General features: G+C 39.4%; 5 protein-coding genes, 1 long non-coding RNA gene and 3 pseudogenes across 15 annotated transcripts; 3 read left to right on the top strand and 6 right to left on the bottom strand.

The window, feature by feature from the left end:
* Positions 1–16,281: 16,281 nt before the first annotated feature.
* Positions 16,282–17,121, top strand: LOC143885932 (uncharacterized). The gene is made up of 3 exons (XM_077389963.1): positions 16,282–16,752; positions 16,843–16,992; positions 17,044–17,121. The coding sequence occupies exons 1-3, from the start codon at positions 16,282–16,284 to the stop codon at positions 17,119–17,121; spliced, it is 699 nt and encodes a 232-aa protein (XP_077246078.1).
* Positions 17,122–17,154: 33 nt separating this feature from the next.
* LOC143885931 (uncharacterized) lies at positions 17,155–20,290 on the top strand. Its single transcript, XM_077389961.1, has 5 exons — positions 17,155–17,490; positions 17,542–17,976; positions 18,094–18,432; positions 18,712–19,614; positions 20,030–20,290. The coding sequence occupies exons 1-5, from the start codon at positions 17,155–17,157 to the stop codon at positions 20,288–20,290; spliced, it is 2,274 nt and encodes a 757-aa protein (XP_077246076.1).
* Positions 20,291–59,991: 39,701 nt separating this feature from the next.
* Positions 59,992–173,356, bottom strand: LOC143885930 (uncharacterized). Its single transcript, XM_077389960.1, has 4 exons — positions 172,715–173,356; positions 163,251–163,795; positions 74,307–75,771; positions 59,992–60,075 (listed from the first exon to the last, which is right to left on the bottom strand). Exons 3-4 carry the CDS (start codon positions 75,636–75,638, stop codon positions 59,992–59,994), a joined length of 1,416 nt encoding a protein of 471 aa, XP_077246075.1. The 5' UTR covers positions 75,639–75,771; positions 163,251–163,795; positions 172,715–173,356.
* On the top strand, positions 103,708–119,488 carry LOC143886483 (F-box protein At5g07610-like). Of its 10 annotated transcripts, none has more exons than XM_077390465.1 (5): positions 103,708–103,908; positions 104,731–104,845; positions 105,016–105,100; positions 105,662–105,802; positions 118,380–119,488. In XM_077390465.1, exons 4-5 carry the CDS (start codon positions 105,792–105,794, stop codon positions 119,458–119,460), a joined length of 1,092 nt encoding a protein of 363 aa, XP_077246580.1. In that variant the 5' UTR covers positions 103,708–103,908; positions 104,731–104,845; positions 105,016–105,100; positions 105,662–105,791; the 3' UTR covers positions 119,461–119,488. The 10 variants fall into 10 exon arrangements, with proteins under 10 accessions (XP_077246580.1, XP_077246579.1, XP_077246583.1 ...); XM_077390464.1 differs by having other exon boundaries at positions 105,607–105,802; XM_077390468.1 differs by having other exon boundaries at positions 104,731–104,849.
* LOC143886182 (uncharacterized) lies at positions 127,171–128,718 on the bottom strand. The gene is made up of 3 exons (XR_013253698.1): positions 128,577–128,718; positions 127,593–127,758; positions 127,171–127,513 (listed from the first exon to the last, which is right to left on the bottom strand). It is a non-coding gene; the product is annotated as an uncharacterized LOC143886182 (long non-coding RNA).
* Positions 156,280–158,037, bottom strand: LOC143885929 (pentatricopeptide repeat-containing protein At1g11290, chloroplastic pseudogene; annotated as a pseudogene).
* LOC143886486 (alpha-mannosidase-like) lies at positions 159,758–258,620 on the bottom strand. Its single transcript, XM_077390473.1, has 30 exons — positions 258,184–258,620; positions 257,355–257,438; positions 249,985–250,073; positions 249,713–249,887; positions 243,702–243,821; positions 243,534–243,617; positions 243,389–243,460; positions 243,123–243,236; positions 232,065–232,165; positions 231,874–231,967; positions 231,559–231,726; positions 231,348–231,437; positions 223,431–223,496; positions 223,298–223,354; positions 220,826–221,045; positions 220,465–220,601; positions 217,024–217,092; positions 216,877–216,936; positions 216,671–216,742; positions 192,003–192,050; positions 191,721–191,840; positions 190,067–190,132; positions 183,523–183,635; positions 183,314–183,398; positions 174,199–174,309; positions 174,036–174,131; positions 173,902–173,949; positions 173,754–173,822; positions 160,772–160,960; positions 159,758–160,072 (listed from the first exon to the last, which is right to left on the bottom strand). The coding sequence occupies exons 1-29, from the start codon at positions 258,373–258,375 to the stop codon at positions 160,772–160,774; spliced, it is 3,009 nt and encodes a 1,002-aa protein (XP_077246588.1). The 5' UTR covers positions 258,376–258,620; the 3' UTR covers positions 159,758–160,072.
* An 11,605-nt stretch (positions 258,621–270,225) lies between these two features.
* LOC143886958 (U2 spliceosomal RNA) lies at positions 270,226–270,435 on the bottom strand (annotated as a pseudogene).
* Positions 270,436–270,458: 23 nt separating this feature from the next.
* On the bottom strand, positions 270,459–270,618 carry LOC143886959 (U2 spliceosomal RNA; annotated as a pseudogene).
* Between the last annotated feature and the right edge of the window lie 17,740 nt (positions 270,619–288,358).

Raw genomic sequence — 288,358 nt, 5'->3', positions numbered from 1 at the left:
TTCTTTCTTGAAATGAGATCCGTTATCTGAGATAAGTTCATGGGGAATTCCATATCTGCATATGATGTTGGTTCGTATGAATTTAGCAACTGATGCGGATGTAAGCTTTGCATAAGAAGCGGCCTCAACCCACTTAGTGAAGTAGTCAATTGCAACGAGTATGTACTCGTGACCACTAGATGACTTAGGGGAAATCTTGCCAATTATGTCAATTCCCCATACCGAAAACGGCCAAGGAGAAGTAAGAGAATGCAATTCGGTAGGTGGTACATGAATGAGATTCGCATGTATCTGACATTTATAGCATTTCTTCACAAATGTGTGACAATCTGCTTCCAATGTTGGCCAATAGTACCCCAGACGTAGGATCTTCTTTGACAACATCCTCCCATTCATATGAGGTCCACACACCCCTTCATGAACATCTGCGAGAATTTCTTCTGCCTGATCTTCAGTGACACATAAGAGTTGGATTCCGTCGAAGGACCGTCGATACAGCTCTCCTCCACAAATGACAAAGTTAACTGCCAATCTCTGCAAAGTCCTTATCTCCTTATTCGACGCCTCATTGGGATGCCCCTGGCCCGAGATGTAGTTCTTTATGTCCGTATACCATGGTTTACCATCGGGACATCTTGCAGCTATCTCTATAGCATCAACATATGCAGGAGCCCATTGCTCTTGAACCGTGATGGGCCTCATCTTCATATTGTGAGGTATGTCAATCATAGAAGCTAACGTCGCTAAGGCATCGGCGAATCTATTCTTCAACCTTGGCAAATAACTGAAAGTGATGTGCTGGAATTGCTTAGCGAGAACATCCAAGTATTCATGATATGGCAGCAACTTTTCTTCTTTGGTTCTCCATTCTCCTTGGGTTTGGCAAATGATTAACATTGAATCTCCATATACGTCAAGATTCTCTATGCCTAAGGCCAATGCAGCCTCAAGCCCAACAATGCATGCTTCATACTCTGCCATATTGTTGGTGCAATTGAATTGTAACTTAACGGCAAGGGGGACATGCTCATTTCGGGGTGACACAAGCAATGCCCCTACTCCTTGCCCTGTTTGGTTTGCTGCTCCATCGAAATAGAGGGTCCAACCAGTTTCTGGATATTCATCTTCTACCATCATGATCTCTTCATCTGGGAACATCGTCTTAAAAGGCTGATTTTCTTCTCGGGGTGCTTCTGCCAATTGTTCAGCAATGGCTCGGCCCTTTACTGATTTTTGGGTTACATGGGTGATGTCAAATTCAGACAACAATAACAACCATCTGGCAGTCCTACCTGTCAGGGCTGGTTTTTCAAAGAGATATTTTAGAGGATCCATCCTTGATAGGAGCAAGACCTTATGTGATAAAAGGTAATGCCTGAGTCGCTGAGTAGCCCAAACCAAAGCTAAGCAGGTTTTTTCTAGGACAGTATACTTCTGTTCGTACTCCAACATCTTCTTACTAAGATAGTATACAGCCTTTTCATGCTTGGTTTCTGGATCTTGCTGTGCTAACATACAGCCCATTGTGGTTTCTGTTACTGACAAGTAAAGTAGCAATGGATGCCCCGGTATTACTGGTGCTACTATCGGTGGTTCAGACAAACTTTGCTTTATTTTCTCGAAGGCCTGTTGACATTCCTCCGTCCACTCTTTGGAAGAGTTTTTCTTTAATAGCTTGAAGATAGGTTCACAAGTTGAAGTCAGATGAGCGATGAATCGTCTTAGGAACTGTATCCTTCCTAGGAATCCCCGTATTTCCTTCTCGGTTCTAGGCGGCGGCATCTCCTGGATAGCCTTAATTTTCTGAGGATCCACCTCTATGCCCCTTTGACTCACCATGAATCCAAGCAACTTACCAGAGGTAACCCCGAATACACACTTGCTAGGATTCAAGCGAAGCTGGTATTTGAGTATTCTTTCAAAGAACTTCTTGAGGTTCGGGATGTGATCTCTCCTTTCCTTGGCTTTTACAATCATATCATCGACATAAACTTCGACTTCTCGATGTATCATGTCATGGAGTAAGGCTGTAGCTGCTCTTTGATATGTTGCGCCAGCATTCTTAAGACCAAATGGCATTACCCGATAGCAATATGTCCCCCATTGTGTAATGAACGAGGTTTTAGCCATGTCTTCGGGTGCCATCTTAATTTGATTGTAGCCCGAGAAACCATCCATGAAGGATAGTAATTCATGCCCGGCCGTATTGTCTACCAGGATATCGATATGTGGTAGAGGGAAATCGTCTTTCGGACTTGCCCTGTTCAGATCTCTGAAATCTACACACATTCTCACCTTTCCATCTTTCTTCGGTACAGGTACTATATTTGCAAGCCATTCCGGATATTCCACCACTCGCAGGAACCCAGCATTCAACTGCTTAGTAACCTCTTCTTCTACTTTCAAGACCCACTCGGGCTTCATTCTCCTTAGCTTCTGCTTTTTAGGTTTAATTCCTGGCAACAAAGGTAGCTTGTGCTGAACAATGTCTTCGCTCAACCCGGGCATATCTTTGTAGGACCAGGCAAAAACTTCCTTATATTCCTTAAGTAGGTTTATTAATTCATCGCGCTCTTCAGAGGATAGAGTATTTCCAATTCGTATTTCCTGTATTAAATCTTCTGTTCCGATGTTTATAATTTTGATTTCATCTTTAAGAGGCTGGGCTCGGCGCTCCTCCTCTTGTTTGAGCATATGCTGCAATTCAAGGGGAGTTTCGTCGATCCCTTCTTCCTCGTCTGAGGAGGGAGTGTTATCATTATTAAAGTCAGAAGCAAACACAGAGACATACTGAGAATCGGATTTCATTGAATTGAAAGAAATTACATCATTATTCTTGGACTCATCCTGAACAGGCTCAGGATTCATATAGTAAATAAACTCAGAAAACGACTCGCCTGGACTAGGCACTGACACTGATTCAGTTGGCTTGACTAGACTTGACTTAGCCGTAAAATAAGATGGAAAAATATCAGAACTCCAGTTGGAAAGATTTTCTGTTGCAGGTGCAATTTGACTCTGAGGTTCAGTAAAGGTAGCATCGCCCTGAATAACCGCCACTAGCACATCTTCACAGTCAGTCTCTTCTTGCTTTTTAGAATGATCTAAAACGGGCAACTCCTGACAAACAACATCAGGCACATCTTCTTCGAACAAAGACCCCAACATATCTGGCTCAAGGCAGACTATCCAATCCTAAACAGTTTTTTCAACACAATATACCGGCGGTTCTGTTTCTGGGAGAGCAAGGCCACTGAATATTTCAAAACCCGGTATCATGATCCCTGTTACTGAGTCATACCATGGTTCAGAAAACCCATAGTATGGAGAAGTCTCACCTTCTTTGATAAAGTGACCATTCATTGATAAGGAATATGGAGTCATCGGGAGTATCCTTCCAGTGCGGCGGATTTCTTCCTTCAATTTCAACAATTCTTTCATGGATTCCTCCTCCTCCTCAGTAGGTATATACCCAAGACCGAAAGCTCCAGAGTTTGCTTTGATTGGGCGCCAGTGAGACGCTTTGCTTGGATCACGGCCTAAATTCATACCCGGAAAGTAGTTCATTTTTCTCATCATCTTGGCAACCACAGGACTGATGGCAAAAGGCAAATACAACTCCTCCCGAGAGGCATCTTCATAGGAAATAGCAGTAACATCGAATGCGAAACCATTCAAGTTGTAATCATCTGCTTTTGTAACTGGAAGAATCCGAGTTTCTCCTGTTATCTGCCCTATTTCTGGCTCTTCGTCGCCTCTGACAGTGATCAATTTTCCTTCTTTAATGAACTTCAGTTTTTGATGAAGGGTTGAGGCAACAACACCTTCCTTATGCAACCAGGGTCGTCCCAGAAGTATATTGAACGAGGCCTTGATATCAATAACTTGAAATTCCACCTCAAATTCTTGACCGCCTATAACGATCCTGGTGGTAAGGACTCCGACCACATTTCTGCGGGTATTGTCATATGCGAGGATACCAAGGGTTGATTCGGCAAAATCAGTGGGACCGAAACCCAAGGTAATGGCAGTTCTTAATGGACATACATTCAACGCGGATCCATTATCTACCAGCACAGACGGTACTTTCTTGCCTTCGCAAACAACAGTGACATGAAGAGCTCTAGCATGATTCCGACCTTGAGGAGGCAGCTCCTGGTCTGAGAAACTAATGGCCCTGGTGGCGTGTGTCAGAGCGACAACTTCAGCTAGTTGCTCTGGAGATATTTCTGAGGACACCTGTGTGGTATTCAGTTCTTTCAACACAGCCTCTCTGTGTTTCTTCGATGCTATCAACAACCCCCAAACAGATATGACAGCCTGAGTTTTCTTCAACTGCTGAACAACTTCATCATCTGGGTCCTTCACGTATTGCGGCTCCTCTCCTCGAGCCAATGCCCCTGGATTTTCGACTCTTAATTCAGCAGGTTTGAAAATTCTTCCACCCCTTGTCACATGTCTGACTTCATCCAATTCTGGCTCACCATAGGTGATAATTTGAGGGTCTTGTGGCTCATAGGTGATTACCAAGGGAGGTACAGACTCTCTCAGGTACGATTCATCACAGAAGATGATTTGGGGTTCAGAAACGGGTTCTAAAGCACATATGAGGGTGAGAGGGTCAAACTCAGGATCTCCTATGGTTATGGCATTAACGGCATCGGGAGGATTAGCATGACCAGGTAGCGGGTTTTGGGTAACATTGGGTCTTGGCTGGAATGCAATGACTTTTTCATCAATAAGTTTTTGGATTCTGAATTTCAAAGCGATGCAATTGTCTGTAAGATGACCAGGACCCCTGTGATACTCACAGTGTAGGTCGGCTCGCCAATTGGCAGGTAAAGGATTGGGGGGAGGCCGGGTGGCAGGTAGGGTTATGCGACCTGAAGCCAGACATTGCTTAAGCACCTCTGAAGATGGAATGGGAAGAGGAGTAAATTCTACCCGGGCTTGTTGCCGAGGTGCGGTCGCGGGTTGAACATAGTCCATTACTAGAGGTTCCTGGGATTTAGAGGATTGAGCATTAGAACGGGAGATACTACTGACTTGGGCTGGTGGGGATTTTTTGAAATCTCTGGGGTTTGGGTTGCTACGGTTGAATACACCTTGAGCCATAGCCTCCTCTATTTGGGTGCCAGCTACGATGAAGTGCTTGAAGTCCGGGTAATATTGTAATGACATGTGATATTGGAGCTGGGGGGAAATATTTTTCATGATTATCTGGACCTGCTCCTCCTCAGACGGGCGCTCCATCATCTGAGCTGCTATTCTCCTCCATCTTTTCACAAAAATCAGAAAAGATTCTCTTGAATCTTGCTTGGTTCTTTCCAAATCCTTTCTAGTGATTTCTGTCCCGTCATCATATTTGAACTGCCTGATGAATTGCTCACCGATATCCTTCCATGTCCTGTAACGAGTCTTGTCCAATACCATGAACCACCTCCTGGCAACCTTGGTCAGGGAAACCGGGAACAATTGAGCCATTTGCTCAGAAGATAAGCCTTGAGGCTGACACATGATGGTGAACATTTGCAAATGTGTAATTGGACAACCCACACCATCATATTTATCAAAGTCCGGCATTTGAAAATTGGCTGGGAGACGGATTTCTGGGAACAGTGTGAGATCACTCGGATTGAAACCACCTTGGTCTTGAAATTGGATGTCTTGTACCTTCCTGGTAAGACTTTCTAATTTTTCCATAACAGACTTATCAACCATGGACTGAGAAGGGTTACTGTGGTCCTGACTGTATTGCTCTTTTTCCAGATCTTCTTCAATTTTATCAGTAATGGGGATAAACGCCGGCTGGGCAGGTGCGACTGAAGTAGCTGTATGGTGCATGGGCCTTTTATCTTTGGACAACGATTGTCCGAACTTCTGAGAAAGCTGAGCCTTGATAACTTGGTTCTCTTCCTTGAGTTCTTGAAGCTGCCGGAGAATCAAGGTAAGAGTATCGGTGATAGCAGCGAGTGGAGGACTGTCCTGGTTTTCTGCCATTGGTGAGGATGAGGACGGGAAAGAATGAGATGCTGGGGTTCTCAGAGAAGGTGGCGGGGATACAGATTTCCTCTGTAATCGAGAAGAGACCCGAACCCAAGGAGTATTAGGGTTAGCTATGGTGTCTACGGCCCTGTAATATTTGAAAGACATATTTAAAATCAGAAAGAAGTAGACACTGATGTATGCATAGACGAAGATACTGAAAGAAAAAGGTGAACTTTTATTGATAGATCATTAAAGCTTGAGTACATGGTTCGATCTTTCAAAGATAGACTGATAAGAGAAAACATGACATTAAGCACTCTTTCTAGACTTCTTCTTTGGACGACTATCTTCCTCAACTGACTCCTTGAAAGATTTGATGATTCGAACATCCCAAGCAGATGAAACGGCTTTGACAATCTTGGGCTTGAGATCCTCAGGCGGATAGAAATGACGAAGGGGAGGCACAATGGATTGCTCCCTTCCATACTGACGCTGAATCCTCGCAGGAATATAAAAGGAAGTCTTTTTGAGGCCAAGAAGGCGAACGTAGTTAGCTTCTCCAGTATTGAAGACAGCTTCTTGGATTCCAGGGATTTGCCAATAAATCTGATCTTCATGGCGAGAACTCAACCACTCAGCCCAATCGCCTTTATGATTGAAAGAAACATCATGACGCCATTCACCGAAGGTGTATAACGTATGATCAAAATGCACAGGAGCTGCAATTTTTAGCTTGTGGCATAACCACACGTGAAGTAATGCAGGACATCCTGAGAAGGACCCAACAAAAGATCGAACATAAGAGCCTGGACCTGAGCTGGCACGAAGACGAGCCATCTCATCCAATCCATTGAAGGTTTCTGCAAGCATAGTAGGAATTGGATTGGCGCCACGATCCATCTGATCAACGAGGTCCAAGAGAACAGCTGACGCACAGCGAGAAGGCTGGACAGTGAGGAACCTAGCAAAGGAGCAGAATCTCAGAGCGCGACCTCGGGCTTTTTGAATATCAACAGCACCAATATGCCCAACAGGAGGGTAAATGTCAATCAGTTGTTGCATGGACACTTCCTGGTCTTTGATGAAAGAGTTCATGGATTCATCTGGATTATTCATCAAGCGAAGGAACAAAGGACGATAATCCGACACGTAAGATGGCTTCACCAGAGGGCCATCTACAGGATATTCCAATAAGGCACACCATTCTTCAAAGGTGGGACACATTTCTTGGTTGCCAAAACGGAAGACATGATGATCGGGATCCCAACACTCTGATGCAGCATAGAGTAATCCCCAATCGAGCTTGATGGTGGCCACGTAACCGAAGAGATTTTTCTCTTGCTCACTTATGGCATAGATATGGGATTCTCTTAATGTACCACGGATCCAATCAAGAATTGTACGAGTAGACATGGTGTCTGTAAGCCAGGAGAAAGGATACAGGGATAATCAGGATTACATGAACATGAGATTAGGATGAGTTCCTACCAATATAAAGGAAGTATGGATACTCGATCGAATCAGATAATATAAGATTAAAAATCGTACGATCGAGATGAGATGAGATAGCATAAGATTGCTTTCAACGGATGGATCATGAATGACTAATCCTATGAGATCTTTGGAAATGAATGGGATTTAAATCCTAACCCCAAAGGGAAAGTTTTTTAATCTTTGCACATTTTATCAGTGTTACCTGAAGGCATCAACCCTAATCCTAATCTAGCGGAGTGGAGAGAGGATCTCGACTCATGACTTTGTTTGTGTACCTAGGACCGATCGTAGCCATTAGAAGATGGTCTACGGCCTAATCTAGACACAAATAGGTAGGATATCCTAAACTAGGCTCACACACGTGATGCACATGTGTTCGTATACTACATGCATGTGTGGGTTAATCTAGGGGTAAGGCCAAGAGTTCCCTTAGCGCGAATCCCTGTTCGATATACTGTACCAGTGTCCGGCGTATCAGTACGTGAACAAGAGATCCGTTTACGTACCATAAAGGTACTAGGCTAAGGGTGGAATGCTTCTCTAGCACAGAGGCACCAGGTGATGAAATCCCAGTCAACCATGCTAGATAACACTCCGGGTTCCTAAAATAGGACGTGTGTGCATGTGAGATGCAGGGGTTTAGATGAAAGTGATGTAAGTGTGTGCAATAAGTTCGCGCAATCTATGATGCCTTCAGGTTTTGTTAGACTAAGTTTGAGTATATGTGATGAGAAAATAAAACAAGACAAACTAATCTAACAAATATAGAGTTTTTATGAGCCAGTTAAATTAAATTCAAATGAGTTATCCTTTGGAATTGTAATGAAGTTAGGTGGTCCCCAGCAGAGTCGCCAGACTATGGGACATGATCCCGCGAGAGGGGCGTGGGGCGCGAGCCGCCGCGCACTCTCTTGGTCTCTCGTACCCACGCGATTGGCGTGTGCTTCTTAGTGTTGATTTGAATTCGTCTTTCCTGTGGACTTGGGATCACTAAGGCAATCCGAATTCCACACGAAAGAGACTGACAGAGTCGCCACCTAGATGTGGGATCTAGGACCCATAATTAACCAGAAATCTAGACTCGCTACCTGGTTACGAGAATGGAAGGTATGGGGAGTTATCCACCACATGCACCATTCTTGTCCGATAATCGGTCTTCGATTCCAAAAGCTAACTCTTTTAAATTTATTTTAAATGGCTCATTCAACTCTATGTTAATGTGCGAACTAAGTGACATGCATCCTAGAATCTAATTTCAATGTGAATCCTAAATGTGTATCTTGATTTCTTAATTTGTCTGGATTCAATCTAGGTGAAAGTTCTCCTAAAATTCTAATTTCATGAAAAATCCTAAGTGATTTGATTAAGCATTTACAAGAAAATTAATATACAAAACACCACAATTTGTTGTGGTGCCGACTCGCGGGTGGTATGCCATCAGACATCCAAGCTGCCTACGTACCCAAGCCTCACTGGGATCAGAGTCGACGTAGTTCGGTGCACCTAAGCTAAGCTACTTATGCCTAACTCAACTAGGACACCGACTTAAACGGATTTGACTGTTTCAACAGTTTTAAAAGTAGTTATTTAATTCAAGTTGAGGATTTTATTATCTTAGGATTTCATCTAAGATGCTGTATGATTCTTATCTAAATGCAAGTTGTTCCTTAGACTAATGCAGGTTTGCCTACATCCTAGTTTACTAGGCTTGTCTTAAGGAAAGATTGGGTGACTAGTGTAACTAGACCTATGGTACGGTTGCTATTCATAGCAAGCGTCCGTGATGAGGCTGGACTCCTAACTCTAGGACTCCCTAAAACCTAGGACACGGCACGACACCAGTGTTCCTAAATTGGGCTCTAATGGTTCTTAGATTGGAAACCATAATCCAATGGTTCCGAAAGACACAAGATAAATCGATTTAAGTTCTCGAGGTTAATGAGTTTCAGATTTCGAAGATTTTCAGTTTCTAGACATTTAAGGATTACCAATGGTTCTAGGGTTCAGCAATTTCGGCCTTGAATGGCATCCAAAGGAGGGAATCGTGCGCTCTTTCCTTGTGCAATTTAATACTTAGGTTATAGCATCTTATTGCCTGGCAGAATCTCAGGATTTCCGTGGACAATAACCTCGGAGCCAACAACATGCTATAACTTAAATATTCAAATTGTCAAAGATCAAGTTGCAATTGGGATACGATTATGGATGCACTGGCCATTTTTCCAGGAAAATCTAAAGATCCTAAAATTTCTGTTTTAATGGATTAAGGAGTGAACATGTGACAGAATTTTAAAGTTCTTTAGGAATTTTTATATGATTTTCAATTAATTTCGAATTTTCCATGGATTTTATCAATTTTAAGCATATGAGCGGTTTTACAAGTGAAATTGTTGCAAATAAATTCGAAATGATTTGAAATTTCTATAGCAGCAAGATGAAAATGTATGTAGCTTACAGGATGAGTTTTGCATATTTTTACATTAAATTCACATTTAATCTTGATTAATCCATTAAATGTCCAGATTGCACAATTAACACATAAACTAGTAGAAATACAACTCTAAATTCTATGAAATTTCTACAGAAATACTATATGAATCAAAATAGCATGCAGTGAGATTTTCATGAATTTTAGAAATTATTTACTACCAATTTCGGATTTTACTATTTCCAGACCAGATTATAAATTAACACTACATCCCATATTAAAACAGATCCAAATAACACGAAAATTTTACAGTAACAAGTAATATGGAAGATAAGACTACTGTAAAAATTTGATGAATTTTAATGATGATCTGATGTTAGTAAAAATTCTCCTAAAATCTGATAAGTTTCAAAGAAAATATTAAATAATATACCAAATAAACTCCAAAAATCTTTATAAATTCATGGTAAAATGAATCAGTAACATATTATTTTCCCACGAAATTTCATTAATTTTAGAATCTGTTTGGTATATAATTTAATTTTTCTTCGTCAAAAGATGTTTTTTGAAGAGTTTTCCATTTTTAAAACACAATTTGCGGAAAAAATCAGAAAAATTCGGAAAAATACAGAAATATTTTGAGAACAATGCACCTACCTGTGGTGAAGATCTCCGCCCAATCCAAAAAAATATAAAAAATCCTGCCGCCGCCGATCCGCTCCGCCGTCTTTCGCTTTCTCTGGAGTGTTTAGAGGGAGTGATTGAGGGAGTGAAGAGATAATGGAAGAAGAATATTAGGGAGAGGGATGGAAGAATATATTGAGGAAAGGGATTGGAGGGAGTGATTAGAAGAGATAATGGAAGAGAAAGAGATAATGGAAGATAAATTTCTCTTTTTTTTTTTATGGATGGGAAGGAAGATATATATAGGGAGAGAAAGAGAGAGAGAGAGATATGTTGGTGGAGAGCTCATCATGTTGTCCCTCTTAGTGGAGAATCCATCATTATTGTTCTTAGTGGAGGGCCCATCATGTTTCTTAGTGGAGAATCCATCATTATTGTTCTTAGTGGAGGGCCCATCATGTTTCTTAGTGGAGAATCCATCATTATTGTTCTTAGTGGAGGGCCCATCATGTTTCTTAGTGGAGAATCCATCATTATTGTTCTTAGTGGAGGGCCCATCATGTTGTCTTAGTGGAGAGCTACCATCATTGCTCTTCATAAGAGGCCTCACAAGAGGCCCCATTGAGGCCCCACAACGCGGGCCCCACAACGTGGGCCCCACAACGCGGGCCCCACAATGTGGGCCCCCGGTTGATTCAATTTTAAACAAATGTTCAATGCGGGCCCACCAAACGGGTACAAATTCTCCCTTGCTCGGATTCTCACGAATAACCCTTCTCCGCACTTTAGCGGAAAAAATCAGAACAATGCAGAAATGACCAGAAAGATTTGAGAAAGCGTAAGGGACGAACACCGGAATAGAAAACATTGAAAAATTGACAGCGAAACCCTAATTTCTTTTTTAATCAAAGCAGAGCAAAATGGGGTGTCTACAGGAGGGTCCATCAAATCCAGAAGATGGTCGTCAAGTTGAAAGTCATGGGTTTTCAGCTACAAAAAAGGGGTTAATAGTACCTAGAAGAAGTCGCCATAGAGGGGCCATCAACTGCCCAACATGGTCCCCAAGTTCACAGAAAAGGGTTTTCAGCTACTAGTACCAAAAGAGGGTTTTCAAGGCCAATATAGGGGAGCTCTACATGGTTTTCAAGAAGGTGTTTTTGAAATCCCATTTCTCCACTCCACAAATTGTAAAATTAAAAGCCTAGCATTAACATATGTACATGAAACGAAATTGCATTTCTCCATTCCACAAATTAACGTCAAAAATTAAACCCTAGCATCAACAAATACCGTAGCATGCAACTCTATTTTACTCTGTAGGTGGATACGCATATATGAAATGAAATCCCATCTCTCCATTTCACAAATTAATGTACAAAATAAAACCCTAGAATAAATAAACAGCAGAACGTTTCTCAATTTTACAAATTAATGTAAAACATAAAACCCTAGCAGCAAGAAACAACATTTAAAAGCATTTACAACTATTTTACTCTGTAGGAGGAAATGCAGTAACTGACATGTATATGAACTGAAAAAAATAAAAAACATATAGCATGAAAAAGGATTTCCCCCCCCCCTTTTGCATCTCTCTCAACCTGATTTTCCTCTTCAAAAATAAATAAAAATGAGATTGAATAAAGGAAGGGAAGGAAACGACGTACCAGGTAGGGTTTCCTTCAAATGCGAGGTTTGATACGTACTTCACCTTTGTCGAGATCGCCGTCGAGATCGCCGGAGTGATTGCCGTAGAGATCGCCGGAGGGAGGAGAGGACGACAAAATTTTAACAGAGACGAGAGGAGAGAAGAGGGAAGAGAGAAGAGGGAAAACATAAATGTCTTTTTTTTTTAATTTTTCTAAGTCATTTCACTGTTTCTGCCAGAGGGGCATTTTCGTCATTCAAAATTTTGAAATCCAAATTTTGACCCCCTTCTGTCATTTCCAACAAACACTTGACCCATCTGATATTATGTCTTTTATTAGTCCCCCCTGTGTCAAATTTCCTTTGAAAAATCTCTCAAGTGCAAAATCACATCACTATGCACTCAACATCCACAAATAGAGAAGCTTATTATGTTGATATTTTGCTAGAATTAGGTCAAACATATTGCATGTCCTCCATCTAGTAAAAACAAACAAAGAACATCCATATAGAACTTCAAAAGGAAATCAAGAAATTCATGTTACTCCAACCACATAGGCCAAAATGGAAGAAAAATAGAAATGATTTTTTAGACATCCTCAAACAACTCATGCAATAAATTTACAAGTCAATCATGAACCAATGAAAAAGGAAAAAAATAGGAGAAAAATTGATCAAGTACAAAACCCCCTGAAAAATATCAAGAAATAAAAAACAGAGGAGTGGCAGTCGACCGAGGTACGGTGGGCGACCACAGTAGCTCAACAAGAGAAAAAAAGATCCAGAAAGATAAGGGCGGTCGGCCGACCCTTGGCAGGCTACCACGGAAGGTCGCAAGCCGAAAAATAAAAAAGGACCAGAAGGGTCGCGGAGTGCGACCCCGACATCTCGGTCAAACGCGGGCGTCGGGAAAGTGCTTTTTAATGCCCTTCCGCGAATCATATTTACCTTTCGTGAAAACTTTTTCTCCTAGGGTTTTCTACTTTCTTCCTTCCCTGCACTGTTTCCGATCAAGATCACTCGAGATTAGGGTTTTTAAGTACTTTTCAACTAGTAATATCTCTTCCTTCTTCATTTCTTCATACCGTTTTCTTTCATTTTTCTTTCTAAACCGTTTTCTCTTCCATTTCTTCTACTCTCCTTCATCCTCCACCTTTGAATCTTCTTTTCCTCACCTACTCATCTCTCCCTTTCTCCTTTTCATCTATCCCCTCAGTCAAATCTGAGATCACCTCTCTACCATCTGTTTTCTCTTCGAAACCCTAACCCTAGATCAAATGGCATAATCAAGGAAGACTATTGTACAAAAGGGAAAGAGGCTTAGGGCTGAACAAGAAGAAGAAGTTTTTCCTACCGAACACTTCTTCAATGCAAAGGCCAAGGATAAATTCAAGCAACTCAAGGATAGGCCGGTCATTTCGGGAGAAAAGTGATAATCACCTACCTACGACCTCCTAGATCTTTTCGCCGAACAAGGTTGGGTAAGATTTCTACAATATAGTTCTTTGGTTTACCCCGAATTAGTACTTTTATTCAAACCTCGTGGTGTCTCATGGGAGAGTGGTAATCAATAGCTATTGCATATCAGAATTTGCGCTCAATCTTCCACAATTCTGCAATCTTATTGATGTTTGTAAGCCCAAGGGTACAACCCACTGATGGTTTGATGATCAACAAACCTAAATTGATGGTAGTATGCTAATTGTTGCTCTAGTGTTGTGATTTAGACAGGAATTATCAAAGCCAACACTTTAAGCAAGGAGATGAAGGGCTCAACTTGAGACAATCAAGCATTGATGGTTCTTCAACAAGCCTTAAAGCCTTTTGAAAAATGAAGGGAACCATGCACAAGAACAAGACAGAAAACTCTCCCAAGCCAAAGAACACCTCATGCAATTTGCCTAGAAGATGAAGACTCAAGGTTCCTTACTCCGTAGAATGTATTAGAGTCCTCTTGGCATTAAGTATCTTGCATGAAGTAATGTTTTCAAAACCCTTTTAAAAGCATTTTGACAAACTCAAAAAGGTATTTGAAAACTTAGAACAAAAGCCCAAAGACTATGGCCCAAAGCCCCTAAATTTAAATGCATAAAAACAAGTTTTCAAAACAGGGCAGGTCGACCGGGGTCCCCCTGGCGACCACGGGATGGATGCTGGATGATGAGGTGTAAAAACTCCAGCCTCTCACAGGCCGCCGCCTGTCACGGAGTAGGTGAGCTCCAGCCTCTCACAGGCCGCCACCTGTCCCGGAGTAGGTGATCTCCAGCCTCTCACAGGCCGCCACCTGTCCCGGAGTAGGTGAGCTCCAGCCTCTCACAGGCCGCCACCTGTCCAGGACACCTGTCCTGGACACCTCACCAGGTTTTCCCCTATAAATAAGGGTTCAAAGCTTAAACCAACGGGTAATACAAAAAACCCTCTCTCCACCCAAAAACTCTTAAGACTAGCTCTGCACTCTTGCTCATACTGACTTGAGTGTCGAAGGGCCTGTCCGAAGTAAAACCCGGGTTGGTCTTCTGACCTCGCTTGCCTTGTGCAGGACCCAGCCCTCATAGCAGGACTCAGCCACTTCGCTCCCCTTCACTCCGGTCCCTCAGGACTCAGCTCCTCTGGTCATCCAGCTCAGCTCTTACGTCACTGTCGGACCTGTTACCGATTTTCGGTCTAACAGATTGGCGCCATCCGTGGGACCGCAGAACTAAAAGTCGTTCTCAAACATCTCACAAAAAATGGCATGGCGCAAAAATGCGCGGGTACCAGCTGCACGGACTGATCAAGCCGTGCTGCCTCGTAGGACCCGAAGTGAACGAATCGCCTCGCTAGTAGTGGCGGCCTCTGCTACAGCTGAGCAGAGCCCTGCTAGCTCAGAGTACCTGAATCCCTTACCCACTCCGGAACAAGTTCAAGCTCTATTTCAACAGATGACAGCTCTCGTTGGGCAGTACCAGCAACTGCTTCAGACGCCTTCACAACCTCCTCCAGAGGCTCCACGATCTGTCCAAGAAAGGCCAGACATCCATAGGGGAGAGTCATCGCGCCATGATGAGGATCGAACTCACCACTCCACCAGACAAGTCCATTACCCCCCAGCGAGGCATGCTCAAGCAGAACCTCACCGCCGTCAAAGGTCACGGTCCCGTTCCGCACAAAGGCCCCGAGCTCATGAAGACCGTGCTCCACCAGTGAAGTCCCGGTCTCGTCGAAGGAGTCCGGAAAGCCAGTCCAGCTCCGCGGCGAGCCGATCTATGGGAAGAATTAGGTCCGCGGAACATAGAACGGATCCGCTCCTACAGAGAATGGAGGAAATGGATCACCGGATAGAGGAATTGGCGAAGGATCAGAGCCGGCCCGCCTCCAGGGCGTTCTCAAGCAGAACGCCGTTCACTGATGATGTTCTGGGTGCCCCAGCACCCAGGGGGTTTAAAATGCCCGCTGTCCTGCAGTACGACGGGACCACTGACCCCGTGGACCCTTTGGAGACATTCAGAACAATGATGCTCCTCCACGGCGCATCCGACGGCTTCATTTGCAGAGCGTTTCCAACGACGCTAACTGGCGCGGCGAGAGACTGGTACTCCAGGATCAAACCGAACTCCATCAGCAATTTCGATGATTTCGGAGAGGATCTGGTTCGCCACTTCATGAGTAGCCGCAGGCCGAGGAAAACGACAGCATCCCTGATGGCTTTGCGGCAGGACGACAATGAGCCTCTGAAAGTGTTCGTCCGCCGCTTCAACAGGGAGGCACTTCAGGTGCCCAATTTAGATCCCTCAGCAGCTATGAATGCGCTCCTCGCGGGTGCCAGGTCTAACGACTTCCGTCGGGCTGTAGCGCGACAAAATCCGCACTCACTGGCGGATCTCATGGCCGGGGCAGAGGAGTACATAACGGTGGAGGAAACACTGGCAGCCCTTAATTCAAATCGGAGGATAACCTCTAAAGAGAAAAATCCCCCCAAGCAGCGCAGGGAGGATAAACCTCCCAGAAGAGAGAAGTCTCCACCTCCGCAAAGAAGAGAAGGGAACTTCACACCTCTCAACACCTCCAGAAAACATATATTGGCTGCGATCAGCAAAGAAGAATTCGTAAAGTGGCCTGCTAGAATGATCTCCAAAGGAAACAGGAGAGATCCATCGAAATACTGTCGGTTCCATAAGGACCACGGTCACGACACGGATGAGTGTTGGCAGCTCAAAGAGGAAATTGAGCAGCTGACCGACCGCGGTTATTTGAAAAAGTATATTCGAACTGACGGCCGCAAGCAAGAACGAAGAGAGAAGAGCCCCCGAGGCCGCAGTCCTCCTCGAAAATCACAGCCGCCCCCTGCTCGCAACAAAACTCCTCAGCCGCCCAGTACACAGCAGGAGGCACCTCGATCTCAGCCAAGGGGGGTCATTGGCACAATCATGGGTGGACCGGCCGCTGGGGGCACGTCCTCCGCTGCCCGCAAAGCGTATGCACGACGGATCAACGCCGTGCACACGACCAGTAAGAAGACAAGAACAGAGAATGAGATCTCCTTCTCAGATGTCGATTTGGACAACCTCATACTGCCCCATGATGACGCACTGGTGGTAACCGTGCTCGTCGCCAACTGGGAAGTAAAGAAAATCCTCGTGGACAATGGGAGTTCGGCGGATATCTTATACTATCACGCCTTTCAGAAGATGATGATAGGTGACGACCGCCTGAAGCCGGCAAGCTCAGACCTGTTTGGCTTCTCCGGAGAGGTTGTGAAAGTAGAAGGGCTGATTGAGCTCCCAATCCTTGTCGGAGAGCCACCTCGCCAAGCGTTCGCCATGGTCAACTTCCTGGTAGTAAGGGCCACTTCGGTCTATAATGCTATCTTGGGACGGCCTGGCCAGAACCTGATCCGTGCAGTGGCTTCGACCTACCACCAAAAGATGAAGTTCATAACGCCTACTGGCGTGGGGGAAGTTTGAGGAGATCAACCTCAATCCAGGGAGTACTACGCGATGGCACTGAAGGGTAAAAATGCAGTGGAATCACTACCAATCAAACTACTCGATGTAAGGGCTGAGCTCAGGGGGACTCAACCCACTGAAGACCTCATCTCCATTCCGCTCTCCCCAGGAGATAAGGAAAAAGTCACCCTGATCGGTTCCTCTCTCAGCAACAGCATTCAACATCAGCTCACCGAGTTTCTCCAAGATAACGCAGATGTCTTTGCATGGGTCCCTGCTGATATGCCCGGTATTGACCCAGAGATCAGCACGCACAGACTTGGTGTTGATTCAACCTATAGACCGGTTAAGCAGAAGAAAAGGCATTTCGCTTTTGAAAGGCGACAGGCAATAAAAGAGGAAGTGGAGAGGCTTCTGAAAGCTGACTTCATTCGTAAGATTCGATACTCGGACTGGTTGGCAAACATAGTCCTAGTCAAGAAGACCAACGGAAAATGGAGGACCTGCGTCGACTTCACCGATCTAAATAAAGCCTTCCCTAAGGATAGCTATCCACTCCCGAAGATCGATCAACTTATCGACGCCACCGCGGGTCACGAATTGTTGAGCTTCATGGATGCCTTCTCCGGGTACAACCAAATCAGGATGTACGAATCAGACATACCGAAGACCTCCTTCGTCACAGATCAAGGGACTTATTACTACCGTGTTATGCCTTTTGGCCTCAAAAACGCCGGAGCTACTTATCAAAGGCTAGTGAACCGACTCTTTCAACACCAGATCGGCCGCAATATGGAAGTTTATGTGGACGATATGCTGGTCAAGAGTCGCAGTGCGCAGGATCATGTATCTGATCTCAAAGAAACATTTCAGGTCCTGAAAAAGCACAGCATGAAGCTTAACCCCACCAAGTGCACTTTCGGAGTCAGCTCAGGAAAATTCTTAGGGTTCATGGTAAGCCAACGAGGGATAGAAGCAAATCCAGAGAAGATCAAAGCTGTGATGGAGCTCACTGCTCCAAAAACTATCAGAGAAGTCCAGCGGCTCACAGGAATGATAGCCGCACTGGGGCGCTTTATCTCCAAGTCCGCGGAGAGGTGCCTGCCTTTCTTTAGTGCGGTCAAAGGACTCAAGACTGCGCCCTGGACGGAGGAATGCCAAACCGCATTTGAGGAGTTGAAGAAGTACCTGTCCTCCCCACCACTACTAACAAAGCCGGAGCTGGGCGAGGAGCTATTTCTGTATCTCTCCATTAGCTCCACGGCTCTGGCAGCTGTCCTCGTCCGCGAAGAGCATCGACAGCAAAAGCCTATCTATTATGTTAGCAAGGTTCTTCACGACGCAGAAATAAGGTACCAGCGGGTCGAGAAACTGGCTTACGCGCTGGTAATGGCGGCCAGGAAGCTAAGGCCTTACTCTCAAGCCCACACCATAAAAGTCTTGACTGATCAACCACTCCGGCAAGTACTCCATCGACCAGATATCTCCGGGCGACTTGTGAAATGGGCCGTGGAGCTAAGCGAGTTCGATATTCAGTACGCGCCTAGGCCAGCCATCAAGGCTCAAGTACTCGCAGACTTCGTGGCTGAGTGCACCATCCCCCAGCAGTTCGTCGATTCTGAAGCTGTGCAGCTCCCAGTTGCGGAGGAAGCAGCCCCTGAAGAATGTATAGCAGAGGGAACTGAAACTGAAACCATCCATCCACCAGCCGAGCAGGGCTCCGCGACCAGCGCACTAATTTGGGAAGTACATGTCGATGGGTCTTCAAACAAAAGTGGTTGTGGAGCTGGCCTCATCCTCACCGGACCTGATGACTTCACTGCGGATTATGCCTTAAGGTTTGGATTCCGCGCATCCAACAACGAGGCAGAATATGAAGCTCTCCTAGCAGGGATGAGCCTTGCAATCCAAACCGGCGCCTGGGACTTAAAAGCATACTGCGACTCTCAACTGGATGCAAACCAGATTCAGGGGGTCTACGAAGCTCGAGACGAGCGTATGATCAAGTACATCGCCAAGGTCCGCCAACTCGCCAGCAAGTTCGAAAGTTTTGAGATTATCAGGGTACCCAGAACAGAAAATGCCAAGGCAGATGTGCTGTCAAAACTGGCTGCCTCCGGATATACCACCCTTGGGAGCATACGCATGGAGTTCCTACCAAGATCCAGCATCGAAAGTAAAGCCGCGGAAACAATGCAGGTAGAGAATGAGTCGTGCTGGATGGACGAGATCATCAGTTATCTGCGCGACGGCAAACTCCCCGAGGATAAAAAGGAAGCCCGCAAGGTGACACAAAGAGCTGCCCGATTCTCCCTCAGCAGTGACATCTTGTATAAGAGATCCTATACTCTCCCATATCTGAAGTGCCTTAGGCCTGGCGATGCAGCATATACACTCCAGGAGACGCACGAAGGAATTTGCGGAGAACATCTGGGGGGCAAAGCCCTGGCGATAAAAGTGCTGCTTAGAGGACTGTATTGGCCTACCATAAGGCAGGATGCACTGAGTTTGGTTAAAAGGTGTGAGAGGTGTCAGAAATTCTCTCCCACCATCCACCAGCCCGCCGTAGCAATGGCTCCAATTATCAGTCCACTCCCCTTCACAGTATGGGGGATGGACATCTTAGGCCCTTTCCCATCGGCCTCTAGAAAGTGCATGTTCGTGGTAGTGGCGATCGACTATTTCACTAAGTGGGTGGAGGCAGAACCTCTAGCCCAAATCACAGAGCAAAATGTGCAGAACTTCTTCTGGAAATCAGTAGTTTGCCGATTTGGGATTCCCCCTGCCTTGATAACGGACAACGGCAAACGGTTCTACTGCCGTAACTTCCGAAAGTTCTGCCCTAAAGATCGAACAGAGGTTCACTTTAGTAGCTCACCCCCAGACCAATGGGCAAACGGAAGTTACTAATAGAATCCTGCTTCAGGGGATAAAGAAAAGACTGGACGACAAAGCGGGCCGCTGGGCAGACGAACTTTATCACGTTCTATGGGCATACCGCACTACTCCTCGCACGCCAACTGGTGAATCGCCATTCAACCTCTCCTTTGGAACAGAGGCTGTGATCCCGGTCGATATAGGCACTCCGTCTCCTAGAATCACCAGCTTCAACGAGCAGCTTAACAGTGACGGGCTCCGCGCCAATCTCGACCTATTAGAGGAGATCTGGGAAGAATCTCGAATCTGAGTCGCCGCCTACAAACAGAAAGTATCCAACTATCATGACTCCAAGATACGCCCCAGGGAATTTCGGACAGGAGATTTAGTCCTGAGGAGGGCAGCAGTATCTCAACCAACTAAAGTCGGGAAACTCTCCCCGACTTGGGAGGGGCCATATCGAGTAAAAGAAATCATCCGCCCCGGGAGCTACAAGCTAGAGACACTGGAGGAGCACTTGTTACTCCACGCATGGAACTCCAAAAACCTTAGAAGATATTATTAGTAGACACACCGCCCGGCTTGACAGGTGATTTTGTAAATTATGTTTATAATAATATGAATAAATAATTCTTTTTGCAGATTCAAATTTTCCTCTTAGAACTGGAAACCCAGTTCACAAAACTTGGGTACTCTCTGGAAACCCAGTTCACAAAACTTGGGTACTCTCTGGAAACCCAGTTCACAAAACTTGGGTACTCACTGGAAACCCAGTTCATAAAACTTGGGTACTCTCTGGAAACCCAGTTCACAAAACTTGGGTACTCACTGGAAACCCATTTCATAAAACTTGGGTACTCTCTGTAGTGGTCTTTGAGACCCTAGGATCTCTTGTTTGTTTTGTTGTTTTTCTTCTTCTTCCTCTGTTTTTTTTTTTGACGGCCTTCAAGGCCAACCCTGTAATGGTCCTCGAGGCCCTACATTTTGATGAATGAAATTATATTTGTCCATATCTGTTTCTCCTGTCTCTGATAAGCTTTAGTTGAATGACTTGCCCGGCGGGGGCCTTTGGCTCCTCGTCAACAATTGTTGACCTGGAAGGTAGAGACAGATTGACCATCACTAAGTTCGGATTGCACGCCTGGAGTTCTTGGAGGCAGTCGTAATACCCAATACTATAAGCCTCACTCGACAGGCTGAATAGTTTGGCCTCTTTCGCCTCGACGGCTCCCTTTACTGCCATTTCCTGCCTCTCTTTGGCTCTCCTTCTCTGGGCATCCATGGCTTCGACAGCCTTATCCAGCTTCTGCTTTTCGGAGGCCAAATCCTCCGCCATTAGGTTCTTCTCGGCCTCTACCCGTCCAATGCTCGTCTGAAGCTCCTTGACCTCAGTGGCCAGCTTTCCGTTCACCTCTTCAGATTTGGTGATGGCCTCGAAGAACTTCTTGCTCTTCTCCTTAAGATCGTTGTAGTACAAACCAATCTGCAGACAGAGACAAGCATCAGTATAGGAAGAAAGCAAAAGACGGATAGAGAGTAAACAAATTTATCACCTGATAGAGTGAAGAGAACACCGCCTCTTCGCCAGTAGCCGGCGGCTCGTGGATAACTTGTTGCTTATCCTTTACAAGGAGACACTTACTCACAATCTCAGCCGAGAATCGACTCTCGCCCAGTCCGGTGTCATCCTTCTGAACGGCCCAATTGGGCCGAAAAACATTGTCACTCGACCTCACAGGAGGATGGGCTCCAACCCCAGTTCCAGTGGATGTGCCACCAGATTTAGAAGAACCACCTCCCTGAGCGAAGGGGCCCACTAGCTTCACTGTGGTTTTTGCCTTCTGAGCCGGGCGTGGCGCAGTGTCTCGTGAGGGGGCCGGGCTCGCCAGCTCAGACGCCTTCCTCTTTTGGTGCTCTTGAAGTGCCTGTTGAGCCCCTTCCTGCGCCCTGGGCTGGGCTCCTTGCCTTATCTTCTCGACCGTCGATTGTTTCTTCATTTCTGCAAGTAAGGAAGGAGTCAGAAGCACATAAACAAAAAGCAGCAGATTTTGAGACAAGTCTAGCTACATACGTGCCGGAGTCGCGGTACTTATACCAAGTCCGACCAGAATATCTTCACTTGAAAAATCCGAACAGTGAATGAGGCCTGTTCGTTCAACCTCCTTCCGCATCAAGGCGAATGTTCTCGCATCTTCACCCTCAAGAAGCGGTTTGCGACTCAGTCCGGTGGTATTCGGAGTGTCCCACACTAAAGGGACCGGCCAGGCCTCAGTGGTTTCCTTATCCTCGACGTAGAAGAACCTATTCTTCCACGTATGTATTGACGAGGGGATGCCAGTAATTATTTTCAAATCAGGGCGCTGGCTAATATAAATCCAGCCCCCCTCCTTGTGTCTCTTCATATGTGCACAAGCACGGAATAGCGGCAAGGTCACGCTCCTCTCTAGTCGGCCGTGGACAAGGTACAAAAACCCAGTCAGTAACCTCCATGAGTTCGGAGCAACCTGGGCTGGGGCCAGTCCGTAGTATCGGAGCACCGCTGTAAAGAACGGGTGCAAAGGAAATCGAAGTCCTGCTCTCAACGACTCCTCATAGATACAGAGGTCCTAACCCTCATTACAGGCCCTATCTCCTTCTATAGCCGCCCTCAGCTCAAATCTTAGGGGCACACAATATTTATCTCTAATGCCCCCCAGCATGGACTCGGTGAGGTGATTTTCCTCAACTAGAGCCCGCATGTTGTACTTAGGGTTGGCCTCCATCCGTGCTCTAGCGATGACCTCTACAGCCCGGCCAGGGAGAAACGTTGTCGACGCTTCAGCAAAGTCACTACCCCCACTCCCCCCTACTCGGTGGAGACTATCAGTCGGGAGTGGGGTGGCGTTCAGGTCTAATATCACTTCGTCCCTGTCCCCGCCATCATCGTTGTCTATAATATCTACTCTAGTGGCCGGACTAGCCATTACAGGCTTCTGAAGCGGTCTAAGTTCTGAGCTACTACTGGAACTGGAAGACTCAGAACCGGACTCGACACTCGAACTACTATCAGACATGTAGTAAAAAGAAAGGCTGAGAAAAATACCAAGGAGGGTAGAGAGCTCCTAAGGATCCACGCGCAAACTCCAAACACGAACTGCGAAGACCGAACTCGCAGAGGAGAAAAAGGAGAGAAGAGGGAGAGAAGATAAAAAGTGAAAAGTGAAGAATGAGAGGTAAAAAACCTCCTTTTATAACTTTTCAAAGGCGGTGGGGCATTAAATGCGATGCACGCATCTCGAGGGCACTCAAAGGACGCCACGTGTCCCTTATTTATGACGGACACCTTCTCCCAGACAAAAAACTGATTGAGCACGCGCGTACGAATACGCGTACCTCCACCACCAAAGCACTCCGGACTGAATCTCTTCACTCCGGACTGAATCTCCGCCCTCCGGACTGAATCTCCGCCCTCCGGACTGGATATAACGCGTTTCTACAAAACGACAAAAACCAGTCCGGCTTGAGCCGGACTGGACGCAAAACGACAAAAATCAATCCGGCCCAAGCCGGACTGGACGTAAGACGACAAAAACCAGTCCGGCCCAAGCCTTCCGCCGAACTCCGGACAGACGAACTCCGGACTGGGCCTTCAGCCGGACTACGGACTGACGAACTCCGGACTGGGCCTTCAGCCGGACTACGAACTGACGAACTCCAGACTGGGCCTTCAGCCGGACTACGGACTGACGAACTCCGGACTGGGCCTTCAGCCGGACTATGGACTGACGAACTTCGGACTGAGCCTTCCGCCGGACTCCGGACTGACGAACTCTAGACTGGGCCTTCCGCCGGACTCCGGACTGACGAAATCCGGACTGGGCCTTCAGCCGGACTATGGACTAACGAATTCCGGACTGGGCCTTCCGCCGGACTCCGGACTGGGCCTTCCACCGAACTCCGGACTGACAAACTCCGGACTGGATTTCCGATTCACTACTACACGGCGTCTGCCCGTCCAGACAAGCGATCAACCACACTTTCCCAAGTCACTCAATGGCTTGGAAAACTGGGGGGCAACTGATGGGGTGTAAAAACTCCAGCCTCTCACAGGCCGCCACCTGTCCCGGAGTAGGTGAGCTCCAGCCTCTCACAGGCCGCCACCTGTCCCGGAGTAGGTGAGCTCCAGCCTCTCACAGGCCACCACCTGTCCAGGACACCTGTCCTGGACACCTCACCAGGTTTTCCCCTATAAATAAGGGTTCAAAGCTTAAACCAACGGGTAATACAAAAAACCCTCTCTCCACCCAAAAACTCTTAAGACTAGCTCTGCACTCCTGCTCATACTGACTTGAGTGTCGAAGGGCCTGTCCGGAGTAAAACCCGGGTTGGTCTTCTGACCTCGCTTGCCTTGTGCAGGACCCAGCCCTCACAGCAAGACTCAGCCACTTCGCTCCCCTTCACTCTGGTCCCTCAGGACTCAGCTCATCTGGTCATCCAGCTCAGCTCTTACGTCACTGTCGGACCTGTTACCGATTTTCGGTCTAACACTGGAAATCCAACATCTATTGGGCAAAAGTGGGCCGGTCGACAGAGGGATACTCGGTCGACCACGGATGAGCTCCTGGAAAATTCAGATCCATCCAGAAAGGTCTCGGCAGTCGACTACTATAGGGTTGGCCGACCGCAGATAGGTTTCTAGACAAAATAAAAAGTCCAGAAAGCCCTCGGCAGGCGACCGCTACATCTCGGTCGACCGTGACGGTCTTAAAATTAAAAATAAAAAAGTGACACATGATAAGGGCGGGCAACAGTGGAACCTCGGTCGACTGCCCCCATCTGGCAAAGTATCTGTTGGGGCTTGCACAACCTGCTTTTTCTTGGCCCGTTATTTATGGTTTTGTCCCCAAACGGGAATATCTTTGCTGGGGCTATTTATACCCTATCCTTGAGCTTCAAATGAACATTTTTACAAGATCCTTTATGAAACCCTAGAGCTTTTATTCTTCAAATCAGAAGGATTCATCTTCGTCCTCTTGAGCATTTACTTTTGCATTTACTTCTTTTCAAGAGGCACTCCATAGAGCATTGATTTGTAACCATTAGGAGTGATTGTGAGCTTTGAGTGTTTTGTATTCGCCTTTAAGAGGCTTGAGAGCTTTCCTTTTCATCATTCTTCATTGTATTTGTGAAGAGAAGTTATACCCTTTGAGGCGGTGTACGAAGAGGGTTAACATCCTTGGAGGCGGTTCTTGCCAAGAGGGTTTGTTTCCTTGGAGGTGGCGTTCATTGTAAAGCCCGGAGATTCAGCGTGTGGAATCTCACCATAGTGAAGGAAAATCCCAAGGAAAAGACCAAAGTACTTGGGTAGTGGAGTAGGTCCGTTTGTGACTGAACCACTATAAATCGTTATATGGTCTCCTCACTCTTCATCCCCCTCTTTGTGGTGTTTGGTAATCTTTTTCCTTTATTTGTAATATTAATTGAACAAGGTATAGAATAACCTAAGATTAATCTAACACTCCCTTGTAGTTTAGGCAAAATTTTAAATTACCCAATCCACCCCCCACTCTTGGGTTGCCCTTATGGATTTCAATTGGTATCAGAGCTAACGGCTCTTATTAGAGACTTTTATTTATTAAAATCTAAAAGAGAAAAGATCCATGGCAACCTCATTATCTTCCTCACAATACCATGGGGGTCAATCCTCCTGTAGGCCACCATACTTCAATGGATCCAACTATGGTTGTTTGAAGGCCCAGATGAAGATCTACCTATAGGGCCAAGAATTTGGCATTTGAAAGATCATTGAAAAGGGGTATACCGAACCAACCACCTATGGTGAGACTTGGAAAGACACTGAAAAGGCCTAATTCATTCTGAATTATTAGACGAGGAATTCCCTCATTTGCGCTCTCTCTCCGGAAGAGTTCAATAGGGTCTCTACCCTTAAGACCGTAAAGGAAATTTGGGATACACTTGAGGTAACCCCTGAAGGGACCACTCAAGTGAAGAAAACCAAAATTAATCTACATCTTAGTGATCTAGAAGCCTTTAAAATGAAACCCGGTGGGTCCGTCACCGAAATTTATACTAGATTCATTAATATTATGAATGAGTTCGAAGGTCTGTAAAATCTTCTCAAATGAAGAAATGGACAACAAAATCCTCCGGTCACTCCCGGAGACTTGGGATCCCAAGACAACTGCCATTTAAGAAGCCAAGAACTTGGATGCTATGAGATTGGAAGAATTAGTAGGATCTCTCATAACCTTCGAATTGAAGATGAGGAAGAGAGAGACGGAAGAGCAAGAGGCTCCAAGAGAAGATCCAATGAAGAGGAGCATAGCCTTCAGAGCTCAAGATAATGGAAGCGGAAGTGAGAATGAAAAGGAGAATCTCAAGGCAATGAGAGAAGACATCTCCTACCCTACAAGGAAGTTTAAGAAGTTCACAAGAAACAATAGAAGAGACTTCCAAAAGGAAAAGAGCTCTAGAAGAGAAAAGGAAGAAGAAAGAGAGGACAATTATGAACTAAGATGCTTTAGATATCACAAGCTCGGACATGTAAGATCCAATTGCCCACTCAAGAAGCTTGATGAAAAGTTCATAAAGAGAAGAGGAAAAGACAAGAAGAAGAGCTTCAGTGCAACCTATGATGGCTCAATTGCTCATTCGGAAGTGAAGAAAGTGATGGTGAAGTCCCCCACGTATGTCTTATGGGAATTCAAGAAGATCAATCACATAAAGAGGTAAATTCCCTATCCGCTCTTAATGAAGAAATTAATGATGAAGATAAAAATATTTTCTTTACTTATGATGACTTGTATGATGCTTGTGAGAAATTTCAAAAAGCACACATTCTTGAAGTTTCTGAAAACATCAAACTCACAAAGGAAATAGAAAAATTAAATCAAGAACTTAATAGATCTAAAAAGGAATGTAATGCTCTTACTTGTATAGTCAATGAAAACAAAATCTTAATAGACAATGTAAGAAATCTAGAATTGCTAAATCAATAATGTCTAAAAGAGAATCAAGAAATCTATTCAAGTATTGAAAAATTGTACTTGGAAAACAAATAATTGAAATGGGAAAATAAAAAACTTTCACTAAAGTTTAAGTGTTGGAAGAGTAAGCTAGATGAAATACTTGATATGAAGATCTCTTATGAGAAGAGTGGTCTCGGTTATCAACCCTCTCAAAAGAAACCTTCATATAAGAAAGATACCCACAAGTCCCATATTTCTTTTGTAAAGGCTAGCACATAACACTCCCATTCAAATCAACATGCTAGTTCTAGATTCTCTCCCTCTTGTTATTATTGTGGTAAACTTGGGCATGTCAAATACTTTTGCAAAATTAGAACATCAAACAAATATACGTGGGTAGTAAAAGGTAACATTTATGGCACTAATCCTAAAGGACCCAAAGAAATTTGGGTACCTAAGCCCAAGACTTGACTCTCTATTTTGTAGGTATTTCTTTGAGTAGTAATTCCACATTGGACAAATGGTACCTCGATAGTGGATCCTCAAGGCATATGACCTTTGACCCCTCCAAGTTTTCTACACTCAACATGGAAGATCAAGGAAATGTCACATTTGGGGACAGTGCCAAAGGGAAGACAATCAGAGAAGGTACAATTAACTTTAAAGGTATTACCATTAAAATTGTACTACTTGTCGGCTTAGACATAACTTACTTAGTATTAGTCAATTATGTGATAATGGTAATAAAGTTCTATTCAAAAATGACAAATGCATTGTTAGGAGTTCAAGTGATAAACTTAATTTGTAGCTACTAGAGATGGAAATGTGTATACTTTTATGCTTGAGGAACTTACATGTCAAAATGTTTCTTGTCTTGCATCTTTTGAAAACAATACATGGACATGGCATAGGAGACTATGACATTCTAATATGGAAATTATTACTAGAATCTCTAGGAAGAAATTTGTAGATAGTCTACCTAAACTCAATTATCTTAAAAATCATGTGTAGAGCATGTCAACTTGAAAAACAAGTAAAAGACTCATTTCAACCCAAGAACATCATCTCTATATCTAGACCATTGTAACTTCTTCACATTGACCTATTTTGTCCTCTGAAGACATGTAGCTTTGGAGGAAAAAGGTATGTCTTTGTCGTAGTAGATGATTATTCTAGGTTCACTTGGGTTCTATTCCTTGCTTCCAAGGATGAAACATTTAGAGAATTCTACAAATTGTATAATAAGCTACAAAAAGATAGAAGGTGTCACATTAAACAAATAAGAAGTGATCATGATACTTGAAAACGATCAATTTGAAGAATACTGCACTGAACTAGGCATAGATCATAACTTCTCAACCCGTAGGACCCCTCAACAAAATGGTGTAGTAGAAAGAAATAATAGGGTCTTACAAGAAATGGCTAGAACACTACTTCATGATAACAGTATATCTAGACATTTTTGGGCAGAAGCTGTGAATACAGCTTGTCATGTAATAAATAGAGTACTAATAAGACCTCATACTATCAAAACACCATATGAGCTTTGGAAAGGTAGAAAACCCAATATTAGCTACTTTTGGATTTTTTGATGTAAATTTTATATTCTAAACATCAAAGATAATCTTCATAAATTTGATACTAAAGCAGATGAAGGGATATTTTTAGAGTATTCAACTAGAAGTAAATCCTATAGAGTGTTCAATCAAAGGACCTTAACAGTAGAGAAGGCTATACATGTCAAGTTCGATGAGCAACGCGAAGATAAGAGGGTGATAGTAAACCTAGATGAGGAAGATGAAATTCACCCTATAACATGTGAAAATAACACCACCACCTTGATCAACCCATTGGAAAATCTTGATATTGAAGGTGGATCAATTGGAGATAGAGAAAATGAGGAAGAAGATCCAAAAGGAAAGAAATCATTGCAAGCCATCCTTCTACTCAAATCATTGGTGAAGATCACAAGGGGTTAGGACTATGTCTCATCTCAGGACTGTGTATGGTCACTTAGCATTTATCTCACAAATTGAACCTGAGTCCATTGTAGAAGCAAAGAAGGATGAATTTTGGATGTTTGCCATGCAAGAAGAACTAAATCAATTTGAAAGAAATAAAGTATGACAATTAGTTCCTACGCCAAAGGATCATCTTATGATTGGGACTATATGGGTCTATAGAAACAAATTGGATGAAAATGGAGATATTCAAAGAAATAAGGCCTGTTTGGTAGCCCAAGGTTACTACCAGGTTGAGGGGATTGACTATGATGAGGCCTTTGCCCCAGTAGCCCAGTTGTAATCCATTAGAATGCTTCTTGCATATGCATATCATAGAGGTTTCATGTTATACCAAATGGATGTCAAGAGTGCATTTCTAAATGGATATATTTTGGAGGAGGTATATGTTGAGCAACCTCCTAGATTAGAAGACTTCAAGCACCCGGACCATGTCTTTAGGTTGGACAGAGCTCTCTATGGTCTAAAGCAAGCTCCTAGAGCTTGGTATGAAATGCTTAGTTCATTCTTATTAGAAAAAGGATTTGAAATGGGAAACGTTGATAAAATTTTGTTTATTAAAAGAAAGGGTGAAGACATACTCATTTGTACAAATTTATGTAGATGACACCATCTTCGGGTCAACTAATGTGAGTCTGTGTGAAGAATTCTCCAAATGCATGCAAAATGAATTTGAAATGAGCATGATGGGAGAACTAAAGTATTTCTTGGTATACAAATCCACCAATTAGAAAATGGAATCTTCATTAACCAAGAAAAATACACAAAAGAACTGCTAAAGAAATTTGAAATGGAAAGCTCTCCTCTAAAGTCCACTCCTACAAGCACATCTTCAAAATTAGCAATAGATGTCATTAGACCAAAGGTTGATCAAAAGAAGTATAGGGGAATGATAGGGAGTCTTCTCTATCTGACTGCTAGCAGACCGGATATCATGTTTAGTGTCTGTTTATGTGCTAGGTTTCAGTCAGATCCTAGAGAATCTCATTTACTCTGTGAAAAGGATATTAAAATACCTGAGAGGGACCCCGAGTCTAGGTCCATGGTATGGAAAGTTGTAAGCCCAAGGGTTCTCATGGGTCTAATCATTCACCTTACCTTCTTGTTTTGATCCTAGCAAACTAAATTGATTAGCATTTATGGACTGATGTGTTGCTTTGAGGTGTTGTGTTATATACAGAATCTCATGTCATAATCGCCATTACACAACTCCTCTCAACACATGACTTGTGGATCAAGGAGCAAAGGAACCAAGAGCTTGCACCTACAGTGAAGACATCCTCATTTGAAGATTTTCAAATCAAGAAGCTCATCATGAAGATTCCACAAGTTCCCAATAAGTGTCAAGAAGGAGCTTGGAGTTGAACATGCCATGGTGACTCCTCATGCACCTCTCAACTTGATTTGAAGATTGGAGGAAGTCACAAAAGCCAAGACAAAGTTCAAGATGTTCACTCACGCTAAAGAAGTCCAAGGAAGTGCAAACGAGCGAATACATTCCAAGAAGACTCAACGGTATCATTTTTAGAATGTATTTAGAGTCCTCATGATATTTTGTAAAATGCACTTTCAATAGGTTTTCAAATGGTTTTCATACTTAATCTTTTACATCTTTGAAAACCACACACACACCCAAAAATGTATTTTGAAAACCTAGGACTTAAGCCCAAAGACCACGACCCAAAAGCCCCTAAGCTTTAAAGTAAAAATGGAATTTTAACCAGGGAAAGTCGACCGGGGGTCTCCCGGGCGACCTCGGCAAGATGGCTAGATTTCCAGCACTTGCGAAAAATAACGAGCCGAGCGACCGGGTATGCCGGGCGACCGGGGAATGGGTTCTGTTGAAACAGAACCATTTTGTCAAGGGTTTGGGCGGGCGATCGCCGTGGGTTGGTCGACCAAGATAGGTTTTATGAGCTGAATTTTTGAGCAAACAGGTAGCCTTCGCCGAGCGATTGCCATGGCGTCGGTCAACTGTGACGGTAAGAAATTTGAAAATATAAAAGGGCACCCGATAGGGGCGGGCGACAGCGACGGTCGGGCAAAGTAGCCGTTGAGGCTTGCGCAGGTTGACTTTTTTAGCCCCGTTTTTTATAGTTTTACCCCCAAACGGTCATATTTTCAAATACACTATATACATCATTAAAACCTATCTAAATAAGCTTTTGAACATTTGAGAAAGATCAAAACCCATTTTCCTTGAGCTTTTAACCTTCTATCAAAAGCTAAACCTTTTTGATCTTGTATTTGCATATTTTATCAAGAGGAACTCCATAGGCTTTACATTTTATCTTTCCTTGGAGTATTGGTGAGCTATCAAAGTTTGTAATCCGCCTATCTAAGAGGCAAGAGAGTTTTTCTTTTATTTTCTTCATTTGTATTTGAGGGCCTTCTCTTCGGCCCGGTAACAAAGGTGAAGACATTGGAGGGTCTAGTCTTCGGCCCATTAAGAAAGGTGAAGATGTTGTAAGAGGGTGTGTCCCCTCATCAAGGCTTTGTGCAGAAAGGGTTTGTTCATTTTGAAGATTGGAGGAGTCAGGTGTACGGCTTCGAGATTCGCCCTTTGAAGAATCTCATTGTTTTAGTGGAGCGTCCCAAGGAGGTAAACTTGGAAGAGTGGAGTAGGTCTTGTGATAGACCGAACCACTATAAATCTTGTGCCTTGTGGATGCTTTCTCTCCTCCTTCTCTTTGCACATTTTAGTGATTCGTAATTTCTACCCCTTTCTTGTATTTATGTTTTATTAAAACAAGGGTTATGGCAAATATGCTTAAAGTAATATCTAAACCCTAAATTTCATTATCTTGAATATTTGAACAAGGGTTAGATTAATAAGTGCTTAATTAGTAAATTAATTTCAATAATCCATTTAATTAGGCCCAAAATTTTTAATAAACCAATTCACCCCCCTCTTGGGTTGTCACACCCGTATTTCATTTAGTATCAGAGCTAAGGCTCTTAAAGAGATTTTTAATTTCAAAATCTACAAGAGAAAGATCCGTGACAATTCAAATGGATTTTGAGAGAGGCCGATCCTCCCTAATTCCTCCATTTCTTGATGGAACAAATTATGGAGCTTGGAAAGTGCAAATGCTTGACTATCTCAAATTCATAGATTATAACATCTTAGATGTCATTGAAAGGGGATTTTCTATTTCCAGGAAAAGTATTAAAAATGATTTAAAATTATTTTCCTTGAATTCAAAGGCAATGATTACTTTCTGTTGTGGTATAAATCCAAACATTTTTGAGAAAATTTCAACATGCATCAATGCAAAAGATATTTGGACTTCATTAGAAAATATTTTTGAGCAAAATGTTCGTCTCTTTTCAAATGATAAAATTATTGGACAAAAAGAGACTTTACAAAAAAAATTTGCAAATGAAAATTCTTTCAAACATTCAATCTCCGATTTAGAAATTCAAATTGACAATTTGAAATCTGGGAGTAAGAATGTCATCATATACTACATCCCCATCCAAATTCAGATTAAATAACCTTTCAAAATTTAGGACTCCCCAAACAGCTTCTTGATTTAGAAATCCAGCACAAACTTTCCTATGTTAGGAACGTGGAAAACAATTGATGTGGAAAGGGTCTTTGCTCTCTCAGATTAACTGGGACAGTACCTACCCAGAAAACATGTAAATAGTAAAGTTGTTAAGGCTACTAGTAGATGGTATAGAGCATAGTTTTAATGCTCCCCTGCATCATTGTGGACTCCCCCGAGTTGACTCCCTTTTGCCTTACATTCCATGTTTTGCATTACAAAGTCATTGAAAGCTCCTTTGAGTCTCTCGAGTTATGACTGCGTCAACCGAGTACTTGACCACGTCGTGCCGAGTTGACTAGCATTTTCTTCGGCCACGTTTTGACCTACATCCGCATTTTGAAACACTTGTATAAAGGAAGTAGAGTCACTTCAGTCACGTTAGAAGCTACACGGTTGTCTATAATATGGGCATGCCCACTGCCTACCAAAGGGATGGAAAGGATTTTCATCTTTTTGCTCGTGAGTTGCTGCTTTTCTAGAGTCATTGATGGAACCATCGCCCTTTGGAACGATAGATCTGAAACATCTGCATCAATTAAAATGACCAGGACTCTTGGGTCAACAGTTAGACAAAAGAACTGTATCCATTTTGCCCATAAAACCTGCTAAGGTGACTGTATTAGCATTGTTAAGTGAAGTCTCAGGGATTTCAGATGTGAATTTGGGACGATCAAAAGAAAAACCAGATGAAGGAGATATTACATCAGACTAAATAACATCTGTAATAGGGCAATCACTTCTAGGATGAGTGTGCATCACCAGAGAAGCTCGATAACTCGTTCTAGCAGCTTGTATCTCTCTCTTTTCTGGAGGTTCTTGACACATGTAGCTATTATACCGTCAGCGTCCTTGATTAATGATGCTACCTTTACATATCCATTCTTTAGAGATGTGATGGACACTTAGGATTAACAACTCAGATTTGGGAACTTTGGACATAAATAAGGATTCTAATTCAATTATGGGTAGCAACATGCATTCCCAAAGCAAATTAAAGATAACATAATAATCATTCGTATCTAGGTTTTTCATAGAAAGTCAAAGCTATTGAGTTCATTCGTCAATATAAATTTAACCAATCCAAGAAATTTCAAACGTTTGAACCATGAAAGAAAATCAAACTAATTAAGAAAATACATCATATTTCAAATAAATGTAGCATTAATAACAGATCTAAAATAATAATGTCTTAAGGCTGCTAAGCCCAAGGGTTCCCATGGGTCTAATCATTCACCTTACCTCTTGTTTTGATGCTAGCAAACTCAAATTGATTAGCATTTATAGAGTAATGTGTTGCTTTGAGGTGTTGTGTTGTATACAGGAATTTCATATCATAATTGCCCTTACTCAACTCTTCACAACACATGACTTGTGGATCAAGGAGCAAAGGAACCAAGAGCTTGCACCTTCAGTGAAGACATCCTCATTTGAAGATGGTCAAGTAAAGAAGCGCATCATGAAGATTCCACAAGTTCCCAACAAGTGTCAAGAAGGAGCTTGGAGTTGAACATGCCATGGTGACTCCTTATGGACCTCTCAACATGATTTGAAGATTGGAGAAAGTCACAAAAGCCAAGATAAAGTTCAAGATGTTCACTCAAGCCGAAGAAGTCCAAGAAAGTGCGAAGGAGCCGTTACATTCCAAGAAGACACATGGTATTAATTTTTAGAATGTATTTAGAGTCCTCTTGATATTTTGTAAAATGCACTTTCAATAGGTTTTCAAATAGTTTCCATACTCAACTTTTTACATCTTTGAAAACCATACACACACCCAAAAATGTGTTTGAAAACCTAGGACTAAAGCTCAAAGACCATGGCCCAAAGCCCCTGAATTTTAAAGTTAAAAATGAAATTTTATACAGGGCCGGTCGACCGGGAATTCCCGGGCGACCGCGGAAGGATGGCAGGAATTCCAGCATCGTTCGAACAATAGCGGGCAGGTCGACCGCGGAAGTGTTCTGGAAAGTCAAGAACAATCCGTCATGGGTTTGGGCGGGCGACCGCCGTAGGTCGGTAGACCGAGATAGGTTTTTGAGCCGAATGTTTGAGCAAACAGGTTGACCTCGTCGGTCTACCGCCATGGGGCAGGTCAACCACACTGGTAAGAAATTTGAAAATATAGAAGGGCGCCCGATAGGGTTGGGCAACCGCGGTGGCTCGGTCGACTGCGACGGTCGGGCAAACTAGCCGTTGGGGCATTTGTAGGTTGACATTTTCAACCCAGTTATTTACAGTTTTACCCCCAAACAGTCATATTTTCAAATACACTATATATAAATCATTAAAACATATCTAAACAAGCTTTTGAACATTTTAGAAAGATCAAATCACATTTCCTTGAGCCAAAACCTTCTATCAAAAGCTAAACCTCCTTGATCTTGCATTTTCACATTTTATAAAGAGGAACTCCATAGGCTTTACATTTTATCTTTTCTTGGAGTGTTCGTGAGCTATCAAAGTTTGCAATCTGCCTATCTAAGAGGCAAGAGAGTTTTTCTTTTATTTTCTTCATTTGTATGTGAGGGTCTTCTCTTCGGCCCGGTAAAAAAGGTGAAGATGTTGTGAGGGTCTACTCTTCGGCCCGTTAAGAAAGGTGAAGACGTTGTAAGAGGATGTATCCCCTCATCAAGGCTTTGTGCAGGAAGGGTTCGTTCCTTTGAAGATCGGAGGAGTCGGGTGTACGGCTTCGAGATTCGCCCTTTGAAGAATCTCATTGTTTTAGTGGAGCGCCCCAAGGAGGTAAACTTGGAAGAGTGGAGTAGGTCTTGTGATAGACCGAACCACTATAAATCTTGTGCCTTGTGGATGCTTGCTTTCTATCCTCATTTGCACATTTTGATGATTGGTAATCTCTACCCCTTTCTTGTATTTATATTTTATTAAAATAAGGGTTTGGGTAAATAGGCTTAAAGTAATATCTAAACCCTAAATTTTATTATCTTGAATATTTGAACAAGGGTTAGATTAATAAGTGCTTAATTGGTAAATTAATTTTAATAATCCATTTAATTAAGCCCAAAATTTTTAATTGACCAATTCACCCCCCTCTTAAGTTATCACACTTGTATTTCATTTGGTATCAGATGTAAGGCTCTTAAAGAGATTTTTAATTTCAAAATCTACGATAGAAAGATCCGTGACAATCCAAATGGATTTTGAGAGAGGCCGATCCTCCCTAATTCCTCCATTTCTTGATAGAACGAATTATGGAGCTTGGAAAGTGCAAATGCTTGCTTATCTCAAATCCATAGATTATGACATCTTAGATGCCATTGAAAGGAGATTTTCTATTTTAAGGAAAAGTACTAAAAATGATTTAAAATTATTTTTCTTGAATTCAAAGGCAATGATTACTTTGTGTTGTGGTATAAATCCAAATATTTTTGAGAAAATTTCAACATGCATCAATGCAAAAGATATTTGGACTTCATTAGAAAATATTTTTGAGAAAAATGTTTATCTCTTTTCAAATGATAAAATTATTGAACAAAAAAAGACTTTACAAAAATCTTTTGCAAATGAAAATTCTTTCAAACAGTCAATCTCCGATTTAGAAAGTCAAATTGATAATTTGAAATTGGAAGTAAATGAAAGTTTGAAAAGAAATGAAAAATGAAGTCAATTGAGCAAAATTTTGATAAATAAAAATGATGACTTAATTAAAAGATGCAATGCCTTTGAAATAGAAAATAAAAGCCTTGAAAACACAAACAAGGATTTAATTGAAAAATATATACTTGTTTGTGAAAATGAAGAAAAATTGAATGCTAATTTATCTCAACAAATAAATTGCCTTGAAAATTAAGTAAATGAGCTAAAATTAGTAAATGAAGAACTCTCCATAAAGAACCAAGATTGCAAGAAGAGAAAGACAAACATGTTTGTCATCATGTGCATTCTTATGGTTCTTCATGTTCCCCATCTACCAATTATTAGTCATGTACTTATTGTGGTAGATTAGGAAATCACAAATCTAGGTGTAAGCTTAGATTTATGAAGTCAAACAAGTTTGTTTGGGTAAGAAAAGATACACTCTTGCAAACAAACTTGGTCGGAACCAAAGTAATTTGGGTTCCAAAATTCCCCACTCAAGTCATCATTTGAATATATTAATATATGGGGTTGTGCTTAATTGCTATATCATATGATTTCTCTCTAGATGCTTTACTTCAATATTACATTTGTGCTTAAATGACATATCATTCTATATTTAAGCTTAGATACATATATTTACACATCATTTAATAGAATGTATCTTTGCCCATATTGCTTTAATGATCACATCATATCCATGCTATAGTCTATAAGCAAGATAATGCTATAGTCTATAAGTAAAACAATTATATACTTGTTGTAGACTTATCTTTGTACTTTATTGAATATCATTCTAGAATTTTTAGTCTAAGTGCACACACTTTGTCTCATATCTTCTTGCACTTAGTATTCATCCACAAAGAAAATTCACAATAGAAAATTCAATGTGAAAAACTATATGTGTGCTTTCTTGAAAATCAACCACTCTATTGCCCTTGAGTTCAACTTGATCTATCAAATTCATTTCCTCCTTTGTTGAACTCTATCTGGACAAATTTGGCATTTGCTAGATCTTAGAATATTCAACTTGGTTTGAATATCATTTCTAGCAAGATTAAGAAGTTAAAAGCCTTGTCAAAGGTAATCCACTCAAATCCTTTCTTATACATCTCTTGTGCCCTAGGTGTGTAATCATGTCAATTACTTTGCACCTAGTTGTCCTTCAAACCCATTCTTGTGTGCTTAATGATTATCATTAAATGCATAAGAAATCTTGATGGGTTAAAGTTGATGTGCTCCAAAAAGGAGTCTAAAATGAATATCATCTCATGACTAAGATGAAACTATCTAGTCATAGTAGTTCATTTTGAAATACATGTGTCTAAGATGTTTATCATTTGATATACTCTAAAGAGTCCTTGGATCTTTTCCTAAATTCATATAAGAATTATTATATAGGAAAGTTGAAAATGAGTCTATATTCAATGTATGAAACTCATATTGAGTGAAACTGAAAATGTCATAGGAATCTAGTATCATTGGTGGGCACTCACACATTATGATGGTTGACATGCAATATATTGTGATGGGAACACTCGTCTCCCTCACATTTTGGTTTTCTATGGGCTTATGCACTTTGTGCTTAATGCCTTACCCTTTCATTAGTGGTTTGTGGATGTAGATGTAGTGGTTTGGATCATGAACCCTATGTGTCATGTTACTTGTGTCCAATCTCCATAGACTATCTGTGGAGGCTTAAAAGGTCATATCTTGCTCATGTTTACCCATAAGTGATATATTATCATTTGCATGAGCCATGGTTGTCTCTCTCAGACATGTGCTCTACAGATTCATTCTTTGTCTTAGTTCTATAGATTTGTACTAAATTGATATATTTATATAATCTATAGTTATTTCCCCTTATATGGTATTAGCTCATGGTAAAGATGGTAAACCTTAAAGTTAAAAGCTACTCAACTGGTACTTTTAGCTTTCTTATTAGCTAAGAGGGATATTGTACCTTCATCTTAATTAAAACATCTAATTACTTTGGTTTCTAGCCAACATCTTAACCATGATAAGCCATATGTGCCTTGTGTGTTATACAAATATATTATATGCACATATTTAAGGAGAGCATGGTTTGCTAGGTTGTCATCTCCTTTGGTATCACATAACTACCTCTAGCAATTATGCATTTGTAGCCCAAGGGTGACTTGTCAATCATTCACCTCTAAATCCCTTGGTGCTTTTGATAGGATAGCCCTTTGGATTCATACCATATATGAGTCTCTAACAAAGGGAGAGCAATACATGAAAATATATGTCCTATCCATCTTATCATATGTAGGTTGATATGGGTATCACACTACATGTGATGAATTCACCCATATAGAGCTTTATTGCTTCATATGTGTGGTGGTTGGGATTTGTCCTATACCTACATTTTGAGATCATCTCTCTTTTATGACAAAATCCTTTAGCCTGTGCCTTAATCATATATTCTTTTAAGTTTTATACTTATCTTGGATGAACTCATATGGTATCATCATTTCTAATGATAAGTATCTTGTTCTAGAGTTTGAAAAATCTCTAGAACTCTGCTTCATATGATAGTGCTTGAGTTGATTATCTCATTACCTATGAAGTAGTCTCTTATCATGTGCTTTTGAAGGCAAAAATATATTTTATCATGATAAGATCATGTGGCTATGCATTAACATTCATATCTATAGCCACTATGTATTGTCATGCCTTACCCTATAGATTTTATCTAAGGCCAATGACAATTGTTTGAGAGAGAGATGATTCTTTGGGCTGGAAAAGTATCTTCCTTAATATCCTTGAGTTTGTCATGTCTCATTGCTCATCATCTCGCTTGTCTGCGAAAGAAAAGACCAATTCAGATAATTAGTTCTTCGCAGCTTGTCTATGGTACTTGTCTCTCTCCATCGTGCCAAATGTAATAAGATACACAATTTTCCTCTGTCCAATCCTATATCTTTCCACAGTGATGGATGAACAGAGACTAAAAAAATTGAAAACTCATAGCTGGCATGTACATTTTCTGAATCCTACCAAGGATGATCTTTTGATGAAGGAGAAGATTTAAAATAAGTACCTAATCTCTCAATCCGGGAAGATTTGTAAAGATGCTACCCTTACATGGAAGAAAGGGTCATGCATTTATCTAAGCTCTTCTAAACATTCATCAATAGAAGAGTTTCGGATAGAAGAATGCAAAGTTCAATTTTGCTTCTTCCGAGAGATTTTCAAATACCACTGTTATTATTTCAAGATGTATTAAATTGAAATGTGGTATCAATCTTCCATCATTTGATCATGTATATGGAGCATTATAGTTTTATTTATATTTAAATGATCTTTGGTTGTCATGGATATATACCTTATTGGTTTGATTCTTTTATCCATGTGTTTATTAGATTTTACTTTTTTCATTGCCATATCTCATATCTAATAATCATCCATTCATATTCAATCTGTGACTATCATTTGAATGGAGCAAAATTTTGAATGGTTAAGGTGATTTCAAATTAAGGGCCTATGTGCTTGATATTCAAATTTATACTTGGATGCACATAGTCAAGGGGAGCTTACATTTTCATATGTGTAAATCTCTAAGGGTAAGCAACAAGTGATCTCCAAAAGTTGTATCACAGTTCAGAGCGTATTCATGCTCTAGAAGAGGCTTGTCTATTTACTGTCCAGAAAATCCATATATGGAGCAACTTATGAACTTGAAAGTTGTGTCTAAGACTTGAGCATATCCTTGCTGAGGTAGAGACTTATCTGCATCAAAAGTTGCCAATGAAGCCCAAGTGGTTAAATCATTCACCTTTTCAAACCATTATGCCTTGCCATGCCCTATATCATAGGTTTCACCTAGGGCCTCTGACAAATACATGGGGGGGAGCTAAATAGTTATATACTCATGTTTATATAGATCATTATGAAATGTTTAAATGATCTATTGCCCCCATACTTATGCTAAAGTTGAAAATCTTTAGATAAAAAAAAAGGCTTATCATGCATTTTACTGTATTTTCATTTTGATAAGCCTCATAAGAGCTTCAATGGTATATCATATACGACATACATAGCTTATATAAGCTATTAAGCATCTTGACACCCCACTTCATCTTTCACTTGCATATCCCTACCTTTTTGCTGTTGCCAAAAGTGGGAGAGTTTTGGAAATTGATTAGGCAGTCCATATTTTGTATGCACCATATGCTTTACATTCATGCATTACACTTGTGCATATAGTGAGGGGGGGGCATTGCTTCATTGTTTATAGTATTTAAATGCTTATTCATACATTTGTTTGATATCTCCTACCTTCCTAATCAATTTGTTTGCCATCATAAAAAGGGGGGACAATGTAAGCCCAAGGATTCTCATGGGTCTAATCATTCACCTTACCTTCTTATTTTGATGCTAGCAAACTAAATTGATTAGCATTTATGGACTGATGTGTTGCTTTGAGGTGTTGTGTTGTATACATGAATCTCATGTCATAATCGCCATTACACAACTCCTCTCAACACATGACTTGTGGATCAGTGAGCAAAGGAACCAAGAGCTTGCTCCTACAGTGAAGACATCCTCATTTGAAGATGTTCAAATCAAGAAGCTCATCATGAAGATTCCACAAGTTCCCAACAAGTGTCAAAACGAGCTTGGAGTTGAACATGCCATGGTGACTCCTCATGCACCACTCAACATGATTTGAAGATTGGAGGAAGTCACAAAACTCAAAACAAAGTTCAAGATGTTCACTCAAGCTAAAGAAGTCCAAGGAAGTGCAAACGAGCGAATACATTCCAAGAAGACTCAACGGTATTATTTTTAAAATGTATTTAGAGTCCTCTTGATATTTTGTAAATTGCACTTTCAATAGGTTTGAAAATGATTTTCATACTTAATATTTTACATCTTTGAAAACCACACACACACCCAAAGATGTGTTTTGAAAACCTAGGACTTAAGCCCAAAGACCACGGCCCAAAAGCCCCTAAGCTTTAAAGTAAAAATTGAATTTTAACTAGGGACAGTCGATGGGGGTCTCCTGGGCGACCGCGGCAAGATGGCTGGATTTCTAGCACTTGCGAAAAATAACGGGCGGGTCGACCGGGTCAAGCCGGGCGACCGCGGAATAGGTTCTGTTGAAACAAAACCATTCTGTCATGGGTTTGGGCGGGCGACCGCCGTGGGTCGGTCAACCAAGATAGGTTTTATGAGCCGATTTTTTGAGCAAACAGGTAGCCCTCGCCGGGTGACCGCCATGGGGTCGGTCGACTGCGAGGGTAAGAAATTTGAAAATATAAAAGGGCGCCCGATAGGGGCGGGCGACCGCGGTGGCTCGGTCGACCATGACAGTCGAGCAAACTAGCTGTTGGGGCTTGCGCAGGTTGACTTTTTCAACCCCGATTTTTACAGTTTTACCCCCAAACGGTCATATTTTCAAATACACTATATATACATCATTAAAACCTATCTAAATAAGCTTTTGAACATTTGAGAAAGATCAAAACCCATTTTTCTTGAGCTAAAACCTTCTATCAAAAACTAAACCTCTTTGATCTTGTATTTGCACATTTTATCAAGAAGAACTCCATAGGCTTTATATTTTATCTTTCCTTGGAGTATTGGTGAGCTATCAAAGTTTGTAATCCACCTATCTAAGAGGCAAGAGAGTTTTTCTTTTATTTTCTTCATTTGTATTTGAGGGTCTTCTCTTCGGCCCGGTAACAAAGGTGAAGACGTTGTGAGGGTCTAGTCTTCGGCCCATTAAGAAAGGTGAAGACGTTGTAAGAGGGTGTGTCCCCTCATCAAGGCTTTGTGCAGAAAGGGTTTATTCCCTTTGAAGAGCAGAGGAGTCGGGTGTACGGCTGCGAGATTCGCCCTTTGAAGAATCTCATTGTTTTAGTGGAGCGTCCCAAGGAGGTAAACTTGGAAGAGTGGAGTAGGTCTTGTGGTAGACCGAACCACTATAAATCTTGTGCCATGTGGATGCTTTCTCTCCTCCTTCTCTTTGCACATTTTTGTGATTGGTAATTTCTACCCATTTCTTGTATTTATGTTTTGTTAAAAGAAGGGTTAGGGCAAATAAGCTTAAAGTAATATCTAAACCCTAAATTTTATTATCTTAAATTTTTTAACAAGGGTTAGATTAATAAGTGCTTAATTAGTAAATTAATTTTAATAATCTATTTAATTAAGCCCAAAATTTTTAATTGACCAGTTCACCCCCCTCTTGGGTTGTCACACCCGTATTTCAAAAGTCAAACACATTTGACCTAGTGGGATACTCGGATGCTGACTTTGCCGGATGTAGAATTGATAGAAAAAGTACTTGTGGTAAGGGTGTCAATTTTGACTCTGGCTCGGAAGCTCGCTCGTGCTCGGTTTGGAAAAAGCTCGGCTCGAGCTCGGCTTGAATCCTTAACGAGCCGAGCCGAGCCGGCTGCCCAGGCTCTTTAAGCTTAACGAGCCGAGCCCGAGCTAGGCCGGGCTCGGCTCGGCTCGTTAAGAATTTAATATATTCAAATATATATATATATATATATATATATTATATTAATATATACACTAAAAGGGTTGTCCAGGTGTGGTACCCGATCCCGCGAGAGGGGTGGGGCGCAAGCCGCCGCGCTCTCTCTCTTGGTCTCCCGTATCCACGCGATTGGCGTGTGCATTTAATTATTGATTTGAATTCGTCTTTCATGTGAACTTGGGATCACTAAGGCAATCCGAATTCCACACGAAAGAGACTGACAGAGTCGCCACCTAGATGTGGGATCTAGGACCCGAAATTAACCAGAAATCTAGACTCGCTACCTGGTTACGAGAATGGAAGGTATGGGGAGTTATCCGCCACATGCACCATTCCTGCCCGATAATCGGTCTTCGATTCCAAAAGCTAACTCTTTTAAATTTATTTTAAATGGCTCATTCAACTCTATGTTAATGTGCGAACTAAGTGACATGCATCCTATGATCTAATTTCAATGTGAATCCTAAATGTGTATCTTGATTTATTAATTTGTCTGGATTCAATCTAAGTGAAAGTTCTCCTAGAATTCTAATTTCATGGAAAGCCCTAAATGATTTGATTAAGCATTTACAAGAAAATTAATATACAAAACACCACAATTTGTTGTGGTGCCGACTCGCGGATGGTATGTCATCAGACATCCAAGCTGCCTACGTACCCAAGCCTCACTGGGATCAGAGTCGACGTAGTTCGGTGCACCTAAGCTAAGTTACATATGCCTAACTCAACTAAGACACCGACCTAGACGGGATTGACTGTTTCAACAGTTTTAGGAGAAGTTATTTAATTCAAGTTGAGGATTTTATTATCTTAGGATTTCATCGAAGATGCTATATGATTCTTATCTAAATGCAAGTTGTCCCTTAGACTAATGCAGGTTAGCCTACATCCTAGTTTACTAGGCTTGTCCTAGGGAAAGATCGGGTGACTAGTGTAACTAGACCTATGGCACGGTTGCTATACATAGCAAACGTCCGTGATGAGGCTGGATTCCTAACTCTAGGACTCCCTAAAACTTAGGACGCGACACGACACCAGTGTTCCTAAAGTGGGCTCTAATGGTTCTTAAGACGGAAACCATAATCCAATGGTTCCGAGAGACACAAGACAAATCGATTTAAATTCTCGAGGTTAATGAATTTTAGATTTCAAGGATTTTCAGTTTTTGGACATTCAAGGATTACCAATGGTTCTAGGGTTCACCAGTTTCGGCCCAGGATAGCATCCAAGGAAGGGAATCGTGCGCTCTTTCCTTGTGCAATTTAGTACTTAGGTTATAGCATTTTATTTCCTGGCAAATCTCAGGATTTCCGTGGACAGTAACCTCGGAGCCAATAGCATGCTATAGCTTAAATATTCAAATTGTCAAAAATCGGTTGCAATTGGGATACGATTATGGATGCACTGGCCATTTTTTCAGGGAAATCTAAAGATCCTAAAATTTCTGTTTCAATAGATTAAGGAGTGAACATGTGACAGAATTTAAGGTTCTTTGGAAATTTTCACAATGATTTTTAATTAATTTCGAATTTTCAATGGATTTTATCAATTTTAAGCATATGAGTGATTTTACAAGTGAAATTATTGCAAACGAATTCGAAATGAGTTGAAATTTCTACAGCAGCAAGATGGGAATGTATGTAGCTTACTGGATGAGTTTTGCAGATTTTTACGTTAAATTCATATTTAATCTTGATTTAACAATTAAATGACCAGATTGCAAAATTAACACAGAAACTACAAGAAATAGAAATTTAAATTCCATGAAATTTCTACAGAAATAAGATATGAATAAAAATAGCATGCTGTAAGAATTTCATGAATTTTAAAGATTATTTACCACCAATTTCGAATTTGTCAAGTTTCAGACCAGATTATAAGTTAACACTACATCCCATATAAAAAAAGATCCAAATCATTTGAAAATTTTACAGAAACAAGAAAGATGAAATTTAAGTATAATGCAAAAATGAGGAGAATTTTAATGGTGATCTGATGTTATTACAAATTCTCACAAAATCTGATTATTTTCGAAGAAAGCATTAAATAATATACCAAATAAACTCCAAAAATCTTTACAAATTCATGGTAAAATGAATCAGTACCATATTATTTTCCCACGAAATTTCATTAATTTTGGAATCTATTTAGTATATAATTTATTTTTCTTCGTCAAAAAGATGTTTTTGAATAGTTTTCTATTTTTAAAACACGATTTTCGGAAAAATTCGAAAAAATCGGAACAGTGTACCTACCTGTGGTGAAGATCTCCGCCCAATCCAAGAGTCAAAAAAACAAATCTGAAAATAAAAAATCCCGCCACCACCGATCCGCTCCGCCGTCTTTCGCTTTCTCTTTCTTTTTTCTTTTTTATTTTTGTTTCTCTCACTGTTGATAGAGGGAGTGATTGGAAGAAGAATTTTTATTAGATGAGCCACCTTGGTTCTTCTTTTTTTCTCTCCCTCCCTCTTCTCCTTTTGTTTTTCAGAACACAAGCCATATTTATAGCTACATATAGGAATACTATTTGAGATAAAAATACATTTTTAATAGCCATCACAAATGACTAAAATTTAAACATGTGTGGTATTGGTAGCCACCATGGATGACCATGACCAACCACCATAGATGACCATGACCAGCCATCATTGATGACCAAGGAAAGAAGGGAGAGAGAGAGAGAGAGGCCTCCAAAAAAGGTTAATTTTTATTTATTTTTATTTTTTTGACTTTGGTGTGGGAACATGAATGGAAACTTTGGAAACAATATATTTTCTTCCATGGTGGGTCCCACTTATATTGCATGTATATGGTTGTAATAATAATAATTAGAAATTACTATTTTCCATATGAGAACACGTGGGCTGCTGTTGTGTAGAGAACAAGCTTGCAATTCTAAGTGGGTCCCACGTTTTTTTTTTATTTTTGTTATTTTTTTTATTTTTATTTTTTTTAACTTCTTTTTGGAATAATTGATTTTCTTCTTTGATCTTGACCATCCAAGTTGGAACCCACACACAATTTTCTACTTAGATTGTTCCAAAATTGCAATTTTTTCGTAAAATTTCATCCTCTTAGCATATTTTCCTCGGAATTCCCCAATATAAACCTGAAATACCAGAAACAAAGAAAATCCCTTAGTAGTACGGCTTTAAATGAGAAAAATACATGCTTTTCTTACCTACAATTCACACATAAATGCGCTCATCAACATGTTCAAGGTGGGCCCACTCAGTGGGTACAAACTCTCTCTCGCCTGGAATCTTCTGAATAACCATTCTCAACACTTAGCGAAAAGAAAATGCGGAACATTGCGAAAATAATCGGAAAGATTGAGAAAGCATAAGGGACGGACACGGGAATGGAAAACACTGAAAAAAGACTGATAACAAGAACACTAACTTCTTTGCTGATTAAGGCGGAGCAAAATGGGGGTGTCTACAGATGCCCCTCTTTGGTAGAGATGAGGTAGTTATCGAATACCAAAGCAAAAGTGACAGAGCCATTTTGCGTAGCTTTAATCGACAAAGGACTCTCTAGACACAACGCAACCTAATATAATGCAAGACCTTAGATGGAATCCTAGAACTTGAACATATATCAAAAAGCACTTACTCTAAATACCATGAGATGGCAGTTTAGAATAATGGAGAATCGAATTTATTCTGAATGCAAAAATCTTGCAATCCAAAAGAAAAGATGCGGCGCCGTTTTTGAACGGGCAATGAAGGAATGGGATACCATTTTCAAATGGATTTCGAGAGGGAAAGGAATACCATATTTATACATATTCCAAGAAAATGAGACACCATATTCATATGAGGCTCAAAGATAACTCAAGGACAATGGAATATCGTATTTATACGAATTCCAAGGAATGAGACATCACATTTACATGATGTTCAAAGAGAAAAGACCATTTTCAAATGGACTCAAGGAGAATGAAATGATGTATTTATACAGATTTCAAGAAAATGAGACACCATATTTATATGATGCTCAAAGATAACTCAAGGACAATGGAATATCGTATTTATACGAATTCCAAGGAATGAGACATCATATCTATATGATGTTCAAAGAGAAAAGACCATTTTCAAATGGACTCCGGGAGAATGAAATGATGGATTTCAAGAAAATGAGACATCATATTCATATGATGCTCAAAGATAACTCAGAGATAATGGAATATCGTATTTATATGAATGCCAAAGAATGAGACATCACATTTATATGATGTTCAAAGAGAAAAGATCACTTTCAAATGAATTCAGAGATAATTTGAGTTTTAACAGAGATTATCAGAGAAAGGGGACTGAAATCTCCAATTAACAACTTTGGAAGCAAATGATTCAATACCACCATGCAGCAAAGGACTTTCAAGGCTTGAATATGAGATGCCACTTTATTAGCAACCTGCCCCAATTTGAGGCATTCAACCTTCTTCTATTCATTGACCAGAGATCATTCTGCAGAGATTTTTTCGCCATTCGTGGCAGTCTCGCCTTTTCCCAGGTTCTCGGAACCTGTTAATGAACCTACCTTCAGAGTGATTGCACCCTACAACAATTCTAAAAATAGAGTTCGTAAATTTTTCTAAAAACGGAACCACAGACATTTGTAATAAAAAAAAGACAAAATAAGAAAGATTACTCAAGTAATCTCGTGATGCTTCTGACTTATCAGTATTTTCTTTTGGGTTAGGTTAGCCTCTTTTAAAGAATGTTTCTCCACTGATAAACATCTTCACTTATTTTTTTAAGACAGTAATACTTCATATATCCTTCTATCAACTTTTGGATTGCTTTGAAATTAATGCCCTTAGTTTCGGAAATGATTGTTAATTTTGCCTGACCTACTGAGAGTTCAGAGGTAGATGTAATTCTTCTGGCGTGAACCCCATCTTACCACGACCAAGTCTTCCTTTTTAGATTTTCAACTTGGCGGACCGCTCAACCTTAACTTTTGCCTGAATCGCCTTTTCAGGTTTTCGACTCAGCAGGCCACCCCTTAACTTTTGCCTAAGCCGCCTTTTCAGGTTTTCAACTTAGCAGGGGAATGATCCTAAATTTTGCCTAGATTGCCTTTTCAGGTTTTCAATCCAGCGGATCTTCAAGTTCCATTTCTTTTCTTTTTTATTATTTTTTTTTCTTTTCTTTTTACTTGAACACCAAAAGGACTTTATAGGTGAGGTAGGGCTTTTCAAAGAATGGCTTAAGGTTTTGCAAGGGTCTCGACCGAACCTATGAACAGGTTGCCTACGTATCCCAGTGTAGGAATCAGATCATGCGTAGTTCAGGGCGAATGCCCCTAGTATATTGGGATTTGAAGGAAAATTTTATTAGGCTCAAAAGGGTTTGCAAAAGGTTATAAATTTTTTGATTTTTGGTTATGAATTTGGGATTTATTCGGCCAAAGGACGGCCTTCTGATGTTCAAGCATAGAACCTCTTGAGTTGATCAAGATTTGTTGGTTCTGGCAATATTTCTCCATTTAAATTACGGAGCTTGACGGCTTTTCCGGGTAAGATTTGGTCCACAATGTATGGTCCTGACCAATTTGGTTTGAACTTGCCCCTTGGGTCAAACATTGGTGCTCGATTCTCTTTTAGAACAAGATTGCCTTCTTCTAAATCTCTGACCTTAACCTTTTTATTAAAAGCACGGGCTATTCTGCGCTGATAACCTTGCACATGGTAAAGCGCCTTTAATCTCTTCTCGTCTAGCATGTTCAACTCTTTATACCTGGCATCTGCCCATTCATTTTCTGGTAACTTGACTTCAGTCAATACTCGGAGCGAAGGTACACGGATCTCAACAGGTAGCACTGCTTCCATCCCGTAAACAAGAGAGTAAGGGGTTGCCCCAGTTGAAGCCCTAATTGATGTTCTGTAAGCCCACAAGGCGTATGGTAACTTATTCGACCAATCTTTATAAGTTTCTGACATTTTGCTAATGATAGTCTTGACATTTTTGTTTGCAGCTTCTACCGCTCCATTTGTCTGCGGACGATAAGGCGAGGATTTATGATGCTTAATCTTGAACTTTTCGCAAAGAGAGATTACTTCCTTCTTGAAATGAGATCCATTATCTGAGATAAGTTCATGGGGAATTCCATATCTGCAAATTATGTTGGTGCGTATGAATTTAGCAACTGATGAGGATGTAAGCTTTGCATAAGAAGCGGCCTCAACCCACTTGGTGAAGTAATCAATAGCAACGAGTATGTACTCGTGACCATTAGACGACTTGGGAGAAATCTTGCCAATGATGTCAATTCCCCATACCGAAAACGGCCAAGGAGAGGTAAGAGAATGCAATTCGGTGGGTGGTACATGGATGAGATTCGCATGTATCTGACATTTATAGCATCTCTTCACAAATGTGTGACAATCTGCTTCTAATGTCGGCCAATAATACCCCAGACGTAGGATCTTCCTTGCCAACATCTTCCCATTCATATGAGGCCCACACACCCCTTCATGAATATCTGCGAGAATTTCTTCTGCCTGATCTTCAGTGACACATAAGAGTTGAATTCCATCGAAAGACCGTCGATACAACTCTCCTCCACAAATGACGAAATTAGCTGCCAATCTCTGCAAAGTCCTTATTTCTTTACTCGACGCCTCATTGGGATGCCCCTGGCCTGAGATGTAGTTCTTTATGTCTGTATACCATGGCTTTCCATCGGGACATCTTGCAGCTATTTCTATAGCATCAACATATGCAGGAGCCCATTGCTCTTGAACCGTGATGGGCCTCATCTTCATATTGTGAGGTATGTCAATCATGGAAGCTAACGTTGCTAAGGCATCGGCGAATCTATTCTTCAACCTTGGCAAATAACTGAAAGTGACGCGTTGAAATTGCTTAGCGAGAATATCCAAGTATTCATGATATGGCAATAGCTTTTCTTCTTTGGTTCTCCACTCTCCTTGAGTTTGGCAAATGATTAGCTTCGAATCTCCATATACGTCAAGATTCTCTATGCCTAAGGCCAATGCAGCCTCAAGCCCAACAATGCATGCTTCATATTCTGCCATATTGTTGGTGCAATTGAATTGTAACTTAACGGCAACGGGGACATGCTCATTTCGAGGCGACACAAGCAATGCCCCTACTCCTTGTCCTGTTTGGTTTGCTGCTCCATCAAAATAGAGGGTCCAACCAGTTTCTGGATATTCATCTTCAACCATCATGATCTCTTCATCTGGGAACATCGGCTTGAAATGCTGACTTTCTTCTCGGGGTGCTTCCGCCAATTGTTCAGCAATGGCTCGGCCCTTTACTGATTTTTGGGTTACATGAGTGATGTCAAATTCAGACAACAATAATAACCATCTGGCAGTCCTGCCTGTCAGGGCTGGTTTTTCAAAGAGATATTTCAGAGGATCCATCCTCGACAAAAGCAGGACCTTATGTGATAAAAGGTAATGCCTGAGTCGCTGAGTGGCCCAAACTAAGGCTAAGCAGGTTTTTTCTAGGACAGTATACTTCTGTTCATACTCCAACATCTTCTTGCTAAGATAATACACAACCTTTTCATGCTTGGTTTCTGGATCTTGCTGTGCTAACATACAACCCATTGTGGTTTCTGTTACTGACAAGTAAAGCAGCAATGGATGCCCCGGTATCACTGGTGCTACTATCGGTGGCTCAGACAAACTTTGCTTTATCTTTTCAAAGGCCTGCTGACATTCCTCTGTCCATTCTTTGGAAGAGTTCTTCTTTAAGAGCTTAAAAATAGGTTCACAAGTTGATGTCAGATGAGCGATGAATCGCCTTAGGAACTGTATCCTTCCTAGGAATCCCCGAATTTCCTTCTCGGTTCTAGGCGGTGGCATCTCCTGGATAGCCTTAATCTTCTGAGGATCTACCTCTATACCCCTTTGACTCACCATAAATCCAAGCAACTTACCGGAGGTAACCCCGAACACACACTTGCTAGGATTCAGGCGAAGCTGGTATTTGAGAATTCTTTCAAAGAACTTCTTAAGGTTCGGGATATGATCTTTCCTTTCCTTGGCTTTTACAATCATTTCATCGACATAAACTTCGACTTCTCTATGTATCATGTCATGGAGCAAGGCTGTAGCTGCTCTTTGGTATGTCGCACCGGTATTCTTAAGACCAAATGGCATTACCCGATAGCAATATGTCCCCCATTGTGTAATGAACGAGGTCTTAGCCATGTCCTCGGGTGCCATCTTAATTTGATTGTAGCCCGAGAAACCATCCATGAAAGATAGTAATTCATGCCCGACCGTATTGTCCACCAAGATATCGATATGTGGTAGAGGGAAATCATCTTTTGGACTTGCCTTGTTCAAATCCCTGAAATCTACACACATTCTCACCTTTCCATCTTTCTTCGGTACAGGTACTATATTTGCGAGCCATTCTGGATATTCCACCACTTGAAGAAATCCAGCATTCAACTGCTTAGTAACCTCTTCTTCTACTTTCAGGACCCACTCAGGCTTCATTCTCCTTAGCTTCTGCTTTTTAGGTTTAATCCCAGGCAATAAAGGTAGCTTGTGCTGAACAATGTCTTCGCTCAACCCGGGCATATCTTTGTAGGACCAGGCAAAAACTTCTTTATATTCCTTAAGTAGGTTTATTAATTCATCGCGCTCTTCAGAGGATAGAGTATTTCCAATTCTTATTTCCTGTATTAAATCTTCTGTTCCGATGTTTATAATTTCGATTTCATCTTTAAGAGGCTGGGCTCGGCGCTCCTCCTCTTGTTTGAGCATATGCTTCAATTCAAGGGGAGTTTCGTCGATCCCCCCTTCCTCATCTGAGGAGGGAGTGTTATCATTATTATTAAAGTCAGAAGCAAACACAAAGACATACTGAGAATCAGATTTCATTGAATTGAAAGAAGTTACATCATTATCATTGGACTCATCCTGAACAGGTTCAGGATTCACATAGTAAATAAACTCAGAAAATGACTCGCCTGGACTAGGCACTGACACTGATTCACTCGACTTGACTAGACTTGACTTAGCAATAAAATAAGATGGAAAAACATCAGAACTCCAGTTTGAAAGATTTTCTGTTGCAGGTGCAATCTGACTCTGAGGTTCAGTAAAGGTATCATTACTCTGAATAACTGCCACTAGCACATCTTCACAATCTGTCTCTTCTTGTTCTTCAGAATAGTAATCAACATCAGGCACATTTTCTTCAAACAAATATTCCAGCACATCTGGCTCAAGGTAGACTAACCAGTCCTCAACAGTTTTCTCAACATAATATATCGGCGGTTCTGTTTCTGGGAGAGCAAGGCCACTGAATATTTCAAAACCGGGTATCATGATCCCTGTCACTGAGTCATACCATGGTTCAGAAAACCCATAGTATGGAAAGGTCTCACCTTCTTTGATAAAATGACCATTCATTGATAAGGGATATGGAGCCATTAGGAGTACCCTTCCGGTGCGGCGGATTTCTTCCTTCAATTTCAACAATTTTTCCATGGCTTCCTCCTCCTCTTCAGTAGGTACATATCCAAGACCGAAAATTCCATGGTTTGCTTTGATTGGGTGCCAGTGAGATGCCTTGCTTGGATCACGGCCCAAATTCATACCAGGGAAGTAGTTCATTTTTCTCATCATCTTGGCCACCACAGAACTGATGGCGAACGGCAAACACAACTCCTCCCGAGAGGCATCCTTGTAAGAGATAACAGCAACCTCGAATGCGAAACCATTCAAGTTGTAGTCATCTGCTTTTGCAACTGGAAGGATCAAAGTTTCTCCTGTTATTTGCCCTATTTCTGGCTCTTCATCACCTCTGACAGTGAACAACTTCCCATCTTTGATGAACTTCAATTTTTGGTGAAGGGTTGAAGCGACAGCACCTTCCTTATGCAACCAGGGACGTCCTAGAAGCATATTGAACGAGGCTTTGATATCAATAACTTGAAACTCAACCTCAAATTCTTGACCGCCCATAACGATCTTGGTGGTGAGGACTCCGACCACATTTCTTCGGGTGTTGTCATATGCGAGGATACCAAGGGTTGATTCGGCAAAATCAGTGGGACCGAAACCCAAGGTAATGGCAGTTCTTAATGGACACACATTCAACGCGGATCCGTTATCTACCAACACAGATGGTACTTTATTGCCTCCACAGACAATAGTGATATGAAGAGCTCTAGCATGATTCCGACCTTGAGGAGGCAGCTCTTGATCTGAGAAACTAATGGCCCTGGTGGCCTGGGTTAGAGCAACAACTTCAGCCAGTTGCTCCGGAGATATCTCTGAGGATACCTGTGTTGTATTCAATTCTTTTAACACAGCCTCTCCTCTCTGTGTTTCTTTGATGCTATCAATAATCCCCATACAGATATAACAGCCTGAGTTTTCTTTAACTGCTGCACAACTTCATCATCTGGATCTTTCACATATTGCGGCTCCTCTCCTCGAGCCAATGCCCCTGGATTTTCGACTCTCAATTCAACAGGTTTGAAAATTCTTCCGCCCCTTGTCACATGTCTGACTTCATCCAATTCAGGCTCATCATAAGTGATAATTTGAGGGACTTGTGGCTCATAGGTGATTACCAAGGGAGGTACAGACTCTCTTAGGTGTGATTCATCACAGAATATGATTTGGGGTTCAGAGATGGGTTCTAAGGCACATATGAGGGTAAGAGGGTCAAACTCAGGATCTCCTATGGTTATGGCATTAACGGTAGCAGGAGGATTTGCATGACCAGGTAATGGGTTTTGGGTGACATTGGGTCTTGGCTGGAATGCAATGACTTTCTCATCAATGAGTTTCTGGATTCTAAATTTCAAGGCAATGCAGTTGTCAGTAAGATGACCAGGACCTCTGTGGTACTCACAGTGTAGGTCAGCTCGCCAACTTGCAGGTAGAGGATTGGGTGGGGGCCGGATGGCAGGTAGGGTTATGCGACCTGAAGCCAGACACTGCTTAAGCACTTCTGAAGATGGAATGGGGAGAGGGGTAAATTCTACCCGGGTTTGTTGCCGAGGTGCGGTTGCGGTTTGAGCATAGTCCATTACTAAAGGTTCTTGGGACCTAGAGGATTGAGCATTGGAACGGGAAATACTATTGACTTGGGCTGGAGGGGACTTTTTGAAATCTCTGGGGTTTGGGTTGCTACGGTTGAATACACCTTGAGCCATAGCCTCCTCTATCTGGGTGCCAGCCACGATGAAGTGTTTGAAGTCTGGATAGTATTGCAAAGACATGTGATACTGGAGCTGGGGGGAAATATTTTTCATGATTATCTGGACTTGTTCTTCCTCAGACGGGCGCTCCATCATCTGAGCTGCTATTCTCCTCCATCTTTTCACAAAAATAAAAAAGGATTCCCTCAAGTCTTGCTTTGTTCTCTCTAAATCCTTTCTGGTGATTTCTGTCCCATCATCATATTTGAATTGCCTGATGAACTGCTCGCCGATATCCTTCCATGTCCTGTAACGAGTCTTGTCCAAGACCATGAACCATCTCCTCACAACCTTGGTTAGAGAAACTGGGAACAATTGAGCCATTTGCTCAGAAGATAAGCCTTGAGGCTGACACATGATGGTGAACATTTGCAAATGTGTGATTGGACAACCCACACCATCATATTTGTCGAAATCGGGCATTTGAAAATTGGCAGGAAGGCGAATTTCGGGAAATAAAGTAAGATCACTGGGATTGAAACCACCCTGGTCTTGAAACTGAATGCCTTGAACTTTCCTGGTAAGAGTCTCTAATTTCTCCATAACAGACTTATCAACCATGGACTGAGAAGGCCTACTGTGATTCTCGCTGTACTGCTCTTTTTCTAAGTCTTCTTCGACTTTATCAGGGATATTGATGAACACTGTTTGGGCAGGTGCTACTGGAGTAGCTGCTTGGCGCATAGGCCCTTTATCCTTGGACAACGACGGTCCCAACTTTTCAGAAAGCTGAGCCTTGATAACTCGGTTTTCTTCTTTGAGTTCTTGAAGCTGTTGGAGAATCAAGGTAAGAGTATCGGTAATAGCAGCGGGTGGAAGACCATCTTGGTTGTCTGCCATTGGTGAGGATGAGGACGGGAAAGAAGGAGATGCTGGGGTTCTTAGAGAAGGTGGCGGAGAAACAGATTTCCTCTCTAACCGCGAAGAGACCCGAACCCAAGGAGTATTAGGGTTAGCTATGATGTTTATTGCCCTGTAATATCCGAAAGACATATTTTAAAATCAGAGAGAAGAATAGACGATGATGCACACATAGACAACGATAATGAAAGAGAAGGATGGACTTTATTGATCAATCATTAAAATTTGAGTACATGGTTCAATCTTTCAAAGATAAACATGGAACTAAGCATTCTTTTTAGACTTCTTCTTCGGACGACAATCTTCCTCAACTGACTCCTTTAAAGGTTTGATGATTCTTGCATCCCAAGCAGATGAAACAGCTTTGACAATCTTGGGCTTGAGACCCTCAGGCGGATAGAAATGATGAAGGGGAGGCACAATGGATTGCTCCCTTCCATACTGACGCTGAATCCTGGCAGGAACATAAAAGGAAGTCTTTTTGAGACCAAGAAGGCGAACGTAGTTAGCTTCTCCGGTGTTGAAGACAGCTTCTTGGATTCCGGGAATTTGCCAATAAATCTGATCTTCTTGGCGAGAATTTAACCATTCAACCCAATCGCTTTTATGATCGAAAGAAACATCATGACGCCATTCACTGAAGGTGTATAACGTATGATCAAAATGGACAGGAGCTGCAATTTTTAGCTTGTGGCATAACCACACTTGAAGTAATGCAGGACATCCTGAGAAAGACCCAACGAAAGAGCGAATATAAGAGCTTGGACCTGAACTGGCACGAAGGTGAGCCATATCATCCAATCCATTGAAAGTTTCTGCAAGCATAGTAGGAATTGGATTGGCGCCACGATCCATTTGATCAACGAGGTCCAGAAGAACAGCTGACGCAAAGCGAGAAGGCTGGACAGTGAGGAACCTAGCAAAGGAGCAGAATCTCAAAGCGCGCCGTCGAGCTTTTTGAATATCAACAGCACCAATGTATCCAACAGGAGGGTAAATGTCAATCAGTCGCTGCATGGACACTTCTTGGCCTTTCATGAAAGAGTTCATGGATTCATCTGGATTATCCATCAAGCAAAGGAACAAAGGACGATAATCTGGAACACAGGATGGCTTCACTAGAGGGCCATCCACAGGATATTCCAATAAGGCACACCATTCTTCAAAGGTGGGACACATTTCTTGGTTGCCAAAACGGAAGACATGATGATCGGGATCCCAACACTCTGATGCGGCATAGAGTAATCCCCAATCGAGCTTGATGGTTGCCACGTAGCCGAAGAGATTTTTCTCTTGTTCACTTATGGCGTAGATATGGGATTCTCTTAATGTACCACGGATCCAATCAAGAATTGTACGAGTAGACATAGTGCCCGTAAGCCAAGAGAAGGGATATAAGAATGATCAGGATTACATGAACACGAGATTGGGATAAGTTCCTGCCAGTACAAGGAAAGTATGAATACATGATCGAATCACACGATAGAAGAATGAAAGGCATACGATCGAAAGATTAGATGAGATAGCATAAGATTGCTTTCAACGGATAGATCAAGAATGACTAATCCTATGAGATCTTTGGAAATGATAGGATTTATATCCTAACCCCTAAAGGAATTTTTTTTTTTAATCTCGCACATTTTAACAGTGTGACCTGAAGGCATCAACCCTAATCCTAATCAAGCGGAGTGGAGAGAGGATCTCGACTCATGACTTTGTTCGTGTACCTAGGACCGATCGTAGCCATTGGAAGATGGTCTACGGCCTAATCTAGACACAAATAGGTAGGATATCCTAAACTAGGCTCGCACACGTGATGCACATGTGTTCGTATACTACATGCATGTGTGGGTTAATCTAGGGGTAAGGCCAAGAGTTCCCTTAGCGCGAATCCCTGTTCGATATACTGTACCAGTGTCCGGCGTATCAGTACGTGAACAAGAGATCCGTTTACGTACCATAAAGGTACTAGGCTAAGGGTGGAATGCTTCTCTAGCACAGAGGCACCAGGTGATGAAATCCCAGTCAACCATGCTAGATAACACTTCGGGTTCCTAAAATAGGACGTGTGTGCACGTGAGATGCAGAGTTTAGATGTAAGTGATGTAAGTGTGTGCAATATGTTTGCGCAATCTATGATGCCTTCAGGTTTTGTTAGATTAAGTTTGAGTAAAGTGTGATGAGAAAATAAAACAAGACAAACTAATCTAACAAGTATAGAGTTTTTATGAGCCAATTAAATTAAATTCAAATGAATTATCTTTTGAAATTTTAATGAAGTTAGGTGGTCCCCAGCAGAGTCGCCAAACTGTGGTACCCTGATCCCGCGAGAGGGGTGGGGCGCGAGCCGCCGCGCTCTCTCTCTTGGTCTCCCGTATCCACGCGATTGGCGTGTGCATTTAATTATTGATTTGAATTCGTCTTTCATGTGAACTTGGGATCACTAAGGCAATCCGAATTCCACACGAAAGAGACTGACAGAGTCGCCACCTAGATGTGGGATCTAGGACCCGAAATTAACCAGAAATCTAGACTCGCTACCTGGTTACGAGAATGGAAGGTATGGGGAGTTATCCGCCACATGCACCATTCCTGCCCGATAATCGGTCTTCGATTCCAAAAGCTAACTCTTTTAAATTTATTTTAAATGGCTCATTCAACTCTATGTTAATGTGCGAACTAAGTGACATGCATCCTATGATCTAATTTCAATGTGAATCCTAAATGTGTATCTTGATTTATTAATTTGTCTGGATTCAATCTAAGTGAAAGTTCTCCTAGAATTCTAATTTCATGGAAAGCCCTAAATGATTTGATTAAGCATTTACAAGAAAATTAATATACAAAACACCACAATTTGTTGTGGTGCCGACTCGCGGATGGTATGTCATCAGACATCCAAGCTGCCTACGTACCCAAGCCTCACTGGGATCAGAGTCGACGTAGTTCGGTGCACCTAAGCTAAGTTACATATGCCTAACTCAACTAAGACACCGACCTAGACGGGATTGACTGTTTCAACAGTTTTAGGAGAAGTTATTTAATTCAAGTTGAGGATTTTATTATCTTAGGATTTCATCGAAGATGCTATATGATTCTTATCTAAATGCAAGTTGTCCCTTAGACTAATGCAGGTTAGCCTACATCCTAGTTTACTAGGCTTGTCCTAGGGAAAGATCGGGTGACTAGTGTAACTAGACCTATGGCACGGTTGCTATACATAGCAAACGTCCGTGATGAGGCTGGATTCCTAACTCTAGGACTCCCTAAAACTTAGGACGCGACACGACACCAGTGTTCCTAAAGTGGGCTCTAATGGTTCTTAAGACGGAAACCATAATCCAATGGTTCCGAGAGACACAAGACAAATCGATTTAAATTCTCGAGGTTAATGAATTTTAGATTTCAAGGATTTTCAGTTTTTGGACATTCAAGGATTACCAATGGTTCTAGGGTTCACCAGTTTCGGCCCAGGATAGCATCCAAGGAAGGGAATCGTGCGCTCTTTCCTTGTGCAATTTAGTACTTAGGTTATAGCATTTTATTTCCTGGCAAATCTCAGGATTTCCGTGGACAGTAACCTCGGAGCCAATAGCATGCTATAGCTTAAATATTCAAATTGTCAAAAATCGGTTGCAATTGGGATACGATTATGGATGCACTGGCCATTTTTTCAGGGAAATCTAAAGATCCTAAAATTTCTGTTTCAATAGATTAAGGAGTGAACATGTGACAGAATTTAAGGTTCTTTGGAAATTTTCACAATGATTTTTAATTAATTTCGAATTTTCAATGGATTTTATCAATTTTAAGCATATGAGTGATTTTACAAGTGAAATTATTGCAAACGAATTCGAAATGAGTTGAAATTTCTACAGCAGCAAGATGGGAATGTATGTAGCTTACTGGATGAGTTTTGCAGATTTTTACGTTAAATTCATATTTAATCTTGATTTAACAATTAAATGACCAGATTGCAAAATTAACACAGAAACTACAAGAAATAGAAATTTAAATTCCATGAAATTTCTACAGAAATAAGATATGAATAAAAATAGCATGCTGTAAGAATTTCATGAATTTTAAAGATTATTTACCACCAATTTCGAATTTGTCAAGTTTCAGACCAGATTATTAGTTAACACTACATCCCATATAAAAAAAGATCCAAATCATTTGAAAATTTTACAGAAACAAGAAAGATGAAATTTAAGTATAATGCAAAAATGAGGAGAATTTTAATGGTGATCTGATGTTATTAAAAATTCTCACAAAATCTGATTATTTTCGAAGAAAGCATTAAATAATATACCAAATAAACTCCAAAAATCTTTACAAATTCATGGTAAAATGAATCAGTACCATATTATTTTCCCACGAAATTTCATTAATTTTGGAATCTATTTAGTATATAATTTATTTTTCTTCGTCAAAAAGATGTTTTTGAATAGTTTTCTATTTTTAAAACACGATTTTCGGAAAAATTCGAAAAAATCGGAACAGTGTACCTACCTGTGGTGAAGATCTCCGCCCAATCCAAGAGTCAAAAAAACAAATCTGAAAATAAAAAATCCCGCCACCACCGATCCGCTCCGCCGTCTTTCGCTTTCTCTTTCTTTTTTCTTTTTTATTTTTGTTTCTCTCACTGTTGATAGAGGGAGTGATTGGAAGAAGAATTTTTATTAGATGAGCCACCTTGGTTCTTCTTTTTTTCTCTCCCTCCCTCTTCTCCTTTTGTTTTTCAGAATACAAGCCATATTTATAGCTACATATAGGAATACTATTTGAGATAAAAATACATTTTTAATAGCCATCACAAATGACTAAAATTTAAACATGTGTGGTATTGGTAGCCACCATGGATGACCATGACCAACCACCATAGATGACCATGACCAGCCATCATTGATGACCAAGGAAAGAAGGGAGAGAGAGAGAGAGAGGCCTACAAAAAAGGTTAATTTTTATTTATTTTTATTTTTTTGACTTTGGTGTGGGAACATGAATGGAAACTTTGGAAACAATATATTTTCTTCCATGGTGGGTCCCACTTATATTGCATGTATATGGTTGTAATAATAATAATTAGAAATTACTATTTTCCATATGAGAACACGTGGGCTGCTGTTGTGTAGAGAACAAGCTTGCAATTCTAAGTGGGTCCCACGTTTTTTTTTTATTTTTTTTATTTTTTTTATTTTTATTTTTTTTAACTTCTTTTTGGAATAATTGATTTTCTTCTTTGATCTTGACCATCCAAGTTGGAACCCACACACAATTTTCTACTTAGATTGTTCCAAAATTGCAATTTTTTCGTAAAATTTCATCCTCTTAGCATATTTTCCTCGGAATTCCCCAATATAAACCTGAAATACCAGAAACAAAGAAAATCCCTTAGTAGTACGGCTTTAAATGAGAAAAATACATGCTTTTCTTACCTACAATTCACACATAAATGCGCTCATCAACATGTTCAAGGTGGGCCCACTCAGTGGGTACAAACTCTCTCTCGCCTGGAATCTTCTGAATAACCATTCTCAACACTTAGCGAAAAGAAAATGCGGAACATTGCGAAAATGATCGGAAAGATTGAGAAAGCATAAGGGACGGACACGGGAATGGAAAACACTGAAAAAAGACTGATAACAAGAACACTAACTTCTTTGCTGATTAAGGCGGAGCAAAATGGGGGTGTCTACACCAGGGAGTGAAAGGGGGAGGCAAAATATGTTACTTCTTTTTTGGAACCCCATTTGTTACTTGGACAACCCCCCATAGTGTAAAAATAGTAGTCAAATTACACTAGATAGGGCTGTCTAGGGAAGATGAGGGGTGTGAACTTAATATAACCCGAGCTCGATAAGGCTCGCGAGCCTGGCCGAGCCTGACTGAGCCGAGCTGAGCTCGAGCCTGGTTTGAGCCCGAGCCGAGCCCGAGCTGAACTTTTGAGCTTAACGAGCCGAGTCGAGCTTGGCCAAGCTCGGCTCGGCTCGTTTACACCCCTAACTAGTGGCACTTGTTAGTTTCTAGGGAAAGCCTTAGTGTCTTAGTTCAGCAAGAAACAGAACTATGTTGCTCTGTCTACCACAAAAGTAGAGTATATAGCTGCAAGAGCTTGTTATGCACAGATTTTATGGATGAAGAACACCTTGGAAGACTATGATTTGAAGTTTAAATGTGTTCCAATCTATTGTGAAAACACAAGTGCAATCAACCTAACCAAGAACCCAGTTCAATATTCCCTGACTAAACATATTGATATAAGACATTATTTCTTGAGAGATCACTCAAAAAAGGAAGATATTGTTATCTCTTATATCAATACCAATGATCAACTTGTGGATATATTGATCAAACCACTAAGTGAAGAAAGATTTTGTGATATTAGAAGTGGTTTGAACATGTGGACACTTAATCAAGTAAAAGAATTTGAATGAAATCTTGTTTATCTATATATCTATATATATATATATATATATATATATATATGTATGTATTATGTACTTGATTTTGTGCTTGCTATTGGATGCATGACTAGATGTTAAACTTTAACTTAAAACTTACTCAAATGGTATGCATGCCCTTTTTGGGAACGGTACTATCATCTCTAATTAAGACATCTAAGAACTTAGCGAAAGCCTGCATCTAGATCATGAAAATGCCTATTTGAATGCTATTTGTATATATATGTAGGCTATACGTAGTTGAATATGAGGAGTTAAAAGTTGACTCCTAAAACAAAAATAGGGAAAATTTGCACTTTTAATGTTCAATTCTTTCCAAACTCTTTTTGATATAACAAAAGGGGAAGAAATATCGCATAATTGATTATGTTCTCATGGTAATGCCCCTCACTTTGATTATGTTTCATGAACCATACTTGTAATTCCTCTGAGTCTTTGTATATTGCACTACCTATGCTTATCTTGTGCTACAATGTAGATTCATGCAAACATAGGTCATATGATAAGCATATAATGAGGGGGATGCATTACTTACATGTTTACCATATTTAGGGGGAGCCTCAACCCCATAATCAATTTAGGTTTGTCATCATCAGAATGGGGAAGAATGTAATCCCAAGGGTACAACCCACTGATATTTTGATGATCAACAAACCCAAATTGATGCTAGTTTGTTAATGGTAGCTCAAGTGTTGTGATTTAGACATGAATTATCAAAGCTAACACTTGAAGCAAGGAGATGAAGGGCTCAACTTGAGACAGTTAAGCATTAGTGGTTCTTCTACAAGCCTTAAAGCCTACTGAAAAATGAAGGGAACCATAAGCACAAGAACAAGGCAGAAGACTCTCCCAAGCCAAAGAACACCTCATGCAAATGCCTAGAAGATGAAGACTCAAGAAAACTCAAGGTTCCTTACTCCTTAGAATGTATTAGAGTCCTCTTGGCATTAGGTAGATTACTTGAAGTAATGTTTTCAAAACCCTTTTAAAAGCATTTTGACAAACTCAAAAAAGGTATTTGAAAACTTAGGACAATAGCCCGAAGGCCATGGCCCAAAGCCCCTAAATATAACTGCATAAAAATAAGTTTTAAAAACAGGGTAGGTCGCCTAGGGACCGGGGTCCCCCGGGCAACCGTGAGAAGGATGCTGGAAATCTAGCATCTACTCGGCAAAAGTGGGCCGGTCGACCAAGGGATACTCGATCGACCGCGGATGAGCTCCTGGAAAATTCAGATCCATCCAGGAAGGTCTCGACGGTCGACCGTCATAGGGTCGGCAGACCGCGGATAGGTTTCTGGACAAAAAAATAACAAGTCTAGAAAGCCCTCGGCGGGTGACCGCTACATCTCGGTCGACCACGACGGTCTTAAAATTAACAATAAAAATGTGGTGCATGATAAGGGCGGGCGACCGCGGAACCTCGGTTGGGCCCCCCTCTGGCAAAGTATCTGTTGGGGCTTGCGCGACTTGCTTTTTCTTAGCCCGTTATTTATGGTTTTACCCACAAATGGTAATATCTTTGCTTGGGCTAGTTATACCCTATCCTTGACCTTTGAGCATGCAATGTTAGGCCCAAGTATGACGGTGGAAACCCAAGAGAGGGGGTGAATTGGGAGTGTAAAAAACTTTTACCCTTTTTAAAACAACAAATCAATTTTTACCCAAATTGAACTTGGAAGACCAATTAAAAAATTAAACCAAGAAAGATAAATCTAAGTGCAAGAAATATAAGAGAGAGTGTAAGCCCAAGGGTTCCCATGGGTTAAACATTCACCTTACCTTCTTGTTTTGATGCTAGCAAACTAAATTGATTAGCTTTTATGAACTAATGTGTTGCTTTGAGGTGTTGTGTTGTATACAGGAATTTCATATCATAATCGTCATTACACAACTCTTCACAACACATGGCTTGTGGATCAAGAGACATAGGAACAAAGAGCTTGAACCTACATTGGAGTCATCACCATTTGGAGATGATCAAGTCAAGAAGCTCAACATAAAGATCCCACAAGTTCCCCAACAAGTGTGAAGAAGGATCCTGGAGTTGAACATGGCATAGTGACACCTCATGTACTTCAACATGCATTGGAGGACAGGTCACAAGAGCCAAGACAAAGTTCAATATGTTCATTCAAGCTGAAGAAGTCCAAGGAGATGCAAAGAGCAAAGACATTCCAAGAAGACTGAAGGTTCTTATTTTTAGAATGTATTTGGAGTCCTCTTGATTTTAAATGCACCTTCAAAAGGTTTTCATACATAAGTTTTTACATCTTTGAAAACCATACACACACCCAAATATGTGTTTGAAAACCTAGGACTTAAACCCAAGACCAAGGTCCTAAGTCCCTCTCACTAGTATTTTAAAACAAGTTTTCAAAGCAGGGCCAATCGACCGGGCTAGGCCAGGTGACTGCGGAATGCTACCTGGAAGACCAGGGCATCTAAAAAATTATCGGGCCGGTCGACCAGGGTAATCCTAGCGACCGCGGATACATTTTCTGGAAATCCAGAAAACATCCAGGTTGGGCTTGGCGGACGACCGCAATGGGTCCGGTCGACCGCGATAGTGTTTTTTAGCCGAAAATTTATTTCAAACAGGTAGCCCTCGCAGGGCAACCGCCCTTGTGCCGGTCGACCGCGCCGGTATGAAATTTGAAATTCAAACTGAGAGCCCGATAAGGGCGGGCGACCGTTGTGCCTCATGAAAATATACCCTAGTGCCGGTCGACCATCGCGACATGAAAATAGATCCATTCGGGCTTGCGCATGTTGACTTTTTCAACCCTGTATTTTACAGTTTTACCCCCAAACGGTCATATTTCCTTGTGGGCTATATATACACTATCCAAACCTTTCTAAACAACCTTTTCCAAGATCAAATCCTATCTTCTTGAATCTAAACTTTTATATGAAAGGTTAAAACCTCTTTGAACTTGAATTTTTACATTCTATCAAGAGGTACTCTATAGGCTTTACATTTTATCTTCCTTGGAGTATTTGCGAGCTTTCAAAGTTGTAATCCGCCTAATCTAGAGGCATTGGAAGTTCTTCTTTTTATTTCTTCATTTGTTTGTGAGGGTCTCTGATTCGGCCCGTTAAGAAAGGTGAATCATTGTAAGAGGGAGGTGCCCTCGCAAGGCTTTGTGCGAAAATGGTGTGATCTCTTTGAAGGAGAAGTTGTTGTACGGCTTTAAGATTCGTCCGTTGAAGAATCTTATTGGTTTAGTGGAGATCCCAAGGAAGAAAACTTGGAAGAATGGAGTAGGTCAAGTTATGACCGAACCACTATAAAACTTGTGCCTTGTGGATACTTTCTTTCTCCTTCTCTTTGCACTTCGGTGGTTGGTAATCTCTACCCTTCACTTGTGTTTATGTTTCATTGAACAAAGGTTAGAGTATATAAGCATAAAGTCATATCTAATCCCTATCCTATATTATATTTATTGATTGATAAAGGGTTAGACTTGTTAAGGCTTAATGAGTAAATTGATTTTAATAATCCACTTAATTAAGCCCCAAAATTTTAATTAGCCAATCCACCCCCACTCTTGGATTGTCACCTTGTATTTAATTTAGTAGCAAAGCGTAGGCTCTTAAAGATCCGTGAAAATTGATTTGTCCACAAAATCCTTTGAAAAATATAAAGAAATTGAAAATTAGGGTGTGGCGGTCGATCGAGCCTCGGAGGGCGACTGCGGAAGGCAACCTGGACAAAAATAGGCGGACGACCGCGTGAACCCGGTCGACCGCGTGAACCCGGTCGACCGCGAATGATTGAAATGAGAAAAATAAAAAGGGACGGGCGGGTCGTGACCGCGATAGCCTGGTCGACCGCAAAGGTCGAAAACTGTGTTTTAAAGGACTAGGGTTTTCTAACTTCCGCCGCTCATTTCTTCTCCTAGGGTTTTCTTCCCTCCTTACTCCCAAGCCATTTTCGGTGGAAGATAATCAAGATTAAGGCATTCAAGTGAGTTTTAATCCATCATTCCTCCTCTATTTCTCTTTTTCTCATCTTCTTCCTTGTTTTCATCCATATAATATTTCCATTCCATCTCTTCTCTTTTTCTCTCGCCATTTCCTCCCACAAATTGTTCATTTTCTACTCGTTCCCATCCTTTTCATCCATTGTCATCATCTTTCTCAAAACCCCCTTGATTCTCACTTTGATTCTTCACTTTTCTCTCAAAACCCTAGAAACTAAAATGTCAAGGAAAACCTTAGCTCAAAAAGGGAAGCGAGTGTGGGACATGATCCCGCGAGAGGGGCGTGGGGCGCGAGCCGCCGCGCGCTCTCCTTTGGTCTCTCGTTCCCACGCGATTGGCGTGTGCATTTTAATATTGATTTGAATTCGTCTTTCCTGTGGACTTGGGATCACTAAGGCAATCCGAATTCCACACGAAAGAGACTGACAGAGTCGCCACCTAGATGTGGGATCTAGGACCCATAATTAACCAGAAATCTAGACTCGCTACCTGGTTACGAGAATGGAAGGTATGGGGAGTTATCCATCACATGCACCATTCTTGTCCGATAATCGGTCTTCGATTCCAAAAGCTAACTCTTTTAAATTTATTTTAAATGGCTCATTCAACTCTATGTTAATGTGCGAACTAAGTGACATGCATCCTAGAATCTAATTTCAATGTGAATCCTAGATGTGTATCTTGATTTATTAATTTGTCTGGATTCATTCTAAGTGAAAGTTCTCCTAGAATTCTAATTTCATGGAAAACCCTAACTGATTTGATTAAGTATTTACAAGAAAATTAATATACAAAACACCACAATTTGTTGTGGTGCCGACTCGCGGGTGGTATGCCGTCAGACATCCAAGCTGCCTACGTACCCAAGCCTCACTGGGATCAGAGTCGACGTAGTTCGGTGCACTTAAGCTAAGCTACTTATGCCTAACTCGACTAAGACACCGATCTAGACGGGATTGACTGTTTCAACAGTTTTAAGAGGAGTTATTTAATTCAAGTTGAGGATTTTATTATCTTAGGATTTCATCAAAGATGCTATATGATTCTTATCTGAATGCAAGTTGTCCCTTAGACTAATGCAGGTTTGCCTACATCCTAGTTTACTAGGCTTGTCCTAGGGAAAGATCGGGTGACTAGTGTAACTAGACCTATGGTACGGTTGCTATTCATAGCAAGCGTCCGTGATGAGGCTGGACTCCTAACTCTAGGACTCCCTAAAACCTAGGACACGGCACGACACCAGTGTTCCTAAATTGGGCTCTAATGGTTCTTAGATTGGAAACCATAATCCAATGGTTCCGAAAGACACAAGATAAATCGATTTAAGTTCTCGAGGTTAATGAGTTTCAGATTTCGAAGATTTTCAGTTTCTAGACATTTAAAGATTACCAATGGTTCTAGGGTTCACCAATTTCGGCCTTGAATGGCATCCAAAGGAGGGAATCGTGCGCTCTTTCCTTGTGCAATTTAATACTTAGGTTATAGCATCTTATTGCCTGGCAGAATCTCAGGATTTCCGTGGACACTAACCTCGGAGCCAACAACATGCTATAACTTAAATATTCAAATTGTCAAAGATCAAGTTGCAATTGGGATACGATTATGGATGCACTGGCCATTTTTCCAGGAAAATCTAAAGATCCTAAAATTTCTGTTTCAATGGATTAAGGAGTGAACATGTGACAGAATTTAAGGTTCTTTAGAAATTTTGATAATGATTTTTTTATTAATTTCGAATTTTCAATGGAATTTATCAATTTTAAGCATATGAGTGATTTTACAAGTGAAATTATTGCAAACGAATTCGAAATGAGTTGAAATTTTTACAGCAGCAAGAAATATGAAATATACAATTACTGTAAACATTTGGGGAATTTTATCCGTGTTCTGATGTCAGTAAAAATTCTCCGAACATCTGGTATTTTTCAAAGAAAGTATAAAATAATAACCAAACACAATCCAAAAATTGTGAAAACTTCATGGTAGAATGTATCAGTAACATATTATTTTCCCACAAAATTTCATTAATTTTGGAATCCGTTTAGTATATATTTTATTTTTCTTGGTCGAAAAGATATTTTTGAAGAGTTTTCTATTTTTAAAACACGCTTTTCGAGAAAATTACGATTCCGGAAAACATCCTCCAACCTTGCTCTGATGTGATGAACACAATAAAAATTTAAAATTCCAAAAAATAGATCATCCTGAGATGGCTATTTTTTCGAATTTCATAATTTCTCAGCCCATATTTTAAATAAAATACCACTCTTCACTCAAATTCGAAAGAATCGTTGATCCAATGCCCGATCCGATCCGATAGTTATTTTACTCTATTTAGATCAAACATTGTATTAAATTTCGGGATGAAATGGATTTGGAACGCTTACGCAGATCATGACTTTAAGCACACGCAATTAATATTCAATTAAATTCAATTAAATACCTAAAAATCATGCAAAATTCATAAAAAAATACCAAACGATCCTGGAAAAATCTGAAAACAGTGTACCTACCTCTGATGGAGTCTTCGCCGAATCCGAAAGCCGGAGTCCGAAAAACCTCGCCGTTGTACGATTCGCCTCGCTTTCTTTTTTTCTTTTCTTTTGTTTTTTTTAGTGTATAAACACCGTTCTTCTGTTGAGCATGAGGTATAGAGAATGAAAGAGAGAGTTGCTGAGAGCGTCGTGCCAGAGAGGGAGAAAGAGGGTGAGTGAAACGCGGAGAGAAATAAAGAGAGTATGAGTAGTGAGAAGATGAAGAAAGAAAACAAAACAGATGCTCTGTTTTCCTTTAAAATATAACTTGAGCCCTTGTGGAGAAAAAGGGACGAGAGAGTGAGGAAGAGAGTGGAGTTAGAGAGACAGAGAGCAAGAGGGTGAAGAAGAGAGTGGAGATATAAAAACAGAGAGCAAGAGAGTGAGGGAGATCCAGAATGAAACGGCACTCCGTTTTTGTTATTATATTTTTTTTTTTTAAGAAAAACACATAAAGGGCTGTTAGGGGAATGGATACAGGAGAGATGGGCGTGGGCTGTAGAGAGTAGAGATTGAGAAGGCTGGGGTGAGTGGAGATAAAAGGGAGGGGAATAAACTTAAGAGAAAACAGAGAGATAGTTGAGATAGACGAAAAACAGAGACAGAGAAAGAGAGGGAGAAGGCTGTTTGGAGTGGGTGAAAGTGAGATGGAGGTGAAAACATAGAAGCTCTGTTGAGCGTGGGTGAGAATGTGTGTGAGATCTTGAGATGGTGAGAAGTTGAGAGTGAGATCGAGAGAGAGAGAGAGAGAGAGAGAGAGAGAGATAGAGAGATAGAGAGAGAGAGGAAAAACAGAGTATGCAACACTCTGTTTTTCCTCACGTTCTTTTTTTTTTTTTAATTTTTTAAAATAAAAAATATCGAGAGGGGAGTTGAGAACGTGAGAATGATGGGGAACAAAAGAAAATATGAGAATAGAGGAGAAGATGAGGAACAGAAACACCACATACCCTGTTTTTTATCTTCTTTTTTTTTTACTGTGGAGCTTCTGTTGAGAGGTTGAAGAGGATGAGAAAAGTTGAACGTGAGGAACAGAGGGTCTCCGTCTGTTTGGAATGGGGCGTGAGTAATATAGTGAGGGATGGGGACAGCATATTCCCCTTTGCCCATGTGCTTTGGATATTTTTCCTTTTGTCGCCAAAGTAGCCACTAGCCGAAATTCATGCCAACCTGTTTCCTTATTCTCATGCTTAAAATAACCACAACCATCACCATTGAAATTTATAATTATCAAGGTGGTCAATATAGAAAACGATCACATCATGGTTTGGAATCATTACCATACATAAAACCAAAACACCTCCTCAAAAAGTAAGCAATTTTTATTCCCAACAACCCAACGAATATAATTTTTGTAGCTTTGAAGGACCCACTTATTCCCATGCGCATATATGTTTTTCCCTATGAATTCCCAAAAGCTAATGCTTACCTCACAACATGCACACTAAGCATTAATAAGCTCATTTCAAATCAACCGAATTTCCATCTTGTATTATAGCTTAAAAAAAATGAATGGGGTCTACTCCATAGGATGATCTAAACCATCCAATTTCCAGGCCACATCGTATATTGGTTGTCCCCCTTGCATAATACCCATAAGATGATCCCAACCGTCCAAATGATAGCCACAATGTAAATCGGTTGTGTGACCAAAATACAATTTCCACAGATTAATCCAAACCATCCATTAAGTTGTGCCTCAAAATCATTTTCGAGAATTATCCGAATAATTCATCTTGATGATCGCAACAAAATTCGGTTGTTAAGGTAACCTCCCTGAAATCCTAGATTCTCACGAATAACTCAACACTTTAGCGGAAAAATCAGAACATTGCAGAAATGACCAGAAAGATTTGAGAAGGTGTAAGGGACGAACACGGGAATGGAAAACACTGAAAAAGACTGATAACACTAGCTTCTTTGTTGATTAAAGCAGAGCAAAATGGGGTGTCTACAGATGCCCCTCTTTGGTAGAGATGACGTAGTCATCGAATACCAAAGCAAAAGTGACAGAGCCATTTTGCGTAGCTTTAATCGACAAAAGACTCTACACAAAACGGAGCCTAGACGCAAACATTTACTACCTAATGCAAGACCCTAAATGAAATCCTAGAATTCGAACATAATAAGAAATCCTGATGCGGTGCCGTTCACAAACGGGCAACGAGAGAATGAGATACCAGTTTCGAATGGATTCCGAAGAGAAAGAACAAAGATCGTTCTCAAGCGGTTTTTAAAAGAAAATGAGACATCTTTCACAAGCGGGCTCAAGGAGGATAAGAGACCATTCACAAATGGACTCAGAAAATGAGGTACCGTTTACAAACGGGCTCAAAGAGAACACGGGACCATTCACAAATGGACTCGAGAAACGAGGCACCGTTCACAAACGGGCTCAAGGAGAACATGAGACCATTCACAAATGGACTCAGAAAATGAGGTACCGTTCACAAACGGGCTTAAGGAGAGGACGAGACCATTCACAAATGGACTCGAGAAACGAGGCACCGTTCACAAACGTGCTCAAGGAGAACATGAGACCATTCACAAATAGACTCAGAAAATGAGGTACCGTTCACAAACGGGCTCACAGAGAAGATGAGACCATTCACAAATGGACTCGAGAAACGAGGCACCGTTCACAAACGGGCTTAAGGAGAAGACGAGATCATTCACAAATGGACTCGAGAAACGAGGCACCGTTCACAAACGGGCTCAAGGAGAATAAGAGACCATTCACAAATGGACTCAGAAAATGAGGTACCGTTCACAAACGGGCTCAAGGAGAAGACGAGACCATTCACAAATGGACTCGAGAAACGAGGCACCTGTTCACAAACGGGCTTAAGGAGAAGACGAGACCATTCACAAATGGACTCGAGAAACGAGGCACCGTTCACAAACGGGCTCAAGGAGAATAAGAGACCATTCACAAATGGACTCAGAAAATGAGGTACCGTTCACAAACGGGCTCAAGGAGAAGACGAGACCATTCACAAATGGACTCGAGAAACGAGGCACCGTTCACAAACGGGCTTAAGGAGAAGACGAGACCATTCACAAATGGACTCGAGAAACGAGGCACCGTTCACAAACGGGCTCAAGGAGAACATGAGACCATTCATAAATGGACTCGAGAAATGAGGCACCGTTCACAAACGGGCTCAAAGAAACAAGATAGCTTCAACAACGAAGAATTTAGAGATTTTTCATAAACTTGAATTTGACGTAGGATTGGATTTGATGAATTTTTGATTTTTCAGAAATAAGGCACCGTCCACAAACGGGCTCAAGGAGGACATGAGATCATTCACAAATGGACTCAGAAAAATGAGACACCGTTCACAAACGGGTTCAAGGAGAAGACGAGACCATTTACAAATGGACTCGAGAAAAGAGGCACCGTTCACAAACGGGCTCAAAGAAACAAGATAGCTTTGATTGATGAATTCAACAATGAAGAATTTAGAGTTTTTTCATGAACTTGAATTTGACATAGGATTGGATTTGATGAATTTTTAATTTTTCAGAAATAAGGCACCGTCCACAAACGGGCTCAAGGAGGACATGAGACCATAAATGGACTCAGAAAAATGAGACACCGTTCACAAACGGGTTCAAGGAGAAGATGAGACCATTTAGAAATGGACTCGAGAAAAGAGGCACCGTTCACAAACAGGCTCAAAGAAACAAGATAGCTTTGATTGATGAATTCAACAACGAAGAATTTAGAGATTTTTCATGGACTTGAATTTGACATAGGATTGGATTTGATGAATTTTTGATTTTTTGAACTTAATGAAATCGGGGATGTTACAGATCGTGCTTGACAAAGATATCGGAAACTAGGACTTTGACGAATGATGAAACGGCAAACCGTGACGAATGATGAAACGGCAAACCAAAGAACCATTACTAACAAGAATGGATTAGAAACACTTTTATGAAACTTCAACAAGATTTTTCTCAAAGAGACTGCTGGTCTTGTCTTTGGGGATTTGGATGACTGAAACCTTGAACAAGACACTTGAAATTGGTAATCTAGAACAACGGCTCTCTTGGATATAATCATGGAAAAGTGGGACTTGCCTCTTGATAGGTGTTTAGATAAACATTTCTTGACCAAGATAGTATTTAACTAACTGGAAGGAAATTCTGAATTTTAACGGTTCATCTTTCTGAGAAATTGGCTCGACCATCATTGCATCTGAGGCTCTTCCAAGCTTAAGATGCCTTCCTGGAGTATGATCTTTTTACGGAAGCTGGGCTTTCTGATGTTTCTACTTCTGAATTCTTCTGGGTTGATCATCTTTGAAATGAAGCTGTTTGACTGGATTCTCAAGCTCTTTCAGGTACAATCGCAGGGAGCTGACGAAGCCGGGCCTCCTTCACCGAGACAGTTGCATCATTTTGGACACAAGGACGACGATTGACTCTTTTTAAAGAGAAAACTTAGATAAAAGACACTACTCAAAGGATTGAGGAGCTCTGAAGGAATGAACATAGAATAACAACGATTGATTAACTATACTGACAGACACAGTAATGCTTCTGACTTAGTTAACGTTTTATTTGGTAAGTCTATCCTTTCAAGGAATATTTTTTTCAATTGGTAAACACTGGACTTTTTCCTTAAAACAGTAATGCCTCAATGATTTAATTACAACTCCTAGGACTGCTTAGCTCCAATGCCCCCAGTTTTGAGGATGTCACTTGAATTTGCTTGAACTTCAGTTGATCTTCAGTCCTGATACCGGCTGTAGCCTTCTTACAATGATTCTCTTACCATGACCAAGTCACCTCTTCAGGGTTTTTAACTTGGCGGACCGTGGTAGCCTTAACTTTTGCCTGAACCGCCCTTCTAGGTTTTCGATTCAGCAGGCTATCCCCTTAGCTTTTGCCTAAGCCGCCCTTTCGCGTTTTCAACTTAGCAGGGAATGATCTTAAATTTTGCCTAAACCGCCCTTTCAGGTTTTCAGTCTAGCAGATCTTCAAACTCCATTTTTTTTTATTCATCATCATTTTTATTTTTTTTCGGGACCTAGATCATTAGTTCTGAACATCGGAAGGACTTTATAGGTAGGATAGGGCTTTTCAAAGAATGGCTTAAGGTTCAACAAAGATTTCGACCGAACCTGTGAACAGGTTGCCTACATATCCCAAGGTAGGAATCAGGTCGTGTGTAGTTCAGGGCGAATGCCCCTAGTTTGAAGATAAATTGTTCGAAGGTTTATTGATTTTTCTTTTTTTTTTCTCTTCTTTCTGGAATAATTGACTTCTCTTCTTTAGGAACTTGTCCCTCTTTTTCTGAAAGGATTGAATTTCTTTTTTTTTTTTTTTTTTTGGATTGATTGAATTGCTTTTCTTTTTTGAATCGACCGAACTCAGTTTAACCGAGCTGCCTACGTACCCCAGTGTAGGGATCAGGTCTCGCGTAGTTCGGGGCGAATGCCCCTAGTTTGATGGGTTTTTAAGAAAATTTCATTTAGGCTCGAAGGGTTTGCAAACCAGTATTCTTTTGACGTTGGGTTCTGATTTTGGGATTTATTCAGCCAAAGGAGGCCTTCCGATGTTCAGATTGGGAATCGATCTAGGTTACTAGAGTCCCTCTGGTACTGATTATTATTATTATTATTTTTTTTCATTTTTTTTTCGGAGTTTGACGGCATTTCCAGGTAAGAGATAATGGATCTTCTTCTTTCAAGATTCTAATACGTGCTTTCGACTTTCATAGAGCGAAACTTGTTCTTTGACATCGTCCATTTATGGATTTGTAACTCTTGATATCTGATGACCACTTTTCAATACTTGCTCTTGAACTTCTTATCTTGAATTTGTTAGCTTCATGTTATGAATTTGAGAACCAAGGTCATTGATTGGAAATATGAAAGTTGTTTCCACTCCATGCCCTTTGCATAGCATATGATATTCACTTCATTCTTTCTTGAACCTTCTATCTGGGTCTTTCTCTTGGCATTAATGGTAACGCTTACTGGACCATCTTTTTATCCTCAAAATGGGTTTACCAATTCTTCACACTCTTCAGAGGGTAATGTATTTTCAATCGGCATTTACTGGATCAAGGTTTCAGTGCCAGTGTTTACCACTTTAATTTCATCTTTGAAAGGCTGAGATTGGCGCTCCTCCTCTTGTTCAAGTAATCGTTGTGACTCAAGTGGAGTTTCGTCAATTTTGTCCTCATTTGAGGAGGGAGTCTTATTTTAAGATCAGAAGCACACTTAAGAAATAGACACAAGTGAACTATTGGAACTGAAATTTTATTTAAAGAAAAAAAATACTACATCTCACAACCTATCCTGAACATGTTCAGGATTCACAACTCTAAAAGAAAAGCAAAAGATAACTTGCCTGGACTAGGCATTAACCTTGAACTGTAGAACCGGACTCAACAATTGTACTGACCATGATGGCTGACTCAAAATAAAATAATAAACGACTAAAACTTTAACTGCCGCAACTGTCTAGCTTCGGAGGCTCGGCGAAAGCTGGCTCATAAATGGTACTTTCAACTTCTGATTCTTTTCATTGCAACCGGACCTGTGCCCCTTTGAACCTTCAGTTATTTAAGCATTGCGAACGGCTGGCGGCAGTACTGCATGATTTGATAATGGGTTATTGGTAGCAACAGGACTTGGCTCAAACACAAGGCTTTTATTGTCGAGCAACCTCTGGATTCTGAATTTTAGGGCAATGCAATTATCAGTGAGATGGCCAGAATTTCTATGGTATTCGCAGTGTTGATCTGTTCGCCAATTTGCTGGTAAAGGATTAGGAAGAGCCCTAATGTCGGGCAGGATTATGCGACCTGAGGCTAGACACTCCTTGAGTATCACAGATGGTGGAAGAGGGAGAGGGGTAAATTCTGTCTGGGCCTGTGGCCGAGGTGCGACAGCAGGTTGGGTATAATCCATCACCATGGGGTTCTGAGGTTTTGAAGGCTGAGGCTTGGAGCGGGAAAGGTTATTAATTTCAGCTGATGGAGGCTTCCTGAATTCTTTGGTATTCGGGTTACTTCGGTTGAACACACCTTGAGCCATAGCCTCCTCTATTTGGGTGCCTGCCACGATAAAGTGTTTGAAGTCCGGATAATACTGCAACGACATGTGATACTGGAGCTGGGGGGAAATATTTTTCATGATTATTTGGACCTGCTCTTCCTCAGAAGGGCGCTCCATCATCTGAGCTGCTATTCTCCTCCATCTTTTCACAAAGGTCAGAAAGGATTCCCTCAAGTCTTGCTTTGTCCTTTCCAAATCCTTTCTGGTGATTTCTGTCCCGTCATCATATTTGAATTGCCTGATGAACTGCTCGCCGATATCCTTCCATGTCCTGTAACGAGTCTTGTCCAAGACCATGAACCACCTCCTGGCAACCTTGGTTAGGGAAACCGGGAACAATTGAGCCATTTGCTCAGAAGATAAGCCTTGAGGTTGACACATGATGGTGAACATTTGCAAATGTGTGATTGGACAACCCACACCATCATATTTATCAAAGTCCGGCATTTGAAAATTGGCTGGGAGACGGATTTCTGGGAACAGTGTGAGGTCACTTGGATTGAAACCACCCTGGTCCTGAAACTGAATGTCCTGAACCTTCCTGGTAAGACTTTCTAATTTCTCCATAACTACTTTATCAACCATGGACTGAGAAGGCCTGCTGCGATCTTCGCTGTACTGCTCTTTTTCAAAATCTTCTTCAGTTTTGTCAGGGATAGGAATGAACACTGGCTGGGCAGGTGCGGCTGAAGTAACTGTATGGTGCATGGACCCTTTATCTTTGGACAACGATGGCCCCAACTTTTCAGAAAGCTGGGCCTTGATAACTTGGTTCTCTTCTTTGAGTTCTTGAAGCTGCCGGAGAATCAAGGTGAGAGTATCGGTAATAGCAGCGGGTGGAAGACTACTGTTCTGGTTTTCTGCCATTGGGGAGGATGAGGATGGGAAAGAAGGAGATGCTGGGGTCCTCAGAGAAGGTGGCGGGGAGACAGATTTCCTCTGCAATCGAGAAGAGATCCGAACCCAAGGAATAGTAGGGTTAGCTATGGTGTTTAGTGCCCTCTCATGGAAATAATGAACACGAGGTATATGAGCTTGGCATTCATGGAGTGTTTCTTCTCAATGACTGAAAAATATTACACATTTAAGCAAGTAATTGGGACAATAGAATGAATCCAAATGATGAGGGGAATGCCCTTAGTTCAAGGATTATGAGAGTAAACTCTGAAGGATTTAGCAGAAATATTCTTGAAAAAGGTAGCCCCTAGAGGAGGAAGAGATCAAGGGTACAGGCAAGATTGGATCATCAAGATTGCACGATCAAATGATTGAGACACAATTTCCGCCAATGAAGACACAATCGAATCCCACAAGAGACGAATGATAGACACATGATCAAAATGTGAGATTGCATAGGATTACTTTCAACGGGTAGATCAAGAATAACTAATCCTATGAGATCTTTGGAAATGATGGGATTTATATCCTAACCCCAAAGGAAAAGTTTTTAGTCTTCGCACATTTTATCAGTGTTACCTGAAGGCATCAACCTTACTCCTAATCTAGCGGAGTGGAGAGAGGATCTCGACTCATGACTTTGTTCGTGTATCTAAGGACCGATCGTAGCCATTGGAAAATGGACTACGGCCTAATCTAGACACAAATGGGTAGGATATCCTAAACTAGGCTCACACACGTGATGCACATGTGTTCGTATACTACATGCATGTGTGGGTTAATCTAGGGGTAAGGCCAAGAGTTCCCTTAGCGCGAATCCATGTTCGATATACTGTACCAGTGTCCGGCGTATCAGTACGTGAACAAGAGATCCGTTTACGCACCATAAGGTGCTAGGCTAAGGGTGGAATGCTTCTCTAGCACAGAGGCACCAGGTGATGAAATCCCAGTCAACCATGCTAGATAACACTCCGGGTTCCTAAAATAGGATGTGTGTGCATGTGAAATGCAAGGGTTTAGATGCAAGTGATATAAGTGTGTGCAATAAGTTTACGCAATCTATGATGCCTTCAGGTTTTATTAGATTGAGTTTAAGTAAAATGTGATGAGAAAATAAAACAAGACAAACTAATCTAACAAGTATAGAGTTTTTATAAGCCAGTTAAATTAAATTCAAATGAATTATCTTTTGGGATTTTAATGAAGTTAGGTGGTCCCCAGCAGAGTCGCCAGACTGTGGGACATGATCCCGCGAGAGGGGCGTGGGGCGCGAGCCGCCGCGCGCTCTCCTTTGGTCTCTCGTTCCCACGCGATTGGCGTGTGCATTTTAATATTGATTTGAATTCGTCTTTCCTGTGGACTTGGGATCACTAAGGCAATCCGAATTCCACACGAAAGAGACTGACAGAGTCGCCACCTAGATGTGGGATCTAGGACCCATAATTAACCAGAAATCTAGACTCGCTACCTGGTTACGAGAATGGAAGGTATGGGGAGTTATCCATCACATGCACCATTCTTGTCCGATAATCGGTCTTCGATTCCAAAAGCTAACTCTTTTAAATTTATTTTAAATGGCTCATTCAACTCTATGTTAATGTGCGAACTAAGTGACATGCATCCTAGAATCTAATTTCAATGTGAATCCTAGATGTGTATCTTGATTTATTAATTTGTCTGGATTCATTCTAAGTGAAAGTTCTCCTAGAATTCTAATTTCATGGAAAACCCTAACTGATTTGATTAAGTATTTACAAGAAAATTAATATACAAAACACCACAATTTGTTGTGGTGCCGACTCGCGGGTGGTATGCCGTCAGACATCCAAGCTGCCTACGTACCCAAGCCTCACTGGGATCAGAGTCGACGTAGTTCGGTGCACTTAAGCTAAGCTACTTATGCCTAACTCGACTAAGACACCGATCTAGACGGGATTGACTGTTTCAACAGTTTTAAGAGGAGTTATTTAATTCAAGTTGAGGATTTTATTATCTTAGGATTTCATCAAAGATGCTATATGATTCTTATCTGAATGCAAGTTGTCCCTTAGACTAATGCAGGTTTGCCTACATCCTAGTTTACTAGGCTTGTCCTAGGGAAAGATCGGGTGACTAGTGTAACTAGACCTATGGTACGGTTGCTATTCATAGCAAGCGTCCGTGATGAGGCTGGACTCCTAACTCTAGGACTCCCTAAAACCTAGGACACGGCACGACACCAGTGTTCCTAAATTGGGCTCTAATGGTTCTTAGATTGGAAACCATAATCCAATGGTTCCGAAAGACACAAGATAAATCGATTTAAGTTCTCGAGGTTAATGAGTTTCAGATTTCGAAGATTTTCAGTTTCTAGACATTTAAAGATTACCAATGGTTCTAGGGTTCACCAATTTCGGCCTTGAATGGCATCCAAAGGAGGGAATCGTGCGCTCTTTCCTTGTGCAATTTAATACTTAGGTTATAGCATCTTATTGCCTGGCAGAATCTCAGGATTTCCGTGGACACTAACCTCGGAGCCAACAACATGCTATAACTTAAATATTCAAATTGTCAAAGATCAAGTTGCAATTGGGATACGATTATGGATGCACTGGCCATTTTTCCAGGAAAATCTAAAGATCCTAAAATTTCTGTTTCAATGGATTAAGGAGTGAACATGTGACAGAATTTAAGGTTCTTTAGAAATTTTGATAATGATTTTTTTATTAATTTCGAATTTTCAATGGAATTTATCAATTTTAAGCATATGAGTGATTTTACAAGTGAAATTATTGCAAACGAATTCGAAATGAGTTGAAATTTTTACAGCAGCAAGAAATATGAAATATACAATTACTGTAAACATTTGGGGAATTTTATCCGTGTTCTGATGTCAGTAAAAATTCTCCGAACATCTGGTATTTTTCAAAGAAAGTATAAAATAATAACCAAACACAATCCAAAAATTGTGAAAACTTCATGGTAGAATGTATCAGTAACATATTATTTTCCCACAAAATTTCATTAATTTTGGAATCCGTTTAGTATATATTTTATTTTTCTTGGTCGAAAAGATATTTTTGAAGAGTTTTCTATTTTTAAAACACGCTTTTCGAGAAAATTACGATTCCGGAAAACATCCTCCAACCTTGCTCTGATGTGATGAACACAATAAAAATTTAAAATTCCAAAAAATAGATCATCCTGAGATGGCTATTTTTTCGAATTTCATAATTTCTCAGCCCATATTTTAAATAAAATACCACTCTTCACTCAAATTCGAAAGAATCGTTGATCCAATGCCCGATCCGATCCGATAGTTATTTTACTCTATTTAGATCAAACATTGTATTAAATTTCGGGATGAAATGGATTTGGAACGCTTACGCAGATCATGACTTTAAGCACACGCAATTAATATTCAATTAAATTCAATTAAATACCTAAAAATCATGCAAAATTCATAAAAAAATACCAAACGATCCTGGAAAAATCTGAAAACAGTGTACCTACCTCTGATGGAGTCTTCGCCGAATCCGAAAGCCGGAGTCCGAAAAACCTCGCCGTTGTACGATTCGCCTCGCTTTCTTTTTTTCTTTTCTTTTGTTTTTTTTAGTGTATAAACACCGTTCTTCTGTTGAGCATGAGGTATAGAGAATGAAAGAGAGAGTTGCTGAGAGCGTCGTGCCAGAGAGGGAGAAAGAGGGTGAGTGAAACGCGGAGAGAAATAAAGAGAGTATGAGTAGTGAGAAGATGAAGAAAGAAAACAAAACAGATGCTCTGTTTTCCTTTAAAATATAACTTGAGCCCTTGTGGAGAAAAAGGGACGAGAGAGTGAGGAAGAGAGTGGAGTTAGAGAGACAGAGAGCAAGAGGGTGAAGAAGAGAGTGGAGATATAAAAACAGAGAGCAAGAGAGTGAGGGAGATCCAGAATGAAACGGCACTCCGTTTTTGTTATTATATTTTTTTTTTTTAAGAAAAACACATAAAGGGCTGTTAGGGGAATGGATACAGGAGAGATGGGCGTGGGCTGTAGAGAGTAGAGATTGAGAAGGCTGGGGTGAGTGGAGATAAAAGGGAGGGGAATAAACTTAAGAGAAAACAGAGAGATAGTTGAGATAGACGAAAAACAGAGACAGAGAAAGAGAGGGAGAAGGCTGTTTGGAGTGGGTGAAAGTGAGATGGAGGTGAAAACATAGAAGCTCTGTTGAGCGTGGGTGAGAATGTGTGTGAGATCTTGAGATGGTGAGAAGTTGAGAGTGAGATCGAGAGAGAGAGAGAGAGAGAGAGAGAGAGAGAGATAGAGAGATAGAGAGAGAGAGGAAAAACAGAGTATGCAACACTCTGTTTTTCCTCACGTTCTTTTTTTTTTTTTAATTTTTTAAAATAAAAAATATCGAGAGGGGAGTTGAGAACGTGAGAATGATGGGGAACAAAAGAAAATATGAGAATAGAGGAGAAGATGAGGAACAGAAACACCACATACCCTGTTTTTTATCTTCTTTTTTTTTTACTGTGGAGCTTCTGTTGAGAGGTTGAAGAGGATGAGAAAAGTTGAACGTGAGGAACAGAGGGTCTCCGTCTGTTTGGAATGGGGCGTGAGTAATATAGTGAGGGATGGGGACAGCATATTCCCCTTTGCCCATGTGCTTTGGATATTTTTCCTTTTGTCGCCAAAGTAGCCACTAGCCGAAATTCATGCCAACCTGTTTCCTTATTCTCATGCTTAAAATAACCACAACCATCACCATTGAAATTTATAATTATCAAGGTGGTCAATATAGAAAACGATCACATCATGGTTTGGAATCATTACCATACATAAAACCAAAACACCTCCTCAAAAAGTAAGCAATTTTTATTCCCAACAACCCAACGAATATAATTTTTGTAGCTTTGAAGGACCCACTTATTCCCATGCGCATATATGTTTTTCCCTATGAATTCCCAAAAGCTAATGCTTACCTCACAACATGCACACTAAGCATTAATAAGCTCATTTCAAATCAACCGAATTTCCATCTTGTATTATAGCTTAAAAAAAATGAATGGGGTCTACTCCATAGGATGATCTAAACCATCCAATTTCCAGGCCACATCGTATATTGGTTGTCCCCCTTGCATAATACCCATAAGATGATCCCAACCGTCCAAATGATAGCCACAATGTAAATCGGTTGTGTGACCAAAATACAATTTCCACAGATTAATCCAAACCATCCATTAAGTTGTGCCTCAAAATCATTTTCGAGAATTATCCGAATAATTCATCTTGATGATCGCAACAAAATTCGGTTGTTAAGGTAACCTCCCTGAAATCCTAGATTCTCACGAATAACTCAACACTTTAGCGGAAAAATCAGAACATTGCAGAAATGACCAGAAAGATTTGAGAAGGTGTAAGGGACGAACACGGGAATGGAAAACACTGAAAAAGACTGATAACACTAGCTTCTTTGTTGATTAAAGCAGAGCAAAATGGGGTGTCTACAGCGAGCAAGAACAAAACTGGAAGAAGAGGTGTTCCCCACTGAACACTTCTTCAACAAAAAAGCCAAGGAGCGTTACTAGGCCTTCATAGATCGAGTTGTCATCTCAGGGCGAAAAGTTATTTTCCAAGATTTTAACAAATTTGATCTTCTATCACTTTTTGAATTCCAAGGTTAGTCCTTCTTTCTAGTCTACATCGCTCCATTCTATATTGAGATAGTTAGGTATTTTATGCCAATTTGGATATTTCCTATGAAGGAGTAGTGATGAATACCCATCTTCAAGGAGACAAATTTGGGTTAAATTCGAAGAACTTCTGTGCTTGGCTTGATATACCTAATGCAGGGAAAATAATTTTCTTTTGGGGAAAAGATGAAATAGAAAATCACTTTCCAAGAGAAGAAGTATATGGGACATTAGGTGTTCCTCCTCCAAAGGATAAGTTAAACATCAAGGCTAGTAAAATGAATGATGCGGCTAGGGTGATTCATAAAATTGTGGCATACAATATCACCCCTAGAGCAGGAAATTCTGATGCAGTGAAGCCCTTTGAAGCCCTCATAATCAATTGCATTATGAAAATGATCCAATTACATTTAGGCTTCATCATGTTGGGGCATATGAATGAGACAGTCAAGAGAGGACAGGGTGGCATACCTTATGGGATGCAAATTACTAAGCTCCTAAGGCTCCATAAAATCAATATGGAAAAAGCCTTCTCAACAAACCTTGATCCTCCACTCAACCACTCCACCATTACCCTTATGAGAATTCCTATACCAGGAGTAGGTGCTCCTAGTGGGGTTACACAAGATGACATAGAAGAGGCTGTGGATGAGGCTGAACGAGTGGCACTGATGCAGGAGCAGAGTAGAGAGTAGGCACAGGCTCAGCAGCGCCAGCCCCCTACCACTGGTTCATATGTGATTCTTGCCAGAGATATCGCATAATTGAAGTCTGGCATGGACACCCTCACTACTGGGTTTGATACCCTCTCTACTGCCTTTACGACTTCAGAGAGTCAGAGAGCCTCTGATCATGAGAGACTTGTGGAGATTATGGCAAGGCAGCATAGGGAGATGATGCAAGCTTATAAGAGGAGTCAAGTCACCAGATACTACACCTCTCGGTCTCCATCTCGTGAGGAGCACCAGCCTCCACCTCAGGACTGATCGATGGCCAGCACCTTCTTCGCAGCAGACATAGTCGATCACATTTTAGTGCTGATTATCATGTTTTGTTTAGCTTTCTCTTGCCCAGTATGGGATTTTGGACTATGTCTTTATTCTCTCATGGATGATGGTTATGCTCTATATGGGCTTTTATTTTGGTTTATACATGCCCAGTATGGGCTTTTATGACTATTGTGGATGTTGCCCTAGATGGGCTTGTGGGAAAATTGTTGCTTAGATGCCCAGTGTGGGCTTTATGGTTTGTGATGGATGTTCGGTGCCCAGTAAAGGGCTTTTTATGTTTTTTTTGTTCATGTCTCAGAGATTGTATGACTGTATCTATAGTGGTGATGAGTTATTGTTCCTCACACCCATCATATGTGTATCTCTGACATGTTGACAGGATGTGAAGGGGGTGTGTCCCTTCCATCTTCTATTCATGTATATGGAGTTCTATGTTTTCCTATATATATATATATATGATCTTTTGGTTGCCATTGATGCATATTTTGTTCTGGTTCATTATTTTGTATCCATGTGTTTATTAGACTGAATTCGCCTCAATATCATCATATTTTGTTTAATATTCATCCATGTTCAAATTGTGAATGTCTCTTGAATGGAGCAAATGTGAAACGGTTAAAGTGATTAAAATCTAGAGCCTATGTGCTTAGAACTTTTACATTTAGATTTGATGCACATAGTTAGGGGAGCTTTCACTTGCAAATGTATAACTATCTAGGGCCAAACAACTTAAACTCAAAAGTTATTTTATAGTTATAAGCATGTTCATGTTTAGGAAGAGACTTGTCTGTCCTATGACAAGAAAACCCCTACATAATGCAACTTGTGAACTTGAAAGGTTAAGTCATAGATCCGAGCATATCTTTGCTCAGGTAAATACTTATCTGCTTCAAAAAGTTACAAATAAAGCCCAAGTATTCAAATCATTCTGCCCTGTCATGCCCTACCATATAAGTCATGCCCTACAACATAAGTTTCACCTAGGGCCAATGACAAATTCATAGGGGAGAGCCAAATGGTTATATCTTCATGCTTCTATAGATCATTGTGATGTCTATTGCCCCTATTCTTATGCTTAACTTGCAAATCATTTGATCAAAAAAAATTGGGGGGGGGGGGGCTTATCATGCATTTCACTTTTATTTTCTATTTGATAAGCATTCCATGAGCTTGAATGATATATCATATACAAGGCACATAGCTTAGACAAGCTATTATTCTTCTTGACACCCCACGTGCACTTTCACTTGTTTGATACCTACCTTTTTTATGTTGGTAAAAGGGGGAGAATTTTGGAAATTGACTAGGTAGTCCATTTGTATATGCACCATATGCTTTATAGTCATTAATTATATTTGTGCATATCGTGAGGGGGAGCTATGCTCTATTGTGTACATCATATAATGCATACTCATCTATTTGGTTAACATCTCCTTCCTCCCTAATCAATTTGTTTGCCATCATCAAAAAGGGGGAGAATGTAAGCCCAAGGGTTCCCATGGGTTAATCATTCACCGTACGTTCTTGTTTTGATGCTAGCAAACTAAATTGATTAGCTTTATGAACTAATGTGTTGCTTTGAGGTGTTGTGTTGTATACAGGAATTTCATGTCATAATCGCCATTACACAACTCTTTACAACACATGGCTTGTAGATCAAGAGACAAAGGAACAAAGAGCTTGCACCTACATTGGAGTCATCACCATTTGGAGATGATCAAGTCAAGAATCTCAACATAAAAATCCCACAAGTTCCCCAACAAGTGTCCAGAAGGATCCTGGAGTTGAACATGCCATAGTGACACCTCACGTACCTCAACATGCATTGAAGATTGGAGGACAATTCACAAGAGCCTGGTTGCTAGATGTCTTTTTCTTATTTATTTGCATCTAGCCTCATATGTGTTTTAAAGTTCACATCTTTTTTAGAAGAAACAACTTATAGATACAATAGACTTATATTGTTTGATTCTTATGTATATATATGTACTATGCTAAGTGCACACACCATAACTTAGATCTTATTGCACTTAGTACTCATACACATGGAAAGCCACTCTAAGAGAACTTAAAGTGAAAACCATAAATTGTGCTTATAGAATATTCAACCACAATTCTTGCCCATGTGTTCAAATTAAAGCTTCAAGTACATCTTTAAAAATTGAACCAATTTTTTGTAGTTGCTAGGAGTTAGGTTAAATGATCACATCATTCTAGCAAAACCAAAAGAAAAGAAACCCATAGGTTTAAAGACTTGAACTTAAATGAAAATTTTTGACAATCAAATAATACTGGAACAAAAATTTGAGAAAAAGCCAAAGTATCATTCTTTAAACTCTATTTTTGGACATATATAGCACTTGCTAGATAATTATGTACTTAAATTATTTTAAAATATTATTTCTAGCAAAACTAAGTTATTAGATGCTATGTCTAAGAAATCACTTTAAATTTCTTCTTAGACATCTTTTTGTGCCCTAGGTGAACAAACATGTTTATTACTTTGCACCTAGTTGTCTTATCACACCCATTCTATTACATACTTAATAATTTTTATCAAATGTAATAAGAATCATAGATGGGTTAAAAATTAGTATATGTCCAAAGAGCTTTAATTGAATAATCTCATGACTAAGATGAACATTAATATGTATATGTATTTTATATGTATTTGTAGACACCCCCATTTTGCCATATTTTAAAAAGCAAAAGATTAGGTAGTTTGTCAAGTCTCGAGTCCATATTTCGCAATAAAGTAGACATCCATGCATTCTAGGGTAGATTTCATCTCATTTTAAGTGTTTGGAAGTTGATTCACAATCCTAAAGATTTCTAGGGTGTTCCAATGGTATCTGGAAGATGAAAGTTCAAGTTTTCAAGCAAGTGAAAAAATCTGTTATTTTTAGAAATTTCAGGGTTACCCTCATTTTTATCCATTTTTTGCACCGCAGGGGTATTTTAGTCATTTCCAATATGTCATATTTGGTCCCTAAGTTGTGTCTAAGAAATCTTGAGTTCATTCATAAATTTTCGGAAATCTGCTATTTTTGGAATTTCTCAGGGTTTTCCCTAGTCTCATCGAATTCTTGCACCTCGGGGTAATTTGGTCTTTTCCTGTGTAATTCCTTTGATCCCCGAAATGTGTCTGAGAGATTATAAATGATTTCCTGAATTTTAAAAAACCTGCTAAATTTAGAATTTCTCAGGGGTTTCGTTTAATTTGAAAATTCTGAGTGTTGAGGGCAATTTGGGTATTTTCAGGGGATACCAAATGATCATGTTTGATATTTCTCACCAAAAGGACCCAACTTAGGGGTAAACCAATTTGAGGGGGATACTAAAAGTTTCTATTTTTAAAGTTTGACCACAAAGACTTTCCATTTTTAATTTTTCCCTTTAGGGGTAAACCAATTTGAGGGTATTTTGGTCGCATTTGGATGTCTACTAGTCAAATAAAGGCATTTTGGTCCGTAAAGTTGTTTTCCAAAAAAAAAAAGATGGTTTGATCATGTGTTTTGGTCGCACCATAAATGTCAAATGAGTTGGGTCCATATATAGAATGTTGAATTTAGAAAGATTTTATTGAATTTTTATGGAAAAACCCGAAACCCGTGTGAAATGGCCCATTAGGCTAAAGCCCGCAAAGATGGAGCTCATGTGGGTTCACCCATTTAGGTCGACCACAATTGTGGGCGCCCCACATGGCTGACCCACATGAGTTGGGCTCCCAACCTTGATGAAGTCGCAATGGTGACATCATATTTGTTAAAAGAAAAATAAAATGAAAAGAAGAAAAGAAGGAAAAGAAGAATGATTGCTTAAAAAGGTTTTCTTCCAAAGAAGCAATGTGGAATGGGAATAGCATGTCTTGATTGACAAGAAATTAAGATTGGAATCAAATCCAATTTGGAAACAAAAAAGAAAGAAAGCAAGAGGGAAAAATTGGAAACAAGCCAAAGATGGGAGCTCTCACATTAGAAACTACTATTTCTCTCTTAACCCTAGCCTTTTCTATTTAAACCTAGACACCACATAGAGGGAGGGACATCAAAAAACGTCCAAGGGGGTTCTCCTATCATCTTAATTCCTCCTCTCTCTCCACTCTCCAAGGGGGTTCTCCTATCATCTTAATTCCTCCTCTCTCTTCAAGTGTGTTCATCTCTCTCTCAAGTGTTCTTCACAAAAAGAATTCTTGAACTTCTTCTTCTTCTCCAAGGCATCATATAACCAATGAATTATTGGAGCACTCTTTGGGTCTTCTTGAGCGTATATAAGGGTTGGACAAAGCGTGTGTCTCTGATCACCAACCCTAGAGACAAGAATCGTGATCAACAGTAAGGATTCCTCATCTTTGCGAAGTAGAAAAAGCATGCTAAGGTTTTACTTTTGATAGATCAAATCAATGAATTTTCTTTCAAAATTTCAGTATGATATAATATAGATTATAAGTTTTCAAAATCTAAAATTTCACCAAAAAATTAATTTTTCTCCATATAAATATCAATTTTCTTCTTTTTTTCTTCGATATGGATCTAATTTGGATTTTCAAGGCAAGTGTTTGAAAATATTGTCTTTTTCAAAAGCCAAATCTTTTTAGGTTAATAAAAATTTCAAAACTACTGCAAAATAAGATCTTGGACTATGGTTTGACCACCTGATTTCCGTTTTATTTTTCGAAAGATAACCCGGCAAAGGGTTATTTCTTGAAGAATAAAATGAAAAATGTGCCAGGTCAAATCAATTCCAAATTTTATGAAACTTTGGTTCCAAACCGATTTTTGGATTTCCAATTCACCATAAAAGTTTCAAAATTTTTTTATTTTTTTTAATCCGGTTTTAATTTATTTTAATTTTGGGTTATTTTTAATAAATATCAAATGATTTTAAAAATTGATGAAACTTTCAGAACTCATGTGTAATTATAAATTGAAGTTTTCATGGAATAAAATTTTGAAAAAAATATTTTCTTCACTGTTTTCTAATCGATTCGTCGGTTTACGTGCCGTAATTCTTTTTCATATTAAATTAGTAAATTTTAGAAATTTTTCTTTACAAACTAGTAACTTAGGTTACTGGAATGTAAGAGAAAATTTCTCAATTGGTTTTGCAAAGTTTTAAAATGGTTTTGTAATTTATTTTAATAAACGAGTTTCAATTCCTAGGAAACAAATTCTCATTTTCTATTTAAAATTTGATTTTATGGAGGAGATTTAATTTTTAAGTTTTAAAATTTTGATAGAAAATTTTATAATCTATTATATAACTACTGAAATTTTTTACTTGATTTTAGGATACCATTAGGTTTGCTTTTTAAGTAATTCTTTGGTTTCATCTAATTTTTGTGTGAATTGCAATTGACATCAAATCGTAATAAAAATCCATGAAAGTCATACAGTAGCCTAATCTCATAATTATATTTATACTGTAAAAGTTTGGATTAATTTGAAATTGATATCCTATAAGTTATTGTGTTAATCAATGAACTAATTTGAATTTTGAGAAATCAAAAATTGATATCAAAATCTTAATGACAATTCATGAAAGTTTCTCAGTAACCCACAATCATCCATATCTTGTTACTGGAAAAGTTTCAACTGATTTGGAGTTCGATTTCTTAGGGTTTCTGTGTAACCCTAGCAATCTGGTCTTAATGTTAATAAATCATAATTTAATAGCAAATCAACACAAAAGTCAGTAAAAACCTCCAAAATTTTTTAACTTTACATCATAAATTTAATCCCCAACTTGTTTGAAACAGAAACCATAGGTTTCATAGATCTCCCATGTAAATTCGATATACCGAATTAGTCTAACTGCCGAGATCGCATCCATAATCGTATACTAATTGTGATCGACCTGCATAATTTGAACATGTAAATTATAGTATGTTGTTGGCTCCGAGGTCCACTGTCCATGAAAATCCTGAGAAACATGCCAGGCAATAATATATTTATAACTTATGTGTTAAATTATACAAGGGTTGAGAGCACTATTCCCTTCCATGGATGCAATCCAAGGCTGAAACTAATCAAGCCTTAGAGCCTTTAGTATTCCATAGATCTTAAGAATCGAAAACTTTCAAAGAATTAAAAATCATTAACTTCGGCAAACTCAATTGATTTAATCCTTGTCCTTGGGACCGTTGGATTACGTTTTCCCAACATAAGAACCTTCAAGGCCCCTTAGGAACACTTACGTCATGTTGTGTTCTAGATTTTAGGTAGTCCTAGAATTAGAAGTCCAGCCTCATCACGGTCGCTTGCTATGGAAAGCAACCGTGCCATAGATCTAGTTACACTAGTTACCCCTTTTTTTCATAGGACAGGCCTAGTTACCTAGGATGTAGGTAAACCTGCATTAGTTTAAGGGACGTCTTGCACTTAGCTAAGACCATATAGCATCTTAGATGAAGTCCTATGATAATAAAATATTCAACTTGAACTAAATAATTTCTCTTAAAATTGTTGAAACAGTCAATCCAGTCTATATTGGTGTCCTAGATGAGTTAGGCATAAGTAGCTTAGTTTAGGTGCACCGAACTACGTCGACTCTGATCCCAATGAGGCTTGGGTACGTAGGCAGCTTGGATGCTTGATGGCATACCAATCACGAGTCGGCCCCACACACAATCAGTGGGTTCTTAGGATAGTTTTTATTTTCTTTTCTTATTTAAAACCTTAAATTAAAATTAATTAAATCACTTAGGATTTTTCTCATATTAGAATTTTAGGAAACTTTCACATAGATTGAATCCAAACAAATCAAGAAAATCAAGATACACATTAGGGAATACATTGAAATTAGATTTTATGATGCATGTCACGTAACTCGTACATTAATATATAGAGTTAAATGAGCCATTTAAAAGAAATTCAAGAGAGTTAACTTTTGAAATTGAAGACCGGATTATCAAGCAAGAATGGTGCATGTGGTGGTAACTCCCCATACCTTCCATTCTTGTAATCAGGTAACGAATCTAGATTTCTGGTCACTTATGGGTCCTAGATCTCTCATCTAGGTGGCGACTCTGTCATTCTCTTCTGCGTGGAATTCGGATTGCTTTAGTGATCCCAAGTTCACACAAAAGACGAATTCAATCAATAATAAAAGGCACGCGCCAATCGTGTGGGTACGAGAGACTAAGAGAGAGAGAGGGAGGCGGCTCGCGGGATCAGGTCCCACAGTATTTTGTTCAAATAATAATGAAAGTTCATATTGGAATACATGTCTCCAAGGTGGTTTGCATCATTTGATATATATATATATATATATATATATATATATATCCTTGGATCCTTCCCTAAATTCATAAAATGATATATATATATATATATATATTATATAAGGAAGTTAAATCATGAATCTAGATTCAATATATGACACTCGTTTGAGTTAAATTAAAATTTTCATTGGAATCTAGTATCATATTTGGGCATTTACTCACTTGAGTAAAATTTAAACTCATATAGTAGTTGCAACACAATATATTGTAATGGGAACACATGTCTCCCATACATTTTGGTTTTCAATGGGCTTATGCACTATGTGCTTAATGCCTTATATTTACATATGTGGTATGTGGATGCAGGAAGTAGGTGTTTGAACCTTGCACATCATTTGTCATGATAATCTTGTCCAAACATTGTAGACTATCCATGGAGGCTTTGATATGGATCATATTTTTTTCGTGAGGTATACTCTCACCTTCATGAATCATGGATGTCTCTCTAAGACATGGTATTTCAGTGACCACTCTTATTATGTCTTAGTCCTATAGAATTGAACTCAAATTGGTATTTATATATATTCTATAGTTATCACCCATTGTTTGATAGTATCTACATGTATGAGATGTTAAACCTTAAGTTAAAAGCTATTCAATTGGTGCCCTTAGCCTTCTTAGTTTCTAAGATGGAGACTGTACTTTCACTAATAATTAAAATACTTAACCATGTGGCCTTATGCTAACATCTCAAATATGAATATGTATACATTTATATGTGATCTCCCTAGCTAATTATGTATGTTACATACTTAAGGAAGTAAAGCTTGAATTTAAAAAATAAAATATCACATTTAGGAGGAGCACGAGCCAAAAATTGCAAATCTTTTGTGCTATGCTTGTTTATCATGATAAGCTAAGCTATGGCTATCATTTTGATCATAATAAACCGACACTTAGAGAGTAAGTGTCAATATAGCTCAAGGGTTGAGTCTAATTTGGTATCGTTTGGAAAATATATCCAAAAATCCTTGGAGTCTATGTAAGGACAACCCTTTGGATTCATGCATTGCATGATTCTTTTTCAAATGGGGAGCTTTAAAGGCAAACTTTGTCCTTAGTAGCTTATCGTATGTCTCTTAATGTGTTTATCAGTTCCTCATATGATAAGTACACTCATTTGGAGCATGGTTGCTCCATATGGGTCATGACCGGGCTTGTCTTGTGTTCTTATTTTGGTATCATTTTCTTTTTGTAGAGACAAAAAGCTCATAGCCTAGGTCTTAGTGCCATATTCTTCTAGGCTTTTTTACTTATGTTGGATGGTCTAATATGATATCATCTATTCCAAGAATAAATTTTGGTGGCCAAGTATTCCATTGTCATATCTTTGGCCTATTGTGCCATGTCATGCCTTAAATCTTAGGTTTATCTAAGGCCAATGACAAATACTAAGACGGAAAGCTAATTGTTGCTATTTTTATGTTTATATGGATCATTGTAAGATTATTACACTATTCATCCAAATATTTCCCCACTAGTAGTGCTAAAAATTGCATATCTTTCTAGATATACATTCATAGAAGTGAACTAAAATTACTAATCTTAATTTCTATTGATTTGATTGCTTATCATGTGTACCTTCACTTGGATATTTGTATTTTTATGATAAGTTTCACTGTCATGCCATATATCTTAATAGTTAGACATATTAAGATCAAATGTCCATTTCTATGCATGACAATTTAAGCGAATATTTTTAACTTGAAATATATATATTCTTGCTTATCATGATGAGTCTATAACTACACATCACCTCATGATAAGATTCTAATAGGAATTTTTTAAAAAAGGGGGGGAAGGGGCTTATCATGTTAAACTTTAAACTTGCTTGTTTTTTTTTCTTTCATGATAAGTAAAATATAAGCTTTAACTTGCTAATCTATTATTATATTACGGGTCATAGCGTAGATTAATATTGTTTTATTCATATACTATGATATACTCTAAAAATTTGTGTTAAAATTGGAATGTATCTTTATTTTTCCAACATAGGCTTGATTTGTATTAGTTTATTCGTTTTCTATATTGTTATTACTCTTATCATGCCATATATACTTTGATTTTAATTGGTAAATCATGATAAGAAGCTAGGGGAGCATCATATTCTCATCGAATATCTTTGATGCTTTATGTAATTGTGCCTAAATACTTAATCCTTCATTTTTGCTTATGCCAAAAGGGGGAGAATTTGTATAATTGATTAGATCCATTATCATATGTATTCTTGTATTATAACTTGTTAAATATAACTCATGCATATGTTGAGGGGGTGTAGTAATGAATAAATTATTTATCTAATCCTCATAAGAGGTTCCTCCCACCTATCTAATCAATTTGGTTTGTCATCATAAAAAAGGAGGAGATTATAAGCCCAAGGGTTCCCCATGGGTTCATTCAATCACCTTGTTTTGATGATTAACAAACGCAATTTGATTAGTCGCTTATGAAATCATATGCCTTGAGTGTTGTGCTTTAGACAGGTCCTACACGAGTCAAATCATACTAGCACACACCTTGATTGGCCTATGCTTGAAGATGAACCAACCAATGGACAAAGGAGCTAGAGCATACTTGGACAAACCATACCTTGGAGGATCTACCAAGGAGAAGCTCAACAATCATCTAAAAGCATTGAACATACAGAGAAGATCATAAAGGCCAAAGCTGGAGGATCAAGAACCAATGCAAAGGACCAAGGAACTTGTACCACAACTTGAAGATGTCAAACATGGAAGCTCAACCATAGAATATCCCAGCTCAAGAGAAGAGTTCAAGAGAGTGATAGAAATGGTAGAATATATTCCTATCTCTCTTGCATTTTCTCTTGTCAAGGCACATTGTTTAAACCCCTAAAACTAGTGAAAAATAATGTTTTCCAAAGAGACGACAACACACCCTTAGAGCATAATTGGATTAGCGAATGATCATGTGGTGTTCCATCATTATGGGACCCTCATGGCATTCCAATCTTCATAGAAAATGAGTTCCAAAAGCCTAAAAGAATTCAGCAACAAAAACAGAAAAATCTGCTATTTATAGGCTTCTTGGAACTCCGAGAAATGGTCCAGGAAGTATAATTCATACTTTGGACGTTTTCTCGAAACTCCGAGGAATGGTCAAGGAAGTGAAAATTCACTATCTGGCTGCTTTTCTCGGGACTCCGAGAATTGTTCTCGGAACTTCGAGAATGGTAAAAAGTCAAAAAATATAGTCGTTGCGGCTACAACAGCTAGTGGACTTTTTGATCCAAAAATTACCAGTTTGCCCCTGAAACGGTAATATTGAATTGAGAACCTATATATACATGTTGTATGGTTTTAAAATTTAGAGGAGAACATTTCCAACTCTAATTAAACCCTAGAAACGCAATTGTACCTATTTTGGGTTAATTTATATCACCAACCAAACTCATTGTGCCTTGATTTGTGAAAATCATTTGAGATTGGTTTAGACTTAAACTTGTTTATTTTTTAGAGAGCATTGTGAGAGCTTCATTGTGCATTGTAGCCTACTTAGAGGCAAAGCTTATCTTCTTCGGAAAGCGCTTAGATCTCGGCGGTGTAGGAGAGACAAGAAAGGTGGAAGGGCATCCGGTGTTAATTTCTTTGGGTGGAGCACTTAGAACTCGGCGAAGTAGGAGAGTCATTGTAAAGGTGGAAGGGCATCCTCATTTTAATTCCCTTTGAGTGTAAAAGCCTCAGAGCCGGGCGTTGTGGAGGTCTCAATAGTGAAAATCCTCAAGTGCGACCTTAAGAAGAGTGGAGTAGGCCGTTTGCCGAACCACTATAAATCTTTGTGTCACTTGTGTTGGTATCTCTCTATCTCTCACTCCTTCTCTCACTCTATTATTTATGCATTGCCTTACATAATTAGAATTGAGTGAGTTAGCATTGTTTTCAACTTGAATATCTTTACATTGCTAATTGAGCCACTAAATCTCCTAATTTAAGTTTGTTGTTTAACAAGGGTTTTGAACTCGTATTAATTTGTAATATTGTTTAAGTTCAACTATTTCGAACTTAATTAAACAAAGGGATAAGTCTTGGGTGAAATTTTAGAAAAAGTTTTTAAAAGTCAAAGGTTTTATAAACATCCTATTCATCCCCCCTCTAGGTTGCCAAACTGAGTCACTCCTCGAATTTCAATCACCATTTAAAAAATCATGAAGACATAATCTTAATCTTTCATTTCCATTATGAAGATGGATTATTTGTTTTAAAAACTCACTTTTCTCATCTTCATAACATTTGGAAGAGCTTTCCATATTTTGGAATTTAACTATTTGGCAAGTTTTCTCATCCAAACTACCCGTAAGGGTTTCAATCTCAAGTTTAAGATTTTTAATTTGCACTTGAGCTTGAGATTTCATTTTTGAAATATCAAGTTCATTTTCTAATTTGAAAATAAATTTCTTAAGAACTTTATTTTTTGAGATTTGGGAATGCATAGTACTACACAATTCAGGATAAGACATGCTTCAACTATCACTACTAGAAGAACTATGATAGGGGTTTGAATTTACCTCATCTTCATGGGTGAGTGCCATGAAGCATAAATATTTCTTTGTTTCCCTTTCACTTGAGCTTTTGCTTGAAGATCTTGATTCATCCCAAACGGCTACAAGCCATTTTTTCTTCTTCCAATCGTTCTTCTTTCCCTTATACTTCGAGGATGATGGCTTGAGAAGTGGACACTCCGGTCTTTTGTGTCCCGGCTTCTTACAATTGTAGCATCTTATTCCACCCTCTAAGTCATTTTCTTTGTCTTCCTTCTTCTTCCTTTTATCTTTCTTGTGCTTCTTTTTCCATAGGCTTTTGAATTTTCTCAAAGCTTTTTCCTCATCGCTATCCACTTCACTTGAAGATGATGAGTCTGTCTTTGAGGCTTTGAGTGCTAGGGACTATGGACCCCGATCCCGAGAGGACGAGTGCTGAGGACACCCGAGATCCCCCTGTAATCCTCTGAGATCTCCACAATGTGAAGGAGAGCTCTACCAAGGAACTGTCGAAATGGTTGTCACTCTCATAGCATAGCACGAGTGGCAATAAATGGATACCTCTTGATCCAAGGATAAATCATGAAATCAGGACGTACCTAAAACAAACTCAGAGTCGCCATCCATGGATAGGCCATGGAACCCCAGAAACAAATCCTCTGTGCAATGGATAACCAGAAATATATATGTGTCCGTGCCTGATTATGAATGGAGAAGGTCCGAAGAGCACCCCCAATTCGTCCGAGTGCGAACACTTGGTCTCTTATGCCATTTATTATTAACTCCAAAGAATTTTGGGCAAAGTTATGTGAAATGGGAACGAAATATCCCTGAGAAGACGTCTACCTAATCATGCATGACTCGGGGATGAAATAATAACCACACACAATATAAATGAAAGAAGTGTCACCTAAGCATTGCTAGATTATAAGTGACATGCCTAATGGGTGTCTAAGTTCTGGTGGACAGACACATGCATGCTACAGCTAAAGGTATAAGGCCTGCACAGAAAATTAAGAAAAAAACAACAAAACGTGCAATATAACTTAATACCACACACGACGCAACACAACAAATCCTAAACTCTAAATGATTTTGCCCGATTCTTTGGATGGTCTGGTATTCATCCAAAGCTGCCTACGTATCCCCGCGTTTACGAGAATCAAAGCAACGTAGTTCTTCGCGCCTATTCTAAGCTATGATGCCTAAAACATCTAGACTTATATCCTAGACTCGACCTAAAAGATCGGACTAGTTATTAAAGCTTCTTGTGCGATTATTTAAATTCCATTGAATTGTGAATTTTACGACATCCTATATGCCCTAACTAAATGCAAGTTGGTTAGCTCTAAACTAATGTAGGTGGTTCCTACAACCTATGTGTAACTAGGCTGTATGTCCTAAGAAAAATAATAGGATCACTAAAGCATCCTAAACCTAGTCATCAGTCGGCGATGTGAATCGCCAACTGACTGGACAGAGGCGGAACAAACTCCTAATCTAACACAAACACAAACAAACACACAACACATCAAAGACAAACTCCTAACTCTAAAACCCTCAACCTAGGACAAACTCCTAACTCTAGAGGAAGATCTTGTTGAAAACAAGGTTTTAAAAGATTTTTGTGCTTTTAAAAGAATTCAAATGATTTATTTACAAAGTTTAGCTGGACTTGGGATAAAGATCCCAAGCTGCACGACGTACCCCTAGAAGAGGATTAACCCAACGTAGTTCGAAAACAAACTTTCCTAATACGCTCCTAAAACTCAACACTTTAGATGATTTTGAATTTTTCTGGTTTTCAAATGTTTTAGCTATTTTAAATTTCTGATATTTTTGAGTTTTCAAATATGCTAATGTTTTTGTGATTTTAAAATTCTTCAATGTTTTAGGACCTTTAAATGCTTTCACTCTTAAAGGGAACACGCAAGTAACACCACAAACTAGGGCAAAGCCCTAAATCTAAAGGGGAAACCCCGAACAAGCAACTAGCGTCTCAAAGAGACGATCCACAACAAGTAAACTAGCGTCCCAAGAACAGAGAAAACGATCTAAAATATCCCAAGCAAGTAAGCTCTAATAAAACTGAGTTAGTCTCTAATGGAAAAACTTCTAACTAACCACACTAAAAGGGGAGCGCAAATGAGTCAGGAATTCTCTAATAGCACTACCAAAAGAGAAGGCAAATAAGTCAAAGACTTGCTATTAACACTACCAAAATAGGGGCAAAAATTACTCAAAGACTCGCTAGAAGATTGGGCCACTCTAACATGAGGCTAGGTAAGCCTCTTAAAGGGGAAACTCTCTAAATGAGACAAAGCTTGTCTCTAAATAGGGGCTCTGTAAATGAGGTAAAGCATGCCTCCTATGGGTAAACTCTCTACCAAACTAAAATAGACTCTCAAAGGGGTAGGCTCTAAACAACAAGGCTTGTCTCCAAGGGAGAAACACCTTACTGAGACTAAGCATGTCTCCTAGTGGGGGCTCTAGATAACTCTTGCATTGCCCTTGCAATGATAGAGGGGATTTAACATCTAAGGGTATCTAAAAGACTGAGTTAATCTTCTAGTCACAAAAGACGCAAATAAAGGATCTAACGAGACTGGGGAAGTCTCATAGTCACAAAGGACGGAAACAAAGGATCTAACGAGATTGGGCAAGTCTCCTAGACAAGAGAGGGGAGTGCTGCTAGAAACGGAGTCCCCTAAAGATGGGCTTGGGCTAACGCCCTCATCGCCATTGCAATGAATAAAAGTTCTAAAATCTAAAAGTGTCTAAAAGATTGAGAAAGTCTTATACTAAAAGAAAAGGAAAAGAGAGGAAAGCTGCTAAACACTATTAGCCTCATTTCATACAGACCATAATCAAAACTGATAGCCAAATGGTTTTAATGTATAAGATTTGATAGAGACTAAATCTTGTACATATCAAATTAAGCCTTTCGGAATTAATCAACAACAACCCTTAGATTGGCATGGATGAGCATTAAAAAAAAGTTTAAGGAGTCAAGTACGTATTGAACTGTAGATTGTAGAAATCTATAGGTCAACAGTTATAGGTTTAAGAGCACATCAGCCATGTGCTCTTAAACCAATACCAGCCATAGTTATAAAATGTAAAAAAAACTGTAGAGCATCAACTATGCAATGATGGATAGCACTTATGTACTTTTAAACCCAACTAAAATCACAACTATAGAGCAACCACTTGTAAGACAGCCATTATGCAATGATGAACAGCAGTTATGTACTTTTTAACCCAGCTATAATCACAACTATAAAGCATAGAACTATAGGACAGCAGCTATGCAACAATAGACAATAGGTATGTGCTTTCTAACCCAACCAAAACCACAATTATGAAGCATAGAATCATAGGACAGCAGCTATGCAACAATGGATAGCAGGTATGTGCTTTTTAACCCATCCAAAACCACAATTATGAACCATAGAACCATAGGACAGCAGCTATGCAACAATGGACAGCAGGTATGTGCTTTTTTTAACCCAACCAAAACTACAATTATGAAGCATAAAACCAAAGGACAGCAGCTATGCAACAATGGACAGCAGGTATGTGCTTTTTAACTCAACCAAAACCACAATTATGAAGCATAGAACCATAGGACAGCAGCTATGCAACAATGGACAGCAGGTATGTGCTTTTTAACTCAACCAAAACCAGAATCATGAATCGTATACAGCAGCTATGCAACAATGGACAGCAGGTATGTGTTTTTTTAACCCAACCAAAACCACAATTATGAAGCATAGAACCATAGGACAACAGGTATGCAACAATGGACAGCAGGTATGTGCTTTTTGACTCAACCAAAACCACAATTATGAAGCATAGAACCATAGGACAGCAGCTATGCAACAATGGACAGCAGGTATGTGGGGGCTGTCCACATCAAGGTGTGTGATGCTACAAAATAAAGCCATGTATTCGTTTGTCATTTTACAAGTATTGCTATGCTGACCCAGCTTGTCTTTCATTTGTTAAAACTCAAACATCTCTATCATTCTCACATGCCAGTCAAAGGAATGGAAGGGAAAGAGGAGCGCATGAATCATCAAAATGTGGTTATGCAGATATTCCAAAACAGGGGGCTGATATTCGCATCATAGGGAAGTGACCACTAGTCCCATTGTATGAGAGAAATTTGCAATCTAGTAGTGCCAACATCATTCCTTTTTGTTATTGCATTGGAATAAAACTTCACAACCACATTAAGATAATTACTCATATGAGCCTCGCTATTATATCCATTGATTATATCTATTCCAGTTTCCTAAGCATGTTTATAGGCCAACATTAGAAAAACCAAATTAAGTTAACACATCAATACAATGTAAATGAACTGACATCATCTATGATGAAGAAGAGAAAAAGTTCTTTCAACGGTTGATGAATGGAACAAGGAGATTTAAAGCAATGGAATAAGGTCTAGTTCTAAATTACAAGCAAAAAGGGAAGCTATGCACAAACAAGGATCAAGCATGAGAATGGAAATCAAATCCTACCCTCAGAATTTTGCAAAACCATGTTAGAAGGAAATCCAAATGCACCAACAAGACACAAAATCATATAACCGATGGAATTAAAGATATTCTTAACTCTTCGCCAACATATGTCTTGAAAACTGCCAATAACAAAGAAGAAATATACAAAAAGGAGGGATACAGAAAACATTTCATGTATGTAATCATTTCAGATCTTCAACAAGATAATAATGGGATTTTTTTTTCTTTTTGAAATACAAACCATGCTGTTGTAATTTCTTTTCACTGAATTTTTTGCACTCTTTTTTACAGGAAAATCAAAGTTCAAGAGAATTAGATGAAGCTAAGAAAAAATAGAATAAAAAAAAAGGGAAATCAAGGCCAGATTCAATGACATTCAAGCTCATACACTCAGAAATGAAGACGTCTACCAGCCACTGAACAACTCAAAATTTAATTACAGACCACATTATAGGTTGATCCAAACCATCGATGTGATGGAACACAACATAAATAGGTTGTGCCCGTAAAATCATTTCCACACGCTGATCCTAGCCCTCCAATCTATAGCGGTTTCCATAATTGTTGTTCCTCTTAAGGTGCCCGGAATTCATAAATATTTTCATAGCTGTCCGCATTCGTAGTATAAAATGACCCTCACATAGTGAATAAGGGAAAGTAGTTGTTTTCGTCATCGTTAGGGGTGCAAGCTGACCCAACCCGATGAACCCATATTTTCCAACCCAACCTGACCCAACCCGATTTCCAACCCAGCTGGGTTCAACCTGACCCAACCCGATTTGCAATTTCCTCAACCCGATTTCCAATTTGGGTTGGGTTGACCCAATTTGATATGGTACCAATTGTTGACCACCTCAACTAAAGCCGCGTTGTTTTGGATTTTGACAACCAATAGTGAGTCACCAATAATCAGTTTTTAACTCACAATCGGTTCTCAAAATCCAAAACAAACAGGGACTAACAATTAACAAAGGGAAATTTTATCCGCACTACTATATTTTGATGATCACAGTCCTCACTTTATTAAAGTACGGTATGGCCCGCACCATAGGATTATCCAAACCGTCCATTGTGGACTATGGATAGGGGTGAGCATTATTCGGTTAAAACCGAATAACCGAACCGAACCGAATCGGTCAGTTAAGTTCGGTTTTTATATTTTTGGTTTGGTTTCAATTTTTTTTTATTTTGGAAATTCGGTTATTCGGTTTCGGTTTCGGTTTTCTAAAAAAAAAATCGGTTAACCGAATAACTGAAATAACCAAAATTATGGATGAAAATCATTTTTTCCAAAAAAAAGTGCTATATGTGCACTCCGTAGGATGATCAAAACCGTCCATTTGATTGATCACAACTTAATTAGGTTGTGCTCAAAAAATAATTTCGATAGGATGATCCTAGCCCTCCGATCCAAACCGATATTTTGATTTTGGTTAAGATCACCCTATAGATTTTTTTAAAAAAAGCATAAAGGATGGGGCTAAGATTGAAATTATGTGGCTTTATAGGTTGATCCAATCCGTCCGATTATGTGGCCCTCATGGGTGCCTTTCTGAAAAAACATGAAGGAGGGGGTAGTATTGCAAATATGTGGGTTGAATGGGTGCCGTAGTCTAAAAAAAGTAAAAAAAAAGTGAATGGAGGAAGGGGAGGGCTGGCACATGGGCATTGAACAGTAAACCCCCCTCCCTCTTTATTATATTAGATTTTTTATTAAAAAAGCATAAAGGATGGGGGTAAGATTGAAATTATGTGGCTTTATAGGTTGATCCAAACCGTCCATGTGATGGAACACAACATCAATCGGTTGTGCCCGTAAAATCATTTCCATAGGTTGATTGGAGCCCTCAAATCGATATAGGCTGATCCTAGCCCTCCAATCGATAGAGGTTTCCATAATTGCTGTTCCTCTTCAGGTGCCCGGAATCCGTCAATATTTTGCAAGTGTCTTGCATGAGTAATATAAAGTAATTCTTCCGTCATTGTCATAGACAGGTACCCTTTGTCGGTACTTTTCGTATGTAGATTACAATTTTACCCTCAAATAATTTCTCATAGAGTTAGATGTTAGATATCGGGAAAGGGGTTAATGGTAAAGGAGTAATGCTGATGTGCTATATTTCGGGTGAAATAAAAGGACAATAATTTGTATGTAGATTACAATTTTACCCTCACATATACTATGTACAGATATGTGGGGAGGGGGGTAGGATTGTAATTATGTCGCCCTATGGGTGCCTTTGTGAAAAAGCATAAAGGAGGGGTATTATAGCAAATATGTGGGTTGAATGGGTGCCTTTGTCTAAAAAATGTCAAAGAAATGTGAATGGAGGAAGGGGAGGGCTGCCACATGGGCAGTGAACAATAAATCCCCCTCCCTCCTTATTATATATATATATATATATATGAGAAAACGGTTCCTACACATGTGTGTAGAGAGTTCTCTACACACTAGCTTAAAATACAGTGAGGGCCCACATTGTTTGGGTGATCCAAGTCATCCATTTTAAAGGCCCTCACATAGATAGAGTGTCTACAAAAAATCAGATCCATAGGATCATCCCAACCCTACGATTTGTGGAGGTAAAATGGATGTCTTTAAACCTTCACAAATTAGTCCATTTTTTGCCTCCACAGTTAGAATGGTTAGGATAATCTTTTGTGGACACCCTATCTATGTGAGGGCCTTAAAAATGAATGGTTTGGATCACCCAAATAATGTGGCCCCCACTGTATTTTAAGTTAGTGTGTAGATAACTTATCTACACATATGTGTAGGAACTGTTCTCTCTCTCTCTCTCTCTCTATATATATATATATATATATATATATATATATATACACACTAGTAAAAACACCTGTGCGATGCACGGGGCGAGAAAACTATAAATGGTTAATCATGCTTTGATAGGTGGGTCTCACGCACCATCTATAGCAAACTGATGCATTCGAGTGGAACCCGGGATAATTTGAAAAGTGGCCGAAATCCGTATTATTATGTACTAAATGAACACATTCTGTATTAAAAAATAATCGGGTTCGTCAATATTTTGAAAGGCGTCCTGAATCCGTAGTATTATGTAATATGTTCACAAAAATCCGTAGTATTATGTAACATATGTGCCCAATCCGTAATTTTGCAAAGAAAAGACGTCACTATGTTGACTTTATTCACTTTTTTTTTAAAGCACAAAGGAGGGGGTAGGATTGAAATTATGTGGCTTTAATGGGTGCCTTTGCTCAAAAGCATAAAGGAGGTGGTAGGATTGAAAATATGTGGGTTGAATGGGTGCCTTTGTTAAAAAAATTCAAAAAAAAGTGAGGTGTTAATTCCACAGATTTTTCACAAAATTCAAAAAAGCCTGGGCTTTTCCTCCTAGCTTATTATAGTAGACTAGTAAAAACACCCGTGCGATGCACGGGGCGAGAAAAATATAAATGGTTAATCATGTTTTGACAGGTGGGTCTCACGCACGATCTATAGCAAACTGATGCATTCGATTGGGACCCGGGATATTTTGAAAGGTGGCCGAAATCCGTAGTATTATGTACTAAATGAACACGTTCCGTATTAAAAAATAATCGGGTTTGTCAATATTTTGAAGGGCGTCCTGAATCCGTAGTATTATGTAATATGTTCACAAAAATCCGTAGTATTATGTAACATATGTACCCAATCCGTAATTTTGCAAGGAGAAAACATCACTATGTTAACGTTGTCCACTTTTTTTTATTAAAAAAGCATAAAGGACGGGGGTAGGATTGAAATTATATGGCTTTAATGGGTGCCTTTGTTCAAAAGCATAAAAGAGGGGGTATGATTGAAAATATGTGGGTTGAATTGGTACCTTTGTTAAAAAAATTCAAAAAAAGTGAGGTGTTAATTCCACAGATTTTTCACAAAATTCAAAAAAGCTTGGGCTTTTCCTCCCAGCTTATCTATATATTATATAGAGGAAGGAAAACTATGGTTTTTTGTTTTAAAAAAATTTCTGAATTCCCTGATGTCGGCACCTGTACTTTGATGTGAAAAGGCTACGATGGAAGCAGCTCAGGGGTTTTGTAAGACGCCTTTTTCCTTGGTTAAAAAGTAAAACACTTTTGTCCTTGGTTGAAAAGTCATTTCTACCCTTCATTAGTAGGAACAGATAGGGGTGTCAATGGATCCAGACGGTTCGATGGATCGTCCGAAACCCAACGTTAATGAACGGGATCTAAACATATGAATAGGATCCATGGGCACATTTCGGATCATCAAATATGGGATCCGAAAATTTTTGGATTGTGTATGGGCACGCCACATATGCCCATTGGATAGTCACGATCCGAAATGGTTGGTAAAAATACCCTCCAAATTTTGTTAATGCTAACCGTTCTATGAAGAGTATTTTGGTCAAAACCTCTCTTATCACTTAATGAATCGGATGGGAATACGATTTCACTCATTTCAGTCGTTTCATTTCATACTTTCACGAAGGAAAAGAGAGAGGGGTTTTGTTCTTTATGCATCATATTCTTTGATAATAGTTATACATTATATTTGTGTATGTAATTTTGGTTAGTTTTATTGTTTACAAGTATTATTATACACATAGATTAAATATAAATAAATTTTTAATTTAATTGAAGAAAATGCATCGAGACACACTAATAGTGGATTGCCATTCTATCTTTTTTTTTAAAAATTAATTGTTTACTTAGCTTAATGGGACATAATTGGACACTCCAATGGACGGTCCGAATTAAAATGGATCGTGATCATGACGTGCAGAGTAGGATCCGAAGAACAATCCGACTCCTACTCGACCGATAACGAATTTGAATGGATCGTGACTGTGACGACTGTGACACAGGTGGATCCGACCCAAAGTGGATCCGTTGACACCCCTGGGAACATAACTATTTTTGTTTTCTTTTACTTGAATATTCCATTAGTACAACACGTGTACTTACGCATCAAAACGGACCAAAGCAGGCCCTCCGAAATTTCAAATTTCCTCTCTAATCCCCCCCCGCCCCCACCCCCCCCCACGCCCACGCCTCGCCCCGCCCCCTCTGTACTCACGGTCAAGTTTTTCACCCCCACGCGTCGTTCTCACTCTCTATATCGCGAAAATGAGAAGGCAAAACTCTTTCTACGTGTCCCCTCCCTCTTGCCATGTGTCCTTTCATCTTCCTCTCTCGACCCATTTGTTTTTCTAACCTCTTCTTTCTGCAGAACCTTAGGAGGTGAAGAAGACGAACAAAATACGCATCTCTCTCTCTGGTATGTGGTCTCTAAGCTAGGGTTTCACACCGAATAACCCCAAATCTTTCTTCCTACCCACCGCTCACCAATACCACCATGTCCCTCTCTCACCGGAATTGCTAGGGTTCATTTTTTCCCTTTATATTTTGTTATTCTTTTAATTCTTTACTAGGGTTTCAGCAAAGATTCTAGAAAATTTCCAATCCATCTTAGTTTTTATTCTTTTGCTAGGGTTTCACTCAGAATCAACAACGGTCTTCTGGAATTCCAATGAAATCCTTTTTATTAATCTCCGTCTTCCCATATCCAATTTTAAAAACACTTTGTAGAGTAACATTTGGTTTTCTTTTGGGAATCTATAGAGTAGCCGTGCAAAGGATGAGTTACTGTAGTTTCAAAGGTATGGGAAAAAACCTTTGATTTTCCATATATGTTTCATGTGCACAAAAAGTGCTCGATGAAATGCCTTTATGAAAAAATGAAAATTTTCCCACCTTTGTGCAATTCCAATGAAAACACACCTTATTTTCCCTGATCGAGTTTGCTATTTTCTGAGACTCGAATATAAGCTCTTTTTGGTTCTGTTGCTTTACATTCTGCAAATCAGCTTGGGCCTGCAAATAATCTTTCCATTGTATTTTTTTTTTGTCAAATTTCTTTGTTGCTATGCATGGGTTTCTTACCAATGCTGATAAGTAATGAAAAATTCAAACAAACTTATGCTAGACTATATTATTTGTATTCCCTTGCTGATGTCCACATCAATATTTCATTTGCGTGCTGTGTGATTTGAGTGATTTTATGTAGTTTATTTTAAAGTTGCGTTTATGTGATGTGCAGGAATGGGCTTTTATAGGCTTATAAACAAGTGGATTACCCAAAAGGCTTGCAAGTATTAGCTAACCTCATAAAAAGTTCTGCTCCGCCAATTATGGCTCTTTTCTTCATATTAGATGTATGTACGTACATCTCTCATTCATTTCAGTTATTGTGGGTTGTGCATCTATTCATTCATTCTCTCATTTATTCATTTCATTTTAACTTCCTGAATATGTATTAAAAAATCCATATCTTCTATAATATTTTATTCGTTAACCTGTTCATATGGTGTCACTTGGTTTACAGGATGAAGTTGTTATCCTCATGCGCATGCTATAAGAGATACGTAGGATGAGGAGCTGCGGACTTTCTTCTTTTAGATGTCATCATGGCAAGTAATATCGGTGATTGCTTTGAATTCAGCCTTTCAATTAATATAGTGTTTTGGCCAAGCCTAAAAGTCTAATGTTTGGTTTTTTAGCTGTCTGTACTAATCATTATTGGAAGTTTGGTTCAATTTTCTATCGCATACAGTTTTGGCAAAGTGTTTTCCTTATTTGTATGGATTTATTTGGTGGCTAATGTTGCTACTATGACAAATTGATGAAGCTATTCTAGCATGTTTCTGTATCGTCAATGACCTTAATGCCTCTCTAACGTTTGAAAAGAAGACCATGGTTTGGGTTGTAGGGATTTTTACCTTATTTTGCAACTTAATAACAAAGACCATGGATCAGTAAGTTGTTGTCAGGACTCTTCAATTTCCTGAAATGCCCATGTTTTTACTTGCTCCATCTCTATTTCTCTTTCAGTTGTTGAACCATTTTAAAGGCACTTCACCCAAAACAATCTAACCACCTATGAATGTTACTTTTCTTCCCTTTTCTTTTATTTCAGAGAATTGGTGTTCTGTTTCTTTGCAATTTCATATGCATTGGGCTTTTCTCTCCAGAATCCAACCACCACCTCTTCCTATGCCTTTAAAAAGAAAGGAGAGGAGGTCAAAGATTTAACCCATGGAAGTTATCGGTGCAGATCATGGGCATTTTCTTTTTCTCTAAATACATCATCTTTCCCCTTTCATGATAGAATGGTAATTCGTTAATTTTTCTTTCAATACATAGCTTCTTCAGAATGTTTTCATTTACTTCAACATTTGTTGAAGAGAATTATTTTTCATTTCAATGTTTATATGATTGTTTCTCTCATGTCCTCTGATAGCTTTAATGGGATTTTATATTTCTTTTTTTCAGGCATGTAGTTAATTTTTCTTCTCTTTTAGTTTCGAAAATGAAATGGTATTAAGCATGAGAATTGTATCAAATAAAACATGATCAGTAGATCTGCTTTTCTATTGAATTCTTTCAGCATCTACTTACTAATAAAATGGGTTTAGCTAGGCGAAGATCTATGGCTTCCTATTGCGTTTTACATTTGTTGTATCCCAATTCCTTTTATGGAATGCAAATCTGGTCGAAGATACAAGGTTTTTATACCCTCTTGACCTTTTTTGCTGAATGATTGAATGACTTCCATTCTCTGACCTTCTTTGCATTATTGAATTTTACACTAATTTGTACTTTTTTTATTCATTTTCTCAACATACTTGATTTTAAAATAAAAAAAAAGGTTTTAAAGCATAGGTTTTTGCTCCCCCCCGTGCATTGCACGGGGTGTCCCACTATATATATATATATACACACACTAGTTAAAAACCCCGTGCGATGCACTAGCCGAGAAAGAACTGTACGGACCACATCATAGGTTGATCCAAACCGGGCTAATCTTAGCCCGGTTTCAATAATTAAAAGAGCATAAAGGAGGGGGGTAGGATTGAAATTATGTGGCTTTAATGGGTGCCTTTGTTAAAAAGCATAAAGGAGGGGGTAGGATTGAAAATATGTGGGTTGAATGGGTGCCTTTGTTAAAAAAAGTCAAAAAAAGTGATGTGTAATTCTCATAGAATTTTGGGAGAAATTATGTGGCTCTAACTTAGCTACACCGACGCCTTAAAATACAGTGGGCCCACATTGTTTCGGTGATGTAGACCATTCATTTTGATGGGCCCTCACATAGATAGGGTGTGCCCAAAAAATCAGCTTCATAGGATCATCCCAACCCTACGATTTGTGGAGGCAAAAATGGACGTGTAAAAACCTTCACAAATCTGTCTATTTTTGCCTCCACAGTTTGAAAGGTTGGGATCATCCAATGGAGCTGATTTTTTGGGCACACCCTATCAATGTGAGGGCCTATCAAATGAATGGTTTGGATCACCCTGTTGAGAGTGGTAGAGAAAAGAGATAAAGTAAAGAGTGAGAGAAAAGATTGAGTTAGGGTTCTCCCCCTCACTCATGTAATATTAATAATAAAAAGTAAAGTACAAAGACAAGTATGCCCTTGGGCATTACAATAAAAACCTAAAGACCTGTTAACACTCCCCCTCAAGCTGGAATGTAGATATCTAACATTCCTAGCTTGTACAATTATCAACTAACTTAGCTCTACTTAGAGGCTTCGTGAACATGTCTGCTAATTGATCTGCAGATCTGGTAAACACGGGAGATATGTAGGCTCGCTGAATCAAATCTCTAATGAAATGACAATCCACTTCAATATGTTTAGTTCTCTCATGGAAGACTGGATTCGTGGCAATGTAAATGGCGGATTTGTTGTCACAGTATAACTTAACTGGAGAAGAAGAAGAAGGAGGAAATCCAATCTCTAAAAGTAAGGAACGTAGCCACATGAGTTCCCCACTCGTATGAGACATAGCTCTATATTCTGTCTCGGCACTGGATTTAGACACGACATCTTGTTTCTTACTTCTCCATGAAACAAGATTACCTCCAACAAAGGTGCAATATCCTCTAGTAGACCGCCTATCAGCCGGAGATCCTGCCCAGTCTGCATCAGTGTATCCTTCAATTCTCTGGTGCTCATGCCTCTGAAATAACAACCCTTTACCTGGCGAACTCTTCAGATATCTCAATATCTGAAGTACAGCAGCCCAGTGTGAAGTGCGAGGTGAGCTCATATGCTGGTTAACAGCGCTAACTGCAAAGGTAATATCTGGACGTGTAACAGTAAGATAAATGAGCTTACCAACTAACCGTCTGTATCGTCCTGGATCTTCTAACAGGACTCCCTCCTTAGGGAGTAATTTCATATTCTGGTCCATAGGAGTTGAGGCAGGCTTGACTCCCAAACAACCTGTCTCATCAAGAAGATCCAGAACATACTTGCTCTGTGAGAGATAGATACCCCTAGTCGAATAGGCAACCTCAATGCCCAGGAAATACCGAAGACGACCCAAATCCTTAGTAGAGAACTCTGTCTGAAGGAAGGATTTGAGCCTCTGAATGCCACCTGTATCGCTACCAGTGATAATGATATCATCGACATATACTATCAACAGAACACAACCAGCCTGAGACTGAAAACTGAAGACGGAGTGATCAACTGCGCACTGCTTCATGCCAAAGCGAATAAGTGTAGCACTGAACTTCCCAAACCAGGCTCTCCGAGATTGTTTGAGACCATAAATGGATTTCCTCAAACGGCAAACAAGAGAAGATCTCTCCCCCTAAGCAACATATCCAGGAGGTTGCTCCATATAGACCTCTTCCTCCAAATCACCATGAAGAAAGACATTCTTTACATCCAACTGATGAAGATGCCAGCCATGATTCACAGCAAGGGATATCAAGACACGGACAGAAGGAATTTTCGCAACTGGTGAAAAAGTCTCGCTATAATCAATCCCATATGTCTCCGTGTACCCTTTGGCAACAAGTCGAGCCTTAAGGCTCTCAACTGTGCCATCAGGAAGGTGCTTGACTGCATAAACCCAGCGACAACCAACGGGGCAAGCACCATATGGTAGAGGGACCAAATCTCATGTCTGATTGGCCTGCATCTCAAGATCCATAGCCGCCCGCCAGTCTTGATGATCAAGTGCCTTCTGTAGAGTCTTAGGTAGAGAAATAGAGGACAAAGACGAAACAAAACTACGAAATACAGGTGAGAAAGTCATAAGACACAAAAGAGGAAATGGGATGAGCAGTACTGCGAGACCGAGTGCGAGAGGCAATGGGAGAGTCAGAATGTACCTCAGAAGTGGGGATCTCCGGCTGAGATGATGATGGCTCGGGCGGGGCTGAATGAGCAACAAATTTGGTCCGACACTAATACTGCTTTAATGGTGGAGGTAGAGGGGCTGCACAAGGCGCTGACGTCGGCATAACAGTAGAATCAACTGTAGGGGAGGAACTGGACACCGGAGGTCTAGAAACAGGGATGGGATCAGAAAGAACCGTAAGAGGATAAACAGGAGTATGCGAGGAATCCTCCTGAACTGTAGAGGGGGAGGGATCCAACGAGATGGACGAACTAAAAAATGACTGAGTCTTAAAGAATGTAACATCCGCCGAGACAAAGGATCGTCGCAGGTGAGGGTTGTAGCAATGATAACCCTTTTGGGTCCGAGAGTAACCTAGAAAGATACACCGTTCGGCCCGAGGATCCAACTTATCTAATCCTGACCCAAGAACGTGGACAAAACAGAGACAGCAAAAAACTCGAGGTGTAAGAGGGAAAGGGTCAGAGGTAGGACGGAGAATCGAGAACGGAGAGGTGCCACCAAGGACCGAAGAGAGAAGCCTATTCGTCAAGTAGTATGCTGTGAGTACAGCATCAGCCCAATAGGTCTTAGGGACCCGCATCTGAAAGAGTAGTGTCCGGGCCCCATCTAACAAGGAGCGAAGCTTCCTCTCAGCCACTCCATTCTGCTGAGAGGTATGAGCACATGAGGACTGATGAAGAATGCCTCGCGAAGAGAGGAATTCTTGAAAACCATTTGAGTAAGAGAAATATTCCTTTGCATTGTCAGTGCGAAGACATTGGATAACACATGAGAATTGATTACTAACTTCAGCATAGAAATCACAAAACACAGAAAAAACTTTAGAACGATCTTTTATTAAATAAGTCGATGTCATACGTGAATAGTCATCAATAAAGACCACAAAATAGCGAAATCCAAATAAAGAGGTAGTTCTCGCAGGACCCCATACATCAGAATGAACAAGAGCAAAAGGGTGTGAAGCCCGACTAACAGTCCTAGAGTGAAGGGAAATGACACACGATGATGCTTCCCAAGTTCACAGGCCTCACACTGAAAAGACCTAACAGATGAAGAAGGAACGAAGGGAATCCTGCATAAACGCTCCATAGACGGGTGACCTAGACGGCAGTGCCACTGGTATGCATCGACCGAGCCATGTAGAATCGGATGGGACGGAGTGCAGTCGAGACGATAAAGGCCATCCACCTCACAGCCCGAGCCAATCGTCCTCCCAGTCGAGAGATCCTGAAAAAGACAATATGAAGAAAAAAATGAGATAGAACAATGAAGATGCTTTGTTAATTGACTAACAGAAAGTAAACTGAAAGGTGACTTGGGGACACAGAGCACAGATGATAATGTAATGCCTGGTGAAGGGGAACAACTGCCAACACCAGTGATAGGAGAGGTACTCCCATCAGCAAGAGTAATAGAACATGAAACAACATGATGAAAATCATGTAAAGATGACTGGGTACCTGTCATGTGATGAGATGCTCCCGAATAATTAATCCAGAAGCTAGAACTAGAGAGGAACGAAACAGGAGAACTACCTGGCTGAACAAGACCAGCAGTAGGAGGGCGGCTGGCAGACCTGAAACGTTGTAGCTCATCATAGTAGGCACGAGAGACGACCATCTGATCGGTCGGAGTAGCCAGTGATGTCTGTGAGGGGCTGTCAATAGGAGCAAGCGAATCTGGAAGGGCAAGATGTGCAGTACGGCCCTGACGAGGATATGGAGTGTGAGATCAAAGCATGTCTCGTGATAGTGACCCTCACGCCTACAATGAGTACAATAGGGCCGAGCTCGACCTCCACGGCCACCCTCTCGGCCGCCGCCATGTCCACCTCATCTAGTATCGCGACCACGACCGCGACCAAAAATGCCTCCTCCTCGGGAAGGGCGGTCAGCGGCTCCATAAGCAGCAATAGTCGAGACATCCACGGGAGTAGGAACAGTAATGCCAAGTGCACACTGCTGAGCTCGTAAAAATACCTCCTGAAGATTGGGTACAGTACTAGACCCAAGGATGTGCTGTCGAAGATGAGTGAACTCTGGTCCAAGACCCTCAAGGAAATGAACAACACGGAGCTGATCCCGCTGTCTGGCTGCCGTGGTAAGATCAGTGGTGAGAGGCATAAGAGCATCCAGCTGCTGGCAATAGCAGACAAACTGTTTGTAGTAATCATGGACTGTAGAATCACCGCGCCTGTAACCCATCCAGCGCGAATAAGTGTCGCAGAGACGGGCGACATTCCCCTCACCAGAATATAATGCCGCAGTGTGCTCCCATACCTTTTTGGCAGTAGGGAGATCCATCATGGTGCTAGCAATGGCAGGGGTCATACTCTGCCATAGAAGTGTACGAACAAAGGCATCATCTACATCCCAATTATCAAAGGTAGGGTCAGTCTCAAGAGGGGGATCACGACGAATAATATAAATCTTTCGTCGGGCCTTCAGATATGTCTCCACAGCAATCTTCCAAGTCAAATAGTTGGATCCATCAAGACAGGAAGTTGTAATCGGTGGGAATGACGCATCCACCGAAGACAAGACGACGACGCAACCTGACGCGGCTGGGAACTAGTAGCCATAGCTGGAGTACGAATAGTAGGGTCCTCAATATGAGGGGTATCTTCCATAAGAGACCGGGAAGAAGACTGAAGAGGACCAACAACGAGCAAGTAGAGACAAGGATGAAGACTATAAGCAAGCTAATAGACCGCGACTTCATGATGACAACATAGGCATAAGGGAGGCATGAGATAGCCTCACGACATAAAGACAAAGTCGAGACAACTCCGAGCCACAAACATCGCAATGATGTAAGTACAAATCCAGAACAACACCATGAAGATAGTGATCAAGCCGAACAAGAAAATCTAGGACATAGCTATGACCCAAAAGAAGAAGAAGAAATTATGATGGATCAGATTAGGGCAAGGAAGAGTGGGGAAAAGAGGGTACTGTAGCGATTTACTGTAGCGATTCACTGTAGCAGTACTGTAGCGGGTACTGTAGCAAAGAATGAAGGGGTTATGGTTAGGGTTAGGGATGGAGAAGATGGAGGTGGATGCTAAGGTTAGGGTTAGGGAAAAAAGAAGGAAAGAAAAAAAAAAATGGCCCTAGGCATCCATGCCCTAGAGCTTTGATACCATGTTGAGAGAGGTAGAGAAAAGAGAGAAAGTAAAGAGTGAGAGAAAAGATTGAGTTAGGGTTCTCCCCCTCACTCATGTAATATAAATAATAAAAAGTGAAGTACAAAGACAAGTATGCCCTTGGGCATTACAATAAAGACCTAAAGACCTGTTAACACACCCAAACAATGCGGGCCCACTGTATTTTAAGCCGTCGGTGTAGCTAAGTTAGCTACACGTATGTGTAGCTTCACTTAACTCTATATATATATATATATATATATATATATATATATGTGTGTGTGTGTGTGTGTGTGTGTGTGTGTGTGTGTGTGTGTGTGAGGAAATGGTTTGTGTGTAGCTACATAGATAAGCTATCTGTGCATGGCTGCACAAACCATGGAGGGGCACATTTTTGGGGGGATTCAACGAATTTGTTTGAAAGGCCCTTCCATGGATAGGGTGTGTACCAAAAATCAGCCCTTTAGGATCATCCTAACCCTGCCATTTGTGGAGGGAAAAATGGGCAGAAATACGGTCTGTCCATTTTCCCCTCCAACTTTGATTGGGTTAGGATGATCCTATAGGGCTGATTTTTGGTAAACATCCTATCCATGGAAAGGCCTTCCAAATGAATGCTTTGGATCCCCCAAAAATGTGGCCCCCACTATGGTTTGTGCAGCCATGGACAGATAAGCTATCTGTGCAGCTGCACACAAACCATTTCCTCTCTCTCTCTATCTATATATATATATATATATATACACACACACACACAGAGAGGAAATTTCGGTATATATATATATTACCGAAATTTTTTCAATTTATTTTTTTCCCAAATTTTGGCTGAAATTTCGAAATTTGCTTTTTTTGAAATTACCGAAAGTACCAATTTCGGTTAAAATTTCAGCTCAAGTTTGAATTTTTTATTTTTTTTTTGTACAAAACTGAAATTTCGGTATTTCAGCCGAAATTTCAGTTTCGGCTATGTTCAAAACCGATGTGGAATATGGATAGCTATTCAATAATTTTCTTTATCAAGCAATCTGCTGTTAATCATAGTACACTTACTCTATGCACTCTCTATATATTGTAAGCTCCTATTGTCATTTTAATTGATTTTTTAATCTCAGTCAACTACATATTTTAGTTGTTTCACATGTCCCTTGCTCTCTCAATCTCTCATTTATATTTTCATTTTCTTTGCCCCAATGCACGGGTTCTCACTAGGATTCAGACGGCATGCATTGGGGTTGAGCCACTGAGGTGGTTTGTGGAGTCGGAACTCCGTCTTTGAATGACCTACGAAATTAGAAAGCTATGAAATCAGGGCTTTATAGATAAGGTACAATTTATAGACGAGAATCATCCAGATCTGGTGCGATTGGTCAGATCTGATATATATATATATATATATATATATATATATATATAGCAGAAGAGAAATTGTCCATTTAACACGTCAGTGTGGATGATTTTTACCGTTTTTTGCCCTCCCCACATATCTAACATCTATCTCTATGAGAAATTATTTAAGGGTAAAATCGTAATCTACATACGAAAAGTACCGACACAGGGTATCTGTCTATGACAATTATGGGAAAAAACTACCGAGAAGAGGTAAAGACATATGACAATGACGAAAGAACTACTTTATATTACTCATGCAGGACACTTGCAAAATAGTACGGATTTCGGGCACCTGAAGAGGAACAACAATTATGGAAACCTCTATCGATTAGAGGCTTAGGATCAGCCTATATCGATTGGAGGGCTAGGATCAACCTATGGAAATGATTTTACGGGCACAATCGATTGATGTTGTGTTCCATCACATGGACAGTTTGGAGCAACCTATAACCCTTTATAGATCGAAGGGTTCGGATCAACCGATGAAAATTATTTTTGGGGCACAACCTATGTAAGCAGTGGCCCATCTAATGGACGGTTTGGATCATCCTATGGTATGGGCCATACCGTACATTTTAATAAAGTGAGGAGTGCGATCATCAAAATACGGTGAGTAGTGCCATTATAAAATATGGTAGTGAGGACATTAGCACTATATATAATTTGAAACCATCGTTGTTACTTGGATGTACCCGCGCGGGTTGGGTTCAACCCGAACCCGACGGGCTATGAAGCACGAGTGCTTCAAAATGGCCCGCGTACCCGTATCAGGTGCGTATCCGACACGGGTGCGCTCGGGTGCGTCCTGGGTGCGCACCCGATTCAAAAACCCTTTTTTAAAAATTTGGTGCGTGTCGGGTGCGCTTGGGGTGCGCACCCCGACGCACCCGACACCTTTTTAAGTGTTTTAAAACAAAAAACAAAAAAAAGAGAGGAGGGCTGCCAATAACATTTTTTTTTGGGGGGGGGGGTTAAATTATAAAAGCCCTTTTTCCATTTTGGTGAATGGTGATGTTATGGTTATTTGATTGCTTTCCTATTTTTAAAATTTTTTTAATAAAAAATATTATTATATTCAACGCACCCGCACCCAAGTTTTTTGGAAAATCACGTACCCACGTACCCGTGTCGTGTCGCACCCGCACCCCGCACCCGCACCCGTGCTTCATAGCCGACGAGTTCAACCCGAATTTGGGTTGGGTTGAGTTAAGCTTTTTCGCTAATTGGGTTGGACTGGGTTGGGAAAAATCAACCCGAATTGGAAATCGGGTCGGGTCGGGTTGGGCTGTCAGGCAACCCGCCCAACCCGAAACCCGAATTTGGGTTCCATCACATGGACGGTTTGGATCAACCTATGATGTGGTCCGTACAGTTCTTTGTCGGCCCGTGCATCGCACGAGGTTTTTTACTAGATATATATATATATATAGGGCTGCAACTCGGGTCGGGTCGGGCGGGTCGGGTTTTGGAGAACCCAACCCTACCCGAGAAATATCTCGGGTCGGGTCGGGTCGGGTTTTTTTCCGGAAAACCCACGATTCCCAAACCCGCCCCTACCCATGATAAATCTCGGGTCGGGTTTTTTCACGTTGATGCAATTTTTAAGGAAAATTCTTGTTTGGCAAGGCAACTCAACTCATAGAAGCAGAAATTACACTCACATTGCACTTGAATCAAACAATGATGTAATTACACTCACATTACACTTGAATCAAACAATGCTGTAATCAAACAATGTTGTAATTACAATCAAACAATGCTGAATCAAACACTTGAATCAACTCAACTCATAGAAGTAGAAATTACACTCACATACAATAACAGTGGGTGCGTGGGTTTTCACTTTTAACTTCTAACTAACAATAGAAAAAAATGCACATACTATATAACTTATGTAACTCGGGTCGGGTCGGGCCGGGCCCCTTCAAACCCGGCTCGACGCGAGATTCATGCGGGCTTTTGAATGCTCAACCTGGCTCGACCCGAAGCCCATGAAACCTGAACCCAACCCAGGCTATTTTCGGGTCGGGTCGATGCAGGTCGGGTAAAACCCGGCTCGAGTTGCAGCCCTATATATATATATATATATATATATATATATATATATAGACACACACACACACACACCATCTGCCATAGTTGTTTGGCTCATCCAAACCATTTATTCTATAGGTTATGGTTAGGATTATGGTTATGGTTATGGTTAGGATTATGGGCAAGGAAGCACGGGTACTCTGAAAACCCTCCCATACCCGTGTCGGGTGCTTATACGTCCCGAGTATGTTCCGGGTACGTCTTGGGTACACACTCAACACTTTTTCTTTAAAAATATGAATTTTCAATATTGGGTCCGTGCCGGGTACGTTTGGGTGCGCACCCCGACGCACCCGAAATGTTTTTAGATTTTTTAAAAATTTAAGTTGTGGGGGGGGGGGGGGAGTAAAAAGGGGGGTCGTGGTTGAGAGAAAACTAGGTTTTAAAGTGGCTGTCTAGAGTAAAAGATGGGAGTGTTTTAAAAAAGACCTAGGTTTTAAAACCAGGTTTTATTTTCCCCTTCTCTCGCTACTCTCTCTCTCGCTCTCGACGCTTTCTCTGCCCTCTCCGCTTGCCTCTCTCACACGACGACGGCTCTCTCTCTCTCTCTCTCTCTCTCTCTCTCTCTCTCTGGTAAATCTCTCACTCCAACTCTCTCTCTCTACCATTTTTTTTGTTTGAGATTATGACAACTGATTGTCTTCCCCAAACATATTATTAGGTTTAGGCCCTGTTCTTTTGAGATTACATCATTAAAACAACTGATTGTGAGCCCCAAACCTATTATTGGACTCCGAATTACATTTATATTTGAGTCCAATAATAGGTTCAGCAATAAGTTGTCATAGTCTGAAGCGAACATGGCCTTAGGGCTGGCAATCAGTTGTCATAATCTGAAACGAACACGCCCTTAGGGCTGGCAATCGGTTGTCATAATCAAACAATTAGGGCCTGTTAGATTGTGAATCGATTGATAGCCCAAAACTATGAGTCCAATAATCAGTTTTGGGCTCACAATTAGTGGATTAGGGCTTTTGGCCTTGTTAATTTGAGATTGTGACAATCGATTGGGAGCCCAAAACTGATTATTGGAGTCAAAATTATGTTAATTTTGACTCCAATAATCTGATTTGGGCTCACAATTAGGGGCTTAGGGTTTAGGCCCTGTTAATTTGGGATTGTGGCAACCGATTGGGAGCCCAAAACTGATATTTGGAGTCAAAATTAAACATAATTTTTACTCCAATAATCAATTTTGGGCTCACAATTGGGATTGTTCTTCAATTTTATTTTATTTTATAAATTTATAATAAAATATTAAAATATATTATTATATTCGGCGTACCCGCACCGTTTTCTTGGAAAATCACGTACCCGCATACCCGTGTCGTGTCGTACTCCCACGCCGAACCCGTACCCGTGCTTCTTAGTGCACCGCAATACAATTCTGCTTAGTAAGACACCATGTGACGACCAACTGTTTTATAGAGGATTCCATCAATACCAACATCTATAAATACACGTATTTGTGGCCTTAATCTGTGGTAATAACAATTGGAAACGATTGCGTGTCTGGTTTTTCTACCGTTGTCCTTCTAAGATTACTTCTCGTTATTACCTATGTTGACTTCTTTTTTTTTTGAATGGTAACAGAATTCATTAAAAGAAGACTGAGAAGGTCCCCCTTCAAGCACAGATACAAACTAAGAAAACAGAGAACCCCGCAATTATACAATTAGGGCGGTAAAAATCAAAAAGCCCTAAAACCTGCTTAGAAACTCCATCTTTTGCCAACTTATCTGCCATAGCATTAGCAGATCTTCTCGCATGCTGATATAAAACCGAAAGCCCTTCCGATATGTCTTTTATCTCATCAAAGAAACGAAGAAATCTCTACGGAGGAATCAAAAAGCCCCTAAGCCATCTTATAACATTAAGCGAATCACCCTCTACAATGCAACTGCCTAACCTATTCCTTTCCATACACAAAAAGCCTTGATGAGCTGCTCTTACCTCTGCTTCACTCGAATCTGCTGTTCCGATAGGACCGGAATAAGCCTTAATGACCTCTCCGGCGCAGTCTCTCAGGACACCTCCTATCCCAGCTGGGCCAGGATTACCCAAACTAGAGCCATCGAAATTTAACTTTAAGAGCCCATCAGGGGGAGGACGCCAGGCCTGAATAATAACATCAATATTTTCCTTACTATTACAGACTACTCTCCAACCCTCCCACAGTTCGAAAGCCGAAACAAATTAGAAAAGCGGAAGAGCCCTAGCCCATGAGATAGTTAACGCAATGGCCTTGATAAACAAAAAATAAGAAGATTTAGCTTTACCTTCGAAAACTCTATTATTTCTTTCGATCCACAGAACCCACAATGTGGCCATCAATGAGAGCCACCATAAAGCCTTTCCTTTTTTCCTCCATGAATTACAGGACCAGCCTTCAAATAAATCTTTAAGAGTGGAAGGAAAAACCCAATCCATTCCAAACCTTGCTAAAATCCTGCCCCATACCTCACGAGCAACTTTGCAGTGAATGAAAATGTGTTGACTGCATGTATGATCTCAATCTCAATCAAGCAAATCACCTTTCATTGATAAACTCAACACCCGAATAGACCTGCTCCTTGCGTGTTTCTCTTTAGTGAAAACAGTAAGAGAACTGCTATTTCGGAACTTGAGTTTCTACTACTATTTTGAAAACTTTAGCCTCACTCACAAGTAAACCCATTAAGAGTTTCTCTGGCCATTTTCTTTCTAAAAGAGTACGAATTAGAGTTGTTCTATGCTATTATAGTTCTACTCTTGATAGATACTCTTATAGAATTGAATTAAGCTGTAAGAAGTTTTTACATGGAAGTTAATATTATAAGCTCTATTTGATCAAATTGGTCTTTTAAGGAGATTATATATGTTCTAGATACTGATGATGTTTTACTCCTTACCTTTCAGCATGAAGAGCTTGAAGAAGATGAGTTTAAGTGAAGATATGTTGATTGAGATCTTTGCTCGATTGCCGGCAAAGTCTCTCCATAGATTGAAGTGTGTATCAAAGGAATGGCACAATTTGATCTCTAGGGGAGTTTTATCACGAAAAATACTACCTCCACTCTTGTCTGGCCTATTTTACCAAAACTTGGAGCAGTCAGGATATGCCTCTGTGTCTAATTCTAAGGTCGTCAATAGTGGTGACATGGATACTAGCCTCAGTTTTTTGCCATGCCATCAGAAATTTAGAATTGCGAATTGTTGCAATGGGTTGCTTCTTGGTTGGATGCGGGATTATCATGTAATACCAAAACTTCGTCACTATATTGTCTGTAATCCAGCAACTAAAAAATGTGTTTCTCTGTACAAGGTTGATAGAATTCATTATGTTGCTGGATTGGTCTACGATCCTCGAATCTCTAATCATTTCAAAGTTGTTCGCTTCTTGGGTAGCAGCCGGGGAGCTTCATTTGTAGATCTGGATATTTTCTCTTCTGAGACGGGGAAGTGGGTTGAATCTACGGTGTCCTTGAGATCCGAAGGTACTTTATTGTTTGGAGGACAAGCTGTGTATTCTAATGGAGCTCTGCATGTGTTGTTTTATCTCTTTGATGTGTTGAGATTTGATATCAAGGAAGAGAGCTGCGAATTGATCGAATTGCCGGAAGCTGCGAATAGAGTAACTTTTGGTTGCATAGGGGAGTGTGGTGGATGTCTTCATTATGCCGACTTCAACGCTTACAGAATGGAAATATGGGCACTCAGAGATTACCAAAGCAATGAATGGGAATTGAAGCATTGTATCAGAATGCAAGATTTAGTAAAGCAACTTCCTGAACCCGACTGGCCCGACTGGCGGTGTTTCCATTTAATAGCTTTTCACCCAGATACAGAGGTTCTTTTTCTTCAGATGAAAGGCAAGATACTTTCTTATCATCTCAACAGCTCAAAGTTGGAGAATTTTTGGACCACAACCCAGACCAATGCTGCTTTAAAATTCTTTACCTGTCCTTTTTCTCCTTCTATTGACAAATTTTCTCTCTAGAAGATGAAATTTCATGTTGCATTTGTTTTTTTTGAGAGAAGATAACGATATATTCCAGAGAAAAATATAACAACAGGGACGAGTAGTCCCCAGAAAAAAGGCGATGTCAGCCCACAAGAAAAGAACAGTTACAATAAACTTTGTAAAAGCTCCGAACACGACACAACTACAGATAGTAAGGAAACGCCCTCATTAGCTAGCAAGTCTGCCTCAGAGTTCGCCGATCTTCTTCTGTGAACGAGCAAGGGATGTAACACAGATACCAAATCTCTGATTTCAGATAGAATATTGAAGAGAAGCCATGGTCCACCCATCCGATTTGAGGCCCAATAAATAACATTTGAGGAATCTCCTTCAATTATTATTGGTCCTATATTATGATTCGCATACCATTTCAAACCGAAAAGAAGCGCTCTAGCTTCCGCTTCATTGGCATCACAAGACTCGCCGGACCTGAATAAGACATGAGAAACCGGCTATCATGATACCTCAAAATTCCCCCTTCCGTCAAAATTCAGTTTGAAATGACCTTCAGGCGGTGGAATCCATTTCGGTTTCAGTATGCCCCCCGTCTTTTCTCCGTCAATCACCTTCCACCGTCTCATAGCGTCACCCGGGGGATATGGTAACTTACCTGTAGCCCGGGACCAAGATACAATAGAAATCTTGATATCAAGAATTAGCAGATATGGTGATTTTTTAATATCGGAAAAGACTCTGGTTGTGTTCCTTCCAGATATGCCATAAAACAGCATACGAAAGTGCCTTCCAGAGTTCCTGACCCAAACATCCATAAAAGGCACCAATCCAATTTTCCAGTTCATTTGAAATGCTATCACGGAATACCCAAACCATGCCAAACAATTTGAGTAGGGCCGACCAAACCAAGGAGTAGTATCTGCAATGAATAAATATATGGTATAAAGATTCCTCGGCCTCGCAGAATAGGACACACCGACTCGCCATCTGGATTGAACGTCTCATTAGACGGTCGCAAGTGTTGATGCAGCGATGACAAACGGTCCACGCAAAAGCCAATATCCTTGGGGGAATGTTTTTACGCCATATTCTCGTTCTACCTGATGTTCCACCTTCATCACAGCATAACCTTTCAAAAAATGACCTAAAAGAAAACCCACCTTGAGCTTCAGGCAATCATATAATACGATCATAATCACATAATTTCAGGTAGCATTCATTCAACCAGAGCGTAAGTCCCGTGAACTGGACAATCTCCTCCTCCTTCAAGTCTCAACGCAATCTTATATCCCATACAACTTTTGCTCCACAAGAACCCCTAATCATCAATTCTGCGACAGTTAACCTATTTCAATACATAGTGAACATGTGTCAATACACCTGTTTGGAGTAGAGATAACAGTATTTTCTCACAAAAATCAATTACAACTATAAAAGTCAATTACACATACATACACAAAAATCAATTACAACTATAAAAGTCAATTACACATACATAGTGAACCTGTTTCAATACACCTGCACCCCTTTTCTAGAATAACTTAGAAATACATACATAGTGAACCTGTTTCAATACACCTGTTTGGAGTAGAGATGAAAGTATTTTCTCACAAAAATCAATTACAACTATAAAATAAAGACCCAACATCAGAACACTTCTAGCAGCCCAACATCACTGAAAAGGCCTGAATATTTCTTTACTCCAGCGCTGAAAAGAAATCAAGAATAATGTCATCAAATAGTGTTCTGCCTTTTACGCAAAGTTATCAAAAATAATGTGAGGGGAAAAAACACATAAGAACTCGAAATAAAAGAAACACAGACTAACCTGCTCAGCGTCTACTCCTCAACCTGCTCATCTTCCTCTTCCTCCTTCCCCTCTCCCTCTTCTTTCCCTGGCCGCTTTCTTTTATGTTTCTATTACAAAACAAAAGAACAAATTATTATTAAGGACTAGTTTAAGAAATTTATAACTTAAAAAAGCATCATGTACAGACCTTGGAGTTCTTTTTACAAGTCATCGCATAATGTCCTTGTTCCCCACAGGATTTGCACGTCCTCTTCTTTGGTTGGGTTGTAGAGGTCTCTATGTTAGATTTCAAACGTGTAGCATTCTTCAGTCGGCCCTTCGTCTTCGCAACAGGGGGGTTTCGAATAGTAATTTCAGGCATTTGACTGACACAAATGTTAGACTGGACTTGGCTACCAATGACTGGTAACTCACTTTGCACCAACTCATCTTTCTTCTTTTCTTCTTCTTCAGCCCAAAGTGCACTGCAAAAATCTTCCATCCTTTTCACTACACCCTCCCTCTTACCTGGTCCATATAAAAGTCATTGCCATGTTGAGATTAGGCACCACCTCTTAAAAGGATTCATGCCATTACTCCCTTGTGTGCTTGTAGGTAATATAGCCCCCCTCGATATCTTGCCTCAATAGACCACCTCCTTAACATGTAACGCTCAGGGACCTTTCTCAATTGCTTAAGGTAAAAAATACGAAGGATATGTTGACATAATATCCCTTCCATCTCAAACATAGCGCACTGACATGTCGCGGTTACTCCGTCAGAATCGTCAAACTGTACCCTGCACCATCTACTCTTTTCATCATTTCTAAGACCTACAGAATACTCTTCCACTGTCCCTTCATTGTTCAACAGGTCATACCAACAATTGGTACCACCCTTCAACCCATCCTGAAATTTGTTAAACATAATACTCGTATAGAATTTACCGGCTTCTTCTTCCAATGGGCTATTCGTTTGCATCTTAGGAATCAAATATTTTGACTTGAAATCTTCTTCGGCTTCGGTTTTACAGCATTGAACTAGTGCCCTTTCATAGGCATTCAAGAACTCCTATAATAAGCTAGTATTGTTGTTCACATATTCTTCGAAGAAGGAATTCATGCTTTCGCTGCGCTGACTTGATTTCATGCCTGCAGTGAAAGTGGTTCTCCAATATGCCCGCATCCAATGCTCTCGCTGCTCCCACATCCTACACAGCTATTCATTCCCACCAATTTCATATTTGCCCACCAGAACTTGCCATTTGTTCTCACACTCCTCTATTATTTTTTAATGAAAACATCAATTATAATCATGGTAAAACTCTCCCTCGGTATCCCGCATTTCTACAACTTTCTCAACTAGATGCTTCCATATGTGCCACTCACAAAACCTATGTCGTGTATCTAGAAAAACTCTTTTAATAACATTTTTTATAGCCAAGTCCATATCGGTTATTATTGCACCCGGTGCTTTACCATACATGCACGTCAACCACTGCTCAAATAGCCAACAAAATGTCTCATCCGTTTCGTCGGCTAGCAGTGCAGATATGAAAAGGATCTACTGTTTGTGGTGGTTCACTCTCGTAAACGGTGCAAATGACAGAGATAGTCTATTTGTTTTGTAGGTAACATAAAAAACAATGACATCGTTGAATGTCATGTACGCATCCCTCGCCCTAGAGTCAGCCCAGAACATGGATCGAAAGGTCCCATCTGTGTCTAACTCCATCGAGAAAAAGAAGTTTGGGTCTTCAGATCGTTTCTTTTGCAAATGGTCGGCCACTTAGACAGCTTGTTGCCCTAAATTATTCTTCCCTTTAGCTCTCAAATGGGCAATAACTTGATTTGTCGACAGCCCACCTGTTACTCCATCGTGGGTTGAATTAATGGCCTTTGCGATCATAGATTTAGGCATTTGTGTGTCATTGAGACAATCAATCAAAACCTTAACACCTTCACTCTTATGAAATCGATTATGGGAACAAAGTATTTTGGTTTTCAGTGAGGAGGTCAACTCGTGAGACTGTATGTCTTCAAAAGTCTTCACTACCCACTTCTCAGGTCTAAGTTTGATGACCATCTTAGCTTTACAATCTAGTCTCACAGTGCGACGCTCCCTCATTTTCTTGACATTATCTACCTTGTCCTTATCCCTTTTCACCCCCTCTCTGTCACATACAAACTTCCTCGATATGACCACCTTTCTCTTTGTCTTCATTGAAGTCATTGTACTGGATTTCCTACCCCAAAGCCAGTGGCCAGCCCATAAGCATTGTAAAAATCATAGGCAGATTCTCATCTATCAAACACTTGTCCCACAAAAGGCATAGTCACAACACCCTTCTCACCATCAACCTTTTTGGGTGTACTAAATGTACCACTGCCGACCTCATCTTCATCCAAATTAACACAATCATGAACTATAAGAAAACCATGAGCATCAACTTCTTCATTACCCACGCCGCATGCTTGCGAGAAAGCGTCTTCAAACAAACCCCAGGGTCTACCATCAACTCGCTCAATAGGTACCCCACATGGTTGCGAAGAAGTTGGATCCATTTTAGGTACTTAGAAACATGGAAGTTTGAGGATTACTTAGGGAACACACTTGCATGTAAATCAATAACTGTAATCAGCATTGGTCCATATAATGATGATAAAAATTTGCAAATATGATTTAAGTTCACATACTTTTTAACTTTGTTCAGAAAACAAATGTGACGAATCTCACTTTCCAACAATTAGCACCAATGCTGAAGCATATCACCTTTGGTCCCCTTATCTAAAGGGGGGGAAGGGGTGCTAACTCGGAGGAAGGATTCTCAATTGGAGTTGGATACCATAGAAAGCAGGGTAGAGACTATGGAACCCGTCGGCGAATACCTGGATCGTATCGACTGTGTTCCGGAAACCATGAGTGGATCAGATCCTATTCTGGCTAAGGACAAGGGATGCTCTCTTGGAAAGGACTTGATTGGGGGGGGGGAATACAAATCGTATGAGTCCAGAGGAAAACATTGTTTCCTACAACGGAAACATAGATGTAATAAAAGAGAAACAAGCGCTTCCCGATTGCTTGGCAGCAGGAAAGCGATGGATATTCTTCACATAATCTTTTGTCACCCAACCATAGATCTATCCAGAATCTCATGTTCGTTCCTATACCCACATGAAAACGAATCCATGGTAGGAACAGAGTGCAAACCGAGGCAATCGATTTCCAGGCCCCCGAGCCTTTTCCTTTGGACAGATGCTTGCATAGCCAGTCCCCCCATCCACTTCCGTACTTCCTTCCAATGACAGTACGCCATAATGCCTCCTCCGTTCCGAATCTCCATAACCATTTACCCATCAATGACTGGTTTCGACGTTTTATCCTTCCAATACCAATCCCACCTTTCTTTTTGTTTTTGGACACCGTTTTCCAGTTCAACAAATGCTTCAAGGATTTACCTTCCTCTGAGCCCTCCCAAAGAAAATTTCTTTGTAGTCGTTCAATATGGTTCGCAACCGGGGTTGGAATTTTAAAAAGGGACATAAAATATACCGGCATATTCGCCAGTGCCGCCTTGATTAGAGTTATTCTACCACCGAAGGACAGGTACCTTTTCTTCCAGCTACAAAGCTTTCTCTCAATACGTTCGATCACCTGATCCCATTGTACTTTAGAAGGAATGCCAAAACCCAGAGGTAGTCCAAGATAAGAAATTGGAATATTAGAATGAGAACAACGCAGAACATCCGCATAAACAGTTACGTCAGTATTAATACCGACAGTAAGGCTTTTGAATAAATTTATCTTCAATCCAGTTATTATCTCGAACCAACGGAAAAGAAGACGCAAATTCCTGGCTTGATCAGCACCGTCTTTTAGGAAGATGAGGGTGTCGTCCGCGAACTGGAGATGAGTAATGGGTGTAGAATTTGCTGCCACCAATAAACCCGAGATCATTCCTTTCTCTTCAGCTTTGGAGAATAATGCACTAAGAGCCTCAGTCGCGATAATGAATAAATAGGGAGATAGAGGATCACCTTGGCGGATACCCCGAGGGGATCTGAAGTAGCCTTCGGGAGTGCCGTTAATCAAAATCGAAAAGGAGGCGCTTGAGACCACATGATTTCATCCACCCACGCCATGTAAGACCAAAACCCATACGCCCTAGGATATAGTCTAACGAGTTCCAATCCACATGGTCGTAGGCTTTTTCTAGATCCACCTTCGTAAGAAACCCAGCATCGCCATTTCGCTTGATTGTGTCCAAGCTTTCATTTGCAATAAGAATTCGGTCTAGAATTTGCCGCTCCTTCACAAATGTCCCCATATTTTGAAATCACCGCATCCATCACCACTTTTAAACGAACCGCAAGAACTTTAGCCAGTAATTTATACATACCATGTACCAAGCTAATAGGGCAAAAGTCCTTGATTTCAGATGCCCCCTCCTTCTTAGGAATCAAGGTGATGAAAGTGGAGTTTATCGCTCTGTTCTAGACCCCCCTCCTGTGAAACTCTTGAATGAAAGCAAAAATATCCCCTTTTATCGTCTCCCAGTGCTCACAGTAAAATGACAGAGGAAAGCCATCCGGAGCCGGTGCTTTATCCTTCTTCATCCGATTTAAAACTCCTTCAACTTCCTCCAAAGAAGATTGTCTTTCCAACCATTCTGAATGCTCCGGGGATAAGCTTTTGAACGGGAGGCCATCAAACTTAGGCCGCCAACTATGTTGAGATTCATGTAGTTTAGTATAGTACTCCACTATATGCTTTCTAATAACCCTCTGGTCTTCAACAAGAATACTGTCAATCATCAAGCAGTTTATAGCATTTATCCGACGACGGGAACTAGCCATGCGATGAAAAGATTTTGTATTACCATCGCCTTCCTTTAGCCATGTAGTACGTGATTTCTGACGCCAAGTAATTTCCTCCCTTCGGATAATTTCCTCAAATTCCACCTTCAGATCAACATGCCTTTGGAGATCTCAGTGTCAATACAGGTTCAATGTCATTGTGTATTGAAACATGTCATCACTATGTATTGAAACACGTCATAACTTTTTTTCAGATCATCACTATGTATTGAAACAGGTCATAACTTTTTTTTTCAGATCATCACTATGTATTGAAACAGGTTCACTGTCATTGAGACAGTCTCCACTGACTTTGTCTTCTCCTTTCATCATTCCAACAATATTGTGGAAATCAGCCCCAAAAAATCAAAAGGAGGGGATTTGCTATGCAATTTGTGGAATGCCATTTCGTGGCCCACCTTTCCACTTGAAATGAATAAAATAAAAAGTTCTAAAAATTGAGCCTGTGTGGCAATTCTATCCAGCCGAAACTGACCACCAAATCATTTTTTAGAAAATACTTTTTCTCAAAAAAAAAGAAAGAGATTATAGATCTCACTCCAATATCAACTGCCTCTTCGCCCTATTTTAAACATGAACGCCACCTTATATAGGTTTTAAGTCAATTAGACCTTGCTTAGGGCTCAGAATTATGTTGAAGCCCTATTTTAAACATGAACGCCGCCAAAACTGATTATGGGACTCGAGATTCTAGGTAACAAAGGGGACACACCTACCACCTCTTTTCCAACAAGGGATTTTATAGAGTGAGCACGTTCTAATTCCAGTATTTTTCAAAAATTACAATGGGGCTACTTCATGGGATGATCCAAAATGTCCATTTGTTGGGCCACAATGTAAATAGGTTGTATCCTATAAATCATCTCCATAGGATGAGCCTAAGAATCCGATCTATAGAGCAATAAGCATTAACCCATGCTATTTTACACCCATGCTATAGAAATAGGCTCACCATTTTAACCCATGCTATTTTACACCCATGCATAGCATGGGTCTGGCACATTGCCAGGAAAGTAAGAAAAAAAACCTAAGTTAGCAAGAGCAATTAAATGAGACAAGTTGGCAAAAAGATGAGTAATTCACATTCAAAGCATCAAAATAGGTACATTGCCAACACAACCCAATTTAAGAGTTTGATTTTCAGAAAATTAAGAACAAAAAACCTACAATTCCTAATACTTTATGCATCCAAAGTTCTTTCTTCAACATGGCATTTTCATTCTCCACTAATACTTGATGCATCCAAAGTTCATTCTTCAACATGGCAGTTTATTTCTCCAATGCGGTCACACGGTCTGCGATCATCTTATTCTCGTCATTTCCTTCTCTTCCATTGTAAGGCCTTGAGACCCTGCCAACCTCGCTCCCGTATGAATCAACATCAGCCCAACGATCCACAGTCTTGGCCCTAAACATTGGCTACACATTAGAATTTCCATAAGTTGCATAAAAGAATACTACATTACAAAAATTGAATGGTTACTCACCAAGTTCATATTGCAATTGTAGTATGGGCGGCCTCTATTTCTGTTTATGCTACTTTTGGTAATTTTCAACACTGATGGTTGCTTACACATACAGTTCTTGGACGTTGCTTGTACACCAGATGAATTACCGTTGTTGCTGTTTGAGGAAGCCATGGAGATAGTTTCTCTTACATGCAAATTAAGAGAATGTCAGCCAAAAAAAGAAAAAAACCAGTCTTCTCAAACCCTATACAATCAGTTAAAAAAGAAAGAAAAAGAAACCTTAGATTTTAAGAAAAGAAAACCCACCCTCAACGATTTAGGAACTAGTAGAAAGGCGTGACTGATATGATATCTAAGATGGAAAAGGAAGGCAAAAAAATCAAAGAAGAAGATCAAAGATGGAAAAAGCAAACCTTATACAATCAGTTAAAAAAAGAAAAAGAAACCCTAGATTTTAAGAAAACAAAACCCTAAACAATCAGTTAAAAAAGGAAAAGAAACCCAAACTCAGAAATCAGAAATAAACTGGATTGTTTAGGGTTTCGTTTTCTTAGATCTAAGGTTTCGTTTTTTTAGATCTAGGGTTTCCTTGAATCAAAACCCCTCATAAACCCTTGAATCGAAACCCCTTTAATCCAATCACAATAGAAATCAGAAATCAAACTTAGATTTATTTGTCATATGTATACAACAGAAATCAAAAATCAGAAATAACACAAAAAATCATCATTTTTCTCATATATATATATATATATATATATATATATATATATAGGGTTTTACTTCTGACCCTAGATTTTAAGAGAAATACAAACCCTAACTGAATGTCTAAGGTTACATTTTCTTAAAATCTAGGGTTTCCTTTAATCGAAACGCCTTTACGCCATAAAAAAAATGAAAAAAAACAACCTCTTGAATCAAAACCCCTTTAAGCCATAAAAAACGGAAAAAAAAACCCTAGAATAGCATTATACCAAACAAAATAAACTGGAAAAGACATACCTGTGCGTCGGAGAAGGAGGTGGAAGGAGGTGGCGCCCGTCGCGAAGGAGGTGGCGCCTAGAGAAGGATGGAGAGAGAGAGAGAGAGAGAGAGAGAGAGAGAGAGAGAGAGAGAGAGAGAGAGAGAGCAGAGACGTTTGAGAGAGCTTAGTTTCCTTTTGAGTTTTTTTTTTTTGTAGAAGCGAGAAAAGAGGGTTCGTATCTTTTGGGTTTTTTTCAGTCAATAGAGTTTTGTGGGGCCCATTCCAACAACCAATAGGAAGGCACATCACAACTCAAGCGTACCAAAGCAACGAGCGCTCAAGCGTTTAATCCTTTTCCTATATATATACATATATATATATATATATAGAGGAAAGTGAAGCTACACCGCCGGCTTAAAATACAATGGGCCCACATTGTTTCGGTGATCCAAAGAATTCATTTGATTGGCCCTCACATAGATAGGGTGTCCACCAAAAATCAGCTCCATAGGATCATCCCAACCCTTCAAACTGTGGAGGCAAGAATGGACAAATTTGTGAAGGTTTTTACACGTCCATTTTTGCCTCCACAAATCGTAGGGTTGGGATGATCCTATGGAGCTGATTTTGGTGGACACCCTATCTATGTGAGGGCCAATCAAATGAATTCTTTGGATCACCAAAACAATGTGGGCCCATTGTATTTTAAGCCGGCGGTGTAGCTAAGTTAGCTACACCGGTGGTGTAGCTTCACTTTCCTCATATATATATATATATATATATATATAGAGAGAGAGAGAGAGAGAGAGAGAAGAGTAGGCACTCCCTGGAGTAGATAACTTATCTACTCCCTAGCTTAAAATAACAGTTGCGGCCACATTGTTTGGGTGATCCAAAGCATTCATTTGATGGCCCCCACATAGATAGGGTGTGCCCAAAAAATCAGCTCGATAGGATCATCCCAACCCAATGACATGTGGAGGCAAAAATGGACGTGTATAAACCAGCACAAATCTGTCCATTTTTGCCTCCATAGTTCATAGGGTTAGGATGATCCTATCGAGCTGATTTTTTGGGCACACCCTATCTATGTGAAGGCGCATCAAATGAATGCTTTGGATCACCCAAACAATGTGACCCTAACTGTTATTTTAAGGTAGGGAGTAGATAAGTTATTTGCTCCAGGGATCATCCTAACCCTATGAACGGTGAGGCAAAACTGGACGTGTATAAACCTGCACAAATATGTCCATTTTTTGCCTCCACAGTTCATAGGGTTAGGATGATCCTATCGAGCTGATTTTTTTGGCACACCCTATCTATGTGAGGGCACATCAAATGAATGCTTTGGATCACCCAAACAATATGGCCCCAACTGTTATTTTAAGGTAGGGAGTAGATAAGTTATCTACTCCAGGGAGTACCTTCTCTTTTCTCATATATATATATATATATATATATATATATATATATATATGAGGAAAATGATTGTGAGCTTGAAGCTCATATAGCTTATATGAGCTTGAGGGCCCAAACACATGGGTCCCACATTTTTTGTGGTGATCCAAACCATTCATTTGCAAGGCCCCATCATAGATAGGGGTGTGTATCAAAAATCAGCTCCATTGGATCATCCTAACCCCTACAAAAGCGGAGGGCAAAAATGGGCAGATTTGTGGCAAACGGTGTCTGTCCATTTTGCCCTCCACTTTTGGATGGGTTAAGATGAACCTCTGGAGCTAATTTTTTGTACACACCCTATCTATGTAAGGGCCTTTCAAATGAATGCTTTAGATCCTCCTAACAATATGGCCCCACATGTGTTTGGGCCCTCAAGCTCATATATGCTATATGAGCTTCAAGCTCACAATCATTTTCCTCATATATATATATGAGAGAACGGTTCCTACACATACGTGTAGATAAGTTATCTACACACTAGCTTAAAATACAGTGGGGGCCACATTATTTGGGTGATCCAAACCATTCATTTTTAAGGCCCTCACATAGATAGGGTGTCCACAAAAAATCAGATCCATAGGATCATCCTAACCATTCGAACAGTGGAGGCAAAAAATGGACTAATTTGTGAAGGTTTAAAGACATCCATTTTACCTCCACAAATCGTAGGGTTGGGATGATCCTATGGATCTGATTTTTTGTAGACAGCCTATCTATGTGAGGGCATTTAAAATGGATGGCTTGGATCACCCAAACAATGTGGGCCCCCACTGTATTTTAAGCCAGTGTGTAGAGAACTCTCTACACATATGTGTAGGAACCGTTTCTCTCTCTCTCTCTCTCTCTATATATATATATATATATATATATATATATATATGAGAAAACGGTTCCTACACATATGTAGATAAGTTATCTACACACTAGCTTAAAATACAGTGGAGGCCACATTATTTGGGTGATCCAAACCATTCATATTTAAGGCCCTCACATAGATAGGGTGTCCACAAAAAATTAGATCCATAGGATCATCCTAACCATTCGAACTGTCGAGGCAAAAAATGGACTAATTTGTGAAGGTTTAAAGACATCCATTTTACCTCTACAAATCGTAGGGTTGGGATGATCCTATGGATCTGATTTTTTGTAGACACCCTATCTATGTGAGGGCCTTTAAAATGGATAGCTTGGATCACCCAAACAATGTGGGCCACCACTGTATTTTAAGCTAGTGTGTAGAGAACTCTCTACACATATGTGTAGGAACCGTTTTCTCATATATATATATATATATATATATATATATATATGAGGAAACTGTTGGTGCGCTTAAGCTCACCAAACTTTTGGTGAGCTTAAGCGCCCCAATCACATGGGGGGCCACTTTGTTAGGTGATCCAAAGCATTCATTTTAAAGTCCCTTACATGGATAGGGGGTGTACCAAAAATCAGCTCCATAGGATCATCCTAACCCCTACATTTGTGGAGGACAAAAATGGACAGACACAAATCTGCCCATTTTTGTCCTCCACAAATGAAGGGGTTAGGATGATCCTATGGAGTTGATTTTTCGTACACCCCCTATCTATCATAAGGCCTTTAAAATGAATGCTTTGGATCACCTAACAAAGTGGGCCCGCATGTGATTGGGGAGCTTAAGCGCACTCACCAACAGTTTTCTCTCTCTCTCTCTCTCTCTCTCTATATATATATATATATATATATATATATATATGAGAAAACGGTTCCTACACATATGTGTAGAGAGTTCTCTACACACTAGCTTAAAATACACTGGGGGCCCACATTGTTTGGGTGATCCAAGCCATCCATTTTAAAGGCCCTCACATAGATAGGGTGTCTACAAAAAATCAGATCCATAGGATTATCCCAACCCTACGATTTGTGGAGGTAAAATGGATGTCTTTAAACCTTCACAAATTAGTCCATTTTTTGCCTCCACAGTTCGAATGGTTAGGATGATCCTATGGATCTGATTTTTTGTGGACACCCTATCTATGTGAGGGCCTTAAAAATGAATGGTTTGGATCACCCAAATAATGTGGCCCCCACTGTATTTTAACCTAGTGTGTAGATAAGTTATCTACACATATGTGTAGGAACCGTTTTCTCTCTCTCTATATATATATATAGAGAGAGAGAGAGAGAGCGGTTCTTACACATATGTGTAGGTAAGTTATCTACGCACTTACTTAAAATACAGTGGGGGCCACATTATTTGGGTGATCCAAACCATTCATTTTTAAGGCCCTCACATAGATAGGGTGTCCACAAAAAATAAGATCCATAGGATCATCCTAACCATTCGAACTGTGGAGGCAAAAAATGGACTAATTTATGAAGGTTTAAAGACATCCATTTTACCTCCACAAATCGTAGCGTTGGGTTGATCCTATGGATCTGATTTTTTGTAGACACCCTATCTATGTGAAGGCCTTTAAAATGGATGGCTTGGATCACCCAAACAATGTGGGCCCCCACTCTATTTTAAGCTAGTGTGTAGAGAACTCTCTACACATATGTGTAGGAACCGTTTTCTCATATATATATATATATATATATATATATATATATATAGTGAAGCTACACATACGTGTAGCTAACTTAGCTACACCGATGGCTTAAAATACAGTGGGTCCACATTATTTGGGTGATCCAAACCACTCATTTGATAGGCCCTCACATTGATAGGGTGTGCCCAAAAAATCAGCTCCATAGGATCATCCCAACCCTTAAAACTGTGAAGGCAAAAATGGATAGATTTGTGAAGGTTTTTACACGTCCAATTTTGCCTCCACAAATCGCAGTGTTGGGATGATCCTATGGAGCTGATTTTTTTGGCACACCCTATCTATGTGAGAGCCCATCAAATGAATGGTTTGCATCACCCAAATAATGTGGGGCCCACTGTATTTTAAGCCGTTGGTGTAGCTAAGTTAGCTACACGTATGCGTAGCTACACTTTTCTATATATATATATATATATATATATATATATATATATATATATATATATATATATATATATATATATATAACGGTTCCTACACATATGTGTAGATAAGTTATCTACACACTAGCTTAAAATACAGTGGGGGCTACATTATTTGGGTGATCCAAACCATTCATTTTAAAGGCCCTCACATAGATAGGGTGTCCACAAAAAATCAGATCCATAGGATCATCCTAACCATTCGAACTGTGGAGGCAAAAAATTGACTAATTTGTGAAGGTTTAAAGACATCCATTTTACCTCCACAAATCGTAGGGTTGGGATGATCCTATGGATCTGATTTTTTGTAGACACCCTATCTATGTGAGGGCCTTTAAAATGGAAGAAAACGGTTCCTACACATATGTGTAGAGAATTCTCTACACACTAGCTTAAAAAACAGTGGGGGCCCACATTGTTTGGGTGATCCAATCCATCCATTTTAAAGGCCCTCACATAGATAGGGTGTCTACAAAAAATCAGATCCATAGGATCATCCCAACCGTACGATTTGTGGAGGTAAAATGGATGTCTTTAAACCTTCACAAATTAGTCAATTTTTTGCCTCCACAGTTCGAATGGTTAGGATGATCCTATGGATTTGATTTTTTGTGGACACCCTATCTATGTGAGGGCCTTTAAAATGGATGGCTTGGATCACCCAAACAATGTGGGGCCCCACTGTTTTTTAAGCTAGTCTGTAGAGAACTTATCTACACATATGTGTAGGAACCGTTTTCTCATATATATATATATATATATATATATATATATATATATATATATATATGAGGGCAGTGTTCCTGTGCAGCTGCTCAGTTAGCTTAACTGAGCAGCTGCCCCAAAAACTCATGTAGCCACATTTTGGGTGGGATCCAAAGCATTCATTTGATGGGCCCTTTCATGGGTAGGGTGTCCACCAAAAATCAGCTCCATTGGATCACCTTAGGGTGTCCATTTGTCGGGCAAAAAATTGACAGATTTGTGGACAAACAGTATCTGTCCATTTTTGGCCCCACAAATGGACACACATTGGTGATCCAATGGAGCTGATTTTTGGTACACACCCAATCCATGGAAGGGCCCATCAAATGAATGCTTTGAATCACCCAAAAAATATGGGGCCACATGAGTTTTTTGGGGCAGCTGCTCAGTTAAGCTAACTGAGCAGCTGCGCAGGAACACTTTGCTCATATATATATATATATATATATATATATATATATATATATATATATATATATATATATATATATATATATATATATATAGGTGTGTGTTCACTTCCCAAACCGACTTAGCAATGAAAATCTATTTAGCAAAACTTTCTAAGAATCTTAAACTCCTAAAACTCCACGTAAACACTTCCTAAACCGACTAAAGATCCTAATAGAACAAGGGAATATCACCTTTCACTCGCCCCAACGTCCGAGTTGGAAACTAAAATCAAAACGAGACTCATTCTAAATAATTTCAAGGAAACAAGCAAAAAAAAAGAAATCTAAATGGGAGTTCATTGAAAATCCTCTATGCAAAGCCACCCTTCCCAATTAACAGTGTACTCAAAGAGTGGACTGTGTAGTGTTCAGAGAAGGAATTCAGCACATTAGAGGGTTGTTTGCTTAGTTTTAATTTATATTTAACGAGTTTTAATTACTGAATGAAAAGAACAAGAACATTAATTTAATTTTCTAGGACAATGGAGTTCACAAAATTTTTAAAAAGTTGCTTAAGCGTAGTAATTTTGTTATGTTTATATTTTCATAAGCTATTTTTATAAGGTTCAATTACCAATGGGGGACAAAAATTAGGTAGAATTATCAGCAGGACCCATGCTTTTCAGAAATTATCAATGAGGGACAAAAGAGGTCTTGTCATTAAAAACTGGACGAAAATGCCATTTTCTTAAGCAACACGTTTTGCTTTTCCACTTTTCCCTCTTCTCTCTTCTTTCCCTCTTTTTTTTCTTTACTTTTTCATTTTCAACTTTGTTTTTTTAACCTTACCAGTCATCTTCTTCATCATTTAGCCACCATTGGAGGTGGGAAAACTCAAAAATTTGAAACGTGAGTTCATTCCCATCTATCTCTCAATATCTAGGTTTTGTTTTTCATTTGTTTTTGGGTTTTGCATTTCTCCTTCTCCCTTTCAATGGAGGATGAGGAAGATGAATCGTACAGTAGAAAGAAAAAACGTGAAAATGAACGAGTGAAAAAAATAGAAAGTAAAAACATGTTCATAAGGGACTTGATAAGCCCATTCGGAATTTGGTAACCCCATTTTGATACTGGATAACCCCAACTGCAGAGACTTGAAAACCCCCTTCTAAAACTCCAATACCCTTGGGCAATTTTAAGGGACTTGATAAGCCCATTCAGAAATTGGTAACCTCATTTTGATACTTAATAACCCCAATCCTAGAGACTTGAAAACCCACTTCCAAAACTCCAGTACCGTCGGCCAATTTTCAAGAACTTGATAAGCCTATTCAGAAATTGGTAACCCCATTTTTTATACTAGATAACCCCAATCCCAAAGACTTGAAAACCCCCTTCCAAAACTCTAGTACCCTTTGTGGGACCCGATCCCGCGAGAGGGGTGGGGCGCGAGCCGCCACGCTCTCTCTTGGTCTCTCGTACCCACGCGATTGGCGTGTGCTCTTTTAGTATTGATTTTAATTCATCTTTTATGTGAACTTGGGATCACTAAGGCAATCCGAATTCCACACAAAAGAGACTGACAGAGTCGCCACCTAGATGTGGGATCTAGGACCCATAATTAACCAGAAATCTAGACTCGCTACCTGGTTACAAGAATGGAAGGTATGGGGAGTTATCCACCACATGCACCATTCCTGCCCGATAATCGGTCTTCAATTCCAAAAGTTAACTCTTTTAAATTTATTTTAAATGGCTCATTCAACTCTTTGTTAATGTGCTATCTATGTGACATGCATCCTATGATCTAATTTCATTGTAGATCCTAAATGTGTATCTTGATTCCTTAATTTGTTTGGATTCAATCTAGGTGCAAGTTCTCCTAAGATTCTAATTTCATGGAAAATCCTAAGTGATTTAATTAAGAATGTACAAGAAAATTAATGTACAAAAACCCCACAATTTGTTGTGGAGCCGACTCGCGGTTGGTATGCCATCAGACATCCAAGCTGCCTACGTACCCAAGCCTCACTGGGATCAGAGTCGACGTAGTTCGGTGCACTTAAGCTAAGCGACTTATGCCTAACTCAACTAAGACACCGATCTGGACTGATTTGACTGTTTCAACAGTTTTAAGAGGAGTTATTTAATTCAAGTTGAGGATTTTATGATCCTAGGATTTCATCTAAGATGCTATATGATTCTTATCTAAATGCAAGTTGTTCCTTAGACTAATGCAGGTTAGCCTACATCCTAGTTTACTAGGCTTGTCCTAAGGAAAGATTGGGTGACTAGTGTAACTAAACCTATGGCACGGTTGCTATTCATAGCAAGCGTCCGTGATGAGGCTGGACTCCTAACTCTAGGACTCCTTAAAACCTAAGACTCCCTAAAACTTAGGACAAGACACGACACCACTGTTCCTAAATTGGGCTCTAAGGGTTCTTATGAAAGAAACCGTAATCCAACGGTTCCGAGAGACACGAGATGAATCGATTTCAGTTCTTGAAGTTAATTAATTTCAGATTTTGAGGATTTTCAGTTTCTGGACATTTAAGGAATACCAATAGTTCTAGGGTTCACTAATTTCGGCCTTGAATGGCATCCAAGGGAGGAAATCGTGCGCTCTTTCCTTGTGCAATTTAATACTTAGGTTATAGCATCTTATTGCCTGGCATATCTCAGGATTTCCGTGGACAGTGAACCTCGGAGCCAACAACATGCTATAGCTTAAATATTCAAATTGTCAAAGATCGATTGCAATTGAGATACGATTATGGACACACTGGCCATTTTTCCAGGGAAATCTAAAGATCCTAAGATTTCTGTTTCAATGGATTAAGGAGTTAATATGTGACAGAATTTTAAGGTTCTTTAGAAGCTTTATGATAATTTTTGATTAATTTCAATTTTGAGTGGATTTTATCAATTTTAAACCATATGAGTGATTTTACAAGTGAAATTGTTGCAAACGAATTCAAAATGATTTGAAATTTCTGCAGCAACAAGATCTGATAGAATGTAACTTATTGAAAGAGTTTTGCAGATTTTTACACTAAGCTCATATTTAATTTTGATTTAACAATAATAAGACCAGATTGCAAAAATAACATAAAACCTACTAGAAATAGAAATCTAAATTCATTAAAATTTCTACAGTAACAAGATATAAGTAAAAATAGCATGCTGTGAGATTTTCATGAATTTTAGAAACTATTTACTATCAATTTCCGATTTTTCAATTTTCAGACCAGATTATGAATTAACACTACATCCCATAGGAAACAAGATCCAAATCAATTGAAACTTTTACAGCAACAAGAAATATAGAATATAAGACTACTGTAAAACTTTTCTGAATTTTAATTGAGATCTGATGTGAGTGAAAATTCCCACAAAATCTGATAATTTTTAAAGAAAGGATCAAATAATATACCAAACAAAATCCAAAAGATGTCAAAAATTCATGGTAGAATGTATTAGTACCATATTATTTTCCCACGAAATTTCATTATTTTTGGAATCTGTTTAGTATATAGTTTATTTTTCTTCGTCGAAAAGATATTTTTGAAGAGTTTTCTATTTTTAAAACACGATTTTCGAGAAAATTACGACTCCGGAAAACGTCCTTTAAACTTGTTCTGATGTGATGAACGCAAGAAAAATTTAAAATTCCAAAAAATAGATCATCCTGAGATGACTATTTTTCGAATTTCGTAATTTCTCGACCATTATTTTAAATAAAATTCCACTCTTCACTCAAATTTTCAAAACCCTTTGATTTAATGTCCGATCCGATCCGATAGTTATTTTAGTCTATTTAAGTAGACCATTGTATTAAATTTTGGGACGAATCGGAATTGAAACACTTATGTAGATCATGATTTTTAGCACACACATATAATATTGAATTAAATTCAATTAAATATTAAAAACCATGCAAAAATACATAAAAAATGCCAAATAATCCTCGAAAAATCTGAGAATTGTGTGCCTACCTGTGATGGAGATCCTCGCCGAATCCGAGAGCCAAAAAATCCGAAAATCCCGCCGCCACTCGATCCGCTCCGTTTCCTTCTTCTTCTTTTTCTTTGTTTTTTTTTTTTTTTGTTTTTTTTTCTAGTGTATAAATGCCGTTGCTCTGTTGAGTGTGAGATATAGAGAATGAGAGAGAGAGGGTTGCTGAGAGAATCGTACCAGAGAGGGAGAGAGAGGGAGAGTGAAACGCAGAGAGAGACATGGAGAGTTTGAGAGACACGGAGAGTGTGAGTAGCGAGAGGATGAAGAAAAACAAAACAAAAAACGGATGCTCTGTTTTTCTTTAAAACATAACTTGAGCCCTTGTGGAGATAGAGGGATGAGAGTGAGAGAACGAAACAGAGAATGAGAGAGATAGAGGGATGGGATTGAGAGAATGAAATAACAGAGAGGGTTCGAGAGCGAGAGAGACACAGAGAGATAGAGAGGGAGTGAGATAACAGAGAGAGAGAGAGAGAGAGAGTGAGAGCTAGAGAGGTTGAGAGAGATGACAGAGAGAAAGAGATGCTCTGTATTTGAGAGAGGGTGAGAGTGAGATGCAAAAGAAGATAGAGATGCTCTGTTTTTTAGAGTGGGAGAGAGAGTGTAGAGAGAGGGCTTCTTGGAGAGTGTAAAGAGAGTGAGATGGAGAGGGAGATAGAGATGCAGAGGATGCTCTGTTTTTTTTTTAATGGGCTGTTTGGAGAGATGGATAGTTGATGTATAGAGAGGGATCGAACTCTGTTTTTAGGAGAGATCAGCTGCTGTTCTGGCGCGGAAGATGAGCGCCACGGTTTTCTTTTTTTTTCGAATACCAGAGCTGCTATTCTCGAGAGGAAGATGAGATCCACCGTTTTTTTTTTTTAGAAGAATCCCAAAGCTGCTGCCCTTCAGAGGAAGATGAGAGCCACCGTCTCTTTTTTTTAGAATCCAAGAGCTTCCCTTTCTTTTCTTTTAGGAGGATGATGAGAGCCACCTTATTGCTGTTTTCTACATTCTCACCCATACGGGCATGTTGCAAAATTAGAAAGCACAAGTATAGGCATGTTGACAAATTAAAGGCCACTATTCCCCAATATTATTCTCCATTTCCTTTTTCTTTTAACATGCAAAAGAGAACAATTCCCAAAAATGAATGCCATATTATTGCATGCTATTAGAAGCTTTCTATCATGGCGGGTCCCACTCAATTTTGAACAAATTCGTATGCCTCTTGGCTTCAAATATATGGACTCGTTCAATACTAGCTAAATTATGCATCTTCCCCCATGATTCTCAAAATCAGTAGGGCCCACTCCAAGCTTGGCCGAATGACCTGAGATCATTATGAGTGTGCACTCATAGGCTAGACGCATGGGCTGATCCGACCCGTCCAAATAATGCGAGCCTTAATACATGAGCTAGTTGCTCCCCCCTCCAATCGATTTCATGGATTGATCCAAACCGCCCAATTGATGCATCACAATTTAAATTGGTTGTGCTCCCAAAATGATCTCCATTGACTAATCCGAGCCATCCAATTAATTGCACCTAGCAACCCACCTCCATAAGATAAACCGAATTATCTGTTTGATGTGCCACAACACAATACATTGTGCTCCAAAAGTCTTCTCCACGGGATGATCTAAACCGTTCATTAGGTGGACCACTTCGCACAAACGGATTGCGTCCCATAAGCTATTTTTGCGGGCTGATCCGAGCCGTTCAATTACTAAGCCATGGCACAAATTGGGCTTCGAAGTGATTTAGCAGCGCACTCCCCTAACCCTTTCTATAAGATTACCCTAACTGTTCGTTTAATGGGCCACCACCTCAAATTTTAATTTTTCTCAATAATGAGCCCGGACATTGATTTCGCTTATTGGATCCAAATATAATCAAAATGCATTCATTCCATTAAAACAATGCAGGGCGCACCTGCTTGATCCCATTACATCCGAATCGCTCAATGCGGGTCTAGCAAATGGGTCAAAATTCTCTCTTGCTTGGATTCTTCTGAATAACCCTTCTCAACACTTGGCGGAAAAAATGCAGAACATTGCGGAAATGACCGGAAAGATTTGAGAAAAGGTAAGAGACAGACATAAAAATGGAAAACGGCAGAAAAAGACCGATAGCAAAACATTAATTTCTTTGTTAATTAGAGCAGAGCAAAATGGGGTGTCTACAGATGCCCCTCTTTGGTAGAAATGACGTAGTCATCGAATACCAAAGTCAAAATGACAGAACCATTTTGCGTAGCTTTAATCGACAAAAGACTCTACACAAAACGGAACCTAGACGCAAACATTTACTACCTAATGCAAGACCCTAAACGAAGTCCTAGAATTGGAATGCAATAAAAAATCCCGCTGCGGTGCCGCTCACAAACGGGCAACGAGAGAATGAGATACCATTTTCGAATGGATTCTAAAGAGGATGAAATACCATATTTATACAGATTCCAAGAAAATGAGACACCATATTCATATGATGCTCAAAGATAACTCAAGGACAATGGAATATCGTATTTATACGAATTCCATGGAATGGGACATCACATTTGTATGATGTTCCAAGAGAAGAGACCATTTTTTAATGGACTCAGGGAGAATGAAATGACGTATTTATAAGGATTTCAAGGAAATGAGACACCATATTCATATGATGCTCAAGGATAACTCAAGGACAATGGAATATCGTATTTATACGGATTCCAAGGAATGGGACATCACATTTATATGATGTTCCAAGAGAAGAGACTATTTTTAAATGGACTCAGGGATAATGAAATGACGTATTTATACGGATTTCAAGGAAATGAGACACCATATTCATATGATGCTCAAGGATAACTCAAGGACAATGGAATATCGTATTTATACGGATTCCAAGGAATGGGACATCACATTTATATGATGTTCCAAGAGAAGAGACAATTTTTAAATGGACTCGGGGAGAATGAAATGACGTATTTATACGGATTTCAAGGAAATGAGACACCATATTCATATGATGCTCAAAGATAACTCAAGGACAATGGAATATCGTATTTATACGAATTCCAAGGAATGAGACATCACATTTATATGATGTTCCAAGAGAAAAAACCATTTTCGAATGGACTCAGGGAGAATGAAATGACGTATTAATACGGATTTTAAGAAAATGAGACATCATATTCATATGATGCTCAAAGATAACTCAAAGACAATGGAATATCGTATTTACACGGATTCCAAGGAGTGAGACATCACATTTATATGATGTTCCAAGAGAAAAGACCATTTTTAAATGGACTCAGGGAGAACGAAATGACGTTTTTATACGGATTTTAAGGAAATGAGACACCATATTCATATGATGCTCAAAGATAACTCAAGGACAATGGAATATCGTATTTATACGAATTTCAAGAAATGAGACATCACATTTATATGATGTTCCAAGAGAAAAGACCATTTTTAAATGGACTCAGGGAGAACGAAATGACGTATTTATACGGATTTCAAGGAAATGAGACACCATATTCATATGATGCTCAAAGATAACTCAAGGACAATGGAATATCGTATTTATACGAATTCCAAGGAATGAGACATCACATTTATATGATGTTCCAAGAGAAAAGACCATTTCAAATGGACTCGGGGAAAACGAAATGACGTATTTATACGAATTTTAAGGAAATGAGACACCATATTCATATGATGCTCAAAGATAACTCAAGGACAATGGAATATCATATTTATACGAATTCCAAGGAATGAGACATCACATTTATATGATGTTCCAAAAGAAAAGACCATTTTCAAACGGACTCAAGGAGAATGAAATGACGTATTTATACGGATTTCAAGGAAATGAGATACCATATTCATATGATGCTCAAAGATAATGGAATATCGTATTTATACGAATTCCAAGGAATGGGACATCACATTTATATGATGTTCCAAGAGAAAAGACCATTTTCAAATGGACTCAGAAAAATGAGACACCGTTCCCAAACGGTCTCAAAGAAACGAGATAGCTTTGATTGATGAATTCAACAACGAAGAATTTAGAGATTTTTCATGAATTTGAATTTGACGTAGAATTGGATTTGATGAATTTTGGATTTTTTTATTTTTTTTATTTATTTTTTATTTTTTATTTGTTTGAACTCAATGAAATCGGGGATATCATAGATCGTGCCCGACAAAGATATTGGAAACTAGGACTTTGACGAATGATGAAACGGCAAACCTTAGGAACGAAGAACCATTACTAGCAAGAATGGATTAGGAACACTTTTATGAAACTTCAACAAGATTTTTCTCAAAGAGACTGCTGGTCTTGTCTTCTGGGGATTTTGATAACTGAAACCTTGAACAAGATATTTGAGATTGGTAATTTAGAACAACGGCTCTCTTGGATATAATCATGGAAAAGTGGGATTTGCCTCTTGACAGGTGTTTAGATAGACATTTCTTGACCAGGATAGTATTTAACTAACTGGAAAGAGATTCTGAATTTTAATGGTTCATCTTTTTGAGAAATTGGCTCAACCACCATTGCATCTGAGGCTCTTCCAAGCTTAAGGTGCCTTCCTGGGGTACGACCTTTTACGGAAGCTGGGCTTTCTGATGTTTCTACTTCTGAATTTTTCTGAGCTGATCTTCTTTGAAATGAAGCTGCTTGACTAGATTACCGAGCTCTTTCATACGTTCGCAGGGAGCTGCCGAGGCCGGGCCTCCTTCACCAAGACCGTTGCATCATTTGGACATAAGAACGACGATTTACTCTTTCTAAAGAGAAAACTTAGATAAAATGCACTACTCAAAGGATTGAGCAGCTCTAAAGGAGTGAACATAGAATGACAAAGATTGACTAACTACACTGACAGACACAGTAATGCTTCTGATCTAGTTAACGTTTTAATTGGTAAGTCTATCCTTTCAAGGAATGTTTTTTTTTCGATTGGTAAACAATGGACTTTTTCCTTAAAACAGTAATGCCTCAAGGATTTAATTACGACCCTTAAGATTGCTTAGCTTCAATGCCCCCAGTTTTGAGGATGTCACTCGAATTTGCTTGAACTTCAGTTGATCTTCTGTCTTGATACCGGCTGTAGCCTTCTTATAATGGTTCTCTTACCGTGACCAGGTCACCTCCTCGGGGTTTTTAACTTGGCGGACCGTGTTAGCCTTAACTTTTGCCTGAACCACCTTTCTAGGTTTTTGATCCAGCAGGCCATCCCCTTAGCTTTTGCCTAAGCCGCCCTTTCGGGTTTTCAACCTAGCAGGGGAATGATCTTAAATTTTGCCTAGACCGCCCTTTCAAGTTTTCAGTCTAGCAGATCTTCAAACTCCGTTCCTTTTTTTCTTTTCTTTTTTCACTTTTTGTATTTTGGGACCTGTATCATTAGTTCTGAACACCAGAAGGACTTTATAGGTAGGATAGGGCTTTTCAAAGAATGGCTTAAGGTTCAATAAAGATTTCGACCGAACCTGTGAACAGGTTGCCTACATATCCTAAGGTAGGAATCAGGTCGTGTGTAGTTCAGGGCTAACGCCCCTAGTTTGAAGATAAATTGTTTGAAGGTTAATTGGTTTTTCTTTTCTTCTTTCTTTCTGAAATGATTGACTTTTCTTCTTTTAGAACTTGTCCATCTCTTTTTTTTTTTTTTTGGAACGATTGAATTTCTTTTCTTTTTTGAATCGACCGAACTCGGTTTAACCGAGCTGCCTACGTACCCCAGTGTAGGGATCAGGTCTCGCGTAGTTCGGGGCGAATGCCCCTAGTTTGATGGGTTTTCAAGAAAATTTCATTCAGGCTCGAAAGGTTTGCAAACCGGTATTCTTTTGACGTTGGGTTCTGATTTTGGGATTTATTCGGCCAAAGGAGGCCTTCCGATGTTCAGATTGGGAATCGATCTAGGTTACTAGAGTCCCTCTGGTACTGATTATTTATTTCTTTTTTCTTTTTTTCTTTTTTTTCGGAGTTTGACGGCATTTCCAGGTAAGAGATAATGGATCTTCTTCTTTCAAGATTCTAGTATGTGCTTTCGACTTTCATAGAGCAAAATGTGTTCTTTGACATCCTCCATCTATGGATTTGTAACTCTTGATATTTGATGATCACTTTTCAATGCTTGCTCTTGAACTTCTTTTCTTGATTTTGTTGGCTTCATGTTATGAATTTGAGAACCAAGGTCATTGATTGGAAATATGAAAGTTGTTTCCACTCTATGCCTCTTGTATAGCATATGTTTCTTACTTTCTTCATTCTCTTGAGCTTTCTATCTATGTCTTGCCCCTGGTATCGGTTGTAGCTTTTTTAGACAATCTTCTTATTCTTGAAATAAGTTTATCAATTCTTCACACTCTTTAGAGGGTAATGTACTTTTAATCAGTATTCACTGAATCAAAGTTTCAGTGCCAGTGTTTATCATTTCAATTTCATCTTTGAAAGGCTGGGATTGGCGCTCCTCCTCTTGTTCAAGTAATTGTTGTGACTCAAGTGGAGTTTCGTCAATTTTGTCCTCATTTGAGAAGGGAGTCTTATTTTAAGATCAAAAGCATACTTAAGAAACAAGACACAAGTGAACTATTGGAACTGAAATTTTTATTTAAAGAAAAAGCTATTACATCTGACGACCTATCCTGAACATGCTCAGGATTCACAACTCTAAATAAAGAGAAAAGCAAAAGATAACTTGCCTGGACTAGGCATTAACCTCGAACTGTAAGACCGGACTCAACAATTGTACTGACCATGATGACTAACTTAACGTAAAATAGTAAGCGACTAAAACTTTAACTGCTACACTGTCTGGTGCTGAAGGCTCGGCGAAGGCTGGTTCGTTCTGAATCATCATCATGGCTGATACTTACAATTTTGGATCCTTCATGTTCTACTGCAGCTAGACCTGAGCTTCTCAAACTTCGATGCGCCTAAGCCTTATCCGGTGATGGTGTGGCATGGTTCCACACAACATTTGCCGTTTGCTAGAATAATAGCTTGCGCTCATCAATCAACTTCTGGATCACATGCCTCAGAGTTATACACTGATCGGTACTATGCCCCGATCCTCGATAAAAATCGCAGTGTTCATCTGCCTTCCACGTCTTGGGGAGTGGATTGAGAGGATTCCTAATGCGAGGTAAATAGACATTGCCTGAAGCCAACCCTTGTTGCAATATAACAGATGGTGGAAGCGGGAAGGGGGCGAATTGCCTACCTGGCTTTTGCTGAGGTATAGGTCTTGGTTGATCGTATTCGATTACCATAGGCTCCTGTGACCAGTTAATCCCCTTTTCCCTTTTCCTAAACCCTTTCAGGATACCAGATCGTGGGATAGGCAAATCAGTGAATTCTCTTTTAAGAGTTTCAGATGGTGGCTCTTGGACATAATCAAGAATTAAGGGCCCAAAAGAATCCTGCTGGTGCTGAGAGACAGAGTTTCTGGTAACAACATCTTGGACTTTGGTATTTTTGTCAGCGAAATGTTCAGAACCTTGGGACTGACGATACCAGGTTTGCATTTGTTGCTTCATCTGATGAACTTCTTCTGTTAGCGCAGCCATTTGTCTAGAGAGGTTCACAATTAGTTCTTCCGAACCCATAACCATGGAGAGGCTCGGATTTTTTTCCTTAGAAACAACAGTGGTTGGACCAAATTTCTCAGTAAGTTGAGCTTTGATGAATTGATTTTCTTCCTTCAATTCCTTCACCTGTTGGACGAGCTGGGCCAGGGTTTCTGTGACATGAAAGAGTTGAAAATTTTCCATAGAATCTGCCATAGGTAGGAAAAAGTGGATAGAGAGACCTCCAAAGAAAATGGGGAATTAGCTTCTTCACTGGCCACGAATAGATTCAAACCCAATAAGCTTTCCTGGATTTTCAGGAGTGAACAATCCTGACATAGAAACAATAAACACGAGATGTAAGCTTGTCATTCAGGGAATTTTTCCTTTCTATGATTGACATGATAATTATGATACGACTAGATAAGGAATGGGAAGTAAAGTGATGGTTCCTCAAAATAAATAAACACAACAATGATGACATGATAGCACGCGGGGAACGCCCCTAGTTCAAGGATTATGAGAGTGAACTCTGAAGGACTTAGCAAAATAATCTTGAAAAAGGCAGCCCCTAGAGGAGGAAGAGACCAAGGGTACAAGCAAGATTGGATCATCTGGACCAGGTATGATCAGATCATGAGATTGCATAATCGAAAGATTGTGAGATTCTGCTCCTGCCAGTTAGGGGATGGCATGAAGATACGATCGAATCGTATGACAGAAGAATGAAAGACGCACGATCAAAAGATTAGATGAGATAGCATAAGATCGCTTTCAATGGATAGATCATGAATGACTAATCCTATGAGATCTTTGGAGATGATGGGATTTATATCCTAACCCCAAAGGGAAAGTTTTTAATCTTCGCACATTTTAACAGTGTTACCTGAAGGCATCAACCCTAATCCTAATCTATCGGAGTGGAGAGAGAATCTCGACTCATGACTTTGTTCGTGTATCTAAGGACCGATCGTGACCATTGGAAGATGGACCACGGCCTAATCTAGACACCAATGGATAGGATATCCTAAACTAGGCTCACACACGTGACGCACATGTAACCGTATACTACATGCATGTGTGGGTTAATCTAGGGGTGAGCCCAAGAGTTCCATTAGCGCGAATCCATGTTCGATATACTGTACCAGTGTCCGGCGTATCAGTACGTGAACAAGAGATCCGTTTACGTACCATAAAGGTACTAGGCTAAGAGTGGAATGCTTCTCTAGCACAGAAGCACCAGGTAATGAAATCCCAGTCAACCATGCTAGATAACACTCCGGGTTCCTAAAATAGGATGTGTGTGCATGTGAGATGCAAGGGTTTAGATGCAAGTGATGTAAGTGTGTGCAATATGTTTGCGCAATCTATGATGCCTTCAGGTTTTGTTAGATTAAGTTGGAGTAAAATGTGATGAGAAAATAAAACAAGACAAACAAACTAATCTAGCAAACATAAAAGAGATAGAGTTTTTATGAGCCAATTAAAATAAATTCAAATGAATTATCTTTTGAAATTTTAATGAAGTTAGGTGATCCCCAGCAGAGTCGCCAAACTGTAGGACCCGATACCGCGAGAGGGGTGGGGCGCGAGCCGCCACGCTCTCTCTTGGTCTCTCGTACCTACGCGATTGGCGTGTGCTCTTTTAGTATTGATTTTAATTCATCTTTTATGTGAACTTGGGATCACTAAGGCAATCCGAATTCCACTCAAAAGAGACTGACAGAGTCGCCACCTAGATGTGGGATCTAGGACCCATAATTAACCAGAAATCTAGACTCGCTACCTGGTTACAAGAATGGAAGGTATGGGGAGTTATCCACCACATGCACCATTCCTGCCCGATAATCGGTCTTCAATTCCAAAAGTTAACTCTTTTAAATTTATTTTAAATGGCTCATTCAACTCTTTGTTAATGTGCTATCTATGTGACATGCATCATATGATCTAATTTCATTATAGATCCTAAATGTGTATCTTGATTCCTTAATTTGTTTGGATTCAATCTAGGTGCAAGTTCTCCTAAGATTCTAATTTCATGGAAAATCCTAAGTGATTTAATTAAGAATGTACAAGAAAATTAATGTACAAAAACCCCACAATTTGTTGTGGAGCCGACTCGCGGTTGGTATGCCATCAGACATCCAAGCTGCCTACGTACCCAAGCCTCACTGGGATCAGAGTCGACGTAGTTCGGTGCACCTAAGCTAAGCTACTTATGCCTAACTCAACTAAGACACCGATCTAGACTGATTTGACTGTTTCAACAGTTTTAAGAGGAGTTATTTAATTCAAGTTGAGGATTTTATGATCCTAGGATTTCATCTAAGATGCTATATGATTCTTATCTAAATGCAAGTTGTTCCTTATAGGGGTGGTTATTCGGTTATAACCGAACCGAAATAACCGAAATTTGATAACCGAAATTATTTCGGTTATCAAATTTCGGTAACCGAAACCGAACCGAAAAATTTCAAAACCGAACCGAAACCGAACCGATTAAAAATTCGGTTATTCGGGTATAACCGAATAAACCGAATAACCCGAATAGTGGGAAAAAAGAGGGAAAATGCAAAATCTTGGTTTCGATGGGAGGGCTAGGATCATCCAATCGAAGTGATCTTTGGAGCACAACCTAATTAAGTTGTGATCAATCAAATGGACGGTTTTGATCATCCTTTGGAGTGCCCGTATCACACTTTTTTTTGAAAAAATAATGATTTTTATCATTATTTCGGTTATTTCGGTTAACCGAATTGTTTCCACTCAAAACCGAAACCGAAACCGAAAACCGAAATTTGGCATCCATGAAAACCGAAACCGAACCGATTGATATTCCAACCGAACCGAAATAACCGAACGAATTCGGTTCGGTCGGTTATTTCGGTTGTAACCGAATAATGCACAGCCCTGGTTCCTTAGACTAATGCAGGTTAGCCTACATCCTAGTTTACTAGGCTTGTCCTAAGGAAAGATTGGGTGACTAGTGTAACTAAACCTATGGCACGGTTGCTATTCATAGCAAGCGTCCGTGATGAGGCTGGACTCCTAACTCTAGGACTCCTTAAAACCTAAGACTCCCTAAAACTTAGGACAAGACACGACACCACTGTTCCTAAATTGGGCTCTAAGGGTTCTTATGAAAGAAACCGTAATCCAACAGTTCCGAGAGACACGAGATGAATCGATTTCAGTTCTTGAAGTTAATTAATTTCAGATTTTGAGGATTTTCAGTTTCTGGACATTTAAGGAATACCAATGGTTCTAGGGTTCACTAATTTCGGCCTTGAATGGCATCCAAGGGAGGAAATCGTGCGCTCTTTCCTTGTGCAATTTAATACTTAGGTTATAGCATCTTATTGCCTGGCATATCTCAGGATTTCCGTGGACAGTGAACCTCGGAGCCAACAACATGCTATAGCTTAAATATTCAAATTGTCAAAGATCGATTGCAATTGAGATACGATTATGGACACACTGGCCATTTTTCCAGGGAAATCTAAAGATCCTAAGATTTCTGTTTCAATGGATTAAGGAGTTAATATGTGACAGAATTTTAAGGTTCTTTAGAAGCTTTATGATAATTTTTGATTAATTTCAATTTTGAGTGGATTTTATCAATTTTAAACCATATGAGTGATTTTACAAGTGAAATTGTTGCAAACGAATTCGAAATGATTTGAAATTTCTGCAGCAACAAGATCTGATAGAATGTAACTTATTGAAAGAGTTTTGCAGATTTTTACACTAAGCTCATATTTAATTTTGATTTAACAATAATAAGACCAGATTGCAAAAATAACATAAAACCTACTAGAAATAGAAATTTAAATTCATTAAAATTTCTACAGTAACAAGATATAAGTAAAAATAGCATGCTGTGAGATTTTCATGAATTTTAGAAACTATTTACTATCAATTTCTGATTTTTCAATTTTCAGACCAGATTATGAATTAACACTACATCCCATAGGAAACAAGATCCAAATCAATTGAAACTTATACAGCAACAAGAAATATAGAATATAAGACTACTGTAAAACTTTTCTGAATTTTAATTGAGATCTGATGTGAGTGAAAATTCCCACAAAATCTGATAATTTTCAAAGAAAGGATAAAATAATATACCAAACAAAATCCAAAAGATGTCAAAAATTCATGGTAGAATGTATTAGTACCATATTATTTTCTCACGAAATTTCATTATTTTTGGAATCTGTTTAGTATATAGTTTATTTTTCTTCGTCGAAAAGATATTTTTGAAGAGTTTTCTATTTTTAAACACGATTTTCGAGAAAATTACGACTCCGGAAAACATCCTTTAAACTTGTTCTGATGTGATGAACGCAAGAAAAATTTAAAATTCCAAAAAATAGATCATCCTGAGATGACTATTTTTTTGAATTTCATAATTTCTCGGCCATTATTTTAAATAAAATTCCACTCTTCACTCAAATTTTCAAAACCCTTTGATTCAATGTCCGATCCGATCCAATAGTTATTTTAGTCTATTTAAGTAGACCATTGTATTAAATTTTGGGACGAATCGGAATTGAAACACTTATGTAGATCATGATTTTTAGCACACACATATAATATTGAATTAAATTCAATTAAATATTAAAAACCATGCAAAAATTCATAAAAAATGCCAAATAATCCTGAAAAAATCTGAGAATTGTGCGCCTACCTGTGATGGAGATCCTCGCTGAATCCAAGAGCCGAAAAATCCGAAAATCCCGCCGCCACTCGATCCGCTCCGTTTCCTTCTTCTTTTTCTTTGTTTTTTTTTTTTTTGTTTTTTTTTTCTAGTGTATAAATGCCGTTGCTCTGTTGAGTGTGAGATATAGAGAATGAGAGAGAGAGGGTTGCTGAGAGAATCGTACCAGAGAGGGAGAGAGAGGGAAAGTGAAATGCAGAGAGAGACAAGGAGAGTTTGAGAGACACGAAGAGTGTGACTAGCGAGAGGATGAAGAAAAACAAAACAAAAACGGATGTTCTGTTTTTCTTTAAAACATAACTTGAGCCCTTGTGGAGATAGAGGGATGAGAGTGAGAGAACGAAACAGAGAATGAGAGAGATAGAGGGATGGGATTGAGAGAATGAAATAACAGAGAGGGTTCGAGAGCGAGAGAGACACAGAGAGATAGAGAGGGAGTGAGATAACAGAGAGAGAGAGAGAGAGAGAGAGAGATAGAGTGAGAGCTAGAGAGGTTGAGAGAGATGACAGAGAGAAAGAGATGCTCTGTATTTGAGAGAGGGTGAGAGTGAGATGCAAAACAAGATAGAGATGCTCTGTTTTTTAGAGTGGGAGAGAGAGTGTAGAGAGACGGCTTCTTGGAGAGTGTAAAGAGAGTGAGATGGAGAGGGAGATAGAGATTCAGAGGATGCTCTGTTTTTTTTTTTTAATGGGCTGTTTGGAGTGATGGATGGTTGATGTATAGAGAGGGATCGAACTCTGTTTTTAGGAGAGATCAGCTGCTGTTCTGGCGCGGAAGATGAACGCCACGGTTTTCTTTTTTTTTTTCGAATACCAGAGCTGCTATTCTCGAGAGGAAGATGAGATCCACCGTTTTTTTTTTTTAGAAGAATCCCAAAGCTGCTGCCCTTCAGAGGAAGATGAGAGCCACCGTCTCTTTTTTTTAGAATCCAAGAGCTTCCCTTTCTTTTCTTTTAGGAGGATGATGAGAGCCACCTTATTGCTGTTTTCTACATTCTCACCCATACGGGCATGTTGCAAAATTAGAAAGCACAAGTATAGGCATGTTGACAAATTAAAGGCCACTATTCCCCAATATTATTCTCCATTTCCTTTTTCTTTTAACATGCAAAAGAGAACAATTCCCAAAAATGAATGCCATATTATTGCATGCTATTAGAAGCTTTCTATCATGGCGGGTCCCACTCAATTTTGAACAAATTCGTATGCCTCTTGGCTTCAAATATATGGACTCGTTCAATACTAGCTAAATTATGCATCTTCCCCCATGATTCTCAAAATCAGTAGGGCCCACTCCAAGCTTGGCCGAATGACCTGAGATCATTATGAGTGTGCACTCATAGGCTAGACGCATGGGCTGATCCGACCCGTCCAAATAATGCGAGCCTTAATACATGAGCTAGTTGCTCCCCCCTCCAATCGATTTCATGGATTGATCCAAACCGCCCAATTGATGCATCACAATTTAAATTGGTTGTGCTCCCAAAATGATCTCCATTGACTAATCCGAGCCATCCAATTAATTGCACCTAGCAACCCACCTCCATAAGATAAACCGAATTATCTGTTTGATGTGCCACAACACAATACATTGTGCTCCAAAAGTCTTCTCCACGGGATGATCTAAACCGTTCATTAGGTGGACCACTTCGCACAAACGGATTGCGTCCCATAAGCTATTTTTGCGGGCTGATCCGAGCCGTTCAATTACTAAGCCATGGCACAAATTGGGCTTCGAAGTGATTTAGCAGCGCACTCCCCTAACCCTTTCTATAAGATTACCCTAACTGTTCGTTTAATGGGCCACCACCTCAAATTTTAATTTTTCTCAATAATGAGCCCGGACATTGATTTCGCTTATTGGATCCAAATATAATCAAAATGCATTCATTCCATTAAAACAATGCAGGGCGCACCTGCTTGATCCCATTACATCCGAATCGCTCAATGCGGGTCTAGCAAATGGGTCAAAATTCTCTCTTGCTTGGATTCTTCTGAATAACCCTTCTCAACACTTGGCGAAAAAAATGCAGAACATTGCGGAAATGACCGGAAAGATTTGAGAAAAGGTAAGAGACAGACATAAAAATGGAAAACGGCAGAAAAAGACCGATAGCAAAACATTAATTTCTTTGTTAATTAGAGCGGAGCAAAATGGGGTGTCTACACCCTTGGCCAATTTTCAGGGACTTGATCACCCCATTCGGAAATTGGTAACCTCATTTTTATACTAGATAACCCCATTCCTAGAGACTTGAAAACCCTCTTCCAAAACTCCAGTACTCTCGGCCAATTTTCAAGCAAGTTGATAAGCCCATTCGAAAATTGGTAACCCTACTTTTGAGAGTTACTAACCCCCTTCCAGAGAGTTGATAAACCCCTTCTGCTACAAAACCCCCTGCCTATAGCAACTCTTCTAATGGCATTACAATTCTGCTCATGATAGAAATAACAAAAGAAATTGATATTTTTTTCATTAAATGTGCTTCATATATTACATCCCAATTTGTGTATTACAAAAAAAAAAAATTAAGTAAATCAGAAAATGTGTAGCCATCCATTCATGTATTACATCAACTTTTTCTTATACAACCATTTGTCTTCCAAGAAAAAGAGTGAAGCCATCCATGCATTATCTTTAGAACTCACCCTAAAAAACAAATAGCTTAAACCCTAAACAAGGTAAATCAGAAACAGAGGAATGAAAAATAGTGCAAAACCCTAAAAAAAAGAAAAAAAGAAAAACAAAGCCTAAATGCAAAGAGATAGATGGTATGAACTCAACATTCAAGTTTTCAAGATTTGCCAACAACAATGGTGGCTGAACAAAGAGGAAGATGACTGGTATGGTAAAAAATCAAAAAGGTGATAATGAAAAAGTAAAAGAAGAGGGAAGAAGGAAAAACCAAGGTCAAAACGTGTTGTTAATGCCAAAGGGCATTTTCGTCCAGCTTTTACTGACAAGACCCCTTTTGTCCCCGTTGATAATTTTTGAAAAGCATGGGTCATGTTGATAATTTTGCCTAATGTTTGTCCCCTATTGGTAATTCGTCCTTTTTATTATTAGCTCGTGCTTACAACCACCGTGTATATCCTTTTTTTTATATGGACTGTAGACTTCGAAACAAAAGCAGTTCTCTGTGCAACCGGAGACAAATGGTATAGATACTGAGAATTCTACCCAAAATTAGATGGGTCTCTATTTGGTGTAATTTTAGTTATTATCCTATGCATAAGCCATTGTTTCACTTGAATCTATGTTTACTACTAGAATGAGAACTTGCATACCTCATAGAGCTTCTCATGTGGAGTGGCGTGTAGACAAAGCTTTATTATCAATTGATTCAGCGTAGGCAGTCTTAGGATTAAGGAAAAGTTAAAGGAAAGGCTAAGGAAGAGGTCATGAAACAACTTTTTTTTTTTTTTTGAATGATCAGAATGATCAAAGGGTTGAAAAGATGGGGTAAAACACGATTCGATTAAGGCTTCAAGAAGGATAAGATCTTGGGTAGTTTTAGTAATTAAAGAAACTCAAAAATTGGTTAAGGTTGAAGACGTTAAAGAGGTAAGGTTTTGGTTTAAAAAGGAAGGCAATTTTGGGTGGCTATTTTCAAGGTAAAGAATGGATTTCTTGTGGGCTTTTTAGGAGTGGTTTCAAATGGCATGAAGAATGAAAATGGGGCTGTTTCAGGTGACTGTTAGAGGCTATTTTTGGATGAAAGAAGAGCAGTCTTGGGCGGCAGAAGAAGGATAGCTTGGGATGCTAAGAAAGTAAGAAAGAGGTGAAAGGAATCTTGGTAAAACAAGGAAGATGCAACTAAGCTGCTAAAACTTGGAAAATTTGCATGATCGATGGAGGTGGAGATGGCTGAGTCTTAGAAGGATGGAGGGGGCTGTTGATATTAAACGAGAACTTGTAAAAAACACGTGCAATGCAAATGAGAAGGGGAGGAAATTGTGGAAGAATGAATAGAGACCTGTCTCCAAGGAGCTAGCATGTCTCTTTGTTTTAGTTCATTTCGTAGTGGACAAAGAAAATAACCTCACTTTTGGTGGGCACTCCTCGCTAAGGGAGTTGGTTGCTAAAGCTCTTTACCCTGAGATCTTGGTTGGCCATCGAGTGGTGCATTGCTAGTGCATATCCTAGCAGGGATTCCATTCTAGCCATCGGGTAATCGGGAACCCTTAGGAGTTGTAGACCTTTTTGGCATAGTCCTATTGTAACTTGTTCAGGAATCATCAATAAAGATTAACATTTGCCTACTCGTGTGCCCTATTGCTTTGTATTAGAGTATTTTCAAAATAAAAAGTGTTTTGAAAGGTTTTACAAAGAAAAGAGTGTTTTATTTGTAAAGTGGGGTGCTTTTGAAAATAGTGGTGAAAAGTGCTTTGTGAGAATAGTCTCACATTGGAAACTCAAGGAGTTGGAGAAGGGTATATAAAGCTTCGCCTACTCCTTTGTCTTGCTTTATTGCACAATGGGCTTTTGAATGGTAGACCCGTGAGATGGAGCAACGCACCGTCCGTGCACGCGCGGCATGTGCAGTGGGTTGTAGCGTGCTTTTTTGGCGCACGACATGTCATCGCGAGGAGCCATTAAATTTTTTTCATATTAGGCTTGGACCGTTGGATCAAGATCGGTGTAAACCAATGGTGATCGGTCAATTGATTGTTAGTTGATCGGTTGGGTCGTAGGATCGATCGATCAGATTTGCTCCAATGGCTACTCCAGGAAAGGGTGCGATCTGAAGCATCTGATTGTGGGTAACAATAAGTGGGTGATTGGGTGCATTGTTGATCGTCGGATCACGTCCCAATGATCAAGAGCCGATCAGGTGCAATCCACTCCGTGAATTGACGATCTAGCAGTTATGGGGTGGAAGGAGGTTTTTACACAAACCAACAGTCACTCCAGGATTGATCTGGACCGTAGATTCACGATTTGGCGCGATCTAACGGCCAAATACGTAGCCCATCGTGAACATGTGCCGCCAAAGGGTGCAATTCAATCTGATAAGGCACCAAAAGGTCTATAAAAGGACTAGAAACTCACCATTTCAAGTGTAATCCGAAAATAGAAGTTAGGACTTTCAATTTGAGAAATTTCAAAGCAACTTTCACTCCCAATAAGACTTTCCAAAAATCTGTTTTTACTCTTTTTGAAGTTTTCTCTCCAGTGTTATGTTATTCTAGAAAGACAGACACTAGTATCTTGCATACTTGTTATTCCAAGGGTGATTCGGGGTTTGTCTCTGTTTAGTGCAAAACGTCAACAAACATTTGCTGAAGAATTCACCGGGCTTCATTGTATCTTGGAGGCGAATTCGTGATACCCCTTGCACACAATTGGTGGGGGCGAATATCGTCTTCACGAAAGCGACAATGTGCCTTGAAGCATCTCAATTTTACATCTTCCATCATCTCAACCGTCAACATTTTCTTCAACACTTACCCTCATGGATTGAAAGTGATTCCAAATCTTATGGGAAGGGAATAGGGCAGCTGACTGGTTTGCGACCAAAGGCATATATTGCAGTGACTATATTACTTGGACCTATATTCTGTACGAAGATGGATCGGTGTCCCCGCAAAATAGATTCCATTAGTCCCATCTCTTCTAATTTGTTTGTCTTTTTGGGTCTCTGGCTTGGACTGGGTGACTAGTGCTATTTCAGTCCTGCCATTTCTCTTCTCTTCCGGGTTTATGCCCTGTTGTAGTATGTTATGCTCTCTGTCTTTTCAATAAATTACAGCTTATCCCGGAAAAACTGCGAGTTTCCCAATGCCATCTTCAGATTCAACAAGTTATGGCATACATAATCTTTAGCCAAAATCGCATGGCATCACATCAAGCAAGCTCACTCCCTGGTTCTTCACCAACCCCTTCAATCTCATATTTGATCTCAAAGTTTCAGCCTCTTCAAACCTTCCATTAGATGCATACATATTTGAAAGGAGCACAAGATGGCTCGGATCTTTTGGATCTAACTGAACTAATCTATCAGCTGCAAGTTCTGCTAGCTTTATGTTGTTATGGATCCAACACCCTCCAAGCAAAGCCCTCCAAACATTTAAGCCTACTTTTTCTGACATTTTTTCCACAAATTTGTTTGCCTCCGCCAAACGCCCCGCACGGGAAAGCATGTCTACAATGCATCCACAATGTTCTCCTCTCAATCTAACCTTCTTCTCATTCACCATTTGACTAAAAATCATCAACCCATTTTCCACCATGCCAGAATGACTACAAGCATTTAACACACTCAGATACGTAACACTGTCTGGCTCTTTGCCACTCTTCTTCATGTCACGAAAGAGAGCGACAGCAGCTTCTCCTTCACCATTAATTCCATACCCAGATATAATGGCATTCCATAAGACTATAGTTTTACAACTTACCTCATTAAACACCTTGTGAGCAAGCTCTACATTTCCACATTTTGCGTAAGCCCCTATCAGACTATTTTGAACTGAGTTGTGTGACACAAAGCCAGCTCCAAAAATATAGCCATGGAATTGCTTGCAAAGCTCTAAGGCAGCAAGTTCTCCACAGACCGTTAGAGAACTGACCAACATTATCGGATCCGGACTGAAATTCTCTTCAATTTTCATTCTAATAAGCAATCTCAATGCCTCTCTAGGGTCCCCATTCTGTTCGTACCCCGAAATCATTACAGTCCATGACACCAAACTCTTCTCAACTACAAGGTCAAATGAAGTTCTCGCAGAGTGTGAATCCCCACACTTAGAATACATTGCAATTAGAGAATTAGCAACAGTTATCTCCGACCCAAATCCCGCAACAATAATCTGATTGTGGACTGATCTCCCTCTCTTCAAATCTCCCAACAGTGCACAAGCTGTTAGAAGATTAACCAATGCTATCATGTCTGGATCAATGCGATCCTCTCTCATTCGATGGAACATTTTGAGAGCGTCAGAACCATATTCAATTTTCACTAAAAAGCCAATCATTGTTGTCCAACTAATAACATCCCTAGAAGCCATGTTGTCAAAAAAATTAGTAGCAATATCTAAGTTTCCCAAACTTAAATACATATCAAGAACTGAATTGACCACGGAGATATTCAAATCAAGACCGATTTTAACAACGTACCCATGAATGCAACCACATATTCTAACTAATTCCAAACTGACACAACCCTGAATAACACTCAACAAAGTTACTGAATTGGGTTTCAGACCAAATAGTCGTAATTCATTAAACAGTAACACAGCCTCTTCAAAGAGTCCATTATGGATAAATCCAGCAATAATTGCGTTACATGAAATTAAACTTGGGTTGTTCATTTTCTTAAATAATTTATGCGAATCGACAATATTTCCGCATTTAGCATATGTGTCCAACATAGCAGTCCCTACAAACAAATCCGAATCCAAACCCGATTTCAGAATTAGTCCATGGACAGATTCTCCAAGTTTCAAGTTCTGCAAGCCTGCCACGCTAACGAGGATGCTCACAATGGTGAAAGAATTAGGACTCAAACCTGAAATTTGCATAAGGGAGAAGAGTTTTAGAGACTCCTTATAAAACCCATTTGTGGCATAACCATATATCATTGTTGTCCAAGAAACAACATTCTTTTGGGGCATTTCTTCAAACAGTTTCTTTGCATCAGAGAATCTTCCGGATTTCCAGTAAGAATTCAAGAGTTTGGTAGCGAAAATGGGGTCGGGTTTGAGGCCGTTGTTGAGAAGGAGAGAATGGGTTTTTTGTGGTGATTTGAGGTTGATGGAGGAGTGCAGGATTTGGGAAGTAGAGATGAAGTTGAGTTGAAGGAGAGGGAATGAGAGTTTGAGGGGTTTTGTAAGGAGGATGTTTTGAAATTTGAAAGCAACCCAAGTGGTCCTTTCCCAAATCAACATGATAATGGAAATTAACGGCTAGTTTTGCTTGAATGTGGCAGTTATTAGGTAAGCTCTTTTATGATGGATGATCATGTTTCTGAAGGAAAATAAGAGCTGGGTACCTGCTCAATTATCCAACCCCAATTGGGTATTCTAAAATTCTAACCCATTTATTTTTAGAGGCATATTTATGTGCATTTATTGTATATTAACTCTATTACATGATGGACGGTCTGATATATACCCAACTGATCCAAATGCTAATGAGAAGGATCCGTCCGATTGGGGATTCAAATGGATTGTGACCAAGACAGATGGATCGATCCAAAGTGAACCCGTTGAAAATATATGAGCAATTAAAATTTGAAGTGAGGGTCACTCACCCTATGATCCAAAAAAGCTATTTCCTTTGCCTTGTCATAAATGGGCCATGAAGCAAAACACAACTCATTGAAAGATTCTAATCCTTCATTTGTTGCCACTGAACGGAATATGAGAAGACAAAACAAGAGTATATTCATCAGGAAAGACTCATCAACTGAGAAAATAAAAGTAAAGAGTCTATATTCATGAAGAAAGCCTTTTCATCCTATGGGAGTAAGATTTTTCTTCATGACCGATCCATATCAAGCTGATTCAAGGCTCTGTACATAAATTGTTTCGATCATTCAGGCAGTGACCCCCCACTTAGACTTGTGCGGTAATAATTTTCCTTAAGGGCCGTTTGGATACGCGAATTTTAGAATACAGGATTTCTTCAAAATTGTAGATGAGAGAAGAGAAAAACCAGACCAGCCATTATTTCCTGATTTCTCACCCTTCTTTCCGTCCGCAAGAGAGTAGCAGATCATCCCATGTTTCCAGGTTTTAGAAATCTCATGATGAGGGAGAGATTTCTAAAACCTGGATTTCTTACTTAAAATCCAAGAAAAGGGACGGCATGCAAATCATGAACCCTATTTTACACTATTTTCAAACTAAAACCTGGATTCTAAAATCCGAGTATCCAAACGGCCCCCCAGCCTCTGTTTCTTTCAAAGTAAATTGGGTGTAAAACAAATTTTATCCTTATTTTAAGTAGAAAATTGGCTAAGTTTGTCTTACACCCATTTTACCTATTTTACGTTGTTGAAAAGAAACAGAGAATGAGAAAAGTAGGTCCATATATCACTAAAGAACCCACTTTAGTGATAGCTACGTTGTGATTTAGAAGAATGACTAATGGCACTGCTCACTTGGTTTTGTACGTTTTAGGAATTGAAGGTGCATATATCACTAAAGAACCCACTTTAATCTTTCTCTTATTTTTTTCATCTTGTTTATTCATAAGAGAGGGGATTTGAAATGTTTCATGTTTGAGAAACAAAGGGGGGTTTTGGATCTAGGGAAATAATTATGGCAAACATAAGTTTCTTTCAATGTCAAATGGATGTAAACAAATTTTAGGCACTGTTTTCAACTTAAAAAATGGCGGTAAAATTTTCTTTAGGCCCGTTTTACATCGAAAGAATTAGAGCCTGGATGAAGGATTCAAATCTTTAAACTTATTTTCCATACATAGCACTTGCATTCTACTAATGCTTATTCACATCATAATTATAGAAGGAAAGTGTTCAATGTCCTTCAGACATTGAACACTGTACACTTGGCACAGATGTGCAAGAAATCAGGACGGACCATTTGGTGGGCCCGTGGTAACTGGACCTTGGCACAAGCATATTGCACCTCGGCCACCCGATCCAGCATCCTGCATATGGATTAAACTAAAATTAGCAATGATCCAACGACGTAAATATACATGTAAACAGTGGTCTTTTGAGCATTTGGTGATCTCAGATCCGTATCAATAGAACAGTCATTCTTTGGAATGATCATTTCTTCGGACACTAATTCAAAATGCTCGAAAACTCACTTACCTTAATTTCATTGTGGAAGAACTGCACTCAATTTCTTAGGAATAGTTTAAAATGTGTGGCATTATTTTTGTGATATGGTTTCTTGAGCATAACATTGTTAGGGATGCAACTTGGGTCGATTTGTGGGAATTCGGGTTGAGCTTTTATCATATAATGGGATTGGGTTTGGTTGATTCCAATCCATTTTTAGTAAAATCTCAACTAGACCCAACCCGACCCGACCCCACCCCTAAACATGGTTATTGGGCAATAACAAAAGCTAGGTTAAGTGCATGAAAAGGAATATACAATCTCTGATGGGGGTATTTAATATGCTGGTGTAACCCATTTTATAAAGATGACAAATTAATTGACTCTTCAATGCCGAATCCATAGGAAAATGAGCAGAGAATCAGTGAGAATAAGGGGAAAATGTTGATAGTTTCATGGGAATGCATAAAAAAAAGACCATGTCCAATTTCAGTCAACAAAGAAGGGTTATAACCTCTGTTAATAGGCCACAAATGACAACGAGCAGTTGAATTTATTACCTAAAATGTCAACAGGAAAGTGCGGATTTCCATTGGTCCCAGTTCAACAATAAGAGTGGTATTATCTACAGGTCCACCTCTCATGGGGGCAGGGATCTCCCCGCTATCCCCTTCAACTTTCCAGTTCATTTTCCTCATTTCTGACTTGTCTTGGTTGGCAGATAAGCTCGTCTCCTTCAGTTCCTTAATCTGCACGAAGAATCATAACCAACATAAAATAATTCACACTACACAACGAAATGGGGATTGAATATAGAATGAAAGAAGCAATTTTACAGTTATATTAACCAAACAACAAGGGTGTATTTTATGAACTAATGAAGATAATTATCAGTGTAGAATATAAAATTCGAAAGAGTGTTTTCAGTTATATTAACCATTGTGGTACCCGATCCCGCGAGAGGGTGGGACGCGAGCCGCCGCGCGCTCTCTCTTGGTCTCCCGTACCCACGCGATTGGCGTGTGTATTTAATTATTGATTTGAATTCGTCTTTCATGTGAACTTGGGATCACTAAGGCAATCCGAATTCCACACGAAAGAGACTGACAGAGTCGCCACCTAGATGTGGGATCTAGGACCCGAAATTAACCAGAAATCTAGACTCGCTACCTGGTTACGAGAATGGAAGGTATGGGGAGTTATCCGCCACATGCACCATTCTTGCCCGATAATCGGTCTTCGATTCCAAAAGCTAACTCTTTTAAATTTATTTTAAATGACTCATTCAACTCTATGTTAATGTGCAACTAAGTGACATGCATCCTATGATCTAATTTCAATGAGAATCCTAAATGTGTATCTTGATTTATTAATTTGTCTGGATTCAATCTAAGTGAAAGTTCTCCTAGAATTCTAATTTCATGGAAAGTCCTAAGTGATTTGATTAAGTATTTACGAGAAAATTAATATAGAAAACACCACAATTTGTTTGTGGTGCCGACTCGCGGGTGGTATGCCATCAGACATCCAAGCTGCCTACGTACCCAAGCCTCACTGGGATCAGAGTCGACGTAGTTCGGTGCACCTAAGCTAAGCTACTTATGCCTAACTCAACTAGGACACCGACCTAGACGGGATTGACTGTTTCAACAGTTTTAGGAGAAGTTATTTAATTCAAGTTGAGGATTTTATTATCTTAGGATTTCATCTAAGATGCTATATGATTCTCATCTAAATGCAAATGGTCCCTTAGACTAATGCAGGTTTGCCTACATCCTAGTTTACTAGGCTTGTCCTAGGGAAAGATTGGGTGACTAGTGTAACTAGACCTATGGCACGGTTGCTATACATAGCAAACGTCCGTGATGAGGCTGGACTCCTAACTCTAGGACTCCCTAAAACTTAGGACACAACACGACACGACACCATTGTTCCTAAATTGGGCTCTAAGGGTTCTTACGACGGAAACCATAATCCAATGGTTCCGAGAGACACGAGATGAATCGAGATGATGAATAGTGTGAGGGAATGGGAAAGATAGAGAAAGGTGCGACTGAACTTGGGAGTGCCAAATTGCCTACGTACCCCGTGATGGGGATCAAGCCACACGTAGTTCCACTGGGGAGGTTACTTGGATTTTGGAAAACAGAATTGGTATTTGGATCAGGAATCGGGTTTGTATTTGAGCATTGGACTTGAGATTCAGAAACATTGATTTATCAATGGGATTTTGGAATTGGGAATTTGCATCAAAGAATTGAGCATATAGGAATCATCAAGGGTTTGAATTTTGGGAATTCAAAATGGGCGGGCTTATGAGATTCGGCCAAATGGATTCAGACATGCGACTCGGATTGTGTTGGGATATTACTTGGTTGGATTGGGTTAATGGTTAGGGTCAAGTGAGTCGGGTCTAAGTTAGGAGCAAACCCGAGACTAGCCATGGTCTAACTAGGAGGAAGCAGGGTACAAACCAGGGTGCGGACCAGGGTGCACCAGGGTGCGAACCAGCAGGGAACCAGGGTGCGAACCAGCAGGGGAACCAGGGTGCAACCAGCAGGGAACCTGGGTGCAACCAGCAGCGAACCTGGGTGCGAACCAGCAGGGAACCAGGGTGCGAACCAGCAGGGGAACCAGGGTGCAACCAGGAGGGAACCTGGGTGCAACCAGCAGCGAACCTGGGTGCAACCAGGGTCTAACCAGAGTGCGAACCAGCAGGGAACCAGGGTGCGAACCAATATCGAACCAGGGTGCGAACCAGTAGGGAACCAGGGTGCAACCAGCAGGGAACCAGGGTGCAACCAGTAGGGAACCAGGGTGCAACCAGCAGGGGAACCAGGGTGCGAATCAGTAGGGAACCAGGGTGCAACCAGCATCGAACCTGGGTGCAACCAGCAGCGAACCTGGGTGCAACCAGGGTCTAACCAGAGGCTAACCAGGGGGAAAACGGACCCTACATGCTTCCTAACATGGTTTTTCTTTTAAAGTAAAAGATATGCATGAAAACAGACCCTACATAGAATTGAAATAAATGCCTACCTCTTTGGAAACCCACTTTGTGTTTGATTTTTCTTTGATGTTAATTCCTTGAAGATGATTCCTTGCTTGATAATGACTGCTTTTGATATATATCACCCAACGTATAAAATCACCCGATCCGGCAAGGATGGCCGAACCCTTGAAGAGATGAGGGAGAGGGATGAATTTTCTAAGAGAGGGGTTCTTTTTTTTCTCTTGGATGGTGGGATGAGAGGGTATTTATAGGAGAATGGGATAGGAGGTTAGGTGAGGTTAGGTGGTTTTGGATGGTTAGGATGAGAGGATGAGGTTAGGTAAGGTTAGGTGGGGTTAGGTAAGGTTAGGTGAGGTTAGGTGAGGTTAGGTGAGGTTTGGATGGTTAGGATGAGAGGAGAGGTTATGTGAGGTTAGGTGAGGTTTGGATGGTTAGGATGAGAGGAGAGGTTAGGTGGTTTTGGATGGTTAGACCCAGGTCAAGATCTGCCATTGATCTAACGATTTACGGAAATCGGGTCTCGGAATGGAATCAGGGTCCGGGCTATGAAGTGACCCTAGCTTATTTTGTCCTGATTGATGATTCGTAAAGTCAGATCAAGATATTAATGACCTAAAACATATAAATCAATGATAGAGGGGGTTCTCACATGGATTTAACACACTAATTTCTTTGTTGATTAAAACAAAACAAAATGGGGTGTCTACAGATGCCCCTCTTTGGTAGAGATGACGTAGTCATTGAATACCAAAGCAAAAAATGACAAAACCATTTTGCGTAGCTTTAATCGACAAAGAACTCTCTAGACACAATGTACCTTAACATAATGCAACCTTCACATAATGCAATACCCTAGATGAAATCCTGGAATTTGGAATGCAAAAAAAAAAATCCCGCTGCGGTGCCGCTCACAAACGGGCAACGAGAGAAGATGAGACCATTCACAAATGGATTCAGAAAATGAGATACCGTTCAGAAACGGGCTCAAAGAGGATAGGAGGCCATTCACAAATGGATTCGGACAATGAGGTATCGTTCACAAACGGTCTCAAGGAGGATAAGAGACCATTCACAAATGGACTCGAGAAATGAGGCACCGTTCACAAACGGGCTCAAGGAGGACATGAGACCATTCCCAAATGGACTCAGAAAACGAGACACCGTTCACAAACGGGTTCAAGGAGAAGACGAAACCATTCACAAATGAACTCGAGAAATGAGGCGCCGTTCACAAACGGGCTCAAGGAGAACACGAGACCATTCACAAATAAACTCGAGAAATGAGGCGCCGTTCACAAACGGGCTCAAGGAGAACACGAGACCATTCACAAATGAAATCGAGAAATGAGGCGCCGTTCACAAACGGGCTCAAGGAGAACACGAGACCATTCACAAATGGACTCAGAAAATGGGACACCGTTTACAAACGGGTTCAAGGAGAAGACGAGACCATTCACAAATGAACTCGAGAAATGAGGCGCCGTTCACAAACGGGCTCAAGGAGAACACGAGACCATTCACAAATGGACTCGAGAAATGAGGCACCGTTCACAAACGGGCTCAAGGAGAACACGAGACCATTCACAAATGGACTCAGAAAATGGGACACCGTTTACAAACGGGTTCAAGGAGAAGACGAGACCATTCACAAATGAACTCGAGAAATGAGGCGCCGTTCACAAACGGGCTCAAGGAGAACATGAGATTTTTCGTAGGATTTGAATTTGACGTAAGATTGGATTTGTTTTTTTTTTTTTTTTTTTGAATTGGGATTTGATTTGATGAATTTTTATTATTTTTTTTTTTTTTTTGTATTTTTGGGAAATGTGGCACCGTCCGCAAACGGGCTCATGGAGAAGATGAGACCATTCACAAATGGCCTCGAGAAAAGAGGCACCGTTCACAAATGGGCTCGAAGAATTTAGAGGTTTTCATGAATTTGAATTTGACGTAGAATTGGATTTGATGAATTTTAGATTTTTTTTTTTTTTTTTTTTTTTGAACTCAATGAAATCGGGGACATTATAGATCGTGCCCAGTAAAGATATTGGAAACCAAGACTTTGACGAATGATGAGACGACCAACCTTATGAACGAAGAACCATTAGTAACAAGAATGGATTAGGAACACTTTTATGAAACTTCAACAAGATTTTTCTCAATGAGACTGTTGGTCTTGTCTTCTGGGGATTTTGATAACTGAAACCTTGAACAAGACAGTTGAGATTGGTAATTTAGAACAAGGGCTCTCTTGGATATAATCATGGAAAAGTGGGATTTGCCTCTTGACAGGTGTTTAGATAAACATTTCTTGACCAGGATAGTATTTAACAACTGGAAGGAGATTCCGAATTTTAATGGTTCATCTTTCTGAGAAATTGGCTCAACCACCATTGCATCTGGGGCTCTTCCAAGCTTAAGGTGCCTTCCTGGGGTATGATCTTTTTACGAAAGTTGGGCTTTCTGATGTTTCTACTTCTGAACTCTTCTGAGTTGATCTTCTTTGAAATGTAGCTGTTTGACTAGATTCTCGAACTCCTTCATACGATCGCAGGGAGCTGACGAGGCTGGGCCTTCTTCACCGAGACAGTTGCATCATTTGGACACCAGGACGACGATTGACTCTTTCTAAAGAGAAAACTTAGATAAAATGCACTACTCAAAAGATTGAGCAGCTCTGAAGGAGTGAACATAGAATGACAAAGATTGACTGACTACACTGACAGACACAGTAATACTTCTGACTTAGTTAATATTTTATTTGGTAAGTCTATCCTTTCAAGGAATGTTTTTTTTCAATTGGTGCACATGGGACTTCTTCCTTGAAACAGTAATGCCTCAAGGATTTAATTACGCCCCTTAAGATTGCTTAGCTTCAATGCCCCCAGTTTTGAGGATATCACTTGAATTTGCTTGAATTTCAGTTGATCTTCAGTCTTGATACCGGCTGTAGCCTTCTTATACTGATTCTCTTACCGTGACCAAGTTACCTCTTCAGGGTTTTTAACTTGGCGGACCGCGCTAGCCTTAACTTTTGCCTGAACCACCTTTCTAGGTTTTCGATCCAGCAGGCTATCCCCTTAGCTTTTGCCTAAGCCGCCCTTTCGGGTTTTCAACTTAGCAGGGAAAGGATCTTAAATTTTGCCTAGACCGCCCTTTCAGGTTTTCAGTCTAGCAGATCTTCAAACTCCGTTCTTTTTTTTCTTTTTGTGTTTCGGGACCTAGATCATTAAATCTGAACACCGGAGGGACTTTATAGGTAGGATAGGGCTTTACAAAGAATGGCTTAAGGCTCAACAAAGATTTCGACTAAACCTGTGAACAGGTTGCCTCCATATCCCCATGTAGGAATTAGGACGTGTGTAGTTCAGGGCAAATGCCCCTAGTTTGAAAAATAAATTGTTTGAAGGTTAATTGATTTTTCTTTTTTTCTTTTCTTTCTGGAATAATTATCTTCTCTTCTTTTGGAACTTGTCCCTCTTTTTTTTTGGAACGATTGATTTTTCTTTTTCTTTTTCTTTTGAATCGACCGAACTCGGTTTAACCGAGCTGCCTACGTACCCCAGTGTAGGGATCAGGTCTCGTGTAGTTCGGGGGAATGCCCCAAGTTTGATGGGTTTTCAAGAAAATTTGATTTAGGCTCGAAGGGTTTGCAAATCGGTATTCTTTTGACATTGGGTTTTGATTTTGGGATTTAATCGGCCAAAGGAGGCCTTTCGATGTTCAGATTGAGAATCGATCTAGGTTACTAGAGTCTGTCTGGTACTGATTATTTATTTCTTTTTTTTCTCTTTTTTTTTTTTTTTTTTTTTCACGGAGTTTGACGGCATTTCCAGGTAAGATAATGGATTTTCTTCTTTCAAGATTCTAATGCGTGCTTTCGGCTTTCATAGAGCGAAACTTGTTCCTTGACATCCTCCATCTATGGATTTGTAACTCTTGATATCTGATGACCACTTTTCAATACTTGCTCTTGAACTTCTTATCTTGAATTTGTTGGCTTCATGTTATGAATTTGAGAACCAAGGTCATTGATTGGAAATATGAAAGTTATTTCCACTCTATGCCCCTTGCATAGCATATGATATTCACTTCATTCTTTCTTGAACCTTCTATCTGGGTCTTTCTCTTGACATTAATGGTAACGCTTACGGGACCATCTTTTTATCCTCAAAACGGGTTTACCAATTCTTCACACTCTTCAGAGGGTAATGTATTTTCAATCGGCATTTATTGGATCAAGGTTTCAGTGCCAGTGTTTACCACTTCAATTTCATCTTTGAAAGGCTGAGATTGGCGCTCCTCCTCTTGTTCAAGTAATCGTTGTGACTCAAGTGGAGTTTCGTCAATTTTGTTCTCATTTGAGGAGGGAGTCTTATTTTAAGATCAGAAGCACACTTAAGAAATAGACACAAGTGAACTATTGGAACTGAAACTTTATTTAAAGAAAAAGATACTACATCTGACAACCTATCCTGAACATGTTCAGGATTCACAACTCTAAAAGAAAAACAAAAGATAACTTGCCTAGACTAGGCATTAACCTAGAACTGTAGAACCGGACTCAACAATTGTACTGACCATGATGGCTGACTCAAAATAAAATAGTAAACGACTAAAACTTTAACTGCCGCAACTGTCTAGCTTCGGAGGCTCGGTGAAAGCTGGCTCATAAATGGTACTTTCAACTTTGGATTCGCAACCGGACCTGTGCCCCTTTGAACCTTCAGTTATTTAAGCATTGCGAACGGCTGGCGGCAGTACTGCATGATTCGGTAATAGGTTATTGGTAGCAACGGGACTTGGCTCAAACACAAGGCTTTTATTGTCGAGCAACCTCTGGATTCTGAATTTTAAGGCAATGCAATTATCAGTGAGATGGCCAGAATTTCTATGGTATTCGCAGTGTTGATCTGTTCGCCAATTTGCTGGTAAAGGATTAGGAAGAGCCCTAATGTCGGGCAGGATTATGCGACCTGAAGCTAGACACTCCTTGAGTATCTCAGATGGCGGAAGAGGGAGAGGGGTAAATTCTGTCTGGGCCTGTGGCCGAGGTGCGACAGCAAGTTGGGTATAATCCATCACCATGGGGTTCTGAGGTTTTGAAGGCTGAGGCTTGGAGCGGGAAAGGTTATTAATTTCAGCTGATGGAGGCTTCCTGAATTCTCTGGTATTCGGGTTACTTCGGTTGAACACACCTTGAGCCATAGCCTCCTCTATTTGGGTGCCTGCCACGATAAAGTGTTTGAAGTCCGGATAATACTGCAACGACATGTGATACTGGAGCTGGGGGGAAATATTTTTCATGATTATTTGGACCTGCTCTTCCTCAGAAGGGCGCTCCATCATCTGCGCTGCTGTTCTCCTCCATCTTTTCACAAAAATTAGGAAGGACTCCCTCGAGTCTTGCTTGGTCCTTTCCAAATCCTTTCTAGTGATTTCTGTACCATCATCATATTTGAACTGCCTGATGAATTGCTCGCCGATATCCTTCCATGTCTTGTAACGAGTCTTGTCCAAGACCATGAACCACCTCCTGGCAACCTTGGTCAGGGAAACCGGGAACAATTGAGCCATTTGCTCAGAAGATAAGCCTTGAGGCTGACACATGATGGTGAACATTTGCAAATGTGTGATTGGACAACCCACACCATCATATTTATCAAAGTCCAGCATTTAAAAATTGGCTGGGAGACGGATTTCTGGGAACAGTGTGAGATCACTCGGATTGAAACCACCTTGGTCTTGAAACTGAATGTCCTGAACCTTCCTGGTAAGACTTTCTAATTTCTCCATAACTACTTTATCAACCATGGACTGAGAAGGCCTGCTGCGATTTTCGCTGTACTGCTCTTTTTCAAAATCTTCTTCAGTTTTGTCAGGGATAGGAATGAACACTGGCTGGGCAGGTGCGGCTGAAGTAACTGTATGGTGCATGGACCCTTTATCTTTGGACAACGATGGCCCCAACTTTTCAGAAAGCTGGGCCTTGATAACTCGGTTCTCTTCTTTGAGTTCTTGAAGCTGCTGGAGAATCAAGGTAAGAGTATCGATAATGGCAGCGGGTGGAAGACCATCTTGGTTGTCTGCCATTGGCGAAGATGAGGTTGAGAAAGAAGGAGATGCTGGGATTCTCAGGGAAGGTGGCGGAGAGACAGATTTTCTCTTTAACCGTGAAGAAATCAGAACCCAAGGAGTAGCAGGGTTAGCTATGGTGTTTACTGCTCTGTCATGGAAATAATGAACACGAGGTATATGAGCTTGACATTCATGGAGTGTTTCTTCTCAATGACTGAAAAATATTACACATTTAAGCAAGTAATTGGGATAATAGAATGAATCCTAAAGGACCAAGACATGACAATGATGACAGATTCGCATAGGGGAATGCCCTTAGTTCAAGGATTATGAGAGTAAACTCTGAAGGATTTAGCAGAAATATTCTTGAAAAAGGTAGCCCCTAGAGGAGGAAGAGATCAAGGGTACAGGCAAGATTGGATCATCAAGATTGCACGATCAAATGATTGAGACACAATTTCCGCCAATGAAGACACAATCGAATCCCACAAAAGACGAATGATAGACACATGATCAAAAGATGAGATTGCATAGGATTACTTTCAACGGATAGATCATGAATGACTAATCCTATGAGATCTTTGGAAATGATGGGATTTATATCCTAACCCCAAAGGGAAAGTTTTTATTCTTCACACATTTTATCAGTGTTACCTGAAGGCATCAACCCTAATCCTAATCTAGCGGAGTGGAGATAGGATCTCAACTCATGACTTTGTTTGTGTACCTAGGACCGATCGTAGCCATTGGAAGATGGACTACGGTCTAATCTAGACACAAATGGGTAGGATATCCTAAACTAGGCTCACACATGTGATGCACATGTGTTCGTATACTACATGCATGTGTGGGTTAATCTAGGGGTAAGGCCAAGAGTTCCCTTAGCGCGAATCCATGTTCGATATACTGTACCAGTGTCCGGCGTATCAGTACGTGAACAATAGATCCGTTTACGCACCATAAAGGTACTAGGCTAAGGGTGGAATGCTTCTCTAGCACAGAGGCACCAGGTGATGAAATCCCAGTCAACCATGCTAGATAACACTCCGGGTTCCTAAAATAGGACGTGTGTGAATGTGAGATGCAAGGGTTTAGATGCAAGTGATGTAAGTGTGTGCAATAAGTTCGCGCAATCTATGATGCCTTCAGGTTTTGTTAAATTAAGTTCGAGTAAAATGTGATGAGAGAAAATAAAACAAGACAAACTAATCTAACAAGTATAGAGTTTTTATGAGCCAGTTAAATTAAATTCAAATGAATTATCTTTTGAAATTTTAATGAAGTTAGGTGGTCCCCAGCAGAGTCGCCAGACTGTGGTACCCGATCCCGCGAGAGGGTGGGACGCGAGCCGCCGCGCGCTCTCTCTTGGTCTCCCGTACCCACGCGATTGGCGTGTGTATTTAATTATTGATTTGAATTCGTCTTTCATGTGAACTTGGGATCACTAAGGCAATCCGAATTCCACACGAAAGAGACTGACAGAGTCGCCACCTAGATGTGGGATCTAGGATCCGAAATTAACCAGAAATCTAGACTCGCTACCTGGTTACGAGAATGGAAGGTATGGGGAGTTATCCGCCACATGCACCATTCTTGCCCGATAATCGGTCTTCGATTCCAAAAGCTAACTCTTTTAAATTTATTTTAAATGACTCATTCAACTCTATGTTAATGTGCGAACTAAGTGACATGCATCCTATGATCTAATTTCAATGAGAATCCTAAATGTGTATCTTGATTTATTAATTTGTCTGGATTCAATCTAAGTGAAAGTTCTCCTAGAATTCTAATTTCATGGAAAGTCCTAAGTGATTTGATTAAGTATTTACGAGAAAATTAATATAGAAAACACCACAATTTGTTTGTGGTGCCGACTCGCGGGTGGTATGCCATCAGACATCCAAGCTGCCTACGTACCCAAGCCTCACTGGGATCAGAGTCGACGTAGTTCGGTGCACCTAAGCTAAGCTACTTATGCCTAACTCAACTAGGACACCGACCTAGACGGGATTGACTGTTTCAACAGTTTTAGGAGAAGTTATTTAATTCAAGTTGAGGATTTTATTATCTTAGGATTTCATCTAAGATGCTATATGATTCTCATCTAAATGCAAATGGTCCCTTAGACTAATGCAGGTTTGCCTACATCCTAGTTTACTAGGCTTGTCCTAGGGAAAGATTGGGTGACTAGTGTAACTAGACCTATGGCACGGTTGCTATACATAGCAAACGTCCGTGATGAGGCTGGACTCCTAACTCTAGGACTCCCTAAAACTTAGGACACAACACGACACGACACCATTGTTCCTAAATTGGGCTCTAAGGGTTCTTACGACGGAAACCATAATCCAATGGTTCCGAGAGACACGAGATGAATCGAGATGATGAATAGTGTGAGGGAATGGGAAAGATAGAGAAAGGTGCGACTGAACTTGGGAGTGCCAAATTGCCTACGTACCCCGTGATGGGGATCAAGCCACACGTAGTTCCACTGGGGAGGTTACTTGGATTTTGGAAAACAGAATTGGTATTTGGATCAGGAATCGGGTTTGTATTTGAGCATTGGACTTGAGATTCAGAAACATTGATTTATCAATGGGATTTTGGAATTGGGAATTTGCATCAAAGAATTGAGCATATAGGAATCATCAAGGGTTTGAATTTTGGGAATTCAAAATGGGCGGGCTTATGAGATTCGGCCAAATGGATTCAGACATGCGACTCGGATTGTGTTGGGATATTACTTGGTTGGATTGGGTTAATGGTTAGGGTCAAGTGAGTCGGGTCTAAGTTAGGAGCAAACCCGAGACTAGCCATGGTCTAACTAGGAGGAAGCAGGGTACAAACCAGGGTGCGGACCAGGGTGCACCAGGGTGCGAACCAGCAGGGAACCAGGGTGCGAACCAGCAGGGGAACCAGGGTGCAACCAGCAGGGAACCTGGGTGCAACCAGCAGCGAACCTGGGTGCGAACCAGCAGGGAACCAGGGTGCGAACCAGCAGGGGAACCAGGGTGCAACCAGGAGGGAACCTGGGTGCAACCAGCAGCGAACCTGGGTGCAACCAGGGTCTAACCAGAGTGCGAACCAGCAGGGAACCAGGGTGCGAACCAATATCGAACCAGGGTGCGAACCAGTAGGGAACCAGGGTGCAACCAGCAGGGAACCAGGGTGCAACCAGTAGGGAACCAGGGTGCAACCAGCAGGGGAACCAGGGTGCGAATCAGTAGGGAACCAGGGTGCAACCAGCATCGAACCTGAGTGCAACCAGCAGCGAACCTGGGTGCAACCAGGGTCTAACCAGAGGCTAACCAGGGGGAAAACGGACCCTACATGCTTCCTAACATGGTTTTTCTTTTAAAGTAAAAGATATGCATGAAAACAGACCCTACATAGAATTGAAATAAATGCCTACCTCTTTGGAAACCCACTTTGTGTTTGATTTTTCTTTGATGTTAATTCCTTGAAGATGATTCCTTGCTTGATAATGACTGCTTTTGATATATATCACCCAACGTATAAAATCACCCGATCCGGCAAGGATGGCCGAACCCTTGAAGAGATGAGGGAGAGGGATGAATTTTCTAAGAGAGGGGTTCTTTTTTTTCTCTTGGATGGTGGGATGAGAGGGTATTTATAGGAGAATGGGATAGGAGGTTAGGTGAGGTTAGGTGGTTTTGGATGGTTAGGATGAGAGGATGAGGTTAGGTAAGGTTAGGTGGGGTTAGGTAAGGTTAGGTGAGGTTAGGTGAGGTTAGGTGAGGTTTGGATGGTTAGGATGAGAGGAGAGGTTATGTGAGGTTAGGTGAGGTTTGGATGGTTAGGATGAGAGGAGAGGTTAGGTGGTTTTGGATGGTTAGACCCAGGTCAAGATCTGCCATTGATCTAACGATTTACGGAAATCGGGTCTCGGAATGGAATCAGGGTCCGGGCTATGAAGTGACCCTAGCTTATTTTGTCCTGATTGATGATTCGTAAAGTCAGATCAAGATATTAATGACCTAAAACATATAAATCAATGATAGAGGGGGTTCTCACATGGATTTAACACACTAATTTCTTTGTTGATTAAAACAAAACAAAATGGGGTGTCTACAACCATACCTCAAGAGAGCATGAAAGAAGCATTTATTAAAGAAAATGCAATAGAGTAGACACTGAAGAGAAAACCATTAGTCTTTGAAGGAATACGAAACAGAGTGCAAGAAAATTTGGCAAAAGGATATAAAAGATATGAAATAAGTTACTACAAAGTATCTTAGGTAGGTGAGCAAGCAAGTAAAGCCTTGCAATATACAGGAATATAGATATTTAGAAGTATTTGGTGGAGGAAAAAGGATTTAATCTAAAACAAGTTAAATAAGCATGTATATTCTCGAGGCAAAAGAGTGTTGATTGGCTGACTAGGTTGTACAAAATGATGTATAAAACCATCAAATAGCAGCTCAACGTACCATTTTTCTTGCAAAAATCTTTTTAAGTTCCACTGTGGCCATGGTTGAATACGTGGCATCCTCACCGGCCTAACCATATTGACAGGTTAAGATGAATAGAAGGCTAGAAAATAATCTCTGCCAAAGCATTGCTTATCAATTGCTATACCTCATATAGATGTGTCAGTCGAAGGATAACAGTTCCATCCTCCAGCTCCTGCAAAAATCAAAAGGTGCTAATCCTTTAAAAGGTTACAGTATTCAAAGGCTAAACCACATCATAGAATTAGATATGAATATCACCTCAAGGGTAATAATTGCAACATTAGGAGGTAAACTATAGTTAGGATCCATGAAAGTTGCATTTGCCACATGAGAAGCTTTCCAAATTTGCTCTTCCTGTAGCAAAAAAATTTTATAAGAAAAGGAAATTTTTTTATACCTTGCATTAGTTAGATAAATATACCTCATGCGTAAAAGCCAAAAGAAGTGGTGAGTAAACTTGTTGACCAACAGTTCGGCGCCAACGTGCTCCAGTCCCTAACTTGTCGATGCTCAAATAATAATTTCCTCGTATCTGAACAGAAGATGTCAGAGAAGAATATCAAAAGAAGATTCAATGAATCTTCCGAATGTCAATGACTGTTTTTCCTGGTCACTAAACCAATCATTTAAAAAAATCAGTTAAAATCAATTAAATCATTTAAAACAGTTTAAATTGGCAAGAAATTGCCTTGTCTTGTCAAGTCAATGCATATGGCATGTTTTTATGTTCACTGGAGTTAAATCTTTATATTTAATTGATAGGGTCCATCATTAGATAGCCCTAATGGCATTTAAGTTAAATACAATAGAATCATGGGGTTGGAGCTTTAACCGATACGATTTCTTTCTTTTCTCCCTTCTCTATTTCCTGTTTTCTCCTCTTTCTTCTTCATTGTCCTTCATTTCTTATATTTCTCCAACGTGTAAGATGTGATTGGGATGGAGCTATACTTTGACACAACATTGTATCACCCATCATTATACTTAGCGTATATTAACGCTGCATGTGAAAAATCAATAACAGCTACATAACTGAGCAATTTGTTTTTTGAAAATTGACAAATATATTCATACTAGCAAAATTTACAATGGGGACCAGTAGTCCCACTAGATTTACATAGTATGAATTGCCTAGGAGCATTCTCCTTGGCCCAAAAGAAAAGCCCATTACCCTTCCCATTACCCCTTACATTACCCAATAGCCTCAATTGTAACGAATCCAACAAAAAGTGCCATATTGTGGGGCCCACTAAGTCAAGACCATGACCTGCCACGTCACACAGGCTTCCACACCACATTCCGAATTCGATTTTCAAAAATCCCGCTCGAAGGCCCAGAGCTATTGTGCGCCCCTAATTGTGCACGATAGCCGACCACCCAACAACACTGTCGGATCTCCGACGGCTTCCACCTCGTACCAAAACCCAATGGGTCATCCTCCCCTCCGACGAACACCCCCTTCTCCACAGTCATCACCTCCAATTCCATCTACGTCACCTCCACAAAAGTCAACTCCGCCAGGGGAGTCTCAGCCACCACCATCGTCATCAAGCTATAGCTGCCCGTCTATAGCTCCAGATCTAGTACCCCAAGGCCTTTCACGGCCTCCGGCAACCTCCTCGGTTTCCTCCGCTCCAGATCCAGCTTCACGGCCTTCATGGCTTCAGATCCGGCCTCCACAGCCCCAGATCCTGCCTCCACAGCCCTAGATCTAGCCACCACGGAAAAACCATGCTCCAGATCTGGCCTCCATGGTTCCCGATTCGGCCTCCACTGGCCATCACACCCGTCCTCAGGCCACCACCCAGGATCTTGATTCCAAATCCTTAGGTCAAACCCAACAACCCCATTGCTAAGTCCGTCGATCTACAGCCTCCCAGATCCCCCAAGGCCCCCAGATCAGAAGATCCGATAATCCACAGCCTCTCATCGCCTATAGCTGGCCTTCCACGGCTCCAGGTCCATCACCACACGGCCTTTCACGGCCTCCGACAACCTCCACGATTTTCCTCAGCTCCAGATCCAGCTTCACGGCCTCCATGGCTTCAGATCCGGCCTCCACGGCTCCCAATCCAGCCTCCATGGCTTCAAATCCTACCTCGACAGCCCCAGATCTAGCCACGAAGGAGGAGCCATGCTCCAGATCTGGCCTCCACGGTTCCCAATTCGGTTTCCACGGCTCATCCTTTGCCAACAATGGGAGAAACGAGGAATAGAGGGAATGACTCAAAAAAGCAGCAATGGGGAGAGACGAGATGTCGATATTCCAAAAATAGAGAGAGGGGGGGGAGATGGGAGAGAGAGAGAGAGAGAGAGAGAGAGAGAGAGAGAGTCCCTCCCTAGGCGGAAGCCCTAGGGAGGGAGCTTTTTTCGCCTCTTTATAACTATGAGCAATTAGGATTAGACAAAATTATTCTACAGAATAAAAAATGAAGAATCTTAATGGAGGCCTTTAATGCTTTCATTGAGGGCTTACAGTATGCTCCACAACCATCTCTCCTTTTATGATATGAAACAAGAGTACTTTCTGTTTATAAGGACACACCATTTATTTTTTATATTTTCTATGAATTTAATGGTTTCAACTGAACAAATTGCCTCGTGTCACACCATAAGCTACAGAAAGACTCTGGGAACAGATTGCAGGACGAATGGGTATACGGACAAAACTGATAATATGAAAAACGGATTTTCTAGGCAATTTCGCAAAATGCCATTCGCGGCTCACTTTTCCAGGAGAGAACGGCCACATCTAGCAGCAGATTTTTTCCTATTCATTTTGTTAAAGTATAAAAGATAAATAACGCCTTTCTCCAAAAGCTTAAGATTTTGGAGAAGTTGGTTAGTTAACATGGTATCAGAGCCAAAGGTCTCGAGTTCAAACCTCCCGGATAGCAAAAATCCACATGCGATGGTCAGCCCAAAGTGGGACCACATGTGCCACGTGTTTGCCAAGTGGGCCACACGTGCGGGGCAATGTTAAAGCGTAAAAGATAAATAACGCCTTTCTCAAAAAGCTTAAGCTTTTGGAGAAGTTGGTTAGTTAACACATTTAATTCATCCGAGGTGGTTGTTCTCTCCTGGAAAAAGTGAGCCGCGAAATGGCTTTTTGCAAAATTGCCTAGGAAAATCCCTATGAAAATAGTAATGAGGAAAACCATGGATATACAATAGGGGATAAAAATGGATCTTTTCATCTTTGCCACAATAATTCAGTTGTACTAAATTTCCTTTAGAAACATACTTTGAACCAAACTATTTGTGCCACCGATTCAGCTGTCTCCTATGGCCAATTCAATGCTAGAGTGCTGAGGTCAGCAGTACAATTTAGTACTATTCTATCACTTCATCAATCCCTCCAAACCCACTTAAATGATTATGGAATAAAATCTAAATGATAGTAAAAATTGACCCACTTGGGATTTGAAACCACACGGTGAAGATCCATTAACGAAACCATAGTACATAATTATCTAAAGGGGATCAGAAGCAATCCCGAGACAAAGGCGGAACCTTAAATAAGCAGATGCAGTCTATTAGTGACACGGAAGGAAACAGGAGTGCCTTGGAACGTGTAACCTGCATAGCCCGCTCGTCGCCCGAGGCGACAAAGCATATCAAACCTTCTAAAATACGGAAGTATGGGTCAAGTGGGTCCCACGTCTGGAGGCTCAAGGGTATGGGGCTAAACGCTAAGTTCGGCCATCTTCTAGGCCTCTTTAAAGATGGCCCACCTAAAGGCGGGTGTGGAGTAAAAATTTGGGCCCATTCCCCTAAAAGATCCATAAAATTCAAGGTCAGAATAGACCGCATGAAAAAAGATGAAAGGGACACTGGAAAAGAAAAAATCCAGCCAGTGAAGGCGATTGTAGGTTCAGGTGAAGAAGCCTTGTAGAAGCCTTGTACCAATTAGGGCAAATTCAAGGAAATATTGTTAGAAAAGCGAGATCAGAAGAGACTGGGACCAGTAGTGCTGGGATCCTATGGGGTAATTGTTCGGGCCAGTAGTAAGGAGGGTTGGCGCTGAATGGGAGAGCATGAACATTTTCTACAATGAAGTTGGGATTCTGGAATATAAGAGGATTGGGGGAGGAAAAGAAGGAGCAGACGATCGAAGATTTTGTTCACTTCCAAAAGTTAGATTTAGTGACGATAATGGAATAAAAAATTATCGGGGTAATAGACAATCTCATTAACAAACTATGGGGTCGCAATCATAGGGAATGGATTTCGAAAGAAGCGGTGGGAATAGCAGGGGGAATAATCGTAATTTGGAAGGAAGGAATATTTGTAAGAGAAGACTCATTCATCGGCAGATTCACAATTTCCATCCTATTTGGTTCAGCTACGTGGGGGGAAAATGGGTGTTAACGGTGATCTATGGCCCTGTTCGGGCAAGGGAGAGTAGGGACCTATGGGGGGAGCTAAAGCTTATTCGCAACCGGTGGCATGGAGCTTGGACAGTTGGGGGTGATTTCAACATTATTCATTTCCCTGAAGAAAAGAACCGTCAGGGAAGAATCACAAGAAGCATGAGGAATTTATCCAATTTCATCCTTGATAGTGAACTGATATATCTCCCTCTAGAAGGAGCGAGGTTTACTTGGTCCAATAACCAATCTCGCTTGATTATGAGTCGCCTGGATAGAATATTGATCACACAAGAATGGGAGGAGAATTTCCCAAAGATATGTCAGCGAGCCCTCCCTAAACCTCTATCTGATCATAACCCCATCATGTTAGAGATGTCAAACTTCTCAGGAGGGCCCCGCTGTTTCAAATTTGCTATGGATTTATGCGAGTCTCCTGAATTCGAGCAGAAATTGAAGCTATGGTGGGAAGAAATTCAAGTTGAAGGTTGGAAAGGATTCGTGCTATGCAAAAAGTTAAAAGGAGTAAAAGCAAAGATCAAAGAGTGGCAAAAATCTCATGACGAAGAAACCAGGAAAAAGAAGGAAGAAGTCTTGACCAATCTGAAAGCAATTGAAGCATCGGAGGAAATCAATGATCTCACGGCCGACGAGAAACTTGTTCGTACAAGATTAATGGCAGATCATGAGGAAATCCTGTGAGGAGAAGTGTTAAAGTATAAAAGATAAATAACACCTTTCTCCAACAGCTTAAGCTTTTGGAGATGTTGGTAAGTTAACATGGTATCAGAGCCAAAGGCCTCGAGTTTAAACCTCCCGGATAGCAAAAAATCCACATGCGATGGTCGGCCCAAAGTGGGACCGCATGTGTCACGTGTTTGCCAAGTGGGCCACACGTGCGGGGGAGAGTTAAAGTATAAAAGATAAATAACGCCTTTCTCCAACAGCTTAAGCTTTTGGAGAAGTTGGTAAGTTAACAAGAAGAAATAAGGAGGAGACAAAACTAAAGGGCAGTTTGGCTAAAAGAAGGTGATAGAAATTCAAAATTCTTCCATCGCATGGCAAATATCAGAAGGAGAACCAATTCAATTAATTGTATACAAGGGGATCGTCTGGTGGACAGCGCGAAAGAAATCAAAGAGAAAATAATACAATACTATACTACCATGTACTCAAATAAGATAAGTTGGCACACAAAGATAGATAGTCTCCAATTTCGGAGAATCAGTTCGATCCAGCAATCTGCGCTGGACAGAGATATTTCAGAGGAGGTGGTGAATGCTATTTTTTCGATGAAAAAGATAAAGCCCCAGGCCCTGATGGGTTCCCTATGGTATTCTTCCAGAAGTATTGGGACATAATGAAAGATGATTTTATGACCTTCATCTGGAAATTCCAAGCTAAATCAACTTTTATTGCCCTCATCCCAAAGAAAGAAGGTATCATAGGAATTAGAGAGTTCCGCCCGATTAGCCTTATTCACAACTTAGTGAAAATACTGTCGAAAATACTGGCAAGAAGACTAAAATCGATAATGGGTGAAGTTATATCTCAATTTCAAGGGGCCTTCGTTGGGTCACTAGGGGTGCATATTCGGTTACAACCGAACCGAAAAGTTGAAACCGAATTTATTTCGGTTACCCAAAATTCGAACAGAAACCGAAACCGAATTTGTGAGAAACCGAACCGAACCGAAATCGAAAAACCAAATTTAGTGAAAATCATCAGTAATTTCACAAATTGATTTTCATCGGTTTTCACAAATCTCCCAAACCCCAAGTTATACAGAGGTAAGCTACCTACCCAAAGGAAAAAACCCAGAAAAAAAAAAAACAAAAAACAAAAAACTCAACAACCCAAAACCCTCTCCCACAAATCCTATTTTGCAGGCATGATTTGAACCCAAACCCAAATGGGTTTTTCAAAATCTCCCTTCTCCCTATCCCTAAGTTTCTTAACTCAAACCCTAGATGGTTTCTTAAGAGATTTTCTTCTTCTTCTTCTTCTTATATAGAATAAAAGAACCAGTAAGAAACTAAAACCCAAGAATCAAACATTAAAGAAACAAAAAAGAAAATAAAGAAAAAACGAGTTACCGAGAAATAATGGGATGGGTTTCCACGGAGTCGGAGATGGAGAGGCGGCAAAGTCGAAGATGAGGCGGAGGCCGCCGAGTCGGAGTCTTGGAGGTGGAGAGGCAGCGGAGTTTAGAGGAGCAAAAACCCTAGCTTTTGGGTTTCTTTGCTACGGTGAAAAGTGTAAAGTGAAAACGAAAAAACGAGTATTTTTACTCTGTTTTGAAAATTAAGTCTCATATTTTTTACTTGGGACAACCCCTTCTTGACCTCTTGTCTCTTGAGTAGGGGTGGATATATCAAGTGGGGGCTGTCTTAAGTGAAAAGGCGTGGCGGTTGTTATATCAAGTGCATTTTCAATGAAAATTCGGTTTCGGTTAAACCGCATTTTTTGCCTTTGAGAAACGAAACCGAAAACCGAAATTTACATTTTCAAAAACCAAAACAAAACCGACCCAAACCCGAAACCGAACCGAATTGGCAGACCGATTTCGGTTCGGTCGGTTAATTCGGTTTCAACCGATTAATGCGCACCCCTAGTCAAGACATATCCTAGATGGAGTGTTGATAGCCAACGAAGTCATTGACTATGTCAAGCGAGAAAAAAAGGAAGGTCTTATTCTCAAAGTTGACACAGAGAAAGCTTTCGAGTGGATTGGGAAGTTTTAGATGAAATTCAAGGTCACATGGGTTTTGGGGTGCGGTGGAGAAAATGGTCTAAGGCAGTGGTAGCAGCGAACGGGTTTTGGGGTGCGGTGGAGAATATGGTCTAAGGCAGTGGTAGCAGCGAACAACTTCTCTATCCTATTTAATGGTTCTGCGGAAGGTAATTTCATGAGCTCAAGAGGCCTTCGTCAAGGCGATCCATTAGCCCCCTATTTATTTATAATGGTGGTGGAAACCCTGAGCTTGATGATATCTAAGGCAAGGGGCTTGGGTCTCATCCGGGGTCTGCGAGTGGGGCCAAATGGTGAAGAATCACCCACCTTCAATTTGCGGACGACACGTCGGTCCTAATTGAAAATGAGGCGGCAATGGTGGACAATGTCAGATATCTTTTCCGGTGGTTCGAGCTAGTCTCTGGTCTAAGAATCAACTTTGCGAAAAGCAAATTGGCAGGAATTAATGTGGAACCAGGGGTGGTACAGAGGTACGCGGACTTGATAGGATGTGAAGTTGGAGCCTTTCCTATTACATACCTCGGGTTGCCCCTTGGTTTTGGGATCCCCTCTGAAGCTCAATGGGACGCAGTGATAGTAAGAATAGAGAGGAAACTTGCATCATGGAAGAGAAGATACATTTCAATGAGTGGACGGATAACATTGATAAAAGCAGCCTTAGCCAATATGCCGACATATTTTATGTCCCTCTTCAAAATTCCAGTAATAGTGGCTCAAAGAATTGAAAAGTTGCAGCGCGATTTCCTCTGGGAAGGGGATAGTCAAAGTAAGAAGTTAAAACACCTACTGGAAGAGTGTATCCAAGCTAAAAAACAATGGAAGGCTGGGAATTGGGAAGATAAAAGGTCGCAATCAGTCACTATTAGGTAAATGGTTATGGAGGTTCGGAAACGAAAAATCAGCTTTGTGGCACAAAATGGTGGGGGGGGGGAATATGGCATGGATTGGGGGGGATGGCGAGCTAAATCATTGCGGGCAGGAAAGGGTTCAGGGGCCTGGAAATCAATTTGCTCGGTAAGAGAGATATTTGAGCCGTTGATCCACTTCAAAGTTGGAAAAGGTGACCGGGTTAGATTTTGGCTAGACCTATGGATAGGGGAAAAACCACTAAAAGAACTCTACCCAAGACTATATCGTGTGGCCTCGAATCCAGAAGCAACAATCGCGGAATATGTGGACTAAAGAGGATGAGAAAATATGGACTAAAGAACCGGATGGAAATTTTTCGGCTAAGTCTTTTTTCGCTGAAATTAACAAAAATAGAAGTCCTCAATCAGAAGAATTTGGAAAGTCCTCAGGCACCGCAGAGGATTGTGGCCTTCGCCTGGACAGGTGAATTAATACATGCAACCGTCTACAACAGCGGAAGATTCAAATGGTCAGTATGTGTGTTTTGTGTCTGAGAGCTAAAGAAACACTAGACCACTTAATGCTTCATTGCCCCTTATCCTCGCAACTGTGGGACAAGGCAATGCAGGATTTTGGGATGTCTTGGGCGAGGCCTCACTCTATTAGGAAGGTGCTTCTCCATTGGAATATCGGCCCATTTGGGGAGATAGGCTGACTGCTATGGAAACCTATCTCCGTTCAGCATTGTCTGGAATATTTAGAGAGAAAGGAATAGGTGTATCTTTGAAGAGGAAAGCAGAAACCTCAATCTGGTGGGTATCGGACATTAAAGTAGAAATCATTTCTTGGGCGAAGTCAAAAAGAAAAATTCCCTTCACTATAAGTGACATTCTACAAAAGTGGCAGTCAATCCTATGGGATAGAGCAGTCTTAGCTAAACCTCAACCTAAATGGAAACTACCACCATTGGGTTGGATTAAGCTAAATTTCGATGGAAGCTTGATCAGCAACCCCAGTAGTGCTAGGATTGGAGGAATCATAAGGGATGACAAAGAATCAACAATGATGACCTATTATGCCCCGATAGGAGAGTGCGATACGAATGAAGCTGAAGGAAGGGCGCTCCTCTTTGGTCTTCGATGGGCTCATGAGCATGCTTTGAGTCATCTAATAGTAGAAGGAGATTCAGCCAATGTGATTAGCTGGGCTTCGAGCAAATTGAAAGGGCCTTGGCGTTTTTAGGACATGATCGCGGAAATTTTGGACCTTGTATTAGTGCTAAAGCCGCGAATAGAGCATAGAAGGAGGTCAACAAATGAAGTAGCAGACTCTTTAGCGAAGGAAGGGGTGATGAGAGATTCTATGTTTGTAACCTCATCTTTATCGTAACCTGTAATAAGTTACTTAATGTTATTGATGTAATATCAGTGGGGGTCAACTTGTTCCTATCTGATTCCTTTACAATTAAATACAATGTCATTTTTCAAACAAAAAAAAGAAGAAGGTTGCTAGAAAGTCAGCACATTTCCAAAGTGCATTTAAACTAAATTATCTAAACATACCGTCAGGCCTTCACAAGTGTCGTTTACGCATACATTCTCATCGAGTGGTTCACCCACACCTCGGGAGTCATCATAGAGCATACGCCTTGTGTGGAAGAGAAGGGAGAATCAGCTTAACATCTCTATTATGGGAATAAGAAAATATCATAAAGAAATAATCACATCAAGAGAACAGATTGTTTAAAGATAGTATAGCATGGGAATAAAACCTATGAAGCATGAGCTCTAATTCTCCATCTTTAAGGCTGGCACCTCCAGTGGCATGATCAACCAAAACTGAGAACTCTGAATTCTCATCCGCTATGTACATTCCAAGGTTAATCTGAAAAAAATTCCAATATCAATAATAGTGAACATGAGATAAAATTAATACAGGAAAATACACAAATGTTTGATAAACTTGAGCTGAGAAAAAATTATGATTAGATGGAAACAATTTTGGTACTATAACTTCTGTTCCATCTAAAGCCATCAACAATTGCTCCAAATATACATTTCACCAAAAAAAGGGTACCGATCTTAGTGACAATCAGTTGGTTAGATGGTACCAAGTAAATGAAGTATATATATATTTATGAGGAAATGGTCTGTGTGCAGCTGCACAGATAGCTTATCTGTGCATGGCTGCACAAACCATGGTGGGGCCCACATTTTTGGGGGGATCCAAAGCATTCATTTGGAAGGCCCTTCCATGGATAGGGTGTGTACCAAATATCAGCTCTTTAGGATCATCCTAACCCCGTGCAATGCACGGGCCGACAAAGAACTGTACGAACCACATCATAGGTTGATCCAAACCATCCAGGTGATGGAACACAACATCAATAGGTTGTGCCCGTAAAATCATTTCCATAGGCTGATCCTAACCCTCCAATCTATAGAGGTTTCCATAATTAAAAAAGCATAAAGGAGGGGGGTAGGATTGAAATTATGTGGCTTTAATGCGTGCCTTTGTTAAAAACCATAAAGGAAGGGGAAGATTGAAAATATGTGGGTTGAATGGGTGCCTTTGTTAAAAAAAAGTCAAAAAAAGTGATCTGTAATTCTATTAGAATTTTGGGAGCAATTCAAATAATTCTCTCCTTTTCTCTTCTGCTATATATATATTGTTAACTAACCAACTTCTCCAAAAGCTTAAGCTGTTGGAGAAAGGCGTTATTTATCTTTTATACTTTAACACTCCCCCGCACGTGTGGCCCACTTGGCAAACACGTGGCACATGTAGTCCCACTTTGGGCCGACCATCGCATGTGGATTTTTGCTATCGGGAGGTTTGAACTCGAGACCTTTGGCTCTGATACCATGTTAACTAACCAACTTCTCCAAAAGCTTAAGCAGTTGGAGAAAGGCGTTATTTATCTTTTATACTTTAACATATATATATATATATATATATATATATATATATATATATATATATATAATTTTTTACTTTTTTTTTTTTTAAGGAGACAGCAGTCTCAATGGGAAAGTGATTGTGAGCGGCCCCTCATATAAGCTTATATGAGGTGACCGCTAAAAACATGGCGGGCCCACATTTCTGGGGTGATCCGAACCGGTCATTTGATAGGCACTGACATAGATAAAGGGTGCCCAAGAAATCAGCTCCATAGGATCATCCCAACCCTTAGAACTATGGAGGTGAAAGAGGGGGAAATGGGTGGGTATAAATTTGCCCACTTACCCGTTCAATTTCCCCTCTTTCACCTCCACAGTACGAAGGGTTGGGATGATCCTATGGAGCTGAGTTTTTGGGCACCCCCTATCTATGTCAGGGCCTATCAAATGACCGGTTCGGATCACCCAAAAAATGTGGGTCCGACCATGTTTTTAGCGGTCACCTCATATAAGCTTATATGAGGGGCCGCTCACAATCACTTTCCCCTATATATATATATATATATATATATTTTTTTTTTTTATTTTTATTTTTTATTTTTTTCTTTTTTTTTTTTCTTTTTTTTTTTTAAGGAGACTGCAGTCTCAATGGGGAGTGAATTCTGTGCAAATATAATTCAGAAAGTAAGAAGAATTAGACTAGAAAAGTACCAACACGGTTCGAAGTCAAACAAAGAAAATAAAGAAAAATATACAAGGAAAATAATTAGCAGAAGCAAATGAAAACTAAAAAGGAAATCAAATAAATCAGAACATGGTTGTACCTGTCTCTGCAGAAGGAAACAGAAAAAGAAGCAGCATAAATAAGAAATTGACTTTTATACTCATATACCTTCTTTACGTAAATCGAATTTACATCACGTAAATATAATCATATTGCAGACCACCGCAATCTCCTAGACCTAGTTGTACCATGCCTTTCCCAACTATAAATAAGTACACATTTATAAGGCATTTAGCAACATATGGGAAAACTAGCATTTTAGAAGGTTTTACATAACCTTGGGGCTTGACATAGCCACTCAAGTTTTTGTTTATTTTTGGTTCCCAATTAGGACATGTCTGTGTAATTGAGACCATTCATCTTGTAGCCCATCATGAGGCAATCAACACGGTTCTGGTCCCAATACCGAATGGTCATCCCATCTGTAAGATTAAAACTGCAAAAGACAATGATTGATATTTTGTAAGCATTTATCCAAAGGAGGGATTGTCAGTTCAGTATGGGATAAGAACCATACGAATTCTCTGATGATAGCCTACAAGATCAATGATAAGTCTTATACGGAAAATTCCACAAGTGAGAGAAAATGCTGTAAAATATCTAAATGAGGTGGGTGTCCATATATTTAGTTCCAAATCTTCTATTATTTGTAGGTCCTACATAGGGACCTGTATGTGTAATCAAGATTCATCTTGTAGCCTATCATGATTAACCCAGACGGTTGTGGCTTTTTGGCTTAAAGTCATGGGTATGCTCCCCAGTGACGAGAGTTCGAATCCCCTGGTAGTAAACCCGATGCGCGTGGTTTATGAGTGATTGTACGCATCCATAGGAATTAGTCCTTCCCTAAAATGGGGTGGGAATAACTAGGGGTGTTCGTTCGGTTATAACCGAACCGAATAGACCGAAATTTGATAACCGAAATAATTTCGGTTATCAAATTTCGATAACCGAAACCGAACTGAAATTTCTAAAAACCGAACCGATTAAAAATTCGGTTATTCGGTTATAACCGAATAGTGGGAGAAAAAGAGGGAAAAAGCAAATTCTCGGTTTGGATCGGAGGGCTAGGATCATCCTATCGAAATGATTTTTTGAGCACAACCTAATTAAGTTGTGATCAATCAAATGGACGGTTTTGATCATCCTACGGAGTGCCCATATAGCACTTTTTTTTTGAAAAAATAATGGTTTTTATCATAATTTCGGTTATTCAGTTAACCGAATTTTTTTGTTGAGATAACCGAAACTGAATAACCGAATTTCCAAGAAAAAATAAATGAAACCGAACCGAAAAGGAAAAAAACCGAACCGAACTGACCAAACCAGTTCGGTTCAGTTCGGTTCGGTTATTCGGTTCCGAAACTGAATAACCGAATTTCCAAGAAAAAATAACTGAAACCCAACCGAAAAGGAAAAAAACCGAACCGAACCGACCAAACCAATTCGGATCAGTTCGGTTCGGTTATTCGGTTATAACCGAATAATGAACACCCCTAGGAATACCCTATGTCATCAAAAAAAAAAAAAAGTACTCTATCATGAGGCGATCAATGTGATTTTGGTCCCATATGAAATGGACATCTCATCTGTGAGCTTGACATTCAAGATCATCTATAAGCACGGGACAATAAACATGTGGATCCTCTCGTGGACAGCCTACAAGATCGTCGGTTTGGATTACCCATAAAACCCAAGCACAGGATCCACATGCCAGGGTTCCATTTAAGATGAGTAAATGAGGGGAGATGCCCATATAAGGAATGGGAAGATAAAACCCTAAATGCAAGACACTTAAATAGTTGGGATTAGGTTTTCATATTCTTCCCTTAAAACTTCTCTTCCTTCTGTTAACAACCAAAAAAACCCTGACCACCCGAGCGAAGATGAAGAGTCGAAGATCACCAACCTCATTCGAGAGGAAGGGGATACAAACATACAACCTACAGGGTCTATGGCTCTGCTGAGACTCCCTAAAACATTAAAGGAGAACGACATGCCGTGAAATAGTGATTCGTATTGATCTGTATGCCAATATGGACAATCAATATCCGTATCGGATGATACAATATCATTTGATATGGACGATATACAACCAAGATTCTGTAAGGCAGCATATATTGGCGACTATTTGATGGAGATCGTAGACATCCCTTGAGGGTTTATTATAGGCGGGGACGCACTCATGGGCCCCCATAGAGATCTTTTTATTGGTTTTAGGGTTGCTGTTCTTAGGGTTATTTTGGGGCTTATTTGATATTATTAGGTTTATTTGTCTTTATTGCTTTTAGGGTAGTTTAGACTTTTATGGTCACTTAAATTAGCAAGTTTTAGTCTTTTAAAGATTATTAAAAGCCTATAGGCCAAGTTACAACTTTTTGTTTAACTATTGATTTGAATTGAGATTTGAGTGCTTCTTCCTCTTCCCTAAAATTCTTCTCTTCTACTTCTATTTCTCTGGTCACAGAAACAGCCTCTCTGCAAAGCAAGGGTAAGGCTGCGTACCTCTAGCCCTCCCCAGACCCCACAATGGCGGGACCCTCGTGCACTCGGCCGCCCATTTTTTTACTAAAAAGATCAAACTTTATGCTCCTAGTTTTGATGGTAAGTTCGACCCCAATGCCTTCCTCCATCAGTTAGTAGACCACGAAGACTACTTTGACTGGTTTGGAATGTCTGAGTATCATCGTGTGCAGTTTTGCAAAATTAAGTTAGTGGGATCTTGCAAGTGGCATTGGCAGAATGTTCAGAGGAGCTTAGTACGTTTAGGACAGCCTTACAATTTCACATGGTATGAGATGTGGACCAGGTTGAAGGATAAGTACGTGCCCACCTTCTATAAACAACAACTGTTGAGCAATTTGATAGGTTTGAAGCAGTGGAACTCTACGGTTACTAAGAACTTGTCTCAGTTTGAAGAGCTTTCGATGAGATGTAATGTCTCTGAAGAACTTTCCATGACTGTCGTAAAGTTTGTATATGGGTTAAGGAATGAGGTTAAGAGAGAAGTCAAACTGCATTCTCCAGAAACCATGAAGGAAGCCTATCATAAGGCCCTTGAAATTGAAAAATATCTTAAGTACCCCAACCCCAAAGGTGGGACGTCTCAAATAAGAGACGCACAATCAACTAGATCTTGGTCATCGCAGCAAATTGGCAGACAGTTGCCTCAAGAAGTAACAACATTGTTTCTAGAGATAGCAATAACTTTGGCCCCATAGTTAGCACTAATTGGGATAAAGGACCTGTAACTTCAAATTTCTGTCAAGTTCAATCGGGTCCTAAGTGTTTTAATTGCCACAGGAAAGGTCACATTGCATCCCGTTCCCGCAGCGTACCCTTACCATAGACGAGGAGCATGGTGACCCCTTAGAAGACCAAGATGACGAGCAAGAAATCGAGCCGCTTGATCCTGTCGACTCGGCATACGAAGATGACCTCGATGGAACACATGAGGGCCTGCGTGTTGGCGTAGTGCATTGCATCTTGTCCACACCTGCAGAAAAAGAAGATTGCCAGCGGACTAACATTTTCGTACTTATCTTGAATACAGAGGCACAAAGTGTAAAATCGTCATCGACGGTGGCAGCTCAATGAATGTCGTCTCCGAAGCGGGTGTTGCTAGAATGAAACTCAAACCTGAACCACACCCGCAACTGTACAAAGTCGCTTGGGTTGATAAGACATTCCAACCTGTTTCACAGAGGTGTCTTGTCCCCATCAAAATAGGAGATTACTCCGATAAGATATGGTGTGATGTCATCTCCATGGATGTTGCCCACGTCTTACTTGGCCGCCCTTGGATTTATGATATGGACATAGTTCATTATGGGCGAAAAAATACCTATGTTTTTAAACATCGTGGTAAAACAATTAAGCTGAAACCTGCACAACCGACAAATAAAGTTAAGGGTTCCAAGCTTAATTCATCTTCAAAGCCAACCAAACAAAAGGGTCTCCATATTTTGAACCGCAAAGAATTTGAAGGAGCTAGTCAAGAGACAAGGCACATATGTTGGCATTAGTGGATGAAGGAGCTCTTCAGCTTTCATCGGAGCAGCCAGTTGAGCATGAGATTAGATATGTTTTTAGTTGTTTATTTATGTTTTAGTGATTAGTTTTATCGGTTATGGTGTGGGTTCTGATACGGACCATTTTCATTAACGGCATTATTTTAGTTCTTATTTTTTATACCCTTTAAATATAAAGCTATGAATTTCTTGGGAAGAGTCTATCAAACCCTACATGTTTTTCTCTTCTTTCTACTTTTCTCATATCTTCTCCTTTTCCTCCCACTGTTTTACATCTTGGATGACGATCTCCAAGAATCTTTTTACTTTAACAATTACTAATAGGATTGCTACTAAATCACTACCAAAGATATCCTAACGATGATGACATTGACTTGTTAAGAAGCTGACGTATGATACCCACAGTCCTAATATTCTAGAAGGAGCAAAATATAGTGATCTTGACTAAATAAGTCACCTAATATACCGTATGGAAGTGATGCTATAAATTTAGGCGCTAAAAGAAGAAGTAAAAATATAGAAAGCCTTCTTGCTAGCAAAAACTGAATACATTCCGCTGAACAACATAGACAGAGCAATTCACTAAAATATGGTACTTACTGGATAATAGTTTCCTGCAACAGGTTGATGCACTTCAAGAGGCCAGTCTTCCCTATAGTCTCGTACCTAAAAATGTAATCATGATCAAGATATTTGAGGTATGACAATTAATTAAAAGGACTTCTAGAGGCAGTAATATTACATAAGAAAATGTATTATATAAAGTTATAAATACTGGATACTCACAAAGAAGTAAAAAAATGCAAGCGCAAAAAGGTGATGACCAAACTAAACAAAAGATAGCATACTCAGTCCTGGTCGATAAAAGACATTAAGATAACAAAAGACTAGGTTTGCCTGAATAACAAACAAATATAGCCACACATAGTATGATTGATATCCTTTACATTCTTCTCAGCATCCGATGACATGACATAAACAGGAAATGTAGGAATTCAAATGTGCTCTACTTGGATGGCCATTGGTTGATCACTGGGCTGGATCCTACACCCCCTTTCAATTTTCCCTTTCGGAAAAGACAAAAAAAAATTAAGAATTCTTTTAAACGACCACGTTAACATCATTCAAAGATCGAAATAATGTAATTAGTTAATTATATTTATCATTTATATAATCAATGAAAAGAGAGGGTTTTGTTATAGGGAACTGTTTTTCAACTGAATTTCCCCTTTAGGGTATCTAATTTTTCTGGAAAAATGGTGCGCACGCACGCGCACACACACACACACACACGAACTGACTAGAACAAACAGAACGACCGATACAGTCCAAAGTTAACTAAACACAGGCAGTATATCCTGAGACAGTTTCTGTTCCGGTTTCCTTAGCAGAAGGGAACGGGATGGAATTGACGACTATTCTGCCATGTGATTTGAGTGGTGCATGTTATGTTTGGATACAATGTCAGTGCACTCATGATAAAATAATCAATCAAACTAACCTAAGTCCCCCATCTTAGTCTCATGTTAATATGAGTCCCAACAGGGTAAACTGTGATGTTGTGGTAGACAGTCTCGATTGTCTGAGTGACTTACAGTCCAGCGGGACTACTAGGACAGGCAAAGCTGGAGTGGAGCTAGTTTAAAAGCACCAAAATCTGACTCATAATACCTTGTCCAGTAAATGACAGCTGATAGAAACTTGGTTAATGCTGAAATAGAATGAGAATTTGGAAAGACCATTGTGGTGATCATTATAGGCTAAAGCTGAGCAACTATGGCATAAGTTGCTAAATTGGATATGAGAAACAAACCCAACCAGGAAAAAAGTGGGCCGCATGCATTCTGCCTGAAAGACTTAAACGCAAAACAACACAATTAAGTTCACGTGTTTTGGAGAAAACCAAAACTGTGAGGTCGATTACCTTTTTATGAAGGTGATGTTCAAGCCAAAACCGACCCACATAATTCAGCATGAAGAATACCTCTGAAAGTATGACAACTTTGCAGAGAAGAAATATTCAAGCAGAATCCAGCAATTGCTAGGCCAATGTGCATGATGATGTGCATTATATAGATATCTCATAGTACAACTACAAACCCGTGCTTTGTCACCTCATTATGACCATCACACACAGAAATTGATATCAAGATATGACAGATAACGTAAAAAACATTGTTACTGATGCATGTTATAGTTCAGTGTTGTTGTAAAGCATATGAAGTGAAATAGAAGAAAATTTATTGAACAATACCCGTTTTAGAAAATCTCTTCCATTAGAATCTGTATAAAATGTCTTATCTGTAGCCATATTCGCTTGCATTTGTGTAATGACCTCCTTCCCGATACCATCATCCAGGGGGATTGGACCAATCTTCATTTCAGAAATGTGCGGACAAAATAGGAAAATAGAGTCAAACTTACAATTAGCATTCATCCCATTAAATAAATAGTTGAGGCAGCTGTTGGAGCTTGGCCATCATAAAAATAGTCAACTCAGTTTCCTTCCTTTTCATGTAAAGGTGAAGAAACTCACTGTGAACTCAACTTCAGCATACTCCTTGTCTCTGTAAAGTCTGGTCACCTGAAAAATCATAATTACAGATGAATACACCCTTCATCAGCTTTTAACGTGAGGAAAACACATTGACCAAGTGACAACATTTTAAACCTGCATATGGGTGTCAAGTATAAGAGATTACTGACGAGTACCAACAACATCATGAAAAATGTATTGTAAATTTCAAATCAAAAGTTAGTAGCATTTTTCTACATTTATAAACAATATGATACATTTCTACTAACAGTGAATGCTTTAACACTGATTACAAGTATTCTTGGTTTTCCATTATGTTAAGCAGTAAGAACACTGACTGAGCCTTCGTATAGAAAGTAGGCCATTACAAAACTGTTCTATGATCATGCTAAATTTAATTCTTAAGAAAATATCTGCGAATTTTTTCTACCAAAAAAGAAAGATAAAAGGAAAGGGGCAGAATTTTACAGCACAATAAAGGGTGGATTTTTTCTACCTCATTTCCAGGCATCCTTGAAGTTATCCTTCTTGGAGCTTGTGACTTCAACACCCAGAAGAAATAAGATCTTATCTCAAAAAAAAAAAAAAAATCAAAAATCTTTGGCTTATTAGAAAAAACCTAGTTCAAATTTTCTGAAGTTGAACATCAATGGTGTAGCTAGAGGAAATCCTGATATCACGGGAGGGATATTGATGGGGACATCAACAATGCGAAAGAATTCAAGGTTTACAAGCGCAGACGTGGACGAGACTGTTGGTGCGGACTCTAGCATGGGCCACAGACATGGGCGTCCTTTTTTTTATTATTTATATTCTATTTTCGTCATTTTATTTGTAGCCTACTTTTTAGGCATCAAATCTCATCCGTTTGGCGTGTTTTTGGTATTATTAGAAATGTTTTTCAATTACCTATCTAGTGAGCCCAAGATACATGATTTGGATGTGATTTGAGCAAGTTATGGGTGTTTTTAGGAAGTTATATGGGTCTATTACTGGATTACTATTTTAGGTAAATTTTTAACCTTATTTAGTTTACTTTGGATTAGATGAATGGTTGAGATTAGTTGCTTGAAGTCGGAAATTAGTTTTTCTTCTTCTATCTTCTTCTTGGTGGTTTGTAACTAGGGCTGCAACTCGGGTCGGGCGGGTCAGGTTTTGGAGAACCCAACCCTACGCGAGAAATATCTCGGGTTGGGTCGGGTCGGGTTTTTTTTCGGAAAACCCACGATTCCCAAACCCGGCCCTACCCATGATAAATCTCGGGTCGGGTTTTTTCACGTTGACGCAATTTTTTAAGGAAAATTTTTGTTTGGCAAGGCAACTCAACTCATAGAAGCAGAAATTACACTCACATTACACTTGAATCAAACAATGTTGTAATTACAATCAAACAATGCTGAATCAAATACTTGAATCAACTCAACTCATAGAAGCAGAAATTACACTCACATACAGTAACAGTGGGTGCGTGGGTTTTCACTTTTAACTTTTAACTAACAATAGAAAAAAATGTACATACTATAACTTATGTAACTCGGGTCGGGTCGGGTCGGGCCCCTTCAAACCCGGCTCGACCCGAGATTCATGCGGGCTTTTGAATGCTCAACCCGGCTCGACCCGAAACCCATGAAACCTGAACCCAACCCAGGCTATTTTCGGGTCGGGTCGATGCGGGTCGGGTAAAACCCGGCTCGAGTTGCAGCCCTATTTGTAACTATCCTTCTCATCTTCTCTCTTCTTCTCTACTCTCTTTCTCAATCAAATCTGCACAACAAGGTTAGTACATCAATCTTTTCAGTTTTTTTGTGTTTTGGACGTTAAACTTGAAAAAAACAAAATCCATATATCTTGTTTATTCTTTAAGATCTCAATCTGAGATTTTGAGGGATTGATTTTGTGATTAAGCCTCAGCTAAAACACTCAAGATCCGTTACCCCAAACCCTTTTTGAGCCTAGTTAAGATTTTCACTCTTTTCAAGCCCTAAAACTAGTTTTTAAGATCTTTAGCCTAAACATACCATCAAACCTCCCTAAACCCTAGATTTACTTTTACCTTTCTAGATCATAACCATAATCTGGACAGCAGTATAACCCCAAAATTCCAGTCTGTAAAATTACCAAAATACTTTTTTAGTCCAAATCTAGACTGTTTTGAACCCCTCATTGCTGTTGATAATTTTCTGATGTTCTTCATTTATTATTACTATTTCCATGCTTGTTTACATCTAATTCATCGGTAATCGCATTAGCTTTTAGTTCTTTTATGTGGTTGTGTTAACCGAGAGATTTGAGAATGTAATGTTGTGTGTTAGCCGTCTTGCCCTAACACACAAATATATTTATTATGAGAAGAATATGAAAAGACTATAATGCCCTTAGGCTACATAAGCTTATTCTAACACTCCCCCTCAAGCTGTAGTATGAATGTCATACATGCCCAGCTTCTTACATAAATCACTCAATCGAACTCCATTCAACGATTTGGTAAACATGTCTGCAATCTGATCATTCGTTCGAGTGAGCACGGTTTGAATTTAACCTGTCTGAATCCTGTGACGAATAAAGTGACAATCCACTTCTATATGCTTAGTTCGTTCGTGAAATAACGGATTCATAGCTATGTGAATGGTTGACTTGTTGTCACAGTAGAGGGACACAGGTGAAGAGTATGAGAATCCAATCTCTGACATAAATGATCGTAGCCAAATTAATTCACAGCTGGTGTAAGCCATAGCCCTGTATTCTGCCTCTGCACTGGATCGAGACACAACGTCCTGCTTCTTACTCTTCCAAGATACTAGATTTCCACCTATGAAGGTACAATAGCCATTAGTAGATCACCGGTCAGCAGAAGATCCGGCCTAGTCTGCATCAGAGTATCCCTCAATTCTCAAATGGCTATGCTTCCGGAAGAGAAGACCTTTCCTGGGAGCTTTCTTCAGATACTTAACTATCTGAATCACAGCTGACCAATGTGATGTCTGAGGCGCACTCATATAATGGCTAACCACACCAACAGCATATGCAATGTCCAGACGAGTGACTGTGGGATAGATCAATTGTCCTGCTAACCGTCTGTATCGACCAGGATCGTCTAGTGGCTCCCCCTGATCAGGTGAAAGCTTGACATTCGGATTCATAGGAGTCTGTGGAGGTTTTGCCCCCAGAAGACCTGTTTCTTCCAAAATATCAAGAGCATACTTCTTTTGGGACAAAGATATCCCCCTTTGTGAATGTGCCACTTCAATGCCTAAAAAGTATCTCAGAACACCAAGGTCATTTGTGCTGAATTCATTCTGAAGGAAATCTTTGAGGCGTTGTATGCCTGCTTTGTCTTTCCCTGTAATAACAATGTCATCAGCATATACAACCAGGAGAATCAGACCATCCTTGCTTCGAGAGCTGAACACAGAATGGTCTACAGCACATTGTTTCATACCAAATCGTAGGATGGCCTCACTGAATCTCCCAAACCAAGCACGAGGAGACTGTTTAAGACCATAAATCGCCTTTCTAAGCTTACAGACGGTATGCTGCAACTCCCCCTGAGCAACAAACCCTGGTGGTTGCTCCATATACACCTCCTCCTGCAAATCACCATGGAGGAACGCATTCTTGATATCCAACTGATATAGTGGCCAAGACTGATTCACGGCCAAAGAAATCAATACACGGATGGACGAAATCTTTGCCACTGGAGAGAATGTCTCAACATAATCAATCCCATAAGTCTGAGTAAAGCCCTTTGCAACAAGACGGGCTTTTAACCTCTCAACAGAGCCATCAGGTAGGTATTTGACGGTGAACACCCACTTACATCCGACTACCTGGGCACCAGGAGGAAGGGAAGCCAACTGCCATGTCTGATTTTTGGCCAAATCATCCATCTCAGCCTCCATAGCTGCCCGCCATCCCGAATCAAGCATAGCCTCTCGAGCAGAGCGAGGAATAGAAATCGATGACAAAGATGATATAAATGCGGTATACGAAGGTGATAACTGAGCATAACTTACCGCATCAGAAATAGGGTGATGAATGGTACGAGAACGAGTACGGCTCGCAATGAGGGCATCAAGAGAATCATCAACCTGAGCAGCGTCATCAGAGGATGAGGGTAAAGAAGGACCTGCTTGCTGAGAAGAGATGGCAGGGCATGAAGGCTCAACTGAAGTAGTAGAACGCTTGCGAGTATATACCTGGAAGGGACACTGAACCGGATCCGATGGCAGACTTGGAACCGGATCCGGTGACAGACTTGGAACCGGAACCGGCAACTGTAACGGAGGAGGAGATACCGGTAAAGAAGAGGAAGCAGGAAAGTAGGGAGTATCCTCAAAAAAGGAGACATCGGCACTGATAAATTTGCGGCGAAGCTGAGGACTGTAGCATTGGTAACCCTTCTGGGTTCGTGAATAACCAAGGAAAACACACTTGATTGCCCTTGGGGCCAATTTATCAAGTCTTGGAATGCGATCCTGAACAAAGCAAACACACCCAAACCACCTTGGGAGGTAACGGAAACGGATCCCCAGAAGGGTGTAACACCGAAAAAGGGGACCGATTGCTAAGAACTGAAGAGGGTAGACGATTAGCTAGAAAGCAGGCTGTAAGCATAGCGTCAGCCCAAAAAGATTTAGGAACATGCATTTGATACAGAATGGTGCGAGCTATATCTACAAGATACCGTATTTTCCGCTCGGCAACACCATTCTATTGTGAAGTGTGGGCACAAGACAACTGATGAATAATTCCACGACTAGAAAGAAACTCCTGAAAACCGTGCGGTTCAGAAAAATACTCACGGGCATTATCAGTACGTAAACATTTAAGGGAACATGAGTATTGATTTGTAATTTCAACATAAAATAAACAAAATGAAGAAAACACCTCAGAACAATCATTTATTATATAAAGCCAGGTCATCCTAGAAAAATCATCAACAAAAATAACAAAGTACTTCCCACCAAACATAGAAGGAGTACGACATGGACCCCAAACATCAGAATGCACTAACTCAAAAGGACTACTGACACAACTAAGTGCCTGAAATAGGACATCGAGTCCCATTGGCCAAGGTGACCATCTTAATAGGAGCACAAAAAGTAAAGGAACTAAGAAGTGTACAGTTACCGGTCATATGATGAGAGGCACCAGAATCAATGAGCCAGAAAGCGGAGTGGCGAAGGGAGCAAGATAGGTTGCTACCTTCTATGGCAAGTTGAGCAGCCGATTGTTTCCCTTTCTCCTGTAGGCGCAAAAGTGACTCATTCTCAGTCCAAGAGACGACCATGGTGTCTGAGGTAGCAGGAATAGGTGCAGCAGGTGTCTCAGAAGCGAAGTGGACAGCTCGAGCGGGACGCAACTCGGGATGGAGATCGTAACAGAAATCAATAGTGTGACCCTCCATGTCACAATGACTGTAATAACGTGAGCCACAACCCCCATAAGTACGGCCTCCCCCTGAATCTCGGCAAAAGCCACGGCCCTGTCCACGACGACCGCGACCACGACCCCTACAACAAGTGCTCTGAAAGAAACCAGACTGGGCAGCAAAGGCGGACTGGCACCACCAACAGAGATAGCCGGATCGATACGTAAAGCGCGATGAACGCGAGAAAAGATCTCATCCAAAGATGGGAGCGTGCCTAACTGTAGACACCCCATTTTGACCGGACCCAAGTTCGCTATGCTTGGCATGTAGACACCCCATTTTGCTCTGCCTTAAGAAATTAGGTTTTTTTTTCCATCGGTTTTCCAATGTCTTTCCTTCCCGCGTCCGTTTGTTACATTTCTAAATATTTTTGGTCGTTTCCGCCATGTTTCGCACTTTTCCGTTAAGTGTTGAGAGAGATTATTCCCAAGAATTCGAGCAAGAGAGAATTTGGATCCGATTGATGGGCCCGTCTTGAGCATTTGTTTAGATTTGGATCAAACAGGGTGGCTCGCGCATTGTTTTAGTGAAAAATGAGTTTTGGACCTACTTCGATCCAACACCTAAAGATGATCATCAAGAGAACGGTCAAGATCTCAGAGAAGTCGTTTTAACAACCAATTTTGTTACGATCATCAGGTTGAGTTACTCGGATCAGCCCATTGAAATGATTTAGGAGGACACAACCTACTTAGGTAGGGGACCCATCAATTGGATGGTCTGGATCGTCATAGAGGAATGATTTAAGGGGGCACAACCAATTTACATTGCGACCCACCATTTGAACGGTCAAGATCATCAATTGTCGCCCATCAAATGGACGGTTCGGATCATCAAATGGGAGTGATTTAAAAATGGGGTAACATATTCACATTTTGATCTATTGGATGGCTTGGATCAGCCCATAGGATTGATTAGCGGAGCACAAATTAAATCACATTGTCGCCCATCAAATGAACGGTTCCGATCATACTTTGGAGTGGGGCATATGATTTTATGCACAATTGGGAATTTGGTCACATATGGGACCCATTTGGATTATCTTTTACCTACTCAAAAGGACTTTAAAAAACATGCATGGGGCCACACACATGTCAAAATTCAATGTCCACAATGGTGGCCACCTACCATGGAATATGTCCACAATGGTGGCCACCTACCATGGAATAAGTCCACAATGGTGGCCACCACCCTCCCATTCCTTTGCTATAAATGGTTCAATGAGGGTGAGTAAGGAAGACAACTCATTTCTCTTCTATCATGTGTTCTAACAAAGTTGCTATGTGGGGTTGAAAAGAAAAAAAAAGAAGAAAAAGAAACAAGAAAAGAAGAAAAAGAAACAAAAAAAAAGAACGAAAAAGAGAAAGAAAGCGGAAGCGATAGCACGGAGGCGGGATTTTCGAGTTTTTCGGCTCTCGGATTCGGCGAGGATTTCGATCACAGGTAGGTACACCGTTCTCGGAATTTTTTTAGAATTATTTGGTATATTTTCGGATTTTTGCATGATTTTTAACAAAGAAAACTAAACGATATACTAAACAGATTCCAAAAATAATGAAATTTCGTGGGAAAATAATATGATAATGATACATTCTACCATGAATTTGTGAGAATTTTTGGATTTTGTTTGGTATATAATTTTATGCTTTCTTTGAAAATCAGCAGATTTTGGGAGAATTGTTACTGACGTCAAATCACAGATACAATTCTCCAAATTTTTACAGTAGTCTTAAATTCTATACTTCTTGCTTCTGTAAAATTTTCAAGTGATTTGGATCTTGTTTCATATGAGCTGTAGTGTTAATTCATAATCTGGTTTGAAATTTGAAAAATTCGAAACTGATAGTAAATAGTTTTCTAAATTCATGAAAATCTCACAGTATGCTATTTTCACTTATCTCTTACTACTGTAGAAATTTCATGGAATTTAGATATCTATTTCTAGTAGTTTATGTGTTATTTTTGCAATCTGGTCAATTAATTTTTAAATCCATATTAAATATGAGTTTAATGTAAAAATCTGTAAAAATCTTCCAGTAAGTTACATCTCATCATATCTTGTTGCTGGAGAAGTTTCAACTCATTTCGAGTTCGTTTGCAACAGCTTCACTTGTAAAATCACTCATATGGTTAAAAATTGGTAAAATCCATTAAAAAATTGAAATTAATTGAAAATCATCTTAAAATCTCTAAAGCACCTTCATCTTTGTGTGTGTTTGGGAGACCCGCCCGGTCTCATTCTCTCGTTAGTCCTCTTTGTGCGCCGTTTGGTTTTGGAAGAACGCCCTACTCGGCTTGGCTCCATACCCCTACCCTTATGGGTATTGGGTTGCACATTTGTTGCACCCTAGGGCTAGGTAGCTGTCCGGCCCGGCTGGGTGTTTTACCTCTGCCAAATGTGCAAATTCGTGTTTTCTTTTCTCTTAGAGAGTCTTTGACTCATCTATCCTTTAGTTGGTGTTATTGGAGTCTTTGACTCATGTTTCCATTTCTTTTAGAGAGTCTTTGACTCATTCGTTCTTTTGTTGTATTACTAGGAAGTCTTTGACTCATTGGTTCTTCTGTTGGCGTTATTTGGGAGTCTTTGACTCATTCCTCCTCTAAGTTGTAGTATTAGAGAGTCTCTGACTCATTTGTTCCTCTCTTTAGTGTTGTTAGTTCGGAGTTTCTCCTTTAGAGTTGTTGATTACTTCGCTTTGATTAGAGGCTAACTCAGTCTTATTAAAGCTTTGCTTGCTTGGGATCTTGGATCGTTTTCTCTCTTCTTGGGACGCTATCTTTCTTGTTGTGGTTCGTCTCTTTGAGGCGTTAGTTGCTTGTTTGGGGTTTTCCATTTTTGCTTTAGGGCTTTGCCCTAGTTTATGGTTATGCTTGTTTGTTCTCTGTAAGAGTGAATTCATCTAAAGGTCCTGAGCATTGGAAAAGCTTTAAAATCCAAAAACATTAGAAATTTAAAACTCAAAAACATTTGAAAACTTTAAAAAAACCTTAAAAAATCTGAAGTGTGAGTGTTTCTTTTAGAAGCGTAGTTTGAGAGTTCGTTTCGAACTACGTTGGCTTGATCCTCTTCCGAGGTACGTAGTGCAGCTTGGGATTTATATCCCAAGTCCAGCCAAACTTTTTTGTAAATAACTATTTTAAACCTTCTTAAAAAACCTTTAAAATCTTGTTTTCAAAAGATCTTCTTCTAGAGTTAGGAGTTTCTCCTAGATAGAGAGTTTTAGAGTTAGGGTTTTTCTTTTGATAGGTTATTTGATTGTTTGTTTGTTGTGTGCTTGTTTTAGAGTTAGGGGTCTGTCCTAGAGTTATAGGAGCGCCTCCGTCCGGTCAGTCGGCGATCCACATCGCCGAGTGATGACTAGAGTATGATACGCTAGTCCACCCTTGGTTTTCCTTAAGAAATACAGCCTAGTCACACATAGGTTGTAAGAACCACCTGCATTAGCTTAGGGCTAATCTGCATTTAGTTAGGGCATATAGGGTGTCATAAAATCCACAATTCACTGAAATTTAAATAATCGTACAAGAAACTTTAATAACCGGTTCGGTCTTTTAGATCGAGTCTAGGATAGAAGTCTAGGTGTCTTAGGCATCCTAGCTTAGAATAGGCGCGAAGAACTACGTTGCCTTGATTCTCGTGGAGGCGGGGATACGTAGGCTTCTTTGGATGAATACCAGACCATCTGAAGACTCGGGCTAATCACTTTTAAAACTGTTGAAACAATCAAATCACTTAGGATTTTCCATGAAATTAGAATTTTAGGAGAACTTTCACTTAGATTGAATCCAAACCAATTAAGAAATCAAGATACACATTTAGGATTCACATTGAAATTAGATCATAGGATGCATGTCACATAGATAGCACATTAACAAGAGAGTTGAATGAGCCATTAAAAATGAATTTAAAAGAGTTAACTTTTGGAATTGAAGACCGATTATCGGGCAGGAATGGTGCATGTGGTGGATAAATCCCCATACCTTCCATTCTTGTAACCAGGTAGCGAGTCTAGATTTCTGGTTAATTATGGGTCCTAGATCCCACATCTAGGTGGCGACTCTGTCAGTCTCTTTTGTGTGGAATTCGGATTGCCTTAGTGATCCCAAGTTCACATAAAAGATGAATTAAAATTAATAATAAAAGGCACACGCCAATCGCGTGGGTACGAGAGACCAAGAGAAGAGAGCGTGGCGGCTCGCGCCCCACCCCTCTCGCGGGATCGGGTCCCACAGACTGGCGACTCTGCTGGGGACAACCTAACTTCATTACAATTCCAAAGGATAACTCATTTGAATCTATTTCAACCGGCTCATGAAAACTCTATCTCTTTTATGCTTGTTAGATTACTTTGTATGCTTTATTTTCTCATCACATTTACTCAAACTTAATCTAACAAAACCTGAAGGCATCATAGATTGCGCGAACTTATTGCACACACTTACATCACTTTCATCTAAACCCTGCATCTCACATGCACACACGTCCTATTTTAGGAACCCGGAGTGTTATCTAGCATGGTTGACTGGGATTTCATCACCTGGTGCCTCTGTGCTAGAGAAGCATTCCACCCTTAGCCTAGTACCTTTATGGTACGTAAACGGATCTCTTGTTCACGTACTGATACGCCGGACACTGGTACAGTATATCGAACATGGATTCGCGCTAAGGGAACTCTTGGCCTTACCCTAGATTAACCCACACATGCATGTAGTATACGAACACATGTGCATCACGTGTGTGAGCCTAGTTTAGGATATCCAACCCATTTGTGTCTAGATTAAGCCGTAGTCCATCTTCCAATGGCTACGATCGGTCCTAGGTACACAAACAAAGTCATGAGTCGAGATCCTCTCTCCACTCCGCTAGATTAGGGTTAGGATTGATGCCTTCAGGTAACACTGATAAAATGTGCGAAGATTAAAAAAACTTTTCCTTTGGGGTTAGGATGTAAATCCCATTCATTTCCAAAGATCTCATAGGATTAGTCATTCATGATCCATCCGTTGAAAGCAATCTTATGCTATCTCATCTCATCTTGATCTGATCATATTGATCGTACAGTTGTTGATATCCATCATCCTGATTTTAGATCTGGCCCTTGACTCTACTTTTGTCATTCTTATGGCCATGGTCTATTATCTGAGCCATTGATTTTTCATTGATCAATGTTTACCTATCATATATCTTTTACCTTTCGATCATATCGAAATCATTGATGGAGAAGTTTGATCTTACCTGTATTCTTTGAGTGCATGATCGTTGCTGAGATCGAAACTTATTTTGATTAGGGATGTTTATCGTTCCTGACTCTTTCATTCCCAAAAGAAGAACGGTTATACCCAAAGAACACCTTAAGGAATAGATTGAGGATTCTTTCCAAATTAACATACCCGTTGATGTATTTCAAGATTACTCTTTTCTCTATTTGTTTAGAATTTTTATCCCATGACTATTGAGATAGTGTGATTGCTTCTAAGTCAAAAGTCACCATTTCTGAATTCATTCGATACATCAGTCTATTGCTTTACCCACATTGTCAGCATAAGCCTTTTGGTGCCCCATTTAACCTAGACCTTGTGGAGTTGCCTTTTCTGGGATTCCTACTTCGGGATCGAACTTTGTAATTATCATTATCATGAAGAAAGGTGTATCACCTATAAACTTTCAGTGCCAGTTCACTACCTTTGAAGAAGTGTCCTGTGTCTTTAGATTTGTCTTTCATTGAGTGTACATCAACTTTCTTCTCTCGAGGATTGGAAAAGTTCAGTTATGTTGATGCTAAAAAAAGAAAAGAAAATGTGTCATGTCAATCAGTCTTTCTCGTTCAGAGTCGGTGTTTAGCTTTTTGATTAAATTCAATGTAGAGCCTACTGAGGCGCGTTCAAAGTCATCTATGTACTTCAAAGTATTTCAATTCAATAAAGCATTTGAGTCTGTATCTTCAAATTTTTATGATTCACTCTTGGATTAAATGTTTAAAACAACTATAAGACCCCCTTCTCGGATGAGAATGCAGACGAAATTCCCCTCGAGATCTGAAAGATGGTCAAACGAGAGGAAGAGTGTCGAGCATAGCCACTTGAAGAAGAAATCGAAGCCATTGATAGTGGTATCGAAATTCGAAACTCGAGAAAGATGGAGTGGCAAAACTTTATCTCCCGAGGAACGCAAAGAATTGATAAACCTGTTTAGAGGGGTTTGAGGTAGTCTTGCTTGATCCTATAAGGATAAACCAGGGGAATGCCCTGTCGTTGAGCAAAGCAAGACTTCATCTGCTTTAGGCATCCAGTTGAAGAGTACAATTTTAAAGAGATAAGCGTCAGACATCCTGTGGAGCTGATGAAATATTGAGAGAAGATTTTCAGAGGGAGTGGAGCACAGTGGTTGAAGTTTTGCCAGAAAACCGCCAGACTCCTCGATAAAAAAAAAAATTCTAAGTCTTTGAATCTTAAGCAAAAGAGCTTGTATATCAAATACATCAGAAGGCCATCCTTGGGCGTTTGAACTTTTATAGCCAAAATCCTAACATTTTAAAATCCTTTTGAGGACCCTTTGGGCCAACAATTTAAAGCCAATGTTTCTTTTCAAACATATTATAAATCCGGGGCATTGTGCACCCGAACTACGTCGGTCCTGATCCCCAACTCTTCAGGGGTACGTAGGCAACTTGATTAATTCAGGTTCGGTCAAACCTTGGGATAAAATCCCTTTCAAAATCTTGAAGCTAAATGCTAAACCATCCTTTGAAAAATCCTTAAGCGAACTACGCGGACCTGATGCTCCATTTTTGGGGTACGTAGGTAGTCTGGCTAGACCAGATTCGGTCCAAATCCTTAGAACCTTAGGTATTCAACCCTTTTGAACCCGAGCCCACCTAGAAAGTCCTTCTGGTGAAACAAGTAAAGGTTCGAGGCGAATGAAAAGAAAAACAGAAAGAAAAGAATGAGAGTCTGAAGATCCGCTAGGTTGAAAACCCGAAAGGGCGGCCTAGAGAAAGGTGAAAGTCGTTTTTCTTGCTAAGTCAACAAGCAAAATGATTGACTTATCAGAAGGTAAGGGTAGTGGTATGCTGGATTGAAAACTTGAAGAGACAATCTAGTCAGAGGCAAATACTTCCCATGAAAAGTTGAGTTGAATAGAAGCAGAAGGAGTTCCTCAGTTACGTAGAATTCCCAAGTTTGAGTACAAGCAAAAATTGAGATAAGTAGTCTTTTAGACTGAAAGCTTGGAAAGCAAAAGTTGAGATAAGTGGTCTTTTAGACTGAAAACTTGGAAGACATTAATTTTGACTTCTTCCGAAAAGACAAATCAAGGAGACTGAGAAGCAACCTCTATAGGGCAGGATCCTGGAATCCGAATAGTGTCAGCAAGGCTTACTTTGACACCTTTTTAAACTAGGGGCATTAAAACCGAGCAATCCGAAGGGGTATAACCATGACGGATGTCCTGATGGAGGAAACTAGAGCCTTTTGGCATGGTTTTTGAGACTACTCTAAGAGTGGCTGACCTTACCATTTAAAAAATTATACATTTGATTTAAGAGTGAATCAAAATTTAGTCAAGTCCCTTGAATATTGTAAGTCTTCTTTGAAAGAGTCCTCAGGAGTCTGTTCCTTGTTTATCATTGTTTTCTTTTAGAATCCAAAGTGTTTGGCACTAAAAAGAATGGGTGTACACCTTCCGAAATGTAAAGAAAAATCTAGAGTAGATCCTGGTTTAAGAATCAAGGAAAGGGCAAGAAACATTTGGTCCAAACCTACCAGACACATCAAGCCTCAAGTAATGTTCATCAATGAAAGGAAGAATCTTAGTTCAGCCTTTGTGAAGGTGGTCTTACCATTATACCAAAGAAAGAACCCATGCAAACTCAAATTTTTCCTACTTACCTTGGTTCTGCTTTCTTAAAACCTTGTCATGGAAGCACATCATACTAGGGGCATCTTTTATGACTTGCGTCATAAAAGATATTACACAATGATAACTGGGATATCTATTCTTAGCAAATAGAAACCAGAGAAGCTTGAACATACTCTTTGAGTTGAATTCCCTTGATCAAGTTGTTTCTTTTGGAGTCAAAGTTTCATAAACTTCAATTCCCAGCGGGGTATATAATCTACTCCTGCATCCTTCAAACCTCATTAGAATGCTTTTCATCTGTTAAAGAGAGTCAGCACCTAAAAATCTCATCAATCTACTTGAGTTTTGCTTTCAGCAAAGATCATGCACTCCCATTTATTCTCGGCAGGAGATCGCTATGCTATCAATGAACTCGATATAAGATCGATAAATATTTTTGTGTTGATTTGAGACTCTTTGAGTAGTTAAGGCCCTTTGAGTGTTACAGACTCTTCGGGTAGTTGAGACTCTCTGAGTATAAATGTTTTGATTTGTTTTGAGACTCTTTGAGTAGTTGAGACCCTTTGAGTGTTACAGACTCTTCGGGTAGTTGAGACTCTTTGAGTATAAATGTTTTGTGTTGATTTGAGACTCTTTGAGTAGTTGAGACCCTTTGAGTGTTACAGACTCTTCGGGTAGTTGAGACTCTTTGAGTATAAATGTTTTGTGTTGATTTGAGACTCTTTGAGTAGTTGAGACCCTTCGAGTGTTACAGACTCTTCGGGTAGTTGAGACTCTTTGAGTATAAATGTTTTGTGTTGATTTGAGACTCTTTGAGTAGTTGAGACCCTTCGAGTGTTACAGACTCTTCGGGTAGTTGAGACTCTTTGAGTATAAATGTTTTGTGTTGATTTGAGACTCTTTGAGTAGTTGAGACCCTTCGAGTGTTACAGACTCTTCGGGTAGTTGAGACTCTTTGAGTATAAATGTTTTTGTTGATTTCAGACTCTTTGAGTAGTTGAGACCCTTTGAGTGTTACAGACTCTTCGGGTAGTTGAGACTCCTTGAGTATAAATGTTTTGTGTTGGTTTGAGACTCTTTGAGTAGTTGGGACCCTTTGAGTGTTACAGACTCTTCGGGTAGTTGAGACTCTTTGAGTATAAATAGTTTTTGATGTATTTGAGACTCTTTGAGTAGTTGAGACCCTTTGAGTGTTACAGACTCTTCGGGTAGTTGAGACTCTTTGAGTATAAATAGTTTTTGATGTATTTGAGACTCTTTGAGTAGTTGAGACCCTTTGAGTGTTACAGACTCTTCGGGTAGTTGAGGCTCTTTGAATATAAAAGTTTCTTTGATGTGTTTGAGACTCTTTGAGTAGTTGAGACCCTTTGAGTGTTACAGACTCTTCGGGTAGTTGAGGCTCTTTGAGTATAAAGGTTTCTCTATGTAGTTGAGACTCTTTCGAGTATAAAGGTTTTTCGTGTGCGTTTGAGACTCTTTGAGTAGTTGAGACCCTTTGAGTGTTAGAGACTCTTCGGGTAGTTAGGGCTCTTTGAGTATAAAGATTTCTGTATTGTTTTGAAACTCTCAGAGTGTTACAGACTCTTTGAGTGATTGTTTTGAGACTCTCAGAGTGTTACAGACTCTTTGGGTGATTGTTTTGAAACTCCCAGAGTGTTACCGACTCTTTGAGTGATTGTTTCACATTTGTTCGGGTGATTGATTTATATTTGCATTGATAATGGTCTACATTCTCTAAAAATAATTTCATTGTGTTAGTTTTCTTAAAGCTTTGTTGTTAAAAAGAGTGTGTTTGTGTTTGCTTTAATAGAGCCCTTGCGTATTTGTTTTAGATAGTTGAGTCATGAGTATTAGGGAGAGACTATCTCTTTGAGATGTCTTAGTTGCCGAGTTAAGAGTTAGTGAGAGGCTATCTCTCTATTGTTGGTAGAGTTTTATCTTTGTGAATATCATTTTAAAGCTGAAAAAAACCAAAAATTTGTTTTGCTTTTGGGTCAGTCAAAATGTGTCGTCTGTTCAGCTTTGCCATTCGCGTGTTACACACGCTCTGCCAAAGAGGGGCATCTGTAGACACCCCATTTTGACCGGACCCAAGTTCGCTATGCTTGGCATGTAGACACCCCATTTTGCTCTGCCTTAAGAAATTAGGTTTTTTTTTCCATCGGTTTTCCAATGTCTTTCCTTCCCGCGTCCGTTTGTTACATTTCTAAATATTTTTGGTCGTTTCCGCCATGTTTCGCACTTTTCCGTTAAGTGTTGAGAGAGATTATTCCCAAGAATTCGAGCAAGAGAGAATTTGGATCCGATTGATGGGCCCGTCTTGAGCATTTGTTTAGATTTGGATCAAACAGGGTGGCTCGCGCATTGTTTTAGTGAAAAATGAGTTTTGGACCTACTTCGATCCAACACCTAAAGATGATCATCAAGAGAACGGTCAAGATCTCAGAGAAGTCGTTTTAACAACCAATTTTGTTACGATCATCAGGTTGAGTTACTCGGATCAGCCCATTGAAATGATTTAGGAGGACACAACCTACTTAGGTAGGGGACCCATCAATTGGATGGTCTGGATCGTCATAGAGGAATGATTTAAGGGGGCACAACCAATTTACATTGCGACCCACCATTTGAACGGTCAAGATCATCAATTGTCGCCCATCAAATGGACGGTTCGGATCATCAAATGGGAGTGATTTAAAAATGGGGTAACATATTCACATTTTGATCTATTGGATGGCTTGGATCAGCCCATAGGATTGATTAGCGGAGCACAAATTAAATCACATTGTCGCCCATCAAATGAACGGTTCCGATCATACTTTGGAGTGGGGCATATGATTTTATGCACAATTGGGAATTTGGTCACATATGGGACCCATTTGGATTATCTTTTACCTACTCAAAAGGACTTTAAAAAACATGCATGGGGCCACACACATGTCAAAATTCAATGTCCACAATGGTGGCCACCTACCATGGAATATGTCCACAATGGTGGCCACCTACCATGGAATAAGTCCACAATGGTGGCCACCACCCTCCCATTCCTTTGCTATAAATGGTTCAATGAGGGTGAGTAAGGAAGACAACTCATTTCTCTTCTATCATGTGTTCTAACAAAGTTGCTATGTGGGGTTGAAAAGAAAAAAAAAGAAGAAAAAGAAACAAGAAAAGAAGAAAAAGAAACAAAAAAAAAGAACGAAAAAGAGAAAGAAAGCGGAAGCGATAGCACGGAGGCGGGATTTTCGAGTTTTTCGGCTCTCGGATTCGGCGAGGATTTCGATCACAGGTAGGTACACCGTTCTCGGAATTTTTTTAGAATTATTTGGTATATTTTCGGATTTTTGCATGATTTTTAACAAAGAAAACTAAACGATATACTAAACAGATTCCAAAAATAATGAAATTTCGTGGGAAAATAATATGATAATGATACATTCTACCATGAATTTGTGAGAATTTTTGGATTTTGTTTGGTATATAATTTTATGCTTTCTTTGAAAATCAGCAGATTTTGGGAGAATTGTTACTGACGTCAAATCACAGATACAATTCTCCAAATTTTTACAGTAGTCTTAAATTCTATACTTCTTGCTTCTGTAAAATTTTCAAGTGATTTGGATCTTGTTTCATATGAGCTGTAGTGTTAATTCATAATCTGGTTTGAAATTTGAAAAATTCGAAACTGATAGTAAATAGTTTTCTAAATTCATGAAAATCTCACAGTATGCTATTTTCACTTATCTCTTACTACTGTAGAAATTTCATGGAATTTAGATATCTATTTCTAGTAGTTTATGTGTTATTTTTGCAATCTGGTCAATTAATTTTTAAATCCATATTAAATATGAGTTTAATGTAAAAATCTGTAAAAATCTTCCAGTAAGTTACATCTCATCATATCTTGTTGCTGGAGAAGTTTCAACTCATTTCGAGTTCGTTTGCAACAGCTTCACTTGTAAAATCACTCATATGGTTAAAAATTGGTAAAATCCATTAAAAAATTGAAATTAATTGAAAATCATCTTAAAATCTCTAAAGCGCCTTCATCTTTGTGTGTGTTTGGGAGACCCGCCCGGTCTCATTCTCTCGTTAGTCCTCTTTGTGCGCCGTTTGGTTTTGGAAGAACGCCCTACTCGGCTTGGCTCCATACCCCTACCCTTATGGGTATTGGGTTGCACATTTGTTGCACCCTAGGGCTAGGTAGCTGTCCGGCCCGGCTGGGTGTTTTACCTCTGCCAAATGTGCAAATTCGTGTTTTCTTTTCTCTTAGAGAGTCTTTGACTCATCTATCCTTTAGTTGGTGTTATTGGAGTCTTTGACTCATGTTTCCATTTCTTTTAGAGAGTCTTTGACTCATTCGTTCTTTTGTTGTATTACTAGGAAGTCTTTGACTCATTGGTTCTTCTGTTGGCGTTATTTGGGAGTCTTTGACTCATTCCTCCTCTAAGTTGTAGTATTAGAGAGTCTCTGACTCATTTGTTCCTCTCTTTAGTGTTGTTAGTTCGGAGTTTCTCCTTTAGAGTTGTTGATTACTTCGCTTTGATTAGAGGCTAACTCAGTCTTATTAAAGCTTTGCTTGCTTGGGATCTTGGATCGTTTTCTCTCTTCTTGGGACGCTATCTTTCTTGTTGTGGTTCGTCTCTTTGAGGCGTTAGTTGCTTGTTTGGGGTTTTCCATTTTTGCTTTAGGGCTTTGCCCTAGTTTATGGTTATGCTTGTTTGTTCTCTGTAAGAGTGAATTCATCTAAAGGTCCTGAGCATTGGAAAAGCTTTAAAATCCAAAAACATTAGAAATTTAAAACTCAAAAACATTTGAAAACTTTAAAAAAACCTTAAAAAATCTGAAGTGTGAGTGTTTCTTTTAGAAGCGTAGTTTGAGAGTTCGTTTCGAACTACGTTGGCTTGATCCTCTTCCGAGGTACGTAGTGCAGCTTGGGATTTATATCCCAAGTCCAGCCAAACTTTTTTGTAAATAACTATTTTAAACCTTCTTAAAAAACCTTTAAAATCTTGTTTTCAAAAGATCTTCTTCTAGAGTTAGGAGTTTCTCCTAGATAGAGAGTTTTAGAGTTAGGGTTTTTCTTTTGATAGGTTATTTGATTGTTTGTTTGTTGTGTGCTTGTTTTAGAGTTAGGGGTCTGTCCTAGAGTTATAGGAGCGCCTCCGTCCGGTCAGTCGGCGATCCACATCGCCGAGTGATGACTAGAGTATGATACGCTAGTCCACCCTTGGTTTTCCTTAAGAAATACAGCCTAGTCACACATAGGTTGTAAGAACCACCTGCATTAGCTTAGGGCTAATCTGCATTTAGTTAGGGCATATAGGGTGTCATAAAATCCACAATTCACTGAAATTTAAATAATCGTACAAGAAACTTTAATAACCGGTTCGGTCTTTTAGATCGAGTCTAGGATAGAAGTCTAGGTGTCTTAGGCATCCTAGCTTAGAATAGGCGCGAAGAACTACGTTGCCTTGATTCTCGTGGAGGCGGGGATACGTAGGCTTCTTTGGATGAATACCAGACCATCTGAAGACTCGGGCTAATCACTTTTAAAACTGTTGAAACAATCAAATCACTTAGGATTTTCCATGAAATTAGAATTTTAGGAGAACTTTCACTTAGATTGAATCCAAACCAATTAAGAAATCAAGATACACATTTAGGATTCACATTGAAATTAGATCATAGGATGCATGTCACATAGATAGCACATTAACAAGAGAGTTGAATGAGCCATTAAAAATGAATTTAAAAGAGTTAACTTTTGGAATTGAAGACCGATTATCGGGCAGGAATGGTGCATGTGGTGGATAAATCCCCATACCTTCCATTCTTGTAACCAGGTAGCGAGTCTAGATTTCTGGTTAATTATGGGTCCTAGATCCCACATCTAGGTGGCGACTCTGTCAGTCTCTTTTGTGTGGAATTCGGATTGCCTTAGTGATCCCAAGTTCACATAAAAGACGAATTAAAATCAATAATGAAAGGCACACGCCAATCGCGTGGGTACGAGAGACCAAGGGATAGTGCGCGGCGGCTCGCGCGCCACCACCCCTCTCGCGGGATCGGGTCCCACACTAACCCAAGGATCTACTGCCAAAGAGGAACAAACTCAGGCCCTAAGCCATCCAAAAACCGAGTAATACGGAGCTCATTCTTCTGTTGAGCCAAGACCTTAAGGTCGGTGGACGATGGATGATAAATATCAATCTGCTCACAAAGACCAACAAAATCTGAATAGTACTCAGCGATGGTCTTATCTCCACGCAAGATACAAAAGAAGTCACTGTAAACATCAGTAATCCGTGTGAGATTGTTGCTGCCGAAATAAAGTGTCTCGGCACGCAACCAGACTGCCTGTGATGTATCCAGAAGTAGCATGTGGCTCGCAATCTTTGGTTCCATACTCTGACAGAGAAGAGACTGGAGCTGGGCATCCTCCTGACTCCACTGATCATATCCAGCATCTTTCGGATTCGAAGGATCCGGCGTGAGGAAACGTAACTTGCCCTAACCTCGCAGATAGAGGTGAACAGAACGACTCCAGGCAGGGTAATTAGCACCATCCAATTTAATGGATGTCATAGAGGTCACCGACACCGAAAATGAACCAGAGGAAGAAGCTAATGGCAAGGCCATAATAAACACCAAAACTCAAATGGGATGACGGTGAAGCAGACCAGACAAGACACACCACAACAATCACAGACACCCACAGAAAAGGGCAGCCAAATATAGGCAAGCAAATCACCACGGAGATAAACAATCAGAAGGAAAAACCACAAACATCCGCCGGAAGGACCCGAAAGAACAAGCACGAAGCCTCATACTTGTGCAACTACAACGAAATATAGAGACAAAGCTTAAGTCATTAAGTAGGAATCAAAGAAAAATGTAACAAAGCGGAGCCGCGACCAAAAAGGTGAGAAATGTAACGGGAAGATTTATGGCAGGAACACCCGACGGCTAGAAGAGAAGAACGCTACCCTTATAGGTCAAAGAAGATGGGGAAAGATGTTTAAAAAAAAAGAAAGGAGGGCACGCAGGGGGGCGTACAGGGGGGCAACCTGGGTTTTTCAGGGGGGACGCGCAGGGGGCAACCTGGGATATCAGGGGGGACGCGCAGGGGCAACCTGGGTTTCCCAGGGGGTGTTCAGGGGGGCAACCTGGGTTTTCACGGGGGCGCAGGGGCAAACAGGGAAGAGGTTGGGTTTTCCAAGGGGGCAACCAGGGAAGAGGTTGAGTTTTGTATAGAGAAAAAGGGGAGGAGAAAGAAAGAAAAAAAAAGGAGGAAGAAGGAGTTAGGGCATGGGCATGGACTTCAATGGAGGAAGACAAGAGGTCTTCAATGGAGGTCCCTCGGATCGAGGAACCCTAGGGCTCTGATACCATGTTAACCGAGATATTCGAGAATGAAATGTTGTGTGTTAGCCGTCTTGCCCTAACACACACATATATATTTATTATGAGAAGAATATGAAAAGACTATAATGCCCTTAGGCTACATAAGCTTATTCTAACAGGTAGTTTAGAACTAATTTTGCTATTAACAAATCATCCTATGAATATTTATCTTTTGATTGGTTTGTATAAAGTTAATTCTTGTTAATTGTTAGTTTTCTATTTATTGACTGCAATTTAATTCTCATTATTGCTGCTGCCCATAGAATAATCACGTGTTAACTCAGCCCTAGATAGTTCCTAAAGCCTTTATCCCATCAAGAGTGTAGGAATTTCCCCTGATTAGGTATTGTCCTGCATCAGATATTGCTAGAGATAATAATAGTAGAGTAAGATTTTCTTTCTCCCCTTTCTAAGATGTGAATACTAACATAATGGCTGAAACTAGAGCTATGAGAGATGGTCTTTGCTATTGTGTTGCTTTAGGGATTAATAAAATCTGGATTGAATATCATAGTCCTGTGACTCTTGTCTTTGTCAACATCATCAAAGGTAAAGACAAAACACCTTGTTCCATTCACTATATTCTAAAAGAAATAAGAAATATTCTTTCTGCTATGCATTTTGCTACTACACACATTTTCAGGGAAGATAATCTTGTTGTGGACAGCTTGTCTGATCATGCTTGTGAAACCAACATTAATGCAGTTTATTGGGATTGGGTTAGAGGAGATGTAAGGTGCGATCAAGTATATATCCCTTATATTCGCACAAAATAAATATTGAATGCTTCTTTGTAAAGGGCTTTTATTTTTCCTCTTCTTGTATCTTGATGGGTTAGAGGCAAGGTTCTATGTCCTCCTCTTATAACTATTTGTTTTTCTTATTAATAAATTTAAGGCGCCGCCCCGCGTTCCTAGATAAATTCCAAGTTAAAAAAAAAAAAAAAAAAACTTCAATACCTAGAAAATATATGAGCTACCTCAAATCATTGATTTTAAATTTGCCAATAACGTCTTCAACTTTCTCACCTCAGGAGGTAAATTCCCAATTAACAGGATACCATCTACATAGACAATCAATGCAGTCAATGATATTCCCTCTTTATTAACCATGGTTTTAAATTTCAACCGGAATCTGAAATTTCGGACCTAAATTTTGGATTTCGGTCAATACCAAAATCGAAATCACTAATGCCCGAAACGTTGTGTACTTTCTGGGCCAAATTTTTCAATTTGTCCGAATTTTGTCAGAAATTTATGGAAATTCAACCCAAAAATCTCGATTTTTTAATTAAATAATACTTTCCCAAAATTTCGACAGAAATTTTGTATGAAATAAAATATTTTTTTTAATTATTTCATCGGATTTCGGCTGAAATTTCTGTTTCTGTGAGGACCAAAACGCATTCCGAAACCGAAATTTGAAACCATGTTCTTAACAAAGAGTGCGACCATCGTGGCTCTGGAAGAAGCCCAACTTCACTGCTCAATTAAAGCTATCAAGACACACTCAAAGCCTTTGAACCCATACTATAATTTCTTTAATCCTGAATACATTTCCTTCGCTACTGTTAGAAGGGTGAAGTAATTATGTGCCCGTCTAAGGGTATTTTAGTCTTTCTCATCGTAGAACCCTATATATATATATATATATATATATATATATTAGGAAAAGGTCTCTGAGCTCTAGCTCAGAAACCACCATTCCCATAGTTGTTTGACACATCCAACCCATTCATTTTATAGGGTTATGATTAGGGTTATGGTTATGGTTATGGTTATGGTTAGGGTTATAGGTTATGGTTAGGGTTATGATTTGTGGAGGTTTAGAATGGATGGCTAGAAAATTGTCTTCTATAGATTGAATGGTTAGGATTATGGTAAGCAGATGGTTTGTTAGGAACACCATATCTCTGTGAGGTCCTATAGCATGAATGGGTTGGATGAGTCAAACAACATGGAGATGGTGTATTTATAGAGCTCTAGCTCAGAAACCTCGCCCTCTATGTAAAAGTGTTATATATATATATATATATATATATATATATATATATATATATATATATATATATATATATATATATATATATTCTGTGAGAGGTCTGATTTTGACTCTCACTTCTCTCCATTTGTCTTTCTCATCTCTCTGTCAACTTTTCTCCTCAATCATCAACAGCTATTAAGAACCTTGAATGTTGGGGAAAGCAGCATATAGACTTCTTGATGTTCTCCATTCAATGCTACATTCTTGACATCTCGTACAATGTCCATGAGAAATGTGAAGCCATTGATAAGAACGAACATGCAAATACCAACATATCTCCTTATGTGTACGGAATGCTCGCAATGTCCATACTAAATCTATCCTTCTCGTTTTGAGCTTTTCCATACTTCTTCCCACCTCTGCTACCTCTGTGAAACTGTCACAAGGGCAGATTGATCTTGTCTTGAGTTGGGCAACATGTCACTCTGCCTACTCTCTTCACCTGTGTGCAGTAGTAGACCTAACCCAAAGAGGTGGGAGGAAGGTCTTGATGAAGGATAGGTATCATGGCATTCTCATAATCTTGCTTAATCCAATCTGGAAGTCAAATATTTATGCTTGCTCCAAATCTTTATAAGCTGCTGCATCAATGGAACAAACAGGTTTGCACCGCCGATACAGGTCATAGTCCTCCCATTTGCTCCTCAAGGAAGCATAGTACGCTGCTAAGGGTATGCCCCCCTTCTGAAGATGCGATATGGTATTTGAACCAGGTGAAAAAATTACATTGTCAAGAGTATTCAGTCACATATGGTCCTTTAAAATATTAATATAAAAAAGATTATTTCATTCAGAACGACATGATATGGCTTATTATTTCATACTCAAACACGACCAGCTGTAAACTACCTCCAACCATCCCATGCATCAACATCAAAAGTAGAAAAAATAAGTTTTAAACTTCTATTTGGATACTCTGTTTCTACCAACACCAGCATGAATCAGTCAAGGTTTCAGGTTTTGGTTTCGATATGTGTTTCGGTGGTGAAAGAAATTAAAACATGCCAGATTCAGATGGTAATTTCGATGGAAATCATTTAAAATCACGGAAACGTATGGAAACTGTTAAAGTATAAAAGATTACATAACGCCATCTCCAAGAGCTTATGCTTTTGGAGTAATTGGTTGTTTCACATGGTATCAGAGCAAACGTTCTGGGTTCAAAACTACTTGATATTAAAAATCCATATGTAATGGCCAACCCAAAAGAGGGGCCCACATGTGCCACGTGTAGGCCAAACCCTAAAAAGAGGGGCCACACGTGAGGGGAGTGTTAAAGTATAAAACATTAAACAATGCCATCTCTAACAGCTTCAGCTTTTCGAATAATTGGTTTCACAGAAACAATATGCAAATGATGGACATTTAAGATGAATAGAATAAGCACATACACATTCAAAAACCATCACATAAGCCAACAAAACCAATCATAATGGTTCAACATCGCCTAGTGACATAAATTGCCACGTATGTCTGATAATTCAATACACACCACATGTCATATTTAATTTATATAAATTTTATACATAATGCATGCACCACATTTCACATGCAAGTCATATAAATATAATTATGTAACAGATATTGAAACATACTTACACTTATGGTTTTGGTTTCAGTACGCATTTCAATTTCAGTATGTGTTTCATTAGGGATGAAAACAGAAACATTTCGGTTGCTTAGTGTCAGTTTCGATGGAAATTTAAAAGCATGGTATTAGTAGCTATGCATTTAGATTTTGGGCTTACTATGCCGGTTAAGAGCAAAAACTATATAAAACAAAACACTTCCCAAATTATTCCGAAAAGTAATTATAATGAAATGAAATTCTGAAATATCCTTGTCATTTTTCACTCAACAATACTATTAAGCCACACAAAATTGTTAACTTGATGAACTGACTATTTTAATAGGAAATAAGAAGACAACCTGGTATATCCACGAGCTGAAACTTTGATAAACTTCATCAACTAGAGGCCCTCGGACGATTTTCAAGGGCACCTGTATTCAAATGCAATTGTATTAACTAATAATTAAACCATAAATAGTAAATAGAACATTGCCTTTTGTGATTTTATCCTTTAATTAGATTTCAGTAATTTGGGATGTCCATGAAGTATAATAAAATGATTTACCGATCTTGAAGCAACTATAGGAGGGGAGCCATTTGGCCGGAATATATATGCTCCAGAGGTCTTGGAAAATTAACAAATACACAAAAACGTTAGAACAACTAGATGAAGTTAGAACACGGTTTAGCTCTAAGCATGGGAGTTACGTACTTGTCCGTCCTGGCTATCGCCAGCACTTGAACCATACCACAAATAGCTTTGTTGTATAGGTATATCCACCTGATGCATTGCAATGGTCAGTGTGAAAAACATTTCATCTTAAATTCTGAAGTTCTTCCATATTGATTATTAGCACATGCATTTGAACTCAAATATGCTCAGAAATTTACTAAGAGTAATCTAATTAAATAAGAAACAATACCATTCAAAAAAGAAAAATTGAACACGAAACAAGTCGATGTCAAAAAATAGCTCTTGTGGAAATTACTTGAGTTTAGTTTCATTAATCTAGGACCATTTCAAAATAAAAATCATTAATCAAGGGAAATGATATCAGCACAACCATATTTTGGGATTTTCACAAATCAACTTGTCTTTTAGTATTTAAAGAGCTGTCAAAAGGTTATTACATTTCCTAAAAACCTCTCACTAGCCAATTAAAGAAGAAAAGATAGCTTGGTTTGTGCAAATATCAAAATATTGTTGTGCTGATAACATTTCCCATAATCAATAGTAAAGTGTATTCAAGCATTCTTGTACAATGTATATCAAATTAGTTATGTTCACACATCCTTCGTAACATATTTAAACCAAAAGGTTAGAAAACAGTGGATTCATCATCTCCGCACATTCTTTATAATCTTCCTTGAGCCGAAGGGTCAAGAATAACATTGAGCATATTTCCAAAATCCTGTTTCTTTGTTTTACATGGAATCAGATATAGGATCTGGATGTCAAAAATAGTAGTTCAATGAAGTAGGATTGTAACTGACAAAGAAATCAAAGGTTCAAGGTGTATTATCAATTGCCACTCTCTTTAAGGTGATACTTTCCACCAGAAAGATAAAACTATGGTTTGAGAAACAGTTTTGGCATGTCCACCTCCAGGAGATAATGAGTTTAATCCTCAATAGTGATTATGCACTTTGGTTTGGAAATACGAAGAGAGGCCACCAAATGAAAGATCAGACATAAATACTAGAAAAGGAAGGGGCTTTAATTCAAAGTTAGAGAGGAGAAATGTCTTATCCATGTTCTACTATAAATCTTTTTTTATAGACTTGGAATAACCCCTTCAAGCGGCTGTACAAACAGTCCACAACCCTTCCCTTTTCCTTTTGTTTTTTTTAATTTCAAATTTTTAGACTTGTCTTTACTCAAGAAACATGTTTAAACTTTTTGTTAAACAACCAGTTACTCCAAAAGCTTAAGCTGATGGAGAAGGTGTTATACTTTAACACTCCCCCCTCACGTGCGGCCCCTCTTTCTTGGGGTCGGCCTACACGCGGCACATGTGGCCCCAATTTGGGTTTGACAATTGCATGTGGATTTTTTACAGCAAGGAGGTCTGAACTGGGGACCTTTGCTCTGATACCATGTGAAACAACCAGTAACTCCAAAAGCTTAAGCTGTTGGAGAAGGTGTTATTTATTCTTTTGTACATTAACACTTTTCAATTATGATTATACTTACATTTTGACATTAACTAACGAACCGTATACTAGAGAATTTGTTTGGTTATTAAGGGTAATTTTGTAATTACAAATTTACAACTGGTAGCATATAACCCTTGTATTATTAAGTTTTGGTTAATGATAATACACACTATGCAAATTATGTCTCTACTCTCATTGCCTTCTTTTCTTCCTCTTCTTCTTCATCAATTTTATATAGGATCAAAGAGGGTTTATAATCTCTATAATGAATCTAAAACCTAAGTCCTTAATCCTCTTCTCCATATCTCACCTTTTTTAAAAATTCTCTTCTTCCTTTTCTTTTCAATCGAAAATCTAGACACACTTCCTCTCCATTTAAAATTCAGAAAAACCTTGGATCTTCTATTCTCTCAAATCGAGAACCCTATATCTACTTCTTTCCCACTCAAAAAGCCAAAACCCAATTTCACCGCATTCTTCATCCTTTTCTTATCTCATCATCTTCCAGCGTATTCCTATTCTCTCCTAGCTTGTTACCATAAGCTTACCAATGACAATTATCTTCAAATGAAGGGTTAGATCCTTCCCATTGCTCATCCTTGGGGCATCTTTCCTCTGCTTGACGGATTCACTATTCCACTGATATCTATGACAAGAAATAAGCTGAAACCAAGTAACCGCAATGATATAAAAATCCTGAGGTCATAGATGAGGCCATGGATGTAGTCTTGGCCAAGGGAACGGTTGTAGTTCTCGACCTGGTTACTATCCTCCTTGTCATGGACAAGGAGGCCCTCAAAGTAGGCTGACCTTGCGTAGCACCACAGTACTCCCGCCCAGTCACCTTAATACCCGCGTGCTTCTGGGTATATCGATTCCTACTATGGGGGACCGCCAATATCTGTCATCTATAAGATGTGGTTGTAATAACCATAACCCTTACCTGCTACAATTTCTACGATTCTCAGTACCAGCATTTCCCACTAATGGCCCTTACAAATCAGATGGGCTCTCTCTCTCTCTCTCTCTCTCTCTCTCTCTCTCTCTCTCTCTCTCTCTCTCTCTCTCTCTCTCTCTCTCTCTCTCTCTCTCTCTCTCTCCATCAAAAGCTTCATGGGTTGTTGATTCAGGTGCCATCCAAATCTGCCAGGTAAAATGTCTTACCCATTCCTTATTCTGGTTTCTCGCGTATTGTTCTAGGTGATGGTCTTCTTTACCCAATAGATACATTTGTACATTGTCCATTCCTTACTTTTTCAAGTCCATTCCTTCCTTTTTAAAGTATTTTTATGTTCCTGAGGTGTAAGTTATTCCTAGTTGCCAGGTGAAAATGGTTTCTCCTGTAAAGTTCACAAAATGCAGATTCGCATATTTTATTCAGATTCATTTAACCAATTATCGTATTTACAAGCAAATGTGATATTTTGAGTATGTTCATTCTTCATACAAGAAAAGTGCTTAATAGGCTAAAACTTAAAGTCTGCTTTCCACGTGGGGGGACAAATGGCACCCACTCCTCCATGTTGCTTCATGGAATAGAGGTTTTCAGATCTGTTTATATCTTACTAGGAGCGAGGGTTATATTTTACATGCGTTTCTTTCTTAGCTCTAAGCCTGGAGGGCATGTTAGTTCATGATCGCATACTTTAGACTATTGAGGTTGTCTTGGACACCTCAAGATTCGAGTCGTATCACCAGCATATACTATCTTAGTTTCAGCTTAAATCAATCACAACTCTCATAACACGAACAGAAAGCCTTACCATCCAAATCGGTTGGGCTGTCACTGGATGGATTGGAAATTTCTTAATATTCATATGACCCATTAATGAGCTGATAATGCCACTAAAGCACCTCAAAAGAATAGGAGAAAAAACATTGAATCAAATCTCAGCCCTTGAATGATTTCATAAATAGAAAAAGAGCATTCATAAGTTAAATAGAAATCCTCCAAAGTAAACACTGTGAATAATTAAGAGAACAAAACATAACTCACCCCTGTTCTATAATTGGTAATGCGTTTTAGTTGTCCGGATGTTGATGAAAAGGACATCTTAAAATCCCCAGGACCAACCTCAAATGTCTCATTTTGTGGAGAATCCATAACCGAGAGATACCCACTTCTGCCCGTTCCTATATCATTTAGCATAGAGCATTAGAAATAAAATTACATAAAAGTCAAATAAGTGAACTAAAGTGAATCTTGTAATACGCATGGTGATTTTATTCGATAAAGTGTACTTTTTTAGAAAATATTATATAACAAAGGAATAGAAAATAAAAATAATGAACAAAAGGAATATATTGAGTAATAAAAAATAACAATATTAAACATATGAAATATATTGAGTATCCACCTTTCCCACCAGTGTTGGAAATAAAGTAAGTGCTCCATCCAAATGGAGGCACAGACACTGGAAATAAAATCCAATATTTTGGGACTGCATTTGATGACACTCCCAGATAGGCCTGAGTATAGAAGTTTCTTAAATTGCTTGTAACATTATCCACAACCACATACTGTCCCTCAATTGCATTGCCACTAGAATCTCGTACAACAAGATTATCATCATTGACCTAATAGAAAGAGCACCGCTCAGAAAAGACCATATATTAAATAAACTGGAACATGGAGTAAATAAACAATTAAGTTTCGTGTCAAACAAGAATAGGAGTCCAATGTCCTGTAAAGAGTGACTATATAGATATGGAACAAAAGATGAGCTATCATTTAGTATCCAATTGTTAGACAAACATGTAAATTTTCAAGATAAAAAAATTTGGAACCTGATCAAGGCCTATAATATTGAATAAAAAATAGCCAAGTTCTAGAGTCATGGTTTGAAGCAAGATATGACATATTAAATAATAATGAAAAAACAAGTTCATGATATACTTCATACTGCTTTCCACGCATGAGTAAGAATGCCACAGAAAGTTACAAGGAGTAAATTTTTTTTTATCACAATGTAAAATCATAGTCACCCCGAGGCATATATATAGCACTCTAAAACCATTGCCTTAGATGATGCCAGCTGAATAAGTTTGAGAGACTATTTTCATTGGGCTTATGAGGTTAAGGTTTCTATGCGTAATGCATGGCACACGTTATTGCATGTGGGATGCTGCATATGGGACGTGCCCATTGTTTTGAAAATATTATTCAAATCTCACAACTCAAATTAAATCTTATGGATTTCGATTTGAATCCTATGATTGAAACGTAATTTGTATGAATCTCAGGATTTTCAATTAAATCTTACGGTTCGACCATAAATTGTATGATTCATAAGATTTATCTTAATTAAGTACTGTATAAAAGAAAATATGACTTTTTTAAAGACCCCCTTTTTCTTATGTGGTAGAAGCGGCCTTCGAAAACCCTCTCATGAGAAGGAAGAAGACGAGCAAGGAGGAGTTACAAACAAACTAAACCAGTTTGAACCAGTCATGCACGGTGCATGTGCTTGAGGGCATTGCTTACATCGAGGGTGACTTTTAATTAAATCTTACGGTTCGCCCATAAATCGTATGATTCGTAAGATTTATCCTAATTAAGTATTGTATAACAGAAAACATGACTTTTTTAAAGACCCCAATTTTCTTATGTGGTAGAAGCGGCCTTCGAAAACCCTCTCATGCTAAGGAAGAAGACGAGGAAGGAAGAGTTACAAACAAACTAAACCAGTTTGAACTAGTCATGCATGGTGCATGTGCCTGAAGGCATTGTTTACATCGAGAGGGTGATGATCATGGTTTTAAATTTCCCCGAAACGACCAAAATGTTTCAATTTCCATCCCCACCGAAACAAAATCTACATGATTTCTTTTTCACGTCATTATTTCCATGAAATTTTGACCGAAATTACTGAAATTCAACCAAAAATCCCAAAATTCAACCGAAATTTGACCAAAATGGTTAGAACAACAGAAAATGGAAAGATGCTATTATTTACATTTCATTTCATTTCATTACATTAATGTAGAGAGTGATGTTTCGTAGGCGATATCATTTAACTACACAAAAAAGCAATTGTATCTTACGCATGGGATGTCAGATCGACATGGGACCAATAATACCTCGTAACTCTATGTGGTATTGACAAAGAGTTGGGGTCCTTAGAGGGGGAACTGGTCATTGTACTTTCTTATACTTCATTACATTGTACTTCTTTATTGACTTTATTGTTCTAGACAAGCGCGACAACGTATGTCACTAGGTGTTCGATGTGATTAAGCCATTATGGATGGTTTTGTTGCCTATTTGATGGTTTCTAAGTATGTATTTGTGTTTATTCTTGAATTTCCCAAAGTTTCATCTTAAAATTTCATCATTAGCATATGTTTTTTTAAAGATTAAAAATTTCCATCATTTGCATATGTTTCCATACTTTTCCGTGATTTTACAAGATTTCCACAGAAATTATCACCGAAACCAAAATGTTTTCGTTTCTGTGCCGACCGAAACTCAAATTTAAGACCTAGGTGATGATTATAATGTGGAAAACATCGAAAATTTAACATTTTTTTACTTGATATCCACACACACACAAATGAGTGGGTGATTAAAGTGGCACCTTTATTAAAGAGGCCCATAGATTCAAGAACAATTTTTGAGACAATAGCATGATACAGAAATTTTGACATTGAGTTTATAGAAAATTTCACTTTCAATCATTGGTTCTGACATGATACATTGTGATATGTAAACAACATCAAATATGCTTCCTAAGCTATTTTACAAGAAAAAGGTTGAATTGTTGAATATTTCTAGCAAGCAAAGGCCGTGAATCAGAATCTCACCAACTAAACAAAAGCATCATACTCACTGGAATCTTGATGATGTCACTACGGAGCCATCCAAGAGAATTGTACGCCACTACAACCTGAAAATTTTAGCCCATAACATAATATCCTTAAATCCACATTTTAATACAAGATATAAACAATAGAAAGACTTACTAAGCTTTTCCCTTCTGGAATTTCTTCTTCAGTTGGTGGGCAGTAGCTGATGTTGAGCAAATGACACTACAAATAACAAAAAATTCCCCTACAAAATGTTAGATAAGAGAGACTAATAGACTAAATCATGACTAAGAACGACGGATGTTCAAACATTAGCATCTTTTAAAAGAAACATACAACTCTCTAGGACCTACTTGAGGTGATAAAAGTGGCTACCATAAGACCCTGCATGTTTTGTAATATATTTGAGAAAACTTGTACTCAATTTTTCATCGTTGCACGACACAACAATTCAATTGTGCTTTTATGGTGTGTTCAATACTTTGCTGATTTTATTTTTTTCTCCTTCTGCTTGATTTGATGAGTGTAGCACTATTATTACCACCTAGGTGCTTTCTCATAGCCATGTGGCTCACAAAGCATTTGTATTAAGACGAGGAACTACCGTTGTGATTCTAGCTATGTATGTGGATGACATGTAGTTATTGTGCATGACCAAAGGAAAATTGATCAATTAAGAGGTATTTGCAAAAGCATGTACAAACTAAAAGATTTGGGGCCATTGCACTACTTGGTATTGAAATTACACGGTCGACGATTGGTATCAGTTTAACACAGACGAAGCATGTAACTGACAAAAGAGACAAGGATACTAGGTGTTAAACCTATTGACGCCCCTATGGACCCTAATATCTAATTGTTGAAGGATATGGGAGATCGACCCTAGTAGATATCGCCATGTTGTTGTAAGGCTTATTTACTCAACAATATACGTTCAGATATTTTTTTTCTTATTTGTAGTAAGCCTGATGCAGTCCGACAGATTCTAGGCATTGTTTGTCGATTACGGTAGATGTTCGTCGACTTCGGTAGACGTTCGTCGACTTCGGTAGACGTTCGTCGACATCTATGGGGACCAAGGTCCGTATTCCGTAGTAAGTTTGACAGAAGTAGGAAGATTGATTTCTTGTATGCACCCGCATAACCCATATATCTAGAAAATGTCAATGTATGTTCCAATACTAAGATGAATATGTAGAAAAGTAAAAAATGGCACAATCATCACCTATAACAACAGCTTTCAAAACATGTAAAATATCTATGTTTAGAATGAACCTTATTGTTCTAGACATGTGCGACAATGCCTGTTAGTAGATTTTTTTTTTCTTTTGAAATTAACCTTATCTATGTTTCTTTACATCTAGCTGGTGCAGGGCCAGCCTCGGTTGACTGAAAGGGAAATGAGAACCCGAACAAAAGGAATCTTTACAACCGGCGAGAAGGTCTCTGTATAATCAACTCCAAAGGTTTGAGTGTAACCTTTGGCAACCAAACGCGACTTCAGGCGCTCAACAGTCCCGTCGGGTAAGTATTTGACGGTTAGACCCAACAACAACCCACTTGCCAAGCCCCAGGAAAAAGCAGAACCAAGTCCCAAGTCTGATTAGCCTGAAGGGCAGCCATCTCATTATCTATAGCCTCACGCCAACCGGGATGATCAAGGGCTGCTGGCAATGACTGCGGCAAAGAGACAGAAGACAAAGAAGACACAAAACTACGAAATATAAGGGTGAGAGAATCATATGAAACAAAAGAGAAAATAGGATGAGCAGTGCTATGTGAGCGAGTGCGTGAAGCGATGGGAGAATATGTAGTAGCACTGGGAGAGGAAAGGAGAGGTACCTGAGAACTGGTGGTTGGGTTCTCCGGCAGAGAAGACAAGGGCTCTACCAGAGGTGAATGTGATGTAGACTTCAATCATCACTGATACGTCTTTGTAGTAGCTAGAGGAGGGCGGGGAGGATCCTCCGGGCCCTGGAAGGAAGGAGAGACTGAGGCCTCGGGCGCAGGAAGAACCTTTGGATCCGACATAGAAGGAGAGGAAGAGGCCATGAGATCCGGAATGACCGAGACAGGAAGAGGAAGATCCTGGTTAAGGACGCCTTTACTACGCTCACGAGTAGTAAAGTAAGGCTCAGACTCAAAAAAGGTAACATCGGCGGAGACGAAAGACCGACGTAACCGAGGACTATAGCATCGATAACCTTTCTAGGTATGGGAGTAGCAGAGAAAGATACATCGCTCAGCCTACGATCCAATTTATCGAAGCTAGGACCAGGGTTGTGGACAAAACACACACAACCAAAGACCCTGGGGTGAGAGGAAATGGATCAAGTTGTGGGTGGAGCACATCAAAGGGAGAGGCTCCCCAAAGGACCAAGGAGGGGAGCTGGTTGGCTAGAAAGCAAGAAGTAAGGATGGCATCACTCCATTAAACTTTAGGAACCTGCATTTGAATAAGGAGAATGTGAGACACATCCAATAAGGTTCTCAACTTCCTCTCAGCTACACTCTTTTGCTGAGAGGTGTGAGGACATGATGATTGATGAAGGATGCCATGAGTAGTGAGGAAATCCTGAAAGCCATTGGCTGGAAAAGTATTCTCGAGCATTATCAGTGCGCAAACATTTGAGCGGACAGTTATATTGGTTGGTTATCTCAGCATAAAAAGAGCGAAAGTAGAGAAGACCTCAGAACGGTCTTTAAGTAAAAAGAGTCATGTCATACGAGAGAAATCATCAATAAAGACAAGAAAATATTTATATAAAAAAAGGGAGGTAGTCCTCGATGGACCCCATACATCAGAGTGCACTAACTCAAAAGGGTGCAAGACCCGACTAATAAGCCTAGGAGGAAATGACACACGATGGTGTTTTCCAAGTTCACAGGCCTCGCACTAAAGAAACTGAAAGGTGAAGAAACAATAGATGTCGATTGTAATCACTCTTAGACAGGGATGACCAAGGCGACAATGCCACTGATAGGCGTCGATGGAGCTGTACAAAAAGACATTGGAGGGACCACAGTCCAGACGAAAAAGACCATCCACCTCACGATCCAGACCAATCGTTCTCCCAGTCGAAGGCCCTGAAACAAACAATAAGGATGAAATGAGACTGAGCAGTTAAGACTTCTTGTAAGTTGGCTAACAGAAAATAAGCTAAATGGGGATTTAATAACACAAACGGAAGACAAAGTAAGACCAGAACGAGGAGAGATACTACCAATACCGGAGATGGGTGTAGTACTCCCATCAGCAAGCAGAGTAATAGAATCAGAAGGATGAAATGGTCGAAAGGAACAAAGAAATGAAGAATTACCTGTCATATGGTTCGAGGCTCTGGAATCAATGATCCAGGAGCTGGAGCTAGAGAGAAGAGAGCTACCTGACTGGGCAAAACCGGCACCGGAAGGGCGACTGCTCAAGGGAAAGCACTAGAACTCCTCATAGTCAGCGTGGGAGAGAAAGAAACCACCAGTAGTAGCCGCAAGGCTGGTCTGAGAAGAGGAGGCCGAAGCATCTAAATGGCCAGGAGTATAAAGGTGGGTCGAGCGACCTATACGAGGCTTAGGAGGCAAACGAAGCTCTGGATGGAGAGCATAGCAAGTGTCAACATGATGTCCCTCCCGTTGAAAATGAGTACGGTAGGGCCGGAGACGACCCCCTGGGCATCGTCCACCACCAAAATAGCGCCCACCATCACGAGCACCACAGCCAGGACCACGACCAAAGGTACCCCCACCACAGGTAGCACGATCACCAGGCTCATAAGTGGCGAGGGCTAAACCATCACTGGAGATAGTCGGAGAAGAATCACTGGCAGAGGCACTACTAAGCACGGGAGTACACATCCATGAGAGAGAGCATGGTGTTGGAGCCGAAGATCTGCTGAAGGAGATGCAGGAAATCGGGGCCTAATCTCTCAAGGAAGTGAACAACATGAAGTTGGTCACACTATTGAGCGGCTTGTGCCAGATCAAACGTAAGAGGCATAAAAACGTCAAGCTGTTAACAGAGGGAGACAAACTGACTGTAGTATGCAGATAGAGAAGTGTCACCACGATGAAGGTGCATCCACTGTGAATATGTGGCATAAATGCGGGTGAGGTTGTCAACCCCAGAGTAGGTGGGCCCAAATTTGCTAGGAATTGGGAAGGCACATCATTGTGCTAGCAATGTGTTGTGATGCAGGAGCATCCCCTGGGCATTTTACGTCAGCCTCTATCTCCCTAGTGTAGGTTTATTTTGGTTTCACTAGTATTAGTCATGTGGAGTCATGTTTGTATTTTTCTTATTGTCATGTGTCTTTAGTGGTCATTTGTTTACTAGCCTACTAGGGGTAGTTAAGTCATTTCATATTGTAATGGGCTAGTATATAAAGCCCCATAGTCTCTCATTATAGATGCTCTTTGATGGTTTAAATTTAGGAGAGAAATTTTCTCTTCTCTTGTTTTTCTTGAGAAATGAGAATTGCAAACTATTGATTGTAGTTTCTTTTCAATTTCTCCTATCTTTTCATCCTTTGTTGCATGCAAGGTTCTCAGCCTACGATTCCGTGCTTGATCCGATCTCGAGAGTCTCCACGCCCAAAGTACAATCAAGATCCCTATCTTCTCTGAAATTCAAAACAAATTCAAAAAAAAAAAAAAAAATTACAGATCTAGATCGCTTCCGCCGTCGTGCTCTACATTAGGGGCCATGCTCTCCCACAGAAGGGTACGAATGAGAGCATTATCCTGCTCCCACCGCTCATATGTGGGTCAGAGGAAGAGGGAGGATCACGACGAATGAAGCTGACCTTGCCTCGAGTGAGGAGGTAGGTCTCCATGGCCATATTCCAAGGAAGATAATTGGAGCCATCTAGTTTAACTGTAGTCATCAGAGGGAATGAACCATCTGCCGATGAAGAATGGGAAGATGAAGGAAAAGCCGTAGGTGGTAGAGGGGAATGAACCCCAGAAGCGGGGCCAAGAAGCAAGGCCAAGTGAGGGACCCTCAATGACAGGAGAATCCATGGAGACAAGCAGAGAATAACAATCTCAACCACACAAACGGCACGGCAAAGTGAAGGAAGGAAGAGCCACTAGACGAGCGAAAAAAGGAGATCGAGGCTCTGATGCAGATTAAGAATAGAATGAGGCATGAGAAGGCCTCCGATGAAGAACAAGAGAATAATGAGGTATTATAGGGCCTCGAAAGCAAAGAAAACGATGAGTGTGGCAAGGAAATCGGAGCCGTGGAAAAGGTAAGGAAAGAATAAAGAAATTTAGGCCGTATGGGAGATTAAGAAGAGAAAAAGGTCAAGCGAGGAGGGGAAAAGAAAAACAAAAAAAAGGGTTTTAAGCTAAGGGAAGGGAAATGATGTGAGAAGAGGTTGTCGGGTGGGAAAGAGGGAGGAAAATGGGGAGAGAGGAGCTGGATGAAGCGGGGGTTGGGGGTGAGGAAAGACGTGTCGCGGTGGGGCAGGGGTGGGAAGAGGAGGGTAGGAGGGGTTTTCTAGAGGGAGAGGAGTGTCAGCGGGGGCTGGGTGGGGGAAAACGGGGGTTGCACGGGTCTGGTTGGGCGAGGGTGCCACTTGGAGAGGTTTCAGGGGCGAGGGTGCCACCCGGAGCTGGGGTGGGGCGAGGGTGGATGGCAGGGAGATTTGGGTGGGGGAGGAGGCTGATTTGGGTTCGGATGGGGCTGGAGTGAGGAGGGAGGTCGAGGAGGAGTTAGGGAAGAAGAATAAGAGGAGAAGCCAAGGAGGTGGCTTCAAGGTGGTCCCTAGGGCACCAAGAACCCTAGGGCTCTGATACCATGTTGAAGGAGAAGGAAGGAGAGAATGAGAAAAGTGAAAGAGTGAGTTAGGGAGGTCTCCCCCTCAGTAATGTATTTATATAAAGGAGAAGAGTACATGGACAAAAGTGCCCTTGGCACATATACACCTTCTAACAGTAGAAAATCTCACATTACTTTTATACTTAAATTAACTGTTAAAGCTTGAAATACACTAAAATGAGTATTTCAACTTTCGATCTTTAAATACACTCCATTAAGCATTACGAAATGAGAAAAACGGTCCTTTAGACAAAAAATAATCACCAAAATATGAACCACAATCTTAATCAAGAGTAAGCATGTCAGAAGTAGGATTCAGTTAAACTTTAGAAGCGATAATCACTTAGCTTTCTAAGTAAGCTCCTAGGTCCTATAGAGAGGTTCCAGTAATGATCCATTGGACTTGCTTTTTATGATTCCTTCTCCACAATAAATTCTCATTTCACACGAAAAAATGAGTACATAAAAGTATCCATTAATAGCCATCTATAAGCAACAAAATACATCCACCAAAAATTAAGGAAATAACAACACTCATGTAACTAAGGAACTCAATATTCAAGAATTTAAAAAAGCAGCTAAAATTTGCCAAGTGTTATTCTAACTCATACTAATTCAAACTAAGAAGCTTGAAACGAACCCTCAAGATTCTGAATCGACCAAGAATAAGCCCTTACATAAACACCAGACTGAAAAACAAATATTGCCTCACTGGTCCAAGAAAAAGGAAAGATAAGACTCATCACGCACAGTATGTTTGTTTTATTTAAGTTTTGAATGATACGGTACTGACGTAGGCCAGTTAACTATTGACTACTTTAAGAAGATGTGGATAAAATGAAGACATTCAAGCGATGAGTGGGGAAGAGGCTATCTGTTTCGTATTTTGGATGGTTTAGATTAAATTTAATTAATGGTACAGAGCTGTTTTGCATTAGGGATTCTTTAGTTGCTTAATACATGCATCTATTAACATGTAAGAGACATCATTATTGAAGTTGGAATAAAAGAAAATGGGTGGATTCTCTTTCAAAACCCTTGGGGCGAAATGTGGGTGACTCTCGATGTGATTTTCGCAGTCTTGAATCAGCATCTTGCATTTTCTTCTTGAGTGTTTGTTTATCTATGCTTGAAACAAAGTTAGGTACTGTTTGTATCTTAGAAAATACATTTAGATCCAAACAATATCATCGGAATAACAAGTTGTATCATTTTAACGTGTACCCAATAATTTTACTGTTGACATGTGAACTAAAGTTAGAGCTCCATCTTAAAAGAAAAGTCTTGTTGTGTACAGAGATGCCATATGAACTAAAGTTAGAGCTCCATCTTAAAAGAAAAGTCTTGTGACATTATTAATGAGAAATTTACCACAACTTCTCTTGACAATGATCTGTTTTGATTGATGATTGAAATCCAAATGACAACTAGAATCTAAAATATCAAGGTCTAAACCAACTCCAATTTATGAATGAGTTGTACTAATTAATAAGCCTTTCTTGACATATGATTGCATGTCTCACCAATTTGTTTCTTCTTGTATGCTTGAAGACAGAAGTAAGGTCACAACATTCATCTGTGCAGAGGGGTTTTATTTTGAAATGCTTCATTTGATGCCACTGTTATTTGTATGCTAAAACCACTGTTTAAGAAGTTCCCGCGGTAATCGTCAACTCAGAGTCAACTCCCTTTTACCTTCGCCAAGTTCTCGTACGAGTCCAAGTTCTGACCAAGCCAATCAAAACTCCTTTGAATCACCCAAGTTCACGGAAAATTGATCGTGACAATCATTGACTTGCCCGAGTTAATTAAAAAATGACCGTGTCAATCATTGACTGACCCGATTGACTCCTTTTTACCATGCAGAATTCTCATTCGGGAAAAACTGACTAAAAAACTAATCGGAACTGTATAACTAAGATTAGAAACATATCTATCCATAAAAAGGAATTGATCATGACAATCATTGACTTGCCTGAGTTAATTAAAAAATGACCGTGTCAATCATTGACTCACTCGATTGACTCCCTTTTACCATGCAGAATTCTCATTCGGGAAACACTGACTAAAAACCTAATCGGAACTGTATAAACAAGATTAGAAATAGATCTATCCATAAAAAAGGTTATAGCTTCAAAATCAATGCAGAGTAAGAAAAACTTGCTCCCCTTAGCAACCCAGGGACCAAGTAATAGCAATAGCTTTTGTGTATGCCTAGCATAAAAGAGTTAGGAGGGAATATGGAAATATCTCACCAGGCCAAATTCCATTGTAGGAGCTGTGCATGGTTCGCTGAAACTTGAATTAGTTAGGCATGACAGAGCTAAGTTCACAACTATATCTGCCTACAAAATATTATAACATTGAAATAAAATATAGAAGATCAGGGTAAGTAATCTAGAAGAATGGAAAAGGGAAATTCAGATATCAAGGAACTGAAAAGATCAATGGGTTCCTGATTCCAACCTGAGCAGCCCCCAGAGCGAGGCGTTTCACATAGTCGTTTGTCGTATGCTGTTTTGCGGTGCCAGAGACACCATCGTGATGCTGCGCAATTCCCAAAGCATCCCCCAAACTAAAGGTGTGCGGACCAGATGATTTCCTTCCAGCCATAAATTCAAGTTCCCGGGCTGCCTATTAAGTCAAAGATATATTATTTCATATATTTCAATAGGTTGACTAAAATTTCAAAAAATATATATATTTCAATAGGTTAACTCGTGTCAGACCAGTTACAAACTAAGAATCCCTCAGAGACGCGGATGCACTCTGATCCCTTACCATGTAATACCCACTGAGCATCCGGACATATTTCTTGAGTGATGGGCGGCTAGTAAAATATCCGGTCCAATAGGCATTTTGAGAATCAGCATATCTGTAGGCCATCAGATAAGTTTACGAACATGATAGAATTAGGTGAAGAAAAAACTATCACACCATTTAGCCACATCAGAAGAGGAACAAGTGCTCACGGGAAATAGTCATCAGTTTTCAGCGGCCACGATTCATTCGCTGCATTTTTAGCATCAGTATAAATGGACGGCGTAGAGTAGAAAGCATTGACCTGGGCATCCTGTTATACTAAATGCATTTAAGTAGCATATATAATATTTAAAAGAAAATGGCATTTAACAAAAGAAAAAAAAAAGACGTCATTGCATGATAACATCTCCTTAGACGCTTAATGGCAATGAGACCTTTGTTGTTAAAATCTTACGATTTACGATTTGAATCTTACGATTCAAACCGATTCGTTGGTTGAAAGATTCAAATTGGACGAAGAATCTTTTTCGTAAAAATTTTACGATTCGAATTTGAATCGTGCGATTTTTACGATTTTCACGATTCTTTTTATGATTTTTAAGATTATGTCTGTTTTTTTATTTTGAGAACTGATTGTGATTTCAAAATGCTTTGTTTATTGCTAACATTTCTTTGTATAATGATTATTATAGATTTGAGTATGTGTTTTGTTTACTGTTGTGATAAATTATATAATGATTCATTATGTGATTAATATAGTTGTGCTTTGCTTAGTGATTTATTGTGCGATGAATATGGTTTGTTCTTCGGATTACTAATCATTAAATTTTATATTTAATTTAATAGTTTCAAATGGAAAATAGATAATTCCTCATTTTATTCTTATTTTTTACCATTTTAGATTTTTTTATATTTTTTCTCATTTTGATATATAAATCTTACGATTTACGATCCGATATACGATTCGAACCCTGTTACGATTTACGATTCGATTCCGATTTCAGAACCTTGAATGAGACCCTTTAATAAAATACCTTAAAACTTCGAACAACCAAAAAAGTAAAGCTGCATGACTAAATCAGTAAACAACATCAAGATACATAACCATATCATTTCCAAAACTAAACAAGTATCAAGAAACAACAAAAAACACTGTACCACAAATCTTCGGATGCCTTGAATTTAAGAAAGAACCTAATGTAGAAAATAATCAGTAGAGCTGACCAGAAAGAATCCAGTCATATTTCAGAAGAGGAACAAAAGGAGAGAAGAAAATATGAGACCCAATAACCAGAAAGAATCCAGACATATGTCAGAAGAGGAACAAAAGGAGAGAAGAAAATATAACACTTATTGTCGTCAACATGGGGCCCGCACAGGGTCAAACCTGGCTGAAACTTTGACAATCCCCGCTGTTTTTTACATTTTGGATGTTATGGGGATTTTTCCAATGACTTTCAGGACTATTTAGATGGGTTTTGAAAAATCCCTATTTGGAAAATTCATAGGGTATTTATTGTAATATGGTATTTCTCCAATGAGGGAGGAGTCCACAAAATGTCATTGAAGATTCGAGGATATATTTGTAGGTTTAGGTTTCTAATATTCTAGTAGTCTATGAATTACGAGTCTAGGAGTCAACAGTAAATAAAGTTATGTAAAATCCGAAGGAGAATTTTATCATGTTGAAGTTTCTTCGGTTTGCTGTTTTTTTAAGCACGTATTACAATTTATGTTGCTGTATTTTACGGTCTAGGCTGTGTCTTACTACATCTTCTTTTCTTTTTATTTGCAGGGATGACTTGAAGTTATCTATGAAGATTATGTCCTACAAGATCTGAAACATTGTTACTGGATTTTCATGATCTGAAATCTCACACAGGAACTTACAGCACCTCAAGATGTCCTCTGTGATAATTGTAGATGTGCGTTTTTGGTTTCTTATGACGAGGCCTCACTAATATAAGTGATGATAAGTCATGGTTTTATTCAAGAAACTGCACGACTGACTTTGATTCCCTTCGATGTTTCTTCATCTCTTTTTCCTTCATCTCCTCTTTATCTATTCTCATCCATCAACCATTACTGAAACCTTGGTACCAGAGTGAGGCACTCTGCACTTTCTTGTTAATTATTGTCATGGTTTCCGAGGCAACATCAAGGCGTGCGACCAATTTTTTAAATTTCGGGTTTAGGTTTCAGTTTCGGTCGGCACGAAAATGGAAACATTTCGGTTTCGGTGCAAATCTTGTAAAATCACGGAGACGTATGGAAACATATGCAAATGATGAAATTTTAAGATAAAACTTTGGGAAATGCTAGAATAAGCATAAATACATACTTAAAAACCATCACATAAGCAAGAAAGCCATCCATAATGACTTAATTACATCGAACACCTAATGACAATTGTCATGCGGCGTCGCACATGTTTGGAACAGTAAAATCAATAAAGAAGTACAATGTAATGAAGTATAAGAGAGTACAATTACCAATATCCCCCATAGGGACCCCAACTCTATCAATACCACAAAGTTTCGAGGTATTATTGGTCCCATGCCGATCTGACATCCTAGGTATAAGATACAATTACTTTGTGCAGCTCAACGATGTTGCCTACCAAATATCATTCTCAACATTAATGAAATGACATGAAATGCAAATTATAACATCTTTCCATTTTCTGTTGTTCCGAGTATTCCAACCATTTCGGTTGAATTTCGAGAATTTCGAATTTTGAGATTTTCCATTGAATTTCGGAAATTTCATTTCGGGAAAATAATGACATAAAAGAAAGTCATGTAGATTTCGTTTCAGTGGGGATGGTAATGGAAATATTTAGGTCATTTCGCGGAAATTTTGAGGAAATTTAAAACCACGTGTGCGGTGAGGATTAGCAGCCGTATGGACCATTATGAGTAGGTGATCATCCAGGCAACTTTTTTAGGAATTTTAGGTTCTTTGATTCCATTTTTAGAATTTCTTTGCCTGCGTTATCGAAAACCTAGCAACATATCAGTATCATTTGTGGGGATTGTGTGTGATATCTACCCATGAAAATTCGATCCAATATACGAAGTTCTAGAATCTAATCTAAACTGATTAGCAGAAGGTTCGATATTTCTATGGTGAAATCTCTCTTCTTGTTTGCTTCCCTTCTTGTTTTTTGGAGTGAGATTTGCACTGTATTTTCTATTATTTTCCAAAGGAAAATGACAGGAGATTTGTTGGTCTATGATTAGAAACTCAGAAGCCCCAAGAAAGATTCGTGTCGGTAACTGATCTGGAACTAGAAAGACCAGTCATGGTGATAGTCCGAACATTTCGACAGAAACCCTGACAAAAATCAACTCCATTCGCAGAAAAGAGAAGAACGAGATTCCTTTAAGATATTTCTAAAAAACGAAAAAATTAAAGGAAAAACCATTGGTGAAGAATCTTACCTGAATTTCGGTTGTGATTTTTTACCGAAATGTTTCCATGATTTCACAAGATTTCAACCGAAATCTCATACTGAAAATGAAATGTTTCTGTTTCTCTGATAACCAAAATTGTAACCGAAATTTAAAGCCTCGATCACTGGAATTAATGGTAAAGGTAGGAAGATGCAGTTAAACCTAGGAATTGTTCCTTTATAAGATTGGATTAGTCCATCTCGTAATATATTATTCCCCTTTCCGGATGTTAATCACATATGATCGATGAATGTGCAACAAAATCCTTCTCTAGTTGATAACTTATTGAGGCCATTAAATTTCAGTTTCGGTTGATACAGAAATAGAAACATTTCAGTTTTGGTGTAAAACTTGTAAAATCACGAAACGTATGGAAACATATTCATATGATAAAATTTTAGGAAGAAAGTTCTGGAAATGCTAGAAAAAGTACAAATACATACTTAGAAACCATCACATAGGCAAGAAAGCCATCCATAATGGAACACCTAGTGACTTGAGTTATCGGACATGTCTAGGACAGTAAAGTCAATAGAGAAGTACAATGTAATGAAGTATAAGAAAGTACAATGACAGTCATCCCTCCAAGGCCCCAACTGGCCAACTCTATGTCAATACCACAGAGTTATGAGGTGGAATTGGTCCCATGCTGATCTGACATCCTATGCATAAGATACGATTACTTTGTTGTGCAGTCCAATGATGCTGCCTACCAAATATCATTCTCTACATTAATTAAATGAAATGAAATGGAAAGTAAAATCGCTTACATGAGAAAGCATTTCCCCTTTCTGTGCTTAGAGACTCATCATTTGTATGATCCTTAGGTTTTGAAAATTGAAAATCCCATGACTCTTCATATTGAAATGAAAAGTGGGCTCACCTTCGTTTCAAGTAGGATGGGTCCACAAAGTATGACAGCAAAGATAAAAAAATCTTAAATGTTTTTCTTCCTCTGCAAATGGAATTGACACCATTATTTGCATCATTTACATCCAAACGACAATTTATCTATAAAGGCAACCAATCAAAGGAAGGATGGTGACAAATATTGGCGATGGCGAGTTTCAGCTTGAGACCTTTGGTTGTAATGTTGACCATTTCGGTCAAATTTCGGTTGTTTCGACTGTTTCTATCGAATTTCGGTCGAAACTTTTAAATTTTGCTGGAAATAATGGACTGGAAGGAATCCATTGAGATTTTGTTTCGGCAGAGAAGGAAACGAAAACATTTCGAGAGTTTCGAGTTGGTTTCAGTGGAATTTTACAGCCATGATTGATGCATCAAAAAATAATGAACAGAAATTAATACAACGTGGTCACATAATTTGCCTCAAGAAATAATTGAGGAAACACAAAAACAATATTCATGCCGATGAAAATAAAAAGATTAATGTGGAAGGCATTTAACACCAATCCAAAACTACCGTTGAATGAGATTTTAAACATGTAATGCAAAATTGTCAAAATCATAGAGTTTCAACAATTCGACGGGAACTGAATAGATTAGAACAGGATCCACGAAATGCAAGCAAACTCTATAATCAATCACATTCCGGGTAAAAGATAGACAACGAGAAGCCTAATAGCCCTTTATATTGTATTATGTTTGTCTTCTATCTGTACTGACCATCTCAGTCTTGTTTGCTCTTGTTAATTCCTGCATTGAATAGAGAAGAGAGAGCAAGAGACGGAGAACAGAACATATTAGAGAAAAGTATATGCGTCAAATCAGAGTCGTTATTTGACTCTCAAGCACATAAGGAGATATATATTTATTTGTATGTATGTGAAAAGACATAAATACCGCTCTTGCACATTACTAGACCACCACACGATTATTCTCAACACTCCCCCTCAAGCTGAAGTATGTATATCGTACATCCCCAGCTTGTTACATAAATTAGTTAATCTAGCCCTGCTTAGGGGTTTTGAAAACATGTCTGCTAGCTAGTCGTTTGACCTTGTGAATACTGTGCAAATATCCCCATTTTGGACCCTATGCCGAATAAAATGACAATCCACCTCTATGTGTTTTGTCCTCTCATGAAACATTGGATTCATGGCTATATGAATGGAGGATTTGTTGTCACAGTGAAGTGAAGCCGGTGGTGAGTACGGCAACCGAATCTCTGACATAAATGATCTCAACCAGATCAACTCGCAGCTTGTATATGTCATGGCTCTATACTCTGCCTCTGCACTTGACCTTGATACAACCTCTTGTTTCTTTCTCTTCCAAGATACCAAGTTGCCTCCAACAAAGGTACAATAGCCATTTGTAGACCTCCTATCTGCAGGAGATCCTGCCCAATCTGCATCGAAATATCCCTCAATCCTCATGTGACTATGTTTTCTGAAGAAAAGTCCTTTACCAGGAGCTTTCTTCAGATATTTTACTATCTGGATAACTAGTCACCAATGAGGTGTCCGCAGTGCACTCATATACCAACTAACCACACTGACTGCATAAGAGATATCTGGACGTGTGACAGTGAGGTAAATCAACTTCCCAACTAAACATTTGTATCTGCCTGAATCCTCTAGTAACTCCCCCTGATCAGGTGAAAGCTTGATATTTGAGTCCATGGGTGTCTCAACTGGCTTCGCTCCCAGAAGACCAGTCTCCTCCAATATATCCAGTGCGTACTTTCTTTGTGATAAAGATAGCCCTCCACGTGAATGTACTACCTCTATCCCTATAAAGTATCTCAAACGACCAAGATCTTTGGTACAAAATTCTTTCTAAAGAAACTCCTTTAGTCTCTGTACTTGCACTATCACTCCCTGTAATTATGATATCATTGACATAAACAATCAGGAAGATCTTACCATCTTTACTCTGAGAGCTGAACAATGAAAGATCGACAGCACACTTTTTCATTCCAAATTGTATCACTGCCTCACTAAACCTTCCAAACCAGGCACGAGGAGACTGCTTAAGGCCATATATTGCGTTGTGTAACTTGCAGACCGCATGCTTCATCTACCCCTGAGCAACATACCCAGGAAGTTGCTCCATGTGTACCTCTTCCTGCAGATCACCATGCAAGAAGGCATTCTTGACATCTAATTGATAGAGAGGCCATGACATGTTCATTGCAAGGGATATAAGAATGCGAACGGAAGGTATTTTCGCAACAGGAGAAAAGGTTTCCGTGTAATCAATGTCATAAGCCTGTGTATACCCCTTTGCAACTAATCGAGCCTTTAGTCTTTCTACTGTCCCATCTGGTAGGTATTTTACTGTAAACACCCAGCCTACCACATGTGCCCCTGGAGGAAGAGCGACCAACTGCCATGTACGATTTAACTCCATAGCACCCATCTCTGCATCTATTGCTGCCCGCCAACCTGGATGAGCCATAGCATCTACAACCGAATGGGGAATAGAAACAAAGGACACGGATGATAGAAAGGGGAACTATAAGAGGGTGATAGATGAGCATAAGAAACCACGTCAGAAATGGGATGATGTGTAGAACGAGAACGTGTACGGGATGAAATAGGAGCTTCATCAAGAGAAAGAGTTACCTTTGGAGTAGGGAGTCCTGCGAGCTGTGAGGGAGCCGGTGAGCATGAGGTGTCGTATGGACATGAAGGCTCTAAAGATTGTTGATGGCGACGAGAATAAACCTGCAACGGCTTCGATTGTTCCACGGGTGACAAAGCCAGGACTGGAACGGGTAATGGCAGCGGAACCTCAGAAATAGGAACTGGTGTAGAACCAGACTCAATAAAATACGGGGTATCCTCAAAAAACGAAACGTCGGCAGATACATAGACACGACGAAGATGAGGACTATTAACATCAATAGCCCTTCTGAGTACGAGAATATCCCAAGAAGACACATTTGATAGCACGGGGATCTAGCTTATCAAGTCCAGGAGTAAGATCATGAATAAAGCATGTGCAACCAAAGACTCTAGAACCAATGGAAACGGATTCCCAGATGGATGTAAGACTGAAAAAGATGAACGATTTTGGGGAGCTGATGATGGAAGGCGATTGGCGAGGAAGCAGGATGTGAGAACGGCAACAGCCCAATAGGATTTTGGAACACACATCTGATAAAGAAGAGTCATTGCCATGTCTACAAGATACCTAAGTTTCCTCTCTGCAACACCATTTTGCTAAAATGAATGAGCACAAGATGATTGATGAATGATGCCACGGCTAGAGAGAAACTCCTGAAACCCCTTGGAAATAGAAAAATATTCACGTTACGCAAGTATTTAAGAGTACATGAGTACTGGTTCGTAATCTTAGCATAAAAAGAACGAAACATAGAAAAAACTTCTGAACGATCTTTTATTACATATAACCATGACATCATTGAATAATCGTCCACAAATACAATAAAATATCGATAGCCAAATATAGAAGGAGTTCTACACGGACCCCAAATATCAGAATGCACCAACTCAAACGGACTCGAAACACGACTAATAGAACGTGATGGAAAGGAAACACGATGGTGTTTTCCATACTTACAAGAATCACAATGAAACTGACTAACATGACTAGACACGACTGGAGAATACTGCAGACGATCCGCTGAGGGGTGACCAAGACGGCAGTGCCACATGAACGAGTCAACCGAAGTGCGCAATGAAGTGGACGGAGTATCACCATCAAAGTAATGGAGTCCATCCACCTCATGGCCTGTTCCAATCCTCCTCCCAGTCGCAAGATCTGAAAAGAACAATAAGATGGAAAGAAGGTCACAAAACAATTTAAGCGACAAGTAAGTTGGCTAACAGAAAATAAATTACAAGGGAAACTAGGAACACATAAAACAGATGAGAGAGACAAATGAGAACTAAGAGATGTGTCCCCTAGAGATAGGGAACATAGTCCCATTAGCCAAAGTGACTGATGTAGAAGTGGAAGTAGGCTTAAAGGGACTAAGAAGACTATTGTGTTACCAATCATATGATGGGAGGCTCCAGAGTCAATGAGCCATGAACTGGAGAGACTGAGAGACCAGGATGGGTTGCTACCTTCCGTTGTGAGAGTTGCAGTGGGTTGTTTCCCTTTCTCCTGTAGGCGCAGCAGAGACTCGTACTCGGTACGGGTAACAACCAGTGTATCAGAAAAACCAGGCGTGGAAGAGAAAACAGTCGAACTCGTTGTGGGAGAGCCAGAAACATAATGTGTAGCTCGTGGGGGTCGTAACTCTGGATGTAAGTCATAACGGAAATCAACAGTGTGACCCTCCATGCCACAGTGTGTGCAATAACGGGATCCACGACCAGCAGTACCATGGCCTCCCCTTGAATCACGACCAAAACCTAGACCAGATCCGCGGCGACCACAGCCACGACCACCACGAGTACCACGACCATAACCAAACTAAACAGCTAGAGCAGAACGCTCACCAACATAATCATCAGGAACATCAACCCGAAGTGCTCGCTGAACTCGGGAGAAAACTACATCAAGAGATGGTAAATTGCCCTCACCCACTATCAATTGACGAATAGGAAGAAACTCCCTTCCTAGGCCATCCAAAAACTGAACAACACGTAACTCCTCTTTCTGTTTGGCTAGCACAACAGGATCTGTAGAGGGTGGCAAGTAAGAGTCCAGCTCCTCACATAAACCAACGAACTCAGAGTAATACTCAGAAACAGACCGCTCGCCCCACTTCGACTTGAGAAGGTCGGAATAAACATCACAAATCTTCGTAAGATTGTTGGTTCCTGAGTAGAGTGTCTCTGCACGTAACCAGACATCTCTCGAAGATCGCAGGAACAACATATGACTAGCAATCTTGGGCTCCTTACTTTGGCATAACAGGGACTGTAGAAGAGCATCTTCCTGGCTCCACTTGTCATAGGTGGAGTCCTTAGGCGATGGTGGATTGGAATTGATGTAACTCAACTTGCCCTAGCCACGAAGATAAAGCTTGACAGATTGACTCCATGCAGCGTAGTTTGATTCATCAAGCTTAATGGAAGTCATAGAAGGGGCAAGGAATGGGCCAAAAACAACAGATGAAGTGGAGGGAGTAGTCATCGTGAAGATCTACAAGAGACCACAACACTAAGGAACTGCAGTAAGCGGTGACGGCACGAAACACACACCAAGATCCACCAACGATTCACCCAATCAACAATACCGCAATTCCAAATCAAATCAAAATCACCAACTCCAATGACTCCAAATCAAATCCACCAACCCTATCCAACTAGCGAGTAGCGAGGCCAACTATGGTCGTTAGCATGTGTTTGTTCAACAAACAGATCAACAACCACAAAGGGGACAATCCACCAACAGCCACTCACCATCAGATTTCAAATAATCCATCAACTAGAACAACCACAGGCAACCACACACGAGAAACAACTCACCAACAGCCAATAACCAATCACACAAGCCATCGACAAGTAGCACTAACAACCACTCACCATTAGATCCCAAACAATCCACCAACTAGGACAACTACAGCCAGCCACATACGGGAAACAACTCACCAGGTCATCTGCAAGCGTCAACCACAGATAATCACCATCAGATCGCATACATCAATACGCTGATCCAGAAGAGAAAGAGGCAACTACAGCATGTTACTACACTGCAAAATAGCAGAGAATTATCAAAAGAACAGATTGGTGTTTAGATCATGAGTAGTATAGAATAGGGTTAGGGTTTGAGATTAGGGTTGGGTTTGAAGGATATAAATATCAAATAAAGGGTGTGAGGATGTGATTCTGATAGGAAGAAAGGGTTAAGGGGCGATTGTTAGGATGATAGTTTTAGGGTTTCGGAACTGGTTAGGGTTAAGGGGTGGCAGTAAATTCTAGGGTTAGGATGATAGTTTTAGGGTTTCAGAGTATGGTTTGCTTCAAGTAGCACTCGATCTTCAATATTGCTCTGACACCATGCTAATTCCTGCATTGAATAGAGAGAGGTAGAGATGGAGAACAGAACATATGGGAGAAAAGTATATGCATCAAATCAGAGTCGTTATCTGACTCTCACGCACATAAGAGATATATATTTATTTGTATGTATGTGAGAAGACATAAATACCCCTCTTGCACATTACTAGACCACCACACGATTATTCTCAACAGCTCTTAATAATAATGGATAAAAAATTTAAAAATAAAAAAATAGCCCTTTATATAGAGTAACTCTAAAAATCAATTTTCCAAAAGAAGGCTAATGCCTCTAATGATACTGTTAAAGTATAAAAAAGATAAATAACGCCTTTCTACAACAACTTAAGCTTTTGGAGAAGTTGGTAAGTTAACATGGTACCAGAGCCACAGGTCTCGAGTTCAAACCTCTTGGATAGCAAAAATCCACATGCGATGGTCGACCCAAAGTGGGACCACATGTGCCTCGTGTTTGCCAAGTGGGCCACACGTGCAGGGAGTGTTAAAGTATAAAAGATAAATAACACCTTTCTCCAACAGCTTAAGCTTTTGCAAAAGTTGGTAAGTTAACAGGTACTATAAAAAGCTTATTAGTTATATCTTCTAAAATATTCTAACTATTAAGTCTTCTAGAGCCCAAATCACAGATGCAGTGTATTAAGTTCTAACTAAAGCAAACTGAATGCCTATTCTTTTATATGACTATCAAATATCATAATTTCTCATAATATATTGGCCATTATGGTGATTAAAATACGCAAAACAGTAATAAAATGCAAATGCAGAATATAAACTACGTTCGAGTTTCAGCTATAGAATACATTTTAAATTTCAGCTATAAGAATACATTTTAAATTCTATAAAAACGAATTAACAAGAAAAAAATTGGTTTCGATGATTAATTTATCCCATCGAATGGAAATACCATGTTAACATAATGGATAAACTTGTCCATTTGTTTGAACCAAGATTCAGCATATTGATATTGGAAATCATCACCCATCGTCCACATTATGTGATTTGTGCGTGTCACATTTGCCTGTTAATCAAGACCAATACCAAATTATAAGGAAATGTGACCATAAAATTTACATTTAACTAAATAAATGTGGGAACTACAACGTTCTCTTATTGAAATCATTATAGGACTTCAATCTACCACATGGAAAAAATTAGGAGGTACGGGCTTACTTGATTCTTAGCAGCATCAATGAAATCATTAACACGTTTCTCAACATTGTAGTCAAAGAGAAGAGGGTCATCCTGCAATTTGTCTATTATAAGTAATGATACAGTTAACAATTACTACGGACAAAGTAGGAATCAAAACACTTACTTGGACAGGTTCATAGTCATCATTGACTTCAAAACTGAAACCAGTTGGAGGACTATAATGAATTGGAAAGGCGCTTGTGAAGATCTGTTGGATAGCAAACATAACATGTCAGCAAAACTAAAATAAAAAAGAAAGAATTCGAATGAATAACAACTGGAAGATCAAAACCTGAGATGAGGAACCAAAAGTCTTCGATCCACGCCAAATGACTTCAAGAGATTTGTCAGCCTTACGTTTTACCCTGTCCTGGTAATCAATCCTTGCGAAGTATAGAGAATCAAAACCAAGCTACAGAACAATATAACCAATCAAACCATTAGAGATTGTTTCAATAATCAACCGATGGTATAAAGAAGAGATTCAGAAAATCCAAGACTGTATTATTTTGTTTATTGCTGATGCCAATAAGATCTTTAGAGAGAACCAGAAAGATACTCCAACACATTATTGTATCTTCATTGTTTTCAAAGGAAGAATCTGGCCCAATTAAACAAGAAGGTGAAATATGTTGATTGGGAGAATTGCATTTCTTAGCCTTTCAAAAACAAATATGATCAAGTCATGATGTATTTTCTATTATTCAGGGCCCACAAAAGCAGCAGGTTTTCATTTCAAATATATAAATTTTACTGCAGAACATTGCATTGCATACCCTATATGAAAAAAAAATCTCCCATGAATGATTGTTGGAGTGTTTTAAATGAACAAAATGGACTTTTAAACATGGGATTTTAATAGACTTTCAAAAAGGGTACTTTAGTAAATTTCAATTTTCCGTCTTTTCTTTTAAAATGTCGAGTTCTGGGGCTCTTTGATCAGTTCACGTTACATGAAACAAAGTGTGGGGAGGTGCTTATAGGAATTCTCCCATCTTTCTCTCTATTGCTTGACAATACACGTGTGACTAAGCCTCGAGCAAGGTGCTTCACAGGTCGCACTGAGTTAGACATGAATGCCTGCTTGCACGTGTGAGGGCGTTCATGCACGGGCACATGGGATGCAGGTTGGAGTATGCATGTTTGATCCATTGTCAGACGCATTTGATCTTCCTAATTTCTTTCTTTTTTTTTCTTTTTTTGCCCATAAACCGACAGTTTTGTGTTCAAGGAGCCACCAACCAAACCATTCAAAAAAAAAAGGAGCCACCGACCAAGCATCGTGTCCAAGGTTTAATGAATCTAGTAAATGGATGAATCTAGAGCAACCCTTTTCTAGGATTGTGGTTGGCACAACAATACTCCCTTGGGTACATGTGCATGTGGGTGCATGTGATTGAAGGCCCCTTTTCTTTTTATTTTATCTATTTTGCCTCTGCTGCCGTGCATTGAGGAACCTCCCGGTTTTTGGACTGCATCAGTAGGTATCAGAGCTGATTCTTTCCTAGGGTTGAAGAAGAAGTTTGGTAGCGACATTTGTGTGGATTTGAATGGCTACAAAGTATCTCTGATTACTTCAAAGGAGAGTTGTCGAATGCCAAGATTGGGAGGTAACCCCGAACTTGAAATCGTTTTATTATTACTTAAAGCAGGAAATCATAAATTTGGAGTCGCCACCAATATATGAAAATTCAGAAGATGGATATCTAATCTTTGCTAGAAGTTCAGATGATGAATCATTGACTTTGGATGGTGAAGAAGTGGTCAATGATTCACTTGAAGAGATGTTTGATGTGCACTATGAAACCACAAATGAAAAGACAAACGAAATTAGATTTGACAGCACATTAGGTAGTCTAATGGAGATTGGACAAAGGTCAACGGAAAAATATTACATCTACTTTTTCATCTATTTATATTGATCCGTTTTTAAGCTTGCAACACATTTTCTTGAATTCAAGCTGGTTCAAGTTCAAAAGAGATCATGTTTTCGTCTTCGGAACATTCTTCGACACTTCAAAACTCGAGGACGAGTTTATTTGAACCAGGGGAGTGTGACGCGGACAAAAATCACCAAGAACGTTCGGTTTATCGGCGTTGAACAAGTCATTTTTTTTAATTTTTATTTTCGTCATTTTGTTTGTAACCTACTTTTCAGGCATCAAACTTGTTCGTTTGGCTTGGTTTTAGTATCATTAGGAAGGTTTTTCGATTACCTATCTAACGATCCCAAGATCACGCGATTAGGAGTTGATTTAAGGTTCAGTCTTACCCTTTTCTTTAATGAAATCTATTACCATTCAAAAAAAAGGGAGTTGATTTAAGGAAGGTTCAGTCTTACCCTACTTTTCAGGCATCAAACTTGTTCGTTTGGCTTGGTTTTAGTATCATTAGGAAGGTTTTTCGATTACCTATCTAACGATCCCAAGATCACGCGATTAGGAGTTGATTTAAGGTTCAGTCTTACCCTTTTCTTTAATGAAATCAATTACCATTCAAAAAAAAGGGAGTTGATTTAAGGAAGTTATGGGCAATTTACTGATGTAGTGCATACCTATTACAGGATTTCTATTTTTAGGATTATTTTATTCATATTTTTAGTTTTTATATAAGTTACTTTAGATGAACGGCGCTTCGGACTTATGTTAGCTTTTAGGGTTTCTTATTCTTATAAAAATATGCTATCAAAGTATTGTAATGGACCTCTTTGAATTATTGAATGAAAATTTGCCTAAGTTCAGTCTTACCTCTTCTTTAATGAAATCTGTTACCATTCAAAAAAAAAAGGGAGTTGATTTAAGGAAGTTATGGGCAATTACTGATGTCGTGCATACCTATTACAGGATTTCTATTTTTTGGATTATTTTATTCATATTTTTAGTTTTTATATAAGTTACTTTGGATGAACGGCGCTTAGGACTTATGTTAGCTTTTAGGGTTTCATATTCTTATAAAAATATGCTATCAAAGTATTGTAATGGACCTCTTTGAATTATTGAATGAAAATTTGCCTTTAGGCTTTTGAGTTCTGTTAGAAGTGGTGATGTAATTACATACCCGTGTGGGAGTATTTCTGTCATTGTACTTATAACCCTAGTTGCACACACATATATAGGGATTTGGTGGCGTCCATTGCAGAAGGCATTTCGCGGATGGTCTGTTGTATCCAAGGTTCTAAATTTCGGTTTCGGTACCGATTTCGGACCACACCGAAATCCGAAATTTCGGCGAAATCTGAAATTTTGTAAAAGTTGAAAAGATTATTTAATTCATTCCGAAATTTCGGACAGGAAATTCTGAAATTTCGGCCGAAATTTTGTAACATTTCTTCTTCTTTTTTAATATTATATTTTCTCGAAATTTCAGACCGAAATTCCGAAATTTGGTATTTCGCGAAATTCGGAATTTCGCCAAATTTCGGTTTCGGTCTCCAATTAAATCCGAAATTTCAGTCCGAAATTTAAAGCCAATGTTATAGCTGAAAGGAGCAACCTCATGAATGAAGACAAAATATGCTGAACGGTAAGCCTGTGTGGCTGCTTTCACAGGCAACAGACCATCTGTGAAATGCCTTCTGCGATGGACACTAGCAAATCCCATATATATATATATATATATATATATATATATATATATATATTATGAGTGGGAGCACTCCAACTCTCGTCTCTTCTCTATCCTTTCTCTTCTTTTCTTTCTCCTTTCTCATTCATGCATACTGGGATACCACGAACATGGTATCAGAGCTACAGGTCATGAGAAGCCACCCCACACCACCTTGGAGTTGCCGCCCTACACCACCTTGGAGTTGTCGCCCTTCCCCTCCATCTATACTTGCTGCCACCCTTCATCTATCCATGTTGCTGCCCCTCCTCATTTCTTCATTAGATGTGTTGCGCACCTAAACCCTATCCCTACACTTGATTCCAACCTATTCGAATCAAGCCCTAACCCTAAACTCCTTGTAAAACCTAAACATAACCCTCGTGTAAAACCTAATCCTAACCCTAAATATCCCATCTCTTATTTTTGCATCCATCAACACATAAACCCTAACGCTAGCACCATTGCCCTAATCTGTTCGTACAACCCCCAACCCGCCTTCTGTTGTTAACACCCCCTCCCCCCCAAAAAAATAAATAAATAAAAGAAAATAACCCCTCAAACCTAACCCTAATCTTTCAAACCAAACCCCAGAAACATCGCCCACCCCTCCCTCATCTGTTATTCAGCTCCCCACCATCTTACATTTCTGTCCCCATCCCCCTCCATCTTACATTTCTGCCCCCACCCACACACACACAATTACCCCATGTGGACTGGCCGCCCCACGCTACTAGGGTTGCATCCCCTCCGTCCACCCAATAGGGTTGCCGCACCATACCACCTTCTTTTCTCACTCTTTGTAAATCTGTCACTTATTTCTACTTCCTATTTCTTAAATCCTATTTCTTCATTTTTCATCCGTTGTTTGGCGGCTCCGAAGTGAAATGGTTGATGATTTTGCTGTTGTTGGTAGTTGTCATGTGTGTTGACGGGGTATTTCTATGTCACGGAGCCGCGTAATGGTGTGTGGGACAGCGTGCTGATCATCGTCGTGGTTATTGGTTTGTCTTAGTTGTAGTTGTCGGGATCTACTTCCATCGTGTTGCTGGTGATTGCTGGTTTGTCTTCGTTGTCGTGGTTGTTGGTTTGTTGGTGATTGTTGTTGGGATCCTCATGGCTACTACGATTTCCACTACCTCTTCTAGTTCATCCTCGATGGAGGTTCCTTTGGCTCTGACCTCTATCAAACTTGACGGCACCAATTACCCCCCATGGCGACGGGCATTTGTGTCTTTTCTCCACGCCAAGGGGACATCAGATTTTCTTACACAGGATCCGCCTCCTGTTGGTAATAAATCATACAGTAAATGGAGACAAGAGGATGCCAATATTCAGACCCTTCTTTGGAACAGTATGGAGTCCAAAATTTCCGGGCTGATGATTTATCTCCCCATGTCTAAGGTTGTTTGGAAACGTGCCGAGACCCTTTACTCGGGCACCAACAACCTCACTTGGATATGTGATGCATACTGAGAGCTCCTATAGTTGCACCGTGGTGGTATGTCAATCTTTGAGCACTACTCGCAATTTGTAACACTTTGTGAACAGCTAGACATATATTTATTTACAGTGAACTATGCAGTGCTGACCAAGAGCCACGAGGACTTGCGGATTGTCCAGTACTTAGACTCATTGGGACCCGAGTTCCTTCCGATTCTTGAGCAGAATGTTGGCTCGGGCACTTTACCATCACTTGCTGAGGTTTTAATTTAACCTCTTTACCTTGTTTGGTTGCCAATATAGCAATGAAATCCCAAGAGACTTAACCGCTGTGTTTTTAATTTAACCTCTGTACCTTTCAAAAAAAATAACTGGTTGTGTTCACTAATTTTGGAAATAACAATGAAGGATTCCTTGAAAAGTTAAGGATTAGTAATCCTTTCGGGTGTGTTTGGTTGCACAAAAGCCAGGATGGCTTAGGGGTTTAGCTTGGCATTTGGGTGCTACATCAGCAAAACTCCTTGCCTGGTCGCCAATATAGCCATGAAATCCCAGATTCCCAGAGATATCTCCTACTTAATCATTGCATGTCTGTTGATGTGTCACCTTTGTCCCCCGCTATAATATCCAAGACAAAAAAACAAAAAAGGGTGGAATTTTGCTTGGATTTCTTGGGAATGACGATTTTCTCTCTTTCTCTCTTCCCTCTCTTTCTCTCATCTCTCTATATCGGTAATGACAGCCCCTACCACTCCTCTACGAGGTTGACAACCAAACACTGCTTACCACTATTCTTCGTGGTAAGTTCTAGGCAAATCTAATGCTTATCTACTTCTTGTTGACTACTTATTCCACCACTCTACAAATCTATGATTTGCTACCAAACAGACTCTTCTAGAAATTGAACAGATTTGGTCACAAATAATTGAAATTGTTTATCAGTAACTTCAATTTTCGGAAACATACGAAGTTTTTCTGTTTAGCACTTCACTTATTTGAGGGATTCTATTGTTCAAAAAATGGTTTGCAAAGAACCGAGAAATTTCTACACATTTGTTAAATAGAATTATTAGAACATGATTTCTGTAACTTCAATTTTTGGAAACATACAAAATTGTTCAGTTTAGCACTTCACTTATTTGATAGATTCCATTGTTCAAAAAATGGTTAGCAAAGAACTGAAAAATTACTACCCGTTTGTTAATTAGAATTAGTAGAATATGATTCACTAAAATGATAACTATGAAAATGTGCTACCTCAGCCCCTAACAAGTAAGCTTGTACAGCAGAATGCCCAAAAGGATCGATCTGCCATCCAACACGAGGAGCCTTGTTGAATTGCTTTTTTATTAGCTGGTGACCGAGAGTTGTTTGATCAATCATATCTATGTAATGGGCTGTTGCTTCGTCATGCATACACCAGCCACCATTTCTGAGCCAAAATAAGCAAACACTTATTACAGCATGAAAATAGAAAAAAAATGATAATTAACATTGAAACACAGTAAAAGAGTTTAAAGTTCACATACATGAACTCCAATTGGCCGGAGTCTACCAATTTTCTCACTTCTTCTTGTGTCTCCAAATTCTGTTCCCGCCACCATCGTTGGAAAAAAGCCTGTTCGCAAATCATAATTTTTCAGTGAGGAATATCAATCGTTGTCGTCAAAAAAGTACAAGGTATAAAAAAACTAAGAAATAACATGTTTAGGGAAACTGGGCCTCTATATGTGGGCATGTGTAGTTATATTGATGTTAACAAACCCATCTTGTCAATTTTTCAGTTACCCACTATTCATGCCTTAATCGTGTTTATGTTATGTCCTTCTATAATACATTGTATAGACCGAAGGTTATGTACAAAGAAGAATGTTGAACTCTTTTCCTTATTTTCTTTCATTTTTCATGCATTTCTTTTTATCATGCTCTTTTGTTATCCATATGTATGTGAACAATCAGTACCATTAAAAACTGTGCATTCTCACGATTTCAAATTGTAATTAACCAATATACCTGACTTCAGTACCATTAAAAACCGTGCATTCTCACGATTTCAAATTTTAGTTAACCAATAAACCTGACTTAAGTACCATTAACAACTGTGCATTCCCACGATTTCAAATTTTAGTTAACCAATATACCTGACTTATCGTGTTTATGTTATGTCCTCCTATAATTCATTGTATAGACCAAAGGTTATATACAAAGAAGAATGTTTAACTCTTTTACTTATTTTCTTTGGGTATTCATGCATTTCTTTTTGTCCTGCTCTTCTGTTATCCATATATGTATGTGAAGTTGTGAACAATTGGTACATTCCCATGATTTTAAATTTATTAGTTTCCATTTTTTTTATTTTGGACCACGTGCCTTGAATGTTCATCGAATAAAAAGAAAATCCTCATTTTCTATTACGCCCATTTAAAAATGCATGGCCTTAACAATAAATAAATAGGTTTCACTCTATCTATTTCAGTATTTAAGAAAGAAATTTTCCAGTCCTTTAATTGTTTTGCTTTCACTGCCAACTTTTTAATACTATTCCTAAAGATGTAACAATAACTGTTACTTGGCGTTAGTGTTAATGTTGTTTCTGTTGTTGTTTTAGTAATTGTTAAAGTATAAAAGATAAATAACTCCTTTCTCCAATAGCTTAAGCTTTTGGAGTAACTCGTAGTTTTAACCTTAGAAGCAGGAACCTCCTCTCGGGGTGCCGCTCCCACCACGGACCTCGATTCCGCGCTCCTTAGGAAGGAGCTTCCAGGGAGCGCGACCCCAGAGAGACAGGAACTACTCTAATGACGTTCACAGCCTGCTTCTATTACTCTATAAGTCCCACGATCACCAACTTCCTTATATCAAACTCCTCCAACTTTTCAAAGTAATTCGTTGGAGAAAGCACAAAGGCTTGTGCATCTTCAGAAGGCACGAGGAACGAGTGCACACAAATGAAGATGGTGAAGATGGTTAGAAATTAACTTTTAGATGTACTTAAATTTTGAAAGATACATATGAAAATGGTTAGAAACTATTATTTTTTTATGTGCTTGAATTTTGAAAGATATATAAAGAAAATATTACATACACGCTCCCATGGCGCTCCCAAACTTAAACTCTTCTAGAACCCACGCTTCCCCGCCCCCGCTTCGTGCTTCTAAGGTTTTAACATGGTATAAGAGCCAAAGGTCGAGTTCAAACCTCCCGAATAGCAAAAATCCACATGCGATGGTCGGCCCAAAGTGGGACCACACGTGCCACATGTTTGCCAAGTGGGCCACACATGCGGGGGAGTGTTAAAGTATAAAAGATAGATAACGCCTTTCTCCAATAGCTTAAGCTTTTGGAGAAGTTGGTAAGTTAACAGTAATAGCAGTTATTGTTATTATTATATACAGGGATAGTAGTAGTAGTAGTAGTAGTAGTAGTAGTAGTCGTAGTAGTAACTTCCCAATACCACATCATCCAATTGTTCCAATTCCGCTTGTCTCATGGTCATGTTTGAAGGAATATAAATGGTACTAACTGTAGTATAGTGTTATAACAAGGGAGATTATATAAACTTAATTATATATATAACCATTACTTAAGAAAACCTTAACTACTATTTGGGCTCTCTTCACTCAACCCATGTCTCCTCCTTGAGATCTCCTTCTTTCTCTCTGTACTCTGTATTGCATCATTTCTTTCTCTCCGTATTCTCTATTACTTCATCTTGCTAGTTATCATGGTATCAGAGCCCATGATCTGATCTTTTTTTTCTCGTTATCTGATCCTCCCCCCCAATCCCCTCCCTCCGCCACCCCTTCCCCCCTCTTCTCCCTCCCTCACTATCTTGTCCCTCTTCCCTTGTTCATATTCTCGTGATCTGATTTCTCTTCTTCATTCTCTCATCTTTTGGCTCTATTGAATAACATGTAAGGGTAGTTTAGGCATTACCTCTATATTAGAGGGTATTGTACTCTTTGTACACTATTGCCCTATTTGGGGCCTATATATACATCGTATACATGAGGAGCTCCGTAGTGAAGACTCTCCATCTCTCCATTCCATTTCTTCTTCGGTCCTTCCTCTCTTCTCTAACCCTAGCTCAATTTCTAACATGGTATCAAAGCAAAGATCCTAGGGAAGGAAAAAGGAGAAGAAGAAGAGTTCCATCACATCACGCCATCACCCTCGTAACTATCTCTTTTGCACAAAATCCAAGCGCCAACTGTCTCGTCCCTCTCGTTCCCATATCACTCTCGCGCGTTGTCCCTCAGCATGAAAACCCTCTCTTTCCTTTTTTTAAATCCCTAAAATCTCTCCCTAGTAAATCTCTCTCTCTCTCTCTCTCTCTCTCTCTCTCTCTCTCTCTCTCTCTCTCTCTCTCTCGTGCGCTAACCCTCTCTCTCCCCCTGTTTTTTTGTTTTTTACGTAAACCCATTTCCTATTGGTTATTTGCGAGATTTTCTCTCACCTCTCTCCGCAAATCCATTCCTTTTGGTTTGTTTTTCCTTTTTCTAGAAAATCGAAAATCTCTCTCTCTCTCTCAAATCCCTCAAATAACTCTTTCAATCTCGAAAATCTCCCTCACGCTAAACCACTTTTTGTAACCCCCTTTTTTTTTGCATCAGCACATTGCGCAACCAAGTTTTGGGTTGCCGTAACCCAAACATGGGCTGCGACACATCGATTAGGAGCCTCTCGCTCTCTCTCTCTCTCTCTCTCTCTCTCTCTCTCTCTCACACACACACACACACACAATCCCTATTTTCTCTCGGAAAAAAAAAGAAGAAAATCGAAAATTTCCATCTATGTTTGCATTAAACCCATTTTTGGGTTCTCCTCCACTTACAAATCTCTATTCAAAACCCCAAATCCCTCCATCCACAACCCCCAAACCAAAAATCTTTCCTTTCTTTCTCTTTTGAATTCACATTTGGGAAGATTTCTTCCCAAATCCCTTTAAGCATCCCAAAATCATTTTCCAAACCCCTAAATCTCCACCCTACCCATTTATTTTCTTTTCTATAAATTTTGTTTAGCTTCAATGGCCTCTGTGTTTCTGTAAATCTACTCCCCAAAATCCTTTTCTATTCCCAAATCTCAACTCCAAATCTCCTTGTTTTCTCTTTTCTATACTTTTTGGCCCCTATGGCCTTTGTCTTCTTCTCCAATGTGCACCCCAAGTATTCGATGAAATGCCCGAGAGAGGTGTGGTGCCTTGATTGTCTTCTTTTCGTTGCAAGTTGAAGGTATTCAGCCTTCAACTTGAGGATGAATGTTGTCATGTAGTTCTACTGTTGTCATGTAGTTCTTGAGTTGTCCTTTTCGTGGTGTTGTTCTCTTTGTTGTCTTTTCTTGAGGGAGTGTTTCTTGGTATTGTCTTCCTTGTTGTTTTTTCTTTTCTTGTTGTTGTCTCCGGGCTCATGTAGTCTCTCCCGAGGGGGAGTGTTGTTGACAGTTTTCTTTATTTTCGTCCTTATTGGTGAGTTGGATGGTCAGTTGGTCTCTTCTTCGTTGTCTCTTCTGTTTGTCCTTCTCCGCATTGTTAGTTGCCTCTCGGCATTATCAATTTTTCACATTATTAGTTGCCTCTTAGCATTATCAGTTCTTCGCATTGTTCGTTGTTTTTCTCCGCGTCCTTCGTATTGTTCCTCGCGTAGTTTTACACATTAATCTTACTGTTCAGCTATATGCCTTATTTGCCCCGGGCGACGTGCTTTCCGCCTTCGTTGGTCAGTGATCTCTTCAGGTGACATGTTTATCTCGTCAACCTTGTTACCAGACGATGGTTTCCCCATCTTAGGTTAGTTATCTTTTTCTTATCTTCAGGCGACGATGTTCATGACCTCGACCTTGTCACCAGACTATGGTTTTCCCATCATTGGTTGGTTCTCTTCGAATGACAATTTCCCCCTTCGACTTTGTCTCCAGACGACATTTTTCCCGTCGTTGGTTGATTATCTTAAGGCGACGATGTTCATGTTGTCGATCTTGTCTCAAGACGATGATTTCCCATCGTTGGTTGGTTCTCTCCAGGCAACGGTTTCCCCGTCGTCCTTGTCTCCGATGGTTTCCCCGTCGTTGGTTATCTTCTTCTAATGGCGCTGTGCTGCTTAGCTGGTGTTCCCGCTCGTGGTGCTTCGTCGTTGCTCATGTGCGCACCTTTGGTGTTCCCTTTTTACTCGATGGATCGTTGCTATTTCCCTGTCAAGGTTTCCCTGTTCGATCCTTCATGGTTTGCAGATTTATTCGTTGGGCTCTCATTCAGGGGGAGGCTATGTTCTTATCGCTCTCGCCATAGTGCTGCTTTAGGGGGAGCTGTTCCTTTTTTTTATGACCGCTGATCTCGACGATTGTACTCTCATGGTGGCCGTTGTCGATTATTATTATGTTTTCATTATGTATTCACCGGACCAGCTTGAGGATGAGTGTTATACCAAGCTAGCTGTGTGTCAGAGTTTTTGTAATTTTTGTTATTTTTAGTTGTTTGTTGTAGTTTCTTTGTCACAAGCTGGAGTTCCAGGGGAGTGATGAATAACATGTAAGGGTAGTTTAGGCATTACCTCTATATCAGAGGGTATTGTGGTCTTTGTACAATGTTGCCCGAATTGAGCCTATATATAAATCGTATACAGGAGGAGATCCCTAGTGGAGACTCTCTATCTCTCCATTCCTATTCTTCTTCCTCTCTTCTCTAACCCTATATCTATTTCTAACAGGCTCTCTGATGAGGACATCAACAATGTGAAAGAATTCAAGGTTTACAAGCGCAGACGTGGACGAGATTGATGGTGGAGACTCTAGAATGGGCCACAGACATGGGCGTCCTTTTTTTTATTATTTATCTTCTATTTTCGTCATTTTATTTGTAGCCTACTTTTTAAGCAACAAATCTCATCCGTTTGGTGTGTTTTGGGTATTATTAGAAAAGTTTTTCAATTACCTATCTAACGAGCCCAAGATCACATGATTTTGATGTGATTTGGGCAAGTTATGGGTGTTTTTAAGAAGTGGTATTGGTCTATTACGAGATTACTATTTTAGGCAAGTTTTTATCTTTATCTAGTTTTACTTTAGATTAGATGAATGGTTGAGATTAGTTTTTTAACTTTAAGTTATCTTCTAGGCTTTCTTTTCTTATAAATGTATCTTATCAAAGCAATGTAAGAGACTGTTTGAATATTGAATAAGGAATTAAAGTTTTTGCAAAAGAAGCTATTGAAGCTTGGAACTTCTTCTCTTCTCTCTTATTGGTGGCTTGGAGCCATTATTCTCAATCCCCTCTCATCTTCTCACGTCTATTCTCCTCTCCAATCAACCATAAACAAGTAAGTCATTAGTTCTTCAATTTTTTGTGTGTTCTTAAACCCTAAAATACAAAAACCAAAAATTCAAATATCCCCTACATCATTTAAGATCTCATCTCGAAACTTTGAAGAACTTATTTTGGGATTAAACCTTAGCCATAGCAATCAGAATTCATAGTTTTACAACCCTTTTCAAGGCCAATCAAATTTTCACACCTTTCAAGCCCCAAAACTTGCTTTTGGAGATTGAAAGCGTAATCGGCCAACGTAGCAGCCCCCTAAACCTAAAAATCTGATTTATTTCATCATTTAAACCTATTATCTTTCAACTCACAGCAATTTACCCAGAATTTCCCGATCTGTCCAAATTACAAAAATACCCTTTTGGCCTAAATTGGACTGATTTGACCCCGTTTTGTTGCTGCAGAAATTTATTATTGTTTGTTCATAGGATTATTGCTGATTTCTCATCAAAATAAGGTTTAATTCATAGGTTATGGTACTGTTTTAATTATTCTGCTTGGTCGCACGTTTAAAACCCCGTTTTGGGCTAATTTTACCCTTAACTAGTTACCCAAAGGACCCTTTAACTGTCGACTAATTTGTTTAAGGTTTATTTCATGCTAATTGTGTTCTTTCTTATTATTTAATGCAAATTTAAGCCTCGATATTTCTGTTGTCCGCAAAATTAATTCTGCATTAAATCAACCCTACTTAACCCGTAGGTGCCTCTTGCCTTTAGATTCAGCCCTAAGAGTTCCTATAGTCTTTAATCCCATTAGGAGTGTAGGATTTTTCCCTTATTTAGGTATTGTCCTGCATCATTCTCTCTCCCACTATCAAATCTAACGTCTTAGTCCGATTGACTTCACCGTTAAGTGTTTGTCACCCAAAAGATCCAAAAGCATCACCAATCCTATGATTACTTACAATCTTTCCTTACCAAAAATCTATTGATCGTGAGCATCTCTCATATATCATGCACATCATCCTTCAAGGCAATGACAACCATAGGCATAGATCTTCCGTAAAATCAAACTAAGTTTAAAGATAGTCACAAAAATTTCACAATTCATCATGTTCCATGATCGAATCTAACTTTCTGTGTTAATGTCAAAAAAGAATAATCAACAGAAGGTAAAGTTAACTGAAACTTATCTTCTGATCACTGTTGTTGAAGATAAAACCTCCGAGTAAATTGGCAGCATACAATCTCACAGAATGAAATTTTAAAAAATTTAATAAAAATTAAAAGAAATCTCAGATTCCAGGTTGTGTCAGTGTTTATCAGAATGGATTATGCAGTCGAATTCTATTTCTTTGGCCGTTGCATAAGTATTGTTCAGACTTCAGACCTACATCCTCACAAGTTACGATTATGCCAAATTCACCACCCAGACAGAGGAAAATAAAGCTAAACATATATAAACAAAGGTGAAAAGAAAAAATAGTGCTTACATAGAGAAGCTTGTTTACATTTCAAGCCAAAACAAATCAATTCCTTTCAAAATTCAAATGCTGTTAGTTCTAGTCATTAGTAACAAAAACACCAAAAAAGGAATGCAAAAACGCAAAAGAAGAAGATCGAATTTTTTAATCCATTTCACCTGTTCAACGAAAACGAACTTCCGATTAGGATCCCGCAGCAAGGCAACCACAATTGAATCCAGTACATTTCTAACCGACGCACCCTAGTGAAAAACAAGCACTCTCCAGTTAACCATATCACCAAAACAGCTCAAAATCCATTAATGCACGAAAAGGAGAATCCAACGCTAATTCTTGTTAGAATGTATTATATCATATCTAGAAAGATCTGACCGCTGGATCATTGTAGTAGTAGATCACCAAGTAAATTTACTTATGATCTAATACATTCTAACAACATCACCAAAACAACTCAAAATTCATCAAGCGCGAAAAGGAAAATCCAACTCTAATTCTTGTTAGACTGTATTTGATCTGATCTATAAAGATCTGACCGTTGGATTAATAATAGTAGTAGATCAGGCAGTTATTTTACTTATGATCTAATACAAAACAATTAAAAATCCATCAAAGCACGAAATGGAAAATCCTACGCTAATTCTTGTTAGAATGTATTAGATCAGATCTAGAAAGATCTAACCGTTGGATCATTATAGTAATAGCAAGGATTAAAATGTCGATGTTCATGTTGGTTTCCGCCACCACCGAAACTAAAATCATGTATAGCCGTGATAAAAATTTGTTTTTTTTCAAAATTTCCACCAAAATGTATAAAATTTCGGTGGAAAATTCGGTAATTTCGTTGGAATTCTTTAAATTTCGGTGGAAATTTTGTCAATAAGTGTGAAAACGAAATTTCGGAACACAAACCGAAATATTTTGGCCGAAATTTAAGACTATTTACGAACTTATTTTAGTTATGATCTAATACATTGTAAGAATTCTAACCTGGATACTGTTATTTGATCCAACAAAGTACTGATCAACAGTCTTCAACCATCCAACATCATCGTGTGAATGTGGAACCAAATGAACATTCAATTTCCCTTCAACTGGTCCAGATCCCGTGTTATACTTTATATAACCCTCATTAACTCCACAAAGAGTTGCCAAAATGCAGAGAAATAGAACTCTCGTCATTTTGGAATCGAATTCTTGTAACTAGAAGCGGAAGGATTCGATTTCGAGTGAAATTTAAAGAGAAAACACTGTGTTCGAGAGTTGTCGAAGAGAGAAAAAACGACAAGGGAGAGTACAAATGTTTGACGAAGATTGTGAATGCTGACAAAGAAAAACATCGGTTTCTCCTTTTCTAGGTTTTTTTACCAGCCGGCCTAGGGTTTGGACGAAGGTTAAGGTTAGGGTTACGGTTACGGTTAGGGTTTTTAGTGGGGTGGAAGAGATATTTTCAGTGATGTGATTGGAATTCGCCATGGGAACGAGTACTCGGTCTTCTTTTCTCTGTTTTGATGAGGAGAGTTAAAGACAACGTACGTGGGCTTTTATTGAGGAATAGTGGCGGGACCCACAAGTTTTTTTTTTTTTTTGATGGGTGGACACACAAGTTTCATTGCATCATTTTGGATAAGTTTGCTTATTTTAGGTAAATGATGTATAAGCCAGCTTTTCTTCCTCCTGCCACCCCCCTTTTAGTTTAAAAATAGTCATCAAAAATAAACTAGAAGGGGTGGAACGGGGAAGACGAGATGTATCATTGCAAATCAAGAAAAGGGGGGGAGGGGATTAAAAAGAGGGAACCATTTCATGTAATTTCGTCTTTAGTATTTGGAAACGATTTGGTAGGAGAGAATTCTAGATGCAAGGTGAGCCCCCCACATGCAATGACCTCTGGAATTCTAGATCAATAGACTATGGAAATTTGACACACGGGGGACAAATAAATCACATAATATCAGAGGGGTCAAGTGTTTGTTGAAAATTACAGAAGGGGTCAAAACCCGGTTTATGAAAATTTGAATGACGATAATGCCCCTCTGGCAGAAACAGAGTGATTTGACTTAGAAAATTAAAAATACATTTCAGTTTTCCCTCTTCTCTCTTCCCTCTTCTCTCCTTTCGTCTCTGTTTATTTTTCCTCCTCTCCTCCGGCGATCTCTACGCCGATCTCTCCGGCGATCTCGACGAAGGTGAAGCACGTATCAAACCTCGAAAACAGTAAACCCTACCGGTACGTCGTTTCATTCCCTTCCTTTATTCAATCTCTTTTTTATTTATTTTTTAAAAGAAAAATCAGGTTGAGAGAGATGCAAAAGGGGGGGAATCCTTTTTTATACAATTTATTTTTTATTTTTTTTCATTTCATATACATGTCAGTTACTGCATTCCCTCCTACAAAGTAAAATAGTTGTAAATGCTGTTTGTTGCTGCTAGGGTTTTATGTTTTACATTAATTTGTGAAATGGGAAAATGTTATGTTGTTTTCTTATTCTAGGGTTTTATTTTGTACATTAATTTGTGAAATTGAGAGATAAGATTTCATTTCATATATGAGTATGTTACTGCAAATCCACCTACAGAGTAAAATAGAGTTGCATGCTATTTGTTGATGCTAGGGTTTTATTTTTTACGTTAATTTGTGGAATGGAGAAATACGATTTCATTTCATGTACATATCACTTACCGCATTTCCACCTACAGAGTAAAATCAATGCAAATGCTCTTCTGCTATTTGTTTATGCTAGGCTTTTATTTTTACAATTTGTGAAGTGGAGAAATGGGATTTCATTTCATATAGGATGTGAACAAAAGAAATGTTGCTATTATTTTTTTTTGTATGCTTTTCTGTGCCCAGAAGGAATGGTAATTTATATAAATGGCGTGAACTAGATGTAAACCCTTTTATGTGAACTTGGGGACCATGCTGGGCAGTTCTGGCATCCTTTAGCACTACATTGTAACACTCCAATCTATTGGTGGTCAACACATCATATCTATCCCCCTTGAAGTAGAAACTAGCCCAGTTTTTCTTGGGAATAGCGGCTATCCAGTTGTGTGCATTTTCACTCATCGCCTTAATTTTTTCCATTGTGTCTATGAAAACACTCTCTCTCAAAGCCCTAGCAGCTCTCCACAATAATTTCTTAAGTAAAGGGTCTTTGAAGTCGGTGTACAAATTGGCGGCGAGGTGACTCATGCAGTAGCTATGGTTTGCAATAGGCATTACTTTAGGCACTGCTTGCATCAACCCCTTTTGTCGATCGGAGCAGAGGGGCCATCAACTGCCCACCATGGTCCCCAAGTTCACAGAAAAGGGTTTACATCTACTTTATGCCATTTATATAAATTATCATTCCTTCCGGACACAAAAAAGCATACAAAAAAAATAATAGCAACATTTCTTCTGTCTACATCCTATATGAAATGAAATCCCATTTCTCCACTCCACAAATTAACGTAAAAAATAAAACCCTAGCATCAACAAATAGCATGCAACTCTATTTTACTCTGTATGTGGATTTGCAGTAACATACGCATATATGAAATGAAATCTCATCTCTCCATTTCACAAATTAATGTACAAAATAAAACCCTAGAATAAGAAAACAGCATAACATTTCTCCATTTCACAAATTAATGTAAAACATAAAACCCTAGCAGCAACAAACAGCATTTACAACTATTTTACTCTGTAGGAGGAAATGTAGTAACTGACATGTATATGAAATGAAAAAAATAAAAAACAGATTGCATCAAAAAGGATTTTCCCCCCCCCTCTGCATCTCTCTCAACCTGATTTTTCTTTTAAAAAATAAATAAAAAAGAGATTGAATAAAGGAAGGAAAGGAAACGACGTACCAGGTATGGTTTACTGTTTTCGAGGTTTGATACGTGCTTCACCTTCGTCGAGATCGCCGTAGAGATTGCCGGAGGAGAGGAGGAAAAATAAACAGAGACGAAAGGAGAGAAGAGGGAAAAGTGAAATGTGTTTTTAATTTTCTAAGTCAAATCACTTTGTTTCTACCAGAGGGGCATTATCGTCATTCAAATTTTCGTAAACCGGGTTTTTACCCCCTTCTGTAATTTTCAACAAACACTTGACCCATCTGATATTATGTGATTTATTTGTCCCCCTGTGTTAAATTTCCATAGACTATTGACCCATGCGTAAAATACTACCAAGTAAGACAATTTATGAAAGAAAACAAAGATAAAGATTTAGATGATATTTTCACCCTCCTTCATTACGTAGACACCCCCTTTATAACCTGATTTGACGTGAGAAGTGGGCAACTTTATGTCAAATCACATTATAATGAGGTGTACAAGTACTGCAGGGGTGAAAATATCATCACCCTTTATTTATGAATACTTTAAAAATAAGGGATTTGCTAGCGTCTACTGCATAAGGCATTTCGCGGATGGGCTGTTGCATGTGAGCAGCCACCTAACCACAACTATCAACAAAGAAAAAGCTCAGCACATATAGTGACTCAGCATAGCTATCGTTACAACCATGATTCCATCATGGAAAACCACTTTCTAATTCTAATGTTCTAATTTTAGTTAGACACCGGCACTTGTGGGGTTTTATGTTAGACTGTCTCTCTCTGTTTTAATGACAACGTACATGAGCTTTTGGCTCTGTTTGGTTAGATGAGATTTTAGTGGAAGTAGTAGTCAACAAGGAGGTGACACGGGTGGGATATGTGTAGACTTGTCTGAGAAGATTAGAGGGAATTTTCGGGAATTTTGGTAGTGTGTTTGGTTAGATGTCAAAGCATGTGGGAGAATGGAGGGGTGTCATTAACAAAATAAATAGTAAAAGAGAGAGAAAGAGAGAAAAAAAGTAATGATTATACATGGCATTTCATATTCTACTCGTCTCCCCTCTAAAATTTACCAAAAACAAGGTTTGGCATTGAAAAAGTATGAGAGGGGACAATCCCGCCACATAGGCGCCACCTAAGCCAAAAGCTAATAATTATGTCTCTTCCATGTCTAGAAGTCCAATGGGATTTGAGCTAAAAAATGACAACCAAACAACATTTGGTATTTCATATTCCTAGAAATGCTCACCCGTCTTCCCTACTTTTTGCAACCAAACAGAGCCTTTATGGTGGAAGAGTGCCAAGACCCAATACCATAATTTCATTTCAACATTGAAACTGATATTGGCACTACCATGTTTTAATAATTACACGAACGGACCTTCTCTTTTCTTTTTAAATTGGCGTCCGAATCTTTGTGGGAGCTACTGATATTGGCACTACCAATGCTTCATACTTGCACAAACTCATGTTGTCTTTTATTATTTAAGTAGCTGTTAAAGTTTATTACAGTTCCTCAAATGCTCTAGGCCAATTAAAAAAGAAAAGACAAGCTGAGTTAGTGTACTTATTAAAAGATGGTAGGGCCAATAAAACCAACCTTTAGTTGTTATAAATGTACTAGAAGGGAGCGGCCCCGGAAGAGAAGGGGTCGAACACATCACTTCCCCTATTTTTTTGCCGAAAAGCAGCCGTCTAGAGAGAGTATTGAAACGAATCTTACAAGGACTCGAACTAAAAAACAGCTTCCTTTATGGCAAAAACCAGTGACCAGTGACCAATGACCTAAGATATGAAGAATATAAAATAGGTTACTGATATTTGCACTACCAGGTTTGGATAATTAGACGAACTCACCTTGTCTTTTTCCTTTTTAATTGGCTGGTTAGAGCTTTCTAGGAAGGGAAGTGATACATTCACCCACCCTTTTCTTTACTTGGGACAGTCCCTCTAATGTATTTATGACTACTCTTTTACACTAGAGGTCATTGTCCCGTGTTAAAAAAAGGGGGCAAATATATCATTTAACTTTTACGAACTGTAACAGCTTTTGAAAGCTGTTAAAATAAATATAGACTAGGTGAATTTGTCTCATTGTCAAAAATGGTAGTGGGAATATCAGTAGCAGTACCATATTTTGATAATGGCACTAGTCACTTTGGTCTCGTTCCAGCTTACCTCCAAAAAAGGAAAGAGAAAAAAAAATAAAAGTAAAAATTGTAATTCAAAAAAATTCTAATAAAAATTCTATTCCAACTTGGACAAAATCAAATCACAATACCTCCTCTTGGGGCGGGAAGCAAATTCTTACACTTTCCCTTTCTAATTCTACCCATGTGTCAATACGGTCCTCGATTCCATTCTGTTTTTTAACCAAAGACTAGAATTGGGTTGAATTGGAATCAGATCCCAATTCGAACATCTAATTCCCACAATCCTAACACCCAATTAGGAAGTCACTACACTTCACAAAAATGTTATCAACAACCAATCAAAAAGGAGTTTAATAAAGTGAAGATTGTTAATAAGCAAATCAAGAAGGAACCCTTTTTTAATGTCATTTTGTCTTTAGTATTTGGAAAGTATTTGGTAGGAAACCTTCAAGGTGAGCCCCGCACGCAATGAACTTTGCAATTCTAAATCATTAAACTATTGATTCGTGCTAGACTCATGCCTAAAATACTAACAAGTAAGACACAGTCTAAGAAAGAAGATAATATAAAGATTTTATTCATGACTACTTCAAAAATAATGTTCTACTTTAACAATTTGTCAAATAGTTATTACATTTGACCACACTAATTGACATTGACGCATAAAATGACACAAACGTCCCCATTGTTGGTGACCAATTAGTAGTTTTACTTTTGGGAAGTTATATCTTCGCCCCCTTTTCTTCTTTGGGTTACCCTCTAGTGTATTCAAGACTACTCCTTTTACACTAAGGGGGGTGGCCCCACGAAGAAGTAGAGGAGAATATAGGGCGCCGGTAAATTCGCCCCCACAGCCAATACAATTCTCTCTCTCTCTCAACACAAACCCTTAGTGGGGCCCAACAATGAATGGTTTAGATCTTTGAAGAAAGTAGGCCCCACCCATACTTATTATCACAACCAGTACTCGCTCATAAATCTCTTTGAATATGAATCCTTAGTGGACCCCAACAATGAAGGGTTTAGATCTTTGAACACAGCGGGCATCATAAAAGGTGTATTTAAAAAAATCACTTAGGCTCACTTGTTGCGACCCAATGTAAATAGGTATTGTCCCAAAAATCATCTCCCTATCATAGAGATTTATATATGGTGTCGACATTTTAGATCGGATGGTTAAGATCATTTGATGGAGATGATTTTGGGGGCACATCCTATTTATATTGAGACTCAACAAATAAATGTTGTGGCTCCAATGAATTTTCTAAAAATACGCATTATATGATGTATGAACGTATGTGTCATATGATAGGTGTGTTAGTTATTGCCGACCCTACACGGCGTTGGAGGGGCAGGGCATATGCAGTGCGGGCCAACATGGGTGGTTGAATCTATTAGTTTTGTTATAAAGAGGAGTTCTGTAGTTGATAGGAGAAGTTATTACATTCAAAGTATGAGAACAGTACCTTTCTTTGTATTTTATGGTTGTTCTTTTTAGTATAGGATTTTATGGAGTTTAGTTATTATTTGTTTGTTTTAGGAAGTTGGGTCCTATTGAGTTTGTTTGAGTTTTGGGCTTTACATAGAGAGAAAAGCCAAAAACGTAAAATTGCAGAGGACGAGGACGAAGACGAAGACGAAAACGTTAAATAGAGGAGAAAAGAGAAGGGTGTTGTATGGTTTTGTGCTTTTTAGTTGTATATTCAATAAAAAAACACTCTCTTTTGTGTTTTGTGTGATTTGGATTTTACTTCTGCTGCTTTGATCTTTGTATTCTACAAGGTGGGCCCAGTGTATATTTTGGTTTGTGAGCATATTCAAAGATCCAAACCATTCAGACGTTGGGCTCCAATGTTACTAGATTGTGCCCCCAAAAATCATCTTCATTGGATGATCCTAACCCTCTAATCTGTAGATAAACCACACCATATAGAAATATCTTCAAATCAAAGAGTTAGATCATCCAATGGAGATGATTTTCACAAAGTATTTACTGTGGGGCTAACAATTGAATGGTTTTAGATCTTTAAACAGGGGGGCCCACTCTAATTTAAAAAAAATATGTGCACCTATGTACATACACCTTATTCCAATATCCTAAACATTCATTTGATGGACCCCAATGTAAATAGGCTTTTCCCCACAAATCATCTTCATATGATGATCCTAACTCTCCGATCTGTAGAGGGAGGATTTGGAGCATCGTATGGAGATTATTTTATGGGCAAGGCCTAGTTATGTTGGACCCCAACAAATGAATGGTTTGGAATTTCAAACCATAGACCCAAGTGATTTTTTTTTTAAAGATACACTTTTATAGTGTCCACTTTCAAAGATCTAAACCATTCATTGTTGGGCCCTACCAAGGGTTTGTGTTCAAAAAGAGGAGAGAGAGTACTATTTGTGGGAATAAGTACAAGTAGGGCCTACATTGCTCAAAGAGCTAAACAATTTACCAAAAAACAAAAAAAAAAATTAGCTAGCATGTTGTCAGTATTTTTTTTTATTTTTATTTTTCAATTAGTTTAGTGGTAAGTTAAATAAGTGAAGTCACTTTAGAAGTTTAAGTGTGGTTTATTAGGATTATTTTGAGTTATTATATATAGTGAAAAGTTTGGAAGGGAAAATATTTTTAATATTTTATACCTTTTTTTATGCGCGAAAAATATAAATTGAACCAACAATCTTCAGTTTTTATTTAGAGGGACCTTTAATATGTGATGATATCCCTTTAAATTAAGGGTAATCATATCATTTCCCTCTAAATGATATTTGGGTTACATAGTGGATCAGTTTATTTGGGTTTATGTTTGCTTATCACCTTTAGTTATTTATTGAAACTTTGTGTGAAATTTTGAATTTCTCAATACATTACATTAGAATGTATGTGTGTGTTGAATATATACAAATAAATTTGTTACAAAGGATAAAGATAGTATTTATCTTTAAGATAAGATATATATATATATATATATATATAGGTGTAGCTAACTTAGCTACACCGCCGGCTTAAAATACAATGGGCCCACATTGTGTTTGGTGATCCAAACCATTCATTTGATTGGCCCTCACATAGATAGGGTGTCCACCAAAAATCAGCTCCATAGGATCATCCCAACCCTTCAAACTGTGGAGGCAAAAATGGACAAATTTTTGAAGGTTTTTACACGTTCATTTTTGCCTCCACAAATCGTAGGGTTGGGATGATCCTATGGAGCTGCTTTTTGGTGGACACCCTATCTAAGTGAGGGCCAATCAAATGAATTATTTGGATCACCAAAACAATGTGGGCCCATTGTATTTTAAGCCGGCGATGTAGCTTCACTTTCCTCATATATATATATATATATATATATATATATATATATATATATATATATATATATATATATATATATGAGAATAGAGTTCTTAAGGTGTCACCTCATATAACTTATATGAGGTGGCGCTCACAAAACATAAGGGGTCCACATTTTTGGGGTGATCCAAACCACTCATTTGAAAGGCCCTTAGATGGATATGGTGCCTACAAAAAATCAGGTCCATAGGATCATCCTAACCCTTCCATTTATGGAGGTTAAAAATGGGCATATTTATGGAGGTTTATACCCATCCATTTCAACCTCCACAAATAGAAGGGTTAGGATGATCTTATGAAGTTGATTTTTTGGGCATACCTTATCTATATGAGGGCCTATAAAATGAATGCTTTGGATCATCCAAATAAAGTGGGCCCCTTATGTTTTTAAGCGCCACCTCATATAAGCTATATGAGGTGACACCTTATGAACTCTATTCTCTATATATATATAACATATATATTGTTTAAGTGCTCTAATAGACATGCACTCGTCCTCTTTGAATCACTTTGGAACCATGGTTTTAAATTTCAACCGAAATCCTAAATTTCGGACCGAAATTTCGGTTTTTCCAAAATTTGACACAAAAAAATCTGTTTTTTTTAATATTAATTTAATATTTCACCGAAATTTAATAATGAATAAAATATCGTTTTTCCGTTTTGTACCAGATTTCGACCACCGAAATTCGAAATTTCAGGTCCGAAACCGGTACCGAAACCGAAATTTTAAACCTTGTTTGGAACTATGCTTAAAAGAAGGGGTACAAATAACAGAGAGTGTATTTATCGACAGAGTGCGCTTACAAAGATAGAGCACTTAAACAAATAGTCCACTTACACATAATACGGTTACAGAAAAAATCAAGAAAATAGAATCTGTATACCTGCCCATTGGAATGCTTCTCTTTTATACAGAAGAACATGCCTCACCGTGGAGGATGCATCTTCTCTCAAACAGTCACTCAATGTGTCTATTATGAGAAAGGAAAACACTTTTGATGCCCTTATGGGGGTAAAAGACGAGAGTGAAAAGGACCCATGATTTCTTTTCTTTTCTTTTTTCACGATTTATTTGGTGTTTCGGAATCTGTTTTGCTAGCAGTGATGTATGAGAAAACACATAGTAAAGCTTAAAAAAAAAAACCCATCATTTGAAACAAAAAGTCACTTGTAAGAAAAGAAATGTTTGAGAATCAATTTTAAACTAAGAGGTATGCTAAACTCACACGAGCACTTGTAGAAAAGGGCTACAAGGTAGGGTTATCTGTGCCCTTATAAATGCACCCATGATGACGTGGCTCCAATGGTGCTGCCCTTGTAGACCTTTTCTACAAGGGCTCCTGTGAGTTTAGTTTAAAAATCTGTTAAAAAACAAGAACCCAACCCATGCTCAGCACAGCACACCCAACCTTGCCCTCCAACTCTGTAGCCCTTTTCTACAAGGGCTCCTGTGAGTTTAGAATCCCTCTTAAACTAATGAAATTGTTTGCCTCTTATAAAGAGCTGAAGTTTCTTCTTCATGTCCAATGCGGGACTAAACTTTTTGCTTTGAATTTCACCCCGCTCACATGATATGAACACAAACACAAGGGCTTTGGGTTCAAAACTTTACAAACACACAAAGGTATTCTTTATTTTGAATTTTCCCTCAAAAATTCCAAAAGTGAGTTCAAAACTGATTATTGGGCTCAGATTTATATTTAATTTTGACTCCAACGATAGTTTTGGAGACAATCGGTTATCAAAATCCAAAAGAACCAAGGCCTAAGACTCCTCAAGTTGGTGAGTGGATATTAGTAACACCCAACTTGCTAGTTAAGAGTTAGAACTGAGCTTGCTCAAGTGCCTTGGTAAAGATTACGGCAATTTGTTGGCAAGTATTAAAGTATGAAGTCTGCAGTAGATCAGATTTGTCGTAGAGGAATCAATGGACGAATTTCATAGAGGAAACCAACAAATTTATACGTTTCTGGCCGTCCATGCTCAAGAGATTAGGATCACCTCATCATGGTGGGACCTAAGGCAGTGGACGGGACCCATTTTGGCCCACGGGACCAACGAGGTACCATAATCAGGCCAAATTGCGGGCTTTTGTTGTGGAAAGTAGGGACCCACTTGGGAAATGATGGGCCCAACCACAGAAAGGTGCGACATATGGGTAAGTAACTATATGGATTATCAACCGTTGATGTTCAATTTAGTAGCCTATGGACTAACCAAATTGATAGTCTACCTCAATCTCCACCTTAAACAATTGGATGAAACAATTAGAACTTGTCATAGGTGGGCCCTATCGCCATGGTCTATTCAACGAGTAGATGCTTGGTAATCCGGACCGTTGATCTAATTATTCAAGTCTGATCCCGAATGGAGACTACGATCATAAGATTAAGGTGTACGAAAATCAATAGCTTATAGACATCCTTAGGACATCTTTCTCATCATTCTTAATCAATGGTCTAGAATCAACCGTTGAGGGCAGGATCGATCAAGGGCAATAGGCTGGACTTGTTATGACCAAACAATATTACACAGTCGGAATCGCTATACATGTGACAGTGGATTCATGCCATACATGGTCATTTTCCTTTTAAAAGACATTTCCTATTATTATTTACGATCAGTCGATCATGTTATTTTTGGGGGATTTGTTAGGGACTTCCACAGAAAGGCATTTTGCGGCTGGCTGTTGCATGAGAGAGCACTGCCACACAGGCTCACTTTTGAGCAGATTTTGTCTTATTCATATAATTCCATCTGAGGTGGCTGCTCTCTCGTGCAACAGCCAGCCGAGAAATGCCTTTCTACAAAAATCCCTAGCAAATCTTTTTTTTTTTTTACAACTAATCATGTTTAACTTCAAATCCATTCATATAAAATTATAGGCAACTAACTTTGCCCCCTGTTTGGATTGGAAGAAAATCATTTCTTGTAGAAATTTTTGTGCTAGGTTTTTTTTTTCTTTTGGTTTCCGCCATTTAGAAAGAAATGATATGGTTGTGGCATATTTAGAAGGTTGAAGGTCCCTCTAAATTTAACATGAGCTCCAGTGGTTAGAGTACCTTTTTTTTTCCCATGCGTTGTAGTCAAACATTGGAAAAGCATGATGCTTTGGAAAAGTTTCAGAGAAACTTTTCCAAAGAATTATTGGAATCCAAATAGGGCCTTATAGTGTATTTATGACTACTTTTTTTACATTAGGAGGAGCGGCCGATAAACGGACGGTTTGGACTTCGGATCATCATCCTATGTTGTGGGCCGTATAGTACCTTTTAATAAGAGAAATGATTTCTGCACTCCAATGTTGTGATAAACATTCGCTCCGAACTTTGTCGTGACTACACGACAAGCGTGTAGAGAGCATGTTTATCAAAACATTGGAGATTTCGAGTGCAGAAATCATTTCCCTTTTAAAAATACCAGACTATACAGGACTGCACCATATCAAATCTCTGCCAAAAATCATATCCATAGGATGATCTAATAGAGGTTTCCAACTTTCCATAATATGCCGGAGGGTTGGGATCATCTTATGGAAATGATTTTTTTGGAGACAACATATTTACCGATCAAATGGACAGTTTGGATTACCTATGTTATGGGCCGGGCTTACATGGAGAACTTCGACCTAAAATAACATTAACAAGAAAGTTAGACGTCAAGGGAATATTTTAACTTAAAGCTTTGGACGGGGTGCGCCAGGCCCGTGAAGTAGTGCAACGCATGGGCGACGCTTAAGAGCACCCAATAGCAAGCTACTGTTGGTAGGCCCTCCCCCACAAAAATTAGATTAATATCATGTGATCCAATGGACCACGTATCAGGTATCAGATATTAAACTGATAAGAACAAATACTATACGAGAATTTATATGATGCCCGACCGTCAAAATAGCAAGGGCTAGGTGGCAAACCACATAGCCCTTGATTTTTGATCTGGTCAAAACACCTATTTTGAGTGTTTTGACCAGATCAAAAATCAAGGGCTAGGTGTCACCTAACCCTTGTATATTACCCGATCGGCCATCATATAAAAACTCCAATACTACACTTGATCTTAGCCAAAAGGCCGAGAAATGTATGCTTTGGAATGAAACTTACACCCCATTTTATATGAAAGCTCTTTCCCTCACTACATCTTCTTATTCGATGTGGGACTAAACAACACTCAAGGGAAAAAAAAAAAAAAAGGGTTGTGAGGCTCCTTCCTAACAGCCACACTTTGGGTTTCAAGATTCCCCAAAGAAAATCTAAGCCGTTGATCCGTTTTGTATGGGATCAAGACCATGCAGGCCGTCAGATGATGTTCTAATGATCGAAGATCTCTATTGCACATGCACAACTCATGTTAGACCCAAAAATTGCTTGTTATCTTAGATCCTGAAAGTGATTGTGGGGGGGTAGTGGCTCTATTTCTTCGTACAGAGCATGCCAACTTAAGGGAAATGATGTAGTACTCTCGCATTTTGTTAATGATACTCCTTACCTTATAAACAGTTCCTTACTTTGGAGTTTGGAAACGGCTAATAATAGGGTACATCCTATTTACATTGTGGCCCATCAAATGAACGGTTTAGATCATCCTAAGAAGTGTCCCCAGTGTGCTTTTTGAAAAACACTAGACTTCGCGCAGAATTATGTCACGTATGTATATGATATGGGATAAATTATATGATGAGGCTGGATGATAAATACAAGCATGTCCGCTTGTATAATGGGTCAAATATGAAGCGATGCACGCCCTTGGATATTGATATATAAATAACTACCTAAGATTATGAAGCGATATGCCAGTAACAACATATCTCATAAATGAGGCTGTTCAAAACGGAGATCAATACGATTACCGCTTGAACTTCATAACCACAAGAAATTTAAATTCAATTCATGAGAGGGAACATGTGAGATATTTACACTTCCACATATGCACTATTTTGGATAATCTGCAGCCAAACAAACACCAACTCCAACAGCTTAAGCTTTTGGAGTAATTGAGTCATGTTCTTGATTGAATTTATGTTCTCTTCACGCTAAACAAATTGCTAAATCCTTGTTCGCGAGGCATTTAAGCCAACAATCGTTTGATTGTGGTTCCCACAAAACTCGAATTTGAGGCACATTACTCGAATTCAAGGCATATTCTTATTAATTTGATACGCACTCGAAAACCTCCGATCGGAAGATAATTTTATCTCGTAAGAAGACCAGGAGAAAATGAATCTGATGTATAAGGAGGCAAATTTCATTTTTACTTGTTATCAAAACATGGTAGTGCCAATATCAGTAGCCAAGTTTTATTTTTACTTGTTGACTACCCATCTATAGACCACAAATTGAAAGGTTAGGATCGTCTAATAACCGAGAAACACATTTCAAAAGGGAATGATATATTCACCTCCTTTCTTTACCGAGCCACCTCCACCTAGAGCAGAAAGAGTAGTCAAAATACACTAGCGGAGATGGCCCGGGAAAGAAATAATTCAAGCAAAGATGAGAGAAATAATATGGAAGTAGAAAACCATTCCAAGGAAAAAAATTGATGGAACAGGAGAAACAACAAAAGGAAAAAAGGACCATAGACTAGGGATCTGGTAACAGTGGGGTCGGCTGGATCAACGGACATGATAAATATGGCATACGTAGGACCCAAAATGTGACTCTTAGGAAAAACAACCTAACAATAACCACCTTTTAGCATGTTTCTTAACATATTGAGAGTTTGAATTTTCCATGCAGATAGAAATTGAATCGATCTTGACCTCGTTGAGTCTTTATCTTCGTTGTCTTTTTAATTTTTTAAAGTTATGCTTTTGGAGACAAAGGTGGAGAATTTTCCATCTCAGTCTAGTTCTTGAATTCAAAGACAAGACAAATTTTGAATTTTTTTTTTATATTATGTACATTCTTTTTAATGTGTGTCTAGTGCCTAGTGGGCTAGGCAAAACCCTAATAAAATTATTGATAAACTAAGGGGGCTTATATCTGCACTACCATATTTTGATATTGGCACTACTCTTCATTTTACATTTTTTTAACCAACTGTCAAAGGAAGGCTATTACAATTCCTAAAAAGCACTCTGCGGCCAATTGTAGACAACATTAGCAAAACACTGTTTTTAAACTGCGTTTAACTGGCTTTGTAGGCTTGCCGTTTAATTAATGCTCCATTAAAATGTTTTAAAGCAAAAAAAAAACTTCCATCTTTCCCAAAAACCTAAACCGAGCAACAATCTCTTTTTACAACTTTCCCAACACGAATAATCCTCTATATCCATTCACATCCTCTGACAGCTTCTCCATTAACCCCTTCTACAATATTTCCCACTTAGTGTCTATCAAACTCGACGGTTCCAATCACCTACTTTGGAAAAAACCAAATATTTCCCATCCTTAAAACACATCGTGTATATTTTCCTTCGTTGTTGGCTCTACTTCCCCTCCTCCTTAATACCTTTCGATTGTTGATGGTACCATCTCCAAAGTTTTTATATGGTGCCCGACCGGCAAGTACCGTCAAAACGGTACCACCCTTGATATTTGATCCAACTGCAGCCCACTTTTTAAGATGCTGCTGTTGGATCAAATATCAAGGGTGGTACTTTTGAAGTACCACCTTCACGTGACCTGACGGTCGGGCATCATATAATTTCTCCCATCTCCAAGGACACTCCCACCGTCAATTCTGGCTAAAACCGCAGGATGAAAATGGATCAGAGATGATCCTTAGTTAGCTCACTGCCACCCTATATGAATCAGTTCTTGCCCTAATTGTTGGCTATCAAAGATCAAAGAATGTTTGGCTATTCCTTAAACTGATGTTCTCCTCCCACTCACAGTCTACACCTCGGTTCTCAACTTCAAAACCTCCAAAAGCCATCTTCTCAATCCGTTGTTGACTATCTTCGCCACGTCAATATAAGTAGTGACTTTTTTTCCGTTGCTAGCTACCCTGTGCCTAAGTATAGCCTACTGATTATAGCCCACTGGACGATTGGTTATCATGTATAGAACAATATTAGTATTTTACTAATAGAAGAAGGTTCTTTGACTTCTTTCCTTCCCCTAGCTAGGTTAATATTTGTTCCCTCTTATGTATTATATTTAAGCAAAGCCCCAATCGTACTTTTTAGAGAAAACGACAAAAAAGGGCTTTGATATGATAATGACCTGTCGGGGGGGGGGGGGGGGGACTTGGAAATGACCAATGTAAAGTTGTTTGGACAAGAATGCCCCTCACTGTACGTTTTTCTCTCTCTCTCTCTCCCTCTTCCTCTCTCTCTCTCTCCCCCTATCAAATCAAATTACAGGTGATGATTACCTTTCACTTTTTTATTTTCAAAATCCCAAACCACTTCTCTCTCTCTCTCTCTCTCTTTTTCACACCTGTTTTATTTTCAAAACCCCAAACTACTTCTCTCTCTCTGTTTTATTTTCAAAACCCAAAACTACTTCTCTCTCTCTCTCTCTCTCTCTCTCTCTCTCTCTCTCCGGCGTTCTCTCTCCGGCACTCCCTCGTCTATCCTCTCTCTCCTCGTCACCGGCACAAAAGAGGGCGCTCCCCACATGGCGGCTCGCTTCTCAGGTTGGTACCCCTCTCACTGTCACTTTCTCCTTCAATTTTTTCAGTTATTGTTCCCATAAATTCTGGAAAACCCCTAATTTTTTTCAGTTATTGTTCTCCTTAAGTTATTGGGAACACATTACTGGAAAATGTATGGTTTAAACTAATACTTTCTCAGACATTATTGGTTTAAACACCTAAATTTTGGAATATCAATGGTTTAAACTAATAATCTGTGAACAATCATTGGTTTAAACAACATATTTTTAGAAAATCAGTTGGGAAATATCTAATTTTTGAAACATTCAAGGTTTAAACTTACAGTTTGTCAGAAATTATTGATTTAAACCATTAAGTTTGGAACTATTAATGGTTTAAACCAATACTTTGGGAGAAATATCTGGTTTAAACCCCAAAATCAGTTGAGAAAACCACTAATTTTTTTAAAATTAATCGTTTAGACAAACAATTGATAACAAATTATTGATTTAAACCCTAAGTATTTTGTAAATAAGTTGATAAAGAACTAAATTTTCACAAATCAATGGTTTAAACTTATAAGTTCACATACATTATTGGTTGAAACACTTAAAGTGTGAGAAATCATTGGTTTAAACCCTTAAAATTTCTGAAACCACTTGAGGAAACCCCTAATTTTTAAAAAATCAATGGTTTAAAACCTATAGTTTCTAACCCATTATTTGGTTAAACCCCTAAAGCTTAAGAAATAAATGGTTTGAAGCAATTATTTTTGAGAATTCATTGGGTTAAACCGGTAATATATAACAAACCAGTTAAGAAAACTTCTAATCCTTTAAAGATCAATTATAAACCCCTAAAGTTTGAAAAATCAATGGTTTAAACCAATAATTTGTGAGATATCATATGTTTAAACCACTAATATTTTCAAAATCAGTTGAGAAAACCCTTATTGTTTCAAAGATCATTGGTTTAAATCAATAATTTCTCAAACATTAATGGTTTAAACCCCTAAATTTTAAAAAAACAATAGTTTAAACCAATATTTCTGAGAAATCATAGATTAAAACCCGTAATATATCAAAAATCAATTGTGAGTTTTGAACGATCAATGGTTTAAACCATTAGTTTCTCAGAAATTATTGGTTTAAACCCATAAAGTTTTGAAAATCAATGGTTTAAATCAATAATTGTTAAGAAATCATTGGTCAAACCCTTAGTATTTAGGAAATCAATTGAGAAAACCCTTAAACTTTGAAAGGTCAATAGTTTAAACCAATAATTGGTTATAAATTATATATTTAAAGACATAATATTTCTGAAATAAGTTAAGATAACCTCTAATTTTTGAGAAATCAATGGTTTAAATCTATAAATTGTTACACATTATCGGCTTAAATCTCAAAAGTTTGAAAAAAAATAATGGTTTAAACCAATAATTTGTGAGAAATCAATTGTTTTAAACACTGAAGTTTGAGAAATCAGTTGAGAAAGCCTGTAATTGTTAAAAAAATCACTGGTTTAAACCACCATTCCATTGCTTCCTTTGTAGGGGCATAAACCACCATTCGATTGCTTCACTCCAAAGCACCATTCTATTGCATTGCACCAATAGTAATCTCCCTTCCATGGAAAGGTATGTAGTTCCATTTCCATTCTCCTCTCTTTCCATTTTTAGCACGTTTAAATTGCTTTAAACAACTTTTAATCATTTTTTAATTTTGTCTTTACAAGAGAGAGGAACGAATGGTTTCTTTTGTCTTACATGTCAACGGCATTCTAAAGGATGTGGTATCATTTGAATACGTCGGCGGGAAGAAGTTGCCTCTTATTGTGGGTCGGGGAATAAAATTTAGAGATTTTGACAATCTAATTCATAGCAAAATTGGCACCAATCAAAGTGAGGTTTCTCTATCTATAAAGTGTCGATATATTTTTGACCCATCTCAGATCATCTTATATGATATTCGAGATGGCGACGACGTTGATCTCAGATCATCTTATATGATATTCCCACTGGAACATGCAGTAGTCGAGGCCGAGACGTATGATTGCTGGGTATGGTTCCTGCATTTGTTCCGTTAGAATTTCATTTCGGCAGGACGAGATATCATCACGATTGGGTTCGACCGAATGAAGGGGTTGCCTAGAGCCATAGCGGAGGCTCTGCCAGGGTCGCACAAAAAAACCAAACTAACAAAAGAGTAATCATGTATACAATATATGTACTCTTTACTTGTAGCACAATATCGCATCCAATGATATATCCCGTCTTTTCGTTTTTGGAATATGAATCCAATGACTTTACCAGGAAGTCGTAGACGGGTAATGCCCAAGCAATTCTCCCCACGGTCTTTGCTCTTAAGTAGGGGAAGAGGCAGGATTTCGTCCTGTGATCCACAGGGTCAGCCCGGGCAAAAAGCACGAGCAGCACCAGAGCAGCAACACATGTCTCACTGTTGTCTGGACCGATGCAATCTCATTCGATCTGGACTCTGCCCTGATAACATCTGCAATCTTACCAAATCTCGCCCAAGCACCTGAAAACCTCCAACCTTCGACCTCCTCTGTCAAATGCCAGTCTACCCGTAATCTATTCCCTATAAGACTTAGGCTCAATGCCAATGCTAAATCCCTGACCTCAAAGGGGACTAATATGCCACCTATTTTAAATGCCCTCGACTTCGGTATCCAAGATCGCACGAGAACGGTCACTATTGCCTTGTGCAATTTTAGACCTTCTAGATTAAGCAAGGCCCCAAATGGGCTGCTCTCTAACATATCAGTATGTGCTTTTCTCAACTCAAGGGACCTGAAGAAGTCGTGAAACTTAAAGGGGCAGCATCTTGATATAGCATAAGATGCCTGCAAAACAAACCATTATCAGATATATACAATATTTTAAAAAATACAAGGCTTAAAAGAATAACGGAGGCATTACCATGGTTTGATGAGATGATCACTAGGTGGAAAAGATGGAATCAAATCCAATAAATCAGATTTGGACCCGTTCAGACAGAATGTGATGAAAAAATGTTAACAACTGATTTAAACCAACTGATTTCTCAAATATTAGGGGTTTAAACCAACGATTTCTCATAAATTATTGGTTTAAACCATTGATTTTTCAATATTAAGGGGTTTAAACCAATGATTTATATCAAATATTGGTTTAAACCATTAGTTTCAAAACTTAGGGGCTGATTTTCGAAATAGAAGGGATTTAAACAAATAATTTGTCATAAATTATTGATTTAAACAATTTATTATTCAAGATTTAGGGGTTTAAACCAATAAGGTATGAGAAATTATTGGTTTAAACCATATATTTTCGAAAAATTACGAGTTTTCTCAACTGATTTAAAAAAAATAGAGGTTTTAACCAATGATTTATTAGAAATATTGGTTTAAACCATCATTTTTCAAAACTTAAGGGCTATTTTCCAAAATAAAAAGGATTCAAGCTATTTTCGAAATAGAAGGGATTCAAACCAATGATTTTTCAAACATTATTGGTTTAAACCCTTTATTATTCAACATTTAAGGGTTTAAACCAATAATGTGTGAGAATTATTGGTTCAAACCATACAGTTCCCAAAAATTTGGGGTTCTCTAAATTGAATAAGGGTTTTAACAAAATATTTCTATCAAATATTGGTTGAAACCATTATTTTTCAAAACTTAGAGGCCGATTTTGAAAATATAGGATTTTCTCAACTGATTTGGGAAAATATAGGGTTTTCTAAACTCATTTTCTCAATTTTAAACCAATGATTTCTAACAAATTATTGCTTTAAACCAAACTTTGGGGCTTTAAACACAAAATTTGTGAAAAAATTTGAAGGAATTAGGGGTTTAAACCAAACTTTAGGGCTCTAAACCATACATTTATAAGAAATTAGGGGTTCAAATATACCTTTAGGGCTTTAAACCATATATTTCTAAAAAACATAGGGTTTTAAACCAAACTTTAGGGCTTTAAACCATAGATTTCTAAAAAAAATTAGGGTTTTAGTTGCTGATTTTCCAAAATATAGGGTTTTCTCAACTGATTTGGGAAAATATACGGGTTTCTAAACTGATTTTCCAAAATATAGGATTTTCTCAACTGATTTGGGAAAATATAGGGTTTTCTAAACTGAATTTCTAAACCAAACTTGGAGGTTTAGGGTGTGTTTGGCGTACCGTTTGAAATGGCGTTTGAAACGCCGTTTTGCCAAACGGAGTTTTCATGTTTGGTTGGCTAGATCAAAACGGCGTTTTAAATGGCAAACGGAGGTATTGTGTGTTTGGTTTCAAATGCCCCAAAATGGAGTTTTAGTGGTAAAATGACCAAAAAGGGCATTGTTTGGTTGGTCTCAATGTAACTCAACTACTCTCTCATTAGGCCTAATATTAAACAGTCATTAGGATCTCATTCAAACACAATTAAAATTAAACATCATTGCCTTAAATAGTTATACTATTGTTCACAAAAAATAAATTTAAAAAGTGGCACAATGAGTAATTTAAATAGCACATAATTCATCACGAATGCGGTCCTGAACCGAACCCATGAAAGCATCATCATGTGCATAGTCAAATATGTCATTCTGATCCATAGCATGATCATAACCCAAACCAACATCAACAATAGGCATATATGTATCATCATGGTCAGCTTTATCGAACTCCTCATCACGACTTGCATGCTTTCTTATGTAGTTGTGCAGTGACATTGATGCTACAATTAGTTGTATTTGGGTCTTTAAATCGAATTTCCATTTGCCTTCCCTTTTGTAGTCTGGGAAGATTTTTTTGCTTGATCACTTTCCATCTAAAGAATTCAAACCGTAAGCAAGAAATTCTCTAGAAAACTCTACAAGGGGTCCTCACAAAATTAGAACTAAAGAGAAACTAATGCAATGGTAAATCATGCAATAGTAACATCACAAAATTCTAATTCTCCTTTGATGTTACTTGACCTTAGGTCCACTATGTAATAGCATACACAGCCGTAGGTTGTATGTAATTAACCATTCCTCAATATACATATCATGTTTCTTAAGAAATTATATGATGACGGGCGTAGAAACACGACGTAAAAGGTGATACTTGATCCAACAACAGCTCCTCAAAAAGTGACCTGCTGCTATTGGATCAAATATCGAGGATGGGATGTTGAGTATGTGTTTCTATGCCCTTCATCATATTATTTCTCCATGTTTGTTATCTTAGAAAACAACAAAAGTTTTTGAAATGCAGTGGGTCTCATTGTCATTTGGGGTGCTTACATTTTATAAAAGAAGATAATATTGTAGTTATTTTGATGATGTCACTCCTTATTAAACACTTATATGATTGGTAGTTGATAGCTTGTTGGTAATTGTAAGACTTCACTCTAGCTAGACTCAATTTAACATAGGGCCGAAATTGGCCAGAGAACAATATAAATTCCCCTGTGTCCATTTGGATCTAGGCAAAAATTAATTATGAGAAAAAATTTCATGGATAATAAATTCCAACATCAACGTGCTTTGGAATTTTCCTTAAAAACAAGAATTTTCCTTAGGAAAATGGGTTTTGGTGAGGGCAAATAAGTAAAAACCCACAGCCCAAAAACTCCATTCAAAACGACGTTTTGCAAACGGACCTCCCCCCCTCCGTTTGCAAAATGCCGTTTTGAGGGTTCAAAACGGTGTTTCAAACGGCGTTTCAAACGGTGGCTGCGCACCCAAACACTCCCAAACGGCCGTTTGGCCCCAAAACGGTGTTTCAAACACCAAACGGTACGCCAAACACGCACTTAAACTAATAATCTGTGAAAAATTTGAAAAAAATTAGGGGTTTAAACCAAACTTTAGGGCTTTAAACCATAGATTTCTAAAAAAATTAGGGATTTAAACAACTGAGAGGGAGAGACTACCAACCTGTGAGAGGAGGTTCGCTCAGAATCAGAGGCTACCAGAGAGAGGTGCACGAACCTGCAGGGCATTGTGGCCCTCTAATGGACGGTTGGGATCATCCCTTGAGAGAAAGAGGGCATTGTGGCCCTCTAATGGACGGTTGGGATCATCCCATGAGAGAGAGAGGGGCATTGTGGCCCTCTAATGTACGGTTGGGATCATCCCATGAGAGAGAGGGGGGCATTGTGGCCCTTTAATGGACAGTTGGGATCATCCCATGAGAGAGAGAGAGAGAGAGAGAGAGAGAGAGAGAGGTGGGGGCATTTTAAATATGAGGGTATTTTTGTCCTAAACCGACGCAAACCAGTCACCATCACTCTAGATTGGTTATTTCCAAGTCTCCCCTCTTGACAGGTCATTGTCATATCAAAGCCATTTTTTTAGTCATTTTCTCTACTTTTTAAGGAGGCTAATTAAAATTGATCTTTTAAGTTTGGGGTAGACCTATCAACCTTCCCAGCCCCCTAATAAAATCCCAAAATCTCTTTCGTAAGCCTTTCATCTTTTTTCCGGTAGTTATTATAGACCAACTTGCAAGTTGATATCGTCTTGACGAACGAAAATGACTATACACAAATATTCAATCCTTTGGAGGTTGATTTGATGGATCATCATATGTGATGCACATGTTCAATCATTTGAACAAAAGTAGAACCGGCAAAACCGACCTGTGCCCGCGGGTGGACCCGACCCACGGGCAAATTTGCGGGCACGGGTCCGGGTTTTAGTGGCCCGCCAAAATCAACCCGCGGGCCACCCAACTCGCAAAAACATGGGTTGGGTCGGGTCAACCCGCGGGTTTTATGCCTTTTTTTGCTTTTATTATTTCTTTAAAAAAACTAAAAAAGACCCAAAGTCTTTTATGCCTTTTACCGTGTCTTGTTGTTCTTTGTGAGTTCCTGTCCTTTAGTCGTTCTTCAAATGACTCATTTCCACGGAAAATAAGGATGTGGTTTCAATATTACAAATTTTACTCGTCCTTCAAATGCCATTTCCATGGAAAATAAGGATGTTGTTTCAATATTACAAGTGATTAGGATGCTACTGATTATGATGTTACAGGAGCCAAATGTATTTCAGATAAAAGAAACATCTTTTCAAACAAATTTGTTTTCCTCGAAGTGATAATAAATTAAAAAATGCTTTGAATTTGCGGGTGACCCGCGGGTTGACCCAACCCACCCACACTGGGCGCGGGTCACGTAAATTTTGACTCGTGAAAATGCGGGTCATTTCCTGATCCAACCCATGTGACCCGTACCCGCATCACCCGCGGGTTGACTTGGCCCTGCCCACCCGTTTGCCAGGTCTAAACAAAAGGGACCATTACCTCTATAAGATTGGGCCACATAAAGAATCAATGGCTTGGAGATCTCTTAAAAGGACATCTTTTTATCACCCTTGATCAAGGAGATAGGATCATCCGATGAAGGTGGGATCTTGGTCAATCCATCAATCATGAAAGATTCACTAACCTGATCACTCTTAGGGTCTATTTGAATGTATGGATTGTTGGGGAGTTATAAATGGACCCCATATTTCTTAACGAAAACGTTAGGGCGTGCGGTGTTTAATGACAGATGAAAACTTATTCACAAAACGTTAAAAGGGGTCGATTTAAGATATATGGGGGTTGATTTATCACTGCCCAAGTTTTATCCATTAAAAATGATTTTCTATTGTTTGGTAAACTCATTTTCCAGGGAAATAATTTTCAAATTGAAAATTTTAAAACCTATCAAACCCTAGGATTATTCTCCACCGAATATTATCTTCCATGAGTTTTTTACCCATAGATCCAAACATCCCTCAGCCCTCTTCGGATTGCAGGAATCTTCTCGAAAAGTTTGGGAAGGAAAACAATTTCTAAACTTTCCTACTTTTTTAAAGGGGAAATGCATCAGCACAACCGTATTTTGATATTTGCAATAAACCAATCTGTCTTTTCTTCTTTAATTGGCTTGTGGGAGGTTTTTGGGAAATGTTTTTACCTTTTAACAACTCTTTAAACACTAAAAGACAAGATGGGTTAGCAAAAATATCAAAATATGGTTGTGTTAATATCATTTCACATGAAAAAGATAACCTAACCAACCCTATTCATTTCATTTCTTTTTTTTTTTATGGGTAAGCTGAGGTTAGGCGGACCCCTACCAGTATATTAAATAAAGAAAGATAATACAATATCAGGAACAAGAACACTACCCAATCTTTTGAACAGTGTCTAAGGAAAAGAGCAGAACAACTAGGGTATGATGCCCTTGAAGACAAACTCACAACAAGCAAGAGAAAAGAAAATACATGAGTTGGACACACGATCCCTAGAACAAGGTCTATACCCAGTTGAAGCCTTGTTTATTGTGATCCAAGAGATCTATTATCTTTTAGTGTTACTTCCTTATCCTCTGGCTTTTCGTCAACTCATGAACCCAATTCATTTCTTACTTAAAGAGGGACCATCAATTTAAGATAATATCTCTCTAAATTAATCACAATCATATCATTTCCCTATTAAATCGTGGAAAGAAAAATTCCCCCAACAATTTTTTTTTTTCCAGCGTATTTTGTTTTCTTCTTTCAATCCAAATAGGACCTTAGAAGAAAGAACCATCTTTCTAACATTTTTCTTCTTGTGTTTTCTCACTATTTTTAAAGATATTTCATAGTATATGGAGACTAGAGAAAAAACAAAGAAGAGACCAACGCCTATAACTCAATATCATTCAGTTTCAACAACTCCCTCTTGTTGAGCTTTGAATAAACACTACGGCCAAAATATGAAAGACGACCCGTTTGAACAAAGAAGTGTCAGCAACTCATTTGAAGTCAAGTGTCATTTCATTGATTAACCGGCAACTGGACCAAAGAAAAAAACTTCGACCCCTGGTCCTGGTAACGCCACCCCCCACAGCCTAACAATGCGCACGCAGGACACGTGCGCCATTCAATACAAGGTAAAATATAACAGAAATAATTAAGTGGGGTGATTCCGCACTATCAAATTTTGATAATGGTACCACTCCCTCTACTTTACACTTTTGACTTTTCTAATTATGAAAATTTGATAATGGTCCCAACAAATGGACGGTTTGGATCATCATATGATGTGGGCCTCACCGTACTTTTTTTTGAAAATACAGCCCGCACGTCGTATGTATTCTCGCATCCAGATTTTATATGATGTGGCCATGGTTTTAATTTTCGACCGAAATCCGAAATTTCGGATTTAGGTCAACCTCGAAACCGTAAACGGCAATACCCGAAAAGTTACAAGATTTGAACCGAAATTTCGAAATTTCATTTTTTCCGAAATTCCAGACATTCAACCAAAAATCTCGATTTTTTAATCATTTATTATTTCCCCAAAATTTCAGTCTAAATTTGGTATGAAATAAACTATTATTTTTAATGGTTTCATTGGATTTTGGCCGAAATTTCTAAATCTAAAGCCATGGATGTGGCCCACATCATAAGATGATCCAAACCGTCCATTTGTTAGGCCACAACATAAATAGGTTGTACCCCAAAAGTCATTTCCTTAACCATCTAATCTATAGAGGGACTGCATATCATGGAAACTTCTATTGATTGGAGGGCTAGGATGATGAGATCATCCTATGGAAATGACTTTTAGGGCACCACCTATTTACATTGTGTCCCAACAAATGGACGGTTTGGATCATCATATGATTATGATATGGGCCGTACCGTCCATTTTTTTTTAAAAAAGCCCACACATTCCTTGGGCACAACCTATTTACTCTGTGGCCCAGCAAATGGGTGATGTGGGCCATATCGTACATTTTAGTTTTTATACGGCCACACCTCACATGAAGAATGAATTGTTGGGTATTTTAAACAGGCGTGGAAAGCTAATTAAAAATAAAGTGAGTAGTGCCATTATCAAAATATGATAATGTTGAAATCATTCCCCTAATTAAAAACCAGGTTGTTCTCTGGTTTGAAGCAGGCCATAGAAAACGAGGGTTTTGTGAGGAGAGAGAGAGAGAGAGAGAGAGAGAGAGCGAGAGAGATAGAGAGGGTGAAAATGGCCAGGAGGTGAAGGGTAAGACCTCGAAGAGGTGTAGGTTAAGCTCCTGCGCAACATCGCCTAGCTTTTCATCGGCTCCTCTCTAACGTACGCCTCTGTCCTAATATTCCTCCTCCCTCTATATTTTCTTACTTAATTTTTTCTGATTCTGTTATGAAAGCTTATTCTTCTTATTTATTCTATTTGGACAATTGATATTACCTCTTTCTCTGATTGTCCTATTATGTATTTCCTTTTTTGTCTTTTTTTTTTCTGTAGCTCGAATTGAAATGAGTTAGGGTTTCAAAATCAGGAATTCTATCTATCTGTGGTTTTCTCTTTTTGTTCCCTTTTTTAGTGTTTTTATCTGTGGGATCTGCGTATTGCGGTTTTTGTTCTATAGATTTGCTTTTGATTTGTTCAATTCTATTGTTTGATGTTGAATCGCTCTGCAATTTTATCTCAGTTCGTAGTTTTTTTCATCCAATCGAGTAGTTTTAGTTTTAGGGGTTTTGGTGTTTTTCGTATTCTCTTGATTCTTATGGTGTTTCGTGGATGATAGCATCATATTCATAGTCATTGTCATTTGGTGGTGCTGTTTATAATTCCCATTTTGCATTGTTACCTGTCGATTTGTTCCAATCGAGTAGTTTTAGTTTTACGGTTTTGGAGTTTTTCGTATTCTCTCAATTCTAATGGTGTTTCGTGAATGATAGCAGCATAAGCAATTTCATCTTAGTTTGTCGTTTTTTAAATCCAATTGAGTAGATTTAGTTATAGGGTTTTGGTGTTTTTCGTATTCTCTTGATTCTAATGGCGTTTCGTGGATGATAGCGTCATACTCACAGTCATTGTCAATTGGTGGTGCTGTTTATGGATTTCAATTTTGCATTGTTACCTGTCCCTTTGTTCTGAAATTTCATCTTAGTTTGTCGTTTTTTAATCCAACCGAGTAGTTTTAGTTTTAGGGTCTTGGAGTTTTTCGTATTCTCTTTATTCTTATGGCGTTTCGTGGATGATAGCATCATATTCACAGTCATTGTCAATTGGTGGTGCTGTTTATGGATTTCAATTTTGCATTGTTACCTGTCGATTTGTTCTGAAATTTCATCTTAGTTTGTCGTTTTTTAATCCAACTGAGTAGTTTTAGTATTAGGGTCTTGGAGTTTTTCGTATTCCTTTATTCTTATGGCGTTTCGTGGATGATAGCGACATATGCACAGTCATTGTCATTTGGTGGCTCCGTTTATGGATTTCAATTTTGCATTGTTACCTCTCGATCTGTTTGCTTTTAATCCAAATGAGTAGTTTTAGCTATAGTGTTTTGGTGTTTGATGATAGCAGCATATTCATTATCATTGTCATTGTCATTTGGTGGCGCTGTTTATGGATTCCAATTTTGCATTGTTACCTCTCAATCTGTTTGGTTTTAATCCAATTGAGTAGTTTTAGCTGTAGGGTTTTGGTGCTTTTTGTATTCTTTTGATTCTAATTGCGTTTCGTGGATGATAGCAGCATATTCATAGTCATTGTCATTTGGTGCGCTGTTTATGGATTCCATTTTTGCATTGTTACCTCTCAATCTGTTTGCTTCTACTCCAATTGAGTAGTTTTAGCTATAGGGTTTTGGTGTTTTTGGTTTCCTCTTGATTCTTATGGAGTTTCGTGGATGATAGCAGCATATTCATACTCATTGTCATTTGACGGCACTGTATATGAATTCCAATTTTGCACTGTTACCAGTCGATTTGTTTTCTTTTAATCCAATTGAGTAGTTTTAGCTATAGGGTTTTGGAGTTTGTCATATTCTCTTGATTCCTATTTTGTTTCGTGGATGATAGCGGCATATTCATAGTCATTGTCATTTGGCGGCGCTGTTTATGGATTCCAATTTTTCATTGTTACCTGTCGATTTGTTTGCTTTGCCGGTAAATTATGAATAGAAACGTTTTAAGAGTTTCTTTATATCTGTTTAGTGATGTGGTTTTGATCTGGTGGTGTTTAATTTTCCTTAATTGGCCTACTTTGATCTTCTTCTGTGAACAGTATTTGTGAGAAGAATTTATTTTGAAATATTATATAATCTTTGTACGTTGTCTGTCAGATTTTGGTTAAATTTGATGCCGCTATCTTTGAAATATACTGGTCAATTTCGGATGTAAAATTCCAAAGTTAACGCATCTATTGTTAGCATGGTCGTCTCATAATAGGCATTTTGGTTACTTTTTAGCTGTAGTGAATTTATACCACTGGGTTCATTTTGATGTGTCTCCAACTCTCGTTACTAGAATACGACTGTTGGCATAAGCATCCTGTTTTTTCTACTTCCGATGATATTTTCTGCTATGAAGTCATTTTCAACTGAAACTTTGGTTTTTTTTTTATCTCTTTTGCAAAAAGATTATAATGTGTCAGACTCCTAATTTTCATGCTTATTGTTTATAAAATTAGGCCTGCGCCTGAATTTTTTTGGTGAGAATATAGAAAAGTAAGAGAAAATTTTAAAATAAACACACCTGGACCAGCTGCCTAAGCCTGCCTAAAGTGCCTGGAGGTATATTTGTCGTTTCTGTGCTGATTCTTAATGTTTTTGCTTGGTTTCATTTAGGAAGATGTGAATGTTTGGTTAAACGTGTTTTTTAAGCTGGTTTTGGTTGGGTCTTTGGCCCATTATCATCATGTCAATTAGTGTTGCCCATAATTTTCCTGTTTGTCTTTTGTTATCTGAAGTTCTTATACTTTATATAAAGTATAGTGTTTCTCTAGAGTGGAGCATGGGAAAGTGGAGGATACACTTGTTTTGAACGGACACGTGGTGGTCCAAATCCAAATGTCAGTGTTAAATAATTTGGGTTCATTGAGGGCACGCCCAAGTTTGGACACGTGGTGGTCCAAATCCAAATGTCAGTGTTAAATAATTTGGGTTCGTTGAGGGCACGCCCAAGTTTGAGCTGAGTTGTCTCACTTATGCCCTTCAGTTCGTTTGGGAATATTGACAAATGCCGAGGGACTCGGCAATCCTATTTATTGGTTTAACTCATCCGGGACTTCTCCATCTTTATCGAGTCTTGGGAGCTTGGGTAGAAAATTTTCAGGGTTAGTTGAGTCAATACATAATCAAGTCTTAGGTTTTATGAATTGGATTGGACACTCTTACTTGGCTAACCTAAGTTGTGTTGTAGTTTTTCAGACTGATATAATGGGTGCTGTGGAAGGCAGAGAATTATTGATTTGATGTCTTATTTTTTTTCGTTTTGAATGGTAAGCTGATGTCTGTTAGTTCAATGTGCATGAATTTAATTTATAGTAATGTGGTATTTCTGAGTGATTTATTTTCTTGCCTAGAGTTTTAATGGCTATTGATGAATGATAGTACTGTTGAAGAATGTTGTCCAAGGAATTCTCCCAGAGAAAATCTTTAGGACTTCTTGAGAATGATCAAATAGCTTCCTAGCCCATACCGAGGCATTTTTCTCAATCATACGTAGAGAGAAATAAGGTGAAACTTGAAGGCTATCCTTGTTATTTTATGGGAGAAGGCATTTGTGGAGTAGTTGCCTCAAGGCCAGTTTATGAGAACTGTTCATGATTTTGCTGGTCAAGGTAGAATGACATTATGGTAATAATCCTTCCTTGAAGGTTTATTTTCAGAAAGGAATTTCTTTCCTTGCATTAGGTATGAAATCAAAATTGATAGCATTTTGCGATCCAATCGGAACAGTTGTGGATGGAGTCTTGATTGAAAGAGCACTCTATAGCTTGAATGCACACCAAGGAGAGGAGGATTGCCCAATATGATACCCCTGGAATAGATTATAAGGACTCCAAGCTACATAGTGGGATACAATTTCATTTATAGGATGATAGGAATATATGGAAATTATTCTTTTAAGTCAGTTTTTAATTCAATCCCAGCTTACCTACCCCAAAAAAGTCAGTTTTCAAAAGCTATTTCTAACCGTTTCCAGTAAGGTATTTGAGAAAATGCCGAATGATATTGTCGTGAAATCCTAGCGTGAAGGGGAAATTTTTAGAAAGGAAATAATTGAATAAAAGATATTATGAAGATTTGGGGAGTGGTGTGAGTGAAGGGATAATGACGTTGAATTTTGAATAGATAGGTATCACGGGGGTGGTATGATGAAGGAAAATGTGTAATGGTTGTAAATTTGTTTTGTTAGCTTTACTCATACTGGTTCTGAGCATGCCCGATCCAGGCTTATTGATATTTTGTAACGCAAGACGGGACTCCTGGTCCCCATTGCCTTTATAATATCAATGAAATTGTCACTTTTCAAAAAAAAAAT

This window comes from Tasmannia lanceolata, unplaced genomic scaffold, assembly GCF_043159265.1.
Source record: "Tasmannia lanceolata isolate RefF3 unplaced genomic scaffold, GAP_Taslan_0.1 ptg000011l, whole genome shotgun sequence".
Taxonomy (NCBI): Eukaryota; Viridiplantae; Streptophyta; class Magnoliopsida; order Canellales; family Winteraceae; genus Tasmannia; species Tasmannia lanceolata.
Note: the sequence above shows the minus strand (reverse complement) of the source record. Positions and strands in the feature narration are given on the sequence as shown.

What these genes read in the sequence shown, in the direction of transcription:
- LOC143885931 (XM_077389961.1), top strand. Translation starts at nt 17,155, where the DNA reads ATGGCACTGAAGGGTAAAAATGCAGTGGAATCACTACCAATCAAACTA. An exon ending in TCGCTTTTGAAAGGCGACAG is followed by an intron (nt 17,491 to 17,541) that starts GCAATAAAAGAG and finishes TTCATTCGTAAG; the next exon opens with ATTCGATACTCGGACTGGTT. An exon ending in ATCTCAAAGAAACATTTCAG is followed by an intron (nt 17,977 to 18,093) that starts GTCCTGAAAAAG and finishes AATCCAGAGAAG; the next exon opens with ATCAAAGCTGTGATGGAGCT.
- LOC143886486 (XM_077390473.1), bottom strand. Translation starts at nt 258,375, where the DNA reads ATGACGAGAGTTCTATTTCTCTGCATTTTGGCAACTCTTTGTGGAGTT. An exon ending in CTATAGTTGCTTCAAGATCG is followed by an intron (nt 216,743 to 216,876) that starts GTAAATCATTTT and finishes ATTTGAATACAG; the next exon opens with GTGCCCTTGAAAATCGTCCG. An exon ending in TTAGAGCTCATGCTTCATAG is followed by an intron (nt 183,399 to 183,522) that starts GTTTTATTCCCA and finishes CTTCCACACAAG; the next exon opens with GCGTATGCTCTATGATGACT.
- LOC143885930 (XM_077389960.1), bottom strand. Translation starts at nt 75,638, where the DNA reads ATGGCAGAAAACCAGAACAGTAGTCTTCCACCCGCTGCTATTACCGAT. An exon ending in ACCCATTATCAAATCATGCA is followed by an intron (nt 60,076 to 74,306) that starts GTACTGCCGCCA and finishes CTGGTATTTCAG; the next exon opens with GTTTATATTGGGGAATTCCG.
- LOC143885932 (XM_077389963.1), top strand. Translation starts at nt 16,282, where the DNA reads ATGATCTCCAAAGGAAACAGGAGAGATCCATCGAAATACTGTCGGTTC. An exon ending in CCCATGATGACGCACTGGTG is followed by an intron (nt 16,753 to 16,842) that starts GTAACCGTGCTC and finishes CACGCCTTTCAG; the next exon opens with AAGATGATGATAGGTGACGA. An exon ending in TCGCCATGGTCAACTTCCTG is followed by an intron (nt 16,993 to 17,043) that starts GTAGTAAGGGCC and finishes CGGCCTGGCCAG; the next exon opens with AACCTGATCCGTGCAGTGGC.